At 49.5% G+C, this 251,899-nt stretch overlaps 3 protein-coding genes and 1 long non-coding RNA gene across 10 annotated transcripts; 2 read left to right on the top strand and 2 right to left on the bottom strand.

The window, feature by feature from the left end:
* Positions 1 to 10,323: 10,323 nt before the first annotated feature.
* Positions 10,324 to 78,720, bottom strand: ZFAND6 (zinc finger AN1-type containing 6). Of its 6 annotated transcripts, none has more exons than XM_045813181.2 (7): positions 78,589 to 78,720; positions 69,419 to 69,487; positions 24,311 to 24,481; positions 23,051 to 23,159; positions 22,113 to 22,213; positions 13,365 to 13,478; positions 10,324 to 11,238 (listed from the first exon to the last, which is right to left on the bottom strand). In XM_045813181.2, the coding sequence occupies exons 3-7, from the start codon at positions 24,462 to 24,464 to the stop codon at positions 11,090 to 11,092; spliced, it is 627 nt and encodes a 208-aa protein (XP_045669137.1). In that variant the 5' UTR covers positions 24,465 to 24,481; positions 69,419 to 69,487; positions 78,589 to 78,720; the 3' UTR covers positions 10,324 to 11,089. The 6 variants fall into 6 exon arrangements, with proteins under 6 accessions (XP_045669137.1, XP_087712703.1, XP_045669134.1 ...); XM_087856577.1 differs by lacking the exon at positions 69,419 to 69,487 and adding an exon at positions 49,753 to 49,819 and having other exon boundaries at positions 78,589 to 78,706; XM_045813178.2 differs by lacking the exon at positions 69,419 to 69,487.
* Positions 78,721 to 78,938: 218 nt separating this feature from the next.
* On the top strand, positions 78,939 to 133,997 carry BCL2A1 (BCL2 related protein A1). Its single transcript, XM_045813160.2, has 3 exons — positions 78,939 to 79,497; positions 125,873 to 126,463; positions 133,774 to 133,997. The coding sequence occupies exons 2-3, from the start codon at positions 126,047 to 126,049 to the stop codon at positions 133,879 to 133,881; spliced, it is 525 nt and encodes a 174-aa protein (XP_045669116.2). The 5' UTR covers positions 78,939 to 79,497; positions 125,873 to 126,046; the 3' UTR covers positions 133,882 to 133,997.
* Positions 131,848 to 149,126, bottom strand: LOC123802458 (uncharacterized). Its single transcript, XR_015722055.1, has 3 exons — positions 148,987 to 149,126; positions 148,140 to 148,260; positions 131,848 to 133,388 (listed from the first exon to the last, which is right to left on the bottom strand). It is a non-coding gene; the product is annotated as an uncharacterized LOC123802458 (long non-coding RNA).
* MTHFS (methenyltetrahydrofolate synthetase) lies at positions 149,035 to 184,765 on the top strand. Of its 2 annotated transcripts, none has more exons than XM_045813156.2 (3): positions 149,035 to 149,214; positions 154,152 to 154,413; positions 184,372 to 184,765. In XM_045813156.2, exons 1-3 carry the CDS (start codon positions 149,035 to 149,037, stop codon positions 184,599 to 184,601), a joined length of 672 nt encoding a protein of 223 aa, XP_045669112.2. In that variant the 3' UTR covers positions 184,602 to 184,765. The 2 variants fall into 2 exon arrangements, with proteins under 2 accessions (XP_045669112.2, XP_045669113.2); XM_045813157.2 differs by lacking the exon at positions 184,372 to 184,765 and adding an exon at positions 176,603 to 177,452.
* Positions 184,766 to 251,899: the final 67,134 nt, after the last annotated feature.

Here is a 251,899-nt window from a genome sequence, read left to right as displayed (position 1 = left end):
TCTAAAAAGCAAAACACACAAAACAGGAACAGACTCATGAACACAGAGAACAGACAGGTGGTTGCCAGAGGAGGGTGAGGTTGGGCAGACAGAGGACACAGGTGAAGGGGACGAAGAGGTACAAGCGTCCAGTTATAGAATAAAAACGTCACGGGGTGAAAAGTACAGTGCAGGGATTATGGTCAGTAATACTGTAATCACTTGGTATGGTGACAGGTGGCGATTGCACTTACCTTGGCGAGCATTTGAGAACGTATACAGTTGTCGCACCACTATGTTGTACATCTGAAACTAATGTGTCAGCTATGCTTCAATTAAAAATGTTTTAAAATTAAGTTTGAGTTAGTAACACTGTATCGTACGCCTGAATGTTGCTAAGAGAGAAGATCTTAAATGTTCTCACCGTAAAAAAGACCTGGTAGCTATGTGATGGGATGGAGGTGGTAGCCAATACCATGGTGGTAATCATTTTGCAATCTATAAATATATCAGTCAACACACCCTGCACCTCGAAGTGACGCGCTCAAGTATATCTCAAGAAGATGTTTGGGAATTAAGCGCTACCCAGGTAGAGCTGACCGAAAATAAATTTGAAAACAAATTTAAGCCAAAATCCTAGACCTTCCCAAGATTTGTTAAAAAAATAGCCCTTTTCCTTCAAAAACATTCTTTGATGAATAATAACAACGAACAGGCAGAAAGACCTACAAGAAGTTGGGACCCTTCTGCCTGCAGATCTCCGCCCGTCACTGCTGTCCTCCCTGGATCAGCCTCAGTGATCTTCCCGTCCACAGCCAGTCCTGCGTGGTGCCTCCCCCGCCGGCCCCCTTGCTCATTCGTCACCTCTAAAACAACTCTGCCTTTTCAACAAGGTCAGCAGTAACTTGCAGAGCGGGTAGCTTGGAGTTAGAATACGGTATTAAAACCCTGCGTGACTGCTGTAAGTGAAGAGGAGGCGGGGGGCGGGGAGGAAGGCAGAGGAGGGCAGGAAGAGAGACAGTGCATTAGGGCAGATTCAAGGCATCATCTGGAATCACTGGAGGAAGACACATGAGAGGCAGCCGTGAGTGCTTCAGGTGCTCCGGCCGGGATGACACCCCACCACATGCTAGCGCAGTGAGAACAGTGACCAGTGACCGGTCCTCGGGGCTCCCTGGGGAACAGCAGCGTGCGTGCAGAGGCAGGGAGGCTGCCCTGCCCAGGGCCTGGAGGGAAGAGAGGCTGGAAGCTGGCGGGATTCCTGTGATGGGAGGGCCCGAAGCCAGAAGGCCCCGAGGTGACCGGAGCTGACCAGCCCCCACCGTCAGGGGCTCCCTCTGGTCCAGCCTCCTGGCTCTCACCCCCAACCACGGGCGGACCTCAGTTTTGGTTGAGTCCACCCTGGGGAGGGATAAAGCGCAGATCTGGCAGAGGGAGGGGGTCTGACTTGTTCGGGAGCTTCCGGAAGGGGGGAAAGGAGAGTGAGTGTTCCGGCTGGGGTGAGGCCCGACCAGAGGCGCTCCGGGCAGCAGCTGGTATTGGCCTGATTCTAGGGATGCTGGGGCTGCAGGGCCAGGAGCTGTGGGCATGTTCTGTACTGGCCCTGCCCCTCCCCCCACTGGCAGGAACGGTCTTTCTCGTTCCATGCGCGGCTTGGTTGACACCCAGCCACTCACCTGGCACAGAGTAGGTGCTCTGTAAGTCTCTAAGTAAGCACATACTATAAAATGGCTGACGAAAGGCGGTTAATCCGTGATCACCAGCCGCGCCCACGCCGGGCCCGGGGAGAGCTCCAGTGCCTTCTCTCCCAAGCAGGCGCACGGCGAGCGGGAGTGGGCATGGCGCTGCCAGAGCACACATGGGCTCGTGAAGGCCTGGATGATAGAGAAAACCAAAAACCTTTTGGGGGGGAAGGGCGTGGGGCAGATGTGTGTGTGGGAAGGGGTGTGGGCCTGAGAGGGCTGAAGTGGGAGGAAGATTCCATAGTTTTAAAATAGACTCGCCAACCCACTAATTATATATCGGGCCTGAGAACGCCAAAGCTGTTCTCTGTTTGGAAAAAACCACGTAAAGCAACTTTGCAAACACGTTGTATTTTCTTCTCCTTCTCCCTTTTGGGGAGGGGGATGTGTTGAGCACATACATGACGACAATTATAAAAAAGAATTTTAAGGAAAAACGACTGCCCGCAACCCCGCCATCCTGGAGTCTTCCCCCGCTCTCGGAACTCATTCCAATTGCATGTGCAAGATTTTTCCATCTTCATGAACTTTAAATAGAGGCAATTTTTCAGTCTTTCCCTATATTTTTCTCCTGAACGTTTTTCCATGTGGCCAAATTAGGTTCGTTATTAGCAGTTTCAGCGGCTAAAGGAGTTGCTTGGGGCTGGACAGGAACGCAGCGGTGAAGGCCTGTGCGCGCAGTGTTTTCCAACAGGACCGACTGAGGGTGAGGGCCTGGGTGGGAGGGTGTGCATACCCTCAGGGGCTCAAACGAGCTTCAGCACCTCCAGGGCTAAGGGCTGGTTTGAGCCTGGGGGGCCCTCCCTCAGATGCTGCAGCAGAGCTGAGGCTCTGGCACTGGAGGCCCCTGCACACCGGCGTGCCCCCCACTCCTTTGCAAGAGAAGTGGGAAGGGGCTTTCTGCAGGGGCCCTCAGACAAGCAGGCGGTGGACACTGGCTGCACTGGGAGTAACGGGCCAGCTGGCCTCCTCGCGGTCCTCAGGTCTATCCATCCCCCTCCTACCCCCCCTGCAAATGTCACCTGAACCTGAAAGACCTGAGTCCAGTTCCCAAGACCCCCTAAACGGTGAGTTCCCTTGAGAAGCAGAGTGTCACTTGGGTTTGCATAGGATGCGTACTGCTCTGATGATGAATGGAGCACATACATGCCAAACACAGGATGTCCCCTCTAAGATATGGGCAACGGGCATCTCCGGCACGAGCCATACGGAGAGAAGGCCTGTGCTCCGTCCAGCGCGGGTCCTTTCTCGCAGCTCCCTCTTTCTCTTGACCACCCCACGCGGAGCCCAGGGAACCAGCCCACCAAGCCGGTGGTCTTGCCGCACCAAGTTTCTCCTTCCTGTCCTTCGTCTCCCGGCTGCTGTTTCAGGCACTACTGTGCCCCTGCCTGATGGGATGCCGCCTGACAGCCCTGTCGGGGTGAAGCTGGGTCTGGAAGACCCGGAGACGACACGCGGCATCTCAATGAAGGGACCACGGTTGACAAGCGGCCTGGCAAGGAGACTGTGGGGCGGGGAGGGAGTCTGCATCTCCTGTTACCACTGCAGCAAGGAATCTGAATTCAGATGCCCCTGTGACTGCAGCCCGGTACTCATCTTGTGTCGCTGTCTTGCAGGAACACATATTGAGGAGTCTCCCCCTTCCAAACCTTTCTTTTCCCCCTGTGAGCTTTCACACAGAGGAATTTCGACACTTACCAGGCACTCCGTATCCAACCGTTTTGGTGGGTGTGGAGAGATAATGCTCAGTGCCTTTCTCCCCGAAGGTAGCTTTCCTCTGTCAACAAGAACCACTCTCTCCAAAATACATCTCTCATCCACGCCGCTGCTCCCTTCTTCTAAGAGTCCCCAGGAATGAAGCATCAAGGTGAGGCCTGTTTCTCTCTCCCCAATGGTTTCCGGACCAAAAGCTCTATTCCCAGTTGGCCATCTGCCTCCCCTGCCTCTAATCCCAACCCCCAACTCCACGTATCCCTCTGTGCTGGACAGACCAGGGGTGTCCCAAAGCTTCAGGACTACCACGTCTGGGCTCCCTCTCCGGGATCGCAGCCTGCATCCATGCTCTCCTCCCTCCGTTCCTGAGGCTCCAGCTTGCGTGCCCCAGGAAACCAGGGCAGCCGCCCTGGACGCCTCACTGGGCTAGACCATCGCTGTTTGACCGAATGTCCTGCCACGACGAAGGTGTTCTAGATCCGTGCAACCCAACACAGAGCCACCGGAGCATCTGAAATGTGATCCGTAATGAGGAGGAATCGAAGTCCTCCTTTTATTTAATTGCCTTTCCATATGGACTTCTGAGCCACTGTTATCAGTGCCCACGCAACAACTTGCTGAGATTTTGATTGGGATGGCGTTGAATTTATAGACCAAGTTGGGCAAAACCAAGGATACGGAGGCACCCTTCAATGAACATGGAATAGCTCTCCGTTTGCTGAGATCTCTGATTTCTTTCGTTAGTTCCGTGGTCTTCCTCGCAGAGATCGTACACATATTTGCTAGATTTTTACCTAAGCGTTTCATGTTTCTGCCAGTGCCAATGTAAAAGAGTGTGTTCTTTTCACATGCAGGTTTTCTGTGGCCGGTGTTTGTTAAGTCAACTGAGTTTTGTATATTCACCTTGTTCTCTGCAATCGTGCTCTAACTGCTTATTTGTTCCAGGGGTTTTTAATGCTGATCCTTTGGAATTTTCCTAAATCAACAATCATGTCATCTGTGAACAAAGACGGTTTTATTTTTTCCTTCCCAATCTGTATACCTTTTCTTTCCTTTTTTCTTCGCTGTCATTTTTTATTTTGGGGGGGTTTACTACATTAGCCGTGGCATCCTTTTCTTGTTTCATCTTAGAGGGAAAACATCTAGTTTCTAACCACTCAATATGATGTTAACTAGGTTTTTCCTAAACATTCCTCATGTAGTTGAAAAGGCTTCTCCAAATTCCTAGTTTCCTGAGTTGTTGTTTTTAAGTCAAGAATGGGTGTTGAATTTGGCTGATGCTTCTGCATCTATCGAAATGTTCCTATTTTCTTTATTAGCCTGTGGATGTGATCACATTAGTGAATTTTCAGATGTTGTCAGCCCCTTACTTGAAATAAATCCCACTTGGTTGTGGGTATAATTCCTTTTACACATTGTTGGATTTAACTTGCCAATATTTTGTGGAGGATTTTTGCAAATACGTTCATAAGAGATGTTAGTCTGTAGTTTTCTTGTCTTTGGTTTGGTTATTAGGGGAGTGCTGGCCTCATAGAATGAGTTAGGAAATATTCCCTCTGTTTCCATTTTCTGGAGGCAACTGCAGAGACTTCATAATAATTTGTTCCTTAAATGTTTGGTAGAATTGACCAGTCAGGGCTTGATGCTCTCCTCGTTGTAAAGTAATTCTTTTGACTCAGGCCTGTGAGATTATCTTTTTCCTTGTGCACATTTGGGAGATTGTGCCTTTCAAGGAATTGGTCCATGTAAGTCATCACATTTGTGAGGAAAGAGAGTTGTCCGTGATATTCCCTAACGCTTTCAATACCTGTGGGTAACTAGTGGCGTCTCTTCTCAGAGAGCCACCACTTGACGTTACACACGACCGTGGCCTTCTGGGAGGCTACCCCCACAGAGGTTTCCAGATGTTGCTGACAGTCCTCTCATGCCTGTATTTCTTTCCATTCTACTGACTCTCGAAATTACTTTTGATGCTGTCTGTTAATAAAAGAGGAAAAACAAGGCCTGGAAGCCAGCCTTTGAAAAGAGACAACCAACCACATAAGTCCCTTCCTAAAGTCCCAAGAGTATGTACTTAGATAGACAACCTAGGAAAAAGGGGATGTCTAGCCATTAGCTCTTTAGCATAAGCCATCTTATCTGCACATCAGGAAAAACAGGTCTTCTGAGACTCGAGCCTGAAACAAAGGGATAATTTCAAGATTGCACTGCACAGTACACAAGTCAGCATTCCAGGAAAACTAGGGGAAAGGACACTTTGCAAGACCGGAGTATAGAAATCCCAAATTAGATATGAAGACTGAACTACAAGACAATTTTTGGTTTACGGCTTTAGTATTTAGGTGTGAGGTGAAGCTGGAATACTTTGTGTGAACGATTTTTTGTGACAATTTTGCAAAAAAAAAAAAAAAAAAAAAAAAAAGAATTACAAATTGAGTGCTGGGGCTGATTCGACAGCCCACTTCATACATAACCCTCAATTTCAAAATGTGCTCCTCAAAACGGCTTTATATATAACTTTCTAATACTTTGGAACTTGGGTACAGAAAATTAGATCAGCCACAATCTTTGCTTCATGACACTTTCAGCAATGGTTCACACACGATCTGGCTTTAGTTCTGTCCAGTGTAAGCTTCCTGAATGGACTTACTCTTGGGGTCACCTGGGTGGCTCTGTAGGTTAAGAGTCTGACTCTGGATTTCAGCTGAGGTCTTGATCTCAGTCATGGGTTCAAGCCCCACACTGGGCTCCACACAGGGCACAGAGCCTAAACAAAACTGAACTTACTCTCAAGAGTTGGGGGGCTTGGTCACATGGCACCACACCCCTTGCCTCCTCCCTTCTAAGCATACCGGCCTCTCTTCATCCCTACCTGCTTTCTCGTCATCTACATCACACGTACAGGACTCCGACTGTGTCCTCTACTTTGTTGTGTCACTCGGGATCACTAGCTCTGATTACTGTACGACATTCTATCGTAAGATTATATCCTCTTTTATTCATCCATTCTTCAGTGGGACTTGGGTTGTTTCTAAGTTTTTGCTTCCTGTAAACAGTGCTATGAAAACTCTTGTTCATGTCTCCTGTTATCTATGTGCAAGTTTTCTTGGGTATACATTCAGGACTGGAATATCTGGATTACAGGATGTGTGAAAAGTCCAACTTGAAAAGGTAGTACCGGGGGCGCCTGGCTGGTTCAGTCAGAAGAGCAAGTGACTCTTGATCTTGGGGCTGTGAGTTGAGCCCCATGTTGGGCATAGAGATTACTTAAATAAATAAGAACTTCAAAAAAATTAAAAAATGAAAGGAACACCAATCTTGTAAAGGACTGAACCCCTTTTGACTAATAGCAGCAGCCCATCAGAAGTTATGTAGGATTCCTGCGACACTTCATACTGCCAGACTACTTTTAAGTTCTGCCAGTTGAATGGGTATAAAATGGTATGTCGTTGTGGTAATGATTTGCACTAACTTCTCCCAATTTGTAGCTCATCTTTGCTCTTTCTTTGAAGCTACTTTAAATAATGTATTAGTGCATAAAACACCTCGTTTTCCCTTAAAATTGAAAAAGCTGATGCACACCGTTGTATTAGTTTCAGGTGCACATTGTAGTGATTTGACCTTTACATACGTTCAAAATGCTCCCGACGATTAAGTGCCGTCACCAACCGCCATCAGAGTTACTGCGGTATTGACTATATCCCTGTGCTGGACTTTTCATTCCTGCGACTTATTTTGTAAGTGGAAGTTTGTACCTCTTTGTCCCCATCACCAGCTTCACCCAGCTCCCCTTTCTGGCAGCCACCAGCTTGCTGTCTGTAGTTAATGTCTGTTTCTGTTTTGTTTGTTCATTTTTTCTATTCCACATACGGGTGAAATCATATGGTATTTGTCTTTCACTTATTTCACGGAGCAACATAACCTCTAGTCCATCCGTGTTGTTGCAAATGGCCAGATTTCATTCCTTTTCCTTATGACTAATGTCCATTGTGTGCCTATGTCCACACCACATCTTTATCTGTTCCTCTACCGATGGACACTTGGGCTGCTTCCGTATCTTGGCTATTGTAGATAATGCCACAATAAACAATGGTGCTGCTCTTACCTGTCTGAATTAGCTTCCGTTTTCCTTAAGTAAATACTCCAAAGTGTAATTGTTGAATCGTATGGTATTTCCATTTTTAATTGAGGCAACCTCCATACGGTTTTCCACAGTGGCAGCACCTGTTTGCATTCCCACCAACTGGGCACGAGGGGACCACGTCCTCACCGACACCTGTTGCTTCTTGTGTTAATTTTAGCCATTCTGACAGGTGTGAGGTGGTATCTCACCGTGGTTTGGATCTGCATTTTCCTGATGAGTGATACGGAGCATCTTTTTATGTGTCTGTTGGGCATCCATAGGTCTTCTTCAGAAAAGTGTCTACTCAGGTCTTCTGCCCATTTTTTAAGTCAGATTTTTTTGGTGTTGAGTGGTAGGAGTTATTTAACTCCTTCTTGGATAGAGCACTTGCAATTATCTTCTCCCATTCAGGAGGTTGCCTTTTCATTTTGTTGATGGCTTCCCTCACTGTGTGAAAGCTTTTTAGTTTGATGTAGTCCCAATTGTTTACTTTTGCTTTTGTTGCCCTTGCTTTGTCAGAGTATAGTTTAAGATCTTTGGGGCTCCAGATTTTAGGATCATTTATTCTGATTCTATTGGTATATTGATAGGTATTGAATCAAATCTGTAGCTTGCTTTGGGGAGTATGGACATTTTAACAGCATTAATTCTTCAAATCCATGAGCATGGAATACCTTTCCATTCATTTGTATCACCTTCCAATTTCTTCCACCAATGTCTTCTGAGTACGGGTCTTTCACCCCCTTGGTTAAATTTATTCCTAGGTATAAAATACCTCATTTTAATACCAAATTTATCAATAACACTTTAAGTTAATGCTTTGTGTCTTAGGTAGTACCCTATCTAAGGTCAAGGTCAAAGAAGTAGTTATCTTTACCTTTTTTCCCACCAAAGTTTGAAAATTTTGTGTTACATTGAAGACATTAACTTCTGGCATGAGAAAAGAATTTTCACCCTTTCCCACAGAGATAACCAATTGTTTTAGCTCTAATTATCAAATTAACTTTCCCTGATGTGACATGCCACCTCTTACACCAAAGTTCAGTCCGTGCGTGCCTTTTTCCGGGCAATCTGGTCTGTCCCATTGGGAATATGTACATCCCTTAGCTGATACCAAGTTCTTTTAATTAACATGGCTTCATGTGAATGAGTCCTAGCATCTGACAGGACAAGTGCCCACCTCCCTGCCCTTTCTTTTCTAAAACACCCTAGCCCTTTGCTACCTTTTACCTTACACTTTATAATTGCTTTAGCAAGTTCTGGGAGAAAACTGGGTGGGATTTTGATTGGAATTGCTTTGCACAGGTCTATCTGGGGACACATGACATCTTTATATTGTCTTCCTAGCCATTAATGTCTCTCTCCCTGTTTACTGAGATTATTAGTTATTGTCTCTTGATAATACTTTAGAATTTTTTCTTAAAGAGGCCTTCAACATGTATTGTTAATCTTCTAGGTACTTGGGGTCGATACCACTATGAAAGGTGTCTTCTGGTTTTCTAGTTATTACCACTGTAAGGAATGCACCAGGCTTCTCAAAGTTAATGGCACATCTAGCTGCTTAACCACACCCTTTGTTGTGGTACTTTCTCTGGATTAATTTGGATTTTCTCTGAGAACAAACACCTAACATGCAAATATTGAATGTTTCCTCCTTTCTCCTTCTTAGGACTTTCTGTTTTGACTTACTCCATTGAATACAGGAACTCCAACTCAATTTTGAATGCAAGGAGGGGACAGCAGGCAGCCTTTTGTTTCTGACTTTAAAATGGAATGAGTTTCTTCTTTTTGGAAGATGCTTGCTTTTCATTTGTTTGGTTTTACATAAAAACTATCAGCTTAAAGAAATTCCTCCCTGGTTCTAATTTATCAGGAGTTCTCACCATGAATGGGTGTTAAATTCTATTTGGGGCGCCTGGGTGGCTCAGTCGTTAAGCGTCTGCATTTGGCTCAGGTCATGGTCCTGGGATCGAGCCCCGCTTTGGGCTCCCTGCTCGGCAGGAAGCCTGCTTCTCCTACTCCTACTCCCCCTGCTTGTGTTCCCTCTCTCGCTGTCTCTGTCAAATAAATAAATAAAATTTAAAAAAAAAGAAAAGAAAAAAGAAAAGAAAAGAAAAGAAAAAAAATTCTGTTAAATACTTAACCTGAATCTGTTGGGCTAGTGAGAACAGTTTTCTCTTTTTAATCTGTTCATGTAATAAATTAACAGATTACATTTAAACAGATTACATTTACAGATTTTCATGCTAAGCCATCGTTACAAACTAAGATAGAACTTACAAGTAAAGTAGTGGTAAACAAATTTAAACCTAGAAATTTGTATTTTACAATACTGCTTTTTCACCTGTTTTATGTTTCATGTTTAAAAAAGACTGGCTGCCAGATACGTTTGAAAACCACAGGACAAATGGTCTTTCTCATCCACAATCCTCCTGCTGCCATATCTGAATTATGCCCTTTCAGTTTCTCTAATTCTACCAGAAAAAGGAGCTCCTAACCAGATGCTAGCGCAGTGTGACAGGATATAGAGCAGAGCTAGAAAATTCGATATCTAAGTGACAAAGAGCAGTTCTTGGCGTTAAAGAAATGCTGACACCTTCAACTCAAAGGAATCTAAGACTACAATTTATCATCATAAGATCGGTCACAAATAGATGTGAGAACAGCAGGACCTGTACAAAATTAATAAAAGTAGAAAACTAAAGGACCAAAAGTCAAAACGAACTACCAGAAAGAATAGCAGAGAAAAAGTAATACAAGGGAATGTTACGGTTTTCCTTTTTATTTAATCAAAGACTGGTGGATAAACATAAATACAGCACAATTACTTCAGATCATTCTTCATATTGTATACACACAGACCGATGAACGTAATCTGAAAGAAACCTGCAGTCGGCAATGAAATGCATACAGCCTTTCCTTCCCTCGCTCAAAAAAATTTAAAAACACACAAACTTAGAATCTCATCAGCACACACTCTCTTGTGACAAATGATTCAGACATAAATAGTGGGTGCAAAGAAACTATATGCTAACATATGTAGAACCTTTGTTAATGAAAACCCAGAAGCAGCCGCAAGGATGAAGATACATTCAGTGACTGGTAACTAGTTGTGCCCTGAGGGGCGCCATCGACAGAGATCGTGCTGCAGAGAAAAGCTATGTACACACACAATGAGAAAATAAACTGCAAGATCAACGCATGCATGTTTAATACTGGAAAAATCACGGCCCTCCAAAATTTCTCCACGTTTGTTATAAAAGCCCTCTGCACTCAACTAAAATTAAAATGATCTTAAAAGGATAATACTTGTAAAGTTTACTTAAGTCTTTTCAGCCACAGAAACTGCAATGGAAATAAATGTTCAGAGTCATTTTCAAAACAAAAACAAAAATCTATTCTTCTGATGACATGCATGATTAAAAGGTCTATGCAAGATACATTGCTCTACATTCCCAATGACTAGGAAAAAAAACCTCAAGTCAATTTTTAGTTTGCGGATGGTCAAAGGATTTTGTATTCCAGCAGGAGTTCAAATCTTCTGGATCTTTTCACCAACAACTACTGGATTCTCTTTTCTGATTTTCTCAGCAGCATCAGCTTTGTAATTGTAAGAGCAATTGTGCACATCGGAGTAACGGTGCACACCACAGTAAACATTTCCACACCGGCATTCAAACCCTGAAAATGGATCGGTACACACACGTGAGTTGGATGGAAGGTCTGTTAAGTGCTTTAGTATCATTAATGTTAAAAATATCATGTATTTAGGGCAGATGTCTAAAGAATCATTCCAGACAGTTTCAGGACCTAATAACATTTTCACTGTTCACTAGTTGATAGCTGCGTTCCTTATCCCCATGTACAAATAGAGGTTTGTACCACAGCAGATCCTAACTCCTTCTCTGAGCTCAGTCTCTTCACTGTGACATGGCCACACTTCCTACCAAAATCAGGACTGCTACGTTGGATGGAAGACATTTCTCAAATCCACATTCTAAACGCGAAAATGAGCACACTGTCAGAAGGCAACCTTAAAATTTAGCTAAGAAAGGTGTCACAAGATCTGTTAAGAAACAGCACAGTATCTCCACTGGCTTCCCAGGGGGACCTCCAGTGCAGAGGTGACCGAGTTCCTGCTGGCTGAGGAAGTGCAGGGTCTGGAGTCCGGCGCCTAAACGTGAATCGCTTACTCATGTAGGCAGATTACTTAGCTTCTCTGAGCCTCAGTTTCTGCATCTGTAATTTTGGAATAATAAATTACTGTAGGGATAAAATGAGGAATGTTTTAAGTGCTTAACATTTAGTAACCATGCAATAAATGCTATTTATTTTAGGGAAATGCCCAAAGAGTTGAAGCCAGAAGAGATACGGAGTGTGCAGAGTCTGTATCAAACCGGTCCTGCTTCCCCAAATTAAGGTTTTACGGCAGGATGGAACTGCTGGCAATGGAGCAGAGGAGGCAGTATCTTGAACGCTCACACCTGATGGAGGCGCTCTCTACCACATTCTGTTTTTTGCTTCGGAAACATTCTGTAGCTTCGTGACAAGGAATGGCAAATGAAGCCAACAGCAACACCAGGCCGACAGGCTGGAAGAGACGAAGTTACTAAGTCTCAGCCCTCCAATCACGAAGTCTGAGAGTTTCTGAGATGTAAAAGACTGTATTTGGTACCAAAAATGCGTATTTTAAAATACCTGATTTGTTCATGCTTGTATTCTTTAAATAAACACATCTGCCAAAGTATGGGCCGGTCTTAAACACCTTTGACACCAGACTGTACTCCACTTTCCACCTTCTCTACAACCTGTTCCTTTGCCAGAGAAACCTTCCTGAGATCCTGAAAATCTCATCTACTCTCCTCAGCTCCAAAGTCAAATTTTTGTGGAGTATTCAGCACAATGCCAGGCACACAACAAATAATACAGGGTAATTCTTTCCAGCTGCGCTGCTCCCCGCCGTTGGGCCCAGCACACGGCAGCAGCCTTCTCTGGACCCCTGTCTGCCGCGGCAGCCGACTCCCCTCTCCACAGGTCGCGTGCTACAGCCGCCCTTCCCAGCTGGGGCCCCTCAACGCACCCCATTCTTTCCTTTCTCCGACCTTTTGTTCAAGCTAGTCTTTCTGCCTGAAATGGCCCTATTTCCATCTGTTCTAAGCCCTACTCATCTTTCAAGACCCAGCTGAAACACGCTGCCTCCATGATACTCTCCATGATGGGCCTCTGCTCCCCTTCTTTTATATGAATTAACTAGGACACCTGTCCCTGAACTTCCAAAGGCATCCATTGACTGCACTCAATCTACTTTATTTGCTAAACACCCAAACACTATTTCTAATACTTTTTTCTTCCTCTCTTAGTAGCAATACTAGCAGCTCTGTAGCAGTCATGTGGCGGCGCGGGGCTGACACCTCACAAGGGCCAACTCACTGCGCCCTCACGACCACCACCATCAGCCATTCTACACAGAGAAAGCACCTCTCGGCCTGCCAAGTACTTAAGTACTCCCCTGCCTCTGCAACTTCTGGCTCTGCCACGGCAGGAGCCACGCCTTTCACAGCACCTGGCACCGTGACCCGACCTGTCTCATGCTCTCAAACCCAGCTGGAATGAATTTTTAAAAGAAAATCTATTCATTCCACTTCCAGGTGTATAATTAAAGCTACTTTAAGAAAATTCAGATGCTGAAGTGTATCCAGTATTAACTCTCATGGGAACAAAAAGGAGCTCCATTGAAGCCAGGAACAGTAAGCCATGCGTTATTTTAAAAAACAATCAAGTTTAAACCATTGGATTTAGGCCCTTACCAGTAAGTCCCACTTTCTTCCTGCACATGAAACAGCGATTCTTTTTTTGTTTTGGTTTTTCAAGAGACTTGCTTTGCTCTTCAGATGGCTGCTGTGCCGTATCTGATACTGAAGCTGATAGAGACAGGAAGGCGGTAAAATGTACTCAGTAAGACTTTAATACTGGGTGGTGGCTGTCCCCCCCCCCCCCCCACAGTGCTCTGTTACTGGGAGGATAACTGAGGAGTCTGTTAGCATGGAAAGATGCTTATATTCAGTTACAAAGTAGACTACATAAGACACCCTTTTCATTAAATGTATGTACCTATGTTGTGTATCTCTACGTACGCACGCACGCACACACACACACAGGAACTCTAGAATATATATTGGTATGTTAACATGACTCTAGGTCTAGTGCCGTACTCCCTATCTTTCCTAGTAATTATGTATGTGACCCTCACGCAAATACTAGTTGGGTATTCTAAGGGAATGTGTAGAAAATGGCCACATGTCAACTTTGAAATATTGCTGGGGTCAGAACTATGTAGATTTCTCAGAGAACAAGGACAAAAAGGGCTGAAACCAAGATTAGGTGGAACACTATGTTTAAAGTTCTGAGAATGTTTCACGTAACACGTCTAAAATGTTAGGAAGATAAATTTATTAGAATGTTATAATTAGGATAATAAATTGACACATGTGAGCAGCAAAGCCAAGGCCAGCTGCACCAAGATTCAGTCAAATCACTGTGCCTACACCTGAACCAACGTGACCATCCTGTCCCTAGTCCCCTGACCCCTCCTGGACGTGGTCACCGGAGTCAGAGTCTGTCACATGACCCAGCACACAGGACGCCTCGCTCTGAAGCGGTGACATTCCGCAGCCAAGTTCTCAGCCTCTCGGAGTTTCTCGGCATCCGGTCCTCAAGGACTCTCCTGCTCAACCACTGAGGCGCCGGCCCTCTGCTCACACCATTTACAAGCCATCTGAAGCACACAGTCTTCTAGTCTCTGGGCTCCTGTCAACAGCCTTTCTGTGTGGAATGTCTTCCCACGCCCCTCCTGTCCCACTCTTTCCCTGGCTTACTCAAATTGGTTTTTCTTGTTTAAGCTTTATACTGTCAACTCTTACTCCATCCTCTACCCAACAACCTAGAACAGGAACCTTCCTATGCGCCCCTAGTACGGCCCACACTATTACAGTGGCCTGTCTTCCCCCCGCTTAGCAGTGAGCTCCTCCAGGGCCGGAGCTTGTCCTCGCCACTCCTGCCACAGCGCCTGCCTGCCCTAGCTCCCCTGACCACAGGGCAGGCGCCCCACAAAACCTGCTCAGCTGCATTCCTGAATGGCTCACCCACTGCAGTCATGTGGCCCGGTAAGTAAGCCCACCGAGGACGGGTGGTATCTTACTTCCCATCTGAATCTCCAGCACCCGTCACAGTGAACCATACATAGCAGATGCTCAAGCATTTGCTGTAATGGATTCTAACCTGCTTATGTTAATTATATTACCTCCCATCTTAACAAAATATGACAAAGACAAAACACCACAAACTAACAAGCAAATACGCACGGATGAACAACTCTGTAACTTATCACTCCACCCAGACGTTCTGACACCAGATAGGAGATAGCTGTGCTAACACAAGCATTTTATAAACATCTTAAACAGATCATGGACACATAAAACCTTTCATTATTAATGAATAAATACCCTCAGAATGTGAACGCCATGAGGGTAGGGGCTGAATGTCTTGCTTACCTGTTTTATCCAGAGCCCCTAGAACAGTATCAAGTAATGTTTTGCTATGTGTAAAGAGCTCAAAAATAGTTTAACGAGCCATCGGAAAAGAATCTCTTTATTGTCTTTGAAGTCTACAAGCCATAATATCTAACCTGTTCTCGCAAGAGATATTCCCATAAGCTTGTATGAACAATGCCTAAACAGCAGTAACAGCACTACTCCAAGAAAACTTATTCAACAAAACCGGCTGAATGACTGAGGCACAAACTGGAATCTGGAAAGGAGGGGAGTGAAAAATACGTCTGCTGCCACACACACACACATGCTAGCATACACAAATCTCAGTGAAGATATTTCATAGTATCGGCCCTAATGATCTGTCCGCGGCAGACGCAGAACCTTCAGAGTCAAGGAGCCACAGGCAGCCCGAGAGCTTATGAGCGAGGGCTAGCATCTAAGGCTGATCGCGGTCCACTAATGTTCCCAGGAGACTAAGGTGACCTTCGCTTCCCTCAAACTACTGACTGAATTTAAACATTCACCAAATCAGTTCCTGGGCAAGATGATTTAGTGTTGTGTAAATGCCCAGGATTCCTGGAAATTACCCATTTCCTTGTATGTGAGATTTAAGACCAAAGCATGCCTTATCAAACCCTTACTTATGTAAAAGGACACAATTCCATCTTTTAAAAGGGCCATAAACATATTGAACATGAAGCCAAAATAAGAAGTGTCCTCAGAACGAGGCAGTTTCTCACAGTGTGACAGGAGAACTGGACACCAGGTCAGCTGCTAGTTAATGACGGAGAACAGGCAGCCGCCTAAGTTCTATCTGGGGGTCTTCAAGGTCTGTTTGGGAGGCCTAGGCATGAAGGCTGGGAAGTACATTTAATTTTTTAATGGGAAACTAGACAAAGTTTACTGGCCAGTAATTTTAAGATACTTCACAAGCCCTCTGCTCTGGGTCCTGTTAAAAAAGTACACAACTGTAAGTATATAAACTATTTAGCATTACCTCTGTTACCTCTGTCTGGAAGCATATCAACACACATAATGAATACTAACAGGCAACCCAGGAGGCATCTGACAGCAGACACAATTCCCACATCATGTAACGTGCATGCCTTCCTCACACAGCAGGACCAGTCCCTGCCTTGGGGGTCAGACGAAGCTTGGTGCTCGGTGGGTTCTGCTCACCACTAATGCCCAGTGCCAACACCAAGCAGCTGCCTCAACAGACACTTACTGAATGAACAGACACTTTTCCAATGACCTACTGGGAGAACATTCATTTTCCTTCTCCTACTTCATTTTATGCAAAATGAGGGGCTGAACCAAATGATCTTTAAGTAACTCTTAGCTCAAAAATTCTTTACAAAATGAGAATATTTTAAATACTCAAGGGAAAAATAAGCCTTATAGTATAGCAGGGTCCAAAAAAATATACCAAGCCATAGAATTACTTTTATATTTTCCAGCCACTGTGTTAAAAAGCATAAGAAAGGCAAAGTTAATATATATTATCATTAAAAATGGAATCAGTATTTAAATATGAGATATGAGACATTTCTCATTTTTTTTTTTAAAGATTTTATTTGTTTATTTGGCAGAGAAAGAAACAGCCAGCGAGAGAGGGAACACAGGCAGGGGGAGTGGGAGAGGAAGAAGCAGGCTCCCAGCGGAGGAGCCTGATGCGGGGCTCGATCGCCGGGATCACGCCCTGAGCCGAAGGCAGACGCTTAACGACTGAGCCACCCAGGTGCCCTGTCATCTTTTTGATACTCAGTCTTTGAAACCTGTGCATACATTACACTTAGTGTAACTAGCAAACAAATATGTACTAAACTACCTAATTTCAGACCAGCCACATCTCAAGTGCTCAACAGCTACCCAAGACCAGCAGCCACCTTTCTGGACAGAGCAGCTCTGTGCAGGAGAGCAGTTTCTATCAGTGGCTATCTGGGGGCAAAGAAGTGTGACATCAATCTTCTTAAAACACAACTTTGTGTTAACCTCCAAAAAAAAAAAAAAAAAAAAAAAAAAAAAACCAAAAAAAGCAACCGGCCTTCACAAGGCTCTCTCCCTTAATCATCAGTTAGAACCCAGTACTTCAGGTATCTTCCATGACTTGCTTTAAACAACCTTCTTGGCTTTTGTTCCAACACAGCCTTGCTGGAATGGCCCCTCCAGCAAGTGCTGCTCCCATTGCCCCCAAGGGCATGCGTCCTGCTCCCGCAGAGAGCTCTCTTCACCACACCTGCCTCCCGTATAAATGAACCACACAACCTGAGGACTTTGTGCCTGGCTTCTTGTACTCTGCATGTTTTCAAAGTTCACCCCTACCATGGCAGGTATAAGAACTTCGATTCCTCTCTGGGCTGAGGAATACTCTGGGGTATGGACAGCCCACATCTCGTGTATCCAGGCACCTGCCGATGGCCATCTGGGTCATTTCCACATTTTGGTAACTATGAACAATGCTGCTGTGAACACTCTTACACATGTTTTCTGTGTGGACACGTTTTCAATCCCCTGGGAATTAGGAATGGAATTTCTGGGTAAAACGGGTAACTCTCTGACTTTCTGAATTAAATGTGTAACTGCCAAACTGTTTCCCAAAGTTGCTGCACCACTGTATGTCCCCAACAACCATGTATTAGGGTTCTAATTTCTCCATACCCTTCACACTTGGTCATTTGCATATCTTCTTTGGAAAAAATGTCTACTCAAATCCTTTTGCCCTTTAAAACACTGGTCTTTCTATTGTGGAATTGTAACATTCTTTATATACTCTTATCAGAGACACGATTCGCACGTACCTCTCCCACTCTGTGGACTAACCGTTTTGCGCTGATAGTGTCCCCTTGAAGCAAACAGGTTTCAGTGTGTCTGTTTTCCTCTGGTCGCTTGTGCTCCAGGCGCCCCACTTAAGGAGGCGCTGCCTAAGCCAAGGTCATGAAGACTTAGGCCTGTTTTTCTTTTAAACATTTTACAGTTTTGGTTCCTCTATTCTAGTATTTTGCAGTAAACTTTTGTATAAGGTGTGAGGCAGAGATTCAGTTTTACTCTTTTAACTGTCCAGCATCATCTGCTGAAGCCTACACCTCCCCTACTGGACCATCTTGGCACATGTGCTGAAAATCAACTGCCCGTGACTGTCAGCCTATTTCTGGATGCCGGTCCTGCCCCCTCGATCCACAGGAGTGTCCTCACGCCTGCACCTGCAGTCTTGGTTACTTCAGCCTGGGGTCAGGTTTGAAACTGGGAATTGTTAGTCTTCCTCCAGATCTGTTCTACTTTTTCCAAGACTGTCTGGCTATTCTAACCCAGCCTTTAAAATCAGAAGAAGTCTTTGATTTTTAATCCAGATAGCTTTCTCAAGTCAGTCTAATGGGACTGTTCCTCTCGGAGTGCTCTGAGCCACCGAGCTGTCCACTCAACTCTGTATGAAGTCAGGATCCCTTAGAGTTGGAGTCTGAGAAATCTAGTTCACTGTGTCAACGCCGGTGGCAACCCCTACCATTCTGACAATAACTCAGTCCTCCTAGAATGCGTCACTGATAAAGGGCTCAGCACATCATCTCATGCTACTGTTGGAAAGCTTCACCGTTCTCTCTTAGCCTAAGCCTCCTGTAACTGCCACATCCCTGTGGCATTGAACAGACTAAGAATATGCTTTGTGGTGTATAAGACCCATTTCACCTCCATTATTTCACTGGCTTCTAGCACCCTGTAAGGTGGATGTGGCTATTACTTATTCTCCTTTAAAAGTAATAATAATAAGGCTCAGAGAAGTAGGGTGTCAACATATGAAAACAGAACCTCTGGGGCGCCTGGGTGGCTCAGTCGGTGAAGCACCTGACTTCAGCTCAGGCTCAGCTCCTGGGATGGAGCCCCAGGTCAGGCTCCCTACTAAGCGGGGAGTCTGCTTCTCCCTCTCCTCCCTGCTCATGCTCTCTATTGCTATCTCTCTCTAATAAATAAAATCTTTAAAAAACAAAAAGGAGGGGAGGGAGGGAGGGAGAGGGAGGGAGAAAATAGAACCTCTGATGCAAATTCCATTTCTTTTTACTAAGGTCCAGGATCTGAGGGACTGAGAGGTTAACCAAAGTGAAGCATACTGTGCAGTAAGGCAATCAAATATGACGGTGTAAAGTGCTCCAAAACACTTTAAAAAAAATGCTTCTAAAACTAACTTTTGTGGACTGAAAATCTGACATTCCTAAGCGAGATATGTGAGGTATAATTATATGAGAAACATGCTGTAATATGTTAAATTCTCATTTAAAGAGGAGAAAAATTCTTCAGAGCCATGAGGACAGAATGAAAGCAGCACTACCCACCTGGTGGCAACACAGCCTAATCATAAGCAGAATACCTACAGGGAATGAAGCTGTTTCAAGGACACTAATCTGAAAACTCCAAAAAAGAATGTTAGGAAATGCTGGCTAGATGCACGGCTGCTACTCACGGACCCTCGTCCATCTGGGATGATCTTCCCATCTAATCAACTTCCCTGAGGGATGCAAATGGAGGAATACAGAAGAAAGGAGGTGTCTGGCCGGTAACCAAAGCAGACCACCCCACCCTGGCAATGGCGGGGCTGCGCATCCCAGTCTAGCGAGCAGTACAGCTGTCCGGGGATAGAATACTGGCCTAGAGTCAGGTGCCTGGATTCCAGGTCCAGTTCAAATGACCACAGGACTCAAGCCCAAGATTTCTTCTCTGTCAATGTTTGTCCTTCCACCAAACAGATGGAAAAAAACACTCTCTGCGTTTGTTTCTACCCAACAGGGAAATCACAAGTACATTTATGTTAGGAGTGTCTGTACACACACACACACACACACACACACACACACACGCACTCATTACTGCCCCCCACCCCGAGAATTCACTTTATGCCACTTCACTTTTATGAACCTACATTAGCACCTGTTTTTGCTAACAGAAGGATATCGGTCAAAGAGAATTTTCACTTTTATGAAATGGTAATTGCTTCTTTATACCATTTTAGTTTATAAAACGTTTCACCAAAATGCTCTAGTTTTGGATAGCAGAGAAACCTATATTTGTGTACATGTTTATAATAAAAGAAGACATTCTTAATTCAACAGCATAAGCAAGACCTTTTTAAAAACAAGGCTGTTAAGAGATTTTATGCACTGAGAATGAATCCTTTCAAACTTAGATGAAACTTATACCAGGTTTTTCAAAGATTCGGCAATGCTAAAATAATGAATGCTAAGTTTTTAAGAGGTACTTATAAGCCAATACTGGTTTAACCTTAAAAGTCATTGAAATCATACATGAACAAAGGAGTCTATAAATTTTTAAAACCCCTTACGATTTCTCCTAATACAGCTTCAAGACCACCTTCTGCATTCCTGTCCTCAGGGCTGGGTGCAGAAAACCACCCTGTTCTCCATACCCTGAACGGTATAAAAGCACTTTACACAGTCACGGGGGACCAACCTCTCGTCACCCTTTGTCAGACTCGTACAGTAATTGCTACCATATCCTTAAGCAGCACACATTTTGTTCATGACCAACATTCTAAACTTTGTTCCACTGTGAGACTTAACATCTTCATGATTAGTAGCCTGTTTTCATTTTTTCCTTAACTTAGCTCTTTCCAAACTGCTAAGCAACCCTTGCTTCTAGAAACTCTCCGACGTGGGCACCTGTGGGTTGAAATTAACCAGGGCCCAGCTGACTTTTTCTTCCTTTGCTGACTCCTCCTCCAACCTGCTCCTCCTAATTTTAGCTCCTCATTATTCAACGCGTGCCAAGGACTTCCAAATTGCAGACATAATACTCATCACACATCTGAATACCAATTATCTATCGACAACCTCCAACAGAGCTAATTCTGAAATGTGATCACGTCCAACTTACTGCGCGTGCATCCCGTCTGGCCACACCATCTCTGAGACCCCTGTCTAAAGCAGCCGGTCACTGCCACCGTCACAAAACCGAAAGCTTTTCCACCCTTCTCCTACTTCCCACACCCCAGGGATAACTAAATCTTAGGAATTTTTCTATTTCTGCCCTTCCTTAAATTTTTCTATTTAAAGAAAAAATAAAAACTTTTCACCTACAATATTTATTAATTTACAATAATATGCTGCATGGAAGAGAATGCTGATGTTGGCCAGACAGTACATTTTCCTGCGAAAGCAAAATCTACAAACAGGCAAATTATGCTAATCATTTCCTGGGCATGAACCCAGAGCAAGGGGAACTAGCCAGCTCAGCCACATTTAAACTTCAGCTAACATTACCAGATCCATCTGTCGCTACCGCACAAACACCACGTTCGATGGAAGGTCTCTTCGCTAAGTCATGTGCAGGCTCGGCCGTGGGCTTACCTTTCCGGAGCGTCCTTCTCCAGTGAGCCATCATCTCCACACAAGCACACGCTATCTTCCAGCCTCCTCAACGTCTCTCTACCATCTCTGCCCACCGAGAAAGCCTCCCTACATCATTCTGACCCACATGACAGGGATGGAAAGAGTGTGGGCAAGAACGAGAGGCACCGTGCTGTCAAGACAAGAAACTGAACGTAACGGCTATCCTTGCAGCCACACACGGGGAGAGAGGGACGACTGCCAGTCAAGTCAAACAGTCTCTCTAACAACGGAGTCAAAGGACAAGAGACCCCTCCTGGGCCACAGCCGCTTGCAGGGGAAATACTATTTAGGTTAAGTTGGTAAAAATAACAGCAAAAGAGAACAGTATGACATAATACCACTACTCATTCACTTCATTCTCAAACTAAACAAATTTACAATTTCCTACATTTACGTGGATGACATAATCGTCTATCAGTGGGAAGCGGCTCCCAACATGTCAGTTCATTAAATACCTGAAGATATAAAATATTCTGCTCATAAAGAAAATAAATACAAAAATATATTTTGGGCAGGCAATTTAAAAGAACCCACGCCCCGAGGCCCGTGCCCGGCCTGTGACCCTCTGCCACTAATGGAGCTCGAGAAGGGAGCCGGCTCGTGTGCAAACCTTGCAGGTCTTCTGTTTCAGGTCCTGCTTTGTCCACAGATGTACTGTCCACTTGGGAAGACGCTACAGATTCTGATAAAAGTGACTGATTTGATACAGGGCTAGAAAAGCAAAAATACATACATTTACAAAATGATCTCCATGCAGGAACAGTAACTAGAGTGACATAATAAGCACGAGTTCAACATAGCTAAGCACATCGTTACGACAAGAGTACTGTTCTGTAACTTCTGCATTAACCAGAGCGCCATGAAACCAGAGACCGGTGTGGCCCAGAAGTCCCTGGCGCTAGCGATAAGAGCAGCAGGCAGTGGCCTCGATGCATGAACTCAGCCCACGAGCACTAGCGCAGCCACGCCTGGCTTTAGGAGCCCGGGTACAACGCTGGAAAGGACGCGCTGGCGCTGTGCAACCGGGCGTCTCCGATGACGAACTGGGGGAAGGACTTCAGTAGAAACGTCATCCTTGTTTCCTAACAGCAGGACAAGTGAAGCAAGTATTTCTGCGTTTTCAGGCTTCTACACGGCGGGGCTTCACAGTGAGAATGGAAAGTGAGGGCACGGCCAGAACAGGGGGAGCGCAGGGCAACGGCAGAGAGCGGAGAGCCAAGAGGAGCCTGCAGCACAGGCACAGGCCCCCATTAGAAGAACCCAGCATCTGAATTCAGAAGGACTTCAGGGGCGGGATGTTATCAGGAGAAATAAAGGAAAGGCTGTTTCAAAAGAAATGGGAATTTAAAAGACACCTTCCCCGCTCCTCCCCAATGTAAACACAAGAAGCCTCTTCTAACTAGTCAGCAGGGAGACAGATACAGGGTTAGGCCAGTTAACCCTGAAGTGACCTGACCTCCGTCTCCTTCACAGCACTGATAAGACAGAGAACACGTGCTTGCTTCCTCTTGCACTAGCTTCCCAACCGCCACTCAGAGCGCGGCTTACCTGGGCTGCGCGGATGCAGACGAGGAGTCTAGCGGTGACTGAGCGTCTGGGACACTGCCGTCTGTGCACTGGACGGGTAAAGATTCAGACAGACTACTGACAGAAGCTGCTGCAACAGAACCACAGTTCATATTAGGGACTCTGCTCTGGGCACACCAACACCTTGTCTAAAATAGAGAACACCTACAGGGGAAATAGAGTAGACAAATCTTGTCTTACAACACGTATAATATGCTGCTTCATTACTTTTATTTGAAAAATTTCAGTAATTATCCAGTGGGAAAAAGGTAATTTGAACCAAGAAAGAAACCACACACCAACTAAACTGTATATACTAATAAACTGAACCCCTACTTCTCAGGACTGCAGGTCACTCGCACGCTCGAATTCATACACATCTTGCAAGTACTAGTGCACAACCAAGGTGTTTGACACAAAAGATAGGGCAGTTAAGGCAAATATAAGTTCAGAACTGAAATCTGTGCTCAGCACATAGGGTTATTCTTTTCCCTATTCTTCACAAGGCAGAAATGTAGGTGGTGATTTAATGAAAACACAATTTATATTCATTTCATCTTGGCCTTGAGAAAATTTGGAGAAATTCTGATTAAGTGGCTCTAGCTTTTGGCTTGAACACGAAGCAACAACGAGAAAGCCCCCATGCAGAATTCTGCATGAACTAAGTAACAGCCTTCACTGACGGCTACAGCTCTGTGAAGCCCACAGTCAGAATCCTCCTGATGCTTGCAATACAACCACTGACACAAAAACCCACCTCCACAACCCAAAAGAATCCTCGGACACACAGAACGCACCCAGATACCCCTTACTCTCAGTCACACTGCTGCACCTGTCTTCCCTCTCTCTAAAGTCAGCTGTGACCAACTGTAACCCACTCTCTCCTTCTGCAACTATCTCGATTTCAAAAGTCATCCCAGATAAAATAACCAAGGTCCTCATGACCCTCCCTCCTTTACACCTGACTTACCCAGATACCTGCACATACTCGGAGTATGCCTGTGTTTTCATAAGAGAACAGAGTCCTGTAGCACAGCAAGTAAGGCTGTGGAATGCATTTGCTCTGGTTATTTTCAATGGGTAAGGATACCACTGATAATGAAGACATGCAAGGAGGAGTTCTCCCGACAAGAACGCAGTTATATAAGCACAATGTGAGAGTAGGAGAAAGTATCCGGTGCACCGTGCTATCCAAATCTATCTCAATGATGAATACTGCTGGGTTTTGACAGAATTACTTACCAGGTGGGCTTATTCTACCATTACTACTGTTCTGTCTTTGAAGATGTTCTTTATAGCATACTGAACACATGCCATTTGTACGAGGGTTTCCATAAAATCCGCAGCCAGTGGAACAAAGCATAGGCACTTGGCTGTGATTAGTTTCTTGAGCCATGTTCCTCTGTTGCACACCTGAAATTTACACAGAATTAGTAATGAACTCAGACACAACTGCAGCCACACATTATCCACATTTGCTTTATGTAATAACAAAAGAAACCTCACATACACCCCTGCCCTAAATCATTCTATATACCTGTCTCAAGACCTAGGGCTAAGGTAGAGAGAAAAAATAATGACCAAAAGATACAAAATGAACTTTTATTCCCAACCTTCTCGACACAAGAAGGTCTGTACTGGCTCAGAAAATGTAAACAACTCTACGGATAGGTCTGTTCTGAAGACTCCACATCACCAGCACGTTAAGGAAAACCCTTTAAGGCTAGTTCAGTTTGGACTCTTAACAATAAGAAATACATTATATGTTTTGCTACATGTTATACTATTAATTTCTAAGCATTAGCACTTTTGCTCGAAGTTCACTGAGCATACTTGTATAATTTATTCTGTTTAAAAAGCGTTTTACAGAATACCAGTGCTGGTGAAGACAGGAGGAAATGGGCAGAATGTGGAGGAAATGAGGAACTGGCCCAATCTTTCTGGCAAACAATTTAGCAATTCACTGTAAGAGCCTTACAAAACTGCCCTCAGAACCAGTCACTCCCCTTCAGGGTCTTCAACAATACCTAGGGTATAATCAGAAAAAAGACCAACACACACAAGGGCTATGCTCCCCAGCACTATTTATAATGTTGGTAAATTACAAATACATGCTCAACATCAGGAGAATGTTTTTCAAAAGTTATGAGTTATTAAAACATTTCAGTAGAATTTTTGGCAGAGGAGAATGTTGATAACAAATGAAAAGACACAACATGAAATGTATATATGATATGTTGTCAATTTGGACAAAAAGAGAATCTACAATCATCAATTAGGACAGGAAAGAATGTATCCAAGGACGGCAAAGCTAATGGTACTTTCTGATTTGTACATTTTTTTGAACTTTTAAAATCCTCTTAAATGAAGGTAGAACTTGTCTAATTGGGAATGAAATATTTATTAAGTGTTTAAGATGGAAGAGCGGCCATGACACAGGGCTGTCTGGAAACCACACGCAGGCAGCCATCAATCACAGCAGATGGAAGAGCCCTGGGTGCCGTTTCTCCCACAGAGTGAGGGATCCTTTGGCATGAATAACATGACAGAAGGTAATACCACACTATTAAAAAAAAAACTCAAAACCCTCCCAAATGAAATGAAGGTTACTCCAAAATGGGTGTGTTATGAGTCTACGCAAAAACCCTAAGAGATAAGAACCACCAAAGGAGGACAAGGTTTTGCCACTTAAGTTGCCCTGAATTGATCAACAATGAAGGAAAGGATTCAATGTTTATCACTGGCAGGGATTTTCTTTACCTAAATTGTTTGAAAAGACTGTTGGGGGAAGGAGTGTACTTAAGGCAAATTTTAGAACCAAGAACAGTAATGCATTTAATAGGATTACAAAACAAGGCAGCAGGTTTTGCATTTGCCTTTAAAAAGGACTATCCTAAAACTACTGAGAATATTTAAACCTTTCGCCTGGGAATACAATTTGGCATTTTGACAAACCTCTTTCTTACTCCATGATGGCAAATCACTTCAGAATCCAATCTCTCTGTACGGGGCTACTTTGGTAGTTCTATAAATATACATATCAAATGAAAAAAAAATAAGAAAGATGGGATAGAAAAGCTAATGGCAAACATTCTGTGGGGCTTTGTGGCCTCTGTTCCCGGGGGACAGTGTGTTTGTCTGGTGTTGGTTATCAGGGTAACTGCTCAGGGTCATGCATGTAGCTAGTAAGTGGTGGAGCTTGGACTCAGTCCAGCCAGTCTGGCTCAAAGCTCTTGTTCTAAATCAGTGTTTCTCAAAGTGTGCTTCCGTGGACCCCTAGGGAGGTCAGAACCGTTTCCATACGAACGCTAACTAGCTATTTGTCCCTTTCACCGTGTTGCCATGTGCACTAGTGGTCACGCTCCCAGAGCCCCATCAAGGGCCAAATCAGGAGAGTGGCCCCAGTACTAGCTGTAAGCCCCCCACTACATTCTCACAGCAACACAACTAACTTTATTAAACCGTGACCCTGAACACAAGTCTTAGTGATACTTTGGGTGACTCTGGAAAGTCTGCACAGTGCTCCTGCTGCATACAGAAGCGTGAAGACGGCGGGAAGCAGAGACACTTGCCCAGCTGCTCAAGCTGCAAGCGGCTCCAGTCACCTTTTTCATGGAAGAGGTTTTTTATTTCAAGGAACAACTGGCAAAGCGTGGTTATTTAGACTTGCATATACTGCAGACATTTTCTCAAAAATGAACAAAGTGAGCCTGTCACTTCAAGAAAAATAACAGTATTTATTGCCAAGGACCACATTCTAGCCAAAAAAAGCTTCACAAGTATCTCCAATTTTTAGAGTTTCTGATAAGATCAGTAGTGATATTAATGACATGTTTGTGGTTGGTACTATATCAACATCTGGAAGATCTGTGTAAGTCAGAGAACCAGTATTTTCCAGTGACAAACGTATGATGGCACAAAATGATTCATCAACCAGGATCCATTCAAAGTCAAAGACCAATGAATTTTCAAGTAATGGGATGAAAGTTTTTATATACAGTTTGAGATTCTAGACTGCAACTAACCCTTTAAGAATCTCCAAATTGCCAAGTTTTGGTTATCTGAAAAGGTTAAAACATTCCCTCCTTTTCCAATGACCTATCTGTATGATACCAGTTTTTCTTTTTAACACTGTAACAGATTAAATGCAGAGCCAACTATGAGAATCTTGCTGTTTGCAAAAATGTCTAACAATGCCACTTTTCTCACTAAACCTTTTTGGTGGTGATGGCAGGGGTAAGGGAAGGGATGGTTATTTTTAATAAAATATTTTTAAAAATTAGTATTTTGCCGTTTTTCTCAGCTTTAATTTGCAATAGGATATTTCTACATATAACACCCATAAATCAAAGTTCTTCAGGGTCCCCAGTAATTTTAGAGAATATGAAAGTCCTGAAACCAAAAATTTTAAGAATCCACTGCTGTAAACCATGCATTCCCAGTGTAGACGGTATCACCTCAAGGGGACAAACACCAACTCTTTGGGGGAAGGAGGCACACAAAATACCTCACTCTCTATGTATAAAACACAGATATACATGGAATACATAAATAGTGTGGAGATACATACATATATATATATATATATATATATATATATATATATATCCATAAATACAGTATATCCATGGAATTAAAATTTCATGGAGGTGGAGGCCAATTAGGAAAAAACTATTTTAAAAAGGCTTTTGTCAGGGAGGAAATTAAAAAAAGAGAGCTTGAGAAACACTGTTCTAAATCACCATTATCCTGTGTTGCCCATTAATGACATGACAATGGTACTGAGAAGGTGGGAATTGAAGGGACCTTCTCAGGTGGCACAGATAAACCTTCAGCATCTGGCTAGCAGTCACAAGCACCCAGAAAAGGGAAATATTCTAGTTCTTTAAAACTTGAATAGTCACAGATTAGAATACAACCACCAAACTTTTATTCATAACTGCTCCTGAACAAAATTCAAAAACATGCAGCACTAGCAACTTCCCCAAGCCAAACTGCCCTGCACAGCAGCAAAGTCATAATGATTCTCATAAGTTGAGCTTTCTTATTAAAAACAAAACAAAACAAATCTATTATTTTGGCAGGTAAAAAGCACAAAGGATTTCACAAGCTATTAAAAAAAAAAAAGACAACTTTATTTATTCATTTTTAGGCCACAAAATGTACCTTTCTGTGAAGACTAGCAAAAAGAACCACTACCATAATCTTAGTTTATCCCAATGTGCAGTGGCAAAGAGGGAAGAGCTGTGGAGAAACTGAAGTCCTGCCTTCCCGCTGCTGCACCTTCTTGGCAGGTAAGGACTCTGCGGCCATCAGTCTGGCACTCAGGAGGGAAGAAGGTAAGGACTCTGTGGGGCCATCAGTCTGGCACTCAGGAGGGAAGAAGGTAAGGACTCTGTGGGGCCATCAGTCTGGCACTCAGGAGGGAAGAAGGTAAGGACTCTGTGGGGCCATCAGTCTGGCACTCAGGAGGGAAGAAGGTAAGGACTGCGGCCATCAGTCTGGCACTCAGGAGGGAAGAAGGTAAGGAGTCTGCGGGGCCATCAGTCTGGCACTCAGGAGGGAAGAAGGTAAGGACTGCGGCCATCAGTCTGGCACTCAGGAGGGAAGAAGGTAAGGAGTCTGCGGGGCCATCAGTCTGGCACTCAGGAGGGAAGAAGGTAAGGACTCTTCGGGGTCATCAGTCTGGAGCTCAGGAGGGAAGAAGGTAAGGACTCTGCGGGGCCATCAGTCTGGCACTCAGGAGCGAAGAAGGTAAGGATTCTGCGGGGCCATCAGTCTGGCACTCAGGAGGGAAGAAGGTAAGGACTCTGCGGGGCCATCAGTCCGGCACTCAGGAAGGAAGAAGGTAAGGACTCTGCGGCCATCAGTCTGGCACTCAGGAGGGAAGAAGGTAAGGACTCTGCGGGGCCATCAGTCTGGCACTCAGGAGCGAAGAAGGTAAGGACTCTGCGGGGCATCAGTCTGGCACTCAGGAGGGAAGAAGGTAAGGACTCTGCGGCCTTCAGTCTGGCACTCAGGAGGGAAGAAGGTAAGGACTCCGCGGGGCCATCAGTCTGGCACTCAGGAGCGAAGAAGGTAAGGACTCTGCGGGGCATCAGTCTGGCACTCAGGAGGGAAGAAGGTAAGGACTCTGTGGGGCCATCAGTCTGGCACTCAGGAGCGAAGAAGGTAAGGACTCTGCGGGGCCATCAGTCTGGCACTCAGGAGGGAAGAAGGTAAGGACTCTGCGGGGCCATCAGTCTGGCACTCAGGAGGGAAGAAGGTAAGGACTCTGCGGGGCCATCAGTCTGGCACTCAGGAAGGAAGAAGGTAAGGACTCTGCGGCCATCAGTCTGGCACTCAGGAGGGAAGAAGGTAAGGACTCTGCGGGGCCATCAGTCTGGCACTCAGGAGGGAAGAAGGTAAGGACTCTGCGGCCATCAGTCTGGCACTCAGGAGGGAAGAAGGTAAGGACTCTGCGGGGCCATCAGTCTGGCACTCAGGAGGGAAGAAGGTAAGGACTCTGCGGGGCCATCAGTCTGGCACTCAGGAGGGAAGAAGGTAAGGACTCTGCGGGGCCATCAGTCTGGCACTCAGGAGCGAAGAAGGTAAGGACTCTGCGGCCGTCAGTCTGGCACTCAGGAGGGAAGAAGGTAAGGACTCTGCGGGGCCATCAGTCTGGCACTCAGGAGGGAAGAAGGTAAGGGAATGAGAAGGCAGAACAACTCCTTAACTGCTATACTATGGGATTAGAAAGCTGCTAGCTAAGTCAAGGCAGTAAAGAATGAGATTATCAGACATAAACAGAAAAGTTCACTAGCATGGTATAATTTAAAAACAAATGTCTATGAATTGCAGAAAATTCAGAAAATGTGGTTTCTGACTCTTACTGTATGTAATCAGAACAAGAGCCAAGTAAGCGCTCTCCCCTGAGATGGTACTGAGCAGATGCTAAGAGCTGAGAACCATCTCCCCTGTTGTATTTTTCTCTGGAACCCAGTGCTGTTGCTACTGATGTCCCTGTTTTAAAAATGAAGAACTGATATTCAAAGAGATTTAATAACTTGCCCAAGGTTCAGTGGGCAAGACACTGGGTCAGTGTCTTTTCCTTTATCTCCTAAAAAACAAAGAGAATGACTTTCAAAGTCCATCCTGCCCCTACTAAACCTATAACTTTGTGGGCATTCATGAATTGTTGTTCTTTTCATTTGAAGATAATTTAAATTTTCACTCACTTATTCGACCTTAAGATATTATGCAAAAGCTTTAATGAGCGTAACCAAGCTCTTGAGAAAATTTGTTTTTCAAGTCTTTTTACCTAAGAAATTCTCATTGGCATAAGAGGCTCAGGATCAAATATTTTAAGACTGCTAGGAAAATTCATTACCAATTATTAAAATTCTGACAAAAGAACAGCAGTGAGTGGATGTAACACAGACTCCATTATTGCCTGCAAATACACCTCAATTAAACTTCCTTTCCTCTACTTTGTGGCCAGCGTTTGAGTCACCAGGTTCCCATCATTCTCATTTTGAAGTGTCCCATGCTCTAGACGCTCATCACTTACTGCACAGTTGGGTTAATAGTTTTGTTTTGTTTTTTTTTTTTTCTATTTTGTTGCCCTTCCTCCCAACCCATTTCTTTAGATTCTCCTAAAACGCCCAGTTCGCATCTTTTACTTCCATTTTCATCACTGCAGAACTGGTCCAGAAGGGAGCACTAGACCTAGCCTGCATGTCCTATATAACTTCCTCCCAGCGACCCAGTCTCCCTAGAAAGCGAGCTGCGTGGGGTCAGGCTGGCATCAGTTTGATCCCCAGCTCTGCCACATTTCTCACCTGTCACAGCCTGGACACGTTCCTAAACTTCTCCAAGTCTCAACTCCCCAGGAGGGTGCGCATAGCACGTGTAACCAGATGAAGTCAGCACGTATCCAGGAAGTCAGGAAGCACAGACAGAGCCTGGCACACAGCAGAACTCAACAAATGCTCTTCCTCTGCGGCGCCTGAAAGCACTGGACCCTCCGCCCCCATCTGCTGGAAACCAGCTCCAGCTCCAGCACGCTGCTCCTTTCTTGGCGAATGCCCGCTGCTTCTGCACTCTGCCTACAACCATTTTGATCTCAGGATCCGTTCCAATTCTACTTCTTCTGGGTCCACTTCTGCCCACCTCAATCCTGCTCTGCTTTCTCCCTAAAGAAGCATTCATCCTTTTGGGGCCATTCAGCTGGCCCTCACTCCAGTGCTTTCCAGCAGGCACATCACTTCCCACTAAACTCTAAGTTTCTTCTTCACCCCCCCTCCTTTTTAAAGATTTTATTTGAGAGAGAGAGAACACGAGGAGGGGGGAGAGGCAGAGGCAGAGAGAGAAGCAGACTCCCCGCCAAGCAGGGAGCCCAACGTGGGGCTCAATCTCAGAACCTTGAGATCATGACCCGAGCCGAAGACAGACGCTCAACTGACTGTGCCACTTGGGTGCCCCTAAACCCCCTTTATGCCTAATATGAATCCCACAAAATATTTTCTTGAATAAAGACATTTCATTATTGTTAGAAGTATTCATGTCAGGCAAAAAATGGTTGCCTTCCATGGAAAAGGGGAGTAAACACTGACGCGGAATGTTCCACACCCGAGTCCTCATAATTTATACACTGAAGCTGTGTCTCAGCAAGAATGACCAACAGTCAGAGACAGCTGTAAAACACACAGCTATTTCTTCATTTCATTGCTTCTCTCTCTCCTCTGGAAAGAAACTGGTTGGAAATATCATTACAATGATGAGTTGTCCGTAGAAGCTGTAACTGGCCAATGAGTGAAATTGCTAGCATGTACTAATTTCTTTTAAAATTGTTAATATTCAAAAATTAGGGGATGAGGCGCCTGGCTGGCTCAGTCAGTAGCGTGCGACTCTTCATCTCAGGGTCACGAGTTCAAGCCCCACGCTGGGCATGGATCCTGCTTAAAATTAAGAAAAAAAAAATTAGGGGATGTCACATAAAAATTCCAGACTTCTAGCTTCTCTCAAAAAATACCAAGACCTGATAAGAGTGGACTGATGTTGCCTAAATTAAAACCCAGCAGCTAGGAGCCGTGTCAGAGCCTGTGCTCTCAACCCAAGGCCACCTTCACTTTCGGCCGCCTGACCAGTCTTACAAACATCAGTTTTTCACTTCTAGGCTAACACCTCTGACCTCTTCAATTTGGGGTCTTTACTAGTAACTTCAGAAAAAAAAAAAATATACGTACGTTGGGTTAAATAAGGATGCACACTGAACTCTGAAACAGTACTACAGGCACAAAGTGGTAAGACAAGGTTTCCCACTACCCACTGCCTTTTTAATCACTGGAATACCACTTGGAATTGGCTAATTATCTTCGTAATTACCTCAAATGGAGATCCCAGAAAAGGGCAAAGTAGAATTTATGCTACGCTATTTTTTTGTTTTAATAATACTCGAAAGAGGAACACTCATCCCGGCATAAGTGCCTGAGATTAGTACTTCTGAGGCGTCCAGTAACCCCCCAGAGTTACGGGCACGTGGGTCTACCAGCCATCACACAGGCAACGCACCTATGTCCTGGGGGTCAAGGACCTTTGCAGAGACGGCAAAAAAAATCTGGGAAAGTTCATAAAGCAAAGAGATCAGAAAGTATGACTTGATATAAACTATCTGGGACGAATGCTACTCACGCTGATAAAAATATAGGGACTTTGGATTGGGGTTCCTACTGTATGGAGGCTGCTTGGTAGTTGTGTCTCTGTTCAGCGGCCCCCCTCACCCTAGGTCAGCTTGTCTTTCTTGCTGTTGCTTGGGCTGAAAGACAAAAAGGCTCCATCTAGCTCGCGGGAGGGTAGCATCGTTGGGGGCACGATACACTCATTCTTTCCCAGCAAATAATTAACTCCTCATTTCCAACAGACTAGGTTATATGGCTCTCATTGGCTGCATTCGGCCCAACGATGTTTAAATCAAGGGTTGTCAAACTGACAGTCAATATTTTAGGCTTCACGGGCCATACTGTCACTGTCACAGCCACTCAATTCTGCTGTCCTGCAAAAACAGCCAAGCAGTACCTAAACTAACGAGCATGGCTGTATTTCAAAAACACTATGCTTATGGCCACAAAAGCCTGAATTTCATAGAATTTTCACATCACAAAATGTTACTCTTCTCATTTTTCCCCCAACCACTTAAAAATATGAAAACCATTCTTAGCTCTGAGGCCGGACAAAAACAGGTGACAAGCCCAAAGTCTGTCAGCTTCTCCATTAAATGAGGTGACTTTAGGGTAAGCACCACAGCAGACGAGGCAGGGGCCAGGCAGACACAGGACCCAGGCAGAGGCACTTAACTGTGGGCTTCTCGGATCCAAACTAAACATACACATTAAGTACTATTTGCTCTTGCTAAAGTCTTGTCTCTTAATCAAGCAGTATATGTTTACCAGCCAGGAAGGGAAAGGACTAGAAAAGGCAGTCTCTCACCCACACCTGCATCCTCAGGTATGGTTTATACTGAGAAGTGCAGTGACCATGTGAAAAGTGGCAGAAATGTTCTTGGTACAAACCCACCTCTGCTCAGCATGTGGTCTCCCACTTACCACAGTATCTGAGTGACTACATCACCTAGTAGCTGCCCCTGAAGACACCGGCACTCCTGAAATGGGTAGTTGTGGACAGCCTAGCATGTTCTTTCCTCAGCCCTTCAGGTAACAGAACCTCTTTCGTGTGGCAAGAACATGTCGTTCCTGTGGGGCAGGCCTCGCCGCCCCTCTCCAGGGCCAGACCTGTCTCAGAGGTGGGTGCGTGACTCAAGCTGGGCCAGTCAGTCCTCCCTGGATTTTACTGGTGCTGCTGGGAAAGAGGCCGACAACGTACACCTAGGTGTGGCTGGGGCCATCTTTGTCACAACGGAGAGTCTCCACATGACAATTAAAATAGGGTAAGCAAAGTCAAAATGGGTAGGGAGGGAGGAGAGAGCCAAGATCAAACAGGGACTGAACTCTGGCGTCCACCTTGCTGAGCGCAGCTCCACCCCTCAGACTTCCCAGTCACAGGAGACAAATCTTACTTCTGCTTTAGTTAATTTGGGCTGCTGTCACTTGCAATTCAAAGTCCTTAGGAACGTTAGAATCTGGTACCCCTACGAAACCTCTCCAACTTAAGGGAATGATCCGTGCATATCAAATTGAAGGTACCCCATTAGTCCAAGAGAGATGTCCTAGACAGTAAACAAAGAAAAAAACCCCAACAGTTTCCAGTGCTTATCGTTCTTTTCACATAGAAAAATATCCAAGTGGGGAGGAGGGGTAAGTGGGAGATGGACATTAAGGAGGGTGCCTGAAGTAATGAGCACTGGGTTTTATACACAACCGATGAATCACTGAACTCCAGCTCTGAAACCGATAATACACTATGTTAATTAATTGAATTTAAATAAATAAAATTAAAAAACCCCATTCAAGTCCCGAGTGTAAAGCTTAAACTTTCACAAACTGTGAACACCATAAGTGGCACCCCCATAAGAACCAGACCACCACCAGTACCCTCCAAATGCTTCCTCACACCCTTTTCCAGGTATTACCCTTTCCCCAAGTCACTGTGCCGACTCTGAAACCCCTCCAGTAGCTCTCCCTGCTCTCCAGCTTTTATAAATGGAATTGTGGAGTGTATACACATGGTTCCTGAGCTTCAACCAGCTAATGTGTCTAACTGCAGTCCATTCATTCTTCTTGCTATCTAGAATATTTGATTGTACCAATAAACTGCTATTCATTCTAATGTTGTTAGGAGTATGACAAATATCGCTGTTTGGAACATGACTGCGTGTGTCTTTTGATTAACATACATACGCATTTCTGCTGACTATACACATACCAGGGGTGCTGGGTCACACATAACCCCTGCTTTTCAAAAGTTTGTGTTCTGTCACTTCAACTTTACAAAAGATCTACATTAGTACCTGTTTTGAGAAATCCGAAGATGATTTTTGCTTTTATGAGAAAAGCCACGAGTGGAAACAGTGCTCAGAGTTTCGTCTGCAACAAGCTATTTCAGGGACACTGCGCAGCCCCATCGCGAGAGCAGCCCCCGAACCCCTTCCCCCACAACCACACTCAGCACCTCGGCATCCAGCCGCCACGCCCTGGAACTGCGTCTGTGAGCATCTGTGCTTTGGCTTGGTTTATGGTGTGTACGCGTTAGCATTGTGTCCTGAGGGGCCAGAAAAGCCTAATAAGCGAGATGATGTTTTGGGTCTGGGAATGCTCGAAGAATCTTCCATATAAATTAATGGTAATGGCTTCTTCACTGTAGCCTATTCAGCTTCCAGAAGGTTTCAGAGGCACGCTCTACTTGTGGGCAGCGAGGAAACCTGCACGTACATTCCATCTTTGGCAGGAATTACACCAGTTTCCCGAAGTGGTCATATAAACCTATACTCTGCTGGCAATGAAAGAGCATTCCAGTTACTCCGCATCTCACCAGTATGGGGCACAGTCTGCTGCACTGGGCTGAATGGTGGCCCCAGACATGTCTATGTCTTAACGCCCGGAACCTGTGAACATCACCTTCTAAGAGAGGGAGCTTCCCCTGGATTTCTTTGGTGGGCCTAAACTGCAAGAGGCGAAAGGAGTTCTGAGACATACACATGGAGAAGGGGGTGCAGAGACAGAGGCAGAGCCTGGAGTGATGAGGCCACGAGCCAGGGAACGCCTGCAGCCACCAGAATCTGGAAACAAGGAAAGCGTTCTCTGCGGGAGCCTCTCTGCAAGGAGCATGGCACTGCCAACACCTCACCTTGGACTCTGGGCCTCCAAAACTGTGTGAGAATAAACCTTCACTGCTTCTGAGCCTGCAAGTCTGAGGTCACCTGCCATGGCAGGCCTGAGAACCAATGCCCGTGTCTTTCTATGTTCAGTGCCTCATGGGTGTGCAGTGATGCCTCGGCAGCCTTGTGCTTCCCGCTGTCACGAAGACTAAGGCAGTGAGCACGTCTGCATGTGCTTACTGGCCAGCTGGGGGTCCTCCCGTCTGAAGCGCCTACTGAAGGCTTTCGTGCGTCCTGTCGGACTGACTGTTCACAATCCTGGTAAGCGGCTCCTGTATGTTTATGTCCGTGATGTACTATGTCTCTGCTTACTTCCCGGTCTGTCTTCTCAATTTCAGTCCCTCACCTTTCACCATGAGGTCTGCTGTCCATCTGGAGCTGGGGTTTTTGCAGGGCCTGAGCAGAGATTCAGACCCTGTGTTTCTGCATATGGCTACCTGGTTAATCTACAACCATCCATTGAAGAGACAGCCCTTCCCAACTGCATCACAGCCTCGCCTCTGTCCACACGCCGGGCACCACATGTGCAGAGCCTCTCCCAGACCCTCACTCCTAGTCCCCTCGACTCTGTCTATGCTGTTCTGAACCACTATACTGTCGATCTGGGATATCTGGTATCAGCTCAGGTTCAAACACCTAGCATGTCCTCAAGATTGTGCTGTTCATTCTTGGCCCTTTGCATTTCCATACAAATTTTAGATTCAGTTTGTCAGTTTCTATTAAATAATAAAAAAGATAGGATTGTGTCAATCTCCAGATGTACAAACACAGCATATGCCTCAATTTATTTAGGTCCTAAGTTTCCAATGCCTTACAGTGTGTTACAGTGTTCAAGACGTCTCACATATTTTGTTTGACATTCCTAGGTATGTGATTTGTTAAAATTGACTTTAAGTGGTATCTTCTAGAAATCTCATTTTCTACTTGTTTGCCAGCAGCCTTCAGGGTGGCCCCAGTGACCCCCAGGTCTCCTGGTATTTAGGCCCTCTGCGGCGCCCTCCCATACTGTATCACTGTTGATCTGGATGGTCAACAGGAGACTGTGGAAGCGAGGCTACACCACTTCCGACCTAGTCACAAAAGACACCGTGACTACTGCCTTGCTCTCTCGCCCTCTCTGATCACCCACTGGGGAGGCCAGCTACCCTGACGTAAGGAGAGGCCCAGCTGAGTCACTGAGGCCTCTGGCCGAGAGCTGTGTGAGTGAACTTGGGAGCCAATCCTTCCACCCTGCTCTATCTTCAGAGGTCTGCAACCTCACTGGAGACCCTGAGCCAGAAGCACCCAGCTCTGCCACCTCCTTAATCCTGACAGAAACTGTGTGAGATCATCCGTTGGTTATTTTAAGCTGTAAGTTTTGAGGTAATTTGTTATGTGGCGACGGATAACTAACGGCGTGACTTGTACATAAGTTCCCTGGCTTCTGTTCTTGTCCTCCACAGTCTATCTTCAACATGGCAGCCCATGATCGTGTTAAGATCTAGAGCACATCACACTGCTTGCTTGCTCAAAATCCTCCAACAGCTTTCCAATTACCGAGGTAAGCGCCAAACTCCTCACCATCTGCTCCCCTACTCCCTGACCACGCACACTGCCACTACGCCAGGTTGGCTCCTGTCTCAAGGACTTCGTACTTCTGACGTCCACCCCCCAGACATCCTTATGAGCGGGCTCCCTCAGGTCTTTGCTCAAGTATCACCCTTTCGGGGAGGACTTCCCATTACCACTCTATTCGTCCGTCTTCCCCCTACTACAATGACATCTCCGTAATGGCAGGGATTTTGTGCACTTTGTTCACTGCTGCTTAAAGTAACGGCTGGCACAGGGTGAGCACGCAGTATTTGTGGGCTGCACGCACGAATGACGCGGCCCGCCACCTTGCCAGCACACAACCTGGAGCGTTCAAATACCCACCCCTACACAAGACACCAGACTAAACGCTTTTAGAAACCTGACTTTGCTGTTGGAGAAGAGATCTAGGTCTGCAGTGTGTGTACCGAACAAAGATGGCTGGCCTCACGCTCCAAGCCTGTGGATGTCTTTTCCAATTCAGTCTGCTGGGGGGGCTTCACTTAGCGATTTGCACCCCAAATGTTGTAATTTTATAACTAAACTTAAGCTGCAGTCAATTTTATGTTCTCAAACTGACCTATGTTCCACATCGCATACCTTAAAGAATCAAGACACAGTTTCATTTTTTGCAAGAGGTGGGAGGGGACCTGCCCCTATTTTCCCACCGGGCCCCACGTTCGTGGGCTTTCCTTAGCTTTCCTCCGCCGACAGACTACTGCAAAATACGGTCTTTATGTATGCAACACCCAATGCTAAACCACTTTTTAAAATGCTCTCCTCTTTGACCTTGAAGCTTCTATTTCAGTCATGCACACTGCGCCTCATCCTCCACCCCAACCCCTTCTCAGGTCAGTCTTCCCCTAAGGCAAATCTCCGAGTTAGCTTCCAGTATTTGTAAATGAATCTCTCTCCCAGATTTCTCCTGTTTAATACGGCCAACCTGCACATTTAAATCTTCTGTTCCCCTGAAACTCCGTACAACTCTTTTTATATGAATAACTGGCTCTGCTACTTCATTTTATTAAACATTATTTATACAGTGCTCTCTGCCCCGAACACTGCTGTGAGTACTATACACACAGCCACTCCTTTAGTCCTCAGAACTAGTCTATGAAGCAGGTACTGTTGCCATCCTCCTTCCACAGATGAGAGAACCGAGGCCTGCAGAGGTCAGGTCCACGGCTCCAGGTCCCACAGCTAGTTAAGGCACGGAGCTGAGCCACCGAAGGCTGTCAGGCTGGAGCCTGTGCTCTCTGTCGGTGGCTCCCAATGCTTATCTTCTGACCCCTGAGGACCGGGGAGGTCCTTTAGCGGTCCAGGAGGTCGGATGTGAGCTTGCTGTTTGTCTTTGCTAAGGTGCCAACAGGCCGTGTAAGAGCAGCTGGGGCTGAGCAGTCGGAGCCTCCAGAGGACGGCAGGCGTCACACTGTCCTGCTCATCGCCACAGTCTTCGTCCACACACTCTCACAATAAGAAAACGCCACTTTCACTTAGGAGTATTCCTGACGAAGCAATAGAACTACTACTGTTATTCAGCCTTACTACTGATTACACTTCCTTGTATTCTTCCCCGCGGACACACGGGCACCCCAGAGCAAAGTCTTCCTCATGCCCGTTCCCCTGCCACACGCCCCTGCCAGTCGGGTCTGCCCCACGACACAACCTGGGCACAGAGCCCACTACTCTGTGTCTCATCTCAGGGTAAGGCCTAGTAAGGAAACACATCTACACCGATTCCAGGAAAAGAATGGACAGCGACTTACAGGAATCAATACTGTTCTTTAATATGAATTGAAACACGAACGATGAGTGGATAATATGTAATCTGTAAGGACTGAGAGAAACGTAAAAAAGAAAAACATATTAACTACACAAACCAGTTACTTAGTTTGTTCAGGGTTGTATCCCCAGCAGTGCAGATTAGGGGTTGCTAAACTTTCTTTCTAAAGGGTCCAAGAGTAAATAATTTAGGCTTTGTGTACCCTACGATAGTCTGTCGCGGCTACCCAACTCCACACGTGTAGTGAGAAAGGAGCCGCGGACATTATAAAAACGGATGGGCATAGCTGTGTTCTAACCGAACTTTTCTCTACCAAAAGAGGTGGCCAAAAGGGTTTGTTTGGTTTGTGGGCCACAGTGTGCCAATCCCAGTTCTAGATCAAATGCCAGGCACGTAGGAAATTCTCAGATGGATGCTGGATGAACAAATGAGTGATTTCCAAAAAGTTTTAGGTGGCATATTATCAGGAAAGATACAGCAGAATTACACCACAGTGCGTCCGTTTTACTTTCTTTTGCCACCGCTCTTCGGACAAGGCCGTCCGCTTGATACACTTCTTGTGGTGCCTGCTGCTCTACCAGGAACTGTTAAGACAGAAGTTATGAATCAGTTCTGCTCTCAAGGATCAACAGATGTTTAAGGACAGGAATACTGATGTGTGATTTTCACATATCTGCACACATGTCACGTCTAAGTCCAAAATGACAATAAGCCCTATCAGCCACAGAAACACAAGATGCTAATAAGCAGCATCAAAAATACAGTTTGGGTGCTCTCCTCTCACAGGGGCTTAAAAAATAGGTGCTCGCAATAATTGCAAGATATTCCAGAAGTTGGTTTTTCTTTTTCAGTTAAAACGTAGTACTTTGGGGAGAGGGGTAACAAATCCATCATGAGAAGAGGCACAACTATGAATCATTGCAAAACAACAGTATCTACCCAGGACAACCTGGTATGTCGTGTGACACAGTGGAAAGAACAAGGAACCGACTTAACCTTAAAGCTGGTTCTGATTCTGCCACCTTCAATTCAGAAACGGTCAGTCTCAGGTTCCTCATGTTAAAATTTAGTGATAACCTGTCTTTTTTAATTTACAGGACGTGGGGAGATCAAATGAGACCATGATTGCGAAACACTTCATGATGCACACAGATGAATATAAACCTCCGATTCAGTGGCTTTGTACAGTCAACCGCCTGCCATTCACGCTGCAAGGGAGAGAGCTGCAGTGTCGGGTGCTGGGCAGAAGCTGCAGTCGTTAAGCCAAAACTCCTAACCTGCCCACAGCTTACGGCGGGCCGGCACACGAGAGGCGTCCCCACCGCAGACAGTGGCTGCCCACTGGCAGCTCTCTGAACACCCCTCACTACCACACGACCATGCGGCCATGAGGCCATACGACCTTCTGGACTAAAAGTGAGAGGGAACGGCTTCTAAATCCTCCTTCTCAGAAGTTCATGAAAGGACACACTGGTAATTCTGGACAACTGCCAATGAAGAACTCACTAAGGGCCTATCCTTAGTATCTGCAAGTGTGCAGGAAGCGTAAGAGCAAGGATGTGGTCTCCCCAGGGCAGCAAATCCCATGTGCCCGGGACAGAGGAAGGTGGGAGAGGCTCTGCGTGTAAACCTGCAGGCCGTGCGGAATCCTACTGAAAGAGGAAGGAGGGTGTCACCAGAGCCGTTCACTAACACCTCACCACCACGGTCTATGTACCTCCTGTTGTTCTGAGAAGGATTTTGGGCGACTTTAAAAGTGTGTGCTGTAGGACATCAGGAACAAAATGGTCGATGCAGAGAAAAAATGGCAGGAAAAACAAGGAGAGCTTAGGCACGTTGTCAATAAACAAAACACATGCCCATCCAGGCATATTTGCAAATTAGAAGGCATCCATTTGACTCTATTCTCCCTAGCAGCTAATGCAAAGAAGGATACGACCAGTAAAAAGGTAAAATATCTGAAAGAAACAAATATGGAAAATCCAGTCTAAGTTCCTGGTTAAGATGACACAATGCCGGACGGCGAGCCAGTGTGGGATAGGGTGGAGAGGCTGTCACCAGCACTCTAGAGCACCACCAGGCCACCAGCCCAGTCAGGTGGCCACTCCACCTCTGGCTTAAGATAGTCTGACTAGTTATCCACAGGTCGTCATTCCATCTTAAGTTCTCCAAACTTTTCCCCTAAATCAAAAATCAGATCAGAAAGCTACACACTTTGATGTGTATTCGTAAGCACTCACTGAAAATGTCAGCTCTTATCGCTACATGCGAGGCCCTGAGCCACAAAAGCATCTCCTTCAGTGCCCACTGTATCCATATGAGGGAGGTTACAGTATCACACCCCTAAGCCCCGCTTTTCAGTCCGTTAAGGAAACTGAAGTTAGACACGCCAATCACTGCCACCCTGTGAACATCCCCCTTTAATACACTCTGCACCACCTACAGCTCTTAGCTCCTGCCGCTGTGTGGCTACCACGGGCAATACCCCCATACAAGCTAACTAGACCTGGCTGATCACCGGACTCAACGAACCAACCTCAAGTCAGATGTGGGGATGGGGGAGAGGCAGAACACCAGAGACATAAAAAAGATACCAAGGCCATGAGCTTCTTACAATTCGATAGGATTTTTTCATTCTTTTATTCTTTCTTCAGTTCGAACAGTTATCTGTCCAAATGCGTCCTGCTCCTTGATTAGAATCTAGTAAGCAGTGAGTTCTTGTACAACACAGAACCACGCTTCTACGTCCTGGTATAGCCCCTAAGTCCTGCACTATCTCTGAACGCACAGTAAAGAGTGACGATCAGGCTGAAACCCAGACGACTCTTGGCCTTGAGCAGGGCCGTCCCCAAGAGAGAAAACTCCCTCACAGTAAAACTGCCAACTGATACCTAGTCCTTCTTGGGAGACTTTAGATTCATGTGCCACCCATACCACCACCACTCTTTCCAAGGTGCTTCTGGATCAGAAAGCACTCCGCAGCATCGAAACATGAAAAACAGCTCGCTTTAGTCACTACACACAGAACTCAATACTTGGAACACTGCTTGGCCCCCTCACTGTTCATCTGTGCCTTTATTGTAAAAGGGTTGTAATGACTTTTGTAAATTGCCTAAAAATCACTTTACCTAAAACCCACAGAAAATATACCTAACCTTCACCAAAATTTTTGCAAGACATATTTTTGTTTCCTTTCCTCTTCCTTTGTGGACTTACATCTGATGCAAGAGCCAATTTTTGTGCCCCAGACAAGTTAAGAGTTGTGGGTCGAGAAACGTCCTGTTTAATGTAACTGCACTACCTACATTCAAATCCAATGACCTAGAAAACCCACTAGCCACACAGGGCTACCGAGAATTTGAAACTGGGCTAGTATACACAGTCGACCAGGAACAGAAGCGCAGGAGAGAAGGATTTCTGCTCTGCTACAAGGGAAATGCCTCCCATGAGACCTACCTGAAAATACCTTACTTTGTGGTTTCCAAACTCTTAATCCTAAAGCCTTTAACATCTACTCCTCTGAGGATGTGGACTACACCACTTAGTATTCCTCTTCGTATTGAAGAAAAAACAAAAGTTTAATAGTAACAATATTTTGCAAGTACTAATGACTCACTCACACAAGAGCCCATATCAAATTATAATGTCTGCTTTCCAGATTACAGGCACTGAGGCACAGGAAGGTTTTTAATCCCTTGCTCAATAAAACATGCTGTGTAAAGGGACAGAGTTGGGACCTGAGCCCACACAGCCTGACTCTACTGCCTGAGTACTTAACCGGGTCACATGGCCTTCGACAGCCAAGGAGCTCAAGGTTAAGGTGTACTGCAAAACACAACAGTACAGGGAAAGACGCAATTATGCTGTGGGCAAAACTCAGTCACAGAAGTGGGTGCAGATCAGTGAGAGGGTGACATGGTGGGGTGCAGGGTGAGCAGGGCGGAGGCGCGAGCCCACGGGGCAGTGTGTACAGGCAGCCAGCACGCACTTCCTGGCCGGCACGGTTCATTCGTTTCTTAGCACTGTCCTCTACCAGCGTGGCACCAGAGGAGCACAGAACACAGATAATCAGCTCAGAGACATGGAAGGAGAAACAGAACCTGGGGACCAGTCGACCACCATGCACTTCCCCTCTAAATCCTCTACAGCTAGAGAAGCTTCTCTTTCCTGCTGTGTGTCCTTTCTGCCCAATCATCTTAAAAATCAACGTTTCATTAGTATGTCCTACAGGCTTCCTGCACCTCGAGTTTTCTTTACTTGGGGCACTAATCTAGAAAGAGGGGAGGGAAGAGTGTTTGGAATGCTGTAAACAGAGCGTTGGGAGTGCTGTAAACAGAACGGCAGGCCTCAGTTCTGCCCGTGAGGTGCCACATGGCTCTAACTGGAGAGTTAAAGCTCATACTACAGGCCTTAGTGCTTCAGGAAAGTGGACCTTGTCACCACTACACAAGGAGATTCTAATAGCTTTTCTTTAGAGCTACTGAAAGATTAGGAATGAGATCACCTCTGGAGAGTCGCACACTGGAACCTTGACTTCTCCACTACTTTGGAATGTAGCCACATACCCTTCATCTCGGCCCCGTGCCCTCTGACCACTTTCAAAAGAATATCCACATTTGGGGCTTGCTCCTCATGGGCTTCCTAAAGGCCTTCTTGTTCACGGATTCTAAAGACCGTCAACTTTGACCTTCCTTCCGCTAAGACATTTGCAACGTGAAAATAAATTCATCTTCATGCAAACACCATTCCATGTGTCCCTGAACAGTTAATAAGATTTTATAAATTTTTATCGATATGCTCATCATTTTGCTCACAGCAATGTCTTGTATTTTCATCTATATGCACCTTGTATTCTTCTAAGGGCGGAAATCATTCAAGAGTTTTACTCCTAAATCAATGTAGGGAAAAAACCCCAATACAAAACAGAAACAAAACCACAACCAGGGGAGATTAGGGGGAAAAAAAAAAGCCCCACCCCTGCTGGCCTCAAGTTGATTTCTAAGGCAGTAACTTTTAGTAAAAGAAAAAGAAAAGAATTTTTTTCTTCAACAGGTACTTAGATTATCAAAGCACTTTTAAAACACAAAGTTGGCAGGTTTAAAACACTGCATTTAGGGAACAAGATTTTATTTATTTGGAAGTATATGCTCTCTCTGGTTAAATAGAGTGTTTAAAAATTATGAAATTTAATTGTAATTTAAATTACGAAATTATTCTCAAGAGCAAATTCCTATATTAATATGTAACATCATATTCCCAAAATACATTTTTATGGTTGTTTGGTAAAAATATTAATATAAAAAGGCTGAAATCAACTGCAAAATATAAAAAGGCTGAAATCAACTGCAATCTTAAGAATTATAACCTTATGCTTCACTGTGAGATTAGTAATGCAAATTCTAATGCTTAAAGTAATTCTGAAGAAAAGATGTATCCTCACTAATGATATTTAGTTATGGTTTTTCTCAAAAATATTTTATAAATAAAAATCTACCACCCACTCCACCCTCAGTAGCCTACCCACCAGAAAAAAAACGGACCCTAAGAAATGTGTCACCATGCTGATAAGTGCACCTTCAAGCACCTGAGATGGAACTAGCCCCAGTGACCTAGGGCTACAGGTTAAGTCTACTCACACAGTTGAGGTTGATGGGCAAACAGCTGTCCTGTATCTTGAGACACACATTAGCCTCCTGCCTTCCCTAGCCTCATAAGCAGCTACTTAGAGTTTGAGTTTTATGCAAGAAAACATTGTAAAGCCTTCAGTGTTTTACTGCAGCAGACTTCTGATTCATTCCTGTAACACATTTAACATGAAACAGAGTTGAGACAGTTAAAATTGACTGTGTACATATTAATTGTCTAAAATTTTAAGGAATGCTTTCACTATTATAGCTACATAAAAAGCATTGTTGAGGTAAAATTAATAAACACATTTCACTTGGTATTTGACACCAATGTATAATACAGCAATATGTAACCTTACCAGATAGATTTCTCTTCACCTGGCCTCAGGCTAGGTGAGCAAGAATTACTTTCTAAATAACCATTTATATACCCAAAATAAGCAAAACTAGGTATTTTTCTGCTTCTCTAAAGTTTATTTAGCATAAACAGCCAGAACTAAAGAACAACTTTTACAAACAGATAGTCAACGGGGATGACTTCAGTGTCCCCAGTAATACCCCTTGGGATCCTCCTGGGTAGGGAGAATGAGATCCTTGGTCCTGCTTCAATAGAAATAAGGGCCGGGTTTCTGACATGCATTATGAAAGTTTACAGCACATTTACCCACAGATTCAAATTTCTATAGCAGCATTATTACAACAGATTTATCAAGCGTTAGAAGGCTTGTCTGCATCCAATCAAAATGTCCTAGAATGTGCGGTAACTACTTCCCCTACATGTATCACATGGGCCTCAAATTTCTACAAAAAATTTTAGGAAATACTTTAGCACTTCACAAAGTAAACTTACTATTTATAACAGCAGCATGGTTTAGAAATACCATGAGAATTAACATCCCAATACTCAAATTTCACTAATTCTTAAAGTATTACTTAACACTGAAATAAGCTACTGCACATTTGCTTTGCTATAAAAGACAAATGTTCATTTATATTCTACTTATACTGTGCCTATAAATGATTTAAGAAATAATCCAAGCCTCATAAAAGCTGTAACTTGATGGCGTAACCTTCACACAAGTTGAAGTATTTGCCCAAGAGTCTCCCCGTGCTGCCGCAGAACTTAAACTGTCTGAGTGAGCCTACCGTCAAACAGGACGGCTAACAAATGAATGGTACCAACTTGGGCTGTAAAACAGAAGTCTGCTTTCTGTACAATAACAGTAATGAACATCTGATGAGTGAGGATGGTGTAACAGGCCCCATCCTGACAATTTTACATGCGTGCTTAATCCTCGTTCCACCCTCAAAAGTGGGTGCAATGATTACCAACTCTTTATAGATTATGGAACTGAAGAGTCTGGAGATGCTAGAAACTTGTTTAAGATCACATAGCTAGGGGCGCCTGGGTGGCTCAGCGGTTAAGCGTCTGCCTTCAGCTCAGGGCGTGATCCCGGCGTTATGGGATCGAGCCCCACATCAGACTCCTCTGCTATGAGCCTGCTTCTTCCTCTCCCACTCCCCCTGTTTGTGTTCCCTCTCTCGCTGGCTGTCTCTCTCTGTCAAATAAATAAATAAAATCTTAAAAAAAAAAAAAAGGATCACAGAGCTAATAGCAGGCAGAGATGGGCCTTGAATCCAGATTTATTGGTCTCCAAAGCCTGGTGCTGCAGGCATCAAGCTAGATTACAGGCAACAGCAGTCCAGTGTCCTGACGAAACACACCCAGAATGGGAACCGGACGTCGCTCCCCATGGGAAGGGTGGCACTAATGAATGAGTGCCATCATGCAACCAACAGGATGGCTACAAAGTCAGGAAAGCCATCTCTCATAAGAAACAACTGTGAGTAACCTAGAGAAAAGACATTTTGAAGGGCTGTTCAAGAGGAAAAAAGAGCAGGCTTAACTCATGTGGTGCAAAAGCAAAGAATTTGAAACAGTGTGACCAAGTCTCAGAAGACAAGTTCCAGCTAAATACAAGACACTTTCTGATGCTAAGGAATCCAACAGCTGGAACAGACTCCCTCCTACATTACTGAGTCTGTGCAATTCAATGCTTGAACCTCAACTACCACAGTAATAACAGATTCAACCAAAATGACCAAAGCATGATGAAATTCCTCGTGAATGCAGGTTTAACAGGGAATTGTGTATATGAGTCTCAAAGTTACTTCCCCACACACTGCTTATTACAAAAGGGAAAATAATAACCCTTTAAGTGGAAGAACCTGGCACATACCACATCAACCAAAAGATCAAAAGTGAGTTATCACCGATGACGGGACAGATGGACATGCTGCCTCCTGGCGCGATGCACGGAGCAGCACAGGTCGCTGGTGGCGCATCCCTGCCAACACTACAGCTCCTAAATTTAATCACAAGGACACAGCAGACAAACCCAGACTGAGGGATTCTGTGAATACATGGTCACTCTTCAAATAATGCCAATGTCCTAAAAGACAGAGAAAGGCAAAAGAAGTGCTCCCGACTCAGGGACAATAAAGAAGCATGGTAACTAAATGCAGTAGGTGATTCTGGGCTGGATCCTGGACTGGAGGAAAATGAAGGAAGGAAGGACATGCCGGGAAAAATGAGAAATCCGAAAGTGGACTGTATTAGAGAATTCTTTTAGACCAGTGTTAAATTTCCTTTATTTGATAACTGAACTATCTTTGAAAATACAAGAACGGCCTCGTCAAAACATGTAAATATTACACGGTAAAGGGACAGGATGCACACAACTTACAGTCACACGGTTCAGAGAAAAGTAATACGGAGAGGAGGAGAGTGAATGTGGCAAAGGGCTAACCGTGGGCGAATCTTGCCAAGGGGTACATGGGAATTATTTATATTATCAATGTAACTTTCTATAAATGTGAAATGATTTCAAAATAAAACCTGAGAAAAATAAATATTTGAAGCTGATGTCCTAAGGATTCTGAAGACCTAACAAGTGGATCATTTTCCCAATCTGATCTCCATATACTCAGAGTCCAATCCAACAGCAATCTTAAGTCATCTTTGATACCTATGTGGTGACTTATAATAGTGCTCTGGTTTAAAACATCCAATGCTGAGTGCTGAATGACACGTGCCATTCCACATGATGACAAGGTGTGACTCCATGGATCTGAGTCAAGTGCATGTCTACCTCCTCCCAACCTTGTTACCCTGCTGCAACCTTCCCCAAGCCACACTGCAGTTAAGAGAAACAGACCTCTCGCACTGAATGACTGCTATTCTTCAACTGGGAATAGAGCAGAAGGGGTGCCTCCTGGCTAAAAACTCCAAGTTAATTTCTGCTTATGCCAGGCAGCAAAGCAGAATCAAACAGGAGACGAGTGATTGACAACATGCAAGGAAAACAGTAAAACAAACATCCCTCCCCAAACAAATAAAACTTGATAATGCCAATAAAAAGCTGACAAAGCACACATTCACTATAGAGCACCTGGAAAAGACAGGCTAACAGAATGTTAATAACTGAGAAGCTAGCCCCCAAATTGGTAATACACAAACATTTTAGTGGCATGAAGTCATAAAATAAAGAGGTAGGAAAAAAGAGAGAAAACAGCAAGGGGGAGCATGAAGAAAGTGTGAGAAAGGCCCCACGTGGACACACTGCTAACACCCAGCCCGCCTTCTCCCCAGTGTCTTTGCGTATTTTCCTCCACGTTTTCACTTCGGTTTAGCCTTCTACTGTCCTCTAACTCACGTACGGTAGGGTCTTTGTGCGACTAACAGCTGTAGGAGCACAGCTCTGACTACAGTATAACAATTTGCATCTTATACCCATACTCCTTTCTTTTTCTTGCTTGTCAAGAGGCATAGAACAATAGTCTATTAGGAAAAATCTCACAAACAATTTCCTTTGGAAAGGAGTGGAATGATAGCACATGTCACTAGCTCATAGTCTAACAAAGAAGGCAGGAATTGGAGGGGTCGATAACCAGCAATTAGAAAGTCAAGGCTGAACAAAGATGACCCGGGAAGAAGGGATGAATTTTAGTCTCTTACACTCAATATACTCTCCATCAGGTATGAACACCCTGTGGCACAATACTTACTGTATTTTAGCTAATTCCAGATCAGCTCTGTTACAGAGCTGTGGCCTTCCTCTGGGCAGGTTCTCTGTCAGACTAATCTCTGTAACCCAACAGCCAACACTACCTTGTTTAAAGAATGCCTCACTGCAAACAGGCAAAGGTACTTTATCCCGACCCCATCCCTGTGTTTGATCCCATTTTCTCAGGCAGCACGTTTTCAAATCCTCTGTCCACCGGATCTATGCACTAGCTTACTAAATCTTCCTCTGATCTCAATTCAAACTCCAGTCTCTGAATGCTGCAGGTTGATGCCCTTTTAATAAAAGAATCAGAATAATCCACCTTGTGAAAGTTGACTAACTCAAACCTAAAATTTAAATCAATTTTGAACCCCAAATCCCTAATTTAAGAAATATGGGATGTGAGGGGCACCGGGGTGGCACAGTCAGTTGAGCATCTGACTCCTGATTTTAGCTTGGGTCATGATCTTGGGGTCATGAGTGCTCAGCTCAAAGTCTGCTTGAGATTCTCCTTCTCCGCCCCCCCCCCAATAAACGAATCTTAAAAAAAAAAAGAAAAAGAAACATGGAATGTGTAGGTGGACATTTGTATGCATACATACATATCTGGGAGGGCAGGAAGCAAGTTTTTAGGCATTCCTTGCTTCTCGATCAACTCTTACCTACACTGCCAAGGAGATTATAACATACATTTTTTAGCAAATATAGACACTTCATTAGTCATTAAGTCAGACCAACACAGTCTGCACCTGAATTTCCAAAAAACCCCTCACACGCACACACACACATATATGTGTGTATAGATATATAAAATCATAAACCTTTACCTGTAGCTTCTTATGTAGACCCTTCTCAGACCATACTATGTAGGTCCCAACTCTGAGAGAGGAGGTGCTGTAGAAAAAAATAAAAAAAAGGCTCCAAAAAATAAAACTTAGTATGAGATAGAAATACCAAGGGGTAGGGGACAGGAAGTACTGCAAAATAGCCATGGTTCAACAAGCCCATTCAAAATTTAGCTTATTCTTACAAGCGAGTTTTAAATAAGGAATACCATTTAAGAAGAGGTTTTATAGTTAAGATTAAAGGTAAGTAGCTTTTTTCGGGGAAAGGGAGAAGATAAGGAATACAACAAAAGTATAAAGAATAACAGAATAAGAGCTGACAATTCAACTTTTTCCCTATGACAAATTTTATCCTTTTGGTCTCATACAGGTTTTTCTGTCTTCCCTCCCAAAACTAAGAGACAGAGACTGACATTTTAACTAGAGCAAAGTTCTGACTGCTAGGTTTCTACACACATATGCACACAAAGGCTTGTACTCAAATGTTCACAGTGGCCTTTTTTATGACAGCCAAGCACTGGAAACAGTCTAGATATCCATCCAATGGGGAACAGACAAATTGTGACACATCCACACAATGGAGTACTTTTTAGCAATAAAAAGAAGTGAAGAACTGATGAACACACCTCACACGGGTGAGTCTCTGGACCACTATGCTAAGTTCAAGAAAGACACAAAGGTCCACATAATGTGTGATGCAAATCATAGGAAATGCTAGAAATAGCCACCAGACAGAATGGAGGGACCAGGGGTGGGAGAGGAGGTTAACTCCAAAGGGACACAAGGACACTCTCTGGGTAACAGAAACGCTCCACATCATGATTGTTACGGTGCTCGTTTAAATACGTTCACTTGTCCTAACTAGAACTGCGCACTTCAAATTAGTAAGTTTCATGGTAAGCAAATGGACATCAATAGAGCGGATTTCTTAAAATAATGAAATAGGACAAAAGAAACAGCCATTCTGATTGGAGACTTGAGTGAGTCATAGCTACGTGAGGTACAAGTTTACAAGTTCAAGTCACACCAAGAGGAGCCACATAACTGACCAGTTCAAGTTCGTGAAAGTATCTATGTACTACTAAGTAATTATTTCATTTTTTATATCTTAAAATAACTTTCTAAATAACTGTCCTCATTTAGATGTAAGCAGAGAAACAAACTTTCCCTTTCTTACCTTTGTTCTCTATCCACTTCTTTTATCATCTCAGTACCTTGAAAATGATTTGGTAACTCGAATAAGATCAACTTGGACTGCTTTTCATTTATTTTTTATTTTAATTTTAAAGTAAGCTCTACATAGGTCGCCTGGCTGGCTCAGTCGGTGGAGCATCTGATTCCTGATCTCAGCTCAGGTCATGAGTTCATACCCCGCATTAGACTCTACACTGGGTGTGGAGCCTACTTAAAAAAATAAATAAAATGAATGAATGAATAAATGAATGAATGAATGAAAAATAAAGTAAGCTCTAACCCCAACATGGGGGGGTGGCATGAACTCACGACCTTGAGACTGAGAGTCACATGCTCCATTGACAGAGCCAGCCAGGCACCCCTGGGACTGCTTTATAAATAATACACATTGTTTTACAATAAGCAAACGCATGAATAGGAGCTTGAACAAGTTCACCATCAACTTTTAAAGCTGGGGGGAGGAAGCTTATAATTCTAACAAATTCTACTAAATATTATTTCCTGGTCCTAGATTTTCAAGTATGACTGACATGAATTTATTGCATTTCAACAAAAGATACCCCCCAAATAAAGGCAACAGAGCTCATTGCTTTCATCAGGAATTGCTTCTGAACATTTACTGATTCTTCAGAAAATACAGAGAAAGCAGTTTCCTCATACTGCCTTGCTCAATCCTTAAAGTTATGTTACAAAATAATTCATGCTCCTACGGAGTTTTCAATTTCTCAAATCAAAGCTCCCATTTTTTTGAGCAAGCAAGAAAGAAAAAGATCTTTCTCTTGAAAAGATCAGTAACGAGTATTCAAATATAAAACCTAAAGATAAACTTATAGTAAACTGGGTAATTTGAGCCAAGAGAAATCTTCAGGAACTTAACAAGAATTTAAAAGTATTTTTAAGGAAAATTATAATTCATTTCAAACATTTTAACTTTTTACCACAAAGTTCAAATGCCCAAAATAATAGCTACTTTTTAGGAGTAGCCTTTCATTTTAAACAATTTTCCTCCATTCTCGTAGTATAATGGTCATACCAATATTACCAAGATACGATACTCCCAGACGTACACATTCCGTGAACCCACTCATGCATCTGCTGACTCTGCAGAGCTGTGAGGGATGAAACAATATAAGACACAAACCTAGCCTCAGTGAGTTAGGTGGGATTCTTTCCACTTACAAGTCTGAATAAATTGTTACTACCCACTCAATAAAAAATGTTATTACTGAATAATTACTGTTTTAATTATTTATTTTTAAAGATTTTATTTATTTATCTGACACAGGGTGAGCGAGCACAAGCAGGGGGAGCAGCAGAGGGAGAGGGAGCAGCAGACTCCCCACTAAGCAGGGAGCCCGAAGCGGCACTGGATCCCAGGACCCCAGGATCATGATCTGAGCCGAAGGCAGACACTCAACCGACTGAGCCACCCAGGCCACCCCTGAATAACTGATGCTTTAAATACCATTTTTAGTTTATTATATTCTGTTCAATACAGAGTTGATTTTTTAAAAAGTTTCCAACAACCATGAAAACTTTTTTTCCCTACAAATCTTTTCATTAATCCCAGTTAACAATTACCGTGCATATAAATACTATCTGTTGCAAGTGAAAGAAATATATGGAGAAAAGTAAATGCAAAAACAGCACTGCTGAGAAACACAGCACATGATAATACATAAGTCACTTTCCTAATCAAAGTTAAACCACTTTAATTCGCCCCATTACAATCCGGTAACACTAAATGTTAGAAGCCATCTGTCTTGCTCACCACTGTACTTCTAATACCTGACACATGTGCATTAAACAGGTATTCCAGGCACTCAAATGTTTATATAATGGGTTAACACGTGACTTGCATTTATCCACACCACAAAAACAAACCCTCAGCCTCTTACAGACCAACCAGAGGAAATTCAATCTCCAGGTAAAAACCAAATTACCAGTCTTTTTCATTTTAATGTTTAGGCTCAATCAGGGAATGCAATGTAGAACACACCAATCTGATTTAAATTAGCAACTTTCCTCCTTCCAGGCCATTAAATAGTCAGTAGATTAATCTATAGCAATCTAAAACTAGTCCGCCAGATGAGGAGTCTGTGTGTTCAAGGCTTTCTAATTTATCTCCATTCTCTTCAGGAATTCAACAACACCCACGGGTCACCGTATACAAGTATAACCCATGTGGTAGTCTCTTTTTCACTTCATTAAAATACCTACATGTATACTCTTCACCACCTCTACTGCTAAAGGACGTGCCAGTAACTTGACTAATTTTCAAGTCTCCCTTAACTAGAAACAAAAGTTGAACAAAAGCAGAAGCGTATTAGCTTCAGACCTATTTAAGAGGAGTAGACCCCAGAATCTGCACTGACAGTGGTTTCCACATCACACAGAGATCATCTTGATAACTTTCAGTTCCTATATTAGTGATCCCTGAGTTAAAATTGTTAAGCAGGCCTGAATCAGTCATTCCAAGATCAGACTTTTCTGTTTCGAGGTGTGGTTATAAAACACAAAATAAACTGCTCAGCACCATAGTCTGAAGCCGTTTAGCATTCAGCTGAAAACTTCCTACTTCAACAATGGGTCCTGTAATAGCTCCTTGGTCTTAAATCTTAAAAAGTCCAACTGGCTCCAGCTCTGGCCTCAGTATATTGCTAGGAAGTTAAAAGTCCCAATGACCTGGCTTTAAGTCAGCCAAAAGCAAAGACCAAGGAGAGTACGATTCAAAATTTCAAGAGAAAAGCAGGTTTAAAAAGAGTTCTCCTGAACTGATCTCTAAACATGGATTTCCCTATATAACCTTTACATTAGTGTTTCTCAAATACATGGATTAACAACATCAGAAAATCACAAATTCGTAGGTCCTAGCCCACACCTACTCAATCAGTTTCTGGAGACTTGAGACCAAGCATTAGCACTCTAACAAGCTTCCAAGAGATTCTTAGATTCAATTTTGAGAACCACTACTTTAGATACACCCTGGGAAGTATTATTTTAGCACAGAACACAGCAAATACATATTTGTAGCTGAAATGAAAATGGGTTTCAAACCACTGTAAAGCTGGTAACTTTAGGATAATTTTGGTCAACTAAAATTAGGTCAAAAGATGCATCTCAAAAGTAATCTGTCAAAAAACAATGGTTTCCCACTATAAACTCTAGAGAACCACTATTTAAAATTTAAGGAAGTGCCTTCCGTTGACTGGACATAAGCAAACATGGTCTGTAAGTAACCACAGTAGCTGGCAGGGAACAAGTGATTTTACCTCTCCATCCTTCAGTAACAGACATGCTAACTATCATAAGAATGGTATTGGCAGACATCTGCTAATCAGAATTTGGGGCAAAATTTTTAGTAAAACTTTGGGGAGATGGGGGTTCAAGTACAGGAGGAATTTTTCAAGATGGTATGTCCTGAACTAAAACAATACTCTGCTTGCAGGGTGATGATGGGCCATTTTAGAGGCTTTCCTCTGAAGTGCTGGAAAGGCGCTGTGACTGAGCAGGAGATGAGCACAGGCACCTCCAATTTCAGGATTACAGAATAAAACAGTTCTCTCCTACTCATGCAGTATCAAGAAGACAAGAGACAGGAATACAAACTCTGTCTTCAATGAAACAGGAGAACACTGTCACCCTGAACCACAATCCATTTACGACCACAGTGAGTGAGTGAAGGCCTGGCAGATGAGTTACTGGAGGGAGGAAAAGCCAACTGGCCAAAAGCAACGGGATCAATACAACATAAGCCATTTGCCCCGGGGGAGAAACCTGGAAGTTGTTAGAAAAACAAAAATTTGTATCAAGAAAATTTAGATCTCCCCTCTGCTCACCAATCCCACTCCTACACAGAAGAGCTCAAATTGCAAGCAAAGGCAAAACAGTGCATGTAACTAAAAGGATCGAAAAACCACTACTTTTTGAAAGCCTCCTTGCAGCAAGCACTCAATTAAGCACCTCACCTTTTCAAAATTTTCTTTAAGGAATTATACTTTTCAGCACTTCACACATTTAAAGCACGTATGTGATACACACTTCTCAAAATTTTGGAGATGCACACTTGGCTCATCTTTATTTATATAATCTAAGTGACAAAACCAGTCCTCGCTGACCTCACTCCTCAGAACTGTCACATACAGTGGAAACACTGTGGCACCTGGGGGAAAAGAAACACAAATTTGGAGAGTCAGAATCCCTGGCTCCACTCTCTCTCTGCCTCGATTATTTTGAGGGTGCGCACCAATCAACAAGAGAACATGGTCAACACCACCCTCACATGCTAAGACAAGCCCTTCTTCACTGAGAGGGCTATTTTTCAGAGACAACTGAGAATTTAAGCTTTTTCCGCATTTCATCCTTTTTTCACAGAATAGGTAACACATGCAACCGGCACACAAGTGCTTGACTTCACAGAACAAAGCTACAGTACCTCTACTGTGCCTGTATTATTCCAAGATGCTCACATTTTGCAGAGAATGAGAATGTCTATAGTTAATGTGGCTTCTTTCCCTGCTTTTTCTAGAGTTCTAGAGCCAACTACAATGCAATGAAGATATTCAGCAAAAGGATGAAATGTCATTCAGAGCAGATATTCTGATTAGGCAAATGTAAATTATGAAATAGATCTGCTGGGATTAGGATTATTTAGAACGCTCAGCTGTGGCTCCCACTGTACAGAAGCTCTGGGGCACGGTTATCTCACTGGCTGCCGGCTCCGTACTTTGGACATTACTAAAGACTTCGTTGTCTCTTAACTGTTGAAGAAACTACGCCTAACAAAGGACAGCAATACACAAAATATTTTACTGGGAGTACAATAAAAATTCCACCTCTTCCTATCTAACAGTCAGCTTCCTTTCCCTCTGCTAAAAACCTGACGGTTACTAAGATTCATGTAACACACAAGATTTCTGGTTAGGAAGAAATATGTTTGTCTTCCTTAAGTTACTCATATGTACTTTTTGTTGTCTTAAGATGTATCATACATTTGCAATCTAATGACCACAACCAGCAAGCTGAACACAATTCTGAGTTATGCAGCTTTCCCATTTTAAGAATTAGGGTGTCCTGAAAATACAAAACAGCTTCTATTCCAATTTGTCCACTGAATTATCACTGTAAATAATTTGGTCTTAACTTGAGAAATAAGCTTTCTGTATCAGCACAGAGCACAATTTCACATCCAAGAATGTTATCATCTGTTAACAGTAATGGTCACAGTGAGGCATTAAACACTACGGAAAGTTGGGATGTGTTTCTTAGTAGAGACGCTGAAGAACAAACTAAGGGTACTGATGAGAAATCAGCAACCCTCGGTGCTGTTTTTCTTTAAAATATTTCACTCTTGATTTTCCTAAGAAATTAAGACAGCAAAGTAACATTAAAAATTTTACCTAAATGAAACCCATTTGGTGAAAACAATTAGACAAGAGGTGCTGATAACCATTTCCTTCAAAGAGATATTTAATTATTCTGAGAAAACTATCTAAATTATTAGAAGACTAAAGTACGGCTTGGAGTTCAGTCACACACAGACTAGCAACTAACATGCAAATTCCTCAGAGATGCCTGTGTTGCTCCCCCTTACCCTCCACACAGCTTCTAGTTTCACATGCACCCTCTTCACTGTTAAAAAAAAAACCCCAGTCACCTCAGAGGTTACTATACACATTCTACTGACTAAAAAGACAAGACCAACGAACTCCTATACTTGGATGTATTTGCTTTGATGACTTTCTCTTCCTCCTACTTGCCCAATGGGGTCACGCCCACAGAGACCTTACCTTCTGAAGAAAAACCTAGGATGTGAGATCTAACAACAAGATAGAAGTCTGTTGGAAAACATGTACCTTTGAGAGGAGTGCAGGACAGGGGCAGACATGTCAGGCTACCTCAAATTTCTGTACTCCTTCCAAACGTGTGACCCTGTATTTTATGGGCCCTAAAAAGTTGGTATTTCTGAAACATTCCAGAGGTTTAGAAGGGCAATTAAAAATATTCAAAAACTGGGACGCCAGTTTCATGTGCTTCAACAGTGCCATGGCTCCTGGAACCAGATCTCAAAATCCCCACACCTGGTATCTGTCTCTTTATGAACGAAGCTTCAGTCTCCCAGCTCTGACTAGGAGCTTAGAGCAAGTGTTTCCCAAACAGGACTCTAGCTCAGACCTTTCTCCAGAGCTGTCTGCTAACTGGATATTGGCTATCTCATCAACTCTGCCAGTAAAAAGATCACGGAGTGACGGTGGGGCAGGGTGAACGAAGAGAAGCTAGCAGCTATGTCAGAAGAACACGAGGAGCCACAAACGGAAGTGAGAGGGTCCATGATAAATGCTTTCCCTGTCCTGTCTCCTCTGATCTTCACAATATCCCTTACAAGTAGGAACTCTTACCTCCTCCATTCCAGAGACGAGGAAACTGAAGCTGCTCAAGTCAAACCGCTAGTAGGCGGGAAAGCAAGGATCTGAACCCAGGGAGTCTGACTCCAAATCCCAAGTACCTAGACATGTCGAAACCCCAAGAAGAGATGAGATACAGACTCTGACGGGTGAACTGCGCTCTCTGGTCAATTCAAGAGGCATTTCCTGAGCACCAAAGTATGTGCCAGATACTACACACACACACACACACACACACACACACACACACACACACACACGATGATCTGGATTCAAATTCCTGCTTTACCACTTACAGCTATGCAACCTGAGTAAGCTTCCAGCTTACCCAATGAGTCAAAAAAAAATACGCACAGATTTACATATATACATATACATATAGAAAGAAAAACAGACAGGAAAAGGAATATGATAAACAAATGGGACAAAGCATAACAACTGAGAATCTGGGAAAAAGAAGTAGGAGTTCCTTGAACTATTCATCCAACTTCTATGTTAAGTTTGAAATTAAATCAAAATAAAAAGTTATAGAAAAACTCACAGCAGTATCAAAATATAAAAGTATGTGATCTGCTCTGGTAGCATTAACTGCTTAGGTTTAGAAGCAGAGTATATAAATGGTTGACCCAGTCCAAGATTAGAAACTAAGAAAGTGACTGAAGAGGGACTTGCAGCTGGAAAGGAGGAGGAAACAAGAGACTGGGGGTTGATAAAGCTTCAGACTAAGTGGTGGGAAAAGGAGGAAAGCTGGAACGACAGGAGGCTCCAGGCAGAAGACCCATACTAGCATTCCATGTTAGAGGTGTCTGCAGCTGTCTGAGAAGTATAAATTCGCCCCCCCAGCCCCATGAGATACCACTTCGTATCTACCAGAGTAGCTACGCTTACGAAAACCGACCACACCAAGTGTTGGTGAGAGTGAAATTCAAGTTCTCACGCTCTGCTGCTGGGAACATAAATGATTGCAGGAACTTAGGAAAACAGTTTGCCATTTCTTACAAAATTAAACTTGCAGTTATCATATGATCTAGTAATTCCACTTCTGGGTGTCTATGCAAGAGAAACAAAAATGTATGCCACCCAAAAAATCACACATACACGTTCACAGCGGCATTCAGACTAGCCGAAAGCTGGAAACAACCCAATGTCCACTCGCTGGTAAACGGAGCAGTAACACGTGGTCTACATCGACACAAGGAATACTAACCAGCAATAAAAAGGGACAAGCCAAGACCACCCAATGAGGGGAAGGGGAGTCTTTTCAAGAACCAGTGGTGGGAAAACTGGATCTCCACATGCAAAGGAATGAAGTTTGACCCTTACTCTATACCATGTACAAAAATCAACTGAAAATGGATCAAGGACCTAGACATACAAACTATAAAACTCCCAGAAGAAAACATAGGGCGAAAGACTGGACGCTGGATTTGGCAATAATTTCTTAGATATGACACTGAAAACACAGGTAACAATAATAGATGATTTGGACATTATCAAAACTAAAAATATTGTCCATCAAAAGACACAATCAACAGAGTAAAACAGCAACTCACAGAATGGGAGAAAACATGTGCAAGTGCTACTGTCGGATAAGGAATTAATATGCAGAAAATATAAAGAACTCCTACAACTCAACAACAAAAAATCCAACCCAACCCAAACACGGGCAAAGAAATTGGACAGACATATCCCCAAAGACGATATACCAACATATGACCAATAAGCACAGGAAAAGATGCTCAACATCACTAATCATTAGAAAATGCAAATCACAACCATAATGAGATACGTCATACCTTCGGGATAGCTATTTTCAAAAAGACAGAGGAGTGTTGGTGAGGACATGGAGAAGCTGGAACTCTTGTGCACTGGTGTGGCAATGTAAAACAGTATAGCTTCTATGACAAGTTTGGCAGTTCCTCAGAAAGTTAAATGTAGAATTACCACATGATCCAGCAACTCCACTCCTGGGTATATAACCAAAAGATGTGAAAGCAGGAACTGGAACGATTATTTGCCTCCCAGAGTTTACAGCAGCATTACTCACAACACCCCAAATGTCTGCAGACAGATGAATGGTTCAACAGAATGGGATATATATATTCACAAGGGAATATTATACAGTCTTTAGTAGGAGTGAAATTCTCGTATGTGCCACAAGATGAATGAACCTTGAAAATCTCATGCTAAGTGAAATAAGCCAGATACAAAAGGACAAATTCTGTATGATTCCACTTATACAAAGAACTTCAGGAGCACCTTGGCTGGCTCAGTCAGCAGAGCATGTGACTCTTAATCTTGGGGTCATGCCCAACATTGGGCATAGAGCTTAGTTAAAAAACAAACAGACAAAAAACAAACAAAAAAAAGAACTTCAAATAGTCAAATTCACAGAGACACAAAGTAAAATAGTAATTACTGGGCAGCAGGGATGGGGAGTTATTGTTTAATAACGATGAGAAAAGTTCTGGCGTTTCAAGACGAGAAAAGTTCTGGAGATGGACAGCAGTGATGGCTGCACATCAGTGGACATGCATTTAATGCCAATCCACTATACACTTAAAAATGATTTAAATGGTATATTTTTATGTGTGTTTTACTGCAATAAAAACCAAAAAGATCAAAGATAAAAGAAAAAAGGACCAAGCTAATGACAGATGTTGAAACCTGGATGCACATAAAGACATGCTGGTGACAGAAGTCAAGCTCGAAAGACCACATTAAAATATGTAATTCCATTTACATGTTGAGAAAGAACAAATCTACAGGGACAGAGAGCAGATATACTGGTTGCCCAGGACTGGGGTTGGGAATGGGACTTGTTTACAAACAGGCTTGAGGAATCTTTTCGGGGTGATGGAAATGTTTAAGTGGAGTGTGGTAGTAATTACATGACTTTGTGAATTTATTTAAAATTACTGAATTGAACACTTACTAAATGGGTGAATTCTGCGGCATGTAAATTAGAATCATTAAAGAAACTAACATACTTTTCTTGTGTGGGTACAGATAAACTAGCTTTTACACAAACTAGCCCATCCTTTTGGTGAGAATATAAAGTAGTACCACTGTTCTCTAGAACAAGTTTAAAAGACTAAAATGTAGTCTTCGACCCAGAATTCCTCTTCTTTAAATTTACCCTAAGAACATCATCATGACAGCACTGTTTCTAACAATAAAAAAATCGGTCCCAAAGTAAAAAGAATACAGGGTGGTTGACCAAACTCTGGTACTTCCCGTGACAGAGCCCCGCGTGGCCATCAGCCACGACGTCCTCACCCACCGGCTTCTCGCCAGCAGCTCTGCCGCAGCGGGGCCCGTGTCCGCTAACGTTATCCCGTCAGCAATGCCACACAGCAGGCATTCGTGTTTTAAGCGAATAAAGAATAATTACATGGAAAGATTTCAAAATACGAAACTGTGATTCCTCAAAAAATTAAAAATACATTTGCATGTGCATAGGAAAAAAAAGCTTAGAAAGATATAAAGGTAAAACATCCCCTAGATTCTGAGTGAATTTTTTTTGGTCAATCCATTTTCTAAATTTTTAATAATTAACATGTATTCCACTTCCACAGCTGGAAAACAATTTCAGAGGTGGAGATGCCTCAAGCAATAAGGTGTAAGGCTTGGTCTTTGGCATGGGTTGCTAAAGCTCTGTGGATACACAAGCCAAGGGAGTTTTAAAAATTTATTTATTCAATAAGAATTAAGCATTTCCTATGTGCCAGCCCCTGTTCTAGGCTCTGAGGAATAGCTAAACCCAAATCCCCACACTCACAGAAGTGGGAAGTCACTTGGACGGCTGAATGGGTTAGAGCAGAACTTAAACCAGGTGCCAAATCCTGTAAACATGAGAATGATGTAGAGAAGGTAAAGAACAGGAAAGGAGGTATGACGGAAAGATCACCGGGTTTTTGCCAGGAAGAGTGATGTTCTGCAAACAACAAAGGGAGCTAGAAAACACAGACCTCACGCTTCTTTTAACCTCTTGGTGTAGAGTATGGCATCAGCAGCCACCAGCTGCGAGAACTACAGAAGAGTAGTGGCCTCTGGCAAGAGCAAAGCTGGAGTTTGGGGCAGGCGACAAAGAAATATTCTGTGAAGTTCAAGACCTTGTTCCCTCTAGAAAAGAGCTGTAGAGCACAAAGGAGAGCACAGTGCACAGGGCATGGGAATAAAACAGGCATAGCAGGAATGAACTGACCTCAAAATTCTTCGCCACGTTTAGGCTGTAGCTTAGGAGGCATTCTGAGGCTCAAGGATGCAAGGGGATCGTGATGTAGCCCTCAGGTGCTGGGCCAGCATGTCTCATTTATCTCTGTTCCCAGAGTCTAATAGAGAGCCATGTCTGCGGGCTAATAGTGTCAAAACCCCTCAACAATTTACTTCAAAATTCAACAGGGCTCAGTAACTAGTTTCAAAAAATACCTTTGCTTAACATAATAATTTCTTTCAAGGGAACTATCATGTGCTTTGCCAACTTGGCTTAATAACTCTAATCAATTCTGACCTCTCTTTCAAATGCAAGTTAGTAGTCAGGTCTTTGATATTTCACATCCCACCCTTTTATGCAATTATACCTGGTTTAAGCCCACATCTTCCCACTTCTTGGCCAGTCATGCCTCAATCATTAGACAGATCTCATGATAAGTCCCACCTAATCTCATGTCTTCTGAACTAATGATTTCCAGTAACTACCTGTGTACTCTTACTAAACTCCCCTGCCTACGTTACTAACCAATGAACCTGAACACTAAGTATCTTAGATGGTCTAGGCTTAAACAGATTTAAAGAGAGGCAGAGTGACCTCAATTCAAATTGCAGTTGACTCCTACTAGCTGTGTAACCTTGAACCCCTACTTTATTAAAAGAGTATTGAATAAAATATTAAAATACTTTATTGTCAAAGTAAATACTCAAGAAAATATACACGATCAGACCACTCCCCAGATCAATAATCCAATGGCTCTCCATCACTAAGAGAACAGGCTCCTCTGGCCAGCCTATCCAGCCTCAGTCTCCTGTCATTCTGCTTCATGGGGGTCTTGAAGCTCTCAGCTTCTATGCTGTTAATCTTTATCTTGCACATGTTTTGTTCTCCAGCTACAAGGCCTACCCTATCCCATCCCTTTTATTTACTCTGGTTAGCTTTTAGTATCTTCTTAATCTTAGTATGAGTCCTTCTGCCTCTATAAAGTCTTCTCTCATTCTCTGCTCCTGTTAAAACCTGATGTCTTTTTTCCTTATATCACAAAACACTTTAATCCTCTGATTATGTTTCCCCAAGATATCATAAGTTCCTGGCATAGCACCTAGTAGGTGCTAAAGAAATCTGTGGAATATTTATCCATGTGGGTACCACCACCACCAACTCACAGGGCTAGAAGGTTAAAAATAATGAATATAAAGAAGAAAGCACAGTGCTCAGTACACCATTTTTACCTGTACCATATCCACATCAGAAATTTTTGTAAAAGAAAATTAAGGAAGGTAAAGACAGAGACTGATTAATAAATCACTACAAAAAAATTCTGAGTTTGAGCTCAGGGGAAATCAAAGACCCAGAAGACATGAACTCAGCAGAAGGTCGGGAGAAGGCACGGTCCCATCCTCACAAAGACCCTAGAGAGCTGGAACTCCACCAATTCCACCGTCTGACAGTTACTGGGATAAGGAGTACTCCTTTTTACCTCTTGCAGGAAGTCATCTGAAAGTGGCCTTGAGATCACAATCCCAAAGTTCGGGAAGATTATTAAAATTACTCAGATTACCATGGAGCTTCCCAAACAATCCTGGCAGTCTCCCCACCTTGAATATCTTTTCTTCTCCAAGCAAATCTGAATGGCAAGATCATGTACTGGTGTCAGACTTGACAACTGAACAGAGGCTCTATCACTTAACCAGCTGTTTGACTTTGGTTAAGTGGCCTAAACTCTCTATGCCTCAGTATCATCTTCTGTGAAACACAGACAACAACACTCAACTCATAATAACTGTTGTGAGGACTTGAAAAGTTAGTATGGGAACAAAGGGAAACTTCCTCTAGTTGATAAAGAATATCTACAAAATTCCTACGGGTGGCATCATACATGATGGTGAGAAACTTGAAGCTTCCCCACAAAGATCAGAAACAAGGCAAATATGTACCATCTTTTCAACACAGTACTGAAAGTACTAGCTAATGCAGTAAGACAAGAAAAGAAAACAGAAAGTATACAGATTACAAAGGAGGAAATTAAATTGTCTTTGTTCACGGATAACATGATCACATACGCAGAAAATCTGAATCAACAACAACAAAAAACCCTCATGGAACTAATAAGTGGATATAGCAAAGTTGTAGGATATAAGGTTAATATATAAAAGTCAACTGCTATCTTATCCATCAGCAATGAATTTGAAATTAAAAACATAATACCATTTACATTACCATCCAAAAATGAAATACCTAGGTAGTATAAATCTAACAAAATATGCATATAATCCATATGAAGAAAACTACAAAACTCTGATGAACAAAATCGAAGAACTAAATAAATGGAGAGATATTCTATGTTTACCCGTAGGCAGACTCAATATTGTCCAGATGTCAGTTCTTCCAAAATTAATCTACGGATGCAATGAAATCCCAATCAAAATTCCATAAAGTTATTTTGTGGATATCAACAAACTGATTCTCAAGTTTATATGGAGAGGCAAAAGACTCGGAATTGCCAATTCAGGGGCGCCTGAGTGGCGCAGTCTAAGCGTCTGCCTTCGGCTCAGGGAGTGATCCCGGCGTTCTGGGATCGAGTCCCACATCAGGCTCCTCCGCTAGGAGCCTGCTTCTTCCTCTCCCACTCCCCCTGCTTGTGTTCCCTCTCTCGCTGGCTGTCTCTCTCTGTCAAATAAATATATAAAATCTTTAAAAAGAAAAAAAAAGGAGGGACAGATGTCTGGCTCAGTCCATGGGGTGTGTGACTCTTGATCTCAGGGTTGTGAGTTCAAGCCCCACACTGGGTGTAGAGACTACTTAAAAGTAAAATCTTTAAAAATAAATAAATAAATAAATAAATAAATAAATAAATAAATAAATAAATAAAATTGTTAGGAAGTTGAGGCTCACGGGTATGAAGAAGAAGGAAGAATCAGAACAAAACCCAGGTTTTGCATACCACCCATTTTGTGGGACAGGAGGGAAGAAAGGGTTGTAGGGTACTGCTGGGAGGGAGACAAAAGGCAGTTAAAATTGAGCTTTGCTGAGTCTCACATAGGTATGGAAGACAGACCTTTGTGAGCTGCATGAACATGGGTTTCAAGTGAAACCAAAAAATCTGGATTTAAGATACAGATCTTAGAACCATTACTATGTAGAGGCAGTTAACTGTTGATGTGGTCCTGGAGATCACCCAAGAAGGATAGTCTGAGAAGAATGTTAGGGTCAAAATCCTATGAAATTTCAATACTTTATGGTTATAAAGAGGAAACACTTGCAAAGGACAGAGATCACAAGAAGAAGCCAAAGCAATATCATCAAACTCATGGGAAGAGTTGCAAGAAAGAAAACGTAGTTAATAGTGCTAAATTTTACTGAGAAATCAAGTACACACTCAACAAAAATCTGTTGGTGGGGGAGGAAGGTGGTTATACTGGGGAGAAAATGTAAAAGGTATAAAGAGAGATAGATGGATCTGCTCCCTTTTACCAAAAAAAAAAAATGTTTCAAGTTTATTTTTTCTAATGACATCCAAACACGATAAATTAGATTTAAGCCAAACAGGTTCCCAAACATCAGTTAATAAATAAGCACTTCCTAAAAGTTATCAAGAAAAATTACTTCCTAAAACATTTACCTACCTTTTATAAAGAAGCCACACAGGAAAAACACTGCTAAACTGTAAAGTTCCTCCTCTATTACACAGAGCAAAGAGACCTTGTAAATACTAAGCCATTGGTTCTAGGTTCTCTCCAGTTTTGCCAACTTACTGACCATTAAAGTTTTACCTTATGTCATTAGAGGAAAAAAAAATCACCGTATTCCCCTTGAATGGAGACTAATAGAAGCTCTGAATGGATTTAATATTCCCTCTTAGATCACTTTTTTCTAATCCTTAATGAATAAAACAGAGCTATCGCTATTCTTACCTTGCCTCAATATTAGCTCATTTAAAGCATTTTCTTCTCCCTCTAGAGAACTGGCTTCTACTCTGAATAAAACCTATATACCGAAAGGCTGCTGCTCCCGGGTGCTGTCAACCAGAGAGTAGTACAGTAGACACAGCAGACACCCTCACATTACAGAAGCTCTAAGTGCTGGCATTCCCAGAGCCCCAGGAGAGCAGGTCCCCCTTTCAAATGTGATCCATAGCTAAACCCGAAAAAAAGACTGTAGTTAAAATCGTTATATTTACAATTATCTTCATCTCTATTTTAGCAACAAGACCAGTCTATTAAGATTGAAAAAAAAATTAAATACATTTTCTCAAATTCAGAACAAAGGAAAGATTGGGATATAAATATTTAAGCACCAACACAAATTGTAAATATTCAAGTGAAACCCAAACAATTGTCCTACTCATGAATGAAGAATTTATCTGTGTAAGTTCTGATACAGCCACAAAATTTAAATGTGTGGAAAATGTGTTTCATGGTAACTATTTCACTAATTACAACTGATGAGTTTTAAGTCCTTCTCCTCCATTCCAAATGTTAAGAAAGACCCAAGTGTCTAGAAAACTCAACTCTTCACCTGTTGGCAAACAAAACAGACATTTAAAAAAGCTTTCCCCTGAAACAAACACAATGACCAGCAAAACAACATTAGCTCTTGAAGTTGGAGACCTGATGTTATCAGAAATTGAAGAAAAAACTCACAGAAAATAAGTTAAATTAAACTGCAGCTGTGCTCAACTACTGTTGCATCAGTGAGTCAGAGCTTCCCCTGCCATCTACCACTGCCTCCCGTTCATCAATTACATTAGTATCTTCAATTGTCTTGAATTTTGCTTTAAAGCAACTTTTTAAGTTTATTCTGGCTCATGAGTTAACAAGTTCATAACCTGTGCAGTTACGGACTAGCCCATTGAACACACTAGCTGTCAGGACCCCATGATCAGCAGTCATTGCCAAACAAAGAGCTCTCTTAAAGACAGACAAAAACAACAAGTCTCTAGTACTGCTCTGCGAGTGCACAGTCATCTTCTCACGTTTAATTGAAAACCTATGAAATACTGGAAAGGTGCTGATATACCATTTTAAACTGTAGACCTACACATACTAATTCTGTTTCTCTACCATATAAAAAATCCAGAGATGCACAGTGACAAAGGCTGTCCACACTGTTCAGACGCAGGTGATGTTTACTGACACTACTGCAGCCCCTCTCTAAAAACGTTTCTGACAGATGATTTCTAAGAAAATATTTCTTTCAATACGTGCTTACTAGAAGAAGCACGTACTAGAAAATCTGATCTGAAGAGCAAGGCTGATGTAAAACATTAAGCCCGGTACTTACAGACACCAATACGTATAATAAGTAAAATACCCAATGAAGATATAATCGCTCACTTAAGCAGGTAAAAATTTTTCCAATTTCCTTCAGCTCGTTTTAATGTCCAGAAAATGACTTCATATTCATCTACATCTTGGAAAATGGGATTTAAAACAGTTTATTAGTTTAGGCAAAAACTAATCACCCAATCAGAGAGCGTCAGAGGCACACTTTAATAGAAGACTTAAGGGGCTACCCATTAGAGAAATTTTGAAGTGCATCCTGCTGGTGGCAATATAAACCGGTATAACCTTTCTAAAAAGCAATTTGGCTACTGAAGCGCTCATATCCTTTGATCTAGGTAAGCCCACTCAGGGAATTTTTCCAGAAGAAAAATCTTGGGAAAAAAAGAAAAAATATTTTTAAATGTACACACAGAAGTCTGTTGAATGCAATGCTATTTAAAATGGTGAAAAATTAGAACAATCTAAATGTGACACAGGCAAGACTAGGTCAATTAAGGTCCTACTAACTTAAGAGAATTATACAACTAAAATTAAAACAATTTTAACAGATGACACAGTTTAGTGAAAGAAAAATATAAAACTTCACTTATTTACAATTACGGGAAAAACACAAGAATTTGGTAAGGTACAGAAGAGTGAAAAAAAATAAGAGCACCACACAGTGATGTTCTTACGGGTATACAGTGACTTTTCCCAATATTATTATTATTATTGCTATTATTATAGTATTGTTTAAGCAACAGAACGGAAAAACATACATTTAAAAACCTCTGCAAGAACTGGAAGGGGTAGCACAGCAAATACAGCTACACCGCCTGAAATGCTTAGCAGGCACCTGGGCCGATTATTCAGACGAACTCTTACATCCTCACTTCTAGGACATCAAAGAGCAACAATATGAAAAAAAACAGTCTCTAAAGAACACTCTGGTAGTGAAACATACTATAAATACTTCGTAAGTAAGAAATGTCAGTAGATTCAGAGATAGTTTTCAAAAAGTGTTGACAGCCCACCTACAGCTCTGCACCCATTCCCCGCTCCTGTTGAGGGTGTTTCTCGGGTCCACGACTGGAACGGATGGAGTCTGAATGAAGGAGCGAGCACTTTTACCTTGCGCTGCACAGAATGAAGTCAATAAGCTCCTAAACACCAAATCCGTAGCACACTAAGGATGCCAGCCCGCTGCCCCGTCCAGAGCACGCTGTAGTTGAGGGAGGTGCTGGGGGTGAGTCCGGGGCACACTGTAGGGGGGGTGCTGGGGTGAGTCCGGGGCACACTGTAGGGGGGGGTGCTGGGGTGAGTCCGGGGCACACTGTAGGGGGAGGTGCTGGGGTGAGTCCGGGGCACACTGTAGGGGGAGGTGCTGGGGTGAGTCCGGGGCACACTGTAGCTGGGGGGAGGGAGTGTCCTAGGAGCGGGAGGGAAAGCCCCGGCGGCGCCGACCCCTGACCTCACTCGCGCCTGGAGCCCCAGCCGCCCGCCGCCCTCCCACGTACTGAACAACCCGCTGAGTTCAGGGGCATGACCCCCTCCAGGTGTGACGGCGAGGAAGCCCGTCGCTGGAGAGGACCCCGGCCCCCGCCGCCTCTAACCACACTCGGGTTCTCAACTAGAGATCTTGACGAACAAAGTCAAGTTTGATCCTCTCAACACCTATTTCCTGTCCAAACAGCCCTTTTGTTCTGCTTCCCTGCTTAACGTTAATGTTCGGTTTGCATCAGAAAATAGCACGATGACAGAACCTAGCACACAAAGAAGCATAAAGGAGCAAAAGTGTAAAATAAAGGGTTATTAGAAGATCGGAACAAAAATCCTACCACCAAAACCTCCACAATTTTCTGTTTGCTTCCCCTCAGATTAACTTCACTTGAAGCTGTGCTCCACCGCAACCAAGCTTGAATGACAAGTCCCGCCCCCCGCACGTCTACTGGCCGCCGGGGACACTCCCCGCCCCGCGCGGGAAGCTAGTCGCTGTGATTGGACGCGGCTGACATCCATTATTTTAAAGAACTTTTCCTCGCTAGCAGGTTAGGTCGCACCCGCCGAAACCCCCTGATAAGCTGGTTTCTTAAAGAGACAGTAGGCAGTCTTTCGGTTTCCCAGGGCAGAGTGTTTGCTCACTCTTTTGTCTGCGTAAAGACGCACACAGCGAGGCGCCGAGACCGAAGTCTGACAGCCGCAGCGCTCACCTGCAGTTCTGGGACCAACCGTTCAAAACACAACGCTCTGAGCCTACGTCATTTTAGGTTCTACACAGCCAGGAAGGTAAAGTGAAGCTCTGTAAAGACCCACTCCCTTTTCAACAGAGTTCACATGTTGTCTGGAATTTTTCAAGTGGCAACAGAAAATCCACTGCAGAATTCTGCCAAACTGAACAAAACCAGTATTTTCTCTAAGACTTAAAAATAGGATCATTTAAGTCATGGAAAATAGATAGCCCCGAAACACTGAATAAAAAACACTTTTCTGCGCCATCTAAGTTACTGCTACTCTGTCCTCAGCATCATCGCAGGGTAAAAACTGGGGGCCCTCAAACTCTGATTTCTACTTACAAGTGCACAAACATCTACAGGTCTGACGTGCTTTCCTCCGTTGAGCGCGCAGCCACTGCAAGCGGACATCTACAAAAGGGAAAGGCAACCTGCCCTGAGCGCATGAGCTGGGTGAAGTTCAGGATGATTGTAGTTGTTTTATTTTTCAATTACTGCTGCTTTTTAAACAAGGGTAGGCACGATCTGGCAGCCTCCTTCAGCATTCATTAATTTCAGGGGGTGTGAGCACCCCGGGGTGCAGCCAAAGGCAGGGAGACTCCTCTGAGAAACTGAGCCACAATAAATGTCACCTGTGGAGAAAAGACATCCCACACAAGCACTCTGATTTTAAATAGTGACTTTGTACATTACTAAGTTTGCTGTATTTTACTATGTTTATTTTAATTAGACCTGCTTATGTTTTAATAGCTTGGCCCATCAACTATTTATTACTCTGACATTAACCATTACCTGACTTGACTAAATGGCATTTAACTTATTCAGTAAAGTCTAATTTTCACCTCTACCAAAATTTTAACTGATTTATAAAAATAAATCCAAAAAAGTAATGCAAATTAAAGTGGATTCTTCTCAAAAATACCTTCAGTAAGTTATATAAAAATTTTTAAAATTAAATGTACAGTTTTCGAAAGTTCAAAATCTTGCAAGCATTTTCTCTGAAAGAAAATCCATATATTAGAACAACACAAAGCCAACAAACTTGTTTTGAATACAAAGAGAAGTCTTGTATGAAACTGAAAATTCACATAATTGCAACTAGACATGAATATGGAGTAATACCCTGCAGAAGCCCAAACAGCTGCATCATCTATTATGCCTTTTAAGTGGACAAATTCAAAGAGCCAATTCACAGAGGCCTAGTCCCAAGATGCTTTGCAAGGATTCACTGCTCTGAATGCCCAGTACTTCACGAGTCAAGTTCAGGTTTTCTTCCCACTGTGTGGACAATCTCACAAAACAACACTGGAAGGAGAAGAGGTACGGGAGCAAATAACAGAAAGAATACATAATTCGAGTTATAGCATAAAACTTGGGGGGGGGAGGTTTAAGATGGCCAAAATTTGACAGGACTATAGAAAAAGAGATGGCAAACATTTAAATCTTAAAATTGGAAAGCATAAAATTAGTAGACAGTTACAGAACCAAAAAACCTTTGTTCTGACATCAATTTTTCACTTCAGAGTTAATTATTTGTATAAAACAGACGCATATTACATACACTAAAATAACACTGGGATCACTCTCAACCTATAATCAAAAAAAGAAAAACAGATGTGGTTATACCAGATTGTTCAAAGATCTCTAGGACCTACTTGAAAGAACTTCATGGTGATAAATATCATTTTAAGTGGTTCACAGGTTAAAAATAAGGGGATTTTATTTCACTTCTAAATCAGTAGCAGAAGAAAACAGCAAAAATAAATAAAAAGAAAGCAACACCACAACCAAGATTATTTGAAAACAATATTGCTTCATAGGAACAAGAAGCCTGCAAAAGTTCCAAGGCTCCCTGATTGCATGTGACAATACCACTTTTTGAACATCAAGTATTCTAAGGACTTACTGTGTATTCATGGTGGGGGAGGAGCTCAGAAGCCTTCCCAAAACTATCAACTAACAATGTAGAAGATAACAAGCCAGAACAACTTGGTCTCATCTCACTTTGAAAAGACCCTCTATGAGGAGTAAGTACCTAGACTATTAGGATTAACTTTTGGTAGGTACAGAACTGGGTGAAAGCTTCCTCAGAATTTTAAAGGACTGAGAACAACTCAAACTATTCTTCATACAACAGAAATTTTTTTTTCTTCTTTTTTGTTATAGAGACAGCCAGCGAGAGAGGGAACACAAGCAGGGGGAGTGGGAGAGGAAGAAGCAGGCTCATAGCAGAGGAGCCTGATGTGGGGCTCGATCCCAGAACGCCGGGATCACGCCCTGAGCCAAAGGCAGACGCTTAACCGCTGTGCCACCCAGGCGCACCCATACAACAGAAATTAATCCTTGGCATCATCCCTGGGTGCTAACAGGTGGGTTTATGCAATAACCGATAAAAGGCTCAGGCTGACATTGATGGAGCATGACCGGTTCACTAAAGATATGGTCTCAAAATCCCTATATAATAGAGAAAAACAAATTTAGAAAAATATTTCCCTGACAAACACACATTGCTTACAAAAGTGAAGCATGTATTTGAGTTTGCAACTCCTGCTGCCCCCTAATTCATTAAGGGAAAACAACACAAGGGGAGCAGTGGGAGCAAGAGGGAAGGGTAATGGCCCAATCAGCTAAACACTAAACACAAAGGAAACATTAAGGAAACAAACAGATAGGAAAGCATAAACCAAGCTGAGGTATCTTTCTATAAGACAATAAATTAAGTCTACAGGGATAAACAAGGTCACCAACAAATGTAAACTAAAAAGGAACAGGAATCACAATATCGAGACCAAAGTATAAGGAAAAAGCTTTCCCAATACTCATTAAGATTTAATAGCCATAAATTTTCATGTGCCAAGTAACATAACACTGCCAATCTAAGTAAACTGTGAGACATAGTAAAGTGATGAAAACAGATCAGCAGACTCTAAGTTCCCTCCTCTCTCCTTAGCAGCTTAAGCTAGAAAAAAATAAACAAAAGATGAAAAAATACATGATCCACTCTAATTATTTAATAAAGTTAATTTTTATATAGCTATCAAAAAAAAGCTGCTTTTTTCAACAGTAATGGAAAATTTTTAAAAATTATAGTCACAGAAAATGAACACTTTTGAAAAGCAGAAGCTGAACAGGTAACATCCTCTGATGACCACACAGTAACGTTCAAAGTTAACAGAAAATTTTATGAACTCATCAAAGGTTCAGAACACCTACTGCATGCTGGGTACCACTAGGGGCTGTGGACCTCCTGGCACACTGTCCCGCCCACTGTGGAGACTTTGGGTCTAGAGTCAGACCACTGTTGTCCCACAGCAATGTCATGGGAACAGCAGGTAATTTTCAGTGTTCTTGTAACCACATTACAACATTAAAATAGTTAAATTAATTGTAGTAATGTATTTACTTAACACAACTCACATAAAATAGCGTTACTTCAATATGTAATCATTTTTAAATTGAGATTTTTCTTTTTTTTTTTGTAGTAAAAATCCAGTTCATACTTCGTGCTTATGAAATCATTCAGACTTGTGATATTTCAACAGCCAGTGGCTACTTAAATTTATATCTCTGCTGTCCAGTACAATAGCCATTAGCCACATGTGGCTACTGAGCAACTGGCATGTACTAGTATGACTGAGGAACAGAATTTTTAGTATTACTTAATTGTAATGGATTTAAATAGCCACAAGTGGCTCTCTACCAGCTTGCAAATAACAGCTCTAGCAGAAGGAACAGACACTAAAACAAATCACATACACTCAATGAATTGCAGTTATTACAAGTGTTTACAGAAGAAATGTTCAATATGAAATGAGTAAATACAGCCAACAGAGGGCTTAACCTCTTTTGCCAGCATTAAGGAAGGATTCTTCAAGGAAATCACAATGAAGCAAAAGGGCACAGCATATGCAAAGGTCTTGAGTGGAGAAAAACTGGAAAATTCAGTAGAAATAATGAAGGAAAGTACCAAGGGGTGAAATCATCTTAAATTATTTGTAGGAGACTGATTTGGGTCACAGAATCCAAACAGGGTAGGAAGGCAGAAAAGTGGAAGCAGCCCTCTCTCTTGGAAATAATGTAAGTCTTCCCAAGAAGTCTTGCTGCACCCACACTGCTCACTCGGTGAACCCTAGTCTTTCCACTCTTCTGTCAAATCCTAAATCAAGCCAAGCTCTTCTGTCCTTTCTGTGCTAGCAGTTCCCTTTGCTTGAAAAACTTCCCCCAGCTCTTTCTTGATCTTAGAACTCAAAATCACAGTTCCAAATTTTCTATAGGACAAGCTTCGGGCTCAAAACTGTTTATAAGGCAATTTTTACAAAAAAAATTTTCCAAAAGAAATTCAGTGTGCATTATTATTTTTATGTTTATTTTTAATGTTCTGACAGATCCAGGAAACTCTTAAAGACAACTCCCCAAACAAACCTTGGTTCCACCATTAAGCTTTTAAATGTTAAGTCCCCACAGAGACATTCTCAGGACATCCACCTAGCACGTTCCAATCTCTATTGGCACACCATTATTTCTTTCCTTCCTAGCCCTTGTCAACATCTGAAAACTCTTTATTCTTTGGTTTGTTAATAGCATAGCTTTCCCAGACTCTGAACTCAGTGAAAGCAAAGGCCCTGTGAGTTCACCATGGAAGCCTCAGCACTGGGCACAAAGTCCAGGCAGCAAGGAGCAACAGCAGCAATGAGGGACAAGTAAATAAATACAGATATTTTTACATGTCAACATTTAAAGAACATAGCTAAAACTACACGCAAAGCAGAACATAATGGCACTAAAATTTTTTATTATACAACATAAAACATTGGCTGTAGAAATAGAGTTTTTTAATTTAAAATTTCAAAACCCCAAAACAACCTGCAGACCCTAAGGAATCAACTAAAAAACTCGAGAAGCGACAGCCAAAAATTTGGCCAGGAAAAGGGAGGGAGACTTACAGTAACAAAATGAAAACATATTACTCCCAATTACTAAAACAATGTGTACTAGTATCAAATCATGAATACTGAATAAAAGCTAAAAAGAACCCAGTATAGGGGCGCCTGGGTGGCTCAGTTGTTGAGCATCTGCCTTCGGCTCAGGGCGTGATCCCGGCGTTATGGGATCCAGCCCCACATCAGGCTCCTCTGCTGGGAGCCTGCTTCTTCCTCTCCCACTCCCCTGCTTATGTTCCCTCCCTCTCTCGCTGGCTGTCTCTCTGTGTCAAATAAATAAATAAAATCTAAAAAAAAAAAGAACCCAGTATATATACATATTCTTTAGTATATAATAAAGGTAGCTTTATTTCAAGGCAACAAGAGCAAGATTTTTGTTAATGGGACTAAAACAACTGATTATTAAGGAAAAATAAAGTTATTTCACTTCACGTATGATGTCAAAACAAATCCCAGAACAGAGAGAGAGAGATGTGAAAACGAAACCGTAAAAGAACTAGAAGAAAATAGTTATCTGGGCAGGAGAACCCATTAAATATGAAAGTAAAGTAGGAGCCATAGAAAGGAAGTATTAACCTAAATTTCTTAAAAGGTAAATACTCTTTCAAATAACAACAACAACAACAACAACACCCTAAGCAAATAAAGAGCCAGGAAAAATATCTGCAGGATGTGACAAAAGACTGCTATCCTAAATATATAAAAGAATAAAAAAGGTACTGCAAATATAGGACACTGCCCCAACTGAGCAAAAGACAAATTAGAAATACAATACCCATTTCTCCACTCGTCGTCATAATTAATCTAAGAAATATATGATCAGTCTTATGAAAAGGGAAGGCAGGATAGAAAATATTCAAGGTTTGGCAAAGATATGGAGGAAATGTGTATTCTCTCACATTTTCGGTCAAACTTTCTACTGGTTTGGTCAACTTTATGTTAAATTTTTAAAAAAGATCTGACAGTATTTATAAAAAGACAAAAAAAATGTTCATATGCTTTGACTCAGTCACTGTCACTATAAGACTGACTGAATCCCAAATAAATGAGAAATATGTAGAAAGACTTAGCTCTTCACCACACTCTAACAGTAACAAAAGGATGAAGCAACAAGTCACACATGAAGGTGACTAATTACAGGAAGATGAAATGCTATGTACCCTTACAGAATCCTATGTATGTGGATTTCACTTCTGCTGTCAAGTGAGAGACAACAAGCAAATGAAGCACTTCGGATGGCAGATTCCAGAATGAAATGAAGCAGAATCACAGGTCAGGGAACTTGGTCTGTGAAGGCATCTCCGAAGCAGTGACATTTGAGCAGACATACGATTGAATGTGCCAGGCAGAAAAACACGACAATTTTAAAGAAATAAGCGTGGCATGCTCAAGAATCCCCAAAAGACCAGTATAGCTGGAGGTGCATGAGTCAGGGGGAAAGCTGGCAAGGCTGGATGGTCTAGAACGGCACCATCCAACTCACAGCCACAAGTCATGTGTGGCTGGCTATTTGGCACTTGAAACAAGGCCAGTCCCTGATGCACTGTAAGTGGAAAATATACATTGGATTTTGAAGACAAGTCTGAAAAAAGTTAAGTAAAATATCCCATTAATAATTCCTTACGCTAATCATTTACTGAAATCATAGTATCTTGGGTTAAGTAAAATATATCTCACCGGTTTCTCTCTTCCTTTTCTTAATGTGGCTATCAGAAAGTTTTAAATATTTTATTTATTTATTTGAGAGCTGGGGAGGGGGGAGAGAAACTCTCAAGCCGACTTCTCGCTCAGCATGGAGCATTATATGGAGCTCAATCTCACAACCACGAGATCATAACCTGAGCCAAAATCAAGAGTCAGATGCTTAACTGATTGAGCCATCCAGGCACCCCTGGCTATTAGAAATTTTCAAATTACTTATGTGGCTCCCATTATATTTTCATTGGACATTGCTGGTCTGGGGTACAGGTGCCAGAATAAAAAGTTTTAGTTTTAGTTTGTGTATAGTAAAGTCATTCGAGGGTGTTAAATGATTGTTCCCGCATAGGAACGGCAGGCAGACTGCAGCAGAGCAAGAGCTGAAGCAGGGATACCAGTTAGATGACTACTATTACCACCCTCAGTACAACAAAGTGTTGAGATAGATCATATTTGGGATAAGCTCTGAAGGTAAGGGCAACCTAGTGTTGTTCAGAATCCCACTTCCAATTGTTTAGAATATACACAAACAGAAAGACTGGGGGTATATACCTGCCAAAACTTTAACAATGGTTATTTAACCTTTGTAACTTTCTATTCCTTCCAAGAGTGTGGGGGGAAAAACACCAAAAACACATTGCCCTTAATATAAAAATGAGGCTTTTTAAAAACTTTTAAGCAGGATAAATAAAACAGCCCTACCAAAAAAAGCACCCTGATATGTGTCTGTAAGCTACCCCTGCTGGTTACAACAACAAAGCATCTCTACTCCTGCACCTTTAAAAACAAGTTATTTGAAGCTATCTATAAACTCCCATTACTTACACACACCACTTTCCAGAAATTAATACTGTTCCCCACTTTGTCAGTGCATTGCTGTTAGCATGGTAAATAGCACATCACTCCAGAAGCACACCTCTCGGGGCATTCACAAATCTGAGGCTAAGGAACTAAAAAGTACTTAAATGTGTGGTGAGCATATCCTAATACCCACAACACATCTTCCTCCAAAAATGTCCAGGACACTCCCCATGTCATCCCACAGAAGAGCACCTTGGTCCTAATGCTTTTCCTTAAAGGCTCTGCCATTTGATACCAGCTTCCCTTAACCAAAGTCTGCAAAGCTGGAAGGATAGATCTAGGGCAGATTTCTCTGACCGTAGTTCAGTAAGGAAGAAGAGAAGTTTTAGGTAATCTGCCAGAGATGACAGAAAGAGGGGCTGGCACACAAAGACTGATTTATTTGTGTTTTTTGTACTTATATTTACTTCTGCATTAAAAAAGTAGATAGCAACTAGTGCCTGACTTCTCCCAGAGTGATTTCAAAGGAAAAGACTCATGATACATACACATTGACAGGACTCTGGGTTTCTTTCAAACGCTCAGAAACTATGAACCAATCATGGTGGCTCTGAATCTTCCCTGGACGCCCCACACTGTCTCCTGCAATCGACACTATTTGATGCCGAGGAACCCTTGCAGGCGTGCCCCGGGAGCAGGAAACAAGCACTGTTCATGGGGCCCAGCTGCTGAAAGCCATGAGTTTTAAGAGCCCAGGAGTCATGGAGGATGAACACAGCGCTGCACGGCCACAAAGTCATCCACGGTCCTGGTTGTCTCCACCAAGCTCGAAAGAAAAGCACTCCAAACAGCACGTTGTTTGAACATACAAACGCATGTGATGAAACTGTATTTTTTTTTTTTTAAAGGCAAGGCCATGATAAACACGAAACCGGACGGAACTGATTTGCTAGGTGAGGAGGCCGGGGCACAGAACAGATAAGACCCTGGCGAGCAGATGCCAGTTTGGGGACGGTTCCAACTCTCGGTGTGGGAGCAAGCAGTCAGCGATTTTTCCCTCCACACCGCATCTTCATACTCTTTTTCAGTACTCCTCCGCTTTAGAAAAGGCGGCTTTATGGAAGTTTGCTGCACGCTGAACTGCCCATACAGAGAGGGTCAACTCCCAGGAAATGGTAACTACCCCCTCGGGCTCCCACACCCTCCTCCTCCGCCCCTGGCACCCCTGCCGGCCCGGATTATATTGTAAAAAGTGCTAGCAGCAGAGTGGAGAGGCAACCTGTTGCATAAACGTTTAAGAGTGCGTCTTTTGCAGAAAAAGAGCATTTTCCCCCTGAAGCTCTGGCCCGTGAATCACAGGCAGGTAATTAGCCCCGGGCTAACCTCGGAGGTCAACATAGCTCAGTCGGGAAAAGGAAACTCCGACTGGAACCCTAGCTCGGGGCTCAGGGCCAGCACTTAGTGCGGGCTCCGACGGCCCCACAACTTTCAGCGCGCACCGGGGTCCCGGGGCGCCCCCGCCCGGGACCTCCGCCCCCCACACACACCGGGAGGGGCGAACGCAGGGGAGGCGGTCTGGGGTCGCTCGGGACCCCTGCCACCCCCACACACTGGGAGGGGCGGCTGAAAGGGGGGTTGGGGCGCTCGAGACCTCCGCCCCCCCACACACTAGGAGGGGCGGCTGCAGGGGGGGTGGGGGCGCTCGGGACTGCTGCCCCCCACACACCCAGAGGGGAGGCTGTAGGGGAGGGGATGTGGGGGCGCTCGGGACCCCCGCCCCCACACACACCCGAGCCGGAGGAACGCGCCCTGACAGGAGCGACCGCCCCCAGCCGGGGCCGCGGGCGCAGCAGGTGGAGGCCCACTCTCCCCTGCCCCCCCGCCCGCCAACTGCTCGGAGCAGGGGCGGGGGTCCGCGCGCGCAGCCCCCGGCCCGCCTTGCCCGCCCGCCGTCTGGCTTCCGCTCGCCGGTCCGGGAGCGCCCCGGCCGCGCCTCAGCCGGTGGGGGAAGGGAGCGGCCCCCCCCATCCCCCTCAACCCCCCCGGTTCCCCGGCCCCGGCCGCGCCGCTCACCTGGCGGCGGCCCTCCCCGCCCGCCGCGCTGCCCGCCGCCGCCGGTCGCCGCCGGAGAGTGGGGACAGGTGAGGCCGCCGAACCCCAGCTCGCTCCGGCTCCGCCGCCGCCGCCGGCCGTCCGTCCGCTGTTTATTAAACTTTTCTGTTTGGTTGTTCGGCCTGTGACGCGACCGCGGGCCCGAGCTCTGCGATTGGCCGGCGCCTGGCGCTGACGCGGCGCCCCGCCCGCCGCCTAATTATTACCGGCCAGGCGGGGCCGCTGGGCGGGCACGCGGGGGGTGGCGGGGCCGGGGCCCTCGGCGCGCGGCGATTGGCCGGCGCCCCCCGAGGGGGTGGGGCGGAGCTCCGGGAGGAGCTTCCTCGGCTGTGCTCGAGCCGGTGCAGGCGCGTGGGCCGGGGGCGTCTGGTGGCGGTCCTCGTGTTGTGTGGCGGTCGGCGTGGGCCCCTCCGCTCCCTCGCGGGGCGCGGCGAGCTCCTGCCCCGGACTGCGGCGCCGGAAAGCGTGTGTTCCACCCGTCAGTCTTGCACAAGGGAACTCCGAGTCGGCCCCACGTGCGACCCCGTGCCCCCAGCCTGGCGAGAGCAGGGTCCGAGCTCGGGGGGCGCCGCGCCACCGGGTCCCAAGGCCTGGCGTGCCCAGGGCAGCGCGTGCACACGGTGCCACGCTCACAGTGCCACGCGCACGGACGTACGGGTGCCCCGCGCACGAGCGTACTGTGCCACTGGCCCCTCTCCTGAGACCCGGGTCCAGCAGAGCGGTGCGGGCGGCCCCCCATCGTTGGAGGGGCGAGCGCCGGCGGGAACCTCAGCCCCAGAGCGACTCGGCGTTCAGGCTCACGTGCAGCACAAGCAGGAGGCCCGAGATCGAGGACATCTGTCCTACCTTGAAAGAGGGTGGGGCCGACAGGTAGGAGCAGACCTTGACTCGAAGGTCCTGTCTGTTTTTAGATCTGATGTTTTATTCACCGTGACGTTTTTACATTTATTTTGATGTTCAAAAAATATAGTATCAGGATCTTCTTTATTTTGATTACTGAGCTTTTTGGTGCCCCTTTACATTTTAAGCTTGAAGTGAGTATCTCCCTGTCCTCACCCCAGTCGGGTTTCGCTTTGGAGAGAGGGATTTTGGGGGGACTGGCAGTGTAAAGGGTAGGTCTTTTGCAGATAGGCCTTGGGGATAAGAAGCGGCTAACCACTAAAAAGGTACAGGTCAGAAGGGAGTCTTCAAAGAAGAGGTGGCATTGGGTTTTGGCAATGGAGAGTGCATAAGGCTTGGCCATGCTGGGACGGAACGCAGCATTTCCCTGCTCTCCTAAGAGGCTGGAAGGTAGAATTCGGGTTTGAAGAACAGTCTGATGTGTTGTGAGGTGACAGACAGGGCTTCAGGGCGAGGTGACAAATGTCTAGTGTAAAGTTGAGCCTGGTATCAACAATAGGAGGGGGGCAGTCCCAAACTGGAGGGAGCTTGTGCAGGGCGGAAAGGTACTTAAAGGGTGTTTTTAACAGTCATCCAGATTTAAACACAGACACACCAAAGGTAGGTTAACCCAAGAGAAGGGGGTTTTGCCCAAGGATCTCATCTCTGATAATGGAGACCAGGTTATATTGGAGACTAGAGAATGTTTTAGGGTCAAGTAGTAAGTCTTAAAAGCCAAATTGAGTATTTGACTTTGATTGGTGGGAAATGGGAAGTCCTTTATAGAACGAAAAGAACCGTAGGAAGGAAAGGAAATGGTGGATTTTAACAAGTTGGTGGGTTCTGCTGGTACCAGGAATAATTTTGCAGCCTGGGGTTCTCTCAACTGTTCACTGCCCTCTCGTCACTGAATAGTAGAACTACATGGAAAGATTTTAGGGTTTTGGCCACAGTTTGCATCCCTGGTCAGACGCATTTTTGGCTCAGGGACAATGAGCGATACCCACAGCCTCCCTGGGTCTCAATTTTCTGTTGGTGTGGGAAACACCAGTGAACAAAACAAAGACGCCTGCCTTCATCGATTTTTCATTCTAATGGTCAAAACACAGAGTAAGTATTTGTGTTGTGACTTAGAAGCTGGTAAGAGGTATAGACAAGAAAATGCAGGCCAGGATGGAGGGTGGGGGGCAGGTTGCAGTGTTCAACACAGTGGTCAGTGTAGGCATGGCTGGGAAGGTAAGGTCTGAACAGAATTGTGAGAGGTGAGGGTATAGTCCAATGAACAACTGGGAGAAGAGCCTTCCAGACTGAGAACGGTGAAGCGGTGGGCTGGAGGCAGGTGAGCTGGGTAGACGCTGCTATGAACATTTGTCTACAGGAGTTTGTGGGCGCATACATTTTCGCTTCTCTTGGGTATGTACTTAGGAGTGGAACTGCTGGGCCATGGGGTGCTTCTATTTGTCACTTGAGGAACTGCCAGATGGCCTATCCAAAGGAGATTCGCTATTTTACATTCCCACCAGCAAGGAGTGAGTGTTCCAGTTTCTCCACACCCCGGCAATACCTGTGAAGGGCTGTCTTAGATGGGGTGATGGCCCACCCTAGTGAGAAGGAAGTGGAATCTCATGGTTGGGATTTGCATTTCCCTGATGGCTAATGATGTTGAGCCTCTTTTCATGTGTTTATTGGCCCTCTGTGGATTTTCTTTGGAAAAACGTCTATTCAAATCTTTGCTCATTTTTAAATTGGGTTATTCGTCTTTTTAATTTTGGGTTGTAAGAGTTCTTTACTATTCTGAACACAAGTCTCTTATCAGATATATAATTTGCAAATATTTTCTCTCATTTGCGGGTCTTTTCACTTGCTTGCTGGTATCATTTGAAGCCTAGAAGTTTTTAGTTTTGCCTTATCCTTTTCTTAAGTCCTCCCCTCTCCAACATCCAATTAGTCACAAATTTAACTGATTCTGCCTTAGAAATATCTCTGAAATATACCCCCCACACTGCCCTGTACACCCCCTTATTATTTCTCACCTGAATCTAAGCAAAGCCTCCACTCCTCTTCGCTTCTCTATTCCCCACCCAGGTGGTCTTCCAGCTGCTTCCAGAGTGATCTTCCTGAGCCACAAATTGAGCAGGTCAGACAGATGTGGGCTCCCCATTGCTGCTGGAACAGTTCTCAAACTCCTCCAATAAGAGTCCCCACAGCACTTTAAAAGTTCAGGTTACAGGTCCACGATCTGGACACAGTCAATCAGAATGTCTGGGGGATAAGCCTGGGCATCTATTTTTAATAAGCCCCCAGGTGATTTTTGTTCTCAGAACTTAGTTATGCCTACCTACAACAATGGCTCTAAACCAGGGGTGATTTTGTTCCCCGGGGGACATTTGGCAATGTCTGGAGACATTTTTGGTGGTGATAATGGGGGGGGGGGTTGTGCAGCTATCACCAGTGACACTAGGGGTGCTGCTGGCATCATGCAGTGCACAGGGCAGCCCCCCACCAAGAACTGTCAGCCCTGAATGTGAATCATGCCACATTGAGAGCCCTGGCAGTATTTATAGAAGATAAAATATGAATTTCTGCATTTGAGTCTGGCCGATTGGTCCCCAACCCTATGAAAGACCTGTCGCTCTGTAAGAACCATGGCCAACTAAGTAGCTTACAACAAGGATTGACTATTTCTCATGACTCTGCGGCTGGCCTCGCCAGTGCTCTGGCGCAGAGAAGCTGCCTGGGACCGTTGAGCTGTACCCCTGTTCAATTGGGTCTCTGATTCCATGTGCTTTCAAGGCATGGAGGTCTGGGAGATACGAAGGGTATGAGCTTGGATGCCACTTCTGCTGTGTTCTACTGATCACAGAAGGTCACAGAAGGTCACAAGACTGATCCAGATCAAGGGGTAGGGAAACAGATCCTACTTTTTAAAGCGAGGAACTTGCAAAGAGTTGGTGACCATGTTAATCCACCCACCAGCCTACCTTTTCAATACTCTCCCCAGAGCCCACCTCCTTCTAACCTCAGTGGGGCCCTGCCAGGGCCAGACCAGACTCTGAGGCTCCGGGCAGTAGGGGAGGAAGTACCCACAGAAAAACTTTACACAGACTCCCATTAGTGCTTGCTCTGACAACTTTTCATCAGAGTCTAAGCCAAAGGTTTTAGTCTCAGGATCCTCCTATATTCAAAAACTACTGAGGACCCCAAAGAACATTTGCCTATGTGGGTTACATCTATCCATATGTACTGCGTTAGAAATTAAAAATGAGATGTTTTAAAAATAAACATTAATTCATTTAAAAATAGTAGTAACAACCCTTTTACCTGTTAAAGAACATTTTCGATGGAAATTAGCCATATTTTCCAGAATACGCGTCAGTAAGGAGACGCCATGCTACATTTGGGCCCGGAAGGCCACAGAAGGCTCAGACTTGTTTCTGCACTCTCTCTGTTGCAGTATCACACATCATGTAGCCTCTGCAACGCACCACTGTATTCTCATAAGAAAGGCAAATCATGACAGTGTTATAGTGAGAACAGTTTTGACCTCACAGACCCCCTCAAGGGGTTTCAGGTACCCTCCAAGGGTCCATGGACCACACTTGAAGAACCACCCAGGGTTCTTCCAACTGGCCCAGGCCAGCAGCTCTCAGCGCCATGGACAGGCTTCTGCCCATCTACTAACATTCATTACATTCATTCATCAGCCCTTTTATGACCTTCCCCTTGTGAGTGCACCCTCTGCTTCCCCGCCCCCCCCCCAAACTCCTACTCATCCCTCAAAACCCACTGCAAATGCCTGCTGCATGCTGAAGGCTTTCTTGACTCCTACAGGCAAAGTTAGGGCTCCTCCTTTACGTGCTTCCACACCCTTCATCCCTCCTCCTGCAGTAGAATGTACCCTGTGAAATCGAAATATATCAGTCTGTGTGTTTGCCTCCTCTCTAATTAAACCAGAAACTTGTTTTTCTGAAGTGCCGGGTGGTTTTTTTCTTTTTTTTCATATTGGAATGAGATGCAGGTTGTAAACTGATCCATTTCCAAATCACTAACCAAGGACCCTGATGAATGTTTCAATCCTCCCCTTCCTCCTGGTTTTGTTTGAGGCCTCCGTTATCATATACTAACTTTTTGTACATAGTAGATTTTAGATCTGGGCTTTTCCACTTGCCCAGCTGTGCCTCAGCCGTATGTCTGGTTTTAATGAAGACCCATGGTATGTGAACCCCATGGCCTCAGAAGAAGTTTTAGTGTCTAGGGGAGTCTGTCCTTCCATCTGCTATAGCTCTTTTTCTTCTGAATTTTATTAGAAATTCTGATCTGTTCATGCCTCCAGGTTAACTTTGGAATACCTTTGACAATTTCCAAGAAATACCGTGCCAGGATTTTAACTGGGATTCCATATGCTTGAAACAGTTTGGGGGAGCAGGGAGAGAAATGTGTATCTTCACAGAATTTGGATGGCCCATCGAGAGGTCTGCTGAGGAAAAGACGGTTTCCTTTTTCATTTATTTAGCTTAAAAAAGGCTCTCAATGTATTTTGTTTCCTCAATTTTATGTAACTGAGTGAAATATTAAAGAGAAATGCACACAATCATAATATTTCTCGCTAATAATTCACTTGGGTATATTATGCTTTGTGGATACTGTAGATAAAATTTCACTTTTTCCTATATTTTCAGACTGGTCATTGATAATATATTATAATTGCTACTTAATTCTATGCACCTTGTTTTATACCTAATCATTTAACCGATCTTTTAAAATAGTCCTTAATAATTTTTCAGTTGATTGCTTTTTTTTTATAACAAAACAGTATTTTCATTCTTCCTTTACAATCAAGATACTTTTTATGTCTTACTGCTTGCAGCCAGAACTGTCGACGCCAAATTAATTAATATTGACAATAGACGACACTACGAACTAATTTCTGACAAATGCTGGTTTCTTTGGAATAAACGCTATTTTTAAAAAATGATGCTAAAGGAGTAGCTATGTTTATGTTTCTAGGCAGTGTGTCTTTACGGCTGAATTTTCCCCCTCTGTGAAGATCATTGCAAAGATCATTTTCATATTTGACCTGTAGTGTAAAGTAGCAGATTAATAGGCCTCCTTACGCTGATTTTTTTCTTGCACTTTGTATTTTCATCTTGAGCTATGTGACCTAGCCCAATCCGTCCGTGGTGTCAAACTGTCTTCCATTAAGTGGTTCCGAACTCCTGTCCTGCCCAGGGTAAAGGTTGTTCTCCCACATGCTCCCTTCTGTGCTGACTCCAGGCAGCTTGCTCGGGCAAAGGGTACTTACCTTCTGAGAGAGAAAATGGGGAAAACCATAACGTGCAGCAGAAGAGCACAGGAGTCTCTGCGATCTGTTTGGCCCTCGGCGTCCACAGTGTCCCAGCGGTCTGGTCTTACCCACGTGTGCTCTCTTCTCTTCCCCTGTGCAAACAAGAAGGGGCCGGATCTGCTCAGCGATGGGGCTGGCCTTCAGACACCCCCATCAGCAGCAGCCAGGAGGTGGGGGACGGAAGCACCCAGCCCTCCTCTCCTCCCCAGGAGCCCAAGGTCCACCTGCTGGGAGAGATCGGGGGCAGGAACACCCACCGCCTCGCCCCTGGGCAGTCCCGAAAGTCAGCCTGCTGGCAGCTTCCAGTCCTCTCCGTGATGCTCACATCTCCTCAATGCACGTTTTCATGTGTGAGACAGGCTTTCCAACAGGATTCTTGGTCCTGACAACACTGTGATGGCCAAGACAGGCATCCTGTGCACCTAGCACTCTCCTAAACCCACCTGTGTATCCCTTTTCTTCATTCTAACGGTGATTGCTAGGCTAGGCTCCTGAACTAGAGTTCAAAGGATCATCTGTTTTTATTATCGTTTTTAAAGCATACGGTCTTGTATTTATTTATCAGTTCTACTTTTTTTTATAGCTTCGAATTGATTTAAATACTTCTCCTTCATTACTGTTTTCCTAATAGTCTCATAAGGACACTTACCCCCTTTTCCTGAGGCCATACCGTGGACGTCTGTTTTGTCATCTCTCTGATACCAAAACCTTTAGGATGGTGAACTTCCCTGCGAGCTGTGCCCGTTTCATGTGCAGGTCCCACAGTGACGGCCACGTTGGCTTCATCTCTCCTCCACAAGGCTCCTTTCATTTGTATTTTCAGAATTTTACTTTTTTTTTTTTTTAAGATTTTATTTATTTGAGAGAGAGAGAGCAGAGTAGGGAGGAGAGGGAGAAGCAGACATCCCGCTGAGCACGGAGCCTGATGCAGGACTCGATCCCAGGACCCCAGGATCATGACTTGAGCCGAAGGCAGACATCAACCGAGCCAGCCAGGCGCCCCCCAGAATTTTACTTTCAGCCCATCTCAGGTGGAGGAACTGTGTGGAACAGGACACATGATAGCTGAACAAGACGTGGTACTGGGGTGGGCTTTGGGAACAGATGAAGGGCATTAGGAACTGAGGAAATCTGAACCGGGTATGAGCTGCAGTTAGGAATAATGTGTGTGTCAGTACTGAGTCCCTGATTGGGACACGTGGACCATAAGATGTCACTGCGGGGGAAGTGGGCGTGCAGTATATAGGATCTGTCCATACTGTCTTCATGCCTTCTCTATAAATCGAAAAGTACTCTAAAATGAAATTTTTATTGAAAAAGCAAATGTCTCCAGCCCCTCGGACACCCATCAGAACCTGTTTGCAAAGGGCTCCCCTGCAGCTGTGATGGGCTTTGGCTGGACCTGGGACCAAGAGACCTCACTGCTGGCCGCTTAGTGAGCAGGACGCTGGTGCCCAGCCACTGCCAGGAAACCGGTGCTGAAGGATACGGGGGCTGGGTGGACACCCTGTTTTCCCCTACTCTGTGCCCCTCGAGGCTGACCCACGTGGACTACCTCCACGAGCATCCTTGTCCTTTGGCCTCCAGTTGTGGTTGGTCTATGGAAAATGGGTAGGAGGTGGGAGGGAGAAGGAGCCTAAGGTGGGGGTGCTTATTCTTGGGTCTAGCCCTTCTATCAAAGGCCCCAGCTCCTGTCACTGTGGCCCCTTGCATTCAGCTCCTCACCCAGGTTCTGGAAACAGCGTTCCCCTCCAGCTCTTATCAGCCTGAACCACAGCCTTCACTCAGCACTATGGCCGTCCCGCTTATCCGTAGCACCTGGCAACTCCCCCAGGCCCTGGTACCACATGGATACGTGCTCCTCCTTGATAAATGTTCGTCTGATGAATGAACCAGCCAATGAATCACGGACCGGTGCAGCAACGAGAGACCCTTGTGACACAGGACCACACAGCCCCATGGTTAGAACACGGGGCAATGGGCGCTGGGCTCAGCTGATGGCTCCTTCCCTTAACCAGACGCGCTATCCAGGGTGAGCTGTGCAAGTTGTCCAAGCTGCTGTTCCTCTCTTTACAGTGGAGAGTAGGGGCGCCTGGGTGGCTCAGTCAGTGAAGCATCTGCCTTCAGCTCAGGTCATGATCTCAGGGTCCTGGGATCGAGTCCTGCATCGGGCTCCCTGCCCAGTGGGGAGCCTGCTTCTCCTTCTCCCTCTGCTCCTCCCCCTGCTTGTGCTCTCTCTCGGTGTGAAAAATAAATAAATAGAATCTTAGAAAAAAATAAAGTGGAGATCATCCTATTTTCTTCATTAAGTTGATTACAGGTAATACAACTTAAGCAAAATGCTTTAGTGCTGTGTCTGAGACAAGATAAACGCTCGGTAAACAGTGGTTGTGCGTGCCGTCTCACCCAGTCGTGGCCGAAATCTGATGGTCTTGTGCAATAGATAAACCAGGAAGGACAATTAACAAGCTAAACGTACTCGGCAAGCAGAGTGGTAAACACGTTCCACCCTGCGAGCAAGCGGAGGAACTCTGAGTAAAACAACAGTGAGACACCGTGTCTTGCCTCCAAAATGAGAAAATTGCTTTAGTAATACTTAAATTACTTCAGTATTGGGAAGGACACAGTGAATCAGGGACTCCTAGTCATTCAGTTTGGGGCTCAAAAATACTGGAAAGCAATAGTTTTTTTGTTTGTTTTTGGTTTTGGGGTTTTTTTTTTTAAGATTTTATTTTAGAGAGAGAGAGTAGGGGCAGAGGGACAGAGACACTTTTTTTTTTTTAAGATTTTATTTATTTATTTGACAGAGAGACAGCTGGCAAGAAAGGGAACACAAGCAGGGGGAATGGGAGAGGAAGAAGCAGGCTCCCAGTGGAGGACCCCGATGTGGGGCTCGATCCCAGAATGCCGGAGTCACGCCCTGAGCCGAAGGCAGATGCTTAACGACTGTGCTACCCAGGCGCCTCGGGGCGAGAGACTCTTAAGCAGAGTCCCTGCTGAGCCCGACTCGGGGGATCAAACAAGAGTCGGATACAACCAGCTGAGCCACCCAGAAGCCCCTGCAATAGTTTTAAATTTAGAATCGACCTACTTCTGTCCCAGTAACTGTGTTTGTAGTAGTTGAGATCATAGAAATACAGAAAAAAGTTTGAGTGAAGAGGTTTCGACACCATTGCTTGTAACAACAACAGACAGCTAGCTGGTTAGATAGATAGGCAGATGATAGATAGATACAGAGAAATAGACAGATGGAAAACCACCTAAATAGCCATCAAAAGGAAACACCTAACTAAATTAGGATATAGCCGTTCCGCGGATTGCTATGTAGCTGTTGGGTATAATCAAGTCCATCTCTAGGGTTGCTGCGTACCGGGGTTGAGGTTGTGCACTGCACAAGGAACCATAGCTAAAGAAGCTTCATTGACATCTTAGACACATACTGAGAAATGAGAGCTTGCAGGTCCTCATATAAGAGCGCTGGCAGGGGCGCCTGGGTGGCTCAGTCGTTTGGGCATCTGAGTCTTGGTTTCAGCTCAAGTCATGATCTCAGGGTTGAGAGAGTGAGCCTCTTGTCAGGCTCCGTGCTCTGCATGGAATCAACATGGAGTCGGCTTGTCCCTCTCCCTCTGCTCCTTCCCTTGCTTGTGCTCGTGCTGTTTCTCTTTCTAAAATAAATAAAACCTTAAAAAAAATAAGTGGGGGGGCGCCTGGGTGGCTCAGTTGGTTAAGCGTCTGCCTTCGGCTCAGGGCGTGATCCCGGGGTCCTGGGATCAAGTTGGAGTCAGGTTCCCTGCTCAGCGGGAAGCCTGCTTCTCTCTCTCCCTCTGCTGCTCCACTCATGCTCTCTCTCTTTCTCTCAAATAGATAAAGTCTTTACAAAAAATAAACTGAGTGCTGGCACAGGCGACCATGTTTGTGCTCCGTGGTGCACACGTGTGCGTGCAGTTCAAGCCAGTCTCACATATACCCTGGGAGCCTCCTCTTCTTGCTCGCCTACTGCCCCGGTTCCTGCCTAGCTGTGAATCTGACACAGACTCCTCATCTGGAGATGGAGTGTGCACTCTGGAGGCCCAAGCCCCTGGTGGCTGGGGGTTCAGGGTGTACGTGGGGGAGAGCGTGGGTGTCTAGGTGCACAACGAGGCTGCTTCCCGCCGTGCATTGGAACACGGCCTGGCAGAACGGATCAGATCGTGCAGCCATGCACCAGCACCGATACCGTATTTGGCGCGAGAGTGCTTTTTAAAAATCTGGTAAAGGGTAAAGGCATTGGCCAGGCTGGCGGAGGCCTTGCTGCCTTCTTTATTTTATATATTTATTTGAGATAGGGAGAGAGAGTGAGCAAGAGAGCAATATCAGGGGAGCAGAGGGGGAGGGAGAAGCAGACTGTCTGCCGAGCAGGTATTCTGATGTGGGGCTTGATCCCAGGACTCTGATATCATGACCTGAGCTGAAGGCAGATGCTCAAACTTCAGAGCCACCCAGGCACCCAAGCCCTGCTGGCTTCTGTGTGTATGGCAAAAGCAAGTTGCAGGACACTAGGCCCAGTGTGGTTGCAGTTAGGTAAATGTACGTACTTGCACGTGGGTAGGAAAGAGACGGACCGGGTGGCTGCTACCGGGGCAGGAGAGTGGGTGGGGAAGCTTGGAAGGCAGATTCTGAGACCGTGCTCTTTTCTCTTCTTTGTATTTTAAATGTTTTTCCATGTGAATGTACCCACATATTGCTTGCATAGTTTAAAAAGTAAGTTAAAATTGGGAAGGACAAAGGCATCTGGGTGGCTCAGTCGGTTAGGCTCGGGTCATGATCTCGGGGTCATGGGATCCAGCCGTGCGTCAGGCTCCACGGTTAGCGGGGAATCTGCTGGAGATTCTCTCTCCCTCTGCCTCTCCCCCTGCTTGCTCGCATGTGCTCTCTCTCTCTCAAATAAATAAGTCTTTAAAAACAAAAATTAGGAACGGCAACAACAAAGAAATGCTGGCGTGAGCTTTAGCAGCTGGGGCCGCTCAGCGGAATAGGGCAGCTTAAGAGTCTGCAGGCCCGCTCCGAGAGTTCCGTAATATGAACACGTGTCAGTAATACATTCACTGACAAAGGCAAGTCCTGGAACAGCAGTCTGTTAAGGTCGTATTTGTGTTAAAAATATAGACGTACGTATCCATTTGCATATAATAAATGCCTGAAAAGATAGATACCAAATGATAACTTAGTGTTTATCATCTCTGAGGGGTGGCTTTGAGTGGTAAGAGAAAGCTTACTTTGAAGTGTTCAAGTTTTTTATAATGAATATTCATTTTGTATTGAAAACGGAATCGTATATAAACACAGATATGAATTATCTGTGTTTATGTTACGGATAGATCTGCGTGCCTGGGGAAGTAGATGGGCATATCATATACCACACATTGAATAGTTGTCTCTCAGTCATGGGATGAGGGGTGACTATTGCTAGTGCCTTTTTTCATGTATTTTTCACATTTTCACCAATGACCTTGTATTTTAAAATCTGAAAAGAATATTTTTTAAAAACCAAAACATTAAACAAAGAAAAACCTAATAAAACTCTGTAGTATGATCAGTGGTTGGTGAAAGTAAGTGAAAACTTTGTACGTGGAAAAAAAAAATCTGGGAAAAACTAGAATTTAGTGGAAATTGGATGTGAAATATTTTTCCTCCTCTTCTGAATTTTCCACGTTTACTATTTTGAATGAGTATTACTCTGGTGCTAGAAGAAAGTGTCATCTTTTCAAAGTTTTTTAGAGGTGTATTTATTTTAGAGAGAGGGAGAAAGAGAGACGGAGTGCCTGTGAGCAGGGGAGGGGCAGAGGGAGAGAAGCCGACTCCCCACTGAGCGTGGAGCCCGACGTGGGGCTCCATCCCATGACCCTGTGATCATGACCTGAGCTGAAATCAAGAGTCAGATGCCCCTCGGTGTTCTTAAGAGTAGTGAGGTGCGCTCAAGGACGGTCCTATTAGAGACGAAGATGCAGCCCCGAGAGGATTTGTGCCTCAGGAGGCTTCACGAGGGGCCGCCCCCCCCACAGCTGGGACCCGGGGCTCCTCCCCACCTCCCTCTAAGCCCCATGGAGGGAGCACAGGTCCCTCCCCTCAGGGAGGCCCCCATGTGGCCTCAGCTGCTGGCTGTCTGATTCTGTTTGGTGCTAGGGTGACCCAGGTCGGACTCCCGGAGGTGATGAATAGGATGACCGGTTCGTCCCAGTCGCCCAGGGACTTCCCCAGTCGGGGCACCTAAAGTCCTGCCTCCTGGGAAATCCGTCAGGCCCAGAAAAACTGGGCAGTTGGCCACCCTACAGTGAGCTGTGACTCTAAGGACACCACACTGAGAAGTGGGAGATGCCGGTCCCCCTCTCCCTGACTCCCCAGCCAGTGAGTCAGCCCACCTGTCTGGGCCCCAGCTTGCCTGCCCTGACTGTGCCTGAAGGGCCATTTCCGGGGACAAAGGACAACACCGGTGGAATTATGTTCTACACCGAGGCTGTGTCCACACAGGGAGTCCGAGTGGTCAGGGCAGACTCTCCCCCGGGAGGGCCAGCTGGATTCATGGAGGGATGCCCTCAGCTTCTTTCCCATCATGAGCGGCTCTCCGTTCTCCTCCTCGAGCCCCACAATCATGCCCACCTTGAGGGGGGTACGGAGATGACTTCTCCAAAATGACTCATGGGCCCAAGCCAACATGTCTTCTGCTCTAGAGAGGGCGGGACTGCAGGCCTGCTCTAGTGTAGGAGCCTACAAACTGTTTCTGTAAAAGCCCGGCATGGTTCGTTTGACGTAGCCACTTGGCTGACACGGAGCTCAGATACTTGGTCAAACATTACTCTGTGAAGGTGTGTCTGGGTGAGATTAACATTCACATTGCTTTGAATATTTGGATTGAAACATTCAAATGCTTTGTGTAAAGTAGATTGCCCTCGGTAATGTGGGTGGGCCCCATCTAATCAGTTGAAGGCCTGAATAGAGCAAAGACCAGCCTCCCCCAAGCAGGAAGGAATTCTGCAGCAGATGGCCTTAGGACTTGAACTGCAACACGCGCTCTTCGCTGGGTCTCCAAGCTGCCAGCCCGCTCCAGAGTTTGGGTTTACCAGCCCCTGTAACCACGTAAGGCGTTCCTTCAGTCTGTATCTTTGTCTCTTACACACACCGTCTCTCTCTACATGCACACCCACACCCTGGCTGTGTTTCTCTGGAGAGGCCTGACCAATTATGAAGCCCAGATAGAAAACACTGTAAATTCTGCGGGTCATACAGTCTGTCACGTGTCCCCATCCGTCTCACGGTGGCTCAGAAGCAGCCACAGACGATTTGTGAGGCATCTCACCCTGGGCACGATGGACACGTTAGTGGATTCTTCTTGGTTGTGGGGACCGTCCTGTGAACCCTAGGATGCTCAACAGCCTCCCTGGCCTCCCCTCCTCTAGAGGCCAGCAGCAGCCGTCGCTTGTGACAACCCAGCCTGTGTCCGGGGCTCAGGGAGGGGAGCGTACCGCCCGCCCCCACTGGGAACCACTGTGTACGTGAATGAGCCTGGCTGCATTCCAGAGACACTGTTTACGAAATAAGGGGTGAGCTGGATTTGGCCTGCAGCCTCTAGTCTGCCAGCCCTACTCTGGGCAGTGGGGACAGCCTTCACGGGTGGGGACCCGGAGCTTTGCAGAAGGGGACTCGTGGTTGGAGAGTGAGGGGGCGTGGCAGGAGTCCCGTAACGTCACACTGGTCCCCTTCAGGGCTTTGAACATGGCCGAGTCCAGGCCAAGGAGCCTGGCCACATCTCAGGTGGGGTTGTCGGGCAGGTGCCGACGCCCTGGTCTTGAAGTTGCCCTTGCTGTGCTCAGGTGGGCCGAAAAGCAGCTGCTACTTTGGGTGCATCCCCGCTGGGTTGCAGGGTTGGGGAAGACAGGGCGTGAGGACCCTGGCCACCCGTCCCCCCGGGCCCCGCTCGGGGCTGCCTCCTCTGCCGTTCCCACGTCATCCATCGGGGGCAGAACTGTTTCTGGATCTTTGCAATCCATCTTCACTTGGCGGCCCAGGCAGATGAGCCTAGTCTGTGTGGCAAACGATTGTTTCTCCAGTTCGTCGGCCAGCTCTCCTTGCCCAGCGGTGTGCAGATAGATGGGCCAGGCGGGGGAGGCAGGGGAGGCAGCAGCAGGCCCCCACGGGAGGGTTCCTAGCTGTGCGCTGGGCACATTTCACTCCCTCGAAGCTCCGGTTAGTAGGAACTCCGTGGTCATTTAAGTCACAACAGGAAGATGGTCCCGGTCATGCTCCGGGTTAAGGGGAGAGGGCACTGCGCTCCACCCCGGTTGTGTCTGCGGCACAGACAGCATAAAGCTGCTCTGACAGGAGCCCAGCCTTCCTGGAGCCCGGGCAGGGGGCTCGAGTGCACCCATCGGGCCAGCTACCCGCAGCACATGGCCATTCACCCGGGACTAGAGCAATGGCTGTCAGGCTCTGGTGTGTCCCCGAGTCCCCTTGGGGAGCTCACACAGTCCCCCGAGGCCTGGGCCTGTCAGGGAGAAAAGGGCTCTGGATGGTCCTGACCCAGCCAGAGTTCCGGAACCCCAGGTTAGAGCCTTGCCAGTACGGTGGCGTTGGCGTGTCCCAAGAGCTGGTCAGACATACACTCACCTCTGACCCTCTAGGACCTACTGGCTTCATATCGCCGTGTCAGCAAGATCCCTCGATCTCTCTGTGCACCTGCCACTTTGGGAAGCACTAGGTTGGATCGTCAACTTGCCAGGAGGTGGATGGGCCCCCAGAAGGAACCTCAGCTGAGCAGCGCCGGCCAGCAGCATTAGCTCGGGGCAGGGTCACCCATGTGAGCCGATGGGGACACCGAAGAGTCCAGTGAGACGGAACGAGCTCCCTGGCAGGGAGAGGAGGGAGCGGTTTGCTCCTCAGGGACACGGGTCCTGCGTCTGGGGCAGCAAAGACATCGTGGGACACATCACAGGCCTGGACTGTGGCCAGAGGCTGGTGGCAGTAGGCACCACCGTTCATTCCACTTGCAGGGACCCTCCCAGACCTCCCTGCTTCAGGCCGGCAGCTGCCCGAATCCTCTGTCCCCCGGCTCTGCTCTTTCTTAGCCTTAAGCTCAGCCTTCGGATTCGATGATGCAGTCCAGCTTCTCTGTTCCGCAGGCCCTGGGATCCGGCAGCACTCACCGGTGGGTGGGTGCCCTGGGAAGCTCTCCCGAAGACCCTGCCCCTGCCCCGTGTCCCACCCCAGCATTGGGAGTCCGGGCGTGGAGAGTGTCTCTGAAAGCCCCTCGGCGGCGGTCCTGGTAGACACACCTCTCCCTGACTCGTATTTCCAGGCTCCCCACCCTTGTCCTCCAGGCCTGCCCTGTAAGCTGTCTCCTGCTCCTTAAGGCAGGTCCCTGCACTGTCCCGGGTGGTTCCCTGTACCCCGCCCACAGCTTGTCAAATAGTCCCTTCCTAAACAGATCTTCCTCTTGTTATCCTAGTTTGAGCGAGCCCCCTGTTGGGACCCTGCTGGATGCAGTTGGGGGAATGGTTGCTTCCTTCAGGAGACCTGTTACCCTAACCCTAGTGATGTCTGCTAAGCTCACCAGCACCCTACGCGACCAGCATCCGGGCTCCAACATGGGAACGTGGTACTCACAACAAGGGGTTCGCTTCCTTCTAAGGGATGAACATCTGGGGCAAAGGTCCTAGGTAGGCAGGCCTGACCTGGCCAGGAACCAGACACCGGAAAGGGAGTGAACATTCCATGAGGGCAGATTTCAGCAAAGACTAAAGGCCCATGTGTGTGCAGACCGTGGCGGGATTCCCTTCCTTCCCCATGTGGGAGGCCGTCTCAGTGACCCAGAGGGTTCCTTCCAGCTCTGAGGTTGTGAGTCTGCGAACAGCCTCTGCTCCTCCCCGCCCCCGCCAAGGCCTCTGGGACGATAGGCCCAGGGCACACTGATGGCTCATGTGCTGGTCGGGAAGGAGGACGGGAAAGATTGGCACTTGTCTTGGTGCCTCTTTCCCTCCTCAGCTGGCTGCTTGTGACCCTGGAGGGACCGCTGGGTGGGGTGGCAACAGGACCCCCAGGAGCTGCCGGCTCAGGTTCAGGAAAGTCAACATACAGATTTTCCAGAGGAGACACGGGGTGAAACAGGGTCCTCGGCTGCCAGACTTCGGACCGCGGGCAGCTGGGCAGCCGCGACGCTGGAGGTCTGCCCGGGTGGTGGGAGCCCAGCCACGGCCTCGGGAATCTGGCAGGAGCAAGGCAAGGCCACCTCAGCGTGATGACAGATTGCTGTCAGATACTGGCGGAGGCTGGGGCAGCTTTAAGAGCCCCCGCGGGGTAGAAAATCAGAGAGGGCTGGGTTCCAGGCACCGGGCCCCTGGGAGGGCCTGGGGGTCCTGTGTCCAAATGGCAGCAGATGAGACTTGAGAAGGGAGGTGTGTGGCCTGGGTCGGGGCTCACTCCACACCCCACTGAATGGAGAGACCAGACCCCTGCTGGCTCCCTCCTCACTGAGCGGCTTCCCCACGAATCCTCGTGCTGGCTGCTCAGAGTGGAGTGATGCCCGGGGACAGTGGGGTCTCCACCTCCTGCAGGAGCTCAGAGCGGCCCTCCCTGCCTTCGTGAGGCCTGACTCAGCAGGCCGGAGGTGGCTGAGTCGGCAGGGAGCAGGTTTGGTGGCCTGGATGCTGGGGGCGGGGCTGGCGGGCTGCCAATCCGAGAGAGGCAGGTGCTGACACCAGAACCCTCCCGTGCCTCGGTAAATACCTCTCCCTCTGCTGGCCCCGCCCTGGCCCGCTGCCCACGAATGTGGGTGGAGCTGGCCGGAACAGCAGAGGGCTCAAACCGCAGGTGACTGGCCATCACGGGTTACCCGCAGCCGAACCGGTCCTGGGCACACTGGGGCTGTCGGTCACTCTGGGACACACTGATAAGGTTCCAGGATTGAGGACCTGGAGCAGCTGGGCGTGAGGAGTGGCCAGGTACTGCGTGAGGCTGTGTGCCCATGGCCAAGCCCCCGGCTGGATCCCTGGAGTCGGAATGCTGCAGCGTTAGTCTCTGTTCCCAGCTGCTCTGAAGGACCATACAGCTGGCTGTTTGGGAAACAAGTAGTAGTTAGCAGCATCTCTGACCCAAATTCCTCCAATTCTGGTTCATTAGTCACTCTTGTACATGAGGAAGCGGAGTCAGAAAAACACTGGAGATGGGATAATCCAGGATTCTGGCTTGGGAGTCTGCTCCCAGAATCCCCTGGGTGCTTTGTTCTCCTCTCGCCCCTGGACTGTGCGCGGCCTGGATTCTCCTGCAGAGCCTGGCGTCTGGTGACTCGGATCCAGCCCCCGCGAGGCGCCCAGTAACTGCTTACAGGGTCGCTGCACAAAGATGCCGTGTAGTGTTGCAGACACCAGGAGCCAGAGGGCAGAGGGTGATGGTGAAGCCGCTCATTCGGAAGGATGCGAAGTCAAAACGAGAGGACCGGAACAGACACAATGGGAAGTCTGGTTTCAGGCAAGCCAACAGGAAGCCTTCAGACAGCACCTCGCCGTCTTCCATGGGGCTTTGTGTTGCTGGACTTCCCAGCAAAGGTTCTGCTTGCTCAGGGGGCTCCCCACCAGCTGGTCTGACTGCCAGGCCCTGTGCTCGCATGCCCTTGCCGGCCATTTATTCCCCCAACGCCTATCTGCTGCATCCGCTAAGGGAACCCTGGGCTCCCCTGGGCACTGCGTGGGACGCCGGCAGGGTGCAGAGGCAAATACAAGGGAGTTCCCCACGCCAGGGGTGCATGTGTCCCAGGGGAACTCAGCCCCCGCCCCCTCGGCACACACACACACAGAGCCACAATGCAGGAGAGAGGCAGTGAAGTGTCAGGTGTGGGTGCTTCCTTTTGAAGACCATGGCGTGACCTGACAGGTGTAAGCCAGAACCTTTAGCAGCCAGGGTGTCATCCGTGTGACGTGGGCCCGCCCTGTGGCTCCTCCTTGAGTCCCCTGCACCTGTGTCCTTGTTCACCTCCGCTGGCTCTGGCTTCGGCTCCTGATGTGACTCTCAAACACCACGGGCATGTGTGCACTCCACTTGGCTCTCCGCCCCTTCTGTGCCGACCGATGCTGGCAGCTGACTCAACATTTTGCTCACGCCCCAACTCCACCCTCTCCTGCCCCACTGACTTTGATGCTTGGTGTTTGTCTGCTGTGCCTACCAACTCATTAAACATTTATATGCTGTGCTTCGTCCGCGGGCGGCGGGCTGGGTACTGGGCTATACTGGTAAACAGGACAAGTTCCTGTGGGACTCGTCATGGCGAGGAGTAAGACAATAACCAGTCGATTGTATACAGTGGGCTACGTGCTGTGCTGGGCGTAAGCACCTGTGGCCGTGGGGCGGAGCAGGGGTTGGGGGCAAACCTGGAGCAGGGAGACCGTCAAGGAGGCCACAACTCTATTTCTTTGTTAAAGATTGTGCCGTGAATTGTAGCTTCATGTCCATCTGCCCCCATCACCCATCTTTTCACTTATTTATTCATTGGCTCGTTCACAAACTATTGAGACACCTGTTATGTGCCAGATGCTCTGCTAGGTCCTGGGGATACAACAATGAAAAAGACTGGTTCCTGTGCAACATTGGACTTTCAGGATCCCAGGTGGGGCCTTCTCCTCCCTGCTTCACTGTTCCCTCTGCCTGGAAGATCTTAGTCCCTCCCTCTACCCCTTGCTGGTTTACCACCTCCATCCTTTAGACCTTAGCTCAAAGGTCACCTCCTCAGGGAAGGGTTCCCTGGTCCCTTGATCAGTTTAAGGCCCCATTATGATACTCTCATAAAAACCTGTCATTTTCTTTCATAGCACCTGTAATTATGTATTTATTAGCCGGAGTATTCATTAATACTCGTCCTAATCACATGTGTCAGAGACTCATTTATTATAGTGTTTATGCTGCCCAGCGCACGGTCATGCATTTAATAAATACAAATTGGATGAATGGATGATGGGTGATTAGATGGATGGTTGATTTAATGGATGGATGAATGGGTAATTGGTTGAATGGATGGATGGATGGATGGATGGCTGGATGGTTGATTTAATGGATGGATGGGTGGATGGATGGTTGATTTAATGGATGGATGGGTGGATGGATGGTTGGATGGATGGATGGGTGGATGGATGGTTGGATGGTTGGATGGATGGATTGATGGGTGGATGGATGGATGGATGGATGGATGGTTGATTTTGATGGATGGATGGATGGATGCATGGATGGATGGATGGATTGATGGGTGGATGGATGGATGGATGGTTGGATGGATGGATGGTTGATTTGATGGATGGATGGATGGATGGATGGATGGATGGATGGATGAATTGGAGCTGAGTCACAGTGAAGGCAGTCTCCAGCTAGGAGACTGAGTCAGGAAAGGGAAGAGGTGAGAATCAGTGTATAAGCCAAAGCAGTGGAAGTGGGAAAGCTGAGAAGATTGGCAGGAAAGAATCTGCAGGATTTGGCCTCTGGTCGAATGTCAGGAGGGAGGCAGAGGGAGGCATGCGAGGTGACGACCAGGATTCTGACTGAGAGCTGGGGAGACTGAAAATAAAATCAAGAGCGGGTGTGGAGGTGTGGGATAAAGAGGATGACCTGCCAAATTGGAGATACTCGTTGAGGCCATGAAGTGGAAATTTTAAATTCTTTTTGGCCACTGTGAAAGTTAGGATAATACTCGCTGCTCTGAGAAATAAGTTCTACGATGCCAGTGGCCTAACACAATAAAAGTTTTTATCAAAAACATTCTATTGGGTCCCTATGATGGTCCGGTACAGGCATTCCTGGCCGGCATGATGGCACGCCAACACGGGTTTAGGGATCCCGAATCCTCCCGTCTTGTGGCTCCGCCGTCTCCTGGGCCTCAGCGCTGAACGGGAGGGAGACGGTAGAACACACACTGGCTTCTTCACCGCCGTGGCCCCGGAGTACCACCTAGCCTCCAAAGCCTCTAACGAGCTTCATGAGGCAGAGCCCCCCTGCCACCACGTAGCCAACAGTCCAGACTTGCTTCCTCAGGCTTCCTTGAGTCCAAAGCATGGACACATGCCCGAGGCTGTGGCATTCCGACACGTCTCCCCCACACTTTGATTTGGAAGATGACAACTGAACTGCAGCGAAACAGAGCCCATTTGGCGAGGGAGGCAGTGGCCGGTGTCAGGCTGCTGCGAGCACCCACATTCGATGTCCGCAAGACCATGCCTGGGTCCTGCGGTGGCAGTTCTGTGATCTTTAACGCTGTTCTTTGCTGTGTTGTCTGCTTGTCCTTTCAGAGTTTCTGTGAGCTACTTAATATCTTTTTAATTGAATTTTTTTTCTGCTCCCGTTTGCCAGAGGTGTTTTCTGTGGCTTGCAAGCCCACAGACCAAGTATAAATGTGCAATAGCGGTCGGATTAGCAGCGGTGGAGCGGGGGAGCCTCGAGCCAGAGCCTTCCGTGGAGGTGTCTGCAGCATGGCGGTGGGCAGGATGGCTCTGGTAGTCTGTGTCATGGTGGCGGAAGACGGCCTGGCCTGCAGACTTGGCCCAGGAGTGGGGAAAAGGAGCTCACAATGCAGAGAAGGAGCTGTGTGGTCAGCCCCGTTCCTGGCCCCCCGAGGCCCTGCCTGGGGTTTGTTGTTTGGGAAATCAACTCCGAGTCCAAGAAAGTAAATCCCCTTTCCTTCAAGCCATGGTGTCTTTCAAGGGATTTCCTCGTCCTTCATTAAGGACAGAGCCCCGTCATCCTTAGGCTTCCCCAGAAGACTTCTGTCCTCGTGATGACAGTTACAGCACCCACTTATGTAGAGTGAGAGCGTCAAGTGTGTGACGGCTGTGACGCCCTCCCTGAGCCAGCCACCTGCCTCACAGTGGCCCTTGGAACCCTTCTCAGCACGGTTCCCTACATGGCCCCAATCCCTTCGTGGGCGTCGGCTTATGAGCTGTAGCTGCTTGCTTGTTCGGACCGATACCTTTCCGGTTTCCCCGGTGTTCAGTTTGCCTGGTGTTTCTGTGTGCGTCGTCTCACTTGTGTTTCTCAGCAGCTTTGCCAAGTGCTTGGTACCAGGCCTGTTCTATGGGTGATAAAATGGCTGTCTCGGGAGGTTCAGTTACTCGCCCCGAGTTGTACACGTACGCCATGGGAGACTCAGGATTTGAACACAAGGATCTCCATGTAAATCCCAAGGATACCAACAAGGTTTTCCTCCTCTGTGTGTCTCAGAGGTTACGAGAGCTTTGCAATGCATCTCAAGGGACGGGGAAGGTCGAGACCAGGAGTTTAGCCTCTTGAGATGGCCCAGCAGGTCCTGTTGGCTTATCAGCAGCTGGGACATGGGATCACGTACTCGAAAGCAGCCGCAGCCTCCCCATGTCTGCTTGGAGTTTGGGCAGATGTTTGGCTCTGTGTTCTAAAAAGCCATGGGTGTATGCCAACAGTGGTTCAGAACAGTGACAGTGACCTTAAATGTCCAGAAAGATGGGCCTTGACCATCTGGAAGGATTCATCATGGGGAGTAGAGCCATAGCCACTGAGATTTAAGGGCAGAGCTTTGTCCGACAATTCATGTTTAAAAAAAAAAAAAAAACATGTCCGGTCCTTTAGGGACACATCTCCGACTCCGTGAAAGGCCCCGAGCCATGTGTGGTAGACACACGGATGAATACACGCACACCCATCCTTACTGAGAGGCTGGAGCTAAAAACGGCATTTTCCAGACTCCCGTAGGGTACAAGATGTTGGGTTACTTTCCACCACCCAGATGGACGGCGGGTGACGTTGGGTTCTGCAGGCAGAAGAACGTGGCAGGGAGTGTGGCAGAGGCCACATGGAGCCGGTGGCTGCTGGTGGCTACCGGTGCTGGGGGTGGCTTCTCGGGGGTGGCTGCAGTGGGCTCCCTGCTGCCGAGGCTGCTTGACCACGCACGGGCGGAGGTCCCGGGGCCGCGCAGTTCTCTGATGTGGTTTGGGGGAGTCCTTCCTGGAGGTGCATTCCTGTGTCTGTTTCTTTAGTCCCTGCAGAGAGTCTGTGATCTGTCCTTAACCCTTAATAAATACCTCTCTGTTCAGACTGGCCACGTAGAGTCTGGAGCCTAGAGTCTAACCGACACCGCACGCCTGAGAGGACTGCAGCTGGGTTCTGCTGGTGACTCAGGCCGTCCGAGAGGCCCGCTGAGCATGGGGCACGCCTGCTGCCCTCCCCGGGGACTGTGCGCTGCTCCGGCTCCAGCTGACTGGGTGTCCTTTTCTAAAATAGAAGCCCGTGGCCTCTGGGAGCCTGCAAATGTCCAGCGGGGGAGGCAGGTCCTGTTACTGGTAATCCTGGTGGAAAGGAAACAGGGAGGAAGAAGGGTGACCCTGCTTCTGGGAAGAAGGTGGCGAGCCCTACTTTGAGCACCCAGGCGCTGCTGCGGTCTCTGATCCTACTCTGCCGTGGTCGGTGGTGTGTGTGTGGGCGTGGGCGTGGGCGTGTGTGCGTATCGACGCACACTTGTATGTGTGGTCATAACCGAAGGACCAGTCCTCTGGGGAATTGATTCAAATTAAAGACGGGCTTGTTCCTTGTGTTCCTCACGGCTTCTGTGTGCTGTGTTCTGATGTTTTGCCTTCTTGAGGACCCTGTGACCCCACAGGGACTGTCCTTCCCAGGGCTGGCCTGGTCCCTCCTGGAGACAGTAAACAAGCACCTTTCAAATGCGAACCCCCCACTTCCTCCTGTGCTGGGCCGCTACCCTCCGGCCCTAATTACCCTGGGACTCAGCACCAGCCGACTAAGGATGGCCCCTATCATGCCCAGGGACGGCGGAGATTATTCAGACTGCCCATCCTAAGCCTTCTGTTGCTGCCTCATCTGTTCCTTCCTGTGGAAACCACAGTAAAGGTTCCTGCCCCCATTTCCCCCCACTCCCCTTGCCTGCTGACTGACCCTGGTGCCTCCCCGGGTGTCCCCTGTGTGTGCCCTTCTCTCCAGGTCTATGCATATGATTTTCTCAATGGCAGTTGACTCCTGATCTGTTGGCCCCGCCATACCCCAAAAATCATAAAACCCGCATTTGAAAACTCCCCTCTTTTCATTCATCCGTCCATTTAAGGAATATCTACTTAGGCCTCTTAAGTGTGGGCACAATTCTAGGCGTCAAGAACGGAGGGATGAGCCCACCGCTGTTGCTGTCCTTAGGAAGTACAGTGAGGGCGACAAGCATGAAACAAATCATCACACGGCTACGTGGATAATTGAAGAGTAGGACACGTTCCGTGAAGAGAACAATTACAGGGTGCTGTATGAGCACAAGGGGGCAGGATGTGGCTTCTGGACTGAAGCCTGACGTGTGGCCCAGGTGAAGAGCGCAGAGAAGAACGTGCAGGGAGGGCGAGCAGCGTGTACCAAGGCCCTGGGGCAGGAGAGAGCATGTGTGAGAGGCGAGAGAAGCCTGGGGTGGCCAGAGCATCCCACGTGAGAAGGAGAAGGCGTCAGAGCGCCTGCGAGCCTGGCAGGAAGCCTCCAAGGGCACGGGAAGGACTTCGGAATTCTTCCTACAAGTAACCACATACCTTTGAAGGGTTTTAAGCAGAGAGCTGTCTAGTCTAGTTTACTTTTTAAAAGACACTTGGCAGCTGTGGATGGATTACAGGGGGGACGGAAGGGGGGCACCAACGCGGAGTGCGGGGAGGGCTGGGGGGCAGGAGAGGTCCTGGAAAAGGGTGAATCTGCAGTTAGAACCGACGGCGTTGGCGCTGGGCTGGATGTGGGGTGATGGAGAGGGAGGAGGGGTGGAGGCCGCGTTGCAGCTCCGACTGGACCTCCGAATGGCTCTTGGTCCAGACAGCCTGACTTCCCGAACCGTGTAACTGGCTTGCCCGCAGGGGGAACGGCTGCTGCACCAGCTTCTCTCCCCAGGGGTCTGAGCGCTGTGAAAGCGTCTCTCCACCCGCTTCCCCCCACCCCGGACCTCCAGACCCCTGCCCCCCACAGAAGGACGGGGACCGGGGACCTTGCCCGGAGCTTCTGCCTGGTGCCCTGAGCCCCCAGGGCAGAAGGTTCCTGAGGGAGGAAGGAGCTGCAGGGTGAGAGGGTATGACTTTTCTCCTTTCTCCCATCTTTAATGCTCCTTGAAAGACTCACGTACCCTTTTGGGGGGGTCGTGGAAGCAGGATACAACAGCCTTCCCGGGACGGCTGAGACCCCTCCCCTCAGGGAGTGCTAATCCAGTAATGGTGCTTCTACAAAACGGCCCCCCACTCGCCCCCCTGCGGCCCTACCCCTGCCAACCCATGTGTGGAGAGCTCGTTTTTCTGTTGCTGAAGAGATGAAGCTGGCTGGTCTTAAAAAAAGCAAATCGACGGAGGCAACATTTACATATAATAAAATGCGTCCATTTTAAGTGTACAATTCGAAGTGGGTTTTTTTTCTTTTCCGGTTTTTTTCAGTTACACCCGTGTAACCGCCAGCAGCACGCTCAGGATATAGAATATTTCCATCACCTCCGAAGGTTCCCTCGAGCCCTCGGCCGCCCTTCCCGGCCCCGGGAAACCGCCAATTTGCTTGCTCTGCTGTTTCGGGGTCAGCTCCGCCTGTGCGAGAGTTTTGTACGCGGAGAATCATACGGCGTGGCGCTTTCTTTGGTGTCTGCCTTCCTTCACTCAGCGTCATGTTTTACAAACGCCCCCCCGGGTTGCGTGCGCCAGTAACGCATTCCGTGTTATTGTCCATCAGCGTCCATGGCACCCACATGCCATTTTGCTCACCCGTGCCCCTGTTGGGGGGCATTTGGGTTGTTTCCAGTTCAGGGTGGTTACGAGTAAGCTGCTCTGAGCATCGGAGCACACTTCGTTGGGTGGATATACTCGTATTTGAGTAAAACACCAACAGTGGAATCTCGAGGTAGCACACAGGTTCACGTTCAGTTCATAAGGAACTGGCGAGCTTCGTTGATGATCGCGCGTCTCCCGCCCTCCGGCCGTGAACATCTCCATCCTCTGTGTCCTCGCCGTCCCCGTGCTCTGTCTTTTTTGTCTCTTGTATTTTTTTCCAGCCGTTCTACAGGGCGTCAAGGGGTGGGATGTTCGTCTTGTTATTGAGTTGTAGGGGTTCTTTATAAGTTCTGGGTACCAGCCTGTGTCAGATAGATCACGCCTTGTGACTTCTTTCCCTCCCAATTTAGGACTTTTTTTCTTAACAGCCTTCTTTGCACATTTTAATTTTGACAAAGAGAGAGGAGAACTTCTGGCTTTTTTTGTGACATGATCAGGCTTTTCCCGATAGAAACTCTAGGGCTATTGTAAGAAAGAATGAGAGAATGAGGACTTTGGTCTCTAGAGGTTAAGAAATGTGGGTAAGGGGGCGCCTGGGGGGCTCAGTCGGTTAAGTGCCTGCTTTCGGCTCAGGTCATGATCCCAGGGTCCTGGAATTGAGTCCTGCATCAGGCTCCCTGCTCCGAGGGGAGTCTGCTTCTCCCCCCGCCGCAAATAAATAAATAAAGTCTTAAAAAAGAAAAAAGGAATGTGAGTAGGAATTGGGGGGAGCTTGGAGAGGGAGAACAAATGAGGGGGGAGGTTCCAGGTGCCTGGACTGTGAGACCGAGTCCGTGGAAACAACAGTGGTAACTCGTGTTTATTGAGTGCTTACTATGTTCCAGGCCCTGTTGTAGGCTTTCCACAGCAGCCCCGAGAATAGGTACTGTTACTATCCCTGTCTTACACATGGGGAAACAGAGTCACAGGGTGATTAAGTAACTCGCCCAAGGTCACACAGCCATGAAGTGGCAGAGCCGGGGTTTGAACCCACGTGCGCTGGCGCCTGGCTGTGTCCGGTCCGGTGGGACTGCTGGCTGGTGAAGGTCAGGCAGACAGGCTGAGGAGGGTCCGCTGCGGGGTGCTGTGTGTCCGTCACTGCCCTCCCCGGAGTACGACTGAGGCTTCTGTCCCAGTGAGCTGCTCTGGCCTCACCCAGGACGGAGCGGCCCTAACCTTCCGGTTCTCCAGATTCAAAGCAACGTTTCGTGGCACACAAAAATTCAGAACTCCGATCCTGCCTCCGGACCAGCCCCTAGAACCTTCTCATGGGGTTTGACCTCCTGCCTGCCACGTTCCCATCACAGGTCCCACCTCCACCTCCAGCCTTCTCAAACCATCTCTGTCCATTGGCCCTGCATCCTGTCCCCAGCTCTGAGGGGCGTCCCCCAGACGCCCCCCCCCCCCACGCCTGCTCAGGCCCCTGGGCTGAGGACGGGCAGCAATGGGACGTGGGGGTGGGGTCTGGGCTTCACTCCCGCAGCCTGAGCTGCTGGCCACTCTGGAAGGATGGAGAACACTGTGCAGAGTAAACGCATTTCAAAAGATCTCTTGAAGAGACGAGTTTTTTCCACTTCACTTCCTTAGTCACGGGGAAAACCCGTACACTGAGATTCTGATCGCATCGGAGTGGTACCTGGCTGTGTCGTCACAGAACGAGACATAGTTGGTGTAACCGAGAAGAGACTAGAAAACGGGAACTGAAAAATTATGAAGTCTGAGTAAAATACTGTTCTCTCCCAAGATCTGAGGTTTTTAAAACAATAAAAGCCTTCAAGACGTTCCAAGCCAGCAGACACTTACATGTAATGGAGCCCGAAGGCTCAAAATGAGAGAAATGAGCTATTGCAAATATTAATGAATTCAAGGGTTTGCTGAAGTTCGAAGCGAGGGTGAGCTCTTAATCTGACTCACCGTCGGTGAGGTTTACACGAGGCCCCTCGGTCACAATAACCCACGCGGGTCGTGGAGGTCTGTCCTTAATGGATGATCTCTGACTCTCCGTGGGGACAATTCTTTTTTTTTTTACTTAATAGTTTCAAATTATATTCTTTCCATTACATGGTAATGATACACGACCGGATTGCGTTTTGAGCCATTCGTGCCTCATTTTCTCCAATGTCATGCAAAATGTTTCAGTGCATCAGATGAGGAAGGGCCAGCTTTTGAAGGAGAGTTCTGGTCACACGTGGGTTTACCGGGGACACCAGGGAGCCTGGAAGGATGAGCTCCGAGGGGATGGAGCAGGTGGAAAGCATCAGGAAGTGGCCCCTGGTCGCTGCCACAGGGCAGCTGCTCTGGAGATCAGAGAGGGCGATGCCGGGAGGTCGGGTGGTTCTCGGTGAGGGGTTGACCCCTGGGAACAGTAGGATGGTGCCGATGGGGGGACACATAGCTCCCAACGTTTCAACTGAATTTACTCACACCACACAGTATCCAGACTTCCGGGGCAGGGATGGAAGGTGTTGGCCAGAAATGTGACTGGACGTCACGTGAGATGGAATATATGGGCTGTGTGGCCGATTCCAGTGCTCTGTTGTTCTGCTATGGTGGGACATCCCATGCTGTTTTGATTCAGTCGGGAGGAAGACTCAAAGCAAAGGCAAGCTCAGGGTATTATCTCTCGCCCAGGAGAGCCTGCGAGACATGGCAGGGCCCCTGCACGGGCTTCAGCCCAGGGAGGGAAGCTGGGAGCCAGCATGATCCCGAGACCCAGGCAGGGTGCACGTTCTGGGAGAGCTGGGGCCCTGGGCAGAGATTCTGGTCCCTGTGACACGGGGACTCTGGGATGTGGGATCAGCGGCCTCACCACCTTGTTCTGAAGTCCCTTGATGTCCCTGGGGTCCCCACGTCTTCCGGTCTGGGAAGGAAGGCAGCAGGGAGCCCGGCAGGTAGGTGCTGGCGTGCTCGACACGATGCTCGACCCAGCACGGCTCCTGCGCCCAGGTGTGTGCTCGCCTGCCAGCTAACTGGAAGGGTGTTACTCATCTCATGATGGGAGAGGAGGTTTTCCAAGATGCTGCGCCAGTCCAGGAAGTCTGCTGAGGGACCGAGGTGCAGGGGAGGTGGGGAGGGGGCCTGGAGGAAGCCCCCGGCACCTCGCCTGTGACTTGCCGTGCCTCTTGACCCCGCCGTCCCTGGGCCCACCTGGTCAACTCTTTGGAACAGTCTGGCCTTTTCATTTTCGGAGCAGCTGGAACGTGCCACCCAAGAGCTCGCCTCACCCAATCATAAATCACCATCACGGCTTCCTTCTTTCGCCATCCTTGGCTCGGCCTCGGGAACGACGCAGCGGACGCGTGGAGCCGGGCCGTAGCGGGTGTTTGAGGAACCCCTGTACGCGGCATCAGCGCGCTCTGACTTGCCGGGCACAGGGTGGCGTGCGGTGGGCTGGGGCACGGGGTGGGGAGCGGGGATGGCTGGCGGCGTGGCGAGGCCAGGACGTGGCGATGCGCCTCTTCCGGAGCCTCGGGCCGGGGCAGCGAAGGGGGCATGGCCCGGACTAGAGGCGGCTGTTGTCGGCGTGCGCGCCCCGCGTCGCGGTGTATTAGATCGGGAAGTTCTCTTCTGTTATTCGTGTGCTTTCTTTAAGCATTTTTTTTATTGTTGGGAAGGAGCAGAGGGAGAGGAGGGAGAGAGTCGCAAGCAGGCTCCCCGTCTCGGGGCTCGATCCCACGACCCTGAGATCATGCCCTGCGCCGAAATCCAGAATCGGACGCGTAACTGAGCCACCCTGGCGCCCCCTTGATTTATTTTTTAAAAAATCCAGACTGGATATTGCATTTTATCCAAAGTTTTTCTGCATTATTGACTTGATCCCATGATGGCTGTTTTTATTATGTTCTTTTGGAGAATACGCTGAATAACTTTAAAAATACTGAACCGACTGGGAGCTCCTGGGGCCCAGCCTCACATGCTGGGTGTGCAGCACCATCCGTCCGCGCCTCTCGGCTGTCCCGCGCGGAATCAGTAAACGCGGCCGGGGGAGAGACAGCCCCAAATGCTTAGACTCCCCGCTTGCCTCCCTGTCTTGTCTCTGGGCCCAGTCGTGTTTACACCTTCTGCCCTCTCTGCTGCCGCCGAGCTGGTGTGCTGGCTGGCGCCGACGGAAGGGCCGGTCTCAGTCACTTAGTGCATCCTCGCTGGATGTGGAGCTCGAACTCCTATACGGTCTGCAAAGCCCAGCTCAAATGCCGCCTCCTCTTTAAAATCCTTCCCCACCTGGTGACCTGTATAATCATCCCTTCTCATACCGTCTGCCTTGCCAGGTTTTGGGCCCATTGAGGAGAGGGACACGTTGCGGTTCTCTTTATGTTTGTAGGGACTGTGGTTGTGTAGTATGTGTTCAGGAAAGGCTTCGTGAACTCAATGAACGATTCCTGCAAGAGGAGCGTAACACAGCAGAACAGGAAGGCCTGACAGGTCACTAAGTTCCATAGCGGGCTTTACTTATTTATTTTTTTAAGCCAACAAAACACTTTTTTCAAATGAACTCTTTCATGGAACCCACCCCATGAGGCCCGTCCAAGCAGAGGTGCTTGAAGGAGGTGGGGTGTTGGGGGAAGCAGAGAGCTCCATCCCTTAGCTGCCCCCGTCCCCGTGGGGTCCCCAGGGCACCTCTGTAGAGACCGAGTGCCTGCAGGCTGTGGGTCTAGCGGATCACCACTTCCCACTGAGCAAGCCCAGAGGCCGAGAGGAGGAACACCTTGCCCGGGTCACCCTGAGCTGCTGGCTGAGCTGGAGCGAACCAGGCCGGTGTGTCCAACATGCCAGGGCTGTTGCTGACCGCTCACAGACCGCACTGTATCTCCTCCCTCATCGGTCAGGCGGGTTTAAAGCCAGGCAGGAGATGGCAGCCCTGTTCGGAGCGGTGCCTCTGAGGCGGGACACGGGGGTGTCTGTCTCCAGCTTGCGTCTGCCTCTCCGGGCCTCAGCTTCCCCTTCTGTGAAATGGGGGCAGAGGTGGGGAGCTGGTCCAACCCTCAGCATTCTGGGATTGTCTCCACTTGCACCGTGGCAAACGTCCACACGTCTGATTCAGTTCCCGGGGGGATGTTTCTCCTCTGGGGGTGCCACACGCTTAGCCTGTTTCTCGTGCTCCATCTGAACCCCGGTGCCTCACCACGCTGCTCTGCTTGACCTCCTCCTGCCCGGGGCCCTGTTCCGGGCCACTCGCCTGCCTGCCTGTGCGCTTCGCGTGGACGGCCCTTGCTCCCGGCCTGGCTTCTGCCCGAGACCCTCCAGCTGAGAGCAGCAGGAAAAACAGAGATGCTCAACGTTCGAATTTCTCATGAGACTCAAAGTGTCAAAGACTTCTTTTGGATGTTGTCGTTACGATTCCTAGCACACAAACTAGCACGAGCGTGTTGTGGGTCTGTGTAAAAGTGTCGTTACGATTCCTAGCACACAGACTAGCACGAGTGTGTTGTGGGTCTGTGTAAAAGTGTCGTTACGATTCCTAGCACACAGACTAGCACGAGCGTGTTGTGGGTCTGCGTAAAAGTGTCATTACGATTCCTAGTACATACACTAGCGCGAGCAAGTTGTGGGTCTGTATAAAAGTGTCATTACGATTCCTAGCACACAGACTAGCACGAGCGAGTTGTGGGTCTGCGTAAAAGTGTCGTTACGATTCCTAGCACACAGACTAGCACGAGCGAGTTGTGGGTCTGCGTAAAAGTGTCGTTACGATTCCTAGCACACAGACTAGCGCGAGCGAGTTGTGGGTCTGCGTCAAAGTGTCATTATGATTCCTAGCACACAGACTAGCACGAGCGAGTTGTGGGTCTGCGTCAAAGTGTCGTTACGATTCCTAGCACACAGACTAGCACGAGCGAGTTGTGGGTCTGCGTAAAAGTGTCGTTACGATTCCTAGCACACAGACTAGCACGAGCGAGTTGTGGGTCTGCGTAAAAGTGTCGTTACGATTCCTAGCACACGGACTAGCGCGAGCGAGTTGTGGGTCTGCGTCAAAGTGTCGTTACGATTCCTAGCACACGGACTAGCGCGAGCGAGTTGTGGGTCTGCGTCAAAGTGTCGTTACGATTCCTAGCACACAGACTAGCACGAGCGAGTTGTGGGTCTGCGTCAAAGTGTACACTCCCGTTGGAAATGCATCTCTTCATTAAATACGGCTTTAAAAACTTTCATCTCTTTGTTTCTATATCCGCGGATGAATATTTCTTTCTGCGAGGCTTCTGCACCAGTTTGCCGTTTAGTTTATGTCTTTATGACTGTCAGCACTGAGAAACATTTCGTTATTATTTAAGGAGGTAGGAAGGAGAGGATTTTAGGTATGTAAATGCCATTCAGTTAGTCATCTGCCAAAATCACATGGTGATCTGTCATCAGAATTGCTTTTATTTAAGGATTTTATTTATTTATTTTGACAGAGAGACTGTGTACATGAGCACGAGCGGGGGGGTGGCAGGGGGAGGGAGAAGCAGGCTCCCCGCTGAGCTGGGAGCCCGACGCGGGACTCGATCCGGGGACCCTAGCATCATGACCCGAGCCGAACACAGACACTTCACCGACTGAGCCACCCAGGCGCCCCTGTCATCAGGATTGCTTGAACAGTTTATGGACCGGTTACCTGATTTCTTCCCAGCATGTTCTCGGCAGAGACCCCAACACTGTGAGTGGGGCTTTGCTAACGCTGGGGGGTTTGCATGCCCTGGGGGAAACGCACCGCCATGTTGGGGCCAGGGGTGCAGGCAGGAGGGGAAGGAGAACCTTCCTGAAGAGGGTGCATGAACCCGGGATTCTGCTGGAGCGGTGTCTGGGTGTCCTTTGGAAAGCCCCCAGGTGCCCTCGGGAGTGTGACTTCACGCGTACCTGGGTTTCCTTCCTCCTTGGCCCTCCTCCTTAGTCGTGTGCATGGGGTCTACTCCAGCCAGCTCACAGACCGTGTCAGGGCTCCCCCGAGTATTGCCCCTTCCTCCTATCTAGTCCCACACGCCCCCTTCTTTCTGGGTGACTGCGGCGTCTTCCAGGAGTTATAAGTACGTTAATGACCCCAAATCTTTGTGTCCTGATGTCCAGCTGCAATGTCTCTCCTGAGCTGCAGACCCGCTGGACCACCCCCTCGAGTGTCTGGTCCACCTGCCCCCCTCACTGTGCCCCAGGCAGAGCTCATCCTCCCCACCAAACCTGCCGCAGCGCGCGTGTCCTGACCCGTGTGGCCCTCCAATGTCCTCAGGCCCTTGCCACGGACCGCTGTGGTTCTGCTTCCTGACTCCTCTTGTCCACCTTCTCCTCTCCATCCCTGTGATCTCTGCCTGGGCTTAGGTCCCGGACCTGTCTTCCTGGGCCACAAAAGCATCCTCACCAGCTTCCATCACTGCCGGTCTTCTCCCGTCCACACTCCCCCCTGTTCCTGGAACGTTCTTTCTAGAATGCAGATCTGACAGGCACCTTGCTTCAAGCCCCCCGTCCACGGGTAAGGTCTCCTCTTGATGCGTGGCATGAGACCCTTTACGATCTGGCCTCTGCCCACCTCCTGCCTCGGTTTCTCTGGCTGCTGGGCTCTACACTGCAGCCCCCCAGCACCGGTTCTGCACCCCCAGCCCAGCTCTCTGCCAGATGGTCTCTCCTGGTCAATTCCTGCACAGGCTGGCATGTCAGAGGCTTTCCAGCGCACCCTGCGTTCCCTCTGTCAGCACGCGGCGCACAGCATCACGGCTCTCCCCCTCACTGCGGTGCACGACTAGAGGGCCACGGATTCCCTGCTGGACACCGGTGCTTCGGGAGAGGCTGTCCCAGACCAGGAATTCCCTCGGGTGCGAAGGTCGTGGGCCGCACACACAGCAGATGCAGGCACTCAGCTGGCAGAGTGTGGAGCCCCCCCGGGCCACGTGGGTGCTGGCCACTGCAGCAGCAGCCACCCTGACCGCGGCCCTGGGAGGAAGGGCTCCTGGCTGTGCTTCCTGCCTCGGCTGCCATCCCACGCGGGAGCACTAGGTGGCACTCTGAGGAGGCTCTGGGTATTTTCCTGGTGTGACTGCTGGCCAGCCCAGGTGCTGGAGCCCCAGTGACCCCAGCGACCCCAGGTCAGCGACACTGATACCCCGCCTGTGCGTCACCGTGAACAGAACAGACCTAACACATGCTTGCGTTGGCTGCTGTCCACGTGGGAACTGTAAAGATGTCCAAGCAGCATCTCCTGGATGTGTTTGGGAGTGAGACAGTCCTGGAGTTTAATCCCGGCTCTGCTGTGTGGTGTGTGACCCGTCGCATCCTGGGCGGCAGACTCCTCCTCCGTGACACGGAGTTTCGGGTGAGGTGAGGTTTGCAGCACAATTCCTGGCACAGAGGAGATGTTCTGTAAATACGCGTTTTCCCCTCAAACGGCCTCCTACCACCTTAGGTTCCTCCTGGATGCGTCCTGCTGTCTGTGTTGTTTCACGACGGCTTCTCTGTCTGTCCCGTTGCTGCTTATTCCAGCCTGGGGACTCCCCGGGGCCGGGGCTGGTCTGATTTTCTCTGCCACCAGCACCCGGCTCTGTGCAAGTCCCTGTGTGAGGCGCGAGGCTCGCGGTAGGCATGCGGTCCTTCTCCGGGGACGGGTGCCCTCTTCCTGGGCCGGTTAAAAACCCCCATCTTCAGGCCGGAGTGCTTGGCTGTTTTGCTTCAGACACACAGTTGGGGAAATGTGATAAAACCCGAGCTGGCACTTTGGCTGCCACGGACCCCAGAGGCCTTTCTGCCCGCGCGAGCCATCTGGAGAGCCTGGGAAGGCCAGGCAGCCCGCCAGCAGTCATGTGGTTGGGAGGTGGCCCTCCTGGGGCCCCTGTGCCGGCTGTGAAGACCTGGTCAGCCCCTCAGGGTAGATGCATGGTCACCGGTGTGGGCAGGCGCCGGAGGGCTGGGCCTTGCCGCCCTGGCTGGGCTGGCGGGAGGGGGAGGGGACAGGGCCAGAGAGGGTGGGGGGCTGGGATGCCCCGCTCTGTTTGGGGGTGAGTCTGAGTCCCTGTAACCCTGTCAGCCCCTCTACTCCTGGAGAAGCGGTCAGGCATCTCCCCTGGAGAGCTGCGCCTGTGTCCATCCAGTTGGCCCCAAGGTCCCTCTGGCTGAGGGCACCCTGGGCAGGTGGGCCTGCATTGCGAGCAGCTCCCCGGCGAGCCTCCAAACCACTGCACTTCCTCAGTGCGTCCAGAGGGCTAGAGGACCACAGTCCATCATGAGATAGGGGGATGCCCCTCTGACCACTCACTCCTCCATACCTGGACCACGGTCCCGAAACGGGCTCAGCTCCGGGAACGGGGCTTTCCCCCCTTCAAGCCCTGAGAGTTTGAGTTTTGCCCTGTGACATTTCTCCTCACATATGTGTTAGCTCAAATGACTTGAGAAATGGGAAGTGGGAATAGAAGATTCTGGGAACCCCCGTCCTTCCGAGCTCATCTAATGCCGGAGCGGTGGGGCCGGTGAAGCCGTCTGAGGCCCCCGGGTGGAGGTGGGGGCTTCAAGGGTGACAGAGGAGGGGAGTTTCCTTCGGAAGTCACCTTTATTAGAACGGCTGCTTCTCAAGGGCCCTGGAAACAAGGTCACGAACACACTTTCTGGTCTTTTTGTTTTTTATTTCATTTTTTTAAAGATTCTATTTATATTTGAGAGGGCGAGAGAGCACAAGCAGGGGGAGCAGCAGAGGGAGAAGCAGACCCCCGCTGAGCAGGGAGCCCAAAACGGGACTCGATCTCAGGACCCCGGGATCGTGACCTGAGCCGAAGGCAGGCGCTTCTCTGAGCCCCCAGGCACTCTTGGAGCTTCTATTCTTAAAACGAAACCGTTTTTACCACAGAAGAATTTTAGTACGTGCAAGATGGGGCGGCGTGGCCGGCCCCGTGCCCCTCGTCCCGTCGCGGCCTCCATTTGCTCGTCTGGCTCCGTCGTCCTCGCAGCCGCGCTCCTCTTGCTAGGGAAGCAGCCCTCGTTTATTTCAGGAGACTAGTGAGCCCTGCGAAGATCTCAGATGAGGATCAAAGAATTTGGGGAGTGGGAGAAAATGTAGAAACACTCTGGTCCATTTTTTTAGATTTTTATTTATTTCTTTACTTGAGAGAGGGAGTGAGCTATCGTGAGAGAGCACAAACAGAAGCAGAGGGAGCAGCAGGCTCCCTGCTGAGCGGAGGCCCGGGCCGGGTCCTGGGATCATGGCCTGAGCCGAAGGCGGTCGCTCAACTGACTGAGCCCCCCAGGCGCCCCTGGTCCATTTTTTTTTTAGGTTACAGGTGGAAAGGTGGAGGCCCAGACAGGAAAATGGGTCCAGGAAGCCTGATTTTGAGCCTGGCTGGAAACTGGGCCGCGGATCTCCCAGGGCCCGGACTCTTCCGCCGTGGGCCGTGAGGAGCCCTGAGCGCGGCAGCGCAGCCGGCTGAGAAGGGGGAACGATCCCGAAGCCCTCAGAGCGTGGGGAAGCAGCTTGCAGTGACACGGAGCTGTCCACTTTGCAAGACGCCCGCGTGTGGGGCCACCGTTGAGAACGGCGGGTATCATGATGGTCAAGCCTACGGGAAATTCCCAAAGGCAGAGGGCGCGAAGTCAGTGGGAGCCAGAACCCGCGTCCGGGTCACGGAACGTGTTCTCCAGCCCTGGGGCCTCTCCATCTGCCGCGCCGTATCCCTGCTGGGAGCTGGGATGCGCTCCAGCCTGGTCCCCAAGCGTCAGCTGCGGTCTCCACCGAAGGGGAGGAACCACAAAGACGGTGGCTTTGTGAAGCGTGGAAATCTGGTGTCCTTTAAAGATCCGGTCACTGCCGACACGGAGGAGAGTCCTGACTCAGGCCAGGGCGCAGGGACTTCCCCTCCACGCGGGGACCTCTTCCTGGTGTGGCTGCAGGTGACGCAGGCAGAGCGAGGGACGCAGGCGGGGCCTACAGCCTGATGGCAGTGCGTCTTGAGGGGCTGGGAGACATGTGGGGTAAAGCGAGGACCCTCTCCGGGGACTGAGACCGCCAGGCCAGCCCTGCCCACATCGTCCCGCAAGCTACCACGTCCGCGTGTGCTCTACGTCCCGGGTGTGTGGCCTTCCAAGTGTCCTGGGCCGTGAGCAGAGCCAGCGGCAGGAGGCAGCTCCGGGCTCGGGCCCTCGCGTGAAGGGGGCGAGCGGAGCCAGGCCCTGACTGAGGTGGGCGTCTGCCCCGCGGTCGTCGGGAACCTCCTTCTCGGTGTGAGGGGCCATCAGATGCGCTGGGGTCTCCCCCTCACAACCAAGGTCGTTGATACAACGGTTACAGAAAAGTCACCAAAACTCAGAGAGCTGTGAAAGGCCCACACAGCCCACACCTCCGCTCCCAGAGCTTCCAGACAATCTGGCATTTGCCTGCTGTGTGCTCCTGCCCCGGGCGGCACCAGGACGCGCGGGCGCCCTCGGAGGCGCCTGTCACGGGGGTTTTCCTGTCACAGTGGAGGCAGGGCCTGGCTTCCAGCACATGTACGGTAGCTGTGCGTGCGCGAGTGTATGTGTGTGCGTGTGTGTGAGCGTGAGTGTGTTCTGCGGGCGTGTGCGCGGGTGAGCGTGCAACTGTGCATGGGAGTGAGTGTGTGTGTGAGTGCACGGGGAGGAGTCAGCAAGGTGCAAGCACGTCTCCGATTATTTGCTGGGGTGAGACCTTACCGGCTGTCCGCTCTTCCTCCCTCCTGTCCAGAGCGTCGTCCCTTGCAGCGGGGTGTTCTTCTCAAAGTCAGCTGGGTGTGACCCAGCCGCTCCGCTCTGGCGTGCGTGTGCAGGAGGAGAGCAGGGACTCGCACACTCAAGTTCACGGCGGCTCTATTCGCGGCGGCCAGCAGGTGGAGGCAAGCCCAACGTCCGTTGACCAGCGAGTGGGTAAAGGAAATGTGGCCTGTGCACATGATGAATTCTTGTTTAGCCTTAAAAAGGAAAGAGATTCTGACCCGGGTGACAGGATGGAGCTTGAGGACGGTGCGCTGGGTGAGACCCACCATGGTTCCACTTACAGGAGGGGTATTAGGGGCAGTCCCGGTCATGGGGACAGGAAGTACCATGCTGGTGGCCAGGGCCTGGGGGCGGCAGGGGGGCGCAAGGGGTGCGGGGGGAGATCTCCCTGTGCGGCCCGGGGTTCCTGTCCAGGAGGATGAGAACATTCTGGAGGTGGATGGTGGGGGTGGATGCCTAGCAGTGTGAGTGAGCTCAACGCCGCGAGCTGCACAGTTACAAATGGTCAGATGGTAAATGTCACGTGCTGTCCGCTTCATCTCACCTACACACACACAAAAGTCGAGTGGACTTCCTGCACCAAAACCCGCGTCAAAGCCGGTTCCAGTGTGAGTCTGTCTGCTGCAGAGTCCACGGCAGCCTCCCGGACGTGTGGCTCATCCCGGGAAACCCGCAGGCCCGGCCTCGGTCAGGAACTCTTGTTCTAACTCACAGGCCCCGATGATTATTTCATCTACTGTTGACTCCGAGGGTTTGTAAAGCAGGTAAACGAGGCGGGCCAGGCCGCAGTGCGAACCTCATCCCGGCTGGAAAGCGCGAGGGCAGGAGCCGCTCCCCTCTGCCGCGGGGCTCAGCGGGAAAGCACGGCGAGGTCCCCTCCACTGCCACAGAGGCCAGGCCCGCCCTCCCTGAGTAGCTTCTCCGCCCTCCGCCAGGCCTGCAGACTCTCCTAGAGACGTTCCGGTGCCGACTGTCCCCGGAGAGCACTACCTTCTCGAGTGTCCAGGAGGGAGCCCAGCTTTCTGGGCGCTGTGGCACGTGGCGTGGCGCGGGTGGGATTCAGGCGCCACAGCCGCAACGTCCCTCGGGAGTGGCGCCTCTTCCACGCCATGGCAGCTGCTGTGGTTTTAATGGACTTGGAACGCTGTTGGAGGACCCCCTTGGTCTCGCTCCTCGCCCGCCCGGCCAAGCCCCTGCAAGGGACTCAGGTGGCCTGCCACGGCCGGTGTTCGGGTGACAGCAGTGAGCAGGGTGTGGGCAGAGTAAGTGGAGGGGACTGGCGGTCCTGAGAAGCTGAGTTGGGGGGCCGTGCATTTTCAGGCAGCAGGTGACGGGTGTGGGGCTCAGAGAGAAGCGGTCGGGTTGGGGACACGGCTTGGAGGCAGAGTGGTCCGGACATGCCGTTGGGTGGACGTGGAGTAATCGAGAAACAGAGAGGACAGGCATGGCCCCTGGCTCTGGGCTTGGTGGAGGGTGCTGCCATTTCCTGAGATGGGGACACTGGGGGAGGGGGGGGGCACTTGGGAAATAGAAAGTTCAGTTTGGACGTGTTAAGTCTGAGATGCCCGTTCCATATCTGGCTGCAGAGGCCAGGCAGGCAGGTGGCCCTACGAGTCTAGGGCTCAGGGAAGGGCATGCTGGAGATACACACACGTTCCGCACGTTTAGATCAACCACGGGCACACCTGCCATATCTGCAGGGGCGGGAGTCAGAGACAGAGTCCGGAAGTTTCTCTGACGTCCCCCACCTCCCCACTGGCTGGAGTTCAGAAGGTCATGTCTGGACAAGGACAGTTTTGGTGGAGCGGTGAGGATAAACTAATTGGAGTGGGTTCAAGGGAAAGTGGGGTGGGAAGGAATGGGGACAGAAAGTATAGAAAAGTCTTTGGAGGAGCAGAAAAATGTGGAGGTGAATACGGGTAGGTGGGCGTCAAGGGGACGTAGTTTTTTTTTTTTTTTTTTCTTTTCTTGTTTTTTGAGATGAAAGGAATTCCCAGACGTTCATCTTGTGGGTGGGAAGGATCCAGGTGAGGGCGGAGTTTGCTGGTCTGGCGATTGTGCGGATGACCTCGGGAGCTGTGTGGGGCAGGCCGGGAAGGACCCAGTGGCTTTGCTGGGCAGGGGCTGCCAAGACGGTCCTGCCCGGACCACGTGGACTTGTTCCCCCGGAACGTGCAGTCCCCTCGCCCAGAACAACAGAGGTCAGGGGATGACCACCCCACGCAGGGGAGGGAGAAACGCCCGCTGCGCGTCCAGCTCGGGCCAGCAGCACTCACCGTGCTCTACTGCGCAAACCACGTCTCTTTCTCAGGGAACTTGTCTCCTGACTTCTCTCGAGAATGTTCTCGGTAAAGCCAACGCCTGAGTTCTCCTGATGGCACCGTGATGGGGAGACACGTTTGCTTGAAGCCCGTTAGTCAGGAGCCACAAGATCTAACTTTGAGAAGAGTGTGTGAGAAGCCTCGGAGGCGTCTTAGGCACCTACGCACGGGATGGAGCAGCTGCATCCATGGGCTTCCGGGCAACGAGGACCCTCTCTCCGCGTGTGGGTTTCCTTCATTTTTGCCCACTTCCTCTCCAAAGCGACGCAGCCCCTGCAGCCCTGGGACGCTGTCTCCAGACCCTGCGTGCTGGCGAGGGCTCCATCATCCTCAGTGTCTCAAGACTTCAAGCCCGGGGGCGGCGGGGCTCTAGTTGGCTCTGCTAAGGTCAGAGGCCAACCCCTAGATCTGTCAGCTGAATTCAGGGGTCAGGAGGGTTCGTGGCAGACCTCGTACCTCCAGATGGAACCATGCGATTGGGGCTGCGGGGTGGAAGATTTCTCAGAAAGGAGGGAAAGTGCTGGCCGACAGAAGAAAACATGATTCTACAAAACCAGGTCAGGAAAGATCCACCCTTTCTTTACCCAGGGAGGCTCTCCGCATAGTGGGCATCGCAGTCTGGATTATTAGGCAGATACTCACTCCCCTCCCACTGGGGGGCTTGAGGCGAGTTTCCGTGTTGGGCTCACACCCTTGTGCTTCAGCCTTGCCAGGAGGAGGCTGACCTAGGCCACTGTCCCCCCAGAGAGAGACGAGGGGAGCAGAGCTGTCCCAGCTGACCGCGGACCTGGCATGGACGCAGAATCGGCTCACCGGTCTGCCCCGCATGCCCTAAAGCGGTGGGCGTGCGGCTGAGTGACGAGCAGAGCATTGCGCCGGCTTTGGGGGGAGTTGATTGTGCAGTGAATGTGACCTGGGACGGCGGGGACAGCTTCTTGTCCGAGCCTCACCGTCACAGACTCTTCAGGCCTCGAATGGGCACATGTGCTCTTCTAGTTTTCCCCGTCGCCCCTTCTGAGCCACCGATGGGCCCCTGTCCTCCAGCCAATCCTGCAAGGCTGCCCCTCATCGGCCCCTCTGTGACCCTGGCTCAGGCCGCGTCAGCTGGGCCTCACACGCTGCTGTGAGTTTCCAGAACCCATAAAGAACGGCTCAACTCGGTAAAAAGAATAACTCGAGTTTTTAGGAAATGGACACAAGCTTTGAACGGATGCTTCACGGAAAGAAGATACACAAATGGCCAACGAACACACAAAGAGGCGCTCAGTGTTATTAGTCGTGAAGGCACACATTGAAACCACAATGAGACGTCACTCCACAGCCACCGAGATGGTAACGTGAAAAAGACGAGCCACACCAAATGCCGGCAAGGAGGCGGGAGGCCCGGGCCTCAGGGACTGCGGCGCAGTCGCTTCGGAAAACGCTGGATCAGTTTCTTCTTCTTTCCTTTTTTTTAGGTTTATTTATTTGTCAGAGACAGAGAGACAGTGAGCACAAGCAGGGGCAGAGGCAGAGGGAGAAGCAGGCTCCCCACTGAGCAGGGAGTCCGACGTGGGACTCGATCCCAGGACCCTGAGATCATGACCTGAGCCGAAAGCAGACACTTAATGACTGAGGCACCCAGGCGCCCCTCACTGTGGCGGTTTCTGATGAAGTGGAGCTTCTTCTTAAAAAAAATAAAAAAAACAAAATAAGCCACTTCTCATAGGACCCACAGTCCTACTCCCAGATGTCTTCCTAGGAGGAATGGGCACGTAGGTTCACTAAAGAAATCTGTATGGGAAAGTTTCTCGCAGCTTCACTCGTAACGGCCAGAAGCTGTCAGGAGGAGACTGGACGACACATCGTGGTATATCCAGCAACGGGAGAGCTGCTTGGCAACAAAAGGAGCCACGTGTCCATCTGCTCAGCAGCACACGAGACTCGAGACCACTGAGCGGAGCAACGGAAGGGACAAGAGTGTGCGTGGTTGGTTTCCTGTTGATGATTTTAGGAAACATGAATCCTTTGTCCAGTAGACCGTTGCCTGTGGCTGGGAGGGTGATGGGACTGAGAGAAAGGGGCACGCAGAAACGTTTTGGGGTGCTCGAAATGCTTCATACGTTGACAGGGGTGTTCAGACACTTGTCTGAATGCGTGAAGTGGGCCCTTTAAGTGGATGGATTTTTATATTTGGAAATTATAACTCAATAACATTGATTAAAAATCTTTGTTATCCCTGTGTCCTCCGTCGTTGGGACTGTAGAGGGGGTCCTGTCCGGCTCACCTTCCCAGAGTGCGGATCTGACCACGTCACTCTCCCGCCTAAACCCTCCCAGGCTCCCTCTTCCTTCTCAGTGCACTCAGAGTTCCCCAGCTGCGGCGAGCCCCAGTGTGGTCTTCTCTCCTCGTGGCTTTGAGTTTGGGATTCAGCTTTGCCGGAAAGCATCTCCGTGCTCCCACCTGGGTGTGTTCAGGTGGGTGCGCTGGGCCGGCAGGAGCCTCCTCTCTGAGCCCCGGCCCCCAGCCTGGCCGAGTGGCCTATGGTTCCTGGCGTCCAACAGCTGAAGTTCCTGGTGGTTTGTGAGGCTCCGTTACACGGTGAGCTCGGCGCTCCCGACACAGGCCCCTGGACGCAGCGTGGGGCAAGGCCTGTAGCAGGTGCGCTGTGAGGTCTGTGGGGCATCCCGCCAAGTGAGCGGCTGCTGGCTGGCTGTACTTTGCTCTTTGGGGCATTCTGAATCCTTGCCACGGAGAGCCGCCCTCACGGGGGAGGGGGAAGGGGGCCCGGTTTCGTTCGCTATCACCGCACACACTTCTGCTTCCTTCATCTGTGCTGTAGGTCCTGCCATTCCGTGTAGGGCAGGGAAAGTCCGAGCCCTTCTGCCAAAATCACTTGAAGGTCCCATTCAAATAGGCTTTTCTCTTGTACTTCCCCCAAGCTGACATTTGGGGAAAGAAAAGAACAATGTGCTTTCTCGCGTTGCTGAGTAAAGGTGTACAGAGGAACTAATCTAGCTTCAGCCACACACTCAGTCCGATTGTGATCCAGGTCATTTGTCAAATACTCGGCAGTGCAAAGGTAGGAGCAGAGCCCAGTCAGCATCCAGGGTGCGCCGCGTGCGCCCGGCACTGCGGGCGCCCTCTGGAAGGATCCCCGGTGAGCGGGACAGCCCTTTTCCTGGGGGAGCTGCCCGCCCAGAGCCCAGCACAGGCACACACGCCGCTGTAGGAGACCTGCCGGGAGACACGCTGTTGTGCACGGCCGGTGGGGGCGCACGCGCATGGATTCGTCCTGGCGGGGGGTCGGGAGGCTTCGCTGCAGTGGGCCCTGAAGATGGGGTTGCTGAGCCACAGGCAGGGAGCCAGGACAGCGCCCCACGCTCAGGGCAGGGGCTGGAGTGCAGTGAAGTTAGTTGACTAAGGAGGTCAAGCCAGAGCACAAGGTCCCTTTAGGAGTTGGGCTCCTCGTCTTAGGCCACAGGAAGCCCTTGGAGGGTCCTGAGCTGTGAACAGGGTGGGCAGCGGGTATCAGATGAGATTCAGAGGGTAAGGAGGCCGGTCGGAGTGAGCAGCTGCAGTACAGGCGTGAGGGACAAACTAGCACGGCGTTCCAGGGGGGACTCAGGCATTCTGTCTCATGTGGGACCATTCATAATTTTAACTTCCCCCTGGCTTTCCCCCCTCTCTCCTCCTCCATCCCCCCCGTGGCCTCTGCAACCTTAGTTAAAACTAAGCCGCATCTGTCGACACCCCTTCTTCCCTCCCTGCCTCTCAGGCTTGTGTCAGAATGACGGTCTCCCTCCCGAACCCACTGAGGCCTCGCTCCCAAGTACAGCAGGAGACTTGGGGGGAATCCCACCTGCTTATTTTGCTCCTAGGATTTCCTGGAAATTAGTCTTCTTGGATGGAAACCAAGCTCCCACCAGGAGCCGTGTCACACTGGTCACCGGCTTTTCCCGACGGGAGTGGACTTGCCTACGTTGTGTCCTGACTGTTGAGGCTTGGCCCCAGTGGACCGCAGGAGAGGACAGGGGGCGCGCAGGCATCCTCTCGTGCATATCCCACTCCCCGTTGTGTCCCATGGTGTCACCACTGAAGCCCACTGTCTGTGGACGGTCTGCCCTGGCCACGGCCTTGGAAGGGGAAGCAGCCACAGCCAGAGTAAGCTGGGGCTGGGGGTTCCCCTGAGCGGCCTCCTGCGAAGCACCGAAAAGCCCAGCAGTTTCCCACCCAAGTTCCGCCTCTGGGAAAAAGAGAAGTTGACCTCAGCAGCCTCTCTGTGAGGTCACACACCTGGGACCCTGGTCCTGGAGCTTGGATTCGCCCGGCCGCTCAGCAGCCAGGGAGTTTCAGGCCCCCCACTCCGTTCCCCACTGAACTGTGCTGGAGCAGGAGGGGGACGAAGGACCCACTGAGCTCCCCACTGTCGGGAGGGGGGTAAGAGGAGCTCCTCTCCAGGCGCTCTTGTCTCCAAAGGGTTCTCAGCCCTGCGGTAGCCTGGTGGGAGCACAGCTGGGCAGGATGGCTCCCAAGCATGTCCCGGGTCCCTCCAGCCTTAGAGCGGCCTCTCTGCCCCACCGCCCCTCGGGGTGCGAGGCTCGCACTGAGCAGCTGGTACGAGTGTGTGTGGCCTGCGGCGGCAGTCTGAGAGCCTACGTAAGGCCTGGCTGCAGCTTCTCTGACACTCATCTTCTCAATAAAAGCGGTGTGTGCTTTCCCTCCGTGAACTGCCGCGGGCTTGTGGTACCGGTACCGGAGGGTAGAAACCGTGCCCTCTGAGCTCTCGGCTGGGTTAGGAAAGGCCCTTCGTAGGTCTGCATCTGTCGCCGAACACCTGCTCTTGGGACCTGGAGCCACCATGTGGGACATCTGAGCTGGGGAGCCCACGTAGGACAAGCCCGAGCCTGCAGCCCAGGTATCGAGGAGCAGAGAGCAGTCCCCGCGCTCGAGCCCTGCCCGCCTCCCACGTCCAGGAGCAAATATGTTGCTCAGGCCACCGAGATTCGGGGGCTGCTTTGGTGGAACGTAATAGATAAGTGGACCATCCGTGGACGGATGTGCAGACTCACGTGAACACAACGAGTAGGTGTGAGGTCATCCACGTGCAGGAATGTGGTCATGCTGGCCATAGCGCAGCCTCACCCACCGCGCAAACGGGACAGGCGGTTCATTAAGACGACTCACACTGTTCCGGTCGTTTTTCTCAAACACTGGCACTTCCCTCAGCCCTGGCCAAGCCTCCTGCTTCTTCAGTAGAAGCTTCTGGACAGGATGCATACAGGGAAAACCTTGGTCAGGCCACGGGTGCTGTACGTGTGGCGCGGACAGATTTAGGAAGTCATCTGTCCTCTCCCGGCACCTCCGCATTGTGCGTGGCCTCAGGAGGGGCTCCAGGAGGGGCCCCCGTACTGGAAGCTACACTGCAGACACTGCCTCTGATTACCCCCCTGCAGTTTCTTTGTCTGCCTCTGATACGGCACCGTGTCTCCTAGACAGAAAGTTCTCTAGGGGCAGACGTTTGTATCTCGAGCCCCGAACACTGTCCACGGATGGTTCCAGACCCCATCCGCTCGGGTTGACACCCTCCGAGTGTATCGGGGTGGAGCCCTAATTGCGTACAGAATTCCCTATGTGCACAGAGCAGCTCGGGATGGGGAAACGTCCTGAACGCTGGCCCGTGGTGAATGCAGACCCAGCCGTGGTGACACTGAGAAAGGACACCTTCCTTTGTGTTCACACCTGGGCCGTGGCCGGTCGCGAGCCCCTGCCCCATGCTCACAACCTGTGCGTGGCCGGCCCCGTGTCCCTGTCCCACACACCCCCTCCCCCCACCACACACCCCTTCAGTCACTGCACTTTTCATACAAAGAGATCATTCTTTTTGGTAAAGACTTTGTCTTTCTCTCTGCCACCTATTCTTGAAAAGTGACTGGAAACTCTGAAATAAATTACAGCAGACTACAATATTTAAGAGTTTCTACAGCAACACCATTGTGGATCCAGACCAGGAAGATAGAGGCCTAAATGTGCTTGGCGGGAGTTGTGAAGAGAAGTCCCCCTCATTTATTCCCAGATCCAGGATAGCCTCCCCCAGGGGCAGGCTCGGGCCCTAGCAAGAGAGAACCGTGTCCCCTGACTGTGGAGTGCCCAATTACAGCTTTGAAGCCACATGCTTACACCATTTCTCCGGGAAGGCTCATCGCCACTGGGGAGAGGATTAAAACATCCCATCCCTGGTTCTTCTGATGCCCATCGGTGTCCGAGGCAAGAAGGCGCCTGCTGTTGTCTCCGTGCTCCTACAGGCAAGCAGACGTCGCCAGAGCGGGCCTGGGAGGACTCTCCCTGGGGACAGAGGCCCCAGCGCATGTGTGCAGTGCACTCCTGTGTTCCGTGTGGGCCCCCTGCCAGTTCAGGACTCCAGCATCGGGGGGGTCAGGTGTTTCAGAGACTCGCTGGGAGCAGGGAGAGGCAGGGGGAGAGGCTGGGAGCACGGAGGACCCCCGTGGGTGGCGGAGGGAGGGCTGTAGGGAGAGCTGTGGCCCAGTGTCAGAAAGCGTCCCCAGCGCTGCTAGCGAGTCATGGAACCCCAGCTGCCCTCCCAAGGAGGCTGACCTGTAGGCCGGTCTCCGTGCGGCCGCTGCCTTGCTCAGCCGTTGACGGGCCGTGGTGGGAAGTGTGGCCCCACTGCGGGGGGCGGGGGGTACTCAGGGCGCAGCCGCAGGGCTCTCTGTCGTGGCGTTCCTGAAGCGGGAGGCCTGACGGGCGTCTCCAGGGCCACCACAAACCCCAGGGTGCTCCCTCCCCCTCTGGTCCTCGTGTGCGGGCTCAGAAACGCACCTTGTACGCGAATTGTGTTTCCTGTTCGTAGTCGTGGACACTGAATGACGGAATCCAAGTCACTCCATACGTGGCTGGAGAGAGCGTGGATTCACCCCTGCGGGGCTCCCAGCCCGTCCCGTCTGTTAGCAAGGCTGGCTCCGTAGCTGTGGCCGGGGATGTGGACCTCCCGCCCTGCCGCCAGCGCCCTGCCGGGGAGACCTGCCGTCCGGCCTGGCGTTGCCAACGCTCCTCTTAGCCAGCCCTTCGCCAAGTCCGCGTCTGCCCGCGCTCTGTGAACCACAGACTCGCCCTCACCTCACACCGTGCTCACCGAGTGATGCCCTGAGAGGGGCTGGGGCTCATTGTCAGGCCCGAGGGGAGGACGGCGTGGAGGCGGCCCAGGCCCTGCTCCAGGCTCTGGCTCTGGGCTCACCTCACTTAGCCCCCGAGGGTGTCCATGTGGTCTCATCACAGCCGCGGGGCACACGGCGAGCAAGGGACGAGGGACCTGTGCATGTGACTCTGAGCCGTTCTGGTGCCCGTGTTTCTGATTCAGACATGATTCGAGAATGCCAAGGAAGGGTTTGTTTTCTGTGGGTCAGAAGTTCCAGGGTACATGGGGAGGTGAAGGCCGGAGAAGGTGCTCCCCCCCCCCCCCAGCTTAAGGCTGCAGGGCCCAGGGCAGCGTCCCTGAGTGAGGCTCTGGGGCTCCCCACCCGCCTCCTCACCCCCGGCTGAGCTCCATCCCCTGTTGTCACTAGCCCAGCTCAGCTGGGCCACTGCCTTTTCTGCAGGTGACATTCACAGAACGTAAAATCACCCATCGCAACGTGAGTGATTCTCGGAGTCTGGTATAGGGACAGTGGCGTGCCACCACCGCCTCCGTGCGGCTCCGACACATTTCATCCCCAGTAAAACCAGCTCCTAGTAAGAGCAGGCCCCTGCCCCGGCCCCTGGCGCCAGCCGTCTGCGGGTCTCCGTGGGCTGGCTCAGAGCTAACACGCACAGCTCCTGCTGCATGTTCCCCCCGGGCCTCGGCACCCCTCCCTGGCTGGCCCGCTTCCTCCTGCAGCCCAGGAGCCGTGCAGGCCCGCGGTAGCCGGGTCTCTGCCGACCAGGCTTTGCGCTGTTTCTACCTTTCGGCGACTGAATAACGCTGCCGTGACCGCTCGTGTGTGAGCGTGTGGGACTGCCTTCAGTTCTTAAAAGTGGCACTGCGGGGTCGGATGGCACTCTGCACATATCTGTGTGCGGACCGGCCCGATGTGCTCACGGGCCGCCCACCGCCCTCCCCCCGCCGCGGGAGGGGGGCTGGTTCTGGTTTCTCTGTGTCCTGCCTTCAGCCCTGAAGTCCCCGAGTTAATCACTGACAGTTTGAGGAAGTGGCCTCTCGTTGAACCATTTTCCTCTTCCACGTTTTCAACTTTCTCTTTCACACACAGCCCACGCCCGAGAGTGACGAGGAGGAAGGACCGGTCCAGTGATGCACACAGAAATTCCACCGGCCTCCGCGCGTCCCATGAGTCACCGCCCCAGCCCCGCCGGCGCTCGCCTCATTTGGCCTCGGCTGCTGGTGGCGGAGCAGACGGCAGGCTGGCCGGCGGGGCGGGTGGAAGATGACAGACTGCGAGTTCGGGTACACCCTGACGCTGGCCCAGGACTACGTGAAGCACGTCCTGCAGATCCCGCAGCCGGGCTCAGCCCCGAGCAGGGCGTCCCAGGTGCTGCGGGACGTGGCCTCCTCCGTGCAGGGGGAGGTGGAAAAGAACTTGAAACCATGCCTGGACAGTTTCGATGTGGTGTCCGTCGACTCCGCCAGAACCATATTCAATCAGGTCATGGAAAAGGAATTTGAAGACGGCATCATTAACTGGGGAAGAATTGTGACCATATTTGCGTTCGAAGGGATTCTCACCAAGAAACTCCTCCAAGAGCGAATCTCCCCGGATGTGGACGCTTCTAGGATTTCTTACTTCGTGGCGGAGTTCATCACGACAAACATGAGAGAGTGGATAAGGCAGAACGGAGGCTGGGTACGTACGATGGGAGCCTTCTTCACTGCTCTTACCTTTGACGTAGAGATGGACAGTTTCTTGCTAGTTGTTAAAAACCCACTATTTTCTTTGGGTGGCTTATTTTTAAAGTTTCTCATTTTTAAAACAAGAAGACATTTCTGGCTCATTTCCAGGGAATCAGAGCTCTGTAGTTGGAAGATACATGTGCTAGCCGTTTTTATTCCTAACAGTGTCAACGATGGGGCTGAGATTCAGGGAGCCACGCGGCACCTCCCCAGTGCACTGCCCGCGCGTCAGCATGGGAGCCCGGGTGGGCATGGGCTCTGGCCAGGTTGTCATGACGACGTAGGTTTAGTAAACAAAGAGCTGGTGTGAGATGCTGTTGTATTTGGGTTGTTACTATGTTGCAAAACTCAGGTACTGTCTTTGCAAGTTCATTGTTTACAAACTGATATTTTTTCGGTTTTCTAATACAGCAAATTTTAGCTGTTAAAGCCTGTTGATAAAAAAGTAATGTGCTGTACCACCAGCAAGAAACTTTACTGGGGAATTTCCAAACAACAATTCACTTTATTATTAAAGCCTCAAAAAGCCCAAAGTGGGAGGTGGAGAGGGCTGTGTCAGAAGTCACTGAGAAGGGGCTTTTCACAGCCGGGCGGTCCTGCTTGTCTTTAGACCCAACACGCTTAACACTGACTTTTTTGAAGCGCTCGTGTCTCCATGGATCCTCTCCCTCCCACCCCCAAGCCTAGCCCTCTTCTCTCCCTAGAGGGGAGCTATGACTGTTATCAATCATGTTACGTGCAAATCTTGCCTATTGAATATATCCATAGGAAATAGAAAACATACATAGTATTTTTTGGGGGCGCCTGGGTGGCTCAGTCGGTTAAGTGTCTGACTTTTGATTTCGGCTCAGATCATGATCTCAGGGTCGTGGGATGGAGCCCCATGTCGGGCTCAGCAATGAGTGTGGAGCCTGCTTGGGATTCCCTCTCCCTCAGCCCCTCCCCCCACCTGTTTCTCTCTCTCTCTTTCCCTCTCTTAAAAAAAAAAAAAAAGAAAGAAAATATAATATTTCAAAGAGTCCTATGGAAAAAAAAAAGAATCCTACATATACACTCTTGTCCGTAGATGCTCTCAAGGGTCTGGCCGGCTCTGGCTAATGGAGCTCTGGGTTATTTCCACTTTGCCACCACAAACAGCACTTCCCCGAGCATGTCCGTTCATGCCCCGCTGTGGGAGATGGAATTGCTGGGTCCCTTTCTCAACGTACCAGGTCCTCGCCTTCCAGAGAGGCTCTGCAACGTTGCCCCCACACCTGCCGACCTGTCCTCATTTCCCCACTGCACAGGGTTGGGAGAATCTATCCAACTTCTCTTGTTTTAGTTCCTTCTCCCTCAGTTGCCGATGAGGTTGAGCACCTGTCCACACCTTTACTGACCACACACAATTCGGACTCGGGGAATTGCCTATTTATAGTCTTTGCCCATTTTCCTACTTTTTGTGTTTTTCTCATAGATTTGTAGCAATTCTTTCTTGTATGTTTTTATTTTCCCATATTTTTATATATGAAAAAATATACTTATATATATTATTTTTATATATAAAATACATTTTTATATATGTGGCAGATATCCTCTGGGATGTTAACTGTCTTTTAAAACTATAGCTGCCTTCCCTTATTATAAATGTTTTATTTTTATTTCGTATTTATTTTTTAAAGATTTTATTTTTTAGTAAATTCCATACCCAACTTGGGACTCGAACTCACGACCCCAAGGTCAAGAGTCCGCACGCTCCTCTGTCCGTCCGAGCCAGCCGGGCGCCCCTGGTTATTATAAATGTTCTAACACTCGATGGGGTCGTGTTTTAGGTGTTGTCCCCCCCATCATCCCCTTCCCGTGTCGTGATGGGGCGTCTGTTCTCCCTGACTCGCATGGATGTGGAGCTGGACGAAGCCTGGGGGTGGTGGGCCCAGCTCCCCTCCGGTCAGCTGTGGGAAGGTCTGCTGGCCACGGGTGGAGGTTTCCACTGAAGGCCACGCTTGTCTTGTGCAGGGGCCTGTGTGCTAGCCTGCAGAGCCACGCAGCCCCCCATCAGGCGGACTGTGCCCCGCTGCCTCACATGGTGCTCGTCACACTCACAGTGGTAACTGCTTCTTAAAAACTCAACTTCTCAACGACACAGTCTAAGAGCTCGTGGAACTCGTCTTCAGTGGGGAGTGTGGGATTGTCTCTGAGAATTTCCAGACGTGGACTCGTCTTCCCGGGGTGGCCCAGGTGTGAGTGACACACAGATTCACACGTGTGCCCACACGCACGCTCAGCCTTCACGGGGTCCTTCGGTTTAGGAGGCCTGGGAGCACCTGACTTTTACACCTGAAGAGCTTAGGTCTCGGACGTGGCATTTCCGTGGTCGGTGAAGGAGTGGCTGTGCGGGTCTGAGTCAGCATACACTAGCACGGCCATGTGAGCCCTTTCTCCCAGAGATGCTGACGCATCTGCTCGAGCGAGTGCACTTGACACAGGAAGGGTTCACCTCGGGGCAAATGGCACAGTCACATGCCTGCTCTTGTAGAGTCTAAATTTACAGATCGGTGAAAATCGCTCAGAAATGACAGATCTGGAAGCATAGGTCCATTGTCCTGTCTGCCACCCAGATTTGTTGTCAGTGGCTCCCAGTTAGAAGTGCACGGCTGTGATGCAAGGCGGGAAGAGCATAATTGGCATGCGACCAGAGAATATCTAATTTAATGCAGTTTCAAGCATGAGAACTTTGGGTCAAGAAGGCGCTGTGTGAGGCAGCACAGACGTTACGAGCAGTGGCTGTGAAGCAGACGGACCTGGGCTGGATTCCAGGTGCCAGCACCTCGTGCCCCTGGGAGGTGAACAAGTTAGCAAACTTCTCCGAGCCTCGGGTCCTCGTCTGTAAAATGGGGCAATAGTGCCATCTATGGCTAGGGCTGCTGTCTGGATGGAATCAGTCACTCATGTATGCGAAGCTCCTAGAACAGCTTCCGCAAGTATGTATCAAGTTTAGGATTACGGTTATTAGTAGTGGTTGTACTGCGGACATCCTTGGTTAACCACACTTGGTCTTCCTAAGCTATGCGCCCTACAATTAGACAGTAGTGCCCAGGGAAACCAGAGGCCCCGAGGGAAGAAGGAAGACCAGTGTATCAGTAGTGCGACCGGTCCACTCACCATGTGTTCCTTCTCATGCTTACCAGCGTGAGTGACTTTCTTTCCCCTTCTCCCCTCCCTCCCTTCCTCTCTCCCTTCTCGTCTTATTCATCGGGGGCTTCTCACCTCTCTCTCTTCCTCTGCCACGTGCACAGTCCCTCCTCCCGCCCTCTGCCAGTGTGAAGGGCTGCAAGCGGAGGGCCCCCGGCAGGTCTGAGAGGAGAGCTGCTGCCACCTTTTCAGCTGGCTCCAGCGTTCGTGAGTAGAGGGTGGTCCTTAACAGCCGTGAGGACGTGCCCCAGAGGAACCGCTGGCCACCCCCCCCCCCCGGCTTCCTGTCCCACCGAGCCTGGCCGTGCGCGCCCTCTCCCCCAGCGTCTGTGCCAGCGGAGTGGAAAGGCCACTCAGCCCTCAGCGTGACACGGGAACAGGACGCGTCGCGTCTGCTCAGCGCCCCATGGTCCCTCCCCTGCTCGGCAGAGGGCCTACGGCACAGAAGGCACCCCACAAATACGGGCTGACAGAACGACTGGATGGACTAACATGGGAGCTGAGAGCTGAATCCTGCTGTTGCTCAGCACCAGAGCTGTGACGCTGAGTCAGGGCAGGAACCTCACAGAACGACACAAGACATATGTAACTACCTTACGTACGTAACACGTAAGGAAGACAAGAACAGCTACCCTAGAGGGGAGTTAAAAGGCTGAAGACGTTCTGTAAGGGGGCCTTGTACAGTGTCAGATACCATACAACTGTGAAGCGTACGCGGGGAGTTTCAAGAGGTTTACACACGTAATTCTGAAAATCACGCGCATAGAAAGCCCCTTTGAAAGCTGGTACTTTCCAAGGAAGAGTGAAGACAAGTCATTCTCGTGTGCCTGCTGCTGCTGTTTTATGACCCTCTTGCTCTGTGGTCTGCACAAAAGGACGCGTAGAGACGCGTACGTGAGTGACTCCGTGTCCCGGTGGCACAAAGAGCTCGTCGTGAGTGACAGAATCTCCAGGAGTCCCTCACACCCTTGGATTAGATTTCGGGGCCAGATTCTTCCGGTGCTTCTCTTGAATGTTAACTTGAGATGTAAGATCATTTCATGAAGTGAGGTGAGACAGAACTCGAGCGTCCCCGCGGGTCCTTCCGGAACACTCTCTGACCTTGGGCATCACCCTCGACTCCACTGCCCAACACCCTACGTCAGGTTCATCGGTGAGTCCTGCTGGCAGCAGCTTTGAAACCGCACCCCCGGCGCGCCTAGGCCCCATCTCCCTCTTGACGGGGCCGTAGCCTGTCCCGTGTCCCTGCTCCCATCCTCGTGCTGCCCTGGCCTGCTCCCTACCCGGCAGCCAGATCATGCCGCCATGTCCTGGGAGGGTCGGAACCCTCCCTGGCAGCCCTTCCCCATGGAGCAAGCACAGAATACAAAGTCCTGACTGCTGTACTCAAACCCCATCGGATCGCATTTCCTAGGAGTCCCTCCTGCGCTCTCGGCTCCAGCCTCCCTGGAAAACTAAGCACACTCCCCCCCCCCCCCCCAGGGCCTTTGCACTGGCTCTTGCCGCTGCCTGGACCAACCTTCCCCCAGCAGTGTGCATGTCCCCCCCCCCCACCGTGGCCCAGCTTGGGGGGGGGTCTCCCTCAGCTGCCCCCCAGCGGCATACATGCCCCCTGTGGCCCTCCCCGGGGGAGTCCCCTCAGCTGCCCCGTCTCTGCGGCACCCCCAGTGCTCGGCCCCATGCCCTGCTTCAGGACTGCATGTCTCGGTCACAAGCCTAGTGAGGCCCAGGCTCCTGCATGGTCAGTTCACCAGTCTGTTTCCAGTGCTTAAAACAGTGCCTGGCACATAGCCGATGCTCAAGAAATATTTGTCGAGTGAATAACTGAGTGAATGATCACTAGAGAGGCGTGGGAATAATACCATGGTATCTTCCTAGAGCTAAACGATTCTGAGGGTCTGGTTTTCTTTGAATTTTTGAGGCAGGATATAATTTTATGCTTTAGGCTTTCTTAGTATAAGGTCAAGGTAATAGGTCTAAAAAGCAGTAAGATTGTATTAAAATGTGAATTTCTTTAATTGCTAGTAATGTTGCATTTTCCCCATACGCTTGCTTGTGATTTATATTTCCCTTTTCAATAGCCTTTGCCTGTTCAACTCTTAAGGGCTTGATGAGGATTCTCTTACATCCGAATGAACTCTTTCATGATAAACATACATATTCTCCTAGTCAGCTCTTTTCTTTTTTTATTCCGTTAAAATACACATAACATCAACATTACCAGCTTAACCGTGTGTAAGTGCGCGTGTCAGCAGTGTTCACTAGTCCTGCCGTTGTGAGCCATCACCAGCATCTGTCCGCGGGACTCTGCGTCCCAAGCACTTGCTCCCCATCCCTGCGCCCCAGATCGTGGCAAGCACCGTCCCACTCTGTACGATTCTGACTGCTCTGAGTACTTCACGTAAATGGGATTATGCAGTATCTGCCTTGCGGCGACGGGCTTCCTTCAGTGAGCAACAGTGCTCGGCCGTCCGCAGCGCAGCGGGGGTCAGAGCGGCTTCCCTCTTTAGGCTGTCTAGCATTCCACTGCAGGAATGGACACGTCTGGGGAACCCGTTCATCAGCTGGTGGACGCGTGGGTTGCCTCCGTGTTTCAGCTACTGTGAATCCTCTCCTTTTACCTTCAGCTTTTTATAGTTAAACCCTCTAATCTTCCTAGAGCTGTATTTGTTGGTTTCTCCCTTTGTTGGCTGTCTGTAGTGGAGAAGCGGAACCTATGTGAGATGTTAACTGCCCAGTCGTAACAGATCGTGATCACGGTCGTGGTAACAGAAGCCGTCTGACAGAAGCCCTGTTACCATGGGCTTCAAGAAATCCTGGGAAGGGAGGCAGTGAGGGGCACGCGTACCAAGAGCGAGAGCTGTGTGCGTAAGTCCAGAGAGAGGAGGAAGGAGAGCGTTCCCCCAGTTAGGCCAGGACATCGTGTCTCGGAGCATGACTCCACTTGCACGTATGTGGGCAGAAGCCGGCTTTCTTGGGCAACCCTTTGCCTGGCAAGTGCCCCTGACCGTGTCAGTCTGTGCTCTGGCCACACTCAGGCAGATGCTGGCGGGCACGGACCAGCGGGTCTCTTCCGGCTACCCAAGAGATGAACTTCGCGCGCTCTCCAATGTAGTCACCTGCCCCAGCAACTGCTTGAAGGCACTTGTCAGCCCAGAATCGGGACTCTGAGGCAGACCAAATGTGTACTAGGTGAACACTTAAAAATCTTATTCCAACAATTTTCTAATCCTTTGGGTGGTGGTTTGGAAGCCCATGGGATGAAAAGAACGGTTTTTGCATTCCCTTCCAGGCCCAGGCGCTAAGAAGTTAGGTAACCTCAGGCAACTCACTTTCTCTGGGGCCTCAGTTTCCTTGTTTGTCAAAATAAGAGAGGGCACTAGGCTGGGTGATATCAGAGGTACGCGGCAGTCAGGATGCTCTATAATTATCGTCAAAAATTACAGTGTACCATTCACACTCTATTGTTTTAAAACTATGATCAGAAGGAGAATGAATCATAATAGAAACCCCCACCTCTTCAGAGGCTCAGAGGCACGGCTGCGTCCGGCTTTATCGTGAGCCCTCATTCTGTTTACAAACATCAACGCATAGTTCAATGCCAGACAATTGAAAAAGAGAAGAAATGAGACTTTCTTTCCTCTAGAGCTGTGCTGTCCAGTGTGCAGTCGTTGAACACTTGACATGTGGCTAGTCTGATTTCAGATGGGCTGTAAGTGCAAAACACAGTGTATTGTAAAGATTTGGTACAAAGGATGCAAAATAGCTCTATAATTTTCATATTGATTATATATTGAAATAATATTTTAGATAAATATATTCTTTAAATTAATTTTACTTATTTCCTCTTACTTTAAAAAAATGTGGCTACTAAAAACTTGAACTTCTGTCTGTAGCTCGCACTGTGTTTCTGTTGGACGGCGCTACCCCTGAACGATGGCGCCGATGGACCGGGTTGGTGGGGGGGGACCGGTGCGGGCACAGACGAGACCAACTGTCTAACTGTCTGCTTTAGTGAAGTGGGAGTTTTCTTGCTTTTCATCCCACTAAACTGTTTCCACTGATTTTTAAACTGTGAAATTTATTCTCCAATAGGAAGATGGCTTTGTAAAGAAGTTCGAACCCAAGTCTGGCTGGCTGACTTTTCTGGAAGTTATGGGGAAGATCTGTGAAATGTTCTCTCTCCTGAAGCAATACTACTGACCGGCCAACAGGGACACTCCCGATTGTGAAACTTGCTAGTTTCCTTGACTCTTGCAAAAACTGTTGTCAACACTCACTTCTACTTCTAAATAAACACCTTTGGTGATGTAACTTGATGTTTCAATGTTATGGAAATTTTGTTCTCGTTTTAATGAATAAATTGTATATTTGCTTTAGTATGTAATTTGTGTCGTGCCTGGGAGTCGAGCAAGATGGTGAAGCTGAAGACGGGACGGGTATTGAATCGAGAGGATGAGGGCCAGGAAAACTCTTGGTTTTGGCTCAGGTCATGATCTTGGGGTCTTGAGATCAAGCCCTGAGTCAGGGTCCGTGTGCTCAGTGTGGAGTCTGCTTGAGGATTCTCCCTCCCTTTCCCTCTACACTTCCCCTCACCAAATAAGAACTTTTTTTAAAAGTTCATAAATTAGAAAATTATGTCTTTTTTTACATCCTGACTTCCAACTTTAGGTCCGTAAATTTGACTGCAGGACAGGAGCTCCACACTTTGTTCTAGACTTTCTCACGCTTCCTCGTCCTCCGGGGACACGATCTCTGTCCCTTCCGGGCTTGCATTACCTCTCTTAGGGAGTAGCTGAGCTAATAAAGAAACCGGAGCCCCTTGCTCTCAGGCTCTGTGCCTTCTCCCAGGGGATTTCAGTGGATTCATGCTTCATTTCCCCTGTGATTAGCTGATCTGAAGAAACCCCTTCAGAAATCACTCTTCCTAAAGTAGAGGTCTACTGCACAAGCCTGCCCAGAGATTTCACGCACACGCTCTCAGCCCCAGTCTAGAGCTCCCCACGGCCGCTGCGGACTTCAGAGAGCCAGAGAACTGAAGGGTTTCTGTATTTCACTGTATTTTATTTCATCATGACAAGTGCACTCCCTAATCCCCATCACCCCCCGACCTCTCCAGCGGTGACCATCAGTGTGTTCTCTGTAGTTAATCGTCCCCCGTGATTCTTAACAATGTGGATGAGGACACTGGGGCAAGTCCAGTGTAGGGAAACATTTTTTGCATTCGTAACTTTGGCTGATTTATCAAATCACATCTGAGAGCCAACTACCTGGGCCACCTGGGGCTTGCGTCTGTCTGAATAGGGAGCATCTCTAGCCTGTTGTTTCACCTCGTGCTCCCAGCCCCCTGCTCGAAGGGGGAAGTCCTACCTTCATGTTCCCATGAATCAGAACGAAGTGCTGAGTCATGAATGGACGGGAAGTGCGTGTATGGGTACTGCTACCTGGAATACATTTGCACAAGAAACCACAAACCATGGATTTTTTTAAAGAGAGCGCTAGAGAGCATGAATTGGGGGTGTAGGGACAGAGCGGGAGGGGGAGAGAGAATCTCAAGCAGGCTCTATGCTGGGCATGGAGCCCAACACGGGGCTCAATCCCAGGGCTTGAGTGGAAATCAAGAGGCAGATGCTTCACCGACTAAGCCACCCAGGCGCCCCCAAACCCTGGCTCTTATGCCACGACGATCTTGTTAACAACAGAGTAATAACTGCAATTTAGAACTGTATGCCAATAAAGTTGTTAAACTCAAAATGGCAAGGCACAGAATGGAACGTAACACATGCCACACTAATATCTGACAAAGGACTTGCATTGTGAATATATTAATACTTGTATTTCAGTAACAATACAACCATCAACCAAATTTAAAAACGGGCAAAAGACTGGAACATACACCCCAGGAAAGCAGATGGGCCAAGTACGCATGGAAAGGGTGCTAGACACCACTGATGACAGGGAAACACACATCAGAACCAGCATGAGACCCACGCACGGCCTCCCGAATGGCTCCCATGGAAAGGTCGGACAGCACCAGGCTCTGGGGGAGGCGCGGAGCCACGGGAACGCGCTCACGCACGACTGACACGGTGTACAACTGTCCGTCTGGAAAACAGTGTGACAGTTTCTTCTAAAGTTAAACGTGCACTGACCCTAGGGCCCAGCGGTTCCCCTCCTAGGTGTCCGCTCAACAGAAATCAAACATGTGCACACTAATCACAGCAGCTTCATTCATAATGTTAGGAAGACCCGGAAACAACCCAAATCTTCCACAAATCGTAGCACGTCCACAGGACGGACTATTACTCAGCAATAATCGGGCACGGGGTGCTGGCTTGCGCAACTGGACGGACAAATGTCAAACACACGCTGAGTGAAAGGAGCTGGTCACGGACGAGGACATCGTGTGCTGAGTCCTCCACATGGAACCAGAGAAGACAAATCTAACAGCCGGCGGGGAAAGCAGATGAGGGGCTGCCTGGGGCTGGGGGACCGACCAGGAAAGGTCTTCTGGGGGTGATGAGAGTGTTGCACACCTTCACTGTGGTGGTACACGGTTGTCAGAATTCACAGAGGCGCTCACATAAAACAGGCGCGTTCTATTATAAACCACATCTCAATGTAGTTGATTTTTAAAAAGCTCTGGGGCGCCTGGGTGGCACAGCGGTTGGGCATCTGCCTTCGACTCAGGGCGTGATCCTTGTGTTCTGGGATCGAGCCCCACATCAGGCTCCTCCGCTATGAGCCTGCTTCTTCCTCTCCCACTCCCCCTGCTTGTGTTCCCACTCTCGCTGGCTGTCTCTATCTCTGTTGAATAAATAAATAAAATCTTAAAAAAAAAAAAAAAAGATAGACACTCATTATAAACAAGGCACATTAAGGAAAAGTATAACAGGAGAGAAATAACATCATCCCAAATACTAATGGAAAGTGGAACGCCGTCGGGGCGCCTGGGTGTCTCAGCTGGTGAAGTGTCCGCCTCTTGGTTTTGGCTTGGGTCATGGTCCCCGTCAGGCTCTGCGCTCAGCACCAAGTCTGTCCCTCTCCCTCGGTCCCTAATTCCCCGTGCTCACTCTCACTCTTTCTAAAACAAATAAAACTTAAAAAAAATACAGTGGAATGCTGACTGCTCAAATAAAATCATGAAGCACTGTCCATTCATGGCCCTGGGCAGGGACAAGGACGCTGCGCTTGCACACTTAAGCCTGTGGACGCTCTGCCAGGCCCTCTGCACAGGTGGCCCTCCCTGCCTTTCAGCTACGACCACCCTCCCCCCCCCAACGAAGCCTCGCTGGCCTGTTTCCAGCACCTTCCCCCGTAGACTTCCACAGCTGTTGTCCCCTGCTTAGGACACTTCTCTACCTCGTCCCCTGCTCGGGCTTACTCACCCTCCAGATCTCAGCTCAGAGGTCACTGCTTTAGGGCTGCCTTGCCTGACGGGGCTACGTTCTCCTATTACAGTCTCCCCCGACACTACTATCAATGAGAGTTCTCTATCAGTGTGATTTGTAGATCAGTGTATTGTTTCCCAATAGACAGCAAGCCCCTGGGGGGCAGGAACCTTGGCTGTGTGTGCTCACCTTTCTATCTCAGGGTCTGGTTCAGAGCCAGGTAAGAGCTCAATAAACCCTTGCTTAAGAAACCGAAGAATGGACGTGAGTTGGCTTGGGAAGGTGTCGCCCATGAGGCCGGGCGAGGCTGAGCGTCAGGTCTGCTGACCACGGCAGAGTGAGGGCGGTTTGCTGGTTGTTCTCCACGCGCTAGAGTCTCCAGAGAAGTCCTGGCCTTGAATCTCATTTGGTCCCCCGAAGTAGCTATTACCCCATCTCAGCAACAGGCTTACAAGCAGGAAGCAACTCGGCCCAGTTCATGGGGCCGGGTGGGTGGGTCACGCTGGCCCTGAAGCCACGCGGCCCTGACCGCCCTGCGCCGCCTCCTCCCGCCCCACTTCCTCCTGGTCCCGCGGCACTGCCTGGATGCCGACTTCCCCATCCCACACACGCTGGACCTGTGCGTGAAGGCCAGCGGGGCAGAGCCGGCTCCCCCCCGGAGGGCACGCCTCCTCAAGAGCCAGCCGGGGGTCCCAGTCGCCCGCGTCTGTCCCCGTCACCCTCTAAGCGTCTCCTCCCTGTGGAACTGCCCTAACTTCAACTGGTCATCGCTCTCTTGGCTCTGGAAGCTTTCTGCAGAGGGTGCAAAGCTGCTGACGGGGAAATGCTGCTCTCTGTAACTCCACAGAGCACGAGCGTGACCCCTTCCCTTACACGAGCCGACTCCGTGCGGCTATTTCTGCTGGCGGATGCTATTAGGGCCACAGCACAGGATGACATGGTAAATCATCTGGCCACGGTGTTGGCGGGTTCTCTCTGAGTCATCTGCCTTAGGAATGAAGGCAGCATTCTCAAGACAGCAGCCGGAGCCTAGCGCTATGATTTGTTGCCTTAACGGAGTAAACCTAACTGGCGAACCGGGAGAACCAAACCCGTGACCAGTGTTTTCTGAAACTGTTCTAGAGCTCAAGGCTGGTAACTCTGCTATCTGAGCAGCTGAAGAATGTCTATATAGGAAGATTTACTACGGATACTTGCATCTAGATACAGGTACTTTGACGCGATCTCGTTCCCACTGACTGCCGCTGGGGTGGCCTGAGAGCTCCCACGTGCCCTGCCCGCCAGCCCCAGCTGCGCACGCTGCACCTGTACTGGTGCGTTTTCCTCCCCGCCTGTTAGGACTGCGGACCCATGTGTTGGGAGGCCAAGCCCTACACTCGTAGAGTAGACCTCCCTCTGTCCTGCCTCTGCAGAATATCGCTTCGGCCTCCCTTAATGTAAAACCAAACAAAACCAAACACACAACTTCTCAGTGACTACCCTGTTTTTCTGCTCTCATAGAAAAATTCCTCAAAATAGAGTCATACTTGCTCTCCAAACTCTCTCCTCTCATTGCCTCTTGGACCCTAGTGTTAATCAGACTCTCACCCCCTTAGGAAGGTCAACGATGGATTCCCAGTCCTCAGATTTCCTGGCAGGATGACATCGGGCACAGCAGATGACTCTCTACGTTGTTAGCGAACTTCGGGGACACGGGTCTCTTGGTTCTCCCGTGTCACTGGTCGCTCTTCCCACCTCCTTCAATGAATTTGTCTCCTTCAGCCAAATGCCCACCCCTGAATAATGAGGCACCCCTGGCTGGTCCTCGGCTTCCCTCTCTCCCACACCTACACTCAGACTTCAGGCAGCTTATCAGTGAGCTGGCTTTACAGGGCCACCACACACACTGGTGGCCCCCGAGTTCACACCTGCAGCCCAGACCTCTTCCCCAAACTGCAGACTCAGATGTTCAACCGCTGATCCAACATTTCTACCTGGATGTTTAACAAGCGTTATCAAACTCCATCGTGTGAAATCTCAATACCTGTCCTCACTCCCTCAATCCGTAACCCCTGCATCCTTCGCCATCTTGGTTAATGGCACCTCCACCTCTCCATCCGCTCAGCAAATCCTTTAGACTCTTTGACTCCTTTTCTCTCAGACCCCAAATGCAACCCATCAGGAAGTACTATTTGTTTCCATCACCAAAATCTACCCAGTAGTCAGCAATTTGTAATCATCCTCATTACCACCACCCTGATCCACACCACCTAAAACCTCTTGCCTGGATTTCGCAGTAACCCACTAACTGGTCTCCTGCCCCTCCACAGCGTCTTCCCAACACGCAGCTAGAGGGATCCTTTAAAAGGTGAGAACTTGAATGAGGACGTCACGGGGATGAAAGGTGCAGTGTAGAGAATACGGTCAGTGGCAGCGTGACAGTGTTGTGTGGTGACACACGGGGATCACACCCACGAGGAGCACAGCGTAATGTAGAGAGAAGGTGAATCACTATACTGTGCACCTGAAACGAACCGTACAGTGTGGGTCAGCTACACTCCCAGAAACAGAAACAAACAAATGTAACCTCTACTCAAAACTCTCTGGTGCTTTCCACCTCACTCCAAGTAAAAGCCAGAATTCTTACAGCATTCTTACAAGGATTCTTATTCTGTTATTCCTACAACGAAGCTTTCCACAGCCCACCCGCCCTGTGAACAACCCGAGCTCATCCCTGCTGTGCCAGGCACACTCTGTGTCCCTCCCAGTCTCCTGAGTTCTGCCTGGGATACAGTATGGCTTCCGAAGGTAACAGACTTGGGGGGACACGGATGGCGATGACTCTATCATGAGCCCCCCCCCCCCACGCCCACAGAGTTGTCTGGGGATTCAGAGATCTAAGCAGCAGCATCCCTACTGTGGCAGGTACATGTATGCTTCCAGAAGTATAATCTTTGACCTAGATGCAGCATGTACCTGCAGAACTGTTACCGTGTTCTCAAAGATTTGGACTAAACAAGGACTCTTCCCCAAGACAGTTGACGCATTACTGAACTAGACAAGGCTCTTTTCTTATTACAGGGTTCTACCCAGCATACAGAGCCATCCAGAGTAGCCATGGACGCCAGGAAAACAATGCCTCCAGAGTTCAGTAGAGGCGTCTGACCACTAGGCTGCCTCCACTGGGAGTCCTCGGACAGCTCTGCTCGCCTGTTTACACCGTCCTTTGGCCTTCAACCTTGTTAATATTCAACCAGCTGCTCAAACCATGAACTAGGTTTCTGGGAGTCATCCTTGAACCTTCCTGTCCTTTATTCTTGTTCTTCAACCAAAAATTAACCAAATCCTGGCAACTTGACTTCTTAAATCTCTCTTCATCCATCCACGTCTCTCCTTCTAGCTCCTTAACTCCTACACGAATCCAAGCTACCGTTACTTCCACCCAGGCCACTGCTGGAGGGGATGTGTACCCTCATGCATCGCTGAGCCCTCTGGTACATTCAGTACAGCCAGCAGCCTCATCTGAAAAGTAAATCCAACGTCACCCCTTTGCTTAAACTCATTCAGTGGCTTTTCATTACTCTTAGGAACTCAAATTCTTCCACCAAACTCTGTGTCATTTTTCCTCCCCACTTGAGTGTGGACTGGACTTAGTGACTTGCTTCCAAAGAAGAGAGTGCAGAAAGGAAACAAAGCTACAGTGGAGAAGCCTGGCCAATACTACTTCAGCCTGGTGATCACAGGTAACGTACACTGACAGCATGTACCTTTGGGTATCGTGTGATGAAAAGGGCATTTAATCTCTACAGTCTTCTTCCCCAAACCCATAACCTCGTGAAAACATCCATCACAAATTGAGGGACATTCCACAAAATACCTGACCAGTACTCCTCAAAACGTCAAGGTCATCAAAGAACAAGTTAATTCTGAGAAATCCACAGTCAAGACGAGCAAACTAAAGACGATGGGACGTCCGGATGGGACCTGGGACAGACACAGGCGTCAGTGGGAAACTCGAGAAATCCAAATGAAGTCTGGGGTTTAATTAACAGCAGTGTATGGACGCTGGCTTCATGCCTTGGACACGTGTGCCACGGTAATGCCGGGTGCTAACGCGGGGTGGGGGGAACACATGGGAACTCTGTATTTCCTTTCCAACCTTTATGTAAATTAGGTCTTTAGAAAAGTTTATTGAAACACAAAGAGACAAATCAAAACCACCCCATGTGGTCCGGACCCAGCCCCTCAGCCTTATCTCCTGCCTCCCTCTGATGAGCCTTCTCAGCCATCTTTCAATTCCTCTGGAATGTGACCTTGTTGTTCCCTTTAGGGCCTTTGCACATAGTTGTTTCTTCTTAGAAAACTCTCTCACCTCCCTGTCTCCGTTCTCACCCACCCTGTCGCCTGGTTAGTGCTTACTCAACCTCAGAATTGCAGCTGCGAGGCCACTTCCTTGTGACAGGGGCGGGTCCTCAGACATCTCCTGATCTGTCTAGACGGAGGGAAGGATCTGGGCAGGCTGACTGCAGTAAGAGCTGGCATGATAGTTCTAGTTCTTCCTGCAAACCGACACTTGGCTTGTACACCAATCTGTGGTAGAGTTTCCTGAACTTTAATATGGATACAAATCTCTTGGGGATCTGTTAAGATAAAAATAGAGATTCTGGGGAGGGCCTGAGACCCTGCCTGCCTGACAAGGTCCCAGGTGGCACTGATGTCGTCGGGTCACAGACCATGCTCAAAGTAGCAGGTATTGGTGTGCGTGCGTGTAAATGAACTCAGTGTGTGTTTCACTTTTGATGATGGAAACTCTAGTCATTGCTACTATTCCATCTTCGAACCTGCCCGTCCCCGCCCACTTGCAAATTTCCATACAGTTTGTTGAATGGAAGGTATGCAAGCAGTGCAGCGTCATGGATGTGAATCAGTGGGTTTCCTTGGTGACGTTATGAGTTTTCTTTTTAAATTTCTCGAATGGCTACCTACCGCTTAGAGCTGAAAGAGCCACCCTTTTCTGAATATGCCCTAGTTTGTCAGGTCACTCCTCAGTGCGGGTCAGTACTCCAGCTATGGTTTGATCAGGGAAGAATACAAGGGGTCTTTTCTCTCAACCTGGACTTTCACCAGAGCTTGACATTTTACTAGATTCAACCAATTGCTTTCCCACCGAGTTTGCTCCTGACCCAGACTTTACTCGCTGACTTAACCAATATCCACCCAGCAGCCACGCCATCCCGGGTCCAGTGCGGAGCACCGAGGATACCAGCCACGGTTACACATGGTCCCAGGCTGACAGCCTACTGGGGGGACAAGAGCAGGCGGACAGAACACTGCTGGGACTCAAGACGAGGCAGTTTAGCACTGATTTCGGAGATCCTGATTTCTTTCACGTAGTAGTTTTCTACGTAGTAAGCTTGGGCAAGACACGTATGATGTCCAAACCTATTTCCTGTTCTGTGAAAACATCACAGTAATACTGATGTCATAGTTTCTGTGTCAAGAACTTAGCATAGTACGTGGCAAAGCAACCTCGATAAATGCTAGCCATCGTTGACGGTGTTCTTCTAGTTCACATGGCCACTCTCCTCTCACCATGCTAAGCAGTCCTATGTTGACGCCAAGAATCGACTCACACAGCCCTGCAATAAGGACCACGGGATATTCTGTCCGGGAGACAGGTAGGGGGTTTACGTCAACCACCCAATAGCACACAACTGAGGAAGTCCCTGCTGGACAGCTTCCAGAGGTCCTCTTCCTGGCTGCGGCTTCCAGGGACTTTTCTCCCTTTCTCTTCCCTCAAGTGCAGGGGCACTGACTATGTTGGCTCCGCCCCGGCCTTTCTATTTGACTCCCCCCTTCCCTTTCGGAAGCAACAGAAGCTCCTCTGACCATCTTATGTACAATAGGTTGGGGCGATCTTTTTATTTTAGCTTTCGGTCGATCACCCAAGTGCCTTATCAAAGCATTTCCTCTTAAAAAAAAAAAAGTCATAGACATGGTGCTTTCCTAGAATAATTTGGTGAATAAAATGTCCCTATGAGCACATTAGGACAGCTCTGCAATCAGCCATGCCCAAGGGGCTATGGAAGCACAACGCACTGTGCTAGGGAGTGGAAAGTGACAGGGCCTCGCAGGTAGTTGAGAAGAGAGGTGTCCTCTGATGACAGGTTTTTACCAAAGGGATTTTTAAGAGACAGTGATAGGATGAGAATGTTTTCTTCCTAAGGAAGCTAAGTTGGGCAGTGCTGAGACCAGGTTGTAGGAGAGTTCGAGCTGGCAGATCAGTTAGGAGCCGGATGTAACAGGCGGTTAGTAACTGTGTACTGACTTACACTTGGGTCAACTGAAACTTGTAGTGTTTTCACAGGATGATCTCTCCCACTCCATGCGTCCACCAAGTTTATTTACTTAACAGTTTTTTAAAATCTCTTCTTTTGAACTAATTTTAATCTTACAGAAAAAGTTGCAAAAACAGACTTCTCATATACCCTTCATCTAACTTCCAAAAACATCTCACATGATCATAGTACAGATATCCAAAGAAAGAAACTAATGTCAATTATCACACCATCACCTCGTGTACAAGCCTTACCTGAATCCCACCAGTTTTCCCATTAACACCCTTTCTATGGTCCCGAAGCCCATCAAGGACAGCCGGCTGTACTTAACTGTCCTGTCCTGTCTCCTTCGTCTCCAACCCCTAAGTTTCTTGGTCTTTCATGACCTTGAGACTTCTGAAGAGTGCTGGTCAGGTGTTTACAAATGTCTCTCAATTTGGGCTTGATGTTTTTTCATGATTGAGGTTTTCAAGATTTTCCTGATTTTTTCTGGCAGGAAGGAATACCACATGAACGAATTTGTGTCATTTTCAGTGCACCATATTCGGGGGCACGTGTCTTATCACATGTTAACATCTACTAAGTAAGTATCTTGTGGGGAGATACTCTGAGACCACAAAAATGTTCTGTTTCTTATTCTTTTGCCCGCTGCTTTCAGCCCCCATCAACAGTTCTTGCCTGCAATGACTGTAAGTGCAATGTGTGCCTATGGTGAGTCTCGATTTCCATCATTCCTTCCATATTTATTAACTAGAATTATAGGATAAGGAGTTTCGTCTACTTGGTTTTTTGTTATTTATCATTATTCATTTATCAATCACTGTGGACTATGGATATTTACTTCATTTCATGGGTTATAGAGTAAAATTATTATTTTGTTGCTCAAACTCCATTTTGGTCCTGGCTCCCCTTCTGACACGCTCCCTTCTGCTGGGATTACTTCCTTACCCTGTGGCACCACGAGATATTCCAGGCCCATCTTGCTCCTGCCTCAACTCTGGAAGCCCTATTTTTTTGTTGAAGAATGACATCTGGAAACCAAGATCTGGACACTAGATTTCACTGCTATGGAGGGTTATTGCTTCTAGGTCCTCTCATGAACAGAACTAGGAAACATTAAGTATACGTATCCAACACACATCTCTATTTCTCTAGCTATCCATTTGTATATATAGTTAAAATCACAAATTTATATCAACACTTCCAATTCCAAGGCAACACAACAGGGTTCATTCCAACCTTTAGTCCTTCCTTATTTGTAACTTATTTTTCCTGACGGGGAGAAACTGGGACTCTCATTATCTACAATGTATTTACTTATTTGCTCAATTCTAGAACACAGATAAAGTAGTTTCACAGTTACTAATTTATAACCCTATGAAAAACAAATGTCTTAACTGCAGTGCCATATTAGTGCAAAGCTGTTTTAGTCTTGTCTTACAGTAGACAGTCAAATGCTGTTTTCCGAAGTTACTAAGTTGGTTCTTCTCTTCTCTACCCTTTGTGGTAAGTGTCAACCACGTACAGCACGTCCCGTTTTGTCCCTGCTTGCATTGTTTCGGTTTCCTTCCACACCCTGGCTGTATGTACGTGCCCACATGTGTATGCAGACTGGCATGGTTCTGAGGGCAGAGCTACCCGGACCAGTGTCGTCGAAGAAACATCACTCTCCCCTTGTCACATGGCTATTCCCTTCCCACTCGCCCACCGTCCTCACCTATTCCCTATGGGGACCCAAAGTTTGTTTCTGGTTTATGTTTATTATATTTGGGGTTTTTTTTCCCCCCAGAGATGAGCAGATACATGTAGATTTTCTTTTATACTGTTGTTTATTTTATGGAGATGTAATAGACATTAAATTCGCCCTTTTAAAATGTACAGTTCAGCAGTTTTTAGTACATTCACAGTGTTTTGCAACTATCGCCTCAATCTAATTTTAGAACATTTTCATCGCCCCAAACGGAAACCCTGTACTCCACTCCCCTCCTTCCCAGCCCCAGGCAACCACACATCTACTTGCTGTCTCTATGGATTTGCCTGTTCTGGGTATTTCATATAAATGGGACCATACAATACGTGGGTTTTCGTGTGTGGCCTGTCACTGGGCCCATCTGTGCTGTAGTGTCTCATGTTCCCATGAGTAGGAGGGTTTTTTCTTCATTTCCTTGCCAATGCTCACCTTCCGTGTTTCTGACTACAGCCACATTAGTGTGTGTGAGTGGTATCTCTTCGTGGTTTTGGTTTGCATTTCTCTAATGACTAATGATGCTGAAATCTTTTCACATGCTTATTGGCCATTTGTGTATCTTATGTGGAGGCCGGTCTATATTTAAGTCTTTGGCCCGTTTTTAAATTGGATTATCTTCTTTTATTGTTGAGTTGTAAGAGTTCTTTATACATTCTGGGTTCAATTCCCTTATCAGATATATGATGGTGTCCTTTAACGTACTGATGTGTTTAATTCTGATGAAGTCCAATTTACTCTTCTTTTGTTGCTTGTGTGTTTGGTGTTATAACTAAGGAACCACTGTCTAATCCAAGGTGATAAACATTTATGCCTATGTTTTCTTCTAAGAGTTTTGTTTCAGCACTTATATTTAGGCCTTTGACCAATTTTGAGTAAAATTTTGAATATGGTGTTAGGTAAGGGTCCAACTTCCCTGTTTTCCATATCCCATCACTGTTTGTTAGAAAACACTATTCTTTTCCTATAGAATCATCTTGGCACTCTTCAGGAAAATCAACTGACCACGAACGTGGTTTATTTCTGGGCTCTCAATGCTATGCCATTTTCCTATCCTTCTATCCTTACGCCAGGACCCTACTGTCTTGATTACTGTAGCTTTGTAGTGACTTTTGAAGTTCAGTAGTGTGAGTTTTCCATTCTTGTTCTTTTTCCAAGACTGTTCGGTTACTCTGAGTTCCTTGCATTTCCATGAAAATTTTAGGGTCAGTTTGTGGATTTCTGCAAAAAACCCAATACCTGACAGGTATTGCACTGACTCTATAGATCAACTGAGAGAGTAGTCCTATCTTAATATTAAGTCTTCCAATCCATGAACATGACATGTCCTTTAACTTATACAGGTCTTCTTCCTTTCTACAACACCATGTAGTTTTCAGAACTCTAACACTTGTTAAATTTATTTCTAAGTATTTTTTTTTTATGCTATTGCAAATGAACTTGTTTTTTTAAATTTGAGACTTTTTGCAGTATTTTAAAAATCTGTATTAGGGTTGTCTAGAGAAAGTGAATCAGTAGGAAATCTGTATATACAGTTTTATTACGTACACCTTACATCTCGTTATATACACCTATTATTATATATACTCAATAACATATACATTATAAGATGTACATATAAATCTCCTGTTTATATGATCTCCTGTTGTATACGTAACTATATAGTTGTCCATTAAACAACACAGACATGAACTGCATGGGTCCACTTACACATAGACTTTTTTTCAGAAATACAGTCCAGTACTGTAAATGTATTTTCTCTTACGACTTTAATAACATTCTTTTCTCTAGCTTACTCTATTGTAAGAATACAGTCTATAACACAGAAACAATCTAGGTGTTCATCAACTACGTTTTCTGTAAAGCTTTCATCAATGGTAGGCTATTAGTTAAATTTTTGGAGAGTTGACTGTGTGGGGGTCAGTGCCACTAATCCCCACATTGTTTGAGGGTCAGCTGTGTATGGAGCTTGATGGAACCAATAGGAGGTATCTACTGATAACAAGACTTATGATGAAGAACTGGCTCATGGGATGATGGAGGTCAGCAAAATCTCCAGAGCCATGGTCCCAATTTGAATCCAAAGGCCAAGAGCTGCTGTAGAACCAGAAATATGTGTAGTATGAATAGTGCCAGGCTGGAAGACTGGTCTCACATCCTGCAATTTTGCTGAGCTCCAGTTAACTAGTTCTAATCGTTTTTTGTTTTTTTTTTTACAGATTCCTCAGGATTTCCTGTATATAAGATCATGTCCTCTGCAGAGATTGTTTTAATTCTTTCTTTCCAGTCTGGTTGCCTGTTCCTATTTTTCTTGCCCAACTGCCCTGTAACCTAACTTTTAAAGAGTTCCTTTTTAAAAGAAATTAACTCTTTGTGGTTTATGTTGCAATTATCTCCTCTTGTTTGTCAGCTGTCTTTTAATTCTGTGTATGGCTTTTTATGCTATGCAAAATTACAAAAAACTTGTATGTAGTCAAATTGATCAGTCTTTTCTCTTACCGCCTTTCCCGGAACTGCCCTCTCCTCTACCACTGCTACAATCTCAGGTTTTACACTAGAGCCTTAATCCATTTGGAGTTTTTTCTTATGTATAGTGTGAAATACGGACATAATTTTATCTTGTAAAAAATGGCTGTCCAGTTCTCCTAGGACCGTTTATTAAAAAAATGATGCCAGCCCCAGTCATTTGAGATATCACATTTGTCATATACTAAATTTCCATATGGCTTCAGGTCTATTTCTGTGCTTTCTGTTCTATTCCACTGTTCTCCTGTGCGGCAGAGCCATACTATTACCATTATAATGGTTTTATAGTATGTTTCAAGATTTAAAAGGGCCAGTTCCCCAGGGGGACTTTCATTTTCAGTGTTTTCCTGGCTATTCCTTAATGCTTGTTTGCCCATAGGAACTTCAGTAAAATTGATTAACATAAAACTTATTAAATTTTCTCAACTTCTAATTATTTTACAGTTCAATCTCTTTATCTGTAAAATAAATGAACCCTCTCACCTTTTCATCAGGTCACTGGTGTCAACGTCTGAGGGGTAAATCTAGAATTTAAGAGCCTTTCTTCATACTGAGTTATTTCCTTGAATTATGGCCTTCTTTCCTCCCAATCCAGGTAAATGCCCTGCAAGACAAAGAAAACTTGGTGTCTCCACGTCCTCATTGTTCATTCCAGAAGGAACAGAGCATTCATAGGAGGTGGAAGTTCCAGGCATTGCAGAGTGAAAACACTGCTGGACCCTGAACCTGTCATAAACAGGGCCATTTACTCTGAGTCCTGAATTCTCCAGAGGTGAACACAAAATGCACCTGCCGCCATCAACCGTCTGTCCGGTCCCTCAGTAATAAACCGGCTCCCTCCCACCCACTGGAAAAGAAAAAGAGAGGAAAGCGTTTTTGCCCCCCCCCAACCCAAAATTCATTTTCCCTTTAACCAGTAGGTCTGTGTATCCCGTGTACTTCTCGTCGGCCTGCCCCTGCGCTCCTGCCAGGCTCCACACAACGCCTCACGGGGCAAAGCTCACTCACAGAAACCTAGGCCAGCGCTGGGGCCCCGACGGCGCCCCCTCCCCGAGCTCAGGCCGGGCCACAGGCGGGCCGGGAAGCCAGGGCCAGGTGGTTACTCGCTCCCCGCCCGGGAGGGCGGAGAAGCCCCCTCCCCGCGGCCGCACCGAGCCCGGAGCCTGGACAACAGCCCCCCTCCACCGACCCTCCCCCCTCTCCCCGGGGCCGCCCCGAGGCCTGACCCTCCCTCCTGGGGTCCCCCTCCGACCTCGGATCCTCCTCCGGGTCCTCACCGGGCCCGAACCCTACCCCCTCCCCCGGACCCTTCCCCCGGAACCCTACCGACCTTGGACCCTCCCCCTGGCCGCGGGGAACCCGGTCCCAGTCGGGAGGCATGCTGGGGGCGGGGCGCCCACGACCCGGAAGCGGGGACGAACAGAGCGGCGCCCGAAAGATGGCGTCGGCGGTGGCCGTGAGCAGCGCCAAGCGGAGCCTGCGGGCCGAGCTGAAACAGCGTCTGCGAGCGATGAGCGCCGAGGAGCGGCTGCGCCAGTCCCGCCTCTTGGCCCAGAAGGTGCGAGACCGCGAGGACCGCCACCTCAGCGGACCGCCACGCTCGCGGAACGGCCAAGCGGCTCTGGGTTGGCGACGTGCGCAGGCGCAGCCCCCGGCGCGCGCACGTCGCTCCCGGGCGCGCGCACGTCCCTCCGCAGGAGCCGGAGGACTCCTCCGGGCGCGCGCACGCTTCTCCACGGGCGGCCTCCGGGGGCGCGCACGTCCTTCTGTCGGGGGAGCGCGGGGCGAGGGGGTCCCGGCTAAGGAGGGCGAGGGTGGAGGTGGATGACAGCCAGCCGAGGTGAGAGCAGGGTGGGAACAGGAAGCTCTGGCGGGCTGAGCGGCGGACACTGATCCCCGAGGGGCCCTATGAGTCCCCGAGAGCGTGGACGCGCAGCGAGAGAACAGTCACCTCAGGGACGCGAGCGGAGAAGCGCTCCAGCCCCCTCGCGCGCCGCCGGGGAGGGTGGGACGCTCTGAGCAGCCCGACGGGTCTGCGCCCCTGCGCGGGTTCCGAGGGGCGCCCGAGCCCTGTCTGCAGAGCGGCGCCGACTTCCTTGAGGTCCCTGCAGTGAGCTGTGCAGCCAGAATCCCTCCCTCACCCTTCCCGCTCTGTCATCCACCCATTTCCCAAGGGCAAGCTCCCCATAGGCTACCTCGGCCAAGCAAGCCCACCCCCCCCCCCTTCCGCGCATCTGGGCAGGGTTGGTGTGCACGTTCGCACCGAGTTATTGAGCTCAGTGAGAAGCACTGCATGGTGCCCGGGTCCTGCAGACAGGCAGAAGAGCCTGGCGTCGCTCGCAGGTGCTCAGGTGTTAGCGCGTTATCTCGCGCGTGGGGAGCGCGCACTGTGGTCCACACTGGCCGTGTGCGGGGTGGCAGGGATGAAAAACACCTGGTCCTTGCTCTAGAGGAGAGCTTGTGCTGAGTAGAGAACTGCAGTTCTGTCGGATGCATGATGACCACCAAAGCTGTAGAAACCTCCATAGGGAGATGTTCGAGATGTACTTTGTAGTCGAAGATGGATTTTGTCAGGTGAAGGGAAGATGGCGTGGGCGAGCACGTGCAGGAATATTCTGGCAAGAGGTGGAAGGACACTAGTGAACGCGGCCTTTGGAACTACACAGAGCTGCATCTAATCTGGCTCCACTGCATTTTAGTCATGTATGGTCGGGCCGGGTCTCCTAAGCTGTCCGAGTGTCTGATTCCTTATCCATGAAAGGGGTAATGTCATCCTCGTAGGCCTGTTGTGAGGGTTTAAACAGGTGCATAAAGGGATGAGTTCAGGGCTTCACATTTTTTTAAAAATAGATTTTATTTTTAAGTAATCTCCACACCCAAAGTGGGGCTTGAATTCACAACCCCCAGATCGAGAGTGGCATGCTTCACTGACTGAGCCAGTCAGGCGCCCCTCTACGTATTTTCGATCTATCCTTTAGGAAAAGCATATTGGCAGCATTTTGGGAAATGGGAGTCTGTGCAGTTGAGATTCAGCGGACCCTGGCTCAGAGAGTACTGGAAAGGAGGGGAACCCTCTGTGATTTCATAGTTCAGAGCTGGGGGTTTCACAGTCACTAGGCAGGAGGCACACAGGAGCTGGAGCAGATTTTGGAATGGCTGGGGAAATAAAGATGCGTTCAGTTTGTCCGTCTGTAGAAGAATAGAGTTCATAAATTCCAGGTGGGAATAGTGGCTGTACAGATGCAGAACCAGTGGCAGAGCAGGGTGACAAGTCAGAGCTGGCATCAGAGGGGAGGGCAAAGTTGGAAAGCAGACCCATGACCCTCTGTACTCAGTACGTTTTACCCCCTACAAATACACACACAGAAGAAATGTTTCACAGCCCAGTGTTTCACAATTCTTACTATATACAGTGAACTTCACTATATGCTGTTTTACTTAAAAACGCTGATTGTAACCTGCCACTGATTTCATGACCAACCAATGGATCATGGCTGGAAACATCCATGTGCTGTGATTAGAACAGTGTTATGCCATAGTGCACGTTCAATAAAAGTGCCAAGTGATGCCTTTCTCTCAATAGCGTTTTTTAAAAGGCACGTTTATTCGTAATGACACAGCACCTTTTTCTATAATTTAGAAATTTATCAGAAAAACGATGTACGGTGAAGAAATTCAACTTTATGCCATATTTTGACTCCCCGACTAAATAAGGAAATTAGTACCCTATACTCTGTCTTCTGTCCACCAGTTTCCGACCCCCGTATTCTCATATATTGTCAAGTTTTACAATATTTGTATTCTGTTTTATAATTAGAATGAGTCTACCGAGCATTTTCTGTGGCTGATTTCGAAATTTGGAATTTAAGTAAATCGTATTTACAATATTTTGGTTATATAGGTTACATAGGTAGAACCAAGTTGTATGAGTATGAGCAAAGGATATATAATTCTGTGTTGCTAGATTTGTGTGGCTAGGCGGAGAATGTTTCAAATGCCATTAGGAAGAACTCTCTCTTTTGTTATGCTCTGAAATTGCTCTAAATCATGACGTGTTTTAGTCTGTCCCTATCTGGAGTCTACATTTCTAATTTAGCTCTGTTTTTTTCAAGGAGTTTCAGATTTCCTTTATTTTCCTTTTTGGCCAAACAAGAATATGCCTTTATCTTATCAGATTCTTTTTCATTTTGTGTTTAAATAAATTCATTTTCTTCCTGAGAGCACTCCAGCACCCTGCTCCCTCTGCCCCAGCCCAGTGCACAGCCTGGGCTTCCTCCCACCCTGCTTCTGAGTTAGGACTGCTGCTCCAACCCAGTGTCTTCTTGGTTGGACTTCTTTCTTTCCATCTTACTAGATAGTATATTCTCAAGTAATTTTTTTTCTCTTTAGAAATATCTGTGGGGGTAACCTTTTAAGACTTTATATATTAGAAAATGTCTTTACCCTCATATTTGACTGATAGTTTGAGTTTCAAGTTTAAAAATATTTTTCCTTGTTCTGCTCAGCACAAAGACTGGCATCTTTATTTGTTATATCTTTGATTACTTCTTTTCCTTTGTGCCTTTCTGCAATTCCTGTGAATCAGATAGTGAAAATCCTATATTGACTTTCTGCGTCTTTTAAGATTTTTTTTTTTTTTTTTACTTTCCCCATTTCTTTGTCTTTTTCTCTTACTTTAAGGCTTTCTCCTGAACTTTTAAATTTTGGTATTCTTTATTTTAATTTTCAAGTATTATTTCTCAGTTTTCTGATTGCTTTCTTTCCATAGCCGTCTGTTGTTATTTTATAAATGCAACTGTCTTGAATTTGTCTGAGAGAACTAATTAGAATTTTTAAATTCCCCATTCTCTGAATTATCTTGGTTTCCCACTGGATCACCCCCGCCCTCCCTTAGTCCTTCTCTTTTGTGTTTTGGCTTTCTAAAATGTTTGCTGAAACTATTGTGGGTACATATTTATGAATCAAGGTGTGACAGCTCCTGGGGATCTCCTTTGTCTTTTGCAGTCACTTTGGGAGGGATGGGTTTTGCCTGCCCCACAGTCACGTCCTCTGAGTGTTGGGTCTGCCGCTGTTTGTCTGGAAATACTGTCCCATCTCCGTTCTTTCTCATAGAAATTAGCCGAGTGTCTGTTCTCCTGTTCTCAGTGCTATAATGGTTTCCTCTTTTTGTGCTCCTTTACTGTCATATAAATGAGATTTCAGGAAGCAAGAAAGATAAATACGTATGCACAGTCTCGCACTGAATTTTAACTGATGTCTGTTGCTGCTTATTCAGCTCTTAATGTTTCATATTCTCCTTAAAGAGAACAGACACAACAGACACTTAACTTGGGTGCCAGAAGCCTCGGGTCTGCCCAGGGTCTGGGTGTCGCATTTCTTTTCATTTCGCCTTATTTCAGGCCTCCCAACAGCATTGTAACCTCCCAAGGAGATGGAGTTCACTTCCTCCCTTGGCCACAGTCTGGTGTGCTCCATCTACTGAATTTCTGTGTACTCCTTTCTGTTAGGAGTGACTTGACTTTCTGTATCTCTCTCTTTCTGCCAGTCCTGTTTATAAGCCAGTGTTGCGGTAGCTTTGTCTTCTTAGCTTGGAAGAACAGAAAAGGAAGGGGAGCTAAGAGCTAACTTGAGTCTGGGCAGTTCTAAGATTACCTGCTCTGTGGCTGGCAAAGCTCAGCCCCTCTCCTGCCTGATGCATGAATAAACTGAGCACCATGGCATTCTCTCACCTGGGGCCACCTTCTCACAAGTGGGCACTTATTTCTAGAAGGATTCCACCTCTCCAGGATCCCTACCTCCCATCTCTGCAAACACTGTAACATCTGTTTGGACAGAAGAGTTGTAGGAGGTGGGGACAGAGGTGGACAGATCTGAAGAAGGACAGGCATGTCACCTGCTCCCGGGAGCTTACCGCCTGGTTAGAAACTGCAGTTAGGACTCGTGAAAGAGTTAGTAATCAGCCCGATAATACATAAGTAAGTGTTTTAAGTGTTGCGCAGAAGTCAGGAGAAGTGAGCGCCTGAGTTGGCTAAAATGGGTAGAATTTAGGGGGAGACAAGCCTGATAGTCCAGGGACTGAAGAAGCTCGTGGGAGCCGAGGTTCAGAGTTAAAGCAAGGCAGAGATGCTCGGGGCAGCGTGTGGGGTGACCAAAGGCGGCCGGAACGGGTGGCTGGAGGGCAGGCCTGGGATTCTGCACACAGACAGCGGCTTTCTAACAAGTTCTCACTCCTGCTGGAGCAGGCGTGTGAGAAAGATGGCAAGGGGTCAGAGAGGTGGTTGCTGGGTTCAGAACCAAGCCCTGGGCTTCAGGAGGCAGCCCTGTCTAGCCCCCTCTGCCACTCTGCTCTCCGTTGGTGATTCATGTTTGCAGAGTGCAAGAAGCTGGAGAAGGCGGAGAGAGAAGGGAGAAAGTGTGAACTCCGTGAAGGGGGGAGCCACTGGTGTTTGAAAGTGTAACCTTGGGGAATCAGTGTGACTGCCATTTCCCATTTAGGTGATGGCCCACAGTCAGTATCAAAAGTCCAGAAGGATTTCCATCTTCCTGAGCATGCAAGACGAAGTCGAGACCAAGGAGATCATCCAGGACATTTTCCGGCAAGGCAAAACCTGCTTCATCCCACGGTACCAGATCCAGAGCAGTCACATGGATATGGTGAAGCTGGCGTCGCCCGAGGAAATCTCCTCGCTTCCCAGAACATCCTGGAACATTCACCAGCCTGGAGAGGACGAGGTTCGGGAGGAAGCCTTGTCGACAGGTGAGCACGCTAACGGTATTGGAACTGACATCCCAGGGTGCCGTCAGACGGTGACCCGATGGTGACGTTCGGGTCGTCGGGGCTACTTTTCTTATAGGGACGGGTGGTGTGGAGCTTCTGGTCCAAGACACCCTCATTCCCTGGCTCGGGGCGACATGCCTGCGGTAAGCTGTGAGAGTAAGGTATTCAGGCATGGTCGCCTTTGTACAGACTCTGGCACTTACCCATGGGTCGAATTAGACATTTTCCTGGGAGAATGTCATCATTTCCCATGATTTCCCTTATGCTCCATGTATTAATGAGCACATTATTATTAATGCTAATAAGCTTTTCTGGATCGGCCGACTGCCTTCTGGACATCTCGTGGATGTCCCGTGGGCGTCAGCCTGCTCCAGGCTGAATCCTGTCCCCCTCAGCCCCTCCTGCCACATGTCCCTCTTAGCGTGTGGTGCCGTCAGCCAAGCGGCTGGCCGTGCCAGGAATCTCAGGATCATCTGTGACGCCTCCCTCCCTCCCTCTCTCTCACGCCCCTCGTGAGGTCCCTGGCTAAGTCCTTATGATGTTGCTACTGAATGTTTGTTGCAAGTGTCGGCTCCTCTCCGGCCCTGCGGCCAGGACAGCAGTCCGAGCCACTGTGTTGTCTGCACAGCCTCCTCGCTGCTCCTCCTCCCTGCCTCTCGCACCCTCTCCTCCCTGTCGGTCCGGTCTGCACACGGTACGTGAGACGAGATTTCCGAGACACACATCTGACTGCTTCTCTGCCCTGTTTCAAGTGTCTCAGCGACCCCCTGCTGCCCCGGGGGGGACCCAGACGGTCCTTACGAGGCTCTTCCAGACTTGGCACCGTGTGTCTGTGTTCACCTCTTTCCACTCCCCCACTGTGTAACCCAGGTTCTGGCCACTCCGAGTACCTGTGTCTCCCAGCCCTGCTGGCTTTCTTTACTGCTGGACCTTTGCACACGCTCTTCCCTGGCCAACAGCCGCTTGGCAGATTTAATCATTAACAAGCAGTGAAAGAGCTGAAAGCGAAACAAGACAGGGGTACTAGTTTGTCAAACTCAGCCCTTCTTTAAAGTGTATGTTTGACTAAGACTTAAACGGTCGCAAGGAACCCCAAAGCAGCTTTGTGCGGTTGTCTTACTATTTTTGCTCCCTTCCAACCTAACATTGTAACCCACAAAATCAACACGATGGGGCAGGAGGGAATTGAGCAGGGCTCATTGGGGTGCGGGGGTCATCTGCTTGGCGACCTTAGCTCCCCCTCTATTATCCAGTACTGCACTCTGCTAGACGTTAGGCACCAAAGGTATACTCAGATCTACCTCCTTCCTGTCCTGAATCGGTCGACTGGAGGAACGCCAACATTATCGGACGGCGACATGTCTTCAAGGGGAAAGATTGCAGGCATTTGATGACGATGAGACAATAAGGGGGTGCGGTCTATCTCGTGGAGTAGCCCAGGCTTGCATGATGAGGCTGTGACATTGCTCACACTGAATGCAGCTCCTTCTGCAGACTCGCAGGCTTTCAGGCGGGACCCAGGGCCGTCCAGCTCTGTCTGACTCTGTTAGCTGCCCCCCGGTGCTCACCCCACCTCATGATGTCCCTGCTGACATTCCCGTGGCCAGTTCTTTCCAGGGCATAGCCCATCGTCCTTGTAACAGCTCGGCCCATTCTGGAGTGCATTCCTTAGTTTGAGCCAGTGTGGCACCCTGAACCTTCATGCCTTTGTGCTATTTCTATTTAAGTACAGCAGGGAAGAGTAAGGAAGAGACAGGATCTTTCCTCTTAATCTAGTTGCATTTCCTGGTTACGATAAACACAGTCCAAGTCAATGAGCTAAATCATTTACATGTGGTTTTTAGAGCATGGTTTGGCACCTAGGAGCTATTTGGTCAATGGTTAACTTTTTTTTTAATTTGAGAGAGAGAGGGGCGCCTGGGTGGCACAGCGGTTAAGCGTCTGCCTTCGGCTCAGGGCGTGATCCCGGCGTTCTGGGATCGAGCCCCACATCGGGCTCCTCTGCTATGAGCCTGCTTCTTCCTTTCCCACTCCCCCTGCTTGTGTTCCCTCTCTCACTGGCTGTCTCTATCTCTGTCGAATAAATAAATAAAATCTTTTAAAAAAAAATTTGAGAGAGAGAGAGAGAGAGTGCACAAGGCAGGGTGGGACAGAGGGGGAGAGAGAGAGAAAGGGAGAGAATCCTCCCGGTTGAGCAGGGAGCCCAACATGGGGCTTGATCCCAGGACCCTGAGATCATGACCTGAGCCAAAGGCAGATGCTTAATTGACTGAGCCACCCGGGCATCCCAAATAGCAACTGTTCTCAATTTTGAACAAGGAAGACAGAATTACTCATTTTACTGTCAACCCGTTGCTAGCCAAGGGTGTAACATTTTGATAATTTCCAAGAAACATTTCCTGAGCGTCTTCATTGTGTTAGACACTGTTAGGTCTGGAAAGATGAGGTCCTGGACTTCAGGGGGTCACACCTTAACTGGGGAGACAGCAAACATATGTAAATAGAAAACTATGTCAGTGTGCACTGTATGTCAGATACAGACCAAATGAAAAGGTAGAGAATTAAGAATATAGAAGTTCGGGGCTTGGTACACCCAAGAAACGGCTCGTTTCCCTCCTTTCCCTTCCCTCCCCGCCTGTGTGTTTTTCTTGACAGACACTTGAGATCTGAGTTGCAGAGGAAGAGGGGAATGAGATCTGGTTTCTTGCCACTGCAGCCTGCCGGGTGAGGCTCTTCGCCACCGTTGGTAGAAGCATAGGAGCAGGCACTGGCTGTTATCGGCACCGCGGGTTTCCGCAGCATCAGCAGCCTAGCACGTGGCAGCTTTGGGGCTGAGGTGCAAGTCTAGCTTCCTGGTGTCTGGGACGAGCTGATTAGAGCTCAGATCGTTCCGTACTGGTATGGCTTATGTGGCCTGTTTATCTTTCTGGTTTGCCTGTGTTATCACGGCTTGATATCTACAGTTGCCATTGTGAGTTCTTAAAAATTTCACATGGGGTTTGCTTGCGTTGTGCGTACAGCCAAACTACAGATGGCTAAGTGGAAGAGAGGGGCTGCCTCTTTCCTGAACCTGTCCTCAGAGTGAGGGCTGCTCGGGCAATTAGATGAGCCCGGAGTCTTTCCGTGGAAAGCACTTAATCTGATTCAAGATGGCTCAATCGAAAATGGGATTTTATTGGCTCAGAGACTGAAAAATCCACAGAAGGGCTAGCTTTCAATATGCTAGATCCGAGATCTCAGAATCAACTTTGACTCTGCTTTCATCTGGCAGATGGTGGCCCGTGGTGGCCCGTGGCAGCTCCAGGTTCCACAGCAGCCTTGGTGTTAGCATTCCTGGCAGAAAGAAGCAAGCCTGCCAGTAAAATCCTGCTCTTTTTCTCACTGACCCAAATCGGGTCAAGTGGTCATCCCCAAAATCAATCACTATGGCCAGGGACATGGACGAGACTAGCTCCTGGGCCGTTTACTGTGAGCAGGGACAAGGATGTGCCCACTGCCCAGTGGGTCGTGTGTCCAGCCCTGCAGTGCTGCTCCAGCCACTGAGCTGGGAGTCAGGCGGGTGACTCACCACGGGAAAAACAGGCGCTGCGTCGGGGCAAGAGGAGTGGATACTGGACGGCCCCAAGTTCAAACTCACCTGTACTGTCAATCATTTCTGGAATTCTTTTTTTTTTTTTAAGATTTGTTTGTTTGTTTTAGAAAGAGAGAGCAGGGTAGGAGCAGAGGCAGAGGGAGAGAGAGAATCTCAAACAGACTCCTCACTGAGCGCGGAGCCTGACACAGGGCTCGATCCCACAACCCTGAGATCATGACCTGAGCCAAAACCAAGAGTCGGAGGCTCAACCGACTGTGCCCCCCAGATGGCCCCCTTTCTGAAATTCTGTAGAATATAGCAAGCTGTTTGTCGTTACTTTGTCAGGGGTGCTGTTTTATTTTTCCTCTTTCCAGAGGCTCTTAGGGAAATCATACCTACATGTGGGCCCCTGAGACATAACTTGAATGAATGATCATAATGGAGACTTTCTCGTAATTGAATGGGATGTTGTCAAGGACAGAGTCTTTGAGCATAACAAGTGCAGCTTCCTCCCCAGTGTTTGTGATCAGTGCTGTTGGGAGGGTGAGACTTGGTTCACTGAAAGTAATTCCCATTAAATTGACCTCATTTCTTTCTTTAATAGGATTGCATGGCCTCGGAAAGAATATAATAAGGAGAGTGGGTGTGAATTTCATCAAGGTATTTGACAGAGCCATGATATCCTTGAAGATAAGCTGAATAAATTTAGATTAGATCATAATACTTCATTCAGAAAGTATTTATGGAGCGCCTGGTCTGTGTGAGCTGTGATGGGGCCAGAGCAGGGAACTGGTGGACTGGTCCCCGTTGCCGCAGAGCAGACAAGCCTGTGCTCCTCGCCCAGATGGGTCTGTGCGAGCGTGTCACAGGGCTCCGTGCTTTCCTGTTCAGCACTTTGTTACGGCTTAGACGTCCCACTGACCCCAAGGATGTCTGAGTTCATTCTTATCATTCTCTTTGTGTTTTCCCCCATTTCTGTGAGTAGACCGTTTGCGGACATAGGATTGTCCTTGACTCTTTTCCACCCATCCGGTTTTCAAATATTGCCAGATTTTTCTTTGCAATGCTTTCACCACCTTTCTCTGATTCTAGCTTTGGGGGAATCTGTTGTCTACAGTTTTGATTCTTCAGATCAGTTCCATTGGAATAAACTTCATATCGGTTTCCTGGACGTAGTAACTTTCCTAACATACCTTTTGAGGCAAGTCACCTCCCCTGTTGAAGCCTTTCCCTGGGCTCTGGGTGGATCTGTATACCTGAGCAGACCCTGGTTCCTGCTAGCCCCTTCTTGCCAGAAGAAGGGACACTGGATAACATTGGCGCATCGAGGCCACCCTCTGGGCCTTCCCTGTCCTTCTGCCTCGACTCCTGTTTCCACCAGAGGGGTGTGCTGGGTGGCAGTTTCATAGCAATCAAGATCATAGATGGGAATCAGATAAACATGGGTTTGAGTTCTAATTTTGCTCCTTTCTACGTGTGCCTGGAACGGTCGCTTATAGGCTTTGAGCCTCAGACTTCTCCCCTGCGGACGGCTGTCATGCGCTGCCTCCCAGCCGTTGGGAAGCTCGCGGGAGGCCCTGTCTGCAGCACGCTCAGGACGGTCACTGCTCCGTGCGGGCGCTCAGTGTCGCTGCTCTGGTTGTGCTGTGCTCGCCGCCATTGCGCTGTCTTCTGAGAGCGCTCCTTGCGCGTCACCGTGAACGCTGCTCCCACCGTTTCCCCGGGCTGGGGTGTCTCTTGTGTCCCTTCCAGGCACCATCTTTTAGTCTAGTGTGCGAGAACGTTGCCTTTTGAGTCAGTCTGACCTGAGTTCGAATCTAGACTTTACTATTCGGGCAAGTTACTACAGTCTCAAAGTACACGTTTTTTCATGTGCAAATTGCAGGTCCTCACAGGACCCACTCCCTGTGTTGAGAGGCTGGACTGGGATGTGCGTGAAGTGCCTCGTGCGGCCCCTCGTGTGGTTAGGGTTCAGTAAATGGCAGTGGCTACTCCTGAGCTCAGCCGCCCTTTCCAGACCTTCCTTGGCTGCCCCCAGAACCTCACTCCTTCCTTCTCTAATTCCCACTCACCTGGCTTCTCATATATACCCCCGTTTTATTTCTCCTTGGGGCTACATTTCTTTTATTGCTGATAGACTTCATGGAATTGTAATTTATAATAAATATATATAGTTGGTCTTTGGTGCTGGTTTCTAGCACAGAGCTCCTAAAATCCTTGTAATTTCCTCCGTGCTAAGAGTGATAAAGGTGGGATGTCTGGGTGGCTCAGTCGGTTAAGCGACTGTCTTAGGCTCAGGTCATGATCCTGGGGTCCTGAGACTGAGTCCCTCATCGGTCTCCTTGCTCAGTGGGGAACCTGCTTCTCCCTCTCCTCCCCGCTCGTGCTCTCTCTCAAATAAATAAATAAAAATCTGTATTAAAAAGAAATAGTTGTTTTATAAGATGCTGTGAGATTTTTATTTGGTGTTTGTGAGTAAAGGGTTGACATCAGTCCTTGCTGGGAATGACCGTAGGCTTGATCTTGTCCCAGCACTGGTTTGGGGATGCTGCAGAGGTCAGATCGAGGTCGAATATCGCACCTACCTGTCTGCTGCGGCTACCATACCTGGGTTGGGTACTGTGAGTCCACATGTAGGCCTTGGGTCTTTGGGTCTCAGTTCGTGTGAAGCACTGGTGGGACCTGTCAGGTGTCAGGGGCTCTGCATGCACCCCGGCTCTTGATGGACTCTGTGTGCTCGGGGAAGAAAGGAGCTGTGGACGGGGCCGCTGTGTGTTCTGGAATGCCGTGTACACGTGGTGATACCAGACTGAGAGCAGCTTGCGTCTCCCGGGCCAGAGCGCCCAGCGGAATCCCGTCTGTGGGTGGTACCCGGCCGGGCCCCATGGGGACTCTCAGACCACCGCCCCCATGGACGACTGTCACAGTGTGCACGGGAATTCTTTGTTGAATTTTCCTAAGCCAAGAAATAAGTAATTCTAACTTCTTACCTGCTTGGATGCTTTGGGATGATTTATGGCGACAGCTGGTGCTCTTATTGGAAGTGATGTTTCCAGACCTTTAATGTGTCTCGTTCGCTTCACAAAAATCCCCTTCACTGATTTTACTTGAACTTTAGAAATAAATTGTCATGACTAAACATAAAGCATCTGTAACTTTGGAGCACATCACACAGGGCCGTGCGGGAGTTTCAGGGACCTCTGTGTGCACAGTCAAGAGCAGCCCCCAGACGTAGGTGCGTGGGAGGTGGGGCAGGCCCTGCGGTCCTCACCGCATCTGCCTGGTTGTCACATGGGAGTCGAGTGACTGCTTGAGGACCGCGGGCGGTTACTGATGCTGGTCCCCTGTTCTCCTGCTCCCCCTCCGGCACCCGTGAGAGTGCCATCTCCCTCCCAACACCTCCCTCATGCTGTCCCTCCGGGCTGTGTTTCTCTGTCCCGACTGCGTTCTGCACGAGCGTGATTCACGGAGCAGGAACCCTGGGTGATCTCGTCTGCAGGAACACTGTCCTGGCTTCCCAGGGGAGACCTTGCGCTCAGTCACCGTATCTGAAAGCACACTGGTCTTGAAGTCAAGACGCCTTTTTTCCAGTCACTTTGTATTCCAGCAAACACACAGGGAGAACAGCCAGGGCCTTCATGTGTGCGACGAGCGCCCTCGCGATAGGCTTCCTGGCGCCGTTCCAGGATTGTCGGTTTCATCTTTTGCTGCCACATGGGAGGACACAGTCATTTCAGAGAGTGGTCATTTACTTTTTGTTAACTCCCAGCCCATGAAGATTAAAAGGTACTTCGTCACAGGTTATGGCCTGTTACTCTTGCCAAGATGGGCGGACCTGCTGCGCACTCTGGTCCCGCATAATGATTCATCGAGGGTCCTGTTGCACCGGACGCAGCATTCGAGGGACTAAGCCAGCGGACTTAAAACTCCCCACCTATAGAACCTCACGTGTTGAAACTCCTTGTTCAATTTTTATTTATTACCTTTAATCGAGACATTAGAATGTCTCTTAGACGTATGTATATTTCTATGTTCAATTCAGAGAAGAGGCAGAATTTTTAGGAGGAGTTTGAATTAGAAAAAAGTAAATTGTGATCCTTAAAGGTGAGACCTGTGTGCGAACAAGCCCCACCACGGGTTTCTGTGGCTGCAGAGACAGCGCCTCATCTTGCCCACTGCTCTCTTCGTCAGCAAGTGGTCCCTCATTCTCTGTCTGTCTGTCCCTCCGTCCCCTCCCCCAAGGATTAATGAACAATCGTGGGCAGACCCAGGGACCCTGGAGCCCCTGACTGCACGTCGCTTCCGTCTTGTTCCTCTGTTCTGTGGGCAAGAGCCAGGAGCATCTGTCTGAATGCCTTCACCAGCGAAAACGCCCCTTTAAAATTCTTCATTGTAACGTTTTGAAAGGTCACGAGACTGGGTGTTCCTTTATGATACATTATGACGTGTTCTTTCTAGAAGAGTGGGTTAGAGAATTTTCCCCACTGAAACACGAGGGCAAGAGGCGACTTCAGGGACGCCGTGCCAGTAAATGAAGTGAAATCTCACCTTTGCCCACAGAGACGGGTTAGTGTTGGGGTGAGTTCTCCACTCCAGGGTGTGGAGGGACCTGCTCACTGGCCGTCCCGCAGACACCTGCCTTCCTCACCTCCCACTGCGGCCAGAGGGACCCGAAAACTCATCCGGCTTGTACTCCTCCTGTGCTGGGAACAGAAGTCCAGCCTCTGCAGCAAGATTGAGGAGAGAGGTGTGAGTGTGTGGGTGTTGCTGTGTTTCCTCTTCTTGAGAAGGTCTCTGTGCCTTCAGCCTGAAATGCCCCTCGTCTTTGTCAGCCCGTTGCGATCTCATCCGTTTTCAGGGCTCAACTTAAATGCTGCCTTCTCCCAAATACAGTGACTTGGCTGCCATATGGCACCAGTCTTCCTCCCCGATTTATGCTCTTACTATCAGATAGACAGCCTCTGTCTGCACTTACTGTAAACACAGCATTCATGTTGCTTTCACAATCTGATGGCATAAACCATCACTCTCTTGATGGTTTCCTCCCACTCTCTTGATGATGATGATGGTGGTGGTGATGATGAGAAGAACACTGAGGATTGGCTTCAGTCTCCTGGCGAGTGTCCCCGCATACACACTGTGTTCTTAGCTGCAGGTGCAGGGCCGCATGGCCCGCCTCCAGACCACCACCCCCCCCTTGCTCACCGGAGACCACCGCTGCTTGTTTCCTCCTGCTCCCAATTCATTCACTTCTACTTTTTATCTTTCTTGATTATTACATCCCTACTCCCCTGTGGGCTTTTTTTGACCCTTATTCATTTACTTTCATTCTTCCCTGTTTGTTAATAAAAACATTTAAATTTTCTATTGTTTTCCTCTGAGCATAGCTTTAATGGCATTCTGCGGATTTTTACGTATAATGTACTTGGTCCCGTTATCTTCTGTTTCATAAGCATAGGATTGGACTCTTCATTGGCTCAGGAGACAGCTAACATCGTTTTAAAAATTTCTAAAGTGTTTTGACCACTTTTGAATTTCACTGCTCTGGAAAAGGCAATATTGACACATATACTTCATCATTTTTTAAAAAAGATTTTATTGATTTATTTGAGAGAGAGAGAGCAAAAGCAGGGGGAGCAACAGAGGCAGAGGGAGAAGCAGGCTCCCCACTGAGCAAGGAGCCCCATGCGGGACTCGATCCCAGGACCCCAGGAGCATGACCTGAGCTGAAGGCAGACGCTTAACCGACTGAGCCACCCAGGCACCCTTATAGTTTATCATTTTTTAATTGATTAGCTCTTTGTTTCTGGGTTACACATTTCACTTACTATACTTGAGTCAGGAACTGTGTTTAACTCCAAGAAACAGAAATTCTGTGGAATGGGCTTACACAAGAAAAGGAGTTATTTTTATTTTCATGCCACGAGGACTTCCGTGGGTGGTGATTGTTGGCATCTGCCCCTCAGCTTAAGGATGTCAGGCATGCAGCATCTGCGGGCTTCCTGGCTTTTCTCTCATGGTTGCAGAATGGCTGCGCAGATCCAGCAATCATGTCTGTATTGGGCTTGAAGAAGAAGGAATGAGGGAAGGGGCACTGGTTGAGTGTCCCTGCTTTAAGCAGTGTCCCTGGAAACCCTTACATCTCATTGGCTTGAACTGTGATGACCCCTGTCCATAAAGACAGTTAGCAATATAGTTTTAAAAAAATGTTTGTTTTGGTTTGTTTTGGTTTGGTTTTTAACAAGTCACAGTTCTGTTAATAAGGAAGAGCAGGCAGTGTGGGTACTGGGTCAGTAGCACTTGCTGCCGGTAAGTGTTATGTAGACTTGGAAAGTCTGTCGTCTGTGGGTGGGGACGGGGTGAGGTCTGCAGCAGTGTGTGCAGACGCAAATCCCCACGCTTGTGACCTGTGTACGGGAACTAATGTCTCGGTGGTTTAAACTGTGTTTCTGTGTCGAGGTAGACGTCTGAGGGGTGCTACTGTTCTGTCCCAGCGCAATGAAGGTTTTGTTCATTTCTCTTATTGGGAACATGCGTTTCTTAGCACTGAAGACTTCTTATCTGTTACGTTTAATTGCAGATTTTTTAAGTGGATGGAAACCCACCCTCCTCTTCCATGAAAAGCCCGATGTCTTGAAAATTTCCTTGTTATCGATTTTGTTCCTCCTTGTGTTGGACTGTGTGTTGGTTCCCCCTCACTGTAATCCTCAGCACCCTCTGATAGCAAATATGAGAGGCTATGTGGGAGTCTTGTGGTATGGGGTTCATGGGGTTTGTGGGCTCCTGAGTTCTACGGTTCCATGGTGAGGGAGGAGGTAAAGGGTGGGTGTGAGAGGAGAATGGGGGTTCGGATGGACAAGCTGTGGCCTCTGCCAGTCCGAAGCCGGCTGTGACTCAATATGGAGACATGTAGCCCCGTTTCGTGAAGGATCACACTTGTCCTGCATCTGGGGTTGAACTTCATCCTGTAGGCGCTGGGAAGTTCCCGAAATACTTTAATCAGGGGAGTGACGTGGACAGTCTGTGTTTTGGAAAGATCGTCCCACCAGCCATAGGAGGGGGCGGGGTGGGGAGACAAAGACCGAGGAGATGGGTAGCAAGGCATCAGCTGGGAATCTGCTGGAATAGGAAGGATAAGTGACCATCACTCAAAGGATGGAGAGGACACGCATGTTCTGACACACGCAGCATGTAGTCGTGGTGACTGACCGCATCAGGCCACAGGGGTACAGTCTGGCTTTGTCTCCATGGTACGGTGCTGTTCACCAAGACTGGGGGTGCAGGTGGGGGTGGGGAGCAGGTGTGAATCCCAGTTTATGTGGCTCTGGGGCCTCCAGGGGATGCTGTAGGTAGCTAGTGGGATGCATAGAGATCAGGAAGTAAGAGTTACTGATTCCGGAGTCACTGGGGTATGACTGTGCTGCTGGGTGAGCCCCGAGTTTATAAACAGGAGCCGATGGGTAGAAGATGACACTGGGACAGACACGGGCCACACTAATGCTCATTGCCCTTTCTAGATGAGGGTTTTTTTTAGATCCTGGTTTTTAAAATTATTTCTTAGATTAGTATAGTTTGTAAAAGTAGAGAGAAAACATAAGTATCAATTTGGAAAGGGTTAGCTAAAAGGAGAAAACAGAATCTTTAAGTCCGTGGAAATGAGTATTAGCAATGTGCTAGACTTAAGAGACTATAGATAGTTGTTTTTGTATGTCTGCTTTTGCCACAGAAAAGGCAGGTTGAAAGGGATGCTGTGTCTTTCGGCGAGACACTCTTATATCAGGGCCGATACGATCGATGGAAGCAGGAAATTAGAAATATGAGAACAGCCCTGCCACTCACCCGGCAGCTCGGGCCGTCTCTCCCTCCAAGAGTCATGATGAACTTCGCATGTGCGGCTGCACGCTCAGCTAGCGCTAAATGTAAGGAAGAGCCGCCCCGGGGCGGGACCGGCCTCCCTCAGGTACCCTCTGTAGGCTCGACAGGTAAAATGAAAAATGCTAAAGGCAGGGATGATCTCATGTACGTTGTTTGGTTTCTGTTGGTGGGAAGCAGGCCTGTCCACGTGCAAGCCACCAGATCCTCACGGTGAGGATACAGTCTGTGAGAGAAGGAACTGGAAGGCATGGGGACCGATGTGCCACCAGCGCCTGGGCCTGTCCACGCCAATCCTACCGCATTTCCGTGTGTACGAAACAGACGGAAAAGGACAACCCCAAGGGGTAGAGCAACAGCTCCTTCTTGGAAGTAATTCCGTGCTCAGGGTCAGTAATTTCGGGGGTTGAGTGAGGGATACAATGAAAAGTCAGTGTCTGCCCCCACCGCAGCTCCCCCCCGCCCCGGTCTGTTCCCCAGATGTGAGCACAGTGAACATACTTGGGTACCCTTCTCCATCTGTCTGTGTGTGTTCTTTTTAAAAATTTCATGCAGATAGGATGACACTCCACATTCTGTTTTGTGTTTTGCTTTTTCAATTAATAGACCTTAGAATTACTGCACGTGGTGATCGACCTTCCTGCTTAAATGGTCACGTAGCATCGACGTGCTCTAACTTTTTAACCAGTCCTCTGTTAATGGACATTTACATTGCTTCCATTTTTTAAATTACAAACAGAGGCATGAAGAACACCCTGGTATATTTTAGCATACTTACACAAACCACGCCATAGGGTCAATTCCTAGCTGTGGAATGGTGATGGATTCTAAATTTTTATAGATGGTTCCATATTGCTTTCAGAAAAAGGCCGTGCGGCTTTGCACACCCAACATCATCATGGAAGAGAACTGTTTCCTTTCCGTGGATGGATGGACGAATGAAGGCAATAATGAACGTCCATGCAGTTGTGCCCTGTAAGGAAAGGCCGCACGAGGGGAGTGGTCTGGCCACCGGAGCTCAGACTGTTGAGGACAGAGCCAGCCGTGTAGGGGAGGGTGAACAGTGGTTAAGACGGGAGCGTTGGCCTCCGGGAGCTGGGTTTGGTCACTGGTTCTGTCGCAGACTGGCCGAGGGGATGCAGGGAAACCTTTGTCATCCCTCTGAGTCTCGGCCTCTTGTTTGAAGATGCAGGTAATGATGCTAGCCTCGCCGAATTGCTATGAAGACTGAGTAAGAAAATTTGGGTAAGGCTTCTACCTTGCTCATGACGTCGTAAGCACATGCGGATGGCCTTGATGCCCATTGCATGTGGGGTGGTGACCTCAGGCCTGGCAACAGTGACCACCACAGGAGCACCCGGGGGGCCCCAGGGTGGAGGGCGCTCTCTGTCTGACGTGTTTGGGAAGACTCAGCTGACCCAGGTCTTCAAGGGTGACTCGTGGTTCACCCTGAGGTGGTGTCGGAAGGAGATAGAGCAGTAAGTTTCCCAAGACAGGTGCGCTGCAGCGGGAAACCCGCTCGTCCGTTGAAGAAGCTGGCTAACAGTCTTCGTACGACCCATGCTGCTTGGATTCCCAGCCTTAGAAGTAACTTGGTGTTGACTCATCGGTGTTTCTGGTTTTGTTTTGAAGATTTAATCAGGAGGAATCCCCCAGTGTTGTTTTAATCTCCTTCTTCCTTCTTTAAAGAGTTGTAGTGGTTAACGTGTTCATTGTGGCAAATGTCAAAATGTGTGCTAAGGTTTATGTTTTTTGACCTAATTTGTCTTTCATAAAGTGCTGTTCTTTGCCCCATTTATGTTGGGGAATAAATATATTTTTTTGTGTGTTCATCATTTTCTTTCTAATTGATAATAATTCTTTATTAAATTTAGCCATTAGTCAGCCATGTATGTGCTGTAAGTATCTTTATCATTTTTCTTAACTTCGTGTGTGTTTCTGTTTTGAGGGGTACAGATGTATTAAAATCTTGTTAGTGAAATCAGTCTTTTCCTTTACAGTTTCTGCCTTTGGCTTCATTTTTTAGGGAGTCTTTCTTCATTCTGGAGAATATATAAATTTTTATTTTATCCTAGTACTTTATTTTTTTCATGTTAAAATATTAATTTTTTTTGAACGTGTGTTAGTGTATTGGACAGGAACCTAATTTTTTATTTAAAAGAAAAAGCCAGGTGTCCCAACAGCATTTCATAAATAATCTGTCCTCTCCTCACTACTCTGAAATGCTGCCATTTTCAGACTACATTCTTGCCTGTTTTGGGGTCTGTTCCTGGACGTGTTGGTCTTCTCCATGGGTCTCTGAGTGTCCCGGTGCTGGTGCGTGATTGGTGCAGCTGTGCGTGGCCCTTCAGCGTGCCGTGATGCCTGCTAGAGGGAGTCTGGCCCCCAAAATTCTTAGTTTAAAAAATGTAGCTGACTATTATGAACCATTCATATTTGAGATTAACTTTAAAATTATCTTGTCAGTTTCTTCCCCGCATCCTCTAGAGATCTTGGTTGGAACTGTGTTACAGTTTTAGGTTAGTTTGTGGGAAATACATTTCTTTACAACATTCAGGCATCTCCAGGAGTACGGTCTCCCCCGTTGTCTCAGGCCCTTTCCGTGTTCCTCTGTAGACGTGTTTGGTTTGAGTCATATTGTTTCTGGATGTTGCTTGTTAAGTGCATTCTTAGTCAACTAGTATTTGTTGTTACTGTGGATAGAGTATTTTTCCGTTGTCTTGTCAAGTTCTTGTGCAGGAAAGCAGAGGAACACGGCTCAGATTTCCAGATGGGACCAGAAGTCTTGGAAGTAATGCTATTTTCTTCAATATCTTCTTAAGTCCTAGAAAATCGAGTATTAGAAAACTTAGTTTCTTTTTTTCTTTTAAGATTTTATTTATTTGACAGAGAAAGAGTGAGAGAGCACAAGCAGGGGAAGCAACAGGGGGAGAGGGAGAAGCAGACTCCCCGCTGAGCAGGGAGCCTGATTCCAGGGCCCCGGGATCATGACCTGAGCCACAGGCAGACGCTTAACTGACTGAACCACCCAGGCACCCAGAAAACTTAATTTCATGAGAAACTTGCATCGCTGATACCATATTTTCAAAGTGAAGTGTCCCAGGCTGAGTTTTTAAGGGCTGCTGGACTTGAGGGGTGCTGAGGGTTCCCCAGTTTCCAGCAGATGTCAGCGTGGGTCCGCAGTGGTGGTATTATCTGTGGTATCCCGCATCTCACCTCCTTACTTAATTAGCACAGCGGGGGCTGTTGAGCAGGGCAGGATTTTGGAGAGCCTCTGAGCCAGTCCTTCCGTCCTGCAGCCGAGGGCACAGGCCTAGACAGGAAATGACCCGTCCAAGGTCACACAGGCATGCGGGGCGAGGCCGAAACCCAGATGTTCTTGTCGCCATATGACAGTAAGAGTCAGCCACCAAAGTCACAGAGAAGAAAGGTGTAGCCCCAACATAGAACTTATATTTTGGAGGAACGGAAGCATGCTGTTCAATTTATTTGGGTAGGTATATATTTAGAGATTCTAATGAATATGGTGTTAGGTTCTTGGGTTAAAATAATTGGGTGAAACAAACTGAAAACAGCTAATTTTGTTGCCTGAATGTGGCATTACTGGGTGTGAAGGTGACCCTTGATCTTGTATCCCATTCTTCATCTGACTGTGGATAAAACACCAGCACTTGCACGTGGCCAGTAGAGTAACTCCACGCCCTCTCTGCGCGGCCTGACTTGTGACGCTAGGGAGAAACCCTAGAAACCATTCAGTTCCACAGACCACCAAGGAGCCTGTAATCTTTTCCAGTAAAGACAGCAGGCAAAAGAAAAATGTGTTTTGTCGTACATTACGAGAGATCAAGGAAGCGAGAGGCGCACTTACGGGCCGTGTTAGACAGAGTTGGGAAATGCACAAGATAGAGTCTCAGAGAAATCCCCTCCCTCTAATCCGCTGACCGCCTTATCCAGGTCTGTTCGTGGGAAGCGTGGGGGGCATTCGATCTGTGGGCAGAGGCTGGAGTCCAGCAGGGCACGTTGATGAGCACCTGTTTCCCGGACACCGGCACTCCCTGGGGTTGGGGGTGGCGAGAGCCCCGTGCATTGGTGTGAAGGTGAAGGACGTCATTGTGGGTTGAGTCTTGAAGGAAGGGTAGGAATCACAGAAGGGGGGACATGTGGCCGGTGGGACACGCGTGGGGCAGGCTGGAGAGCAGGTGTGTCTGGGCAAGTAGTGAATAGCTTACAGTCATTCCCTCTTCCCTGAGTGCCACACCCCCCAGCGGAGGCCTGAAACCATAGGGAGCACTGAACCCCAAATACACGTTGTCGTTTCCTGTGCATACATACTTACGGTAAGTTTAGTTAGTAAACCAGGCACAGTCAGAGAGGAGCAACGGGCACCGGCACTCATAGTGCAATAGCACAGTGACAGCAGTGTGGTCCCTCTCGCTCTCAGAACACCTGCTGTTCCGCACGCGGCCCGCTGGTGGTGGGAGCATCCGGAGCCTACGTGAGGAGATGGAGTGAGGGGAGGGCGCAGGCACTGCGAGTGCTGGCCTACGACTGACCGACCGTCCGCGGCGTCACGGGGAGAATCACCTTCTCGTAGCCCGCGGTGCACCGCGGACGTGAAACCACAGCCAAGGGGGGATTACTCCATTATGTTTAGAGCTTGAGGTCAGTCGAAGGAAGGCGAGATTGAGAGTAGATGGCGGCTGGTTTGGTTTTAGATTCTTTGAGCTGGAGGTCGCAGCAGGAGATGTTCTTCTGAACATGTTTGAAACGTTTTATTTTGAAATAATAAATCATAAAAATAGCAGAGAGAGGTCCTGGGTTCTCTTCCCCCAGCCTGCCTCCGTGGTGGCATCTCACGGAGCTGTCGTGGAGTAGCGACCCCAGGACGTGGACCCTGCTGCAGCTTGACTCAGTGTCACCCGTGTGCACGTGTACGCCCTGATGTGCAGGATGCTTACACGCATTTCTGTGTGGTTGTGTCACACGTGCAGATTTCTGCAGCTGCTTCCCACACGCAGGACTGTCCCTCCTTCTAAAGATTTTAGGGAGCTCTAGAGAAGTCCAGCTTTCCCGTTGGCTAAGTGGGGATATGTCGTCGGCGTCCAGAGTCCAGGGACAGGTTTGTAGCCTGGAGACCTGGCTGCTAAGGGCGCCCCCAGGAGCCCTGCTGAGGTGGTGTTGGGAGCACGTGGGAAGATCTGGCGGTTTTGTAACAAATCTTACAAGGAATGAAATTGCTTAACTAGGAACATTTTTTTATTTTTAATTTTTTTTTTTAAGTAGGCTCCACACCCAGTATAGAGCCTGCTGTGGGGCTTGATCTCATGGCCCTGAGATCAAGACCTGAGCCAAGGTCAAGAGTCAGATGCTCAGCCAACTGAGCCACCTTGGAGCCCCTTAACTAGGAATATTCTTTGTAGAGTTTTTTTTAAGATGGCAGAAAAGATCTGTTAATGTTTTTTCCTGAGATCCCAAGGATGCTGTCCGCTCCTTCTGTGATTTCCCCACGTGCCCTGAGAGTTCTGATTCTCCCGCAGACTGGTTTTGGCTCCAGAGTCGCTGATCTTCCTCTTGGAGGCTAATCAGGGGCTTCGCTGGCTCAGCCCGCAGAATGAAGTGAGTTTCTTACCCTGGCACGGGAGGCGCTTCTCACCACAGTGTAGACGTGTCCTTCTAGACATCTTGCTTCTATTTTATTCATGGGTCCTTCCAGAGAGAATCAGCCACTGGCCCTGAACACACTCCACGCTTTTCCACATCCATGCCTCTGCTCGTCACATTCACTCCTGATACTCCATCCCTCTCCATCCTGACGCGGAGCTCCTCCTCAGCCTTCCGCTGCTGGTCGGTCCTGAGGCCCCTCCGTCGGCAGGCTTTCCCAGGCAAACCCCCTTCTCCGTGGACGCCGGCCTTCCTCCTGCCCCACTGTGCTTCTTACCCTCGCAGATCCGGTGCTGGGACGGGCTGCCGGCCCGACTAGCCTGAATTTACTGGAGCACCCAAGCTCTTTCATGTCTGTTTGTGATTGCGGTGAAAACGTGTACAGTTTACCGTCCTAACCACCTCTACATATGTGGCTCAGGAACGTTCCACGCATGCACAGCGTGGTGAGACGGGCTGCGGCGCTTTCCCTCTGGGCGATCTGCCCCTGCCCGCAGCCCCGGGCCCTGGCAGACTCCCTTCTGCTCTCCACCTCTGTGAGTTCAGGTATTTCAGAGACATTGTATACGGGGAATCATACAGCGTTTGCTCTTTTGTGACTGGCTTACTTTATTCCTTGATTGTATCACACGGATGTACAAGGAATTGTCCTGAAAATCCTCCGAACCGCTAAGCTTTCCTTGTAAACCAGGCTGAGAAATCAAAGCGTTCCATCCACTCATGTTACAGACGGATGAGGAAACGCGGACAACCAGAGGCTGCCTGAAGTTTGTGACCAATCGCAGGGCGTTCTGTAACGTCTTCTCAGTTTTAGAGGGCTTCTGAAGGCCAGCGTGGTTACCAGCAGCAGGGACAGCGTCCCAGGCTCGGAGCCAGAACACGCGGGTGAGGCCGCTGCTGCGGGTCTGTCTTCCGCAGGACCTTGCTGCACATCTGTGATACAGTTTAATTGTGTTTCTCTGATAAGATTGATTTTGGTCCGTATCTGCTCAGATAGGACAAGCTGAGGTGCGGTGTTCCTGTTTTGCCTTTATAACCTATGGGAGATGTTACAAAGCCGGGTGGCAAATGGTTTCTGTAAAGGGCCAGATAGTTCACATTTGGGGCTCCGGGCACCCTCCGGTATCCGCTATAACGACTTAGCTCTGCTGTCTCAGTGTGGACACAGAGTGTGGCTGTGTTCCATTGAAACTTGATTTAGGGGAGCGCCTGGGTGGCTCCGTTGGTGAAGCGTCTGCCTTTGGCTCCGGTCATGATCCCAGGTTCCTGGGATCGAGTCCCAGGTCGGGCTCCCTGCTCCGCGGGGAGTCTGCTTCTCCCTCTCCCTCTCCCGCTCATGCTCTCTCTCTTTCTCAAATAAATAAATAAAATCTTGGGGAAAAAAAGAAAAGCAGGCAGCGGGCCAGATTTGACCCCTGCTGTAATTGGCCCAGCCCTGTACTCAGGTGGGGGGACCTCACTCCTGCCTCTTTGGTCCTCAGCACCTCGCTTGCTGTCGTTCACACGGAAGACAGCTCTGTGTGTTGTTTAGGGCGGTGGTCATGATGAGGATTTAAGAAATGCAAATCAAGTTATCATTTCCTACTTTTAATCATTTATTAAGGTTTGGGCTTATTTTCTGTACACATGCTAGCTAGCTTCATGATATAATAAAAGATAAACCTAAGAAAAGAGCGAACATGTTTGAAGTACATCTTTGAAGGGAGACACAAAATTTTTCGGAGGATTCATGAAAGTATTTCTTTTTCTAAAGGAAAATGATTTTGTTCTGATGATAAAAATAAGATATATTCAAGCAGTGCCGAGGACTGTAAGGAAATAATAAATACGCCCAGTTCCCCAAACCGGAGGTCAGCACGGGTCACAGCCGTGTGTGCATTGTTTGCTGGGTCCCTTTGTGTGCCCCCCCCGACCCCCCTGTTTTCTGTCATTGTCACCTGCTTGGGGCCAGGGAAGGTCCCCCTGCATGGACCACATCACAGGCACCCTGGCCTTGGCTTCTGAGTCTTCAGCCAGCGGGTGGCACCAACAGAGACCAGAGGGTGCAGGACAGTGAGGTGGGATGTTTACTCCCTCCCTGCTCCCATCCCTCGACCTTCAGGCCTGGAGGTGGCCGAGGTTCCCTGTGGGGGGACGTGCTCGCTGTCTGCTGCTTCTCTTGTCCCGCCTGCCCTCTGATGACTCCCTTACTCACCGCTCTGACTTTGCAGCTTGAGTGTGCTGTCTGTCCTTTGCTGTGGCCCTAACCTGACTGAGACAGGGTCATGTCCACTTGACTGACGCCCTCAGCCAGGGCCGGTAAGGACCACTGCTGCATCATACCTCCTCCCGCAAATGCTAGAAGGTAGATACTTCAAAAGGGTTTTTTTTTTTTTAAAGATTTTATTTATTTATTTGACAGAGATAGAGACAGCCAGCGAGAGAGGGAACACAAGCAGGGGGAGTGGGAGAGGAAGAAGCAGGCTCCCAGCGGAGGAGCCTGATGTGGGGCTTGATCCCATAACGCCGAGATCACGCCCTGAGCCGAAGGCAGACGCTTAACTGCTGTGCCACCCAGGCGCCCCTCAAAAGGGTTTTTAAAAAATTTGAGGTGGTTTGCCTGGGTGGCTCAGTCGGTTAAGTGTCTGACTCTTGATTTCAGCTCAGGTCAAGGTCCTCAGGTCCTGGAGTTGAGCCCTGTTGCGGGCTCTGCTCTCAGCGGGAGTCTCCTTGAGATTGTCTCTCCCTCTGCCCCTCCCTCTCATGCTGTCTGTCTCTCTCTCAAATAAATAAATAAATAAATCTTTAAAAAAATTTGGGTTATCTATGAACGTGGTAGAAAATCTGAACTGTACAAAAGGATGGAGTGAAGGTATGGGGCGTCCTCCTCATCCAAGTCCTCCTGTTCCCCAGTTTGTTTCTCCAGAGCCGGTCCCTGTTGCTGGTTTTCTGTGGCTCCTTCCTGAGCTGTCCTGACGGGGGGTTACCTGTATTCTAGGAAGAAGGCTGATCGGTCTTCACGGTTCATCTTAGCTCAACTTCTGTCCTGTTGTCCTCGAGGTTTTCCAGGTTTTCTGGGCTGGGGCGGGGAGGGTGTTGTCGCTGAGACTCTCAGCGCCTAAGCCACCAAACACTACACGTGCTTCTCATGTCTCTGCTTTCAGCCCTTCTAGAAGAGTCTAAATCCCCAATTTCTTCGTTTCAACAAGTAGTCTACATTCACAGGGTTGAATGAAAGCCTCGAGCTCATAAACACTGAGGTTTAACTCAGAGACCGTCTTACATTCTAAAAACCTCGTGAGCTGGAGTGGTGGCCCGTCCTGCCCGGGGACACGGAGGGAATGGCTCCCGTGGCTGGTGTGGGCTCCTGTCCCAGTGCTGCTGTCACAAGCATAGTCCCTGTATTTCGACACGAATGTTAGACCCTGTGTTCAAAGAAAGGATTTTAGAGTAACAACACAGAAATGATCAATCACGTGATGATTGTCTTTCAAAGATGATTTTCAGGGCTCCTGGGTGGCTCCGTTGGTTAAGCATCTGACTCTCGGTTTTGGCTCAGGTCATGACCTCAGGCTTGTGAGATCAAGCCCTGTGTCGGGCTCTGCACTCAGTGCAGTCTGCTTGAGGTTCTCTCCCTCTCTCTCTCTCTGCCCCTCCCCAGGCTTGCACGCTCTCTCTAAATAAATAAATATATATTTTTAAAAAATATTTATTTATTTGACAGAAAGAGAGGGGGGAGAGAGAGAGAGAGCACAAGCAGGGGGAGTGGCAGGCAGAGGGAGAAGCAGGCTCCCTCCTGAGCAGAGAGCCCAATGCGGGACTTGATCCCAGGACTCTGGGATCATGACCTGAGCCCCAGGCAGACACTTAACTGCCTGTACCACCAAGGTACCCCAATAAATAAATATCTTTTTTTTTTAAGATTTTATTTATTTATTTGACAGTGAGAGACGCAGTGAGAGAGGGAACGCAAGCAGGGGGAGTGGGAGAGGGAGAAGCAGGCTTCCCGCTGAGCAGGGAGCCCAATGCAGGGCTCAATCCCAGGACCCTGGGATCACGCCCTGAGCTGAAGGCAGACGCTTAATGACTGAGCCACCTATGTGCCCCCCAATAAATAAATATCTTTTTTTAAAAAAAGATGATTTTTATTACAGTGTGTTTGATTCTATGTGGAGATTCCCAAGTGGCCAACATGCGTTGTGACCCAGCACAGCAGAATGAAGGTGCATTTACGGTGTGATTAGCAAACAGCTGTCTGCCCTAGGTGGTTTATTTAGTCGCCCACACCGTAAGAGTAGTACGCAACTGCAGGGAAATAACCCTCGTGGGTGTATACAGTCGGAGTCGAGCATACCTGTCCTGTAATCACGGGACTGCAGGACCCCCCCCCTCCACCACGCATGCTCTGTACGGCTGTACCAGGAAGGAGGATCTGGCGGCGGGGGAGGGGGGGTCCTGCTTTCATCTGTTCTTTCAGAGGCAACCCCGATGAGCTCAAAGCATCTGGTATTGATTTCTGAGAGTTCTGCAGCAAGAGCCGCCATGAGTTACTGGTTCTGTATTTTATTTCAGGATTTCAGCTCCTTCGTGTTCCCAAACGTTGTCTGTAATCAGTTGTGGGGCCTGAGGAGTACACACACAGCCACGGATTGACATTTGGTATTAATAGTTTGGAGACTCTTTACGTCCTGACACGCTTATCCATCTTAGATTTCAGGTCAAGGCAGTTTTGACTGATGTCTCCTAGCTACGAAGGGCTGGCGCTGGGAGGCAGACCCCACAGCCTGTCTAGAAGCCTGCACTCTCAGCCGTCCTAATGCTTCCTCCGTCCCTTTGCCTCGTCCCATGGGTACCTTTAGCCATAGGAGCGGTATGTGTCGAATCATCCACCTGGGCGGCAAGGTCTCAGCTTTATCTCTTCAGAGCTGACTGCCCTTAAGGAGGAATTTGATCTCTCTGAGCACAGAGCTCGGTTCTCCATCTGTGAACTGGGGCGAGCAAGCCCTGCCCTCCTGTCTCGCCAGGTGGATATGTTGACCAGCTGATGCTGACTCTAGTCACCCTTCTCTCCCTGGCGTATAGCACAGCACCTGCCACGTTGTGGGCACGTAAGACATGTTAGTTCCTGTACCTTCTCTCGTCTTCTAGAAGCTGGACTTTGGATCAGAGCTAGGTGTTGCATGGGATACTCCGAACAGGTAACAACTTGGATATGGTCAAAAGTCTCATTCTGTCTCTCACTCTTGTTCTTTCTTTCGTAGTAAATAGAACTGGACTCAGCATCTCTCTGGGCAAAGGAGAGAACTCTCCCCAGAAGGCGAGGAAGGGACTCCTCCTTCTTAATGGGCCATGGGCCTTCTCGCCGTGTAGGATAAGAGCAGGCCACACCACGTTTCACATCCAGGGGGCATTGCGTGGACATTTAACTGAGGTTTGTTCACGTCAGGACTGTCATGACCAGACGGGTAAATACAGAGATTAGAAGGACCTTGCAGGTGTGGAGAACAGCATAGCCGGAGCTGAGACTCGCACACAGGACATCTTGGGGTGGGGCTGTGGGACAGTGAGCCCCTCTGTGTAACGGGATTGCCTGAGTTTCACGGCAGACAGTGCTGGAATGGTGATCGGGGATGAGGCTGTGGTGGGTCCTGCCCCCCACCCAGTTAGAGAATTTGGATGTTGTCTTTAAGAGACTGTGATTGACTCAAGGTTTTTGAGCAAGGGGAGTCAGGACGGAGGCTGAATTTGAGGGTGGATCGAGACCAGCAGGTCCTGGAGGTGGGGCGCACTGTTGGACTTGCAGGAGAAACACGTGCTCGGACAGGCAGGTGGGGGTGAGTACCCAGGTGGAGCTGAGCGCCCAGGTGGAGGTGAGGACCTGGGTGGAACTGAGGACCCAGGTGGAGCTGAGCACACAGGTGGGGGTGAGCGCCCAGGTGGAGCTGAGGACCCAGGTGGGGGTGAGCGCCCAGGTGGGAGTGAGCGCCCAGGTGGAGGTGAGGACCCGGGTGGAACTGAGCACACAGGTGGGGGTGAGCGCCCAGGTGGAGCTGAGGACCCAGGTGGGGGTGAGCGCCCAGGTGGAGGACCCAGGTGGAGCTGAGCGCCCAGGTGGGGGTGAGGACCCGGGTGGAGGTGAGGACCCAGGTGGAGCTGAGCGCCCAAGTGGGGTTGAAGACCCAGGTGGAGCTGAGCACCCAGGTGGGGGTGAGCGCCCTGCCGGTTGTGCGGTGGTACCTGGAGGGGGTGGCCTGGAGACCCACCCCAGCCCTGAGCTAGCAAGAAGTGTGGGGAGGAAACAGCTCTGCATGGCTCCCAGGCCCTGACACCCCTCATTTCCAGCCTTCTCTGCAGGATTGGGGCAAGGACAGGCCGCTACCTGAACAGTCCAGGACAGGAGTCTGAGGTCAAGGTAACTGAAGAGGGTCTGAGGCCTGGCTGCTGCCTCCGTGGCCAGGGAGAAAGAGGACGTTGTGTGACAGTGAACTGAATCCTTAGCACTGAGCACTGGACTTTGGGTCCCGTGATCAGAGAAGGGCAGTTAGGAAACCCTCTGTCTTCATTTTCTATCAGGGCCTGGTTCCTGTTCTTTTTGGTTTGGTGGATGATGGTTTTGTGGCTCAGTGTCTGTCCTTATGTCCCCACGGAGCACATCCTGGCCCCAGTGGTTTCCTTGTTGCCAAATCTAATAGATATCTTCTTGTCCTAACTGTACTCCTCCCTTCTGCCAGCGTTCCACTCCCCTCTTCCTAAAACTCTTTCCTTATATTCTAGGACAGGGTCATTGCCCTGCAGCCCACGGGCCACAGCTGGCCCACCGCCTGCCTCTGTGAATGAAACTTTATCGGAGCACAGCCACGCCTGTTCACGGATGTATTTTCCGTGGCCCCTTTCGGACTACACAGCAGAGTTGAGTCGTCATGACTCAGACCCTGTGGCCTGTAAAGCCTGGATTATTTGTTATCTGGCCCCATACAGGGCATGTTCTATCCCAGTGCCCTCCCCGGTCTCCTTCCACGCCAGGAGCTGAGGGCATGAGTGTGAGCCCATTCGCAGGGGAGGCTGGGAAAGCTCCTGCCGAAGAATCACTCCGAATACTAAAGAAGCCCCACCCCTCCCTGGCCCACCTGGCTCAAGAAATAGCGTCTGACATTTCCTAATCAAAAAAGGAAAGCTCTTAGCATCAGTGTGTCCTCATACACAGCGTGGTCTGGCCCTGGGCGCAGTTCGCTTACAGGCATCACCTAGACTCACTGTCATGGGCAGGCTTCCGCGGCAGGCCCCGTTTCCAGCTGCCTCTCTCAGCTTGGGAGACTGAAGCAGGAAAGCCTCGTGATGCAGCCAAGCAGCCTCTGGGCCCAGCCAACGCCACGGCGGTGGGCTGCCTCCAGAGGGCACTGGTGGTTCAGAGCCAGCGCCCAACGCCAAGGCAGCAGTGGCTGGGCAGCCACTGTGTGGAGCCCGGTGAGGTTCCCGAGGCTGAGCCTTGCCGTCCAGAGTGCAGAACCACATTCGAAATCCAACAAAGCCTGGGGGGGACACCCAACAAACCATGAGCCTGCAGAGCAGTCTTGGGCCTTACGGAGCATGCGCTCTGAGCAGTGGGGCGCAGTCCCGGGGCAGCGGGGTCTCTGTGCCAGCCGTGCTCTGTGAAGCACACACGAGTGTGTGTGCGGGTCTTCCTGCATGCTGTGCTGTATGTCACTCTCCTCTCTTACGGAGCCCGTGGTGAAACTAGAGCCACGCCAAAGGCTCAGAGAGAATTTGTGCACAGACCAAGCGTTTTTCTCCTGCTCTCCCTGCTGAGTTTTGACCTTGCAGGGCCTTAGGGTAGGTCTGGGGTCTGCCTGTTCGCGAGGACGGCCCAGGATGGGAGCAGCGTGTGCAAGGGGAGCTTGTTAAGCCTGCGTGTGATCTTTAAGCCCCCTTGGTGCCTCGCCTCTGGGGAGGGAAAGCATCCAGGACCCTGTTGTGAAGGCCTGACACGACCCAGGGAGGAGGAGGCATGCATGTGACGATGGGGAGGACACAGGAAGTACTTCTAGCCACAGCAGGTAGATGAGGTCAAGCAAGGAAACTCCGTGTTTCAGGAAGACACTTGGCTTCATCTAGTAGACAGAGGCCAGAGGGGGCTTCTGAGCAGCTGAAGTGGGACTGTAGGTGACCCCATGGCTGAAGGGAGCAGTGGTACCCATCCTGTTGGCGGGGAGTCCAGCAGCAACACCCCAGACAGGATGTCAGGACCTCTGCCTCCGAAGGGCCCTCTCACGGCCTCGTCCCCCAAGAATCCCAGAGCCATTCTTGCTTACTCATTGTAGAGCTCGCTTTGAGCAAATGTGCAAGGTGACATTTCTGCCATCTTCCCGTCCCAGGATGTTGCCTGCTAGATCCAAACCCAGGGTGGGCCCCGGTGAGGCTGTAGTGCAGGTGGGGCAGTGACACCAGGGGGAGTGAGACCACCTTTACCGGAGGGACTTGAGAAAGGTATGTTCTTGTCTTTCTCTCTCCTTTCTTCTCTTCTAGCGGCCTGCAGGTGCATGTCTGAAATTCTACCTTCCCGTTCTCATGTATTGGCTGGTGGAAATCCCGATTTCCTCCTGGCTTTCCTTTTGGTATCTTTGCATTTTTAAAAAATGCACGAAATAACACCTAACATGAGATCCACTCTCTTAACGAACTTTTAAGAGTGCAGTCCACGTTGGCCACGGGCACAGTGTTGGACAGCAGACGTCTGCCGCGTCTTCTCATCCTGCCTGGCTGAAGCCGGTACCCACGGCAGCCCGGCATTTCTTCTCCTCCCGGCTTCCCGCAACCACCGCCGTACGTTCTGCTTCTGTGAGTTCAGCTGCTTCATGTGCCTCCTACGAGTGGACTCATGCAGTAGTTGTCCTTCTGCACCTGCTGTGTTTCGCGTAACCCAATGTCCTCAAGGTCCCTCCTCGCTGTAGGAGGTGCAAGAGTTCTTTCTCTCACATGGCTGAGTCGTGCCCCCGTGCACGCGCCTCTCTGCGTGTATCCTCATCCATCAACGCACATGTAGATGTTTCTACCTCCGAACTGTTGTGAGTAGGGCTGCTCTGGACATGGGTGTGCATGGGTTTCAGGGTTTTATTGGCTCAATATGCCTACTCGTTCCACTTCTGATATTTTAAGGAACTTTGGTACTGTCTTCCATAGTGGCTGCACCTTTTTATATTCCCAGCAACAATGGCAAGCGTTCCAGTCTCTCCATAGCCTCACCAACATTTATCATATTCTGTTTGTTTTTTAATGGACATCCTAGCAGGTGTGAGGCAGGATCTCATTGAGGCGTTGATTTGCATTTCCCTGATGGCGAGTGATATCGAACATCTTTTTATGTGCCTCTTGGCTACAAACCTGAATCAGGGAGACACAGGAAATCTGAACAGACCAATACTAGTAAAAAAAAAATTTAATTGTTGGGGCGCCTGGGTGACGCAGTCCTTAAGCATCTGCCTTTGGCTCAGGGCGTGATCCCGGAGTTCTGGGATCGAGCCCCACATCAGGCTCCTCCACTGTGAGCCTGCTTCTTCCTCTCCCACTCTCCCTGCTTGTGTTCCCTCTCTCGCTGGCTGTCTCTCTCTCTGTCAAATAAATAAATAAATCTTTAAAAAAAATTGAATTGGTAAACAAGAAGCTCCCCATGGGGCGCCTGGGTGCCTTAGTCAGTTGAGCGTCTGGTTCATGATCTCAGCTCAGGTCTTGATCTCAGGGTTCTGAGTTTGGCCCAGTGTCGGGCTCCACTCCAGGCATGGAACCTACTTCAAAAACAGAAACAAAAACAAACAAAACAAAAACAAAAAACAAAAACTCCCAATAAACAAAAGTCCAGGGCCAAATGGATTACAAGGGAACTCTACCAAACATTTAAAATTGAGTTAATACCTATTCTCCTCAAACTATTCCGAAAAAAAAGAAAAGAGAGAAAGGAATGCTTCCAAATTCATTCTGTGAGGCCAACATTACCCTCATACCAAAATCAGACAAAGACGCTATAACTGTAGAAAATCACAGGCCGGTATCCCTGATGACCATAGAAGCGAAAGTCCTCAACAAAATACTGGTGAACCACATTCAACAACACCTTAAGAGAATAACTCCCCATGATCAAGTGGGATTTATTCCAGAGACGCAAGGATGGCTCAGTATTCGCAAAACAGTTAACACGGTCCACACATGAACAAAATGAAGAGTGAAAATCACGACCGTCGTAATAGCTGCAGAAAAAGCACTTGACAAAATTCAACATCTATTCCTGATGAAAACTCAACAAAGTGGGTCTAGAGGGAGCCAGCCTCCACATAATAAAGGTCATATAGGAGAAACCCATAGCCAACATCACAGTCCATGGGGAGAACCGAGAGCTTTCCCATAAGGTCAGGAACAAGGTGAAGATGTCTATTCTCACCACTTCTAGTCAACACAGTACTGGGCATTTTAACCACAGCGTTAGACAAGAAAAAGAAAGAAAAGGCATCCAGGTTGGTTCAGAAGAAGCAAAACTGTCCCTATTTGCAGACAACATGATACTATATATAGAAAATCCTAAAGACTCTGCCAGAAAACTGCTAGGATTGATAAAAGGATTCAGTAAGGTCACAGGATACAGAATTAATATACAGAAATCATGTGTCTGTTGGCCATTTCTGGTCTTGTCTGGAGAATGATCTGTTCAGGTCCTTTGTCCATGGTTGGGTCAGGTTGTTTGCTGTTTTGCGGCTGAGCTATGGGATCGCTTTGCCTCTGCCTCCTGACCTGGCAGACTCCTCTCCTGTGCTCTCTGCTCCTCGGCGGGATCCTTCTGCCCTCTGTATTCCCCTCCTCGTCACTCTGTTCCTGCGACCTGTCCCTTACCTACTGAAACGTACTCAAACCCACTTCTGGCACATCCTTAAAAACCCAGGTCCCGCAAGGTTCCCATGAATCCTTCCCTGGCCAGCCAGACAGAAGGGCTGTCTCTCTTCTGAAGCCTCAGGTGCTTCCTGTCCTGTGGCTTCTGGGCAGTTGGCAGAGCTTGCTGTCTTGCATGGGGATGGGTGTTCCACATGTTCTTGTTTGATTTGGGCTGAGCTCCATCTCCGCCAGGAGCCGGGGAAACGGTGTGTTGTGCATGGGTGTGCCGAGTCTAGACGGCCGCTGAGCTTTCAGCCCCAGCATGGTCTGGAGACCGAAAAGGCCCCGGAGCGAGCCCAGTCTCAGTGCACGAGTCACCGTTCATCCCACGAGAGAAGGAGGAGCAGGCCAGGGTCAGGGAGGAAAGGGAAAGATCAGCGACCAGGGCCTGTGAGCACGTTTGGTTGGAAGGGACATGCAGGTTTACGCAGAAGGTCACGACTGTGATCGGAGGCGGGCTCTGCGGGTTTATGGCAGGCATGGGTAGACAGGTGTGTGCTGGGCTCGCCCCGCACTTCTGCACGTCGTCAGAGCAGCTGTCGACAGTGGGGGCCCAGCCTGGCTGGCACTGAACACCTGTACCCCGAACACCTTGTTCCAGAGAATTTGTGACTTCCAACCCAGGATGTCCTTGGCAACAACCCTGCATGTGTGGTTTGTCCATGCCAAGCTCTAGGTCACCCAGAAACCCCCACACAGCCTTCAGGAGGCCGGCACAGGAAGGCTACAGTTGGGTGTGTGATGTGACTCTTGAGTTGTGCTGGTCCGACAGGCTCCCTGCCAGACGCTAGAAGGTTGAGCTTCGGTGGGCCTCCCAAAATCCGTGGAGATTCTCCACCTCATGATCTTTATTGCCTTCTTCACGAGACGCCCCCCCCCCCACTGTCGTCAGCTTTTTGTCGCCTCCAAGACCCTGCCTTGCACCCTGAGCCCCAGCAACGTGCCTGTCTCAATGATGCATGGCCACTTCTGGTCCCTGTGTTCCCTGGAAGGGTTCCAGCCAGAGGACAGTTAGGGGCCCCCTTTTGTACCTTGGAATATTCCTGGCTGGGTCAAAGCCTGCTCTCCTGTGAATTTGGGGAAGCTGACAGCCAGGCAGGCTGTGACCTTCCAGCGGCAAGGGGAACGAAGCAGGTGGCTTGTTCCTCTCAGCAGCTCACCTTCCTCTTCCTGCTCGCCGACTTGGAGAATAGCTCTGTCCGTTCCGGCTTCTCTCTGACCCTCTCTCACTCCTCCAGTTGTCACGATGCTGGGACACTGGCTCCCTGACTTGGCTGGTGTGTAGGATTGCCTGGATGCTTAAAAAAAGAAAAAGAAAAAACATTCTTAGTCCCTATCCATGGAAATTCTCTTTAGGTGTGGATGGGGTCTAGGAATCTGTTGTTTTTGTATATGCAGTTGACCCTTGAGCTACTCGGGGGTTAGGGGCGCTGACCCCCACGTGCAGTCGAAAATCCACGTGTCACTCTTGCCTCCTCCAGAACTTAACTGTTGGTAGCCTCCTGTTGACCAGAAGCCTCGCCGTTGACACAGTGGATGGTTACGTATTTTGCATGCTATGTGTATGCTGTGCTGTGTTCTTACAATGAAATAATCCAGAGAAAAGAAAATGTCCAGAAAATCGTAAGGACGAGGAAACGCATTTACAGCACTGTCTCGTACCGCGTTACCGTGGGCTTCCACAGTACAAACACACGTCATCCAAGGTGTGCTCAGGAGAACGCCTGGGAAGATGGGTGACGGGCTCCCTGAGCTGCTGAGTATTTGTGTCCCTGTTTGTCTGACTCTGTGCTTGTTGGATTTTCTAGAGCGGTCATGTATTCCTTCAGCAGTCGGGGAGAGGATAGATGTCGTTCCAACGCCGAACACGGACCGCCGAGGGGCCCGTCTCTTTCAGAAACCATCCACACTCTTACCTGTGCTCCTCTCTCCCACAGGGGGACTCGATCTCATCTTCATGCCGGGTCTCGGGTTCGACAGGCACGGGAACCGCTTGGGGAGAGGCAGGGGGTACTATGACGCGTACCTGAAACGCTGCCTGGAGCAGCAGGACGTGCGGCCCTACACCATGGCCTTGGCCTTCCGAGAACAGATCTGCCTGCAGGTCCCCGTGGACGAGAATGACATGAAGGTGGACGAAGTCCTTTACGAAGAGCCGTCCGCATAAACCCTGACGCCTGCGGCCAAAGGCTTGTCCCAGAGAAAAGCCGAATGTGTCCATTTCCCCCTGTTAGGACATCCATGAGCATACGGACTGCCGGCTTTCTAGTGTAATTGCAAAACACACTTCCCAGATCAGGAGTAGAACGTGAATAAAAATGAGGCAGTGACCGTGTGATTTTCAGCCTGTCTTGCTGGCTGTCAGCGTGACAGGTGGGTCTTTCTGCGGCGTTCACTCTGTGTTGGTGCGGCGCTGTGGTCCGACCCGAGTGTGGGAGCCAGGGGACCTCGCACGGCGTGGACACGGTTTCAGCACCTCCTGTCCCGGGCCTGCTCCATCTTTGGCGGGCTCGGGAGGCCCAGCGACTGCTCATTGACCTGTCGGTGTGTGTGCACGGAGTTCCCCCAGAATATTCTAGCACTTTGTCATGACTTCATTTGCTCGCCCTGAGATCCGTGTCTGACGCTCTGTAGCTTTTGCCGGTTCGTGGACGGAAACCTTTTATGATTTAAATGCTTCAGTTCCATCTCCGTGTGTCTCCGTGTGTCGGTCGCTTATGAGTTTAAGATCTGATGTCCCGTCAGTTAGAAATTATGTGTGTGCTGTGGTGTCTGTTTTGGAAATGTAATGCGCCGTGGGCTGCGTGCTGGCAGATGACATCCCAGCATGGGAGTGGGGATTTTGTGGGGGCCGTTTGCTCGTGACCGGAAACCTGGGAGTCTTCCTAGACGCTGCTATCACCCCCCCTGCACCCTGCTGTGCCGGATCCTGTGGCGTTCGCCTCCGGGATGCTGCTGATGCCTGTCCCCTCCCCTCCCTATCCCCTCACTCCTGGTGTCCAGGCTCAAGGTGTTTCTGAGCCGAATGGGCAGGAGACACCCATCTGGCCTCTCTTGCCCGCAGTCTGGCGCTGTCCTCTCTGTTTCCCAAACTCCAGTCCAAGTGATCTTACACAGCATGAATCTGGGAGTCTGGCCGTTAAGGGCCTACAGGTAATGGAGTGGCCAGGTGCCTTCTCCTGTAGGAGGCCCCCTCCGCTGATGCACACGTCCATGCCCTTCCCAGAGCAGCTCAGTGTCTCTTGCCCTCCGCACCTTGTCAGCATGCTTGCCCCGTCGGCCGCAATGCCCTTTCTTCCTTTGTTCACCGGAAGCTCCTGTCTCCCCTTCAAGACTCAGCTCAGGCATCTCCTCTTGGGTGGGGTCTTCCTCTACACCCCCAGGCGGAGTTAGTGTTCCCTGCTTGTTTGGATAGCTTTGTCGTACTGTCGTGTGCATAAACTGTTGGTTGTCACAGCTGCCCCTTCCCCAGACCGCGAGCTCCAAAGAGGAGGGCTGACGCTCACCCTTCTGCAATGTAGTAGACACTTGCACAGACGGTCGGTGATTGAGGTGTTTGGAAATGAGGCAAGAACGTGCACAAGGGCTGCATTTAAAGCACAGATCCATGTTCTTTGGATAACAGCGTGTGATTTGGTGATTTATGCATAAAAGTAAAAAACATTTTAAAATGTGAGATTCGTGATTCAGGAAGGCCAGAGGGCTGCAAGTCTCCGCCCGAAAACAGTGACCCTGGTGGCCAGGACCGGGCGGTAGTCATCATGCAGAGTGTATCCGGAAGGGGGAAAACCTCGATGACACAGGTAACGCCCATCAGGGCATAAGCAGAGGCTGAGGACAAGGCCCTGAACCCAGGAAGCGAGCCGGCGTGATCGGGGCATGGGTGGGGGGACGGTCCAGGTAGGAGTGGAATAGCCATTGGAAATACAGCAGAGCCCCAGTGTCCGTCCACGGTGCTGCCCCGCTGTAGAACCGATTGTAATTTACCGAGAAGGTACACTGTACAGTCGGGTCCACCAGCAGACGTAACTAAGAACGTCCAGTCACCCAGGCCCGCTAACCTGGGAGCGATGCATGGATCCGGGTGTGGACAGCTCCGTGCAGAGGCCCGGGTCCTGGTCCCCCTTCTCTGCTTTTCTCGTTCAGAAATCATTGAAATCTAGTTGGTTGCACTGCATTTTAATCATGTGTTTGCACACTTATCTCCTGCACGAGCCCATGAGCTCCTCATGAGCAAGGTCGCGGTGGGGGGGGGGGGGGCTGTGGTTCACCACAGTCTCCAGCACAAAATAATAGCCCGTAAATTCTTGAGGAAGGCACAGACCACCATGCAGGCTGCCCAGTCTGTGTTGTGCCCTTGCTGCTTTTTGGGCTGGCTGCCATCTGCTGCCGAGGTTCTGCCCCTTCAGCATTATCTCTGGGTTGGAATATTCTAGAACACAGTCTGTGTTGCTGCGGCTGTGTCGCCCTCCTGGACTGGTCCATGTGTGTCCCGTGGTCTGTGCTGCTGGCCCCCTCCATGCATCTCATGGTCATCGTCCCTGCCCTTCCTTGTAGGGCTGACCACTCATGCCTGGGAGCCCCCTCCCCAAATCTAGGTTTATATGCTTAAAAATAAACAACAAATTCCTTTCCAGATAGCATCTTATGCACAATAGGAAACATGTACAAATAAAAGAGATGAGACCATTGAAACCATCTATTATCTGTCATCTGTGATGTACTTAATTCCTGAAAGGGAAAGCAGTGATGCAGATTTTTTGGAAATTTACTGTTTTTGAAAACCTTATTTTTACTCCCCTTGGAATGATTGAAACGTCCGGTTCTAATTTTGGTTTATTTCAGTGTTGGGTTTGAAGGGCTTTTATAGCTGAAAACAATACCTCCCAGAGATAAGCAGATCCATACGGGAGCACTGCTACGCTTGTGAAAATTTTCAGTGCTGTTTACCAATTTTGCAGAGGCCTTTTTTCTTTTTTAATTGAAATCGGGCTAGTAAATACCCGTGTTCTTGATGGGAATCATTCCTGCATATTAATCAGAAGACACTACACATTCACTTTGTTAGCACATGGGTTCAAAACGTACTGAAGCTCTCAAAAGATTTTAAACCAAGTCAGAAATTTGCTCCCAGGTGTTTCGGTTGTGCAGACGTGGAAGTGTTTATAGGTGCCCCGCGTGGTCTGTGGCAACATGATCGTGTAATGATGAGAACTTTCCAAACGTCATTTCCAGTGCACGCCACGTGTGTCACAAGACGTTGCCTTCTGTCTCATCGATGGCACATGACTTCTACCCACAAGATTCAGATCAGGTGCATTTATTCTGTGGCAGCATGTGCTTAGGGAGTGGTCCACTGGTGGCCGTTTGTACCACGGGAAAGTCGGAAAATGTGGAACGCTCACCTTTGTGTAGAAAGTACATGCAAACTCACCTTGAAGCTTCTCGGCTCTTTTTAAACGTGTTTTACCCTGAGATTGTCAGAAATGTAGAGGAACCAAAATATCTTTCATGTATTCTGTTCTGTCGTCAAGGGTTCCGTGGGATAGAATCAGTGATACCGCCAATCACGTGGCACATTTCTTGTCCGTGAACGACGGGGTGTTGCTGTGGCTGAGCCTTGACGGGGGTCTGCCCTGCTCTCCGTCACAGACAAATGCCAACCAGAGCAATCCCGTCATAGCTGGACTTGCGTCGTTCGTCCTAAAACTCGGTCTTTGTTCGCATGGCCGCTAATTTTGAGACACCTGTCCTCCTCACAACTTTGATGCCTTTGACATCTCAACTTTTCATTCATTCTTCTCATGATGAGACCGTAAGTTTAAGCTTCTGTCCTTTGATCCAGCCTCCCACCCTGAAAAATTTACTCCTGAGCTTCTTTGGGTTGTCCGCAGTGTTTTTCCTCTGTTATCCAGTAAAAGATGTTTTCTTTTTCTTTCAGGGTTTTTCCCCCTCAACTGTTCCGTGAGTATGATCCATAGTTCCGTGGCCGGAAGAGTGAGTCTTTGTAGGTGGTATGCTCCGTTTGTGTTCTGTCCTTTAGAGACGTATAGACATTTATGATTACGTAGTGAGCGTTGTTGAAAATGTGTTAGAATTAGTGTTTTCTGGTAGTCGCTGTCACTGAAAGCATCACGGAGGTTCGTCTTCTCCGTCTGTAGCCTCCGCTGACCGCGGTGGCCTCTCACTTCCCCTTGCGCAGGAAGAGGCGCCTCGTGAACCGTGAGGAGCACAGATTCCTGCTGGAGTGTCTTTGGGAAACTTTCAGATTTGGGGGCTGCCTTCCTGGCAGACGTGACTGCTTTTCCTTGTTGTAGGGCTGGTGAGTAGCTTTTATCAGGAGCCGAAGCATCGGCTGCTGTCGCTCGCTCCTGCTTCCTCCGAAGAATTCTCTTTGGTCTGCTGTTTCTAAGAGTCTCTTAAAGCCACTTACGCATTTTAAGAAGGCGGGCTCGGTGAGAGCTGCATAATGGGTAGGTCCTTGTGCCTGGGACTAGAGGGAAAGCAAGGGACGCCTCGCTACGCTGAGAGCAAACCCCCTCCCCCCGGCCATGTCCCACGTCCCCCTCCTGTTCCCCCAGCATAGCTTGCGTACTAACCTGATGTGGGACGTCTGACGGCAGGTGCAGCAAGGGTCCGATGTCCGTCTGTATTTAACTTTGAGCAAAACTTCTTGTCTTGTAAACTTAAAAAAGTAAATACAAAGAGAGATTCTAGTTTTTTCTTCCCAAACCCCAGTGGACCCCTGGCCTGCTCCTGGGCTGTGTCCCCCATGTGGAGACACCACTGCTGTGAGACCCATGCGCCTGGCCAGGTGGGTTAGGGAGCTGGCCTCAAGGGTCACTCCACAAGGGGTCCCACTGGACCTGCAGGCCCGTGACTGGATGGCCCCCGTGCTCCCTTGGCCCCTCCTGACCTTGGGCGTGTGTCTTGTCTCCAGCGGGTGCTGGCCCCTCCGTGACCCTGTCATCTCTGGACCCCGTGTCCCAGCACCCATCTCCCCGTCTTTGTCTGGGGGCTCTGCTTGGGGCTGTTCTCTTGCTCACAATATTTGTGTAGGAGGAGTAACTTCAGTTAGGCCTTTAACAGCAGAGCACGTCACAGAACGCCGTCACCCGAGAGACAGCAGACCCCTCTCTTGGCTCTTCCAGGATCCGCCCTCTGGAGCCAGTGAGGGATTTCTGCCCACTAAATCCCCCACTTCTCTTTTCATTTCATTCCTCTTCCCACTGCCAGTAGCAACTGTTTTCCATCTTAATAGTTATTATTGGTGGTTAATGTTAATATACCACGTGAATACTAACGGACAAGGTGTCTGCAGGAAAATCCATTGTGTTTCGTGGCTTTGATCATTATGTGTCCTGGGAATATCTTCTTTCTACTTTTAATCTTCAACATGGTACATTTAAAATGTGCTTTCGAAGGAAACAGTTGTTTCAGTGGCGCATCAGATCCCAGAGAGCTCGCGTTACTGTAAATGGCAAACATTTACTTGGTATATCACTGAGAAATAGTCTCTTCAGGACTGAAATGCAGGAAGCGTTCCTTTCCTCCCAAGCTTAGAGATGAGGAAGACTGTATCATTCTGGAGACCTGGGTTGGGATGCTCGTGGATATTGATGCCGTGGAAGAGAGACATTGTTGTGGGTGCTGAATTTTTACTGTGCCTCAGATCTAAGGATGCGACCAGGCAGCAAGTGTTCCTCCCTGAAACGACACTGAGTACAAGAACCAGCGGACAGCGGATCAGTGTGGTCACCTCCTCCAGCCCGTCCGCCACGCTGCCCCACGTCATTGTCAGGACACATCACTCGTGTCACTTGCCTGCTTAGCAGGGTTACATGGTCTTCTGTTGCCCAGTGAGTAAGGTGCAAACCCTTGGCACGCATGCAGCACCCTTTCCAACTCGGCCTCGACCTCTCTTCGTCTCTCTCGTCGCAGACACACGCACGTGCCTCTTTTCCTCTCAGACCAATAATGCTCGTTCCGTCAGGACCCGGCATTTCAGGTAGGAGCTAGATCACACAATTGAATCCTGGAATCAGTCTGTCACAGGGGAGGTGTGTTAGCGGTGGATGGTTCAGCGGTGGGCCATCTCAGGCACCAGTGTGTTCCGGAAGGCGTCAGTCTCTGCGGCAGAAGGATTGCCTGGGGATCTGGTTAAAATGCAGGTTCTCCTTCCATAGGTCTCAAATGCAGCTGAAATTCTGCATTTCTGACAACCTTCCAGACGATGCCGCTGCTGCTGGCGTGCGGGGCATTCTGAGTAGCAGGGTCTAGCCCCAGTCACAGCCGGCTTCTAAAATTTAAATCGATTAAAATTAAATGAAATTTGAAATTCACTTCCTTAGTCACACTAACCACATTTCCTGTGCCTACCCTACTGAATAGAGCAGCGTTAAACATTTCCACCGGCACAGAAAGTTCTATTGGAGAGCAAGGTCCACCCTACTTAATCACCTGCTAAATTAGGCCACCTACGAAGTCAGAATCTCTGGAGGCAGGGAACTGGAATTTGCATTTGAAACAGGCACTGCAGGGGGTTCTTAGGCATTCTGAAGTTCTAGGAACAGAGATGCTGCAGGGGTCTAAGATCTGAAGTCCAGAGATAAATAGAACGTGGGAATAGGCAGCTCTCACAGACAGACATAGGCAGCTCAGCTCAGATTGGAATGTCCTTCTGGCCAGCCACGGAAATCCTATGCGGTTGTCTGCAGGTAGGGGACATTTCTCCTGGTGGAGCTGACCTCTGACATCAGAGCTACATCGGGTAGCTGGGCCCAGATTCGGATGCTCTCTGGTCCCCTCTGCCTTCTGGTCTACCAGGCGCTAGCTGAGGGCTGGGGGCTGCAGTCAGCATCAGGAATGACTCAAGCTGACACGGACAATCAGGACTTCTTCATTGCTGTCTTCTCCTCCTCCCCATGCTCCCCTTCCTCCTCCGTTCTCCTGCTGTTCCCCTGTTCTTCTCCCTCCTCCCCTTCCTCCTCCCTCCTCTTGCTCCGGGTACTCCTCCTTCTCCTCCTCCTCCCCCTCCGCCTTCTCTTCTTCCTCTTCTTTCTCCGCCTTACAGAACCCGGTCTTTCCTGAACATGTGCAAATCTGGAAGTATGGGGGCATTCACACCCCAAGGGGCAGCTCGTGGCCAGTACAGGGTGGGAGGCAGGGGATAATTTCTCTCCTCCCCAACTTTGGGGCAGACAGCTCTGAGGTGCATTCTGCACTGCTCCTTGGGGGATGGCCAGGGTGGCAGCACCGAGCCTCTGCCCATGGTCCTGATCAACTTGACATCTCACCCTGGGATTAGCGGCCCCTCCTGCTTCCCTGTTCTCAGTCCTGCCTCCAGTTTCCCGGGTTACTTCACAAAACACGGTCCACGTGTGCTCCTTGTCCCAGGCCCTGTGTTTCAGGTCCCCGGGCTAAAGCAGCTGGTGTGTCCCTTCTCTTAGAGTGTGTATGGCTGTCACCCATTGTCCCCACTGTGGAGTCTGCAGGAACTCCAGACAGAGGGAGAAGGCCCGGCTGACACCCTTCACCCGTGGTCACTGCAGACGGAAAGCTGGCGGGCACAGACAGGCACAGCAGAGCAGCTGTGCCAAGTGCCTGTGGACGGGGATTCACGTTCTCTTGGTTTCTGAGTGGGAGTGATGGGTGGCGGACAGATAAACCTTGCTTTAGATGCTGTTGAAGAGGGTTCTCCAAAAGCAGAAAGTAAATTAGACTCTTGTCTGAGATTACGTTGTGTCTGAACTTGACAGCTGTGGTTTTTTGCTTCAAGCAAGCACTGAACTTGAGAAACGAGCTATATTGGAAGCGCCGGGGGTGCTGTGAGGTACTGCCTGGCCCCCTCATGGGGATGAGGTAGCTGCCGGCTCAGAGCTGAGACCCCCCTGAAATTGCCCTTGGGTCCGAAGAGAGTCCTCTCTCCCAAGGTTACAGCCCTTGCTTGGTGGCGGCCTGCGCCCCGTGCATGGTCATTGCAGGGACATGCAGGCTGGCCCCCTTGCTTTGGATCTGACCCCCCCACAGAAAACACTGTCCCCTGCCCCGTGCAGGGCTCCTGCCCCAGCCCAGGAGGCCTGCAGGTGTCTTCGGGGCCACAGTATCTGACGTGCTATTGGAGGAAGACCTTGAATGTGCTGGCTGGGGCTAAGCACAGGATGCCGTGTGTCAGGACCCTGGGGGCAGGGCAGGCAGGTGACATACAACCTAGATGGCTTCCCCAAGGCCCACCAGGGTGCATCACTCACTGGGGTCTCGGCCAGATGGGGTGGAAGGACCATGCCTCTGGGAGCTGTGTATGCAGCTGGCTTTTAGGGAGTGTCTTCCATGTCCCAGAGCCACCAAAAGGGACTCTTCCTTCTCAGAGTTCAGAACGCCCTGAGAGACAGGCAGAGGCACCAAGAGGGGGCAGGGGAAGTGGCGGCCGTGGTCTGTCATGGGTGGAAGGGTCTGGCCTAGAGGTGCGCTGCCCAGTGCTTGCCTCCCGCATTAGACACACTCATCCTCCTGGCCAGACGCCCACAGGCCTCTCCGGTGTGGGGCAGGGAGCTCTGTTTTCTGCTGGGGAGTCAGATCCAGAAGGCAGGAACCGGGAACCAGAAACGCTGAACCCAACATGCTCAGTCCCTTGTGTGAAACTCAGTAGGCTGGGAGCAGGGGAGAGGCTGGCGGGAGCAGGGGAGAGGGCAGCAGTCCTTCCACCAGAATCCGCGAAGCCCAACGGCTGCTTCCCCCGTAGTTACGTATGTTAGCTGAATGCTGTTTTGTTTTACAGCTCTGCGAGGTGTCACATACCTGTTCCACAGTTGGGGAAACTGAGGCCAGGGTTGTATTCCAAGTGTGTGGTGGCTGTGGACTGGAAGTGAGCCCGTGTTCCTCTCACTGCCCACACCCCACCTCCTGACCCCCTTCCCGCACCCACCCCAGCAAGTTCTTCTGGGGCCTGGAGCCCGGGCTCCACGTGGGCCTGACTGCTTGAGCTCAGCGCCGTGCCTGGGCCTGCGGGCGTGTGAAAGAGGTGGTCAGTCACCGGGCAAGGTGGAAATGCTGGGGAGGGGTCTCCTTCCTCAGGACCTGACCAGCAATACTGAGGAGGGGTCACGGGGCTTCTGCAGGGAGTCTGGGCCCGGTGAGGGCGGCTACAGAAACCAGCTCCTTCCCTCTAGGGCTGGGCGGGCCAGCTGGGGTTTCCACGCCAGCTCAGGAGTGCACTTCAGGCTGACTTCCCGCTGGTCCCCCCACTCAACCGGTCCCCAGCTGTCCACTTTGTTCTATTGGACTCTGACCTCTTCCCCCAAATCTGGGTTTTCTCTTGATTTCCCAGTGAGCCTTTCTGTCTTCCACCACATGGTTCTGTTCCTCGCTTTTCAGCATCTGTGCGGATGGTCCCGCCACTATGCATCCCCGTCCCCTCTCCTTTCCCCCTTCCCTTTCTATCCTCCTTTATTTCTGTCCCTCCAGCTCCATCTCCCACCTTGTCCTCTCCCTTCCCCACATCTCCACCTTGAACTCTGGGAGGATAGGCCTCTCTGCAAAGGAAGGGTCTCTGTCCCGTGGATATGAGGTCCCGTGCTCCCCAGTAGACAGCCGTGCTGTGGGGTTGTGCTGCTAGGGCTAAGGGCCATGTGGGAACTCCGGGCAGTGTGGGCATTCCCTGGAGGCCGCGGGCAGCCGCTGCAAGGGTGCAGGCAGGTAGCAGCCACCCCGAGTGAGGAGGGGCTGAGGAAAGGAGAGCTGGGGACTCCATCCCTCATCTCATTCTCTTGAAAGTTTGCCCAGAATCGGAGCTGCCTGAATATCACCTGTAAAGGCATTTATTTCTACCGTCTAGTTTATCCATCTTTTATTAAAGTTAACAGGAAAGTTTAAAAAAAATCCCATTAGCATCAGCCACCAGAAAGGAGATCTCTGAGAATTGGATGACCAGATTTCCTAGTTTATTGAAAACACTGTAGACGGCCACGTGGCTGCTTGGGCTGTTTCGGAAAGCTAGCGTAGGTGGGTAGCTGTTTAATAACGTGGAGGTAGCTGGCTGTGCCGATGGCGGCTGGAGGGGTGTGCTCGGACCCGGCCTCACGGCTTCCCGGGAGCCGTCGCTGTGCAGCCACCCTGCGGATGAGGCGTCGGGGCCATCTGGGCCAGGAGAACCCGTTGTCCAGCTCACCAGAACCCCGTGTCGGCCGCACCCCGGAGCTCAGCGTTTGGAGAGGTGACCAGCCTTCAAGGGCATGTCATCCTGGCCTCAGTCCCAAGCTAGTACTTCCATCCCTGCTTTCCAGACGGAGAAACTACCAGCACAGGGATGAGGGAGCCTTCACGGAACCCCAGGATGGGGCGGCAAGCCGAATTTCTGGTTCTGGTCCTGTGCTCCCTTTGCTCGGTCAGGCCACCCCACCACCAAAAACTCTCTGCAAGGGGAGATATACAGAGAGCCGTCTGTCGGCCTGTGGGGTGAGTGTGTGCAAATGGGTGGTTGGGGACACCAAATGGGTGGTTCAGGGAGCCTTAGAACATGGGAGTCCTAAGTACGGGCTTCAAAGCCAAGCTCTGTGGGTTCCGATCCTGGGTCCCCCACGCATGGACTGTTGTGACCTTGTGTAAGTGACTGAACTTCCCCATGTCTCTGTACAATGGGGGATGAGAACCACACCTCGCAGGTTTGGGGTGCGAGCATGAAGGAGCCCATGGATACGCGCTCACCAGAGTGCCCCGCACACAGAGAACTGGGCAGATGGTGTAGCCGTGGGCCCGCTTGGAATCAGAGGAGGGCTGTGAAAGTGTCATATGCGTGACCAGGAAGCTCAGTCCCTTCCTGCCACCGTTCCTTTGGTCACGAGTCCCTGCAGGCCCCTGGGGTGCCCGTCCTCCCCACGGTGCACCGGGGTCCCGTGGCTGGCGGGTCTGAAGAGCTGCTTGCCAGAGTGCCCCCCGGCTGCAGAATGCACGGACTGTGAGTCTGCCGCCCGCTCATGGTGTGCCCTGGAGCTGTCGCCTGATGGGTGAGGACAGCTGGGTGTGCAGAGCTGGCTGGTGACGCTCTACAGAGAAATCACCTCCGTGGCTTGTTGAAAATGTGGATTCACAGGCCTTGCCCCATGTTGACCAAATCATAGTCTCCACCAATGGAGGGGCCCTAGAACCTGCATTTGTAAAAAGCACCACCCCCGCCTGTGTCCTGGCCCAATTCTCAGAGAGCCTGAGGTCACTGATCATTAATAAATAATGCAAGTAAATAATAAAATAAAATAATAAAATTTAATTTTCAACTTTTTTTTTAAAAGAATTTTGTTTGATTTTCGTTCTCAGCAGTTGTGCTAGATGTGCCTTGGTGTGCTATTCTTCGTATTTATCCTGTTTGGGCTTCATAGCCCCTCCTGCATGCGTGGTTTGATGTCTTCTGTCAGTTTTGGAAAATTCTGACATTATCTCCATACAAATTCCTTGTGTCCCATTTGCTCTTTCCTCTCCAGAGCCCCACCACACCCCGTCCTGTCCTGTGTACTCCCCTCCCTCCAGGATTTCCCAGCTGCTGTTTCTTCTTCTCTCTGTTCTTCCAACCTGGGTATTCCCTTTTGACCTGTCTTCAGAGTCACTGTTCCTTTCTTCAGCTGTGCCTAATTTGCAACCAAACCTATCCACAGAGTTCTTAGTTCTAGTTATTACATCTTTCAGTTCTAGAGTTTGTATTTGATCTTTTATGTTTTTTTAAGATTTTATTTATTTGTCAGAAGTAGAACAAGAGAGGGCACAAGCAGGGGGAGTGGCAGGCAGAGGGAGAAGCAGGCTCCTCGCTGAGCAGGGAGCCTGATGCAGGACTTGATCCCAGGACCCTGGGATAATGACCTGAGCTGAAGGCAGACACTTAACCGACTGAGCCACCGAGCCATCCCTGTATTTGATCTTTTAAAATACGTTTTCTTTGCTAAAATTCTCCATCTGGTTTTTCATTTTCTCGGGTATCTTCATCACAGCTATTTTGAAAGTGTCTGTCTGAAAATTCCCAAATTGGAGTCTCCTTGGGTCTATTTCTGTGTCTGTTCTTTCTCTTGGTTCTGAGCCTTCTGCATCTCCTATTGTGTGATTTGCTCACTGAATGTCAGATAGGATGTGTGAAAACTGTGAAGTGACTCAAGGGTCTGGGTGATGCCATCTTCTTCCTGAGAGGATGCACTTCTGCTTTTGGAAGTGAGGGAGGGGCAGAGCATCGTAACCCAATCTGGGATTGAGCAGATTGGAAGCCAGGCTTTGGTCCTTGTGCAAACCGGTCTGTTTCTGCTGGGCTTTGGATCCCGTCAGAAAGCTTGGGGTGCACACCAGGCTCCCCCTGCTTGCCCTGAGCCCTGCTCTTGCTCTCCTGGGGTCAGACTGTAAGGGCTGTGCTTGGCCTTGCAGCCTCTTGGCTGCTGGTTCTGTTTTGTCCCTCCTTCCCTTGGCTTCTTTGCTGACCAGCTCTTACAAAGCATAGCTTCTCAGCTTTTAGATTTTTCCTAAGAATCAGCAGATGCTTCAAGGCAAATAGCTGTGCTGAATATTAGGTTCACCTTTGTGATTTCCTTCTGAGATCTCTGAGCTGCCTTAAGACCTCCCACATGGTATTGCTTTAGGATATTTTTAAACAGAATTTTTTTTTAAAAAAAAGCCAACATTTTGTTCATAGTTTCTATTTGTTCTTGGGAGAAGAGCTGATCTGTGTAAGTTAGTTGGCCACAGGCAGAAATGGATCTCCTTGGTATTGTTTTTTTAAATCTCCTTTTAGGGGCACCTGGGTGGCTCAGTCAGTTAAGCATCTGCCTTTGGGTCAGATCATGATCCCAGAGTCCTGGGATCGAGCCCTGCATGGGGCTCCCTGCTGATTGGGGAGGCTGCTTCTCCCTCTGCCTCTGCCACTCCCCCTGCATGTGCTGTCTCTCTCTCAAATAAATAAATAAAATCTTAAAAAAAATAAAATAAATCTCCTTTTAATTTTAAATTAACAAAATTTTAATGTGAGAAGTACTGAACGAAAAGCACTTTGCCTGATCATAAGAAAATACCTGAGGCCCTTGTTTAAAAACGCTGATTTCCTGGCCCAACTCTAGGCATACTGAGTCAGAATCCGGGGAGAAACACCTGGTAATCTGCAGTTCTAACAAGTACATCCAGCAAAGGCATTCTTGGGAAAGTTGCACAGGTAGCTCTTGAGAGTCTGAAGCAGGAATGATGTACTCTGGTTGCCTAAGCATATTCCCGTCGCCCCCGGGAGCCCGCCGACGCAGTGAACCCTCATATATTGGTGGGAGGGAGCCCGGCTGTGCTGACAGGCAGAGAGGGCGGGTGTGTCTTCCTGCCACCCACGCCGGATTTCGTGTGCACCCTGCACCTCTGAGAGTGGGAGCTTCCTTTGCTGAATTATTTCCAATTTCATCCTGAGACATTTTAATCAGAGATGAAAAATGATTGGCCTTTTGCTAGCATTTCAGTCTGAGAGGAGGTGATGTGCCTCTTGGAGGTACAGTGATTCCAGTGGCTTTGGCGCAGAATGCAGAGCGTGATAGAGCGGCAGGGGCCCAGATCCCGGGCATCAGGCGCGTGTCCGGGGTACGTGCGGTCCAGGAATTGTAGGGGTCCCTCTCCACCTCCCGTCCTCCCTGCACTAGTGTAAGCTCCATTTGCCTGCTTGACATCCTTCAAATGACTGGTCCTAGGACTGGAGTGTGACTCTGACCTCTCCGCAGACACACTTTCTAGCCCTTGCTGGCTCCTCTGCAGGCCCGGGGATTCCCCACCGTCCTGCGGAGACGTCTGTCTTTCCTGCACAAACCTCCTCACCTTCTTTTCTCTCTCTGCCCTTCCCCCTCCCCCCCCTCCTCCCCACTCTCCTTATTTCTTCTCCCTGTTCTGGAATTGGAACAGGGACTGTGGTACCCACTCCCCTCCCCTCCCTGTGTCACACCCGCGACATGTTGTCTGCAGCCACCTCACAGCCACGTTGTCACTTGGCGAGGAGGCCTGAGCTGTCACACGCCCTCTCTCTGGCCCACCTAGCAGGACCCTGGCTCTCTCTGGCTGGGGAGGGCGAGTCCCGATGGGAGGTCTCTCATTGTCCCGCTCCATGGGCTGCACAGCAAGTGCTCCCAGATCGGGAAGAAAACAGTGAGCTACGCCCAGTGGAAACAGAGAAAAGACCCATAAAGGTAATTCACCAGAAAAGAGACACCAACAGCCACAAACATACGAGAAATGCTCAATTGCACGTATCATCAAAGAAACGCAGATCGGACCGTGCAAGAGGTACAAACTAACTGGAACAACAATGCTGGGTTTGGCTGCGATGCGGGGAGAGGGACAGTGTGACGTGCTGCTCTGCAAGTAAGATTTTCAGTGTTTCTGGAAAGTATTTTGGCAAAATGTAGCAAAAATCTTACAATTTGCTAAGGCGTTTGACCCTGCATTTTCACTTTCCAGGAAATAATACAAACTATTTGCAAAGCGTCACGCACAAGGACGTTCAGCCTGGGGCCGCTTTCACAGTGGTGAGTGGTGTGAGCCCGCGGACTTCAGCCATATGGCCATGGCGGGCTGCTCATTTATACCAGTGGATGCTAGGAGGCTAAAAATATTGTTGACAAATACCTAAAGAGAAGGAGTGTTCAAGTTCTAAAGTTAAAAAGAAAAAACAGTTTACGAAGTGGTACATCACAATATAATTGAGTTTTGTAGGGAAAAAATCCTAGCAATTGCATTTTGTAGAAAAAAATCAATGGAAGAATATGTAGGATGCTGTTAACATGGCTGTATCCCTGTTTGCTTTATCCTACACAAAGATCTGAGAAACATGATTTATTAAAACGAGACAGAAGGAAGGCAGGCGGCCTGATCGCTAGCGTGCAAGAGGGGCCTGTGTCCCCAGCCCGAGTTGGGCCCCCGTTCTGTGAGGACCGGGTCCTTGCCCGTAGAGCAGACGCATCTGCTCGGGGCCGGTGCGGTCGTGTGTGCTGGGGGCCTTGCTGATTACAGACCCTCTTTAATCCATTGTTGTCTTTTGTCCTCACAACCGCATCGCGGCCCTTTGCAAAGGAGATGAGTCTTCAGGAGGCCGTTGGCCATTCTGTCGTCAGCTCATCATTGAGAAACCCATCATAGTTTTCCATGCTGAGCTGCAAAGAGAGGCTGCCCACGGGTCACGGAGGGCAGGGGTTTGAAGGAATCAGCATGCCCCCCTCCGCAATAAAGCTGGCTGGGATCTCGGTGCGGAGGGTCCGTGCCGTGAGTCTGGGTCATTACCAGGCGAAGGTGCGGAGATTGGTTAGTGGCCCTGGGCAGGACTGCGCAGGGCAGGGCGAGGTGCTGGGGAAGCCATGAAGGGTCCATCGACAGAGCCGCTTGCGTTCAGGGGCCATTCCAGGCCTGGTGGCCTCGCTGCTGCAGGTCCTGCGTGGAGTCCTGGTGACCAGATGCTGGGGCATGGAGGCCGCATGGAAGAGTGGGGGCCAGTGGGATGGGGGAGCGATGTGGCTTCTGTGCGTAAGGCTGGGAGCAGGCCCAGCAGGCATGAGCGGGGACCCCAGAAACAGAGATTGGACACATGGGACTCGTGCGCTGGTCATGAGGCTGCATTGGTGCAGAGTCAGGCAGCAGCAGAGAGTGGGGAACAGACAGGTCCGCGTGCAGATGGCGTGCAAGAGTGAACTCGCGCAGGTAAAAATCAGGCACTCCTGCCCACTACCCGCTCGAAGCCTGACCTTTATCACTGATGCCCACTTGGTCGTTGCCGTGTGTGAGCTCTTGTTCACCCACACGTTTCCTTCTAACCAGCAAGCAAATGAACAACCACGCAGTCTTCTTGCCACGGGGCCTCTTCTGCTTCCGTGTGCCCTGAGCTGAACCCCTGGGTCCTGGCAGAGGCCTGATGCAAACTTGCACGCCGACTCCTTTATCACTGTCCTTTTAATTACTGCACGTACCCGACTTTATGATCCCATTATGGGCAAGATGAAAGTTTGTCAGACTCCTTGTTTTATGTGAAATTCCTTCATTTCCAAAAGATCAGAGGAACATTAAAGAACAAATGAAACCATCGGTTGCAAATTATATGGCTTGATTTATCACCCATCTTCCATAAACAGCAGCGCCGGCTCCGAGAGCCTCCCCAGCACCATGGGCCCGCGTATACAGCGTACTGTATATCTTTTCATTTCAGCCCTGGAAAAAAACACGAGCTATCCCCGGTGGGAGTCATCATTTCACGGAGTGTATAGTGCTTCAGGCTTCACGGCGCCCAACCAGTTTGTTACAGCAGATGGATGAGAGCCCACTGTTTCATGAAATTGCTTTTGAATATTCGCAGAATGACCTTTTCCCACTCTGTCTCACCAAAATGCATTAACTCCTTCTACACCGGATGGGAAAAGGCTGTGCGGAAGCAGTCTCCCGCAAGGCCCGCGTGGAACACTGCACCCTTTCCTGTGACAGCGTCCCTGACGTGGTCCCCGCCATCCGAGATGCCTTCCCCTGGAGCGCCATCCCAGGGAGGAGTGGGGAAGGGGTGCAGACACCCTCGGGGTGGCATGGCCCAGGCCACGTAGCTGGCAGGTGCTGGGGCCAGGACGATGATCCAGGTGTGCATTTCCCCGTGCCCGGAGCACACGGTGTATGCCCTGTCGTGCCCTGTATCCCCTTCCCCTTGTATTTGAGCGATCTGAGCCCGATCTCCCTGTGTCCGCCCGGGAGCTCCTGGTGCAGCCTCCCTGCCCACTCCTCTCCCTCCTCGCCAAGCACACCTTGCACTTGGTAGCTTCTCAGCGTGTCATCAGGCACAGTCAGGAAGGCAGAACCCGCGGGGGCTGCACACATATGGGTCTGGTTCTGTCACAGGGTTAGTTATAGGACTCTGGGTTTGGTCTGGTGTGGGAGCGTCAAGTCCGCAGGGGGGCCATGGGGAGGAAAAGACGTCCCGTAACCACCGCACAAGCTGGAGACCGTGTGGATGGGCTGGAGGCTGGGTCTGTTCTTGGCCTCTGACTCGTGGTGCAGATGCTGTGCGGGATCCGGGGCCCTGTGTCTGGGGCTGATGATGCACGCCTGGCCCAGGAGCTGGGGAAGCTGAAGAAGGATTTGGGGACGAGCGGGTGGCTGTGGCCCGCTGCCACACCGCACCGGCTCTGGGCCTGCAGGTGAGGGACAGTGCGTGTGAGCAGAAGGGCTGCTGCTCCCTCTGGCTCCCAGACCTCTCACCTGATCTCACCCGCCTGTCCTGGCCTCTGGGAAATGTGGTTCAGCCTCACCACGGTCCACTCTGTGAACTCGACGCCCGCACGCATCTCGTTAGACCACACTTATCTCCACATACAGACAATGAAAGGTCAAGCTTCTGTGTAACATGAGACGGCCAAGCCCATGTGCAACCAGACAGACACCAATCCCATTCCCAGAGGAGGATGTGAGGTCCCGCTTTGTCCTGGGGTAATGTTTAGTCTTCTCTGAGCTGATTAGGACTCTCCCTCTGATGTATGTCTGACCTATGTCTATATGAGACGGAAGTGCAACCCGGGCAGGGGAGTGCTGTGAGGCAGGGAAGGTGAAACAAACATTTAACAAGCTATAGTAAAGTATATACAACGCAAAATGTATTTTCTTCACTGCGTGTGAATGGAAGGTCCAGGGGCAGGAAGCCCTGACCATCCGTCTCTAGAACTTTCTCATCTCCCCGCACTGGAACTAGGTCCCCAACCAGCACCAACCCCTCGTGCTCGGCGCCCCTGGCCCGTGGCTCCCGCCATCTACTCCGTTCTCGCGTAACTGTCGTGTTTCACTCGGTGTCGTGTCTCCAGGCTTCTTCTGTGTGGGGGCAGGTGCCAGCCCGTCCTTCCTCTTCCGGGCTGGATAATATTCCACCGTGCACGGGGCCGCCTTTGCCTCTGTTCCTCTGTCAGGGGACACCTGGGTTGCATCTGTGTTTCGACTATTGTGAACGTGGGCGTGTACGGATCTGTTTGAGAGCCTGCCTTCCCTTCTTCGGGGCGCGTACCCAGAAGCAGAATCGCTGGATCATACACTAATTCTATATTTAATTTTGTGAAGAGTCTCCCTGTGTTTTCCACAGCGGCTGCACCATTTTACGTTCCCGCCAGCAATTTCTTCACACCCTTGCCAACATTGGTTATTTCCAGTTTGTCTTTTTTTTTTTTAATAACATCTATCCTAATGGGTGTGAAGTGCTCCTCACGGTGGCTTTGATTTATGTGAGATGAACTTTAAGTGTGGACACGGAGGCTTCGGCTTCCTCTGAGCCGTCCCGGGGCGGTGTCTGGCGTGCAGTGTCAATCAGGGCTGCAGTCCAGGAGAGAGAAGGCGTCGAGTCCCTGGCACACAGGGGATCCTACGGGCCAGGCTGGGGAGGTCCCTGGGAGGAAGGAGACCAGATGGGGTCTTGTGGAGATCCACCAAACACACGTGGGCGAGGAGGGGGAGAGACAGTGGCCCCTGGGGAGGAAGAGCCAAGTGCAGCATGAGGAAAAGCAGGAAGAGAGGGTGCTGCAGGCCAGAGAGCGGGGCGGTGCCCTGTGTCAGACTGGCTGTGAGGCCAGTGGCCTCGGGCAGCCGGGGGCACCAGGGAGCACACCACCGCAGAGGGACTTGAGGAGCCTGGCTGTGGTGGGGACGCTGGGGGCTTGAACCCCAGTGGCAGGTGCTCACTGTGGCCCCAGAGGTGGTCGTCCTCAGAGACTGTGTTACTCAGTTCTGCATTCCCAGCCTGGAGGTCGGCAGAGCCTGTTCCAGGTGTGTGCAGGATGGCCTCGGACGACGCTTACATCTCCTCTGAGCATGGAGAGTCGCCAAAATGCCGGGTCCAGCAGAGGAGAGCTCCTGCAGATGTGATGGCTTAGTTCACTCTACGAGTGTCCTGTTGTCTAGAAATGTATGTCATTCAAGGCTTGCACTGGCTGCATGTAACAGAAAACTGATCTAACAGTGGCTTAAACGCACAGGAATTAGTTTTTCATAGATCGCAAGACTCCTGAAGAAGTCTATTCAGGACCAGTGCAGCTGAGTCTAGGGTTTTTGTTTGTTTTTTAGCTCTTTGCTGTGCCATTCTTAACGTGTGAGTTTTATCCTCATGGTTGCAGAATGGCTGCTCTTCCTCCAGCCATCACTTCTATATTCCAGGCAGGAGGAAGACAGAAAATCAAGGGCACAGGCATACGCCAGCCAAGTCGGCTTTGTTTTCCCCGAGGTCTCACACATTAGACTTCTGTTTGCATCTCGCTGTCCAGACACGTTCACCTGGTCACCTCTGGCTGAGTCGAGTTGGGAAGTATTTTAAATTGGACACCTTGCCATGCTGCACAAAATCAGCATTGCATTACCGAAACAGAACATTGAGGGAAGAGAGAACGGGTGTTGGTGGAGCTGTTAGCATGGTCTCCCACAGCCTGGAAGAGAGTGGTGGTGGGTAGGGCGAGCAGAGGAGAAGGGACACCCAGTGGTGCTCATTACAAAGCCAAAATGTCATGTCAGGAATTTTTAAATGGGGCTTGAACTATTTTCACCTCTTCCTTGACTCAGCAAATACTCCAAATGTCTCTTTCTTTACAAGTGCTCAACTCATGAGACCATAGTATTTTCCTTTATTCATAAACAATTCTTTCTGGCTGCTTAAGGGGGGGGAAAGGATAATTTAAAAATACGTAATTACCCAAAGACGACATTAATTCTACTTCTATGTCCCAGCAGGGAACTCCATCCTGGAGAATTCATGAATGCCTGACCCAGAGAATTATAATGGAAAAAAATGTCACAGGAGACCAACACTTTGAATTATTGATTAGAAGAGGGTTTTCTAGGCTCTTTGGTTTAATTACCCAGAAGACGCAGAGACAGACAGAGAGAGAGAGAGAGAGAGAGAGAGAGAGAGAGAAGACACAGATTTAAAGGAGCTGGGGGATTGGAGACGGCCATGTGATACCTGATTTCTGGAAAGTGGTAGCTGTGGGTTCAGGGGCCAAGACTCCAAGGAGGGGTGTCTTGGGAGAAGGAGCGAAGGAGCGAGTGGTAAGGACCCCGCTGTGACAAGGAGAGCGGCAGGTACGAGCACCGCGCTCCGTCCTGTTGAGCAGCCTGGGTGCCCGGGCAGGTGGGGAGTTTCCCTTCTGTGCACAACCCTCCCGAGAAGCCTGGGATCTCAGCCAGGCTCCCGGGACCTCTGTCCTGAGGATTTGCTGGGCTTCCCGAGAGAGATCCTAGAGCAGCCTCTTGGGACTCAGATCTTATTCGGGTGCAAAGAGATGGAGATTTTACCACCAAGACAGATGAAGGCTGCTCTATGCTCTAGGAGAGGGGGGATGTCTACTCAATGAGAACCCGCCCCGGGCAGGTGTCCAGAGCAGGTGCCCCCAGCAGGTGAGGCTGTTGGGCCTGGCTTCCACTGGAGTGCTCTTTACTCTGTCATGCTGGGGCCACACCAGCCCCAGGGAGCCTGCTGCAGCCTCCTGTCAGGATGGGCGGTGCCCTGTGACCCCCCACCCCGCCAGCTGCTTTCTGCCTTGCCCTCCATGACCTCCCCTCAGACCCCAAAGTGCCAGCTTCTTCCCACCTGAGCGTGGCCTCTCCTGTCCCTCGCTCTTCTGGGATGCGCTTCTCCAGGGCTGACCCTGTTGCCCCTTGAGCGTCGCTGACGGCCCCTCCTCAACTGTGACAGCTGTGATGTCATTTCCTCCAGGAGGACCTGTACCCCCCTTTCCTGCTCCACGTCCAGGCATCTGTTACCCCATCTCCAGTTTCTCCTACCACTTGTTCAGTTTTTAAAATGTCATATGATGGGGCTCCTGGGTGGCTCCATTGGTGAAGCATCTGCCTTCGGCTCAGGTCATGATTCCAGGGTCGTGGGGTCGAGCCCCGCGTTGGGCTCCCTGCTCAGTGGGGCATCTGTTTGAGATTCTCTCTCTCCCTCTGTGCTTGCTCGCACTCTCTCTCTCTAAATACATGAATAAATCTTTAAAAGAGATAAACTAAAATCGTACGTGTTAATACACACGTAACACAAACCAACCGCCTTCCCCGTGGTTCAGTGTACTGCGCAGCCAGAATGGCCCGTGGCTGTGCCGCCGGCCTGCCCCCGGCCCCCGCGCTCTGTTCATCTTGCTGAACTGAAGCCAGGTCCCTTTACAGCCCGGCCCCGGGCTCTGGCGTCCACCGTCCTGCTTCCTGCTCCTGTGAACTTGGCGACTCCCCTGCGCGGAATTCCATGGTGCTGTCTTCCGATGACGGCCGGGCTTCGCTTGGTGCCACGATGTCTTCAGGGTCCCCCCTCCCCGGGCGTGGCAGAGCGGGGCCCCACGGCGACTCTGCACAGTGTGCTGAGGAACCAGCACACCGTTCTCCACAGCGACCGTGCCGTTTGGCCTTCGCACCGACGGCGGACGGGGTTCCGTCCCTCGCGCCCTGGCCAGCGCATGCTCTCTTCCCGGTGTTTGATGGCAGCGGTCCTCACGGGTGCGAGGGGCAGCTCTCTGTCGGTTCCATCTGCATTTCCCCAACGATTCACCATGTGGAGTGTCCTGGCTGTACTGCGGTTGCTGGTGAGACATTTCCTCGGGAGATAAGCGGCCGAATATCCGTCTGTCCACAAGGCTGTGAGTCCTGTGAGGGCAGGAGCCCGCCTGAGTCTGGGTCCCCGCTTGACACGTGGCTGGCCCTCACATCAGTCCTCCCCTCCGCCAGTGAGGCAGCTTACAGGTCCCAGTTTGCAGCCGAGACGGCTCCGAGAAGTGACGTGGCTTCGTGAGGTCACGCAGCGGTAAGGGACGGAGCCGGGTTTCAGCCCACGTCTCCCCAGGGACAAGCCCTGCTCTCCGCCGCCCTGATGTTCCCAGCAGCTGCTGCCCCGGGCCGAGCACCCACAGCAAGCCTGCTCCGGAGTGGCTGGCACCAAGCGCCCAGCCACAGGTGAACAGCACCGTGGCCTCCATACCCAGGACTCTCCCCAGGAAAGAAGGGGCCGGGGCCCCAGTGTGGACTCGCAGGGTGTGGCCGGTCCTGTTTGGAGTCAGCACAGAGGGGACACCAGCCAGCAGCGTCACGCCCACCCAGGTGCCCACGCGCATTAACACCGTCATGTTACGGTCAGTTTGGATCGTCCAGAGCTGGACGCGAAGCCACAGTGAGTTAGTGGAGTGGGAACCACAGTGACTTGGATGCTTTGCCTTTTACTGGCGGGGCTTTTATGTCGTGTGCTGGAAACCTAAAAACAACATTCGTGTGAGCAAATTAGATTTTACTGGTTTGTTTTCTAAGAGTTGTCGAGTCAGAGCACACGCCGTCGGAGATGAGACTCGCCACCTGTTCCCTGAGCGCAGAGAAACCGTGGCCCAGGCCCGCAAGTGCCGATCCGGCAGCCCGTGCCCTTTGTCCCGGCCGACTGCACGCACTTCCTGGGCACTCGGCAGACGTCTGATGATAGAGCACGTGAAGAATGGTGTCCTTGTATTTCAGAGCCAAGTCGTGTAGAGGTTTGAGAGGCTTTCCGGTGAAGAAGCCCGGGTTTGTGCCCCCGAGCCTGCGACAGACGAGACTCCTTCCTTCCAGGAGCCAGTGCGCGACCTGGGATTCTAGGAGCCAGCAAGCCTTCCGCACATGCAGAGGGTGTGCTCACGTTTCTCCTGCTTTCCCTCGTCCATGAGGTGAGGGCAGGGAGTCTACTGTGGGGGTTCAGTCAGGTGACCAGGCGCAAACCTGGAGCACACAGCGAGAGCTCCGGGAGCTCCGCACACTGACCTGGAGACGCATTCGCGGATGCTTGCAGATGCGGATTCACACTGACACGCACGTGCGCACACACACACACACACACACGAGTGTGTGCATGCACACACGCCTGTCTACTGAGATGCCCAACGGAAAATTGGTTTTAGGTGGTTATTCGTTGGTCCGTGGGAGGTTTCACGGAGCAAGGGCGAGTTCAACTAGAGGGTGGGGAGCCCCGCGAACAGCCCACCCAGCAGGCGCCCAGCCATGCCCTTGGGTGACTTCCTGCCGCCTCCCGGGCTGTCTCCTTGCGGGCACGGACGATGGCTACCTGCTCTGGTCCCTCGGCCCAGGACACCGTCCCCACACCAACCGCAGCCCACCGTCACCCCTCCCCCCGCAAGGCCTGGCTCCAGGGCCATGCCCCCGGGAAGGCCTTTTGGACCCCCTGCACCTCCTCTGAACGTTTTCGTTTGGACCTCACTTGTAGGACTCGGCATTTCTGTCGTGTGCAGAGCTCCTCTGGGAACCGCCGCCCCAGCTGTCCCATCCCCACGTAACTGCTCTCCCAAATCCCAGTCTGATCAGCCTGCTCCCGGGCTGCAAAGTCGTCATCGGCCTCCGTAGCGCTCAGGATGAGGTTCAAAGCCTTCCCCACGTCTCCAGCCTCATTTCCAGTCATGCTCCCTTTCACCAGGCTGCAAACACGTTTGCCAGCACACAGTGGCAGGCTCTTCCCTGCCTCAGGGCCCTTGCACATGCTAGGCCATCTGCCTGGAGTTTCCCTCCCCTACTCAGCCGTCCGGTCTGAGCGTAGATGTCACTTCATCAGAGGAGTCTTCCCTGGCGTGTCCTCGCCCTCCCCCCGCTCATCTCCACAGGTAACCATGCACCTGTCCTAGCGATGCTGTGAGTGGGGTGTCCCCACGAGGCCTCCCGGAGGGCAGAGCCCAGTCTGTCTTGTTCGTTCATCATCGTGCCTGCAGCTCTCAGCACAGGGTCCTCACAGGCAGGTGCTCAAAAGTAGTCATTTTTGGGACTCCGTGGAAGGCCTGAAGGAGCTTGCTTTCTGGCTTGCCTTCCCCCTGAAATGGCCCTTTCTGCCGTTCCTGTTTTGGAATCCAGGCCTGCCCAGAATTTAGGTACTTGTTGTGAGACCCAGCTTGGCGGCGTTGCTGCTGTACCCCGGAACCAGACGCGGGCCTCGGGCCTTGTGCTTCAGGGCGGAGTGAGGGCCACGGTCCCAACAGCAGGGTCTGCAGCTGCCGACCTTGCCCACCCCCAGCTCCCCGCCTGCGAGAGCCAGAGTTGGTGTGCGAGCCTCTTAGCACCCCGGGCATGGTGAGCTCACGCCCGGGGAGGGTGTCCTGCTCCGTTCCCCAGGGTGGCCCCATGGGGTGAAGCCCGTCGCCATGACAGTGGCTGGTTTGTGATGTGCCCTTTCCCAGCTGGCTCCCCCTGCCTACCTCTTCTGCGCTGTCCCTCAACCCCCAGATACACCACTTGCCTTCTAGTCCTTGCCTCAGAGCCCACGCTGGGGGAGAACGGGCTTATACAGCCCAACGCTGGTCCTGCACGTGGTGGCTCCTAGAACCCTCCCAGGGACCGGGAGTCAGGTAGTCCTGTGTGCATGTTACGGATGAGGAACGAGACACAGACAGGGAAAGGGGCTTGCCTAAATGCTAAACAGCCGGCCACTTGCAGCCTGGGCCTCTTGCTCAGGACACTTTTCTTTCCATCACCAGGCCCCTGAGGAGGCTGTGGCTGATGCATCCACACCACGTGGGTGACCGTGAAGGGTGAACTCACACCCAAGAACCACCGGCACTTAGACGTATACAGATGATGGGTGTAGACAATCACACACGAGTCCCCAGAGACTCATGCGGACCCACAAATGCCGGCATGTGCACACTCAGACCCACACGGGCAGAAACACGCACCTGTTAGTAGCAACGGCAGCCTCCCGGTTGAGAACAAACAGTACAGTCAGACACGTTCTGTCCAGTGTCGCACACCCAAGCTGAGAGATCTGGGGACTCCCTCAGGTTGTCTGGCCCAGCCTCCTGCTTCTAAACTGCTCAGACACGCGAACCAGCATGGAACGAGGCCTTGTCTGCTCAGGAGGGCGCTTCCCCAGCCTCCGAGTGAGCGCTGGGGACCCCGCCGTAATGGTAGGCTTCTTTTTGGCGGTCTGAGGTTTAAAATTGCACAGTAGAACTAATAGGCCCTTTTGGTCTCATTATTATGTTTGTCATGATACAAACACTTGAATGTTTGGCCACGGGTTCCCTCAAATGAAACTCCGGGCATCCAGTGGAATTGTAATGCTGCGGCGAGCCCTCCCACCGTGGGGGGCGACAGCCCCCGTTCGGTGCTCGCGGCCCGGCGCTGCCGTGGTTCTGAGCCGGTGCGTGTGGGTCAGTAATCAGGGGGAGGGTCATGGTCTCCGTGGGACTGTCACAGGGGCCCCAGGACAAGGAGGCCGGAGCCACAGCCCAGGAGCCCTGGGGGTCAGACGGGCCTTAGCGCTCCGCCTGCCCCCTCTGGAAGCACAGAGCTGCCCGGATGCCACGGTCCAGACAGGGAGCAACTGCATCCTCACATGTTAGCACCGTTCCTGCAGACGAGTAATCGCAGAGGATTGAACTTCAAATTGTGTGATCCGCAGGAAGAATGACCACGGACAGCATTCTGCCCGGAACATCTTCATTTCTGGGATCATTATAGTCTGATGAGTTTCGTTCTCAAACGGACTTGCTGCCAGTTGGAGGGTGAATCGCTGTGATTATGCGCGGAACGATAGGAGGAGGACGGCGAGCTGAAATTAGCAGAAGGGAGAAAGCCGTCTGAATACAATATTAGCAGATTCTAGGCTATTCTATTTCTCAGTAATTTGGACTTCCTGAGTTACTTCAGCTTGATTTTTTCCCATCAACAAATACCTTAGTTGAAGCCTTTCTGGTTGCAAGTGCGATAGATAAATCAATGCGAGACGAAGGGAGATGTTTTCTGAGTGAGGGGATCACCTGCCGGGGAAGTGAGGTGTGCTGTCCGTGCTTCTCCTCAGGGGCTGCTCCACCTCGGGGGGCCTGACACAGCCTCTGCTCTAGGAGAGGAGAGGATTGGATTCTTAAAATCCTTGTCATTGAGATAATTTACATACAATGCAATACATCATTCTAGAAGTACAACTTGATGAGCTCTGAAAACGATACCCAGTAACGTAACCACTGCCACAGTCACGAGGGAGAACGCTTCCATCCCCCTGAAAGTGCCCGTGTGCCCTTGGTGACCAGTCCCACCCCCACGTGGGTCCCTGGCATCTCTGCGTTCGGTCATGGTTTTGCTTTGTGTCTCGTGTCTCCTCCACGGATTCTGCAGCATGCGCGTGCTTGGGTCTGATTCCTCCCCTTAGCGCAGTGCCTGTGCCGCCTATCCGCCTTCTCGTCTCTCGCACGGCTCTGCAGCGGTCTGCTTACCTTTCACCAGGCGGTAGATCTTTGGGCTGTTTCTAGCCCCGAATAAAGGACATGCCTTTGTGTGGACTTGGGTTTTCCTATCTCGTAGTAAATACCCCGGGGTGAGATTGCTGGGTCACAGAGTGAGTGTGAGTCTGATTTCATAAGAAACAGCCAGACTCCCCCAAAGAGGGTGTGCCCCGGGCAGGCCCTCCAGCAACGTGCGAGAGCCTGTGCTTCCACGTCCTCACCCGCCTTGGCATCGAAGTCTTTACTTTCGGCCGTGCCAGCGAGTGTGGTTTTAGTTTATGCTCTCCTGACGACCAGCGACGTTGACCAACTTTTCTCGTAATTGCTTCCACTTACTCATCTTTGGTGAGCTAACTGTTCACATTGTTTGTCCTTTTAAGAAAAATTGAAGTCGTCTTCTTATAATGTAGATGACAGAGTTCTTTATGTATTTTGGGGATGAGTCCTTCGTCAAATCTAGGTTTTGAAAACGTTCTCTCCTAGTCTGCCCTCCCTGTCATTTTCTTAACGGTGTCTTGTACGTGGAGCGTTTCCATTGTTTGCATTATTTTTGAAACTTAAAAAAAAAAAAACTTCACATGATTTCAGTCTTACCGAAAAGTTGCAAGAAGAGAACAAAGAATCCCAAGATATGCTTCGTCCGCATTCCCCGAATGCTGTGATTTTATTGTGTGTGCTTGTGTTTGCCTTCCCCGCCTGTGCATCTGTGTGTCTCTCGCTGTCTCTGCCTTGGCCTCTCCCTCCCTGGTCTGCCAACCCTGTGTTTCTCTGCGCAGCCGCATCATTCCTCCCGTCCGCCCTCTGTGGTCGTGGTGGAAACTCGGTGAACATACCAGCTGGCTGGAACCAGCGGCTCTGAGTTCCAGTCTCCAGGGCCCGGGAGGGAGCGTAGTTGGTCAGCTTGGGTTGGGTGCTGCCGTGATCGACTGGCAGTAGCCTTGTGGTGAGGGGCCCTTTGAGAATGAATCATGGATGTACTTTCTAAGAATTGGATGAAAGAGAAGGGGGAGCAATGGTGAGCATCTCTCCTATAAAACATTACATCATTTGGAAAAATTATAAGGACATATAACTTCCCAGATGAATGCTGTTCTCATGCAGTCCCCTTGGATACCAGACGCCTTTTCCAAACCACCTCCCCCATTTCGCTGCTCCCCCTTGTACCTACCTTGGAGGACCAACCTTTTCCAAAACCTTACCCCTATTTCACTGCTCCACCTTGTACTTACCCTCGAGGACCAGCTTTAGGGGCAGTTACTTGACACTAAAAAGTGGTGGTCATACCTCCCTCTTGACCAAAGCATGGTACTTTTTCACTTCCGATTGCCAGTGACGCAAACATGCTAGACACCCAGCCCAGCGGGGCCACGGGCCTGACTTCGCCTCGCCCCATCTCCTGGCCAGCTGCCTCAATCTGCGGCCCAGGGGCCCCGCACTGTCATTCCCTCTGGGACAGCGGAACGCAGAGGCTCACGGGTACTGTCAGCCGGCTCTCTCGCCCCCTTCCTCCTGCTCAGCCTGTCTCCTACAGTCAGGCTCCCCCACGTGGCTGTCACTGAGGCCCCCCAAACTCCGAGTCTGTGCTAGGCAGAACAATGGTTTGAGAGATGTCTGTGTCCTGTTCCCTGGAACCTGTGATGGAGATGGGGAGAGTATCCCGGACTATCCAGGTGGATGGGGTGTAATCACGGAGGCTTCCACACCAGGGAGGCAGGGGACGGTGATGAGGTCAGAGTGGCGTGCTTCGAAGATGGAGGAGGGGCTACAGACCAAGGGATACAAGTGGCCTCAAGAAGCTGGAAAAGGCCTGGAAACAGAGTCTTTGCTAGGGCCTCCAGAAAGAGCCAGCATTGTCGATGCCTTGAGTTTAGCTCAGGGAGACAGCTCTTGGACTTGCAACCTCCAGAACTACAAGGAAATAAACTCACGTGTCTTCGAGCCACCGAGAGTTTGTTGGAACGGGTTACAGCAGCTGGAGGAAACGAACACACAATCCGAGGGAAAGAAAACCATTTTCTCCAACGTTGATTCACTGAATCACAGAGAGGATGTCTGAGCTGCTTTCCTTGGTCCCTGTGCCCCTTCTTGGACCAGACACAGTGCACAGGAGGGTGAGGCCGTGCGGGTGGTCTGAAGTCAGGAGGCCGGGGAGGCCGTTCCTCCGCAGACAGAGGGACGCTGGGTGGCGCCAGGACCCGTGTGCTCTGTGTCTCGCCTGCCCCTGCCCCCTGCCCCGCGCCCACCCAGCCTCTGCTCCAAACCACCTTTGAAAGTCCACTCCATCCTCCAAAGACAAAGCCTGGCCATGGTGAGTGTAGCCAGCAGATGGCTTCGGGCTCACAATGCCGCATCTTGTGAGGGCTGTGCTATGGTCTCTCGCAGGAAGCTTTGCTGGGATGGGGAAGAGCTGATGTTTCTGTGGTCAGAAGACAGATCCAAGCTTGTGCTCAGAGTCTCCACATGCCGGCCTGCTGCCCTGTGTGAGGCTCGGTGTTCCCGTCTGTGGGATGGACGTGCTTTACCGTCCTGAGCCTTGTGGGAAGGACGAGAATGATGCTTGTGTGACACCTGGCACTATTTAAATAGCAGATGCAATGCCCGGCGTGCTTGTCCACGGAAGGCTCGCGGTGCCTGCCGTGGACGAGCAGGAACGTGGAGCTGACCGGGTGGTGAGTGCGCGAGCGCGGTTACAGCTCAGTGTTTTAGCACGTGGGTTGCCTTGAGCCGGCGACTCACAGTTATTTGTACACACATGCATACATGGGTGACTTTTTTTAAAGCTAAAAATCCTAACATTCTTTTCTTCTTCTTTTTCTTTTTCTTTTTTTTTTCCCCCTCTTCTGGCTTCCTCTGCTGGCTGCGTTCTCTGCTGACTTTGAGTTTTTAGTGTCCCGCCTATTCTACAGAATAGGGGTGTCAGCTGGGTGGAAATTCCTGCGAGAAGCTGCAAAGGAGGAAGGAAAGCTCGCACTTGCCCAGAAGCGGCCCCACAAGGTGGGGGAGGGAGCTGAGGGGAGCAGAGCCCCACCCCTCAAGCCCAGCAGCCTCCTGGGGGAACCTACTCTTCCACCTACATCCCTGCCCCAGGCGCACCGAGACCCGCCAGGCTCAGCCCGGTCCTCCCGGGCCTGCCCTCCGCCTCAGTTCTGACACCTGGCACCCCGCGTCTGGGCTCCCGGCGTCCCGTCAACAGGGTGGCCTGCCCCACGTGGACCCTGAGCCTTCAGATCTCACCATCAGGCCGTGGATGTGACTTGACCGGCCGTTCTTTCATTGCAGTGCAGGGAGCTGATGCTGAGAGCAGAGCCCTGGGGCCGTGCATTGGGTGTGCCGGGCTGTATCCTGAATCCAGAAATGAGCTCCTGCCTGGGGGCCAAGACAGGGAAGAACAGCTGTGTTTTGTGAATGGGCTAGAGAGGCACCCAAAGATCTTACAGGAAGGAGAACTTAGGGCAAGAGAGGGGGAAGGACTTAGCGGAGGGCCAAGGACTGGGGCGAGCGTCGTTCTGCTCGGAACCCTGGCCGTGTGGCATCTGTAGTAGATGCCGCCGGGTCTGGTCTGGATCCCCCTTGTGGGGCCGGGGCAGCCCTGCTCCAGGCGCTGTGCGCGGTCATTATTGACAGCTCACGGCTGCCGCGTCTCCGGAGCACCTCCTGGGTCAGTGGGGGCTACTTCCCTGCGGCCCCTTCCCCCTGCTGCCCACGGCCTGGCTTCCGCTGCCCTGACTCAAGGGAACCAAGCCTGGTGTGAGTCACGTCCTTGCTCCTTATGCTGCTTCCTTCAGGACATGGAGCGTACTCCCTCAATAAGCCACGTGCGTCCAAATGCCCGTTGTAGGCTCTGGGAAACGTGACCTAAGACACCGTTCAGACCGGCCCCCCACGGTCTGCCTGCAGACGGCCTTTCTCTGAGTAGTTCCCTCTGCCTCGGACGGTCTTCCTGCCTCTGCCCATCTGCTGAGCTGCGGTCTGCCCTCCAGCGCTCGGCGGGCGTCACTTCCTTAGAGAAGACTCTCTTGGCTTCGCTGACTGGGTCAAAGCCCCTGATACTAAGCCCTCCCCCCTGCACCGTGCAGCGTCCCCCTCCGATGAATCGGTTGTTACGGTTGCAGTCTGACATTTATTTGTGCAGGTGTTTGGTGAATGTATGACTCTCCCATTAGAGTGTCGCTTCTGTAAGGATTGGAATTGGTGACCACCATATTCCCGGTGCCTGAGCCAGTGCCCGGCAGGCGCTGCTGGAAGGAATCTTTGTAGGAGGGACTGTAAACAGAGGACAGCTGGAGAGAAAGAGAGGGAGGAGACAGCTTACAGGGGCCAACACTGGCAGATTCTCCAGAAAAGCAGGTGTGACCAGGACAGGGCACTGTCCTTTGGATCTGGCAAGCTGGAGGGCCCAGTGGCCTTGAGGACAGCAAGGTCATATAGTGATGGGGGCTGGGCCGCAGTGGGCTGAGCCATGGGGTGGGGACCTGGAGAAGGGGAGGAGGTGACTCCTCCTAGAATGGCAGGGGGCCGGGGAAAAAGCCACCCGGGGTGAACCTGATTCTCCTCCTGTAAGACTGGTTTTCACTCCAGGCATGGATCCCCTGCTTACCTATCCGCCATTTCCCCTCCAGGGCATCCCCGGTGAGCTAACAAACCTGCCGAATTCCTGGGGGAGGCAGGGAGCCCTCGGCCTCCCCAGGCCCGTGTGTGCCTGGAGCCTCCGCCCTGCCCTGGCGTGGCCTCACTTCTGGCACTGTGACAGCCCACTGCTGATGCGTGTCCTTGAGCAACGTGGCATCTGTGGTTCACACTCTGAAGCCCCAGGACCCAGTGCTCCTGTCAGGATGGCTGCTGTCCATTCCTGCACCCACCAAGAGTGCCCTTGCCCCTGGGACAGTGGGACTGGAGTCTCACTGGTCACTGGGGCTTTCTTCAAGGTCTAGAGTAGGAGGAAGGCATGGAAGAGTTGATAGACAGGGGTCATTTTCATGAAAGAACGAAACTGGGCGTTTGAGACGGGACTCCACGTTGTCCCAGTGCTAAGGTACTGTAAGGGGACAGTCTCGCCTTTGCGTTGAGTTGAATGATTTCTAGAACCTTAGACCCCACAGGCTCTCGGATTGAGCAGCCCCACATGTCGTGTGGCCCAAATCCCTGCAAAGTAGCCTCAGTCCTGTGACCAAACACCTCCCGTGACAGGGCCTCGCTGCTTCCTCAGGCAGCCAGCCGATGCCACCTTGGGACACCCCTTCACTGACGGTGTTATAAAGCTCTACTATTTTTTTCTAAAAATAGATCTCCCTTCAATTAAGAAAAGTCTTTCTTCTCTGCTTATGCTTTCTTCCCCGTTGCCTCTCGTCGGCCCATCCCTCTGTGGGCAAAGGGAAACAGAGCTACAGAATGTTGTGGTCGTGGGGGCCTCAGTCTACACGGCATGTGTCCTCTCTGAGCAGGTCTCTTTGCATGTGAAGTGTCTGCCTGTGTGACGGGCTCTGGGAGGGAGAGGTGGACAGAGCCCCTAGGCTGCCGAGCAGTCCAAGGAAGGCCTGGCAAAGCCACGGGAGATCCCCGAGCCAGTGTCAGCCATGGGAGGTGTGCGCCCCCGGGAACAGGCCTGTCGTTCCTGCCCCACTGCACTCCATCTCCAGAGGAAAGCCACATCGGGGAAGTTTCTCCTTGGCATGCACAGGACGCTGGATTTCAGAGACAGCTGGAGTCGTAGGGCAATCACTGTCTGGAGTTGGAGATCCGTGAGGTACGTGATCACGGCCAGGGCGCCAGTCTGGAATAGGACGAAAAGGTGGCCTGTTCTTCCTGGAAAGGGCTGTTGGTGACCACACATATGCCCATGTCTGGACCCACCGTTCCCCTTTACCTGTACTCTGGCTCACCTCCCAGAGAGGTCTGTGTGCCCTGCACTGGCCCCGCTGGTCAGGAAACTGCCACGTGCAGTGATTTTCTCTGCAGCCAACACCGATGTGCTCACGAGCTCACGCTGGCAGGCCCAGGAATATCTCTGTGGGCACGGTACAGTTCTGTTCAAAGGACTTTCCCACCCATGATCCCACTGGACCCTCACCAACACCTTGGTAGGTTGGTAGCTTGGGCATCTCGATCTTACAGATGAAGAGACCAAGACTTCCAAGAGTTCAAAGAGCAGCCAGAATCACGTGGCCACTAAGTGGGGGGTGCTGGGACTTCATCCAGGATGTCTCACTCCGGATTCCGGAGTGTTTCCGGTATAACTCGCCATGGTAGTGGCATCCTAGGGGCCAGGGAGCCAGGACCAGACTCCTGTTTTTCTGCGTCTGGTGGGATTTGTGCAGAACTCGCCACCCCCTTGGTCTTCTGTGCCCTCACTGAGTCCAGTTGATGGCACTCATGCCAGCTTAGTTGGCAGAGAAGGAGCTCACCTGTTCCTCCATCTTCGCAGCAACCACACCCAGACCAGCAGTGTCAGCAGCCTGGGGAACTGGACGTGGGGGTCCGTCTGCATAGATGGGTCCGTATGGTGTTCTTCCCCGACTCCAGGCCAAGACCAGTGAGCACTGTTCACTTGTCATCTTACCCCATGTCTTGAGTCACAAGTTCTAGCTTGCTGTGTAGGGTAGTAGGGATGGTGTCCCCTCGAGCCCTGTAGGTTTGCACGCATCCATCCTCGAGGAGCTGTGTGTCCAAGGCTCAGGGTCTTCATCTGTGGGCTCAGCTTTCCTGATGGTGACAGCAGCTGCAGGTGGCCAGTGAAGGGCGGTGGGGCTGGGAGGGGAAAGAGTGGAAGAGATGGAGAGGATGGGAGCTTGGAATCAGGCCCTATGGGTTAACCCCAAAGTCTGGGGGTCTGTGGCCTTCAACTCAGGGAAGAAGAGGGCCTCTCTCATCCCTTTCTTGTGGCGTGGAAACCCTGCTCTGCGCATGGGGTACCGTGATGGAAAAGGTCAGTTTCTGCTGTATTTGGTAAAGGATGCCCCAAAGAATCAGAAAACTGAAAAGGGTATATTGTAGCCAGAGAATAGAATCAAGGCCTCCTGATTTCTGCTCTGATGATAATCATCACGATAGTAATATAGTGACAACTAACATTTTAAAAATCATATGACAGCTTATAAAGCACCATTTGTATACATTAACTTAACTTCATTTACTTTCTTTCCTACTTGCAAAGGTTCTCTGCACTCCAGGAACATGAGTGAACCTTAGAGATGGGAGTCTGCAAGGTCAGCGTGTGTTTTAACTAATGTTACCTGATTCTTGTGTCCAGAATGTGCAGAGCATAGGCCTGTCTCCAAAGGGTAAATCCAAAAAGAAGGCATTTAGGACATGGTCGAACTTGAATTTCGACTATGCATACTTATTCATGTTGTCAGCCTCCCTTTACATTCATTATGAGTTAAAAGGAAATTTATTTAAAGCAAGTTAGTCCATTTTTAGGACACAGATGTGAGAATGATTTTCTATCTGATGCAGTCTGATATACCAGCTATTAACTTACCAAAAAACGGCTGAGGTCCAGGTGAATATGTTTAAATTTAATCAGACTGAGGCTTCCCCTAGCATATTTTTGCTGGGGAGGAGAAGTTAGGGATGCTCGCCTAATTTGCATGTGCAAATCTGACCAGCATACTGTGCCTTCCTCGTTCATTACCCTCCTGTCCCTTCAGAAGCCCCAGGGCTGAGCGGCAGCTTTTACAAGGCTCCCCTGGAAAACCATTGTTGAACGACTGGAAAAGCCCTTGTCTGGATGTACTGAGCTTTAGGAGTTTAAAGTCTTTGGGGGGCGAGTTGGGGGCTGAGTGTGTGTTTGGGGCTGTGTGTGTGGCAGGTACAGATTCGAACTGGTACGGTTTAGTGAAAGGTCTGGTTTATATTCCCTCGTGGCTTGAGAACCTTAATTACGATAACCAGATAGGGTTTCTAGTTTGGAAGAGTGTTCGAAGGGGGTCGGGGAGGACTTTTTGTCCTCCTTCAGACTGCCTGCCCCTTAGCTGTGGTCTGTGCACGCATGTGGTGACACAGGGGAGGACAGACTGGTTTGGCTCGGGGGCTGTTTAGGGGCACTCTGTAGACTTTAGGGTGTCTGCAGGCATCACAGGGGCAAACTACACCACGTCTCCTGCTCCATGAATCAAAATCCCGTCATTCAGACCAAGTGAAGCAAAACAAGGACAAGTAAGATTTACAACAGGACAGTCCTTACCAAAACTCCAGCTGCCATTTTGGATCAGGGCAAGCTGGTCCTAAAATTCGTATAGAAATGCAAAGAACCCAGGGCTCCTGGGTGGCTCCGTCGGTTAAGTATCTGACTCTTGGTTTTGGCTCAGGTCATGATCTCGCGGTCGTGGAATCGAGCCCTGCATGGGGCTCCGTGCTTAGTGAGGCATCTGCTTGAAGATCTTGTGTCTCTGCCCCTCCCCCCACTCTCTCTCTCTCTAAGTAAATAAATCTTAAAAAAAGAAAGAAAGAAAAGAAAAAAAAATGCAAAGAACCCAAAATAGCCATGAAAAAGTCATTGAGGAACTCACACTTCTCAGGCTCAAACTCCCTACAGAGCTACAGTAATGGAAAGAGTGGGACACTAACAGGGATAGATATATAAGTTAATGGGGTATAACCGAGGGCCCAGGAATAAACCCTTGTATTTACGGTCAGTTGAGATTTGACAAGGATCCTAAGACAATTCATTGGGGGAAATACAGTGTTTTCAACACGTGCTGCTGGAACAGCCGGATATCCACGTGCAGAGGGACGAGGTTGGACCCCTGCCTCAAAGCACGGGTGAAAATTAACTCGAAAGGAATAAAAGGACTTTAATGATCAAACTCTTTGAAGAGAACACGGGAATGACTCTTCGCGATGTTGGATTAGGAAATGGCTTATTAGACATGATGCTGAAAGCACGCGCGACCAGAGAAAATACAGGTATAGTAGACTCTATCCAGATGAGACATGTTGTGTCCCAGAAGATGCTCTTGAGACAGCGAGGGGATGACCCCGGGGGTGGGAGAAATGCTTGCAGGTCAGGTGCGAAGGGCCTGATGGTCAGAACTCTTAGAACCCGGTAACAAAAAGGCAGTTACTTTTCACAGCCACTGGTCCGTCTGGAAGAAAACACACAGGGAATCACAAGTGTTGGTGAGCGCGTGCAGAAAGTGCCACCGTCACACGTTGCCGACGGAAGGGTGGAGCTGCTTCTCAGAAGTTCGTAGGCGCTGACGTTCCCTGGCCCGCGACTAAGGGACAAGAGCGTACAGGCCCACACCAAAGCCTAAACGTGCGTGTGCGCAGATAAACACGTAGTGTGTGAACCGCCAACGTGCGTACGGAGTCCCGACGCTCCTCAGCTGACGAGCGGGTAAGTCCGACCTGCTATATCAGACAGGAGATTGGATGGGCCCCCAAAACGTTATCCTGAGTGAGAGTCCAGACGCAGAAGGCTCGGTGCTGTGTGGTGCCGTTTATGCGAAGTGCTCAGCAGGGACCCATCGCCACAGAAGGTGCCGTAACAGCTGGGGGGACGGGAAGTGCAGTGTGTCTCTTTGGAGAGACTGAGATGTTCTGAAATGTGTTGTGGTATTGGTTGCACAACTCTGAATGTACTGAAAAAACCACCGAATCGTACAATCTAAGTTGGTGAATCATGTCTCAAGAACACTGTTCAAACAGGGTACGAAGGTAGAAGTCCCTGTATCTCCTTCTGCACTGTGAATGGCATCAAATCCAGCTGAGTAAGCGGCTATAACTCCTAGGCTGTGATTTAACAGGCTGCCTCCATGACTCCTTTGGGTGGGAGACATTTCTCTGTAGGGTCCCGGGCAGGGCCACCCCGAGGGGGACTCCTGTTACTGGCTACCTGGAAAAGAGCGAGAATGCACGAAGGAGCAGGTGTAAAGTCAAAGACACACCGAACTGCTCAGGCTCAGAGTCGAGACGTCCGGGATTTGGGCTGTTCAGGAGGTCTTGAGGTGTCCTAACCCTTACATCCAGGAGGTTTGGGTTCCTAGCTTTCTGTCAGGGTCGCCTGGGTGGAGTCAGTAAGGCTGAGAGACCCAGCCCTCAGAGTGGAGCAGATGAATGGAAACGGAAAGCGGCAGACGCTGGCAAAGCCGACCCACAGAGGAGCGAGCATCTGGCTTCAGGAGCGTGTGACCCAGTGCTGTCCTCTGATGGATCCGCCTGCCTTGCGGGATGACAGGGAGTGTTCTCCAGACAGAAGAGGGGGCAAGGCCATGTCAAACAGAGTGGACCACAGGTCCAGACACGGTGAAGGTGTAGTCATGTCGTCCCTGTCCTCCTTGGACCCTTCCTCCCAGCTCCCAGCTCCCAGCTCTGCGGGCCTGCTGCCGAGCCCGTCCCATCCCACTCAGCCCTCGGAGTCCTCCATCCAAACCCCTGAGACGAGCCGGTGCCTGCCCTTCTCTGCTCCTCTCCGCCTTGACTGTCTGGCCTTAGTAGCGTCCCCTCATTTACTCACTGGTTCGTGGTTAGTGGTGACGCGACGCGTCATCGTCTCTGGCTTTCTGACAGGACTGCAGGAGGTGTCGTCCTAAGAACATCAAGGAGCACAGGTCTGTGACGACATGATTGGTGATTGCGTATCAGCCAGAAAGGGTGAAGGACCTCTTGCTTTCTTGGAGTCATCTCATCAGCTCGATACTCTGGGTGGTTTTTGAACCAATGGGCTTTTGCTGTGCATGCTCCAGAGATCTTACCAAAGATTTTGGAGTGTCAGATAGGGGGAGGGGGAGAGGTGGAGGACAAGAAAAGCTAGAAATGGGGGCAAGTGGATTATGGCTGTGGCTCCTGGCTGGTCAGAAGCTGCACGGGCACAGAGAAGGAAGGCCAGGAATTTGGGGCCAGTCAAGGTGACCTAATGAGGGCTCCTGACATGGCCTGCCTTGGAAGAACAGATACAGGGTCACCCCTGGGGGCTGTCCTGTAGACCCAAACGGTGTGATGGCTGTTTGGAGCAATGCCAAGTCCAGGGAGCTGGATGTTAGAATCATGCGTCCCCCTGGGGGCCAGAGCAGCCTGGAGTCGGACCGGTTCAGCCACCAGTCGATGGGCCCCTCAGCTCCCATTCGCACTGCTGCAAGCAGACGTCTAAGTCAGTTCCTCACCCCCTCCAGGGGTGACTCGCACGTGGTTGGGATGAAGCCTGAGCACCTTGCCAGTCTGTGGAACCCCGGGGGAGCGCAGGGGGAGCTGGCTGCCTGGCCGCCTTCGGCTGCTGGCCAGCTCAGCCTGGGAGTCGGAGCACCCAGCTGTGAACACACGTGGAAGGAAGCGCTTTGGACCCTAAGACAATGGAAATGATAGATGGGTCTGTTTTGTTCATCCCATTTCTTTTTACTTTTTCATCGAATTTCAAATGATTGCATGGATGCACATTTCATTAATAAATCACTACTTGGAAGGGACAGAAAATGGAATTCGGTAAAGGGACTGCGCCCCTCACAGACTGCCCACCTTGGAAGGTGGTGGCAGATGTCCAGGGGTCCCTCCGTGCATGTGATGCTTTGAGGGGGCACCTGTGGGGTGCGCTTTCCTCCTGGGCCTGTCCAGGCACTCCGAATGGCGCCTTTCACAGGGAGCGTCAGAAGGAGGAGGGCTAAGAGTGCTGTGGCATCAGCTAGCCGTGGCTGGCCTCACGTGGTCCACCTACTACCTGGAGCCATTCAGAGCATGGCAGTACATGCAGACCTGACACAGGTTACAGCAGATCTCTCTTTCCATCGGGTGTTATCAGGCTGGGAGCAGGGGGAGACGGGGGACCCTGTGCTTGTGTGACCCTGAGAGTGAGTGCCTCCTTCAGGGTTGGCCCTGGGTTCCTTCTTGTCTCACCCTAATTCTGGCCACGGTATTACACGTGTGGTGCCTGCAGGAACCTCCCTCGGGTCAGATAACCCGGATACCAATGCAAGCAGCAGCAGAGCTCATGAGAGTGACCCAGGTCCCATACTCTTCAGAGGAAGGGGACATCCTGGAAGACTTCACGGAGTAGGTGAGGTGGGATTGGCAGTCCTGAAGGACGGATAGGACCATGCAGCTCAATGATATACATACTGGCAGCACTGTGGGAGCAACTTTCATGTTAACTAGGTGTGTGCTCGTGAGAAAGTCACGTGGCCAATGAGAGACCCTCCTGATGATTTTTAAGGTCCCCTAGTGAGCTGCTCCTGTAAGTAATGGCCCAGGAACACTAATAGACAAATGGAAGGAAAGAGAAGAAGGAAAAGAGGGAGAGATTGAGAGAGAAAGAGAAACAGAGAGAGAATAAAAGGATATTTTGAGAAAGCTGCAGAGAGAGACTCCAGCATTTGGGGGAGGAGACGAGTGGGCAGAGATGGAAGTGAGCCAGGGAGAGCCAGAGAGGGTGGCCTGTGAGAATGGAAGGCCGCCAGGACTCGCACACAGTAAGTCCCTCTCTGGGCGCGTCACTTGTGCCTAACTCTGCAGAGACAAGGTGACCCTAGGGGGTTGCCCACTCGGGTGAGCAGGCTCTAGCCGGTGCCAGGGCCCTTCCCACCGCACCTCCTCCTCGGAGCGGGGAGGCTTTCCACCAGAGCGCCACGGCCCCGCTCTCCGCCCGTCTCCCTGTCTCGCTATCTGTAGTTGACTTACGTCTGGCTTCCTGTCGGACACTTCGTAGCTGGGCGCACTTTCCTGTCAGTACTTGAGTCACAGTGGAATTAAACGGCGGGGGGGGGGGACTTCGATGCTGGTTCGGGAGCTCCTCGCACCAGTCGCATAGGCTGAGGGGGTCCTTGCCGGCACCCGCCTCAGGGCACAGAGCAGAAGTGTGCAGGTCTCTCTCTGGAGTCAGACCCTTGACTTCACAGTTACCTTGGGAAAGAGGCCGGGCTCCAAGCACACTTGGAGTGTCTACACTGGACGTGCTCACCTCGGGGCATCAGGTTGTCTACACTGGACGTGCTCACCTCGGCACTGATGCCCCCAGGGAACATCTGACGATGTCTGCAGGCATTTGGGGTTGCCAGAACTTGAGAAGCGTGCTCCCGGCAGCAGGCGGGAGAGGCCAGGGACGCTGCTAGACGTCCTCTAGCACATGGGACAGTCCCCATCAGGAGTTATCCAGCCCCGACTATAAAGCATGCCACCGTTGAGAAACCTGCTCTAAGCCTGGGTGTGTGGGGGGGTGTATCTGTGTGTGTGCACGTGTGTGTTGGGGGGTGTTGTGCATGCCCGTGCGCTCACAAGGGAGCGAGACTAGAAATCCTGGCTAGCTGGGTTTGCAGGGCTTCGGTGTGAGTGAGCGGGTAGTCCGGATAAACACCGACTTTGCAACAAGACAGATGAAGTTATTAAAGGGGGAATATGAACCTCTCAGGTCAACATGAAAGAACTTTCTGTTCTTAGTGGAAACCAAGACCCTGACGCTGCAAACCACCATGGTGGGGCTTCAAGGCAAGTCCGTCCCGAACACCACCACGGACACTATGGTCTTCCCGATCCCATCTCCCACCCTCCATTTAAACTAGAATTCCATTGTTGAAAAGGATGTGTAGACAATTCTGTGTGCAGTTATTTTTTCCACTGCGTGGGACGTTTTGGTGCTAAAGTAATGGTGTGTAGTTACTCTCCAGGCGCTCTGCTAATTTCTGAGCGGGGCGCGTTGGATCCGGCTGCTTACTCTCAGCAAACATGATTCGCAAGCATTCTCGGTGATGTTATTTCAGACAGGGGCTCATTAAATTCTGGCCGAATAACAGAAACATCAGTTAAACAGAACTACGTTTCCAAGGCTTGGTGTACTCGGGTACTTGGTTTAATTAAAAATAAATTCATTCAGCCTCAAAAGTTTATATCTGAGTTTCCCTTCAAGACTCCGGCCAGGCACCTAGATTAGGCGATCCTCCGTAGCAAGGATAGTTACCAGCATCTGCTCCTGAATGCCCGTGCAGCCACGGGGCAGGTCCCCGCGCTGACGGGTGCCCTGTGCACAGGCATCTGGACATGGGAGTGCCGAGGGCACAGGTGAGAACACTCAGTGCCAGGCCCACCTTCTCCCGGATGACACCCTGAGATTCCCTACTGCCTCGAGGCCAGGAAAGCGTTGTCTAAACGGGAACACAGCCCTCCAATCAGACTCGGGTGACTTGACTTTGGTGAGCTCGTTTTGTCATAGGGCTTCTACTCCCGGCTCACCTGAGATGGCAGGGTGTCCTTAACTGAGAGAATTTGGTGGTGTCTCATGCCAGCTGGGGGCTCTGCCTTTTTTGGAATTAATCCCACTAAAGCTCTTTGATCTAGACTCCTTCCGGTAGGCACCGCGGGCTCTAGGCAGCCCTCCCTTGGACCACCAGCTGTGTATCCCTCAGTCCTTGCACACTGCTGCCTGGATCCATCCACCTGCCTGCTCCCCTCCCCAGGGAGGATGCGCATCTTCTCCCCTCCCCACCCCCTGGTCCACCCCTCAGTTCTTGGGTCGGACCCAGGACTTTCTGTGCATTTCCCTGGCAGGCATCCACAGAGTAAGAGAACACTCTGGCTCCAAACTATATTTTCAGCAAGACCCATTCTCTGTATCTTCTGCCTCCACCAAGTGTCCTACAGAATCCTACAGAATGCGTGATTTTATGTCAACATGTGACCCACATAAGAGCTGGAGCTCCAAGCAGCTTAGGAGAAGTCGAAATTGTACTCACCAAATACATCGTGCAACCAAGAAAACTAAAAAGAAATGGCTGGGGCACCTGGGTGGCTTGGTTGGTTGGGCGTCTGACTCTTGGTTTTGGCTCAGGTCATGATCTTGGGGTCATGAGATCGAGCCCCATGTGGGGCTCCATGCTCAGTGGGAAGTCTGCTTGGGATTCTCTCTCCTTCTCTCCTCCCCAGCATGCTCTCTCTCTCTCTCTAGATAAATAAATAAATAAAATCTTTAAAAAAATAAAAGAAAAAATTTAAAAATTGCCGTTCTGCTCTTCTCCATGGATCTCACAGGGATCCTGTGAGCAGTCCACAGACACTGTTCTTAAAAATTCCCCTTCCTGGAGGTACTGAGTAGGTGCTGGAGTCTGGAAAGGGGAGCCGTGTCGAGAGGCTGCCCAGCCCGACCCACGTAGGGAGGGTGACGGCGTCGGGCCATCCCGGGTCTCAGGGCTAATCTCTGCCTTCACCCCTGCCGACAGTCCCGTCTCAGTCTCTCTTCAGATGCCCCCGTCTGCATGTGTCATGTGAGTCCCGCCAGGACTCCGCCCGATGCCAGAGTTAATCATGTTCTCACTGCCTCCGCTTAACTCGGTTTCCCATTGGTTTTCCTGAGAGAACTGTGAATTCCGTGGGCAGGGACGCCGTCTTGCTCACCACGCTCCCTCAGTGCCAAGAAACCGTCTGGTGGTGTCTTTGTGAATGCAGGAGGAGAGGAGCTCCGCGTCGTCCTGGGCCGGTGGGTGGGAGGGTTCCTGGATGGTCCCCCGAGCACCCTGCCACGCTTGGGCAGGAGTGGGGCAGTACAGTGACGGAGGCATGGGTCTAGATTTCGGGAGCAGGCAGTGTACACAGCCAGGAGCCAGACCACCTGGGTTGACAGACTGACGTCGTCATTTTGTGTGATCTTGGGTAAGTGCTCTAACGTTACCGTGAGCAAGTTTCTCTATGATATGGTCACAAGGGAGTCCCCACCTCATAGGACTCGTGTGTAGATTAAGTGTGATGCTCTGTGCTTGGCGTATGGGAAGTGCTCAGGGTCGTTAGCGTAAAAACAAGCAAACACACATGGTCCCAGGATAAAGCATGCGCTGGGGTGCCGAGAGGTCTGGGATCTCAGGAGCCTTGGGTTCTGTTATCCTGAATGAGTCAGTTAGCTTCTCCGGGTCCAAGAGACCCCTGGGGCCACCTCCCTCTTACCTGCTGACCAGATATTTGCATTCGAGCTAGCTATTCGTGTATTTTTACAGGTGGACACATCCCTTTCCTCTCCCCATGGGACTGCCTGAGCCACCAGAGCTTGCTGCGAATGGTTTCTGCTTGTCTCTCCATTCTCTCTTGGGTCTGCCCATGGGACAGGGGTGGCCTGTTCCCTCTCCTGCGTAAGACTTGGAGAAGTGCCATCACACAGGTGCACTCTTGCCGGAACCTCTGTGTCCCCATCGCTGTTTTGGACTCTGGTGACCACCTGCCTTCTCTCCTCCGCCTCCGCTCGTGACAAGCAACGTGGGGCAGGCGTGGCCCCCGGGGGGGGCAGGGTGGGGTGGGCGGGGGCCCCCTGCATTTATTCAGATGCTCTGCCTGCTGCTTTGCCTTTGGGTCCACATGGGATTTTCAATCTGATGCAGCCACGCCAGCAGTAAAGCTGATGGTTGGATCACTGTGAGATTCCTGGGCACATTTCTCACAATGCGGCACGGAGAGGGGTGTGATCAGGCATCTTCCTGAATCTTCCACGTGTGCTGGGCAGCCTGGGACACCCTACGAACAGTCGCGGGACGGGGACCAGAATCCTGCCTGGCAAGGTCTCACTGGCACGGCAAGGTCGGAGGGTTTAGTTAGACTGTCTGGTGTTTGCGATCTGCAACAGCTGATCCCCTGGCTGACGTCTGTAGGCGTGCAGGCGGTTCTCGCAGAGGCTCACTGCACAGGCTTCTTTAGAACAAGCGCATCTCGTGGCTCAGGCGGTCGCCCCAGCGAGACCCTGCCCTGTGTTCATCTCGGGGCCAGACGGGCTAGCCTGGGCCCGGACCTTAGCTTGCAGGCGTGTGGTCTCGGGCTGAGGGAGAGACTCCCTCTCTGGGTGTCAGGGAGCTTCCGAGTCCCACAGGGGGAAGGCGGCTCCTTTCTTCCTCCTAGACTGCAGGGAGGACGAGACTCCGGTCCCTGGGGCTTGGGGCTCACGTGTGCACACCCTGAACCCCGGGTTTGCGGTGCGTGTGCTGCTGAGCGCAGGGGGCAGAAGGTAAGTACGGTTTTGGTTGTTTTCTGCCTTCATCCTCTTAGTTCTGGTTAGGGGACTGGTGTCCAGAGAAATCCAACTCCAGGGAAACAAGAACAGGGTTGGTGGATTTTCACACTTGCATCGAAGTGGAGAAGCTCAGTCAAGTCAGGGTAAATCCACACCCGTAAAGGCAAGCACATGGCAGAAGTCACGGCCTCTCCTCGGGATTTCAGGGGAGCCCCGGGGCTGGGAGACTGCTGGTTTTCTGCAGGACCTGGGAGCACAACTATACCCTTGATGCCGGATTCCCTCCACTCGAGTGAATGCTCATTGGCTGGGAACTCTAGACAGCCGGCACAGACGGGCACGAATCCTGCAGCACTGAAACCAAGAAGGGTTTCTCTTCTGTCTCGGGATTTCCCCGTTTCCCCGAGAGGCCACAGAGTCTCTCCTAGATCATCTGCTAACACAGCAGTGTGGGTCTGGAGACCCTGAGCACAGCACCTGCCAACCCAGGGTTCCCTGGGGTACCTGCCCCAGAGTCTGAGCACAGCACCTGCAAACCCAGGATTCCCCGGGGTCCGTGCCCCAGAGTCTGAGCACAGCATCTGCAAACCCGGGGTTCCCTGGGGCACCTGCCCCAGAGTCTGAGCACAGCACCTGCAAACCCAGGATTCCCCGGGGTCTGTGCCCCAGAGTCTGAACACAGCACCTGCCAACCCAGGGTTCCCTGGGGCACCTGCCCCAGAGTCTGAGCACAGCACCTGCCAAGCCAGGGTTCCCTGGGGTACCTGCCCCAGAGTCTGAGCACAGCATCTGCAAACCCAGGATTTCCCGGGGTCCGTGCCCCAGAGTCTGAGCACAGCACCTGCCAACCCAGGGTTCCCCGGGGTCTGTGCCCCAGAGTCTGAGCACAGCATCTGCAAACCCAGGGTTCCCTGGGGTACCTGCCCCAGAGTCTGAGCACAGCACCTGCCAAGCCAGGGTTCCCTGGGGTACCTGCCCCAGAGTCTGAGCACAGTACCTACCAACCCAGGGTTCCCTGGGGTCTGTGCCCCAGAGTCTGAGCACAGCATCTGCAAACCCAGGGTTCCCCGGGGTCCCTGCCCCAGAGTCTGAACACAGCATCTGCAAACCCAGGATTCCCCGGGGTCCCTGCTCCAGACTGAGCATGACAATGGCTTTTTTAAAATCATGTGGGCACTGGAGAATTTTAATCACATATGGGGCTTGTGTTCCGTGTGTGTTGGATCGAGCAGTCCTGGGGGCTGCCCATCCTGATGTGTCGGGTTCTTCCCCTTGGGGGCCAGCACAGGAGCCAGGAAGGCCTGGGCGTGCCCTGTGTCCTGACCTCTCCCGGGCCTCGTTTCTCTCCCGGGACATGGGAGTGGGCTCCAGGCCCCACAAGGTCACTTCCAAGTTCTGTGTGACTTTCATGACTTCTGTGGAAGAAGGGCCAACTGCCCCAAAGCCTCCACTGGCACGAATTAAAATCCTAAGTGTCCATGTGGCCGAGCTTCAGGTCAGTCTTGGTAGATGCCACCACACGCAGAAGGATGGCCGCCATGGCACGTGCCGGACGGGTGTGAGTGGGGTATGAGCGGGGATTCCGCCGGCCCATGTGAACATCTCATAAATGATGAATGCAAATGGTCCCTAACCAGAGGGACGGAAAGGGAAGGAGCTCAAATGCTCGTTTCTCTGCTGATTTGGGTTTTGTGTTACCCTTCACGACTGGACTGCATCTTGACGGTCATTAGGGGATGAATCAGGGCTCTGTGTGGAGGCGAGCAGCCAGAGGCAGTGTTTCCCACCCCACGGGGGAGGGACGCTGTGTTCCGGACGATGACCCCCTGCGCCCTCTCGGTTCTCCTCCGCGTCTCAGGAGGACGCTCGGCTCTGCTCACGGGAACAGCCATGTAAATGGCTCATCTTTCTTCATCAGACTTTACTGAACGCGGACTCATTGGAGTGGAAACCTAGTTTGTACAGAATTATTTACAGTTTGTTGGCTTTTTAAAAAAGGATGTGTTGATGAGAAGACACATAATGGGCCCAACTGAGCCGGCCTCTGAAACCAGGATCTTTAACGGGAGTCTCGTCTCCTCAGCACCTGCTAACGGGCTCTGGCGTCCGTCCCGCATTCCTCCCACCCGCCCTGCTGCTGGCCCAATTTCTGGCTTATGTCCTCACCCCGGGCACGCTTTTATTTTTCCTGCCAGGCATCTCACGTGGGACGGGGCGCCTACTGCCTACTACAGAAGCTGAAATGGTCAGATGCTTGCTGCCCCGCGTCCTGGGAGCTGGGGGTGCTGTTGGTCGTGTGACCCAGGCCGGTCCGAGCGCCTGCTCCCGCCGGAGACTGTGAGGCTGGAGCTGGCGGGGCAGAGAGGCAGGGGACGTAGATTCATTCCCCCAACAGCGACGTCCCATGTCTCGGGGAGGCGGCAACACAGGTGGTCCCCGTGGGCAGTGACCTGGTGGGCGGTGTGGCTCAGCTGGACTCTTAGCTTCCCGAGGCCCGGCCGGCAAACTCACTTCCAGCACCTTTCACCCCCGTACCCTGCTCTGCATTTTTAAAAGGCTACATTTCCCATCTTTTAACATCCTGTGTTATTTGCTTATTGTTTTATATTTATTGCTTATTCGTACGAGTGTAAACTGCACGGGCATGAGGACTTCTGTCTGTTTTGTTTGCTGATATGTCCCAAGTACCTGGCACACAGTAGGCACTCAATCCATAGCTGTTAAGTTAAATATTTGTGGGAGGAATGAATGAAGTCTTCCCACGATGTGATTTTGGCGGCCTGGCCTCCGAACGGCGATCCAGAAGCCCCGAGGATTTGGTGCTGTCGGTACCCCGCCCACGTGTGCCCTTCTTCCCCCGTAAGGTAACCGGGCTCGGCTGCAGTTGTTTTCAAGCAGCATACGTGACCAGGATGGGTCACAGCATCACACTTGCAAGCACCAGAGCTGACCGTGTCCCCGGGATGAGTTGGCCATTTCTAGGGTGTAGCAGGTGGAGGCCAGCGATACTGCTGACCGTCCTGCAGGGCCCGGGACTGTCCCCTCAGCAGAGGACTGTCAGTACTGAGGAGTAGAGAAGCCCGCTGGGACTCCTCGGGTGTGCCCTCAGTGAGATCAGACAGCACCAAGTGACAGGGGTGTGGTTGGTGCAGTCAGGGGACCTGGCCTTGGACTCCCGCTCTGTCTCCGGTTAGCTCTGTGATGCGGGACGAGTCTCTTGTTCCCTCCACCTCTGTTTCTTCACTTGTAAAACAAGGATACTAATGCCAAGTTTAAGAGTAGTTTAGAAGCTCGAGAGAGGATGTGTGAGACAGGCTCACAGGCCTCATTGCAAGTCGGGGCCCTTCTGGGAATTTTGAACCCCACAATCCGATGTTTCCCGGCATGGAGTGCAAGGGCAGCAGGAGCCCAGGGTAAGGCCAGCAGGCCAGCATAGGAGGGCCCAGCTGGGACCTGGAGGGGCTGAGTTTGCAAGGCCAGCTCTCTCCTGGGGCTCCGTTGTTGTTCTCCGTATGTCAGAACCAAAATTGGGGTGGTGGTCACCTGGTAAGTGAAGGAACCTGACCACAACCTGTGCATTTTCAAGGTCAAGCTGACTGTAGGTAGAAATAGCAGAATCAGAGAACAAGTAAGCACGGCTTCCTTGCCAGCCAGGTAGTAGCTTTTATTGCTGTGAAAGTAGAACATATGCATTTAACAAATACATCCGGGGTCCGGTTACCTCTCACGGACGGCCTCCTGTGATGAAGAACACGTAGGAGAACGGCCACCTGTGTCCTCGCAGAGCTCAGGTTCTAGAAGGGACGGCGGGACAATAATCATACAGGTAGCTTGGGATAAATGACAGCAGCAGATTTGTGCACAAAGGGCCTGAGGGGGGAAGTGGCCCAAACCATGCCAGGAGTTCTGGGGAGAGACCACAGAGGAAGTGACTCTGGGCTGAGGCACGCGGGATGGGCAGACAGAGAAGTTTCTAATCAGGGGGCATAGCGAGTGCAAAGGCCCTGCGAGTGAGCAGACACACCCCATGTGGGAGAGCCCCAACTATTTCAGTGGGGTTAGAGCAGAGTCGGGGTGCGAAGGGCAGAGAGAGGTGGAGGAGGGGCTCTAGAGCAGCGATCTCAGTCTCAGCTGCACATTCAGATTAAAACCACGAGCCACCGCGGTCCTCTCTCCGCTGTTTGTGAACAGCTTCCCGGTGATTCCACGGTGCAGCTGACGTGGGGCCCCGCTCACAGGCAGAGGAAGGTCCACCCCGAAAAGAGGTTTGGAGGTCCTGGGACCAGCTGGGCCTTGGGAGCTGATGCCGGCGCAGGGTGCACTTTTGGGTTTAGAATCAGGCTCGGATCCCAGGCCTACACTTAGAGCTGTGTGCTGCTGGGTCTTAATGCCTCTGTGCCTGCCTTTCCTCAGTGGAAACATTGGGATGATAATACACGCCTCACAAGGGATTGTGCAGTTTAAATAAAGTAACTCATGCAGAGAGGCTGGTGCCTGGTTGCTCGTGTCCCCCTTCCCTGCTGTGGCCTCCACAAAGGAGCGTCAGCACCGTCCTGGTCGCGGAGCAGCCGGGTGGCTGCGCTGGATGCGGTGTCGGTCTCTGAAGTGATCCCAGAGCTGGGGAGCTGGTGGGGAGCAGCGGGACAGGCAAGACGGTCCGTGTTGCTCTGGAACGCGAGCTCTCGGCTCTCTGCATGGCTCGGACTCCCTGTGTGTCGGCGCAGAGCAGCAGGACTCACCCCTGCACCAGCCTGGGTGAGCCACGGCCCCCGTGCATCGCCAACTGTTAAGTGTCCGCTTTCCATTAACCTCACACACTGTGCGTTGGAAACAGTGTCCATGAGGAAATAGTCCTCTCCAAATTACTGCTGTCTGCGTCCTAGCGGTGCCGTTCGTGGTTTTATAGTGTGTGTGCGTGAGCCTCACACGCGCACTGCTTCATGACCTGCCTCTTCCCGACACGGTGTGCTGCTTGGACGCGCAGACCCTCCTCGCCCGCCCGGCACACATGCTCCTCTGGAGAGCGAGCGCCAACAGATCCGGGTCCTTTGGGAATCTGCATCCCCTGCGCTCCACAGTCTACACTAGTTCAGCGGCTTGGAAAGATGTCAGGACCCACCCCAGCGCAGTGACAGCAGGACAAAGGGAGAGTTCTTATTTCCTAATTTCAAAACTCCCTGTAAAGCTATTGTTATCAAGATAGCATGGTTCTAGAATCAGGATAGACAGATCAACTGAACAGGACTAAGAGTCCAGAAATTAATCCTTATATCTATAGTAGATTTATTTTTTTACAAAGGTGGAAAAGCAGTTGTTGGGGGAAGGGATAGTCTATTGGACCACTGGTGCCGGGATAATGAGAGAGTCATATGCTAATCACCCAAGATCTGTAGTTTACCTTAGGCTGAGTCTTGGTGTTGTACCTTCTATGGGTTTAGACAAATGTATAATGACATATATCCATTATTACATTGTACAGAGTATGTTTCCCACCCTACAAGTCCTCCACGTTCTGCCTTCACTGCCACCTCGGGCCATCACTGATCTGTTCATTGTCTCCGTAGTTTTGCTTTTTCCAGAATTTCAATTTTTTTGGAATCATAGAATATTGGCCTTTTCACACCGATTTCTTTCACTTAGTAACATGCATTTAAGGTTCGTCTGTGTCTTTTCAGCCTGACAGCTCATCTGTTTTTAGTGCTGGATGATATTTATTGTCTAGACATAGTTTAATAATCCATGCACTCACCGAAGGACGTCTTTGTCGCTTCCAAGTTTGGTGATTATGAGCAGAGCTGCTGGACACATCCATGGGCAGGTTTTTGTGTGGACGTGAGTTCTCAGCTCCTTTGGGTAAATGTCAAGGAGCGTGACTGCCGGACTGTATGTGGGAGTATGTGAGCTTTTGTGCCAACCTGTCTTCCGAAGTGGCCACACCGTGTTGCATTCCCGCCATGTGTGAATGAGGGTTCCCGTTGCTCCCCATCCTCACTAGCATCTGGGGTTGTCGGGGTTCCAGATTCGGGCCAGTCTACTCGGTGCGTGGTGGTGTCTCACTGATGTTTTAGTTTGCATTTCCCTGATGACGTGGAGCAGTTTTCTGTGTGCAAATAAGGTGTCGTGTATCTTCTTGGGTGGGGTGTTAAGGTCGTTGGCCCACTTTTTTTTTTCTTTTTAATTTCTTTATTTAAATTCAATTAATTTGCATACAATGTATCATTAGTTTCAGAAGTAGAGGTCAGTGATTCATCAGTCTTATATAACACCCAGTCTTTGGCCCACTTTTTAACTGGGTTGTTTCCTTATCGGTGAATTTTAAGAGTTCTTTGTATATTTTGGATAACGCTCCTTTGTCAGATGTGTGTTTTGCAAATATTTTCTCCTAGTCTGTGGCTTGTCTCCTAATTCTCTTGATATTGTCTTTCCAGAGCAGAAGGGTTTACTTGCAGTGAAGCCCAGTTAATCGTTATTTCTTCCATGATCGCGTCTTTGGCGTTGTATCTAAAAAGGCATCACGACACCCAAGGTCATCTAGGCTTTCTCCTATGTTATCTTCTGGAGTTTTATAGTTTCACATTTTACATTTCGGTCTATGACCCGTTTTGAGTTGATTGTGTAAGATCTGGAGAATGAAAGGTCTGTGTCTAGATTCATGATTTTGCACATGGATGTCCAGTTGTTCCAGCACCATTTGTTGAAGAGACTATCTTTGCTCCTCTGTCAAAGATCAGGTGACTGGATTGACAGGGTTTTCTTATGGACTCTTTATTCTGTTGTGTTGACCTGCTTGTCTGTTCTTTTGCCAATACCACAGTGTTCTTTTTTACTGTTGCTTTGTAGTAAGTCTTGAAGTCAGGCAGCATCAAGTCCTCCAACTTTGTTCTACTCAGTCAATGTTATGTTGGCTAGTCTGGGTCTTTTGCCTCTCCCTATAAATTTGAGAATCAGTTTGTTCATATCCACAAAACAACTTGCTGGGATTTTGATTGAGATTGCATTGAATCTATAGATCAAGTTGAGAAGAACTGACAATCTGGACAATATTGAGTCTTCCTATCCATGGACATGGACTATCTCTCCATTTATTTAGTTCTTTGATTCCATCCATCAGAGTTTTGTAGTTTCCCTCACATAGATCTTTTGTGTATTTTATTAGATTTATACCTAAGTATTTCATTTTGGGGGGTATTAATGTAAATGGCATTGTTTTTATTATTTTTTTAAGACTTACTTATTATTTTAGGAAGAGAGGAGCAGAGGGGCAGAGGGAGAAATTCTCCAGCAGACTCCCCATTGAGCACAGAGCCCAGTGCAGGGCTCGATCTCATGACTCCAAGATCATGACCTGAGCTGAAATCAACCGGCTGAGCCACCCAGGCGCCCCAATGGCATTGTGTTTTTAATGTCCATTTCTACATGTTCATTATTGATAAATAGAAAACCAATTGACTTTTGTATATTAACCTGTATCCTACAACCTTACTATACTTGATTATTAGTTCCAGGAGCTTCTATTTTTGGGGGGGGGTCAGTTCTTTTGGATTTTCTACATAGATGATCATGTCATCTGCAAACAAAGACAGTTTTAGGTCTTTGCAATCTGTATATACTTTTTTGCCTTACTGAATTATCAAGGACTTCCAGTATGATTCTGAAAAGGAGTGGTGAGGGAGGACATCCTTGCCTTGTCCCTGATCTTAGTGGGAAAGCTTTGCGTTTCTCCTCATTAAGTGTGATGTAGTTGTAGATTTTTTGTAGATAGTTTTTATCAAGTTGAAGAAGTTCCTCTTTATTCCTAGTTTACTGAGAATTTTTACCATAAATGAGTAATGTTGAATTTTGTCAAATTCTTTTTCTGCAGCTAATGATATTGTCATGTGATTTTTCTTTTTTAGTCTGATTATGCAATGGGTCATATTAATTTATTTTCAAAGGTTGAACCAGTCTTGCATCTCCCAAGTAGATAAATCCCACTTGGTTGTGGTATATAATTCTTTTTATACTTTTTTAAAATTCAATTTTCTAATATTTTATTGAGGGTTTTTGTATCTGTGTTTATGAGAGATACTGGGCTATAGTTTTCTTTTCTTGTAATATCTTTTTTCTGGTTTTGGTATTAGGGGAATGCTGGCTTTATATAGTAAGTTAAGAAGTAGTCCCTCTTTTCTACTCTCTGAAAGAGATTGTAGAGAATTAGTGTGATTTCTTCCTTGAATGTTTGGTAGACTTCACCAGTGAACCCATCTGGATCTGTTGTTTTCTATTTTGGAAGGTTATTTTTATTGATTCAATTTCTTTAATAGACATAGGCCTATTCAGGGCATCTATTTGTTCTTGTGTGTTTTATCTGTGTCCTGTGTGTAATTTGTTCTGTGTGTCTTTCAAGGAATTGGTGTATTTTGGCTTAGGTTATCACATTTGTGGGCATAGAGTTGTTTGTAGTATTTCTTCATTATCCTTTTAATTTCCATGGGATCTGTAATGATGTGCCCTCTTTCATTTCTGATATTAGCAATCTGCATCCTCTCTCTCATTTTCTAGTTAGCCTGACTAAATTCTTATTGATGTTATTGATTTTTTTCCCAAAAACCAGTTTTTGGGTTCATTTATTTTCTCCATTGATTTCCTGTTTTCAATTTCATTGGCTTCTGCTCTAATACTTAATTCTTTTCTTCTATTTTCTCTGGATTTAATTTGCTCTTCTTTTTCTAGTTTCCTAAGGTGGGAAATTAGATAATTGAGTTTATTTTTAACTTTTTGAGGAACTTTCATACTGTTTCCCACAGTGGCTGCACCAGTTTGCACTCCCACCAACAGTGCACAAGGGTTCCTTCTTTTCCACATTCTCACCAACACCTGTTGTTTCTTGTGTTGTTGATAGATGATTGATTTTAGATCTTTCTTCTTTTCCAACATAGGCATTTGATGTTGTAAATTTCTCTTTAATCACTGCTTTCACCATATCCCACAAATTTTGATAGTTGTGTTTTCATTTTTATTTAGTTCAAAATATTTTAAAATTTCTCTTGAGATTTCTTCTCTGACCCATGTATTATTTAGAAGTGTGTTGTTTATTCTTCATGTATTCTGGGATTTTCTAGTTATCGTTCTGTTACTGATTTCTACAGTTCAATTCCACTATGGCCTGAGAGCAGACATTGTATGATTTATATTCTTTCAGATTTGTTAAGGTGTGTTTAAATTTTTTTTTATTTGAGTATAGTTAACACACAATGTTATATTAGTTTGAGGTGCATGACACAATGATTCAACAAGTTTACACATTATGCTGTGCCATTTGTGACAGCATGGATGGACCTAGAGAGTATTGTGCTAAGTGAAATAAGTCAGACTGAGAAAGAGAAATACCATATTATTTCACTCATATGTGGAATTTAATGTGTACTTTATTGTCCAGAATGTGTTTGGTGAATGTTCCGCATGAGCTTGAGAAAAAATGTGTATTCTGCTGTTGTTGTATGAAATAGTCTATAGATGACAAACATATTCATTTGAATGATGGTGTGGTTGAGTTCAACTATGTCCTTATTGTCTTTTGACCTACTGGATTTGTCCATTTCTGATAGAGGGATGATGAAGTCTCCAACTGTGATAGAGTCAACTATTTCTTCTTGATATTCTATCAGTTTTGCCTCAGGAAAAAAACGGATGATCTGTTGTTAGGTACTTACATTCTAAGGATTATTATATCTTCTTGGAGAATTGACTCCTTTATCCTTACACAATGCCTTTCTATATCCCTGATAAATTTCTTATTTTGAAGTCTGCCTTGTTTTAAGGCGATATAGCTACTCTTGCCTTCTTTTGATTAGTGTTAGCATGGTATATTTTTTCCCATCCATTTACTTTTTTTTTTTTTTTTTTGAGAGAGAGAGGGTGCAAACAGGGAAGGGCAGAGGGAGAGAGACAATCTTAAGCAGACTCCATGCCCAGCATGGAGCCCAACACAGGGCTCGATCTCATGATCCTGAGATCATGACCTGAGCCAAAATCAACAGCTGGACGTGCACAATCGACTGATCCACCCATGCGCCCCCCCATCGTTTTACTTTTAATTGATATGTGTCTTTATATTTAAAGTGGGTTTCTTGTGGAGAACATATAACTGGGTCTTGTTTTCGGGTCCACTGTGACAGTCTTTTTTTAAGTGGTGCATTTAGACCATTGACATTCAAAGTGATAAGTATTGATAATATTCCTTTCTCTTAATACCTTAATCTTTTCATATGTTCAGGGACTGGTTTGTTTTCTCATTTGGGCAGGGAGAGGTAACTGGCTTTCCATTATTGAGTTTTAAGCGGATAAAAACGGTGTGGATCCTTTTCAGATCTCTTACCTTTAAAAAAAGAGGACAGAAAGTATTGTTTTATAGTAGTTTGGCTTGTTAGACTAGATGTCCGTTTGTCTGTGAGGAATTGGGGTGGGGGAGTTACAGACACAGGCAGATTTCGGTAAGCTCTTCTCGGTGTGCTGCATGATTGCCTTTCCCTCCGTGCGGTAGGGTCTCAGCGCGACCACGGACACCCCCAGCCGCATGTACGCAGCTCCACTGTCATTGTGGGGTGCTAGCTGGTAATGTCCTTGCTTTACTCACCACCGCCTCACCCACTGAGCACGGGCTGTGAGAGAATGCAGAGGCCCTTCGTTCTGAGCTCTGAGACCTTGCACTTTCCCGATAATGCACAGATTTCTCCCTTCTGACTGTCCATGGAGGTTTTGTCTCAGCTTTTGCTGCTGCAAGTTGAGAGATGATGTTTTTCAAGCTAGAGTTCTAGCTGGAGGTGGAGAGGCAACCAGAGTCATGCTGTAGGGGACACTTGGGCAGAACGGTTTCTTTTCTGTGTTGGTTGGGGCAGCTCATTGACCAGCAGACTACCATCCTTTGATGCGGACATTCGTGTCTACCGAAGCTATACCTCAGCTTTCCTTAATATCCAATTAGCTCCATGGAAAGGCTGGAGATGACACCTACGGACAACCACTTTGTGCCCAACACAGGGGCACATCCATAAACAATATATAGGGACAAGGGTGCCTGTCTCCCAACTCCACTTGTCTTTATTTTTTTTATAATAATATTTTTTATTATGTTAGTCACCATACAGTACATCCCTAGTTTTTGATGTAAAGTTCCACAATTCATTACTTGCATATAACACCCAGTGCACCATGCAATTTGTGGCCTCCTTAATACCCATCACCAGCCTATCCCATTCCCCCAACACCCCTCCCCTCTGAAGCCCTCAGTTTGTTTCTCATAGTCCATAGTCTCTCATGGTTCATTCCCCCTTCTGTTTACCCCCCCTTTCTTCTTCCCTTTCTTCTCCTACTGATCTTCCTACTTATGTTCCATAAATGAGTGAAACCATATGATAATTGTCTTTCTCTGCTTGACTTATTTCACTTAGCATAATCTCCTCTAGTCCCATCCATGTTGCTGCAAATGTTGGGTAATCGTTCTTTCTGATGGCTGAGTAATATTCCATTGTGTGTATGGACCACATCTTCTTTATCCATTCGTCTGTTGAAGGGCATCTCAGCTCCTTCCACAGTTTGGCTAGTTGGACAGTGCTGCTCTGAACATTGGGGTGCATATGGCCCTTCTCTTCACTTCTTCTGTATCTTTGGGGTAAATATCCAGTAGTACAATTGCTGGATCATAGGGTACTCAATTTTGGAAAACAGTGTGGAGGTCCCTTAAAAAGTTAAAAATTGAGCTGCCCTATGATCCACTTGTCTTTAAACCCTTCCGTTGCAGGTTTGGTGTTTGTAGTTCTATTAGGGACACTTCCCACTTGCTTCTCTTCAGATGCTGTCTACCAATTAGGGGTGATTAGAAACTTCCCCTAAACCAGTTGCATTCTACATAACTCACATACATTTCCTAGCATCTGATAGCACCTTCCATTGCACCAATACAGATTTTCCTGTTTTACGTGTCTTTATACAGTGTATCAGAAAATCAGGAGAATGGGAAGGCGTATACTTGAGCTCCAGCTTCCATCTGGCACCAGGCTAGCATAGTTCTTGGATAGGACAGTGACATTATTGAAATGGCATTTTTGGAGCTGCCTTTCTGCACCCTGCCTCTGTATACAGACAGGTTTTCCACTGCCATCTCAGGAGACCTTGGACTAACCATGCTTGCAACTGGTTTATGCCCCAACAGCTCCTGGGCTGAGCCAAAGCACCATCTCCTTGTCAGAATCTTCTTGTGGTTCATGATCAGATCACCGTTTAAACTCTGATCTTTATGGTCCAGATCCATTATTTGTGTCTCCTTTGTCAGAATTTCTTCTTTGTTGGACTTTTTATGGTGTCAGAGACCACTCACGCACGGTACCATTTGACCACTACTTGCTTACTTTGACTGTGTTCTGGATATCCCGATTAAGGATTCTGATTGCCTTTGTTTCAATGGGAAGTTAGCCTTGAACATTACAGAGTGACGTGGTAGAAACTGCTGTGTTTCGGGGCGCCTGGGTGGCCCAGCGGTTAAGCGTCTGCCTTCGGCTCAGGGCGTGATCCTGGCGTTCCGGGATCGAGTCCCACATCGGGCTCCTCTGCTGGGAGCCTGCCTCTTCCTCTCCCACTCCCCCTGCTTGTGTTCCCTCTCTCGCTGGCTGTCTCTATCTCTGTCGAATAAATAAATAAAATCTTTAAAAAAAAAGAAAAAAGAAAAAAGAAACTGCTGTGTTTCTACGCAGTGGACATTCTTTCCCTCTTTCTTACTAATGAAACCCCTGTGTTGAGCATGGCATTATGCGTGGATCAAAGATTATTATTTTACACCATCCTCGAAGCCAGTCTTTGTAAGAGCAAACATTTTCTGGGGTTTTACTTTCCTGATATAGATACCATGCCCTCCTCCTTCTGGCCCTTCCTAATTCTTGGAACTCAGGTATGATGGCTGGAGCTGAAGCATTCATCTTGCAAATATGAGGGAAAAGCCAAGATAATTTCAGAGGTCCTGGCCCTGACATCCTTGAGCCACCAAACCAGTGTCAGGAATCACCTACTTCTAGACTTCCTGCTGTAGAAGAGAAATGATGTCCCATCTTGTTTAAGTTTCTCTTAGTTTTCTGTTATATTCAACCAGACTCAGCTGCTAACCAACACTGGCAACGCGTTGTCTTGGATGTGTTCAGATGCAAGGAAACATGACATCCACCCAAGATGGCTTAATGTGTTACACAGTAGCTTGGTTCTTGTCCCAGATGCACCAAAGATTTGGAGACCCAAGACCAGAATGGGGAGATGGAGTTTATCGAGGAGATAAGTATTGTACACATTCAAGGGAGAAAGTGGGCCACGGCCGCAGCAAGAGTGGCAATGGTCCCCGAGAAGCGCTAGCTGCAGCCTTTTAAGCCTGCTTCCTGCGTATGTAAATTTGGCTTTGATGGATAGCTGCTGGTTATATCACATTTTGGCTTCTGCGCATGCACCCGACCGTGTTGCATTCTGTTACGATTGTATTTATTTATGTATTGTAGATTTATGAGTTTCTAATGAGCTTTTTGCTATGACCTTAAGGGCAAGGTGCACCTTTTGTGTGCATGCTCAGCTCTTGGAAGTCCCTTTGTAACTTTTGAGTCAGTCCTGTGGCTAGGCCTTCCCGGTTCTGTTAGCTCTTGGGTGTGGCTCTGAGGGTGTAGCCAGCATCTGCTTTCTCCCTTCTTGCTCATGCTTAACTAACGGCCTAACATTGCCCCCTCAAGTGATTGGACCTCAAATCACTGACAATTGAGATGATGACCGCTCTAGCATCTTTAAGCTGTTACGGGGCATTGTGAAGACTTTGGGAGCCCGTCACTTGCTGACTGTCATGGGAGGAAGGCAGTGGGGGCTGGCGGTGTTCATCTGAGGGACTTCTGAGAGGGAAGAGTTGTAGGCATCTAAAGGTTGAGATCGTTGGCTGAAGACCAGTTGGAAGTTGATGGCCTGTAGCCCGGAGGAGACAGAGGATGCCAACATATTGATTAGTTGTGGTCCAGAGAGTAGCATTAAGAGGGCTCCTAGGAGGAGCGGAATAAAGGGAGTAAGGGTATAATTGTATCAGATGGACCAGAGGATTTTTATCTTGCACAACAAGGAGCCCACTGACAGGAGAGCCTTGAAGAGTGGCACTTGGGAGCTCCAGCTGTCCTGCTCCGTGTGTCTTTGGTCCATTCTTCTCTGACCAGCGCCTTCATTTTCAAGTCAGCCACAGCAGTTCCAGGCATCACAACAAACCTGGCCGCATTCTCTGGAAAAAGAAGGGCCACCTCCTCCCACATCTCTTTTTCTCACTCATTGAACATTCCCTACAGACGCCCCTCACATCTCATTGGCCAGCACTGCATCATGTGCCCGTTCCTAAAGCAGGAGCCCTTGGCTGTGCGGGGAGGTCAGATTCCCCGGGGAGAAAGCAAGGCAGAAGAGGGGAATGCCCAGTGACGGTGACAGTGCCAGCGGCGGGCTGCTGACCTCTGGCATTTAGTATTGCATATAAGCCTGTCATGATTCCAGAGTTAATGAGGCTGCACCACACCCAGCAGGCGGGAAACCAGGCAGTGGCTCACCTGCTCTTCTGTCTACAATTTACACAATTTCCCAGGTTTCTGAGATGACATTTGCTCAGGCTGGGCTGAGGCAGGCCCAAGGATGACAGAACCAACATACCTCCCTCACACACCACCAGGCAGTGAAATCTCTTAATAATGCCTCAAAGAGCAAAAAGCAGAAAACATGGCTACATCAGAAGGCAAGTCATTAACTGGGGCACCTTGACCACATACGCCCCATGGGAATCAGTTAGAGATTGTCATTACTGACTACCAGACCATGCGGTACCTGGTGTCTCTACTCAGCCGGGCCACCCTGACAAGTTAGACTCTCAGAGCCTCGAAAGTGTTTGTTTCTGTTTTTTTTTTTTTTCTTTTGCTAAAGCAGGATAATAAGAATTGTGTTACCATAGTCTCCCTGCTCAGAGGGCAAAATAATTTTACACAATTATACGTTGGATTAAGGGGGATAGGAACAGAAATCCAATAAGGGAGAAGCACTTTGCAAACATTATAGAATTTAACCTACTAATCCAGAAATTAATTTTGCACACACAAATGACTAGCCACTCTGTTCTAGGAGATGCAGAGTCAGGAAAGATCCCATACCTTCCCCGGTGGAGGTATGAGCTGGCAGGAAAGACGGGCACATGAGTGACTCTGCCATGTCACCATGGGACAAGAGCAGCCGTGGAACCTCGTTGTAGTGCACTTCTTAATAAAGTGAGCGGGCTGAAAGAAAGGAATGTTGAACACCATTGAAGGGGTTTGAAGGGGGTATTAGTTACGATAATGCTAGCTCTAACAGCACAGTGACAACAATAAAACCCAAGCTTTCAGTGGCTTGGCATTATAAAAGATGGTCCTTACCCATGTACTTGCTGACTGCAGCTGCCCTTGGTTGTGGGAAGTGGAGTTGGGGTGAGGCAGTAGGAGATGGAGAAGTTCTGCCCCACATTTGGAGGTTCGGTCCAATAAAAGCCCTGCATCTTCAACACGTTGTGGCTGCTAGGGTTTAACTCCAGCCAGCTGATGGGAGACTGGGGAGATGCAGGAAGATGCACCCAGTTCTTGGCCTGGACATGACACTCATCCCTTTCCCGTATATTTCACTGGTTAGGAACAGTCTCATGGCCCCATCTAGCCTTTCGAGGGTTGGAAATGCAGTCGCTGACGAGGCAGACTTTCTCCAAAAACCGCTGAAACCTATAGAAAGGAACCATGAGTCTTTGATGGGCAGCAAGCCAACTCTACTCCAGAGGGCATCCTGGAGGAGGCAGACTTAGTGCAGGGTTTTGAAGGATGAATTGCAGTTAGTGAGAAACTCCAGATACTGACATACATTCAAGCCAGAGGGAAAATATTTGCAACAATAATCATGAGAAGATTCGTGAAAGATTTAGAATCATCTTTGTCCATTAAAAAGCTTTCAGAAGTTTCATATCTGACAGAGTGTTATGATCCATCTGTGTGGGACAAAGAGCTATAAACCAATTTCTGGGTTAAGAGTGATGACTTCAATTTTCTTGCTAGGAAAGTTGTCGGGGTGTGGGATCTGACTGTGAGTTCATCTCAGGTCTGGACAGAGCCGGGTGGATACCAGGCATGCGCTCTGTTCAGGGACCATAAGCTCAGCGAGCTGACCATGACCTTGGGGCCAGGAATGAACTGGCCAAGCTGCAGGGACAGCAGATGGGGAGGGTCTGACCAAAGGGTCAACCAGACAGTTGGTCTTTCTGAATCATGGTTTCTTCATCTGTAAGACCACGCAACTCGTCACTGCCCCGTCCTGCCCCGGTGTAATCCACACAGTTGTTGGGAGGCAATAAATAGCAAATGAGGGAAGATGCAAACAATAAATAATGTACATGGAGGCATTTGCAAATGATTAAACGTTATGCAAATGAATCAATGACTTAACTTCCATTTCTCTTCCACGGCCTTGGGTGAGTCATTGCGTGGAGAAGATTTAGAGCTGGAAGCTCATGAAGGGCCGTGAACACCAGGCAACGGTATTCTACAGGCAGTTAGAAACCGCTGAGGATCGTGGTCAGCCGCGTGGCCCAGTACAAATGTGCTTTTAAGAAGACAAGTTGGTGGACATGCGAGGACTGTGTCCCCATCAATTCTGTTTTCTGAATTGCGTTTGAATTTGTTCCCTCCTCTCCAGTCCTACAGGCACCGCCATAGTTCATACCTTAACGTCTCTCTTGTGGAATAGATAAGGCACTAACTTCCTAAATGGTCTTTTTGCCTCTAACTTTGTCTATTCTGATTCATTCTCCATAGGTACCTAGAGAACTTTATCCAATTATTGCTCAGTTCATTCATTCATTCATTCAACATTTATTGAGCTCTAGCATGCATGAGGCTTTGGGAGCATGGCAGCGGCTTTTGCTAAGTGCAGGTCTTCCCACACTGCTGCTCTCTGTCATTGACACGATAAGGTCAGACCCCCTAGCGTGGCAGGCATGGCGCACATCACTATCCACAACCGGGACTCGACACCTCTCACCAGCCTCACGGTTCGGCATCCCTTTCTCTGCGGTACAGTCTCCTTGTATTCTGGACGCTGTTTGCTCTTGAAGCGGTGAAACGGGCTCCAATATAAGACTGGGTATGAATTCTGGTTTGGAGATTTAACAGTGAGATGATCTTGGATAAGGCACTTAGGCTCAGTTAACTTATTTGTAAGTGGGAAATACAAAACAAGCATTAAACCCCTACTGTAAAAACCCAGTGAGATAGGAATGTAAATTGACAAGTACAGCATCCTAGATAAGTTGGTGTGTGTTTGATCACAAGTAATAGAAGACCTGACCACAGAGTTTTAAACAAATAAATGTATGGAGACTGAAGGTAGTTTTTGATGTTGGTTCAAGTGACTCAAAAGGACAGGGCTGAATTTCTTGGCCCTTCCCTCATGCCGATCACCTCATGCTCATGAGAGGGCTGCAGTGGTCCCGGACTTCACATCTACATCCAAGGTGGAAAGAAAGGGAAAGGGGAAGTGCTTGCCGTATCACTCCACTTTTTATCAGGAAACAAAGGTTTCCTGGGCTCCACATAGCGGACTTCCCATTAGATCATTTTTTTCCAAAAGTGTCACATGAACTTCTCTGGCTGCAAGGGAGTTTGGAAACTTGGAGAAAAGGATTTTCCAGATTGGTTCAAATAAATGGTGACCCGGGAGTAGGCACATTGTACTCTGGGTGAATTTGGAGTTCTGCTAACAAAAAAGAAAAGTGGCTAGTGTTGCCTAGCATTACACACTAGTGTTTTCAGACCTTGAGAACTTTATAACTGACTTCAAATCAGCCCACCCATGACCCTTGTCTTACACCATGGATGAGTGTCTCTATGTCTTTGAATCAGACTGTCCTTCCTCATTACAGAGTGAAGAGTGGAGCTAAGATCCTACCAGCAGTGGCTCACAGAGAAGGCTGTAGGCAGGAACGTATGTGACCACACTTACACAACCAAAGTTGGTTCAATGTTAATACGTGGGGAAATGCAACCTTCACTGAAAAGGGATTTTAACCATTTGGGTACATGTTCCCTAGAGAAAGGAAACCTAGGCACACAGACTTTAAGAGTGTGCTGGCCCCTGGTAATTGCTCTAATTAGCTGTGAGCTAATTAGGGGCCATTATGTATTCAGAAGTGAGATTTTCATCCTTCAAAATTTGCATTTCCAGCGAGAAGCTCATTCTCTATGCATCATAAGGTGAGTGTTCCCTGCTGATTTCCTCTCCTCACATATAAGCTGGGCTCACTCTGGGACTGCTATAATCAGAAGTCCATTTGGCAGAGCCCAGAAGAAACCAAAGAGCGGACACCTCCTTGAGAAGAAATGGCCATTGTCTGGACCCCGATAAGAGCCCAGGAGAAGCAATTCAGCTGCCCAGGTGGGGCCCACCAACGCCGAGTATCACAATAAACACGGCAGCTCCGGGAGGTCCCCCATGGTCTATGAGCTGCTTGCTTCCTCTCTGCTTCTCTGCTAACTTTCACTTTGTGTCTCTGAGGCTTCTTTGGTGTTCCCAGTGGACTGAAGTCTCCCCTCTCAGCCTTGTCACTTCATCCCAGGGCTGTGACTTGTTTCTGCCTCTCTGGGACAAGTGAGGGAGAGGAAAACGAGAGATGTTCTCCTTCCCTTGGCTAGCTCTGACCACAGACAGTGGGTTGCAGGGTGGTAGGTGCCCAGGGACGGGTTCTGGCCCTGGACGGACATTAGTGCTCATGGTGGGAGCCACTGGCTGCTGCCGGTCTGGGGCGTCATGTCATGTGAATCAGAACAGCATCAATATTGAAGCTCGGCAGAGGTTAGGAAGCTGAACAGTGCAAAGAAAATTAGATTTGGGTGCTAGGAGGCTTGAGTTCCTAGTTCTACACTTACTGACTGTCATCTTGCCCTTTCCCTCGATCCGCTGTTCCCAAATTGGTAGGTTAAGGTTAGAGTAGGAATAGGAGCTCTGTGTCCCTACCACGTTTGTGGCTCCTGTGTTACTACTTAACTACAGACTTATTTTACCCTGAATCTAGGCTTGGCTTCACGACAGGGTCCACCCAGTAGCTACGCTGGTTGGGACTGGATCTGCCTTGAGATGCATCCTATTTCCCCAGGGTCAAATGACCCCCACGTCCCTTCTACTACCTGCCTGGAAACCAGACGTTTCTAAGTAGGCGGACATCAGAACTGAAATCTGATCATGTGCTTTCCAGTACTCCTCCCTGCTCACCTCCACCCATAACCCTCTGTATTAGTCTTTGACAAACTCCGGCAGCTTAAAGCAGCATTTCCTCTCTATTAATCATCTTACGGTTTCATAGTTTGGAAGCCAGGCAAGCTCAGCTGCTTTACTGCTTAGAGTCTCATCAGGCTGGAATCACAGTGTCTGTGGCCTGACCTCTTATCTGGGAGTAAGTCCACTTCCAGGCCCTTCGGCTGTTGGCAGAATTCAGTCCTGAATGGCTGGAGGACTGAGGTCCCCTTTTGCTTGCTGACTATGAGCCAGGGGTTCTCAGCTCCTAGGGGCTGCCTGTGTTCCCTGACTTGCAGCCCTCTTTGTCTGGAAAGGCTGCAGGGGTGCCTCAAATCTTTCTCATGCTTCAAATCTCTACCTTCCTCCTCTGCACCCAGCCAGAGAAAGTTCTTTAATTTTCATGCCTCCCGTAACCATCTTAGGCCCCTCTGATTAATCTCTCCTTTGAATGGCTGGTTGTACCCTACGATATACTATAATCACAGGAGTGATATTTCATTATGGTGACAGGTTTTGAAGGAATAGGATGTTACATCTGTTGGAGGTCATTTTAGAAACTCTCCCTCCACAGCCCCATTCAGAAATATCACGGATTCCATGCGAGCAAAGTTGGAATGAATGGGTTGACATGACGAGGCTGTACTGGAGAAGGGCTTGCTCTGTTCAACAGTGAAGCACCTTCTAGTACCAGGAGCCGGAATACAGTGATCTCTGCCTTCAGGAAATGCACAGTCTGACCCAAAAAACAGAAATCCAGGACCAGACGGCTTCACCGGTGAATTCTACTAAACATTCCAAGAAAAGTCAATACCAATCCTTCTCAAAAATCTTCCAAAAAATAGAAGAGCGGGGAGCTCTTCCAAACTAAATTTTCCCAAGCAAGCATTATCTTGATACCAAAACCAGACAAGGAGACCACAAGAAAAGAAAGCACCAGACATACACCATATACAAAAATAAGCTAAAAATGGATCAAAAACTCAAATGTAAAACCCGAAGCCATAAAACTCCTGGAAGAAAACATGAGTGGTAAGGTCCTCGACATTGATCTTGGTGATGATATTTTTTATTTGACACCAAAAGCAAAGGCAACGAAAGTAAAAACAAACAAATGGGACTACACCAGACTAAAAAGCTTCTGCACAGCCAAGGAAACCATCGATGAAATGAAAAGACAACCTACGGAATGGGAGAAAATATTTGTAAACCATATATCTGGTAAGGATATTTAAAATAAAATATATAAAGAGCTCATACAGCTCTATAGCAGAAATAACCCCAAACAGTCCGACTAGAAAATGGGCAGAGGATCTGAATAGACACGTTCCACAGAAGACATCCAGATGGCCAACAGGTACGTGAAAAGATGTTCAGCATCACTCATCATCAGAGAAATGCAAATCAGATCCACAGTGAGATCCCACGGCGGTCAGAATGGCTATTATGAAAAAGACAAGAAATAGGAAGCGTTGGCGAGGATGTGGAGGGAAAGGAACCCTCGTGCACTGTTGGTGGGAAAGCAAACTGGTGCATCACTGTGGAAAACAGCATGGGGTTCCTCCAAAAGTGAAAAATAGAATTACCCTATGATCCAGTAATTCCACTGCTGGGTATTTATCTGAAAGTAAAAACACTAACTCAAAGATATCGCACCCCCATGTTCACTGCAACATCTATAATACCCAAGCCATGGAAACAACTGCATATCCATTGAATGGATGAAGATGTGGTGTATGTATGAAATGAAATACTATTCTGCCATAAAAAAGAAAGAAATCCTGCCATTTGTGACAAACAGATGGGACTTGAGGGTATTATGCTAAGTGAAACAAGTCAGAGAAAGACAAACACCTATGGCTCTCACTTATACATGGAATCTAGAAACAAAACAAAAAACCAGACTCCTAGAAATATGAGTGGAATATGTGGAATATAAAACAAACAAACCATTGATACAAGCTCGCAGGTACAGAGAACAGATTGGTGGTCGCCAGAGGTGGGGGGCGAACGGGCTCAGAACGTACGCACTTCCAGTTATAAACTAAAGAAGCGCCGGGGCTGTCATGTGCAGCATGGTGACTGCAGGTAATAATTCTGTATATTGTATATTTGACAGTTGCTCAGAGAGTAGATCCTGAAAAAGTTCTCATCACAAGAAAAAAATTCTATGGCCTAGTGTGGTGACGGATGTCACCAAGACCTACCGTGGTGGTCACTTCACAGTGTGTACGAGCGTCGTGTCGTGTTGTACACCTGGACCTCAGATAGCGTTCTATGTCACTGAGACCCCAGCTGTACAGTCTCGTGGGGACCAGTGTTGGTGCAGTGTCATAGGCCTGTTTACAGTAAAGGTGGGCGCAACGTGCTTGGTGTCCGTGAACAAGGAAAAACCGACCCTGCTCGGAGAGTGGTGGGGGAGGTGATTACTGGGGAGAGTTTGCCAAGAAGTCCAACGTCTGGTTGGGTCACAGCTGATACTCTGCCTCTCTGAATAGTACTTGGCAAGCTCCTTTTGGCCCTAAATCCCGGTTTCTCATCAGTACTGTGAGACGCTGTGAATGTGGTGCCTACGGCCCATCTCGCCTCTCTTGTCCTTTGAACCCACAGTTCCGGGAGCGCGTGCACGAGTGTGCAGGAGCCGCGGGTGCAGATGAATGGGGGCACAGAGGGGAAGAGCGTCTCTGGAGCTGTGTCTTGTCTGCCCGCTTTCCCTGTCATCTGGGTTCCTCTGTCCTGCCCCGGAGGGAGCCAAACACCACTTACGTACAACACAGAGGAATTCGAGCTGGTGTGAGCAGCATGGCCCCGTGACTAGGAATTCCGAGGTGGGGCTCCCCCCAGGTTGACCTGATCCAGACCGTTCTGTCTTCCCGCAATCCTGCGTGCTTCGCTCTTCGGCCCGCATGGAGTTCCAGACCTCACGCGTGGGTGCGGCCACATTCAGACAGAGAAACCCAGCAGCCTTCTTCCCCAGAGTCGTTGGCCCGGGTAGGTCAACCCGAGGCGAAGGAGAACCCTGTGCTGATTAGCGTCACCCTGGGTTTCCATGCGTTCATGGAACAGATCGGGAGCCCCATGACTGCCTTGGACTGGTCTGCACGCTGGCTGGCAGGGGGTGGGGAGCTCGTTCTGGGCTCTGAGTCCCGGCCCCTCCCCTCAGGACGCGGGGGTCTTTGCTTGGGGACCAGCAATGAAGCCAGCTTTGCCAGGGCCCTGGGGATGGGGCCGTTTATGTTACATGGTTCCTGCGGGTACCAGCACGGTGCCCACGGAAGGCCCTGTAGAGAGGCGCGGACTGCCCAGGGCACTCGCGATGGTGACGCTGGGGGCACATGGGCCGTAGGTGAGCACCTCACAGAGCCGCACGGCAGCGAGTACACGCTAAGAAGCCTGGAGGCCATTGGAGCAAACCTCTGTAAACAGGCCGTGTTCTTAGAATGAAATAGAGGTAAGTGACGCTTGGATAAAAATGTCTTTTCTCTTTAAATCAAGCCTGCCTTTTATTCAGGAAAAAAAAAACCCGGGTGCTGAGGCTCGGCTCTGCACCACTGGCTCAGGCTCATTTCAGAGAGGCAGGATTTATAATTGGTTTTCCAGTTGTCACCAAGGCACCTTAATGGCATTTTACATATTATTTGTCGTGCGAGCAGCATTGACGGAAACCAAACTGAAAAAAAAAAAAAATTAACCCGTGCTCCGACCGCTAGGACGAATCAGCTACTCATATTTATTCATGCTCTGCCCCAGCTTTCGCCCGCACGCACACAAAATTCAGCCACGGGACGTCATCATTCATATCGGCATATAGCACGCGTGTTCTGGGTTTCCTGCGCGATCGTCGTAATTATGCTTTTTAATGGCTGTCGGATTTCTGAAAATGAACATCGGTGACCGTCTTTGACACAACTATGCCCTCGCTCTCCCCTCCACCCCACCTGGATTGGGAATTGATTCGAGGTGAAGACTCCCCCTTCCTGTTTTGTCTTCGCGTGAGGGAGCGGCTGCTCTGGGGCGAAGGAGGGCGGGCTGTCTGGACACGGCATGATTTCCACAGCTCCGGAGGAAGGCCGCCTACTTCTGCAGAATCCCCGCCCCATGATCTTGCTATGTTAATTGTCCATATATTTTCCCTGACTCTATTATCTGAGACTTATGCCTTATATACTTCCCCCAGGAATCGGGTGGTTTGGAGACTGAGGCAGTGTGGAGTCTAATTAGAGATTTGTCTTAAAATAGGGTTGAGTCCGGACCCGAGGTCAGGAAGTGAGTCTCAGGCAGCGCAGGGGTCCGGCTTTGCCCGCCTTCCCGGGGAGGCTGTCGGGACTCAGTCCCGGTGTTCCTCCACCCCAAGCTCAGGCAGGCCCTCCGAGTCTGTGGCCAGGCTGTCCTTCAGGCCCCGTGAACAGTCAGTGATGGCCGACGTCTGTCTGTCGTCCCCAGTGTGAGGACAAGTGCAGGGAACTAGGGAGGGACAGCTTGTGACCCAAGGCATCCAGAGGCTGAACTGCAGGGAGCTTTGGGGGGAAGCTCTGAATCCCGGCGGGTGTTGAGGTGACCCCCGTGAGTGTCCTACGGCGGCCCAGCACTGGACAATTTATACCAACAACTCACCACCTTGAACGCTGTGGGATGAGGAGAGGCCTTCGGGGGCGGGGGAGGTCCTCCGTGAACCCCCTTATTTCCTTAATTTCTCCTCCGCGGTCCCCTTCCTATTGCTCCCACAGCCCCCTTTCAGAGGAGCTCTGTCATCATCTTCTTCTTGTTCTTGTTCTTTTTATTCTTCTTCTCTTTAAGATTTTATTTATTTACTTGATGGAGAGAGAGAGATCACAAGCAGAGGGAGAAGCAGGCTCCCGCTGAGCAGGGCTTGCTCTCAGGACCCTGGGGTCATTAGCTGAGCCAGAGGCAGACGCTTCACCCACCGAGCCCTCCAGGCATCCCGGGGCTCCGTCCTCTGGCAGCTGCATGCCTCCGCACAGCACAGCAGCCCTGCTCTGAGCTGTCGCGGGCCCGAGGCAG

Source organism: Ursus americanus, chromosome 28 (genome assembly GCF_024610735.1).
Source record: "Ursus americanus isolate L20-20 chromosome 28, mUrsAme1.1.p, whole genome shotgun sequence".
Classification (NCBI taxonomy): Eukaryota; Metazoa; Chordata; class Mammalia; order Carnivora; family Ursidae; genus Ursus; species Ursus americanus.
This window is presented reverse-complemented; position numbering and strand designations above follow the sequence as displayed.

What these genes read in the sequence shown, in the direction of transcription:
- ZFAND6 (XM_045813181.2), bottom strand. Translation starts at nt 24,464, where the DNA reads ATGGCTCAAGAAACTAATCACAGCCAAGTGCCTATGCTTTGTTCCACT. An exon ending in TGGTAGAATAAGCCCACCTG is followed by an intron (nt 23,160 to 24,310) that starts GTAAGTAATTCT and finishes GTTCTGTTGCAG; the next exon opens with CAGCTTCTGTCAGTAGTCTG. An exon ending in GAAGAAAGTGGGACTTACTG is followed by an intron (nt 11,239 to 13,364) that starts GTAAGGGCCTAA and finishes ATCCATTTTCAG; the next exon opens with GGTTTGAATGCCGGTGTGGA.
- BCL2A1 (XM_045813160.2), top strand. Translation starts at nt 126,047, where the DNA reads ATGACAGACTGCGAGTTCGGGTACACCCTGACGCTGGCCCAGGACTAC. An exon ending in TAAGGCAGAACGGAGGCTGG is followed by an intron (nt 126,464 to 133,773) that starts GTACGTACGATG and finishes ATTCTCCAATAG; the next exon opens with GAAGATGGCTTTGTAAAGAA.
- MTHFS (XM_045813156.2), top strand. Translation starts at nt 149,035, where the DNA reads ATGCTGGGGGCGGGGCGCCCACGACCCGGAAGCGGGGACGAACAGAGC. An exon ending in CCCGCCTCTTGGCCCAGAAG is followed by an intron (nt 149,215 to 154,151) that starts GTGCGAGACCGC and finishes TTTCCCATTTAG; the next exon opens with GTGATGGCCCACAGTCAGTA. An exon ending in GGAGGAAGCCTTGTCGACAG is followed by an intron (nt 154,414 to 184,371) that starts GTGAGCACGCTA and finishes TCTCTCCCACAG; the next exon opens with GGGGACTCGATCTCATCTTC.